This window comes from Lagenorhynchus albirostris, chromosome 17, assembly GCF_949774975.1.
Source record: "Lagenorhynchus albirostris chromosome 17, mLagAlb1.1, whole genome shotgun sequence".
Lineage (NCBI taxonomy): Eukaryota > Metazoa > Chordata > Mammalia > Artiodactyla > Delphinidae > Lagenorhynchus > Lagenorhynchus albirostris.
Window position 1 is genome coordinate 11,954,707 of NC_083111.1, and position 230,875 is coordinate 12,185,581.

At 37.8% G+C, this 230,875-nt stretch overlaps 4 protein-coding genes and 1 pseudogene across 25 annotated transcripts; 1 reads left to right on the top strand and 4 right to left on the bottom strand.

The window, feature by feature from the left end:
• Window positions 1–4,294: 4,294 nt before the first annotated feature.
• Window positions 4,295–38,052, bottom strand: MYBL1 (MYB proto-oncogene like 1). 7 transcript variants are annotated; one of them, XM_060127396.1, is made up of 16 exons: window positions 37,851–38,052; window positions 29,327–29,432; window positions 28,938–29,009; window positions 27,404–27,496; window positions 25,791–26,011; window positions 23,586–23,760; window positions 21,115–21,189; window positions 20,402–20,506; window positions 17,007–17,237; window positions 15,263–15,631; window positions 12,934–13,076; window positions 12,392–12,506; window positions 9,028–9,144; window positions 8,835–8,939; window positions 8,214–8,393; window positions 4,295–6,926 (listed from the first exon to the last, which is right to left on the bottom strand). In XM_060127396.1, exons 1-16 carry the CDS (start codon window positions 37,868–37,870, stop codon window positions 6,801–6,803), a joined length of 2,253 nt encoding a protein of 750 aa, XP_059983379.1. In that variant the 5' UTR covers window positions 37,871–38,052; the 3' UTR covers window positions 4,295–6,800. The 7 variants fall into 7 exon arrangements, with proteins under 7 accessions (XP_059983379.1, XP_059983380.1, XP_059983377.1 ...); XM_060127397.1 differs by lacking the exon at window positions 8,214–8,393; XM_060127394.1 differs by lacking the exons at window positions 8,214–8,393; window positions 23,586–23,760; window positions 25,791–26,011 and having other exon boundaries at window positions 4,295–5,359; window positions 5,549–5,580.
• Window positions 38,053–49,676: 11,624 nt separating this feature from the next.
• On the bottom strand, window positions 49,677–76,301 carry VCPIP1 (valosin containing protein interacting protein 1). The gene is made up of 3 exons (XM_060127991.1): window positions 73,426–76,301; window positions 64,329–64,415; window positions 49,677–54,739 (listed from the first exon to the last, which is right to left on the bottom strand). The coding sequence occupies exons 1-3, from the start codon at window positions 76,136–76,138 to the stop codon at window positions 53,871–53,873; spliced, it is 3,669 nt and encodes a 1,222-aa protein (XP_059983974.1). The 5' UTR covers window positions 76,139–76,301; the 3' UTR covers window positions 49,677–53,870.
• Window positions 59,395–59,910, bottom strand: LOC132507823 (small ribosomal subunit protein eS1-like). Its single transcript, XM_060127494.1, has one exon. The coding sequence runs from the start codon at window positions 59,888–59,890 to the stop codon at window positions 59,453–59,455; it is 438 nt and encodes a 145-aa protein (XP_059983477.1). The 5' UTR covers window positions 59,891–59,910; the 3' UTR covers window positions 59,395–59,452.
• A 35,887-nt stretch (window positions 76,302–112,188) lies between the features above and the next one.
• On the top strand, window positions 112,189–226,807 carry SGK3 (serum/glucocorticoid regulated kinase family member 3). 16 transcript variants are annotated; one of them, XM_060127477.1, is made up of 19 exons: window positions 112,189–112,448; window positions 113,204–113,311; window positions 173,611–173,665; window positions 175,010–175,226; window positions 180,274–180,357; window positions 183,543–183,615; window positions 188,576–188,651; window positions 195,831–195,918; window positions 201,146–201,195; window positions 203,504–203,561; window positions 207,502–207,585; window positions 207,694–207,825; window positions 211,594–211,706; window positions 211,800–211,836; window positions 213,610–213,696; window positions 215,590–215,685; window positions 217,615–217,770; window positions 221,149–221,238; window positions 224,960–225,427. In XM_060127477.1, exons 4-19 carry the CDS (start codon window positions 175,149–175,151, stop codon window positions 225,128–225,130), a joined length of 1,473 nt encoding a protein of 490 aa, XP_059983460.1. In that variant the 5' UTR covers window positions 112,189–112,448; window positions 113,204–113,311; window positions 173,611–173,665; window positions 175,010–175,148; the 3' UTR covers window positions 225,131–225,427. The 16 variants fall into 16 exon arrangements, 15 of the variants coding, with proteins under 15 accessions (XP_059983460.1, XP_059983458.1, XP_059983468.1 ...); XR_009536324.1 differs by lacking the exons at window positions 112,189–112,448; window positions 113,204–113,311 and adding exons at window positions 160,580–160,715; window positions 225,445–226,807 and having other exon boundaries at window positions 224,960–225,197; XM_060127478.1 differs by lacking the exons at window positions 112,189–112,448; window positions 113,204–113,311 and adding exons at window positions 160,587–160,715; window positions 168,117–168,239.
• LOC132508140 (heterogeneous nuclear ribonucleoprotein A1-like) lies at window positions 116,240–117,611 on the bottom strand (annotated as a pseudogene).
• Window positions 226,808–230,875: the final 4,068 nt, after the last annotated feature.

Here is a 230,875-nt window from a genome sequence, read left to right on the forward strand (position 1 = left end):
ATACGGAGGTTAAAGAATGTAGCAGATGTCCCCGGCCCCTCGGTCAGTAAGGAGAAGAACTGGGATTAAATTAATGAACTCCAAAAGACTTAGGCCGAAAGGAGGGGAAGAGGGAAGGGAGAGTGGGAAGAATTATTACAATGACTATAACTTCTGAAGTTGTTCTGCTGTGGCCTGAAATAGGCAGTGTTTCTTCTGAATTACAGAACATTTTCTCTGTAAATTCCTAGTGATTTAGAACTGCACTGCCCAGTGCGGTAGCCACTGACCACATGTGGCTATTGAGCCCTTGAAACGTGGCTGGTCTTAGTTGAGATGTGTATAAAATGCACATTGGATTTCAAAGATTTGGCATGGGAAAAAAAAGAAAGTAAAATACCTCATTAATAATGTATATTAATCACGTGTTAAAATGATAATATTTTGGATATATTGATTAAATAAATTATTAAATTTTTAAAAATGTAGATGCCCTCTTATCTGACATTATTTGCACTCATTGTTAATTGAGCAAAAGTGTTCAATAACCTGGAGAAGGCCTGTTAGCTTACTAACCGTCAATCAGATGAGTAAGTTAAGTGAATGTTGGTTAAGAGGACGTCAATACTAGGTAATTCCCTGGCGGTTCAGTGGTTAGGACTCAGTGCTTTCACTGCTGAGGGCCTGGGTTCAATCCCTGGTTGGGGAGCTACGATCCCACAAGTCTCACCGCCAGAAAAAAAAAAAAAAACAGCGAGCGAGAGAGAGAACATCAACACTAAATAAACAAGGTAATAACACATTGTGCTATAAAGCAATGTAGCTGACAAAGTACAAAGTAACTAGTGGACCACATTAGAGAGACGTATAATTGGAGAATATGGAAATTTCAGTGGGGCAGGAGTGAAAGCTTGAACTTTAAGGTGGTGGCAAGGTTCAGAGATGTAACTGGACCGTTATGGAGGACTCTGACAAAAGTTCATTCGGTGGAGTGTAGGAAGCTCTTACAGGTCAACTTTTGGTATATTTGGTATATACAGCCCAAGGAAATAGTCACTTATTCCATGCAGCACTTTAACATAAATTAACCAGAAGAAATGGGCCCAACATATACTAGAGAATAATGGTGAGACATCCATAACAGTGCTAGCATTGTAGACTCTTACATGTAAGCATATGAACGGAATAGTGCAAGGCATAATTCGTTTGTATTTTCCTCTACTATCCAACCTAGGCTTAATTTTTAAAAACGTGTCATTGAAGTGTAATGTACATAAACACAGAAAAGTGCACATGTAATAGTAAAGCTTGAATTTGTATAAACATAAAACCATCCATAAAATCAGCACCCAGGGAATTCCCTGGCAGTCCAGTGGTTAGGACTCTGTACTCTCACTGCCGGGGCCCGGGTTCAACCCCTCGTTGGGGAACTAAGGTCCCGCAAGCTGTATGGTGCGCCCCCCCCCAAATCAGCACCCAAAGCAAGAAATAGAGCACTGCAGCACTCCAGACACCCCCCTCAAGGTTCCCTTCAACAATCCTCCCACCCAGGGTACCACTACCTGACTTCTAATAGTATACATTAGTTTTGCCTGTTTTTATACTTTTAGAGAAATAGAATCATATATGTATTCTTTCGTGCCCTATGCTTAATTTTTAAAGAATCAATCCAAATCTCAGATGACTGAATGAATCCAGGCTCAGCATTTTACTGAGTTTGGACAAGCCTCTTAACCTAAGCCTGTTTCCATATCCATAGAAGTGGATTATAAAATGTTTATCTAATAGAGTTGTTGGGAGGATTAAATGAGATCATATATGTGACTGGCACATGGTTGCAGCTGTTACTTGTACTCAAACTTCCAGTCTGTGAACTTCCTGGGAGGTGGAAGACCCCTGGGCACAATTCTCCATAGTGTAAGGGAGGAAATCCACACTATCTGGGCGGAACTTGGCTACTTGATCTCACTTTTGGCCAAAGGAGGAGAGATGCCATTTCTGTTACACATTTATGCATCTCTTCTAGAATATCAGCTTCCTCAAGGGAAGCTATCCTGTTTACCACAGCATGCCCAGTACCTAGTGCCAGGTACTGTAAACACACAGTTAAGTATTGGTTGCTAGTTGAACAAATAAATAAGTGCTAACTGTACTGGGGCTTAGGAAATTATGTCAGAAACTGATCCAGTCTTTTGAGCTATGGTTGGCAAAATTACAGTAGTAAAACCAGAGTAAAGTCAATCTCCCTCCCTTCTTTCCCGGTGCTGGCAAGAAAAATCCACTCAAATCTAGCACATTCTGTACTTGGAACTTGAATAAGTATACCGGATCTGAGACCTTCAAAAATAAGGGCAGGATAGTACACTGCTTTTAATATGGAGTTTGCTCAAACTCAACAGCTTTTAATGTACTGATGCCAAGATGCTAAAAAGTTTTTGAAAACACTCTCTTCCCAACATGTCAGCCATGAGTAATTTTTTTCCTGGTGTACTTTATCTTGGTTTTCCACCAATATTTTTAAACATCTTCTTGACATTATCCATTTATTAAGACAAACAAACAAACAAAAACGGCCAGGGAAGGGGAAAGTGTAATGTTCTGATGGAATTGCCCTTGGTTCCTTTTACCCTCCACTACTTAATTAAAAATAACTTTTCACTTCTCACAGAGTCACAGAGTGGGAAATACCTCTTCAAAACCTCCCATCTGTTTTATATTACAATTAAAAGTCTGATTGGCTGGCAAGCCTACCACTCTATAACTGGATAAATCAGGCAGGAAATCACATGATTATAAAATGAACTAAAAGATTTTAACAAAATAATAGCTTACTGACTATAAAGCAACACTGGTTTTATGCAGATAACTGAGAGACCAAAGCTATTCACAACTGTTGTGTAAAATAAGTATAGTTAATATTCCCTAAGCATCATGACTCCTTTTATAACATTCTTTCAATTTAACACTTACTGAGATTTTCTAAGCACCACGCTAGACACAGGAGCTGTAAATAGCAATCCCTACTCTTCAAAACATGAAGTCTAGTGGGAAAGTTTTATGGAGACACCAGGATAATCAGGAAATGATTCACAGACCTGTGCCTTGAAGGCTGAGTAGGATTCTAACAGGTAGGGAGACAAAGACAAGCAGCCATGAGGAGAGGCACGGAGATAGAAGCATGCACATATATGTTCCGGAAAGATCCAAGTCGCCAGGTCCAGATTAGGAAGTGAAGAAGAAGTCTTGTTATTTAGGCAACAGACAATTATGGAAGATCTTTGAATAGGAGAGATGTGATCAAATCTGTGTGTTTTTTGTAAGTTTCTTTACACTCACATATAAGCAGTTGTATTTCCTCTCAGCAGTTATATTTCACACTGTAAATTAATAAATTAGCATTCTGGTTTCATGTGTCAGTCTCACACACTTGATATAGGCATTCTAGTGAGAGGTAAACTCATTTTTGGTGCATTAATCCATCAGATCTCTAAGGCTAAAAGTAAAATCTAGATGGTGACAAATTCACCGAGGTGATATAATACTGCACAAACCTGACTGGGTGACCAGTTGGCTTTGCCCAGGTGACACCCTGATGTCACAGAACAATTTCTTCATATTTCTGTAGAATGGAGATCAGAGTGATTAGTGCAATCATCTAAATAAAAGATGAAGGAATGGAATTAGAGCTGTGCCTTTATGTGGGCTGAGATTTTACAACAGATTTCAATGTGCAGGGTGAGGGAGAAGCACGAGATTTCACAGTGGGTGATCAAAGGAAAAATAACACCACTAAGAGATAGAACAAAGAAGGGGCAGGTCCAAGTTGGGAAAAAGAGAACATACTACATTTAAGGTACCAACAGAAGAGTCATATGGAGAGTCATATCTAAAGGCAGTTGAGGGCTTCCCTGGTGGCGCAGTGGTTGAGAGTCCGCCTGCCGATGCAGGGGACGCGGGTTCGTGCCCCGGTCCGGGAAGATCCCACGTGCCACGGAGCGGCTGGGCCCGTAAGCCATGGCCGTAGAGGCTGCGCGTCCGGAGCCTGTGGTCTGCAACGGGAGAGGCCACAACAGTGAGAGGCCCACGTACCGCAAAAAAAAAAAAAGGCAGTTGAAAATATGGCTCTAAGTGAGGCTCAAGTATTTCCATTTCTTGAGTAAAGACGTCAAGCTGTGTTAACAGATAAAATCACCTGCAAAGGGAGCGCTAAAGGAGAAAAATGGTCTTAAGAACAGAATGTTGGGTCAAGTCCTTAAAGGTTCGATCAATACCATAAAATACAAAACCAAAGTGAAATGAGCAATGCCATGTCAGCTTGTACACAGATGTTTTATTTTGGATGTTAACAGTCAACATTGTATGCAAGATTCTCTTACAATGGAAAGTTTTCCCATACATCAAAAAACTCAATTTAGTCAGGGTAATTGCTGTATTAATGCGAAAACCTTATAACAAAATGTGGTATTATATATGTGTAGTCAGTTTCCATGCAAGTATGGCTGCTACATATATGTCCGGCATTTTTATAACATACTGAAAGAAATTCAAAGGAACATAACAGTATAAAAGGTGATTTAAGATGCCTGACATGTTTAAGATTAAGAAATCTTCTTGCAAAAAGCAACAAAGCAGTTAACTAGAGGATTCAACCAATACCAACCCAAATATGTACTCTGTCCAAAAAGCCCAAGCTGATTTTCAATACATTACATGTGGGATAATTTAATGCTCAAGAAAAATTATGCTTTAAAAAAATATAGCTCTTCCAAGATATTATACTTTGGTAATTGGAGACTATGTTCATCCAAACCAGCTAAGGGCTACATAAAAAAAAAAAAAAAAAAAGGAACCATTATATGTTATTCAAGATAACTGAAATTGAAATGATCCAGTATGATTTTGCTACAATCACTGGTTTTACAAAGTGAAGTTTCTGTGAGAAGTTCACTAATTAGGAAGCAATCAACATACTTAACAAACATGCTACGAAGATTCAAATTGGTTCATCTATTTGTATCAACAAGGCATAATCTTAGTACCACACATTTTCTTCACTTCTCACTACATATAATATGCAAAAATGAGCAAGTAGATTTAAATAGCTTAAAACCCTTTTAGGTCTACTGTTCAAAAGCTAGGCATTAAAATAGTATTTCCATTTCTATCAACATAAAAACATCAGAGAATCTTAAGCTGTTTTTGTTTTAAGGCATAGCATTTTAATATTTGCAAGAATTTGCCTGGTAATGGTTGATTCCATTAAGTTAACTTGAGAACTTGCCATCATTTGCTTTTTATCTTTTCACACAGTGCAAGTGGTGGTTGCTCTTTCCTTCTCTCATAGCAGCAAGCCGATTCTGCTATCTTCTATAGCAGCATACTTCAGGAGTGGAGAGGGAGAGAGTGTGTCAATTACAAATAATTAAAACTACAGTGTACAATTCTATTTACCTGTCAGTGTTTAAGTTGACAGCACACCATTATATGTCTCAAAAAAAATTACATAAAATCTCTACACAAAAGCAAATAAAGACATTCTTTCAAGAAGAAATAAAATAAGTGCAAACACCTAAAACAGGCAACTGAAGCAACTGTTGTAACCTGTAGAGAAACACAAAACATTTATAAAAGGACATATATTTTTATAAATAAAAGATAATGTTCTCTACTTCTGAAACATTGAGTAAATATAATAAACGTCTAAGTGCAGACTGTTTTTAGGGACCAAGTACCATATTATTTTTTAAACAAAATGCAAAAATTTCAAACACATATACAAATCACCAGATTAAATTATATGACCCCCCCATATAATTTAAAAAGAAAATATTAAATTATTATTTAGTACATTTTTAGAACTACTTTATATAACCAACATGATTTAAAGGACATAGTGCAATATTTAGGTAGATGTGACATACAGTATAGATATTGTATTCTTTGCAGCTATAACTTACTATTGTTTCATACTTAAAACTCAAAACTGTTCTTTACTATGTTAGCTTGTAATAACAGGAAACAACATTGGCTTCTAGACACCCTGTATAGGTATAAATATCTACATTTAAGCTTTAAAAATGAAAATAAATTATAAAAACAGACTTCTTTCCAATTTACAAAGTTTTCCTGCTCCTACATACTGTACAATACATTCAACAAAACTCTCAGCTCTTCTGAGATTTATGAAGAAAATACTGACTCTTTACTAATAAGGAAAAAACCTTTTTGCAATGCCTTTTGTTTTTAGTACTATGCTCAAATAAATACATTTAACACTGTAGTTAATTTTACTGTTTTTTGAAAAATACCAAAAATTAGTAGTGCGACTTTCTTTCTTTTAAATTCCTTTCCACTGTGTTTCTTTGTAAATGGTAGCCTAAGTAAATCAGCAGATAGGCAAAAGTACTTCATAAAACCATGAGTGCTTTCTATACAGAGACTAGTTTCAGAAATCATACATACTCATAAAACCTATCTATAACAAAACCGCAGCATCAGGAGAGTAGCAACATATATCTTTTGAAGAAAATATGTGAGAATTTACTTTTAGAATACCCAGGAATATTCTAATATGATTTCCCCATCTTGTTCTTTAAAAACAATTTTTTAAAATCTTACGTCTTAAAAAATAAACTGTGAAATTGCCTACCCCTTACTTAAGTGCCTAGCTTTCTGCTTGCCCAATATGAAAAAGGATGCAAACCATTTTAGGGCTGTATTAAAACTTTAAAAACAGTTAATCAACAAAAAAAATTCATTGCAGCCTAATTTGGTATAGAATCTAATAAGGAAGTGGGGCATTTCATCCGTTTTAATAACAATCACAGTATGAGAGCTCTTGAGGTACTGCCTGTAGCTGTATAAGTGCTCAAATATCTTCTTGCTTGTTCCGTCATGATAAGTTGGTCTTCCGTCTTCCCATAAACCACTGTTTCCCATTCACAAGACTAGGAAGGCAATATTAATAGTGATGTGAAAATTACTAAGATAACTATCCATTCTACTTCACAATTAGACTTTTAAAAAATCAATTAATTGATTGGATATTTAATAATTATTGTAAAAAATGTTTTTGATAACAGCATTGTGATTCTTTTTAAATAATGATGTTTCAAAAATACATACTAAAATATTTATGATCAAGTTTTTTAAGTCAATTTTTTAGCTATCTATAGGACTGTGGAGGCAGTTTAAAATTTCTGTTCCCACAACTGCCCCTCAAATCAAATCAGTCTAAACATGGAAAGAAATGTCAGTCATTACTGCTTCAAAGTTTTGCAAAAGATTTAAAGAGAGAATGCAATGTCAAAAAATGAACCAAGAATGCTTTATGTCTTGCAAATCAGGAAATATATCATAACACAAAGTCAAGTTTACGTTTGTTTCATTTGTTTTCTTCCCTTATTATAGAGTAAAGGTTACTACTCCATAGGTATGACCTGCTATGTAATAAAATTTCCTGAAAAGTTCTGTGTTAAACACTGGTAAATGGGGATTCAGAGAATGTGTTACATGGCTCTGTGAAGAGCAGTGGCTCAAGAAAGAGAGGAGGTGGCCACATCTGATTGCCAAAGATGTTTTCAAGAAATGCTTGAATGTCAGGAAGGATAGCTCTGCAGTCACTGCAGTGTAAAGAAGAAAACTTCCTCCTCAATGACCTCTCAAATTCTCTTGGTTGAATTCTTAAGATAACAAAGTAAAAATTTCTCCAGCCTTCATTTGCAGTTACATAATGGCTGCATAGCATCAGAAAAAAGGATTCTGTTTTACAACTTTGAGCCAGAAAGTTCACTGGAAACCATTATATCGATACCAACAAAATCAAGTTTGAAACTGCTTCCAACCACTTACCCTTTAAAAGTAGCAATCAGGGCTACAATTATTTATTACAGAAGAGGTGCCAGAAGTAGATTTAGATATTTTTAGTTTAAAAATGAAACAGTGCTTAAGAAATCACCAGAAGAGTGATTCCAATTGTCTTTACTATGTTAGCTTGTAATAACAGGAAACAACATTGGCTACCATTCCAATTGTTTAGTTTATATGTGCCCTGATGAGCGAGTCTCTCAAAAACCCAAATCTAGTTTGAGTGACAAAACAATGGTGAATGTCTAGTTACTATTATAGTCAATTTTGAATTTAAAAGAAAAAGTATAATTTCTGATCAGTAGGTCCAAAGTAATAATTGAATGAACAACAACAAAAATCACTGAAAGAAATTTATAAATTCATACCTGAAGATTCTTTTCCAATGTGACAACTTTGGAAGTGTTAGGATTTGGTTTCTTTTTATTAAGTGTATATGTTTTGTTGGTTGAATTTATATCTTGTTTTTCAGGAGTCAAGTTGCACCTATTGTCATGTATTTCCAATAATGGTATCATTAATAAAGATGTTGTAAATATGTTTTCTGACTAAGAGAAAAAAGAAAGAGGAAAATAAAATAACTAATTCAAAAATGGAGACAAATAGAGGGACTACTGAGTAAGTGGTAGTGGAAGCCCTGTTCATTTCCCTCCAAGAAAGCTTCTGGTTCCGATGAAATTTCTAGTAATGCAGTAAAATTAAATATTTAAGAAATGAACCAAAGATATTGAAATTTAAAGCTTTGAGAACTACCATTTTTTGACATCATACATAAGGGAGCTAACTCCCCTCAAGACCAAACAAATATAAAAAGCAAAGAAGTAAATAAGATATTCTCTACAGTTAATTGTTTCTCTCTGAATTAGGCAGAATACTACTAAAGGAAACCGTCTAAGAAGCTCTAATGAATTAGCCACACAATGAGTAAAACACAAGAACCACTAGGACATAAAGCAACCATCTTAATATAAGAAAAATTCTTTACAAACCTGCATGCCTGAAAGATCTTCAGTTACTAGTTGAGTGGCTGGTTCTTCTTTTTCCCAATTATCTAAGACTAGTGATTTTCTGACCTTCTTTACAGAAGCAGTATGCTAGAATGGATAATTTACAACAGGAACATTATGGTCAAGTCACTTGAACACGGTAAGACTTTTATTAACAACAATACTAAAAGATCACCTCTTGTTTGCAGCTTTTGTAAGCTGGTTCATCTTCCTCTTTGAGGAATATGTCTGTTCCAGTTTCTTCTTTTAAAACTTCCCGAATATCTTCTTCCAAGAAGGCAAGTGGCTGTGACTAAATTATTTTTAAAAGGGTTTTTAAAAAGCCTTTTATAGCAATTCCTTTTTCTCCCCATATATAGAAACCCATCTTTTATACTTTTTCATTATTGGCATAACTTTCTCCCAGTCCCTATAGATACATACACAGATGAAAAAGATGTGATCACTGCTCTCAAATAGCTATGGCAAAAATAATATTGCAAAATATTATTGGCAAAAATAATACTGCACATTGCAAGCACTGAATGAAGTGTGCCACTTTCTTCACGCTAGGGCACTAAACAAAAGTCTTCCTTTTGGGGAACCTATTACAGCTCCTGCTTCAATCAGGATCCTCAAAATTAAACAGAAAAGCGATTATTTCCCCAAGTATTTTTATATAAAAATAGGAAACATAGAACGAATTGGGACTACAGTAGCTCTCCTTCTTCTATTTTTATTGTACTTATTGCATAGTGTCTAATTACTAGTTTACATGTTTCTCTTACTACTAAATATGTGAGCTATTTGAGAGCAGTGATCACATCTTTTTCATCTGTGTATACATCTCTGCACACCTAGCCTTAAGCTTAGAGCTGAGACACAGTGTTCAAGAAGTGTGTGCATGTGCATGTGTGTCTGTGTGTGTCTATGTGTGTACTGGAGTGTGGGAAGGCAGGATACAAAAAAAACGTGAATATGGGCTGAATGATGAAATAGTCTCAAAAGATTATTCATCTATCTGTTTAAAAAAAAAAAAAAGGTAATCAAAGCGCCACTAAACAAAAGAACAAACTGGCAGCATGTAATGGCCAGCAGCTTATGTTCCCAGTCGACAAAGTTAGGGAGAGTAGCATTCATATATAAATGAGATTTCACAGCACTTACAAAAACTTTAAAAATGGAAACAGAATTTTTTTAAAGTGCTCTCATCTACAGCCTGAGACATGCAGGAATTATGTCAGTATTTCTGTGTGTTGCTCCAAGAGATCTTGTTTTAAGGATTACATTTCACAAAGAATATAGATAAGGTGCTCTTAAAAAGAAACCTGGAATCTATTTTTCCCCTGTAAGAATACAAGTGTCCTAAGATGTGGTGCATATGTACAAGGGAATAATACTCAAGCCATAAAAAGGAAGGAAATAATACCATTTGCAGCAACATGGATGGACTTAGAGATTATCATACTAAGTAAAGTAAGTCAGACAAAGACAAATACCGTATGATATCACTTACATGTGGAATCTAAAATAGACACAAATGAACTTATCTATGAATCAGAAGCAGATTCACAGACATAGAAAACAGATTTGTGGTTGCCAAGGGGGAAGAGGGGTGGGGGAGGGAAGGATTAGGAGTTTGGGGCTAGGAGATGCAAACTATCATATATAGAATGGATAAATAACAAGGTCCTACGGTATAGCATAGGGAACTGTATTCAATATCCTGTGATAAACCATAATGGAAAAAAATATGAAAAAGAAAGTATATATTTATGTGTGTGTGTGTGTGTAACTGAATCACTTAGCTGTATAGCAGAAATTAACATAACACTGTAAATCAACTATACTTCAGTTTCAAAATAAAAAAAGAAAGAATACAAGTGTCCTAGAAAGCCAACCTCTAAGAAGTGCCTTTGACCCACTGTAAGATACACAAGAAAGCTCAGTGGTGAGCACATAGTAGGTGCTCAGTAAACAACTGGAGGAGGAGGAGCGGAAGGAATGAAAAGTCAGCTCGCTACAAATGAGCCTACAGATACTTTAGAAATTTTAATTACAAAATCAATACTTTCTTTTTATCTTAAATTGCTGGTGAAAATGACCTGTTTTGGCAATGGATAAATTCTTCCGAAACATGAACAAACTGACAGGGACTTAGATATCTGAAACCTAATTTCTTATGCACTATTATTAAAATGATAATTTTTACTCAACATATATGTTGACCAAATGACCCTGAGGCACTGTCAGAATTTTTCAACTATCTTCAAATTATTGCTTATTTGTCGAATTCCCAATTAGGCTACACACCCTTCTGAAGGCAGGAAGCATACCTGACATGTTTAACATTACATCCCCAAAAGCCTAGCTCAGCGCCTGGCACATAATAGGCACTCAATCAATATTTATCAAATTAATGATAAATTTTTTAAACGAATAACAAAACGCTGAAACAGATTAAATCAATTAGGTAATTCCATACAATGGACTAATACAAAAACATTAAAAATTATGGGATAAATATATACAATTTATTAAATTTTAAAAGGTTACAAAAGAGTACACAGTGTGATCCCACTTTTATTATGTATATATTCATAAAAACTAAAAAGTTTACAGAACTCTAAAGAGAATATAATTGTTCATAGCAGCATATGGAACTAAGTGACAAAAATACTTGATCAATCCTACTATGTACCCTCTAAAACAGTATTTCAAAAAAAAGGAAAAGACTAGGAGATTTGAGTGTGAGACATGCTCTTTGGTAGAAAATTGATTAAATCAAGTAAACTAGAATTTATTAATTGATTTACTCAAAATGTGACTAAGAAGATAACTAAAGTACCCTAGAAGTGACCAATATTTTAAAAATCATATTTTATTTCTAATGTACGTAATTTGTCAGAAATCTTTATCTGCCTAGAATCAGAGTGCCCATGGTTCACCTAAGGTACTTCAAAATTATCTGTGTGCTAACACAGGTAACAATTCCCACCTCCGTTCATGTACTACTATTGTTACCACTATTATTAAAATAATAATAGCAGCAACTAAGCACATACTACTTGAAACTTAGTACCAGCCTCTTTATTTCTATTATCTATCTTCACAAATAACCTGCTGGGGTGTTTTATGATATCCACTGAATAGAAGAGGAAACTGAGCCTTAAAGAGGTATCATGATCAATCAGTTTCATAAATATTATTAGGCAAGTACTTATGTATATCAAAATATTAAAATTATTTTATTCTACTGTAGGTAACTGCTACTGAAACTACTAAAAGGTGGGTTTTAGTATTAAGCAATGAGTTATACTGAAACTTGACTTGCCTTCTCTAGACGATACAAAGAAAGTCTGAATTCAAAAGAAGCCAAGCAAAGGTTTACTTACAAGGAAAAAGATTAACACAAATTCAAACTCATAAATCGAGATAACATTTTTTTAATCCAGTTCATTGAACATCTTTTTTAAAATGTTAAAAATCAAGGATAAAAATCAAAATTTGTGTCTTATTAAAATTAGGAAAATTCTTAAAAATAAAAGGAGTATACATACCACAGTTTTAAGAGGGCCATATTTTTTCTCCTGAGCAGCAAGCGCATTCTTAAAAGGAGTGGGAGTTCTTGGTGTGGTACCCAATATAGATCTTCTAATAGTAGGTGTTCTAAACCTATCCAATCATTTAGATATTTGTATTACAGTCAAAATTTGATTTCATATGAGTTAAGGAAGGCAAAGCCACAATAAAAGCACACACTATATTTTCTTGTATATACACATGCTTTATTTAAACATTCCAAGACTTTTAAAGCGTGCCTGCCTAAACTATTCTTATTCCAATCAATCATCTTAAAATAGAAAAAAGACTAATGCAGAAATAAGTACTAAAAATGTTGTTTGCTCAAGATCAAAGTTTTATACTACATTTAGCTGGTTTTCAGTCTCCTAGGGATAAAACATAAGGTTATGATTTTTTTTAAATTCTAAATCCCATATGGACAGGGATGATGATATATGTATAAATGGACAAAAAGCTAATCTGCTCTTGAAATTGTGCTTCCCATTTTCTCAAACATAATTATTTAATATGTACTTACCCTACATTTTCCTTTTGATCTTTGGGGGTTGTTTCCTTATGAAGAGGAGTTGTAATGAGAACTTTCTGCCCACAAATAGGGGTTGATGTGAATGAAGGATTTTCTATATTAATTTGTTCATTTCCAGGACACGTGTTGAAAAACTAAAAAAGGAAGAGAGTTCAAAGACAATTTCTAAAATGTCAAAATCCTACACAAATATCAAACTGATAAGATTTTCAAATTATTTCTCCATTCCTTTTAGGAAAGGATTATCAATAATACATTTACATTCTACTCCATAAAAATTAAGCTCCAAGAGGGCAGGCATTTTTGTTTTGTTCATCACTGCCTCCGCAGAACAGTGTTTAAGATGTAACAGGTATTCAAAAAATAGCTGCTTAACAAATATTCAAAAGTAACAAAACACAATAAAAAAATTTCCAAACAGTGCATCTTATCAAATAGGAATCTATAGAAACCATAAATAGCTGCTGTGTTAAATGTAAGCTTTGTACAACAGTGTAACTGGAAAAAATGTTTTATGATTTTATTAATAAATGATCTTAAGTGTTCCTTTCTATAAGAATATTTAGAACTCAGAATATAATAACAGTACTTTGCTAAGAAGAAGTACAGCTGTCTGGCAAATTTGCCTATTTAGAACACAGCTCAGAACCTTTGAGCAGCCAAAATCGGTATCATAGAGCCTGTTTTCCAAATGACACAATTTACTCATTGGATCTTAACTTACATACAATTGTGAAATACTACTTTATTTCTGTAGCCAACAGAGTAGAAGCAATGGCAAGAAAAAGTGGAAATTGCCAGGGACTTCCCTGGTGGTCCAGTGGTAAAGAATCTGCCTTCCAATGCAGGGGACACGGGTTCGATCCCTGGTCAGGGAACTAGGTTCCCACATGCCGCGGGCACCAAAACTGAGCTCACGTGCCTCAGCTAGAGAGCCCGCATGCCGCAAACTACAGAGCCCAAGCGCTCTGGAGCCTGCGCATCACAACTAGAGAGAGAAAACCTGCACGCCACAACTAGAGAGAAGCCCACACTCTGCAAGGAAAGAAGATCCCGCATGTCTCAGTGAAGATCCCACATGCTGCAACTAAGACCTGATGCAGCCAAAAAAAAAAAATAATAATAAAAAATAAATTAAAAAAATGGAAATCGCTTTAAGGTTGCTTATAACTGGAATGAATTCTATAATAGCTCTATCACTTCTGATGCCCATAAATCACAGGATAAAATCCAAGTTCTTTGCCATGGGATATACAATCTTTATAATCATGCCTCACCTTCTCAGCCATTTTCCACCTTACAATTTACTGTTCAATGAAAATTGCAGGTACACAAAACTCCAAAAATAGAAAATTGCTAGTCTGCTCAAGCCTGGTTCACCTTCCTCAGGATACTCTGTAACTCTTGGGGTGGGGGGTGGACACACTACCTGCATTGTAGCCTATGTAAATAGCATCCCCTGAAGCAGACGGGGTGCCATTTTCAGAGAAAACTGTGGCTGTATACTTACTACCAGATCCTCATCTTCCCAGCATCAAAAACATACCTCCAATAATATCCCAACATCCTCCAAGTTTATTTGGCCATTAAACTTCCTTCTTCTCCTATTGGACTTTTTAACCTCTGTCAAGACACTTTAAGCAAACACCAGCTTCATCTCTTTCTTAATAACTGACCTTGGACAAATTGCCTAACTTCTGAAATTCATTTACCTACCTCTAAGGTTTTCTTAAAGAGCATTAACTAAGATACTATAAGAAAAATGTTTAGCACACAGCCTGGAACATGGTGTTCATTAAGAAAGATAGTATTATAAAATAAAAGGTACAGTTTGCCTTGATATAAATATCTGCTCCCCAGGGATATAACTACAGGAGAAAGCAGATAGTTCCTGACATCCCTAAACAACCTACTGACACATGAAATTCTTATAGGGAGCAGTTGTCTATGAATATATACCTGATATCTCTTGAACAGTCAGTCAGGAAACTGGCTCCCAGTCTCAGCTCTGCCATTAGATAACTTTGGGCAAATCATTTTATCTTTCTGGGCCTATTTCCTGATGAGTTCTATAAAGATGTAGAACTACATATCTAAAACATCCCTTTCCGCTCTAAAAATTGTAAGATAAAATGCAACTACTACACTTTGTGAGATACTTTGCTGATTTACCATAGCTCAGCACTCTCCTGTATACATTTAAATACATTATCCATTTTTATGTGTTATCAAAGCAAGGAACTGTTAGTATGGATGTTAAAGATCTAATTTAATCCAACTCATCAGCATTTGGAAACATAAATAAAAATGACACTACTACCTGTGAAGGAGAAAATGGTAGTGTTTTCACCGGTGTGTGTTTTAGTGCCGTATTACCACCATCATTGAATGAGCCATCACCAGGGTTGCTGCCTGGGGACTGACCCACTCGCATTCTTCTCTTCTTTCTGAGGATGGTTGGTGGAGTGCTAAACTTAGCCACACTTGGAGATGTTAAAGGAACAGCCTCACTGTCTGCACTGTTACAACTGTTTTTTTTCCCTTCAAGTACAAGACTGACGTTAAATTGACATTCCATGGCTCCTTCGTTGTGCTGAATTCGCATTAGTTTTACTGGTGTGGACTTGACAGGAGAAGCAGCAGCATCAGAAAGATCAAAGCTAGTAACATCACTCCATGCTACAGGATCCTGCAATAAATTAAATTCTTAACTAAAGTTATTAATATTATAACCTGGTTAAATCTAGTCTTGAACATAGGATGATGATTTCCAGAGTTAATTAACTACTCATTTTTATCAGTAGAAATAGGCTTTCCTTGGTTCATCTTTTTTTAAGCAAGCCCATACGAGAGGAACAGATTATGCTTTTACGACAACTCCAGTTGGAACATTCCAAAGTAATATTTCATCTAATTCTAAGTAGCTGAAGCTTACTGTCAAAGTACTTTAAATGAAAATAACAAATTACTTTAAGTTATTTTTATAAGAGAGTACAGTTCGTCATAAAACTTCACATTGTATTCCACATCAGAAAACTTTACACTCTATTCCACATCTACATAATCATTTGGTAATATGTATGGAATATCTTCAAAGTGGTCATACACCGTGATCCAAAAATTCAATTTAACCTAAGGACATAATCATGATTTTGCACAAAGCTTTATGTATGTTCTTTAATTTGTAATACTGAAAAACTGGACACCACATAAATGGTGTAAATAAATAAATAATAGTATGTTGGATAAATAAATTTTGCTACATTCATATGACAGAATACCATGAAGCCATTAAAACTCAAGTTTAAAAATGAGTTAAGAGGGCTTCCCTGGTGGCGCAGCGGTTGAGAATCTGCCTGCCATTGCAGGGGACACGGGTTCGAGCCCTGGTCTGAGAGGATCCCACATGCCGCGGGGCAACTAGGCCTGTGAGTCACAACTACTGAGCCTGCACGTCTGGAGCTTGTGCTCCGCAACAAAGAGAGGCCACAATAGGGAGAGGCCCGCGCACCGCGATGAAGAGTGGCCCCCACTCGCCGCAACTAGAGAAAGCCCTCGCACAGAAACGAAGACCCAACACAGCCAAAAATAAATAAATAAAATTAAAAAAAAAAAAAAGCAAGGATGTTTACAAAAAAATGAGTTAAGAAAACGGGGACACGCTCATGATATAATGTGGGAAAAAAATTCACAAACATAATACATTAGTGTATGTTTGGGTTTAAAAATGTATACATATATGTGTTTTATATGTCTATAACACAGCCTGCAAGGAAATACCTCAAACTATTAACTCTGGGTTTATGGGGGTTTTAATTTTCTTCCTACAGTGTTCTCTACTTTCTAACTATCTCTAATATACAACTTGTATAATAAATACATAAATATATATATATATATATATATTTTTTTGCCAGAAACCACTGCAAAATATCAGAACAAAATTAAGCATGACAAGGTAATGTGTAACATAAAACTGGTCAGTGTCCATTAAACTGAGTTTCTGAACATGTAACCACATAACTAAAACTGAGCTTTTGATAATCTCACAATTTCAAACTTACAGATTCAATAAGTTCTAGAGTCTCTGCAAATTCTGGGATGGTCTGTAGAGAGGACAGCACAGCGTTTGCCTCCACGGCCAGGAACTTTGTGGGTGAGTTCTGCTGAGCAGACACAGCCTGATTTTCATCCAGACCGTAAAACTCACTAGTGTGCTCCTCGAGGCTTAGAGTATTAGACATGCTATCATCCATGAGGAAACTACCAGACCAGCTAGAAAAGCTTCCAGGTTGCTAAAAGTACAAAAGAAATTTGAACATTATTTGTCATTCCCAATCTAAGCAAAAATTTGGATTTTAAGTAAAAATTTTTTCTAGACCAACCAACATACTTCACAACATTTCAGCTAAAAATATAGTAGCAAATATACCATCTTTCCTCAAAACTGATATAAAAACTTTTTAAATTAAACCTCATCTTGACTATATTTTTTTCTAACTAAATTTTTCTTAAATCTATAAAGTCATGGTGAGATAAAACTAGTAATGTACCATATATACTACAACATAAGGTCCAAACTCCTAGAATCTGTCTTTTCTCTACCTTTCTAACTTCATCTCCCAACTCAAGCCCCCGCTCCCAGGGAATAGTGAATACCCAACTATAGCACAGTACTTGCAATTCCCTGATAAGTTTTGGTCTTTCACCCTGGATAAAGGGAGCAGCCTTTGCACATACTGCTGTTCCCTTCATCTGGAACGCTCAACCTACTGACCAGGGAAAATTCCTATTCCTCATTTAAGATATAGTTCAAATTTTGGAAAGTACCCCATCTGATTATACACTTCTACCTGTTTCTGTTTATAATAATGTCCTAGTTCATCTTTTTGCTAATATATAATCACTGCCTGTCTTTCAAGACTGAGCTCAAATAGGATTTCTTCCAGGAACCCTTCTGACTACCTAAATCTCAATCTTCTATGAACTCCCATAAAACTGTGTTACTTATTATATCACACTGGATGCTGTTTCTTATCTGTGTCCCCACTATCCTTTGAATTCAGGGACTGTGTCATTTTTCTTTATCTCTCTAGAGATGTACACTGGCCAATTTACTTATCTTTTGAGCCTAGTTTCCTAGTGTCTCATAATGAAAAACAAGAAGAGAGACCTTAAAGAGCCATGGTCAAGAAACATTATGTAATTTGAGAACTGTTAACAATAGTAGATCCCAAGAGATCTCATTACAAGGAAAAAAACTTTTTTTCCCTTTTTCTTTTTCTTTTTGGTACCTATATGAGACAATGGATGTTCACTGAACTTATTGTGGTAATCATTTCACAATATGTAAGTAAAATCATTATGCTGCACACTTTAAACTTATATGGTGCTATATGTTAATTATATTTCAAAAAAACTAGGAAAAAAAAACAGAAAGAGACAGGATGTAAAGTGTATAGCACTGTCCAACAGAATCTGTGAGGTGATGAAAATGTTCTGCACCTGAAACTGCTCAATATGGGCGCCAGCCACATGAGCAACAACAATGTGGCCAGTGCAACTGAGGAGCTGAATTTTTAAATTTCGAATTAAATGTGTCTAACAGTTACCATATTTTAGAGAGCACACTGCTCAGTCCATAGGAAGCACTCCATAAACAGTACCTATGACTATTAAATAAAAAATTACTAGAATATGCTAGATATTCACAATAGCAAAATGTTAAGTTTCGAGTTAAGTAAGGTGAAAAAACAAATTTTCAACACTGTTGCAAAACAGGTTCCACCTGTTTTAAAGATTCCTATAAATAAAAGAAATTAAAGCAATCTTATTTCACTAGCACAGCCACCTTCCGAGTTTACAATCACTTTCTGGAGATAACTTCCAAACATATACATTTCAACTAAGTTTGTGGGCAGGAAAAAGGTTCAAAGAGGGAGGTTTACTAGGCCCACTGGTCCAATTCTGAATCCCTAGCAACCAACCACCTAATTTGCAGGGTTAATATAAGGATCACCAGGAATACATATAACACATCTACAACAGTGGAACGTAATGAATGCTCAGTAAAGTGGCAATCATTATCATCACATAATTGTCTAGAATAAATACTTTATATGCATATGGAGTCTATTATACTGGGTGCAGCAATTTCCCTCTAGAACCTCCAATCTCCCTATTCAACCAGATCTTTATGAGAGTGGATTTTAGACAGAAACTATGAAAAAAAATTAATAACTTTCTTTTTTAATGCAAATTGCAATTCTTTTAGCTAATTATATTTTTCTGTTATAGTAAAAATGATAGACTATTATCAAAAAATTTTAAATGTGCTTAAACATGATAACCTACAAATGTGAACTCTGTAACCATTATTATTTATTTGCAGCTTCTTAATAAAACTGAAATTAACTTTAAAATAAGTACACTTCAGGTCTCCCTATTTGCCCACGGTTTTTGCAGTTTCAAAACAAAAATTACTTTTCTCATGGTGTATATCTCATCTACTGCAATTAACAAATGTCATTTTTATTAATACTCTCTGAAATGGTATAAAGACATCGCCAGTTGCCTCATAATACTATTTCAAGTTCTCAGGTTATTCTATTTAGTAATTTTGTATTAGTCACTCTAAATATATTGTCCCCTCATTCAGCCCCAAACCAAGAAAAACACTTTCCTAAACATAAGAAGGCCCAGGGTATTAAACTTTTTAAATTGTCATTTAAATATAAACTTTTTTTTCCTTTTAATCCATCTAGCATAGCCTGTTTAACTTAGCTAGAATCATTACCATTTATCCTGATTTAATACTCCTAGTTGTTCTTATCAACCAAATCTCAGACAATACTTTTCATACCTGATAACCAAAACCCAACATCCAGAGAAAAATTTCTTGAGAGAGCATAAAATCTAAATGTTTCCTTTTCCCATATTTTTAACATTATAACTTTTTCCAATTTACTGAATTTGTGTTCTAAATATAGTAAACAGGAAAACATTTTCAAAGAGAGAATAAAAATAATTCTGAAGCACATAAATTTGTACACATCTATTAAATTCCTTGTTTTTTAAGCTTTTTTTTTTTTCTAGTAAGGCCATTATCACATGGAATGTCCAAAGTAAAACCAAAGCCTAGTCTGAACCACACGACATTTTCACAGATATACATATTGAAGGTTATACCTTAAGTCTGTTTGATATTTATGACTCAAGAAGCATCTTAATACAGAACACTGTAAAATATGTTCAAAGAGATGCATATCAAAAACAGGCAACTTCAAAGTTGCAAATTAGAAAAACTATTTTTAGTCCATATTAAAATCTGAAGTCACACTGAATATGCTTTTTCCACTTGCTGGCATGTGAAAGTCAGTCCTGATTAAAACTATAAGAGCATATAAAGCATATAAAAGATTCTAACAATAAAATCTAAACACTTAAGCTTATTTCTTACTGATGGAACTCGCTTTCTTCTAACTTCATTCTCAGCTGACATAAGAAGCAACTCAAGTTCCTTTATTTTTTTTTCCTTATCAGGGTCTTCATCAACAAAGGGTTGCTAAAATAAGTTAAATAAAAGAAAAAAAACAGGCTACTTACAAAATTGCTTTATTATTATTATTAATGTTCTAATTTTTATTTTCTTTTATGCAACATAAAATCTATTTTCTCTAATAAAGCTTAATACTACTAAATCCCAAATACTCAGTATCACAATCCTTCTGGTATCTAAAGAGGTGCTGGTAAATATTTTCAATTTAACAGAAAGAATGTGGGAAATTTAAATGCATGAAAAACCTTACATTGTATCATCTGTATCAACTGAAAAACTTATGTGTGGAGTCTGTTTTAATTTATTGAATCTTAATATATTCTATCCAATTTAGCAAAAATATGTCCATTCATAATCTGAATGCTCTAAGTTGGAAGAATGAAAGAACCACCTTACTCTTGTTGTGAACTACTTTTCATTTGTACAGTTTATATTTCTCAAACACACACACTTTCTCCTTTAATGTTATAATACTCAAAGTAAATAGACCAGATAGTACTATTTTTGCCCTAATTTTAAAGATGAGGAAACAGGCACTATTAGATCTGAAAATGTTTGAAAGTGTTTCCTTTGGGTTTGTTTTGGTTTTTTGCTTTTTATAAATAAAAAGTTACCTGAATAAAGGCAGAAGAAGGCTGAACATGTTCTACACAATTGCCTCCAGGTGACACATACTGATAGCCCGGGATCTAAAACGTAATTAGAACATTAATATCATACATATAATGCTCTGGAAATTTTTAAAAATCTGAGACAAAGCACAAAAACTGAAAATCAACATGAAAAACTCAGTATCTCTGTTAACTTTGAATATTTATACATATTAATAGTTCCTTAATAACTACGTCTTTAATCTTAGGACCTACTGATTAAAAGTCATAACTCAGCAAACACCTGTTTTCTCCTGAATGAAATATAAGAATTATCTGGGCTAGATTTATCACCCAGTCAGTCTATCTATTATCTACAATATCCACCAAGTATTTTTTTTTTCTTTTTTTTTTTTTTGCGGTATGCGGGCCTCTCACTGTTGTGGCCTCTCCCTTTGCGGAGCACAGGCTCCGGACGCGCAGGCTCAGCGGCCATGGCTCACGGGCCCAGCCGCTCCGCGGCATGTGGGATCTTCCCGGACCAGGGCACGAACATGTGTCCCCTGCATCGGCAGGCGGACTCTCAACCACTGCGCCACCAGGGAAGCCCCACCAAGTATTTTTTAAAATCTGCTATTAAAGGATTGCTCTGCCTCCTGCAGAAGACAAAGTAATTGTGTTCCTATCCTTCAGAGGAAGGGGCTGGTCCTTATGAAGCACTCTCCAAGTTAGAGCCTAAAGCAAGTCTTCAATATTCTTAACTCCTACTTCTACCACCACCCCATGCCAATCTCTGTACAGAGGCTTCTTCTATTACTTGTCTCAGAAAAACAATCAGAATCACTCATGTACTTTTTAATACTCTGAAAATAGACCAAGAATTATTCTGTTTCTTTTCTAAAGCATCTGTAATAAAATTTCTGAAGTTGCATGCAAACTTAGTGAGCAGTGGTAGGGAGAAATATGAGAAGTGTTTTTTAAAACCTTAAAATCTAATAAATATAAATATGAAATTGTCTATTTTCCATAATGGACTACCTAAATCACTACATAATGCAGAAACATTATATATAACTTCTAACATGGAACTTAATTTTCACAACACTTCATTAGTATCAGTTATTGCTCAGCTTCCAATGAATTAGAAACTTATCTTTCTCAAACTTTTCATTTTAATCTGTGACAGGATTTCAAACCAATCCATTTTCTTCTTTCAAGTCAAAATTAGAATTATCTTTTTAGCAGTTTAAATGAATTGAACTATGAATACACAAACCTGTCAAGAATTATTAAAAGTAAGGTAAATAATTCTTAAAGTACAAGAAATATCCTTACTTTCCAATATATTTTGATTGAGTGTTAAACACTCCATTGGCCCCAAATAATAAAAAAAATTATCTTCCTATGAGTTAAAAAAATACATTTATATGATAACCTTTCTAAGATAGAAGCAGAATGTTTCAGCTTATGCTGCTGAAATCTAGGACTCTAAAGAAAAATGTAAAGAAACAGACCATAAAAACCTTAAGGTACTGACTATCAGCAGATAACTGTACTGTCTTTACATGTTTCCCTATTTGTAAATTAAGATCTCACTACCTTTTTTAAGTGATTCTTTTGAAATTATGGCTAAAAAAATAATGTCCACTTAGTGGAATAAAATCAAATCTGTGGCATACTAAGCACAGATTGTTAACAATTAGCCAATTTTTATCTTTTGGTAGATACTTTATCTTGTCACATTTTATGTGACAAGAACCAAGAACTGCTCAACATGAAAAATGGCATGACAGACAAATAGACAGGAAAACGTAAAACAAATCTTATGAAAACTCCTAATTTCTTGCAGGTAGGAAAATGCATTGTAAGGAAAACAGAGCTTGCCCTATGATGAACGTGGGTGATCTCCAATGAACCTGTCTAAACAAAGGCTGAAGTCACTCAGTCAGTTGAGTGATGAGGGAAAAGCAAAGTTGAATGCCATCAAAGAACCAATTATTTACTGCACACTCCAAAATGATGGCTTGAATGATTTTTGACTATCTTCTCCTCTAAACCATTTTATATACACTTACCTCTTAGAGGTAAGCAATACTACAATTACACAAAATTTTTTTAAAAAGTAAACTACAATCACTATTAAAGCACAAATGATCATTAGCTTTGAATCATGAAGATTCAAAGAATGATAGTATTAGGAAATGTACATACTAAGTTTCTTAACTAGATAACGTAAAAATTATATATAAAAGGAAATATTTTAATGAGTTTGTTCTCAAAATATTTATCAATCAAAACAAGTAGAGATAAACTTCCACTAATGGTTTAACAGCTAGTCATGGCCTATTTCTTCAGTTTGGAAATTTAAATGTCTATTCCTCTTAATATATGTTGTTTTTGTCTTATTAAGAAACTAAACACCTTCCCTAAAGAAACTAAAGAAATATAGCAACTAAAGATATTTTTTAAATAATAAAGGTATTAAAAATATGTGCCTGAACAGGTATGTAAAACTGATTCTGGGTTTGCAAATGGTCCATAGTCGCACAAGGTTTGTGTTGAAGTTTAGATGAAGATCGTTCTGATTTTATTCCATCTTGTAAGTAGCCTTCCTGCTCCACTTTTCTTCGCATGGTAGAATTCCAATGATTTTTGATAGAGTTATCAGTCCTAAGAAAGTATATATTTAAAAAGAAAAAGAGGATTCCATAAATGTTAACGCTGTATAAAGTATACGAAGTACTTAAAACAAATTTTTACAACTGGTGAAATTAGACAGTTTTTTAATTCAAAAAATAAACTGTATGTCTCTGTCAGATAAAGCTCTAAACACTGGAGATACAGCAGTGAATAAGATAAAGAAAGTCCCAGCTCTCATAGGGCTTTATGTTCTCACTGGAAGCATGGGGGCAGGAAAGGACGAAGGAAGAGAAAAACAAAAAAATAAATAATAAGAAAAATAGTGCAATGCAGATCATTTAAAGTAGGATAAGGAAAGTGAGTAACTATAGTACTTTTGATTAGGTGGTCCAGGAAGTCCTCTGTGAGGTTACAGTGAAGCTAAGATCTGAATGACAAGAATGAACCAGCTATACAAGAACAGAAAAAAAAAAAAAAGAGCATTCCAGGCAAAGGGCATAGTGAGGGCAAAAGCCCTAAAGCCAAGATCAAACATGGTAATAAAATGCAAACCACAAAATACAGAATCCCGGTATTCTTTTTCACTTCTTACAACAAAATACCTACGAAAGAAAGAGTTCATTGGCTGCCCTTTTACCTAAGTTCCCCTTGTAAAAATGGAAGTCTTCAACCTACAGCTACTTGTAGTATAAATTTTTAAAAATACATAAACATTTACTGAGAATCTACTTTATGCTAAGCACTAAGCTAGGTTCTATGGACAGTAAAAAGATGTATCAAAGACTGAAAACATCAGAAGTTCCTAGACCAGGTTCAGTAACTTGGATAAAAAAACTTAACACTATGCTTCAATTTCCTTATCTATAAAACAAAGAGAGCAATGTTTGCTCTGCATATTTCACAAGTATATGAAGATTAATTAAGAATATATAGAATATAACACGCTATCTCCAAGTTTCAGCAGGAGGGTAGGAGCCCAACTTCAGCTGACCTGGCTCCAAGTTGTAAAACTACTTTCTAAAAAAGATATGAGAAGTTTGTTTTTCCTTTATATAAAGCCAAGTAACTAACACAGATGGCTACTCCAATTGCTAGGTAAGTGTACAATAGGATGAACTATGTGAAATAAAATGGTGCTGTCAAGTCTTCTGACTTAAGGACTAGTTATTGTTTATCTTGAGAACCTGTATGTAATGGGTGGTATCTGCTTGGCTATGTGGGTGAAAGGTGGGATTTCTCTCTGTTTTTTTGCAATCTCTTATCAGATTGCCTATGATGGGCATCACATTCTGATTTAATGTTTATTCAACAGTAAAAGTGTTTTCTTTCTCTAAAAAAAAAAGAAAAAAAAGAATATATGTAAAAAGCATTTTATAAACTATTAAGTACTATACAGAGATTACAGCAATAAAAAACAAGTGCGTATCTTCCGAGTGAGGTATGGATTTTCCCAAGATTGTTGGTCTACTGTACTACAGACAGCTAGGAAACATTTGAACCAGTGCCATGTATAGTGTACTTAGCACATCAGTGCCCCTGAGGCAAGTGCTATATTTTAGCCACATGGATATATACACACTACTCATGATCTGAATGATACCATAATTAATTAAGAATTGAATTTTCTCTAATGTACTTTCGTAACAATTTTTTTCAGCCAGTGTATTTGTTATTCTCTGGTCTTATACACAGAATCCAATACGAAAGAAATCTCTTCAACTCAGATTCCACTCCAACTTAGTTTGTACAAAGAAGGTTGCTTAAATGGCACTGATGTGTAAACACAATTTTGGGAGTGCATTAAATGTTCACATAACCTAAAGGTCCATCATTTTGTTGCACAAATTACCGTTATAAAATATTTCATTAAAAAACTAATTATATCCCTTACCACAAAATGTACCGATATTACAAATAACGCAAAGAGTTGCTTGTATTCTGCAGTCTAAATTTTAATTATAAATAAAAGTCATGGGGTACTTATAAATATATTTAATAGTAACATAACAAAGATCAAGTTTAAGTAAAAATGAAAAATGTATATACATTTATATAAGTACCTTCCAGGAAGTAGTTTGGCAATTTCCGCCCAACGATTTCCCAACCGCTTATGTGCTTCATAGATAATCCTGTCCTCCTCTTCTGTCCAGGAAGATTTCTTTACCTCAGGATTCAGATGATTATGCCATCTTTCTCTACACTGCTTGCCTATTCTTCCTTTTAAATGTTTTGCAATTAAAGACCATCTTTTTGGCCCATATTTCTGAACTAATTCAATAACCTAAGAAACAGAAAGCAAAGTTTAAAAAAGCATTACCTTTTTTAAAATAAATAAGTCATGGGGGTATAATGTAGAGTATAGTGGCTACAGCTAGTAATATTGTATTGCATATTTGAAAGCTGCTGAGAGAGTAGACCTTAAAAGTTCTCATCACAAGAAAAAAAAATTTTTACTACATATGGGGATAGATATTAACTTGACTTGTGATCATTTTGCAATATATACATTATTTTGTACATCTGAAACTAATACATAATTATATCTCAATTTTAAAAAAGCACTACCTTCACAGAATTTTAAAACATAACTCAAGAATGCCATTTTTAATGCATTAAATCCAAACCACAACTACAACTTAAAAAAAAACAATTTTACTAGTAACTATTCCTTCAGCATTTGCCATCTTTTTTTGCAATCAAAAATTGATTCCAAACTTATCTAAAATACAAGTTAATTAAAGTGACTTGTAAGTTAAATTGTTTCATACATTAATATGAAATAACAGTAAAAACGTTGAGACTTAAGCATTTTCTACTCTTACTTTTTTTTTTTTTTTTTTTAAAGCTTCAGCTGAAAGCCTAATAAATCATTATGGAAGCAGGAAGGATCTACAGTTACTGTCTTTTCATTTCTTCCTTTCTCAAACTGAAAGGATACAAATCATACATTTTAAAACTTATCATTGGCCATCAAATAAATCAGATCAGTTCTGAACCTAGTGAAGTTTGGGGTTTTTTTGTTTTGTTTTGTTTTTTGTTGGTTTTTTTTTTTACTTTGAGTGGCAGTAAGAATACTCTAATTTCCCAACTACATTAACAACATTTATGCCATAAAGAGCATGAACTAAAGAGCAATTCTCAGTAGAGGACAGCAACTCTCCCATTCTTCTCACACTTTCGTAACACAAAGAATTACCTTGGTTTTTGAATCATCCAACTCTTTGGGAACATGATGCTCTGATATCTGTCTTACTTGGGGGTTCATTATAGGTCAAGAGGGAAAGTTAAGAATGACTTCCTTACACCTCACATTTTCAGATAAAATAGGAATAAAATTAAATTCTGTTTTTAAAATGCTAACTCAATCACCAAGAAATTATATCCTAAATGTTGTTAACCTAAGCTCTAAAGAAGGTGACTAAGCTGATAGTATTTTTCCTTCTGCAAACCAAACTTTCAGACAGCAAAGGCTATATATATTATATTTGGTTTGACTCAGTTCTGAAAAAACTACATTTCAAGATACTCAAGTTTCAATTCTTATGCCAGCAGTAACTCAGAGAACAAATCAAAGTGATTTAAATATGTATTTATGTGACAAAAAACCAATGTATTAGGAAGAAAAAAAGCAAGTCCACCTACACAGTGAAAATAAAGAATATGAACATGTTACCCTCTGATCTTCCTCTTTAGTCCAGGGACCCTTTATCAATTCTGGATTTAAAACTTTCTGCCACCGATGCTGACACTGAAAATCAGAACGATTCTGAAAGAATTCAGATGATTTTGTTATTGAACAATTGTCTTCCAGAAAGCAAGTCAGCCCAAACTTATATCTCACAACCTTAAGAAGAAAGTTTTTCGAGAATAATGCATTCAATAGCATTCCTGAAAAATGTAGTATTTATTTTACATGCCTGTGCCCCAATTCATTTTTAATTAAAGTTGTCAGCATTGCTTAGACTATAAATAAAGACAATATATATTTGAAGTTAAATTATGTATCTCTATACTCTGCCTTATAACAGCAAAAAGCAAAGCTACAACACAGATACTGCCATAAAGAAATGTACTGATGAATAAAAGGGAGTAAACAGACAACTATACAAAGCAGACAGACGAACTCAAACAGCATAGCAGTCTGGATTCATATAGTATAGCAGTACATAACTCTAGAAAATTAAAAAATCCTGAAAGGCATTATTAGACCACTCATGGTATTTAAAGGATGTTTATAAATGACAACCTCCAAGTTATCAAGTAAAAACTAAATATACCTAGATAGAAGATGTGCATTATATACCAGTTAAATTATTTAAGTGTTGAAGTTCAAAAGGAAAATGAATTTACCAGGATAAAACCTTATGTAGAAACATCCCAAACTCCAAAAATGATTCATAAGTGTAGCCTTATTTTAGTCGTCACAACCTAGTAACTCCTATGTATTACAAGGATAATAATAATAACACTTAACTTTTCATTAGCGATTCAGTTTCCAAAGATATTAGCTCATATACAGGATTACAGATGATTTAGAAGCATATAAATACAAATACTTTATTTACCAATAGCTCTGTCCTGGTGCCTAGTGGACTTATTTTTATTCAAACTGAGCTTCTTCATTTACAGCTTCTGTACATCAATGCTGATCCATTTTAAGGTTATCAATTTTTCAAAATAATTAGGCTGTTCCTGTATAGCCTTGTAGCATTTCTCTGTTCACTTCATTTGCTGTTATACCATTGAAATTAAACTGATAAAGCTAATGTAAATAGCTTTTCTAATTTAGCTTCCATTTACTGAACACATGCTAAATGTCAGGAACTGTGCCAAACATCCTATGTTACTTCTAATTCTCACAGCAACATAGCTTTTTCTGGTTTTATTAATTAGCTACCAAAATACTTCAATATATTTAACTTCTCTCAAAATGTTTTAACATTTATCAGCAAATATTTATAAAGCCCTACCCAAACTTCGTATCATTTTTGTTTTAGATTATTAATCTTTTTAGATCCCTGGATAAACTAATTACTAGAAAATCAGACTTTAAAAACTTCCAACTGTAGGAAGATCAGAACAAAAGAGATGTTTTTAGGAAGGAAATCTAAATCTAAAATAATGTAGACACATTTCTGAAAAATAGCAAATGTAACCCCATGGCCTAAATCATTCATGTCAGCAATAAAGGATAATGTTTCACTTACTTGAAGATGACTAGCAATTAGAGTCCAATCATCAGTTCCATGTTGTTCAACCAACTTCTTTAACTTATCATCCTATTAAAACAGGTATGAAAAATTAGAAAGTTCTCCCTCACCCTATTCCTGAATATAGATACTCTCCAATTCTTCCATGTCGTATCTGGTGGCCATTTTTAGAAGGACTGAAGCCATTATAACACAAGTTCTCCCATTTACTAAACTGATTCTGTCAGTCTCAATATCAACCCGCTATTCATGTATGGTTGAAGAAAAATAATGTGCAAGTCAGTTGATGGATAACTTTTCTCATGTTTTGTTTCTAAATACCTTTAATATATATTATTAATCATTAAATACGAGCATGGAATTAGTAAGCCTTATCACATAATTACCTCATCTCTTGTCCATTTTACTCTATTCCAGAGTTTCTTCAACACTTTTTGTTGCGGGACTTCATAATCATGATCAGCATACTGAAGGTCATCATCCTCATCCTCACTGAAAAGAACACAATTGTGAAATCAAGAATTTTACTTAGGGCTTCCCTGGTGGCGCAGTGGTTGAGAGTCCACCTGCCCATGCAGGGGACACAGGTTCCTGCCCCGGTCTGGGAAGATCCCACATGCCGCGGAGCAGCTGGGCCTGTGAGCCATGGCCGCTGAGCCTGCGCGTCCGGAGCCTGTGCTCCGCAACAGGAGAGGCCACAGCGGTGAGAGGCCCGCGTACCGCAAAAAAAAAAAGAATTTTATTTAAAGATGTGAATTCAATCACTGAATCTGAATACACAGTTACGACGAAAAGAAGCCACTCAGACTAGCAGACATATGTCCAACGAGATTATTCAAAGTATAAAAAAAATTAAGAGTCATACAATGGAGAGGAGCTGTAGTTCTTACTGACACAGAGGAATGAAGCTAGATATGTCAGCAGAGGCCAAGTGATAACCTTTATGTCATGCTAAGGAGTTTGACCTTTATTCTTTATTTGACCTTTAACCTAAAGAGTTAAAGGAATTTAAGTAAGGGAGTAAAAGATCAGTATCTTGTGTCTCAGCAAAAGTCACTGGCAGGAATGTGGAGAGATGGAGGAAGGAAGACCAGTTGGTAATCTTTCACAATACCCCAAGTAAGAAATTATTAGGGCCTGGCAACGATAATGGTAAAATACAAAACAAAGTCAGTTAAAAGACACAATGGAAGAAATGAGCCATTTACAACACCAACAAAAAACGTTAAAATATGTAGAAATAATTTGAGTATACAGATCAAGTTATAGTAAACAATGAAACACTATTATGAGACACAGAAGAACAAATGAAAAAACATTCAGAGCACATTCTTGGAAAGGAAAACAATATTATAGATGTCCATTCTCTGTAAATTAATTCATAAATTTAGATTAAATGAATAAAAATACGAACAGATTTTCAGAGGAACTTAGACAAGCTGATTCTACAGTTCATATGGAAAAATAAACAGGCAGTAATAGCCAAAAAAGTTCTAAAAAAGGAGAGAATTAGCACTACCCAATATCAGAATATACTGTAGAGAAACAATAAATAAAACAGAATGGTACTGACACATGTGCAGATACTCAAATCAATGGAACAGAATAGAACATTCAGGAAAAACACAAAACCCGTATGGGAATTTGGTAAATTGTAACATATCAATCAGTGGGGTAAAGATGGACTTTTCAATGAAGGGTAAGACACTGGGTAGCTATCTTAAAAAATAAAGCTAAAGTCTTACTTTAAAATAAAAACTTCAGATGAAGCAAATATTTTACACTTAAAAAAATGAAAACATAATAGTACTATAATAGGGTTGAATTCTATTTTTTACATCCTTGAGTAGAAGAAATCTAAATGTGACAAAAATCAAGAAACCATAAAAGAATAAACCAACTAAGGTCGTGATAGTAGTTATAGAAAGAAGCACATAAACTTGAGATATGAAAAAGGTAGAAACAAAAGGATTTTTCAACTGATGAATCTGAGAGACATGGGAGGAAGATTCAAGGAAGACTCCAAAATTTCTGGCTTTGGGAGCATAAATAGAGCTATCCACTGAGATATGGAATAGAAGGAGAAACAGAACTTTGGAAGGTAGAAGGGAATGAGGAGAGTAAGCAATTTGGACTGATTTTAAGGCACTTCAGAAATATACAGGTAGATACTGGATATATCCAGAACAGCACTGTCCGATAGAAATGTAATGCAAGCCACATATGTAATTTCTTAGTGGCCACATTTAAAAAAAATAGAAACAGGTGAAATTAATTTTAATAATAAATAATATTTAACCCAATATATTTTTTAATTGTCAATTCAACATGTAATCAACATAATCACAAAATCTTTTACATTCTTTTCTTCTTACTTAAGTCTTCAAAATCTGGTGTGGCATTGTCCAGGAGGGAAGAGAGTGCCAAAGGCAAAAGAGAAAGAGGAAAAAAAAAACAAGAAGATGAAGCTGACAGAAAGAGCCCAGGAGCAACAAAGTGAATTCCTAGCTACAGACAGAGCTAATCAGAAAAATAAAAATTAAATTAAATTTTAAAAAAATTTTAATAAAATAAAATTAGAAGTACATAGCAATTCTAACTAGCCACATATCAAGAGCTCAACAGCCACATGTGACTAGTGGCTCTCCTACTAGGCAGAGCCGATCTAGAAGACAACTGGGCACATGGATCTTCTGCTCAGGTAACAGGTTTAGGGTAGACATACAGTTTTGGCAATCACCAGCACACAGAGAACAGTTAAAGCCATGAGAGCAAAAAAACCCCAGAAAAAAGGGCAGGTCTTTATGATAAACTGAATTAGAGGATTTTGAGTAGTCAATGGACTGAATAAAGTTATAAGCATCTGAAAATAACATGAGCTAATATTTATTTAACGTTTCTAAGTACCAGACATTGTGGAAAATGAAGGCCTAGATTTAATATATACTGTTTACAGATCCTTTGCAGAACTTCTAATTTCCCTTGATTTGTCAATTCCATTAGGACCAAAATTATTCTTATCCGACCAAACAAGACACCAAAATCCCCCACCCACCTACTTATAGCACCTAACAGCTTCTTTAGTTTAATGCACTTCTGTATTCCAATACTTTCTCCCCTAAACACAATGTCTATTTTAATGATCTGCCAGTCCTATTTCCATATATGATTGTTTTGTTAAACTATGCTGAAAATAAAAGCACAGGTTTAATACCTGTTATTTGCAGCCATCTTCAGCTATCAGAAATATCACTTGATTAGCCACGATTAAACTGTTAAATTGGAGATGGTTCAGGATCCAATGATTTCATAAATTTCTAAGAAGGCTAGTAAACCAGATAAAACACCATACTGAAGCTTGCTGTCCACTGTACGCACTCATGGAACTCAGCTATCCTTCTCAATGCTATCACACTTGTCGACCTTCCCAACCAAATTGTAAACTCAGGAGTACAAAGACCATGTCTAATACGTTCACCTCTCTTCATCAAGCACAGTACCTGCCATTCAAACATTTGTAAAATTACTGAATGTTCTTGCTTACTCTTTCACCTCCTCCAAGTATTCTGTATTCCAAAATTACCTCACTCCTTCCCAACCCAATCAAAACTTTTACCTCCCTTAATACAGCTGATCTCAAGTTGACATGAGAAAGAAAACTTTTTTTTAACAAATGCAAATACCTCTAAGAGGAGATAAAAAGCATTCCCATTTATTAAAAAGAACTTTCAAAATCCAAATGCACCTCCAAGTGGTAGAATTTTAAGCATAACCTGCTGAAACAAACATAAAAAAAATATTCAGTACAGAAGGGATTCTTTGGGGTGTCTACTAATATTGCCTAACCTTTCCTAGAATTGTCCCCTGCAACATTATCACTTCCTGTCATCCCAAACAGCCCTCAGTAATGCTTTTTACAGGTTCCCATCTCTTCTTCCCTCCCCTCAGACCCCAACACCTTCCATAACAGCATGTTTGAGGTTGCTTTAAAAATTAGGTTATTTGAAAACAATTTCTAATTTGGGGACTCACCCATATAAATTTTGAGTATTCACAAAAATATTCACATCACATCTAATCTGTACAAAATTCACCTTATCAGTATTCTTATCAAAATATGTTAAGTTAAAGATATGAATCCAAAAATGTTATTTTGGTCAAAAGACTAGTTTCCAAGGAGTAATATTCCTGAAAACGTGTTCATTTTAACTTTAAAAACCTGCCTTATTTTTTAACCACATACTTGATTTGTGAGAAATTTCTATTTCTACAAGAGGTTTCATTCTCTGTCTTGCATCAGTATGGCCATCATGTTCAGGAAGCTGGGTTTTTTGAGTGGTTGAGTGTGAGGGAGGATTAAAGTAGAATTCTTAGAATCCATCTCTCTACCACGGGGACTTCCCTAGAATCTATCTACCTCTTAGTTTTAGCATTATTTCTATATTATTTAAGTAACTGTTGAAAGGATGATAAAACTTTCAAGTAAGCGTGACAGAAGAAGATCCTAGAAACTCATCAGTAGCTAAAACATAAAGCTGCCTGAGGGGCTTCCCTGGTGGCGCAGTGGTTGAGAGTGAGAATGCCTACAATTTGCGAATAAAAACGGGAAGAGATAAAACCCCACAAATAACTTCACCAATATTCTACTTTCACCATTTAACAATGAAAAAGTCCCATTGCTTAAAAATGGTTAGACACCATCAAAACAAATCATTATTTCATTTTCTTTATTTGTTTTATTTGCTTTATTTTTCTGCTTTCTACTTCATTTTTTAGTATTTCTGTATTGTAGCTATCAATGCTGGTAATATCTAATAAATAAAATCAACTTCCTACTATCTATCTGTAAATAGATAAACCATTTTTAGCCTAGGGTGACTAATCTAGAAGACAGTAAAAATAGGTGAAATTATTTCTCCAGTCACAAAGCAAAAACCGAAGAGGAATTTGGTCTTTGAATCTCCATTCAGGACTTGGTTTCCAGAATCATTCTGCCAGTTTTATTTTTTAAGTCAAATAAAATATTTATTCTGTAACTGTCTAATGCATAACCTAAGTACCATATTCAAAAACTTGTGTAGATTATGAATGAACAAAGTGATTAGGGTGATTATGAAACTGCAAAATGAAGAGCATATGCACACACACAAAAATACTATGACTCATTAGGCCAGGAAAATGGTTAAGAGTAATTCTACACTGGGGTGTAAGCTAATAGGATGTGATAGTCATAACTTTCCCTGTGAAATAATACACAAACTATTCACACTTGGGAATATTAAGATAAAACATTGAAAGAAGTTCAATTTTAAAGGACATCAATTATTCCACCTAAAAAAGAGTAAAACGTGGTGTGCCAAAGGAAGAATTTTTTAAAAGAAATTTTTAAAAATTTATTTTTATTTGAATAGAAACTGATTTGAATTAGAGAAATATCAGTAGTTCTGTAAAATTTGCTCCAGTAAAATCACTTCAACTTGATAATATTTTAAATCAAACTGCATCAAGTCTGAATATTTTTATCATAATCAAAAAATACATCTTTATTATACTGTCTTGACAGAATAACTGTGAATTTTTTTAAGTTCAGTCCAATTCAAGGGATGAAAATTTACCAGTTTGATTTAATAAAGTGAAATCAGGCCACCCAGTGGTTAATACGATGTACTGCATACATGAATATTTTATTCCCAAATCTGCAAACTAGCATCATTATAGTAAGACAAATTCGACTTTATTTGACCATTAATAGCAATAATGAAATAAATACTGAAGGGATTTCTACCTAGCTATCCATAAACAAAAACAATGCGAGAACATTTCTATTTTATTCCATCAGTGTATGTATATTTTTAAATGAGGAAAGATGATTACAAAAAGTTCAAAATAGGAACTATATTAAAGCTAGATGGTACCTTATAGACCACAAAATCCAAACCCCTTATATTAACAGACAAAAAACAGGGCTATAGAGTTTACTTGCTTTCCCCAAACAATATTGCTAATTACAAAGTTGATTTAAAAATCAGTTCTCCTATTTCAGTATTCTTCACCCACAACACCCATCTCACTAGAAACAACACAATAAAATTGCTTCCTACAACACACATACCACATACCTAAAGAGCTGGCTTTTGTCTTTCCAGTTTAGTACAGTCACCAGTCATCTCAACTGTAAATACCTGAATCTGTTCCTACTTAAACAGGCCTTCTAGCGTCTAAATGACACTTTTTAAAGCTTATTTTTAAGAGTAGAACTGGCTTTTAAAACCTAAAATTAATTACTTAATAAATATGGTTAAAAATCAAATACATGTTAATAACAGATATACCAATTTTAGTATTGCCTGTAAATTATGTCATTAAAATCCCCAGTGTGATCTAAAAACTATTTAAAGTCACAACACCAAATAAACCTTTTCCTTTATGTAAATCCAGATCAGAGATACTATAGCTATCTTAAAGATCAAAAGAGCTAACATCCTTCAGTTGTTTAAACCTGAGGTAACATTTTTTACTTTTTTTTTTTCAGATCATACAGGAGAGGTTATTACAGGATTTATGCCTGTAGTTTTATGCAAAACTTTTATACAGCGAGTATAGTTTTCAATCAAATACTTAAATGGTTGTATAGTGGAGATTTTAAAGTGACTGAATTATGTCCTTTTTCATTCAACTATAAATTAGGTTCATATTTATTATTAAGATATTTAGTTAAAGGCATGAGACTAGAGTTTGCCCAATAGATTATTTATCCTTCAAAACGTTTCACATCCTATTATTTTCTAAGATAAATAAGTCATATTTACCTATACAAGAAATATAATTTAGAGCACAGAACACATTCAAGTATGAAGACCCTAAGAAATACACCATTCACAGATGATAATTCCTCATCACATCTTCTACCTGTATACTCCCATAGGGAGTGTAGCTTCACCCCACCACATTTAACTACTCCAGACTTATGACTCTTTCAATCATTCTGTAATACATTTCAATTAATTTATACAGTTGACAGGAATAAAAGTCAACAGTGCAATTAATGTTTAGATCTCAAAGCTCACAGTATTGTCAATAAAACAACTTATACAGGCAAATTAATCATTAAATCACTTCTTTCTTAGCCTATTATTATGAAGCATATGCAAATTATGGACAGAAAAACTAACTGGAGAAGGCAGGGTTCTGACATTCAAGCATCCATGTCTAACCATAACTAACTGCTAATGACAGAATTAGCCAAGAAACTGTTTCAAATAAGATTAACATCAATACTGATAAATAGATAATGCCACACACTGAATATAAACTAACTCCTGTTATTGACTTGACAATATTCACTTGTCACCTTGCTTAATGAAGGTATATTTAAAAATTCAAAAGAAAAGGCCTAAATCAATACCTCAGAAATTATAGTTACAGGAGATTTTAATATCTATCTTTTCTGAAGACTGAGAAGTCAGTCAGGTCCTTGATATTTTAGAGTAATAATTCTCACCTGGGTGATTCTGGCCCCCAACAGACATTTGGTAATGTCTGGAGACATTTTTGATCGTCACACCTGGGGGGAAGTGGGGTGTTACTGGCATCCACCGGGTAGAGGCCAGGGATGCTGCTAGACATTCTACAAAGCACAGGACAGTACCCCTCCCACCCCGCCTTCCCAATACAAAGAATTATCTGATCCAAAATATCAAGTGCCTAGGTTGAAAAGCCTCTTCTAGAGAAGTGTGTGTGTGTACATTTGTTCCACCTCAAGAGTTTGATCTATTCTGTAGTTGCTACAAAGTAATAATCTAACAAAGACTTACCTACATTCTATGCTGATTTCTGCAAAAGATACCTTACATGCATCAGATACTTAATAAATGAAGAGCAACAAATACTATGTGTACTTATTGCCAATTTTTAACAGTAATCTGCAGTGAATGAAGCTAGTACTAAATTTCAACTTGAGAAATACACCTCCAGTTGAGACTTTGAGGCTGTGGATCTAGATAAATAAAGCCATTTGGAAATCCTGTCAAACATCTTTTCATGTTTATTTAATAATACTGACAACTAAAAGATACTGTAGTTTTTTGTCATCTAAGTAATTCCTACACACAATTTAGGAGTAGCTACTATAATGACATAAGTAAAAATGAGAAGCGTAAATTCATCCTAGCAAGTTTTCCAAAAAAACATGCCCTACCTCTTTGCAACACTTAGGCACAGTCAGAGCCCAACAGACACACAAAATATTAAGTGACTCAAACACATTGTTTTATTTTAAGATCAAGCTCCTGGTGGTAACAGTGTGGCATCTTCCCAGTAGAAGATATTAAAAATACATACATAAAGCTGAGAACATGGGTATGGTAATTACAGTAAACATCAAAAAAGGTCCTCTCTCCTCAGCTATTCCTCAGAGGACTTCCACACCTTTCAAGGGAGCAAAGACGGCAGAAGGGTCCCCACCCAGGTTTATCACAAAGTTCCTATTTTTAACTGGCCCAGTCATTCAGAGAAAAAGAGGCCCTCTGAACACCATTTTCAGGTCGTCCAGGCAGGACACTTCCACTTTCATCTGCGGAGCGTATTCCCTGAAAGCGCACAGACTTACCTGTCAACTCCCACCAAGAAGTGGCTGTGAACGTTTGGGGGTCTGGATGTGCGCTGTGGGGAGAGTCGACTCAAAAGAGCAACCTGGGCATCTGTTAGTCACTTTCTGAGTCTGAAACACACTGGTCCCCAACTCCACACGTCACGGCTGCGCTGAGGCCAGCGGGCCGAAGTGGCTGTGGAGCAGCGGGAAGAAAACCTCTGCCCCGGCTGGGGAGGGCCTGGTGCGGAAGCAGCGGGAAAGGAAAGGGAATCTGAGCCGACACTGTGCCGACGGGCCCGGGCGAAAGGGATGTCACCCACCTGCGCGACCTCTTCGCCATCCTTCAAGTACCGCATAGGCGCGGGCTGGGCGGGGACGCAGTTCAGCCTCCTCCAGCCTCAGGCTAATGCTCCTTCTCCCCGACCCTCCCTCCGCTTCCCTCTCCGAGGTCCCTCTCCGCGGCGACCGAGTGCGGAACGCAAGTCCCCGGCAGGGCACGACAGAAGGACTGAGGCGCGGACCGCGACCCGCCCCCGGTCCGTAGCGCCGCTCCTAGCCCCGGCCCGGCCCGGTCACGGATGCCCCCAACATGTCAGCAGGCGCGCTCCCGCCCTCCGCCGGCCCCTCCCGCCACCTCTCAGCCTCCTCGCCGCTGTCCCAGCGCGGCTCCGCCGCGGGCGCCGACCCCCGCCCTCTCCCCGCAGCGAACTGCCCGGCAGGGATCACAGCCTCCTGCAGGGTTTTGTCCGCACCGCCGAATCTCGCGCCCAGCCTCCCTCAAGAGCCGCCGTTTGAATCTGCGCACGCGGCCCCGAATCTTATTGGCTGTGGCGGCCGCACGCGGGGGGACGAGGGCGGGGCGGGGAGAGCGCGCGCGACTGCGGGCGGGGGCTGGGGAGCTGGAAGTCGGGACTGGAACCCGCGGGAGTCCGGGAAGGAGCCGGGAGCCAGGGGGTGGGGCCGCAGGCCAGGCTCGCGGGTCCAGCAGTGACAGGACCCGGAGCGCGCAGAGCGCCGCACCCGAGGGGGCGGGACGCCGAGGGCAGCGCGGGGCCTGCTGGGAAAGCGAGTTCCAGGCTCGCGGAGAGGCGTGTCCGGAAGCGGCGGCGGGAGCCCAAACTTCCCGGGGTGAGCGGACGGTGTCCCTGAGGGTTGAGCTGTCCCGCCAGGGCATGTCCCCGCAGCCTTCTCTCGGCCTCAGCTCTTCAGTCCTCGGGTGCATCCCTCCTCACTAGTTAGGAGGCTCGGTCTTCGGACTTGAGACAAATCTAACCATAAAATTTGCGCGGCCGTTATTGTTTAAGCAAAACTGCGAGTTATTTTTGCCAAACGTCGTAGCTGCTGAACTAGCGAAGACCGTAGCAGGAAACCGAATATCAAGAATGAGCAGGAGTGTGACAGGTGAAAAAGTTTTTAGCTGGACACGTGCTTGGAACTGAAAAGGGAAATAATCCGGGTCGGCGGCTGGTCTCCAAAGTGCTTAATCTCCTCCCCGGCTCTACGGGAAGTAGCTGCTGTGCGCGGTGAAGGAGCCCTGATCCGGGAGAAGAATGCAGGAAGACCGGAGCGGACTGGGAATTTCGCCCAGACAAATGAGTACGGTCGTCAACAGTAGAAGGTGACCTTCCTTCTCAGGAGAGACAGGAGGACGGGGCAACTGCACTGGAGGAGCTTCTGGCAGTTAAAACTACTCTAGAGGTTTCAAGTCTAATAACTACAAACTGCTCAGTTCAAGTAGCGTTAAAATAGATTAACTACAGTAAGGATTAGAAATGGTAAAGGATACAAATTTGCAAGGTAACATGCTCTACTGCATGGAGCACGAAACCACAGGTTAATATTGTAACAAACTTACATTTTGCTATTTTGAAAGTTTACGCATCAATTTTTGCAAATAAGAGACGCAGGTGCAAATGTGAATTAAGAGGAGCTTGCATGCACTACTTTTAAAACTTAAAACACCTGCCTTTTTATAGTTCCTTTTTCTCAAGGTATGGGTTCTGGGAAGGTAAAACAGCTTTTCTTTCAAATCATTGCTTGCTGTGTTGCTAGTTAACTTAAAAAAAAAAACTAATTTAGAAAGTAATGTCGTTTGAAAACAGTGTTTTCTTTACTCTTGGGTCACACATCACTCCGCTTATTTACATCCTAACAGGAAGCAGAATTTCTACTATATTTTAGGCTGTAGTCTAAAAGGTATACAGAATACGTTTTTAGAGCTTGAAGAGAGTTGTTTTAGATTTTGACAGCAAACTAAGTTCCTCTCATTTTAGAGATAGAGAAAAACATAATTCCTCAGAAAGATAACATCGCAAATTCATTTAAATTAGTTACAAAAAAAAACAAAGTGTGGAATTAAAGTGGTTCACAGTCATTTGAATACACATACGCAAATATAACCTGTGACTTGCGTTTTTTTAATCAAAATATATTTAATAAAGAATTTTAATTCAGAGTATATAAAGAAATCTCAAAACTCAATAGTGAGAAAAAAAAAGAAGCAATAAAAAGGGCAAAAGATTAGAGCAGACACTTCACCGAAAAAGATAAGTAGCATGAAAAGATGCTCCACATCATTAATCATTAGAGAAATGCAAAGTAAAACCACAATGAGGTACTACTACACAGCTATTAGAATGGGGGGAGGGGGACTGTAAAAAGTGTTGGCGAAGATGAAGATGCTGAGCAAGTATAACTTTTCATACACTGCCGGTAGGAATGCAGCTGAAACAGCCACTTTGGAAAACAGATGTTTACAGTGGCTTTATTTGTAATCACCAGAAGCTGAAAACACAAGGAACTTTGTCATGCATTTACTCCTCAGCCCCCAAGAGTTAGTTTTGAATAGTCTGTTAATGCTTCTCAAGTCTTTCCACAGAGGTATAGGGGGGAAAACCAAGGGGAGACAGGGGTTGGGGGCAAGTGCTGGAAATTTCTTTGAAAACTCATTTTTTATATTTAAAAATGAGTTTTTAAATTATTTACTTTCTTACTCCAAATCTTTAAATAAATCGCCTCATTATTATTAAATAAATGAGCAGAAGGTTCACCATGCTCATCCTTCACATGACTGCACCAGCTTCTTATCCTCCTGCAAAGGCCAAATCCTCCAGAGGTTTGCTAACTTAGTTTGAAAAGCTTATGCTGGTTTAATATAGTACCTAATAGACTATAGTTTTCATAGAGCTGTATCAACCATTCCCATAAGTAGATTTTTGTCTGTTCTATTTATTGTTAGATCCCCAGTCCCTAGAATAGTGACACACCCAGATGCTCAATAAATATAACTGTAGAATGAATGGAAAAATATAAATAAGTGCATTAAGTAAATATTTATGCTTACAGGGATGTAACAAGTACAAATTAAACCAGATTTGAAACACGATTTTATGACTACTAAGGTAGCAAAATTTTTCGAAATCCTGCCAACAAAGTTTGAATAATTCCTTGATGTTAGTATTGAAACTGGTATAATCCTTTTGGAAAGCAATACCAAGCAAAAGTTGTAAATGTGTGCACAGCCTTTGACAAAAATTTAAAATATAATTCAATACAAGCAAAAAAGATGTGCTTGAGTGCTTATAGTAGTGTATTCCATTAGAACCCCAGTTTGGAAGCATTCACATTTTGAGGCTAGTTTAAATGGTTCATCAGCAGGAAAAAACAATTATATAGCCAATAAATATAGTGTAATATTAAGACAATGCCATTAAATGGCTGTTACACTACTAGGCCCTTCTAGGTGCTTTGCATGCATTAGTCTTTGGTAATAGCCACAACTTCTATAATTGTAACAACCCTATGAGATAGGTACCGCTACTTTCCTCCACTTTATAAATGAGGAAAATTGGGCACAAGGAAATAGCACAAGTATGGTATGTAAAACTTGTCCCAATATTGATAATGCTAAATAAATATGCCTTGGCAGAATAATGAAACCATATATTATGTATTTGATATGAAAACCAAAATCAGGTTTAGAATGCTACTTTGAATACATAAATGTATGGTCCAACATCTGTCTCCCCACCACCAATATATTTTGCTAATCTGTACATTTAGGGTGCTATTTTAAATTTGATGGGAATTATAAATAGAAACCATACTAACATAAGCAGCTATAGAATTCTTAGGTTGGCTTTTAAAGGCAAAAGTAAGGGTGGTTGAACTGCAAGAAAAAAAAATACTGTAAGAGAAAAAAAAATGTTTTAAAGTGTCCCAGTTTCAACCCAATATTCCTTGCTCTACCCTTTTCTGGTAGATAGACTAATGGCCCCCCAAATATGTCCACGTCCTAATCCCCAGAACCTGTGAATATATTACCTTAATGGCAAAAGGGACTTTGTAGATGTGATTAAATAAGGATCTTGACAAGGGGAGTTTGGAATATCTAGGTGGACCCGATGTAATCACAAGGGTCCTTAAGAGTGGAAGATGGAAGCAGAAGAGTCTGAGGAGATTGAAGATGCTATGATGTTAGCTTTGAAAATGAAGGAAGGGGTCATGGGCCAATGAATGCAGGCAGCCTTTAGGAACTAGAAAGTCAAGGAAACCGATTCTCCCCTAGAGCCTCCGGAAAGGAACACAGCCCTGCTGACACCTTGACCTTAGTTCAAGGACATCCCGTTTGCACTTCTGACATCCAGAGCCTTAGAATAATAACTTTGTATTTTTTAAAATTGTGTTTATTTTTGGCTGCATTGGGTCTTCGTTGCTGCGCGCGGGCTTTCTCTAGTTGCGGCGAGCGGGGGCTACTCGTCCTTGTGGTGCGCGGGCTTCTCATCGCGGTGGCTTCTCTTGTTGCGGAGCACGGGCTCTAGGCGCGCGGGCTTCAGCAGTTACGGCTCGCGGGCTCTAGAGCACAGGCTCAGTAGTTGTGGCGCACGGGCTTAGTTGCCCCACGACGTGGGATCTTCCCGGACCAGGGATTGAACCCGTGTTCCCCACATTGGCACGTGGATTCTTAACCACTGCGCCACCAGGGAAGTCCCCTTTGTGTTGTTTTAAGCCACTAAATTTGTGGTAATTTGTTACAGCAGCAGTAATACAATAATAGGAATAGGAAACTAATATATCTTCTCTGAAATTTTCAACACTTTTGGCCTATCATAATAAAAATAGTGCTTTCTCTTCAAAAAAGAAATCTTTCATAGTGTTCAAAATTTAGCCCTTACTTACAGCAAATGAGCCTACTAGCTGAAGGCTTTAAACAAAGGATAGGAACTCCAAGTTAAGGGAGAGGGTACTCAGGGCATTGAAAAAGAGAGAGAATTTACCAGCATATCACAAAATCCTTAAGGCAGACCTATCACTGATCTGTGGGAAACATGACATCTGCCAAGATACGAATGTGTGCTTGTCCTCTTAAATCCTAAATGTTCTACCTCTACTCTCAATTTTATCACCTCCCACTGTATCAGGGACAATAATCTATCTTGGCTTTATTTCAGCCTCCTCTTCTCCTCTGGTCTAGCACATCCAGGCAGTCCCAAAGGGAACAGTGAATTTGGGAAATTTTAGGGGAATTTCTGGTTATTGAAGGTCCTTACTGCCATTTAGAGTGCCAGGCCTAGGAACATAAGACTCTTGCTGTGTCTGAGACTCCTACACAAGGAAGAATTATGTTGAGTTCCATTCAAAGTTCAACCAGACAGTAAGTGAAAAGCCTGGTGATAATTATTTTAGCCTAGAACCAACTCCTTTTTACTTATAAACAGAAGTACACAAGTATTGGGGGATTTTTCACTGTTTTGAAATACACTGAATATTTCCAGAAACACAAGTACTATGTAAACCGGGGGAAGATTGTATTTTATTTTATTCAGACTTAAGCAAGAGTTGTTTCCCTATTTTAGAAAATCACACCACTGAAGGTATTAAGACACTCAAGATTTTAAGTTGCTAATACAGCCCACTGATATCTGTATTTGTAGCTATTGAGTTCATGGTGAGTCTACGTATGTATCAGTTGGATTAGTTGCGCTTGAGAGGGGTTTTATTATAAATCTCTTCTGTTTCTCCTCATAGGTAAAGCATTAAATTTTTTTAAAAAATTGTAAGTTATCTATGTATTTTATTTTAGTAGAGTATAGGGACTAGAATATATTGTTATAAAAAGGGGATATTGGCTCCAGTAGGGTTGAAAATATTGATCTAAATATTATCTAAAATTATCTAAAATCCACCCATCCTTCCCTTAACCCTGTATCTGCAGTATTCTGTTCTTCCCTTTCAGTCAAACTTTTTTTTTTTGGCTCAAACTTCTTAAAAGTTGTCTTGACTTCACTATCCAATTAGTCTTCAGTCCTTTCACAATCTAACCTTTACCACCATCATGCCATTGAAATTGTGGCTATAAAACCAATGGACAATTTTGCCTGAACTTTCTACAGCATTTGACATCATTACTCCCTTTTGTTTGAAACTTCCATCCCTTGTTTTCTGTGACATCACCTCCATGATTTCCATCCCTCAGACTCCTTCACTAGTCTCTGTTCTGCCTGCTCCTTAAAAGTTGGCATTCCCCCAAATTGCATCTTTAGCGCTCTTCTCACTTTACACTTCATCCACTCCTGTGATTTCAGTCATATCCTATGATTCACAAATCTTTACTTCCAATCCCCACCCCTCTCCTGAACTCCATCTCTCTCCATCTGGAAGCACTAACCACCCAAAATTCAACACGTCCAAAAATGGGATTCACTTCCTACCCACCAATGTGTAATTACTCCTGCATCCAATTCCAATTTAGTAGCACCACCATCTAGCCTCTCACATCACAACCTGAGAGTCTGGATTGACTCTTTTACTCTCCATTATCCTCTTCTCTCCATCCCCACTGCCAGTGGATCAGTTCAAGCTCCCATCTTTCATCTCTTATCTGGTTACAGCAAGTCTTTAACTGATCTCTCGTCCCAATCCAGTATATCTTCCACTTGGCCACCTGTGGGAGCTTTTAAAACATAAATCTGTTTAAATTACAATATCTGCCTTGGGAAAGCTCCAACTTCTAGTCGGCGTCTCAGAAAAAACAAAAGTCCTCATTTTGACATTTGAGATCACCTCAGCTGTTTATTAGCTTAGTCAAACTATAAAGCAATTATGGCTACAGAACATATTTTGAATATATAAACCTTGATAACATAGAAGTAATAGTATAGCTAATAAAAGGAAGTAGAATGGAGAGATAAGGCACATGATAAAGTATAGAAATGTTAATTTCCTCATTTTATATAATGGAGAGTTAAGAGGTAATGTATAAAGTTGATGGCTCAATAAACAGAGACTTTATTCAATACATTATATAAAGTTATAAAGAAAACCTAAAAAGAGCAATGGGACTCAGCCTTCATAATGGAGGAATCAAATACTGTCTAAAGTTGATAAATCAAGAGATGAGGGGCTTCTCTGGTGGCTCAGTGGTTAAGAGTCCGCCTGCCAATGCAGGGGACACGGGTTCGAGGCCTGGTCCGGAAAGATCCCACATGCCGTGGAGCAACTAATCCCGTGCATCACAACTACTAAGCCTGCGTGCCACAACTACTGAAGCCCGCGTGCCTAGAGCCCATGCTCCGCAACAAGAAAAGCCACCGCAATTGAGAAGCCTGCGCACCGCGACCTGCGACGAAGAGTAGCCCCCGCTCATGGCAACTAGAGAAAGCCCGTGTGCAGCAACGAAGACCCAATGCAGCCAAAAATAAGAAAATACATTTATTTAAAAAAATTTTTTAAAAAAGAGATGAGACCTGTAAACATCTTACTTAAGTTATAGAGGTAGCCACCAAAAGAGAAATGGTTGATTTAGCAACTGAGATGGGGGAGCTGGGTGTTTTTCTGTAGTTTTTAATTTTTTTTTAACCATGTACATGCATTGCCTTGAGAATAACATTTTAAAAGGAAAACAATTAAGTCCAATTTCAAGGAAAACGTTTACAGATTACTTCTTTTTCAGATTTTGGTTTAAGTTTTCTAATGACTGTACCAAAAATAAATTTAATAACATTGTTAAGTTTACTATACAAAAGAAAAAGCCAAATCACTTGCTATAAGAAAGGTAAAATGATAATCTTAACTTGAAAAGCAATATTGTAAGCACAACTTAAGATATATATTGGTTACTAGCCACTTAGAGAGTAATACTGCTTAATGGAAACCAAGGTGACAGATACTGGGACAGGGCCATGAGAAGCTAGAAGAAATGGAACCATCTTTCTATAATCCTGGTAATGTTAAGTCAGAAAAATTGAGGGCTTCCAGCTTCTAATTTTATTCTTGCTTTACTATTTTGTTTACATTTTTGTTATGCATCTAATTTACACCGATCATATTCAGTAGCAGAGACACCTATAAGCTCATGTTTCTGAAGTGGTTTCGTACACTGAATTTAGAATCTCAACCTCTGTTATAATCTGTTTCCCTTTCCTTATCAACCCTATTTGCACAAGCTTTCTCAAACTTTTTCATCCTTATCCATTCAACTGGATGGGGTCTAAAGTATGGCAAACATAAGCACCCAACTTAATTTTGCTTGATGGACTGACTTAAGTAAATAAAACATTTTTGGAAGTGCTGTATCTTGCAATTTGATTTTTTTTTTTTTTTTTTTTAATGGTACGTGGGCCTCTCACTGCTGTGGCCTCTCCCGTTGCGGGGCACAGGCTCCGGATGCACAGGCTCAGCATCCATGGCTCACGGGCCCAGCCGCTCCGCGGCATGTGGGATCTTCCAGGACCGGGGCACGAACCCGTGTACCCTGCATCGGCAGGCGGACTTTCAACCACTGCGCCACCAAGGAAGCCTGCAATTTGATTTTTAAACATCCTATTAATTCTTTAGGTCTCAGCTAACACATCACCTCTTGGGACGCTTTCTCTAACCACTAGCAGGTCAGGGTAGTTCCTCCTGTAGTGTCATCCCACACCACTCAGTATTCCCCCTAGATTTGCACTTGCTTATTTAAATGTCTCTCTCCTTCACTAAAAATATAAGCATAACAAAGGCAGGTAAGAAATGTCTTTCTCATATATATATATATACATATATATGTATATATATATACATATATATGTATATATATATACATATATATATATATGAATCACTGTGCTGTACACCTAACACAACATTGTAAATCAGCTATGCTTCAATTAAAAAAAAAAAAGATGTATGTGACCACCAAATTTTACTTCTTAAAGAAGTTAAAGAAGTTAAATTACGAATGTAGCACTGAGGTTAAGAGCACAGTGTATGGAGTCATAAACATCTAGGTTTAAATCCCAGCTCTGCCATTAACTTCAGGACCTTGGGTAAACTACCTTACCTACCTGAGCCTGTTTCCTGAAAGATGAATAAAATTATGGTACTCAACCACAAAGAGTTGTTTTGAGGATTAAACTAATTGTTTCATGTTGTGTTTTGCCTATTGCCTGGATATATGGAAAGGGTCACTAAGTGATAGTTATTATACTCGTGTTCATTGCTTGTCTCCATTATTGCGATGTAAACTCTAAGAGCCACGTGGAAGTTGTCTCATTTAGAACAGTTTCCCCAGTTCCTAGAACAGAAGCTTGGCATTTGATCAGTGCTTAATAAAAAGTTTTAAATGAATGAAGGATTCAAGTATAATATGTTGATTCCATAAGCCAAATAAGTATGAGGTATATCTCATACTGCACGTTTCTTTTTTTTTTTTTGCTTTTTTAAAAATGTTATCCATTTTATACATATTGGTGTATACATGTCAATCCCAATCTCCCAATTCATCCCACCACCACCACCACCCCACCCCCCGCTTTCCCCCCTGGGTGTCCATACATTTGTTCTCTGCATCTGTGTCTCTATTTCTGCCTTGCAAACCAGCTCATCTGTACCATTTTTCTAGATTCCACATACATGTGTTAATATACAGTATTTGTTTTTCTCTTTCTTACTTCACTCTGCATGAGTCTCTAGGTCCATCCATGTCTCTACAAATGACCCAATTTCGTTCCTTTTTATGACTGAGTAATATTCCATTGTATATATGTACCACATCTTCTTTATCCATTCATCTGTCAATGGGCACTTAGGTTGCTTCCATGTCCTGGCTATTGTAAATAATGCTGCAATGAACATTGGGGTGCATGTATCTTTTTGAATTATGGTTTTCTCAGGGTATATGCCCAGTAGTGGGATTTCTGGGTCGTATGGTAGTTCTAGTTTTAGTTTTTTAAGGAACCTCCATACTGTTCTCCATAGTGGCCGTATCAATTTACATTCCCACCAACATGTACATGTTTCTTTCTATACATATAACCGACAAACAGGAATAATCCCCCCAGATTCTCACACTATCAGTTTTTAGATAAAGAATTATGTGGTATGATAAATGAACCAAAGGCAGGTTTAGTTCCAAAGAAGAAAGAGTACAAATTTGAAGAGCACGTAAGTTTTTCACCTCAGTATACCATATACAGTTTAGAAAATCAATTAAAGACTTACTTCAATTTTTCTATATACATTTTTAATGATTAGAAACAATCAACTATGCAGTCAGAATTGCAGTTACTGTGGTCTGAAAAAGCCAGTCAATAAAAATAAAATCCATACTGAACTGTCATAAGTAGGATGTTTGTCTTAGTCACTGAAGTTTTTGAGAGCTCCAAACTATGTAGTATGTGACCAGTGACATGCATGTACAAGACCTCAAGTCCAAGTTTGGGACAAGTGTAGCCAAATCACAAAGCAAAGCTAATTATGTTTAGTTATCTTGGGGCTCATACCAATGTCGTTTTTCCCATCAGCACTATGCCTTCAGCAAGTGAGACCACAATGACGTGGTCAGCAGAACAAAAGGGTAACAACTGTAAAACAAGTTTATAGTAGAAATGGAGGTCTTGAAAGGCTTGTGACTTGCCTTAGGTCACAGAATAAGTTAGTCACAGAGCAGAGACTGTCAGTTCTCCAGATTTTCAATGTTGCATGTGATCATAAATCTCTTACATAAACACTTGGACACATAACCAATCCGTTTTTAGCTCATTAATTATATACCACAAATAAAGCGAGTTTTAACATGAACTATTTTAATAACGTACGCCCTATGTAAGATTTGTCTTACTTAAATGGCAACTGAGCTCTACTGAGTTATTTTGACGTATAAATAACAATAATAGCAAACATTTTGGTGTTTACTATATGTCAGGCACTGTTCTAACCATCTGATATGTGTTAACTGGTTTTATCCTCACAAAAACCCCAGTAGATGTCATTTTCATCCTCCCAGAGAGGAAACTGAAGCACAAAGGGCACATAGTAAGCAGCTGCCAGGACTCATCTGTAAGTCTGATATCTGAAGCTATGCTCTGACCACTAATTTAAACAGTCTGCTCTAACAAATTGGACATTAAAACTTAAAAGTTTTAATGTATCAGTTGTGTTGATTGCTAAGCTATACAAATGTAATTTAGTGCCATTTTCTATATTTCCCTTCATTTCCTCATTATCTCTAACAGTTTTTTTAAAAGAATGGAACAAGTTTTCTCTTTGTTAGAACATATCTGTTTAAAGTATTCAGTAAGCATCACATGACCCAATTATGTAATATGTCTAAGGAAATGTTGCTTACTCTTTTCTAATTGGGTCCATTTCATTTGCATTGAAATCTGCACTAAGGGGAGAAATCACTGTCCCTAAATGATATCCCAGTGAAGGAAGTTTGCAAATAAACTTTATTATACTAAGAATTCCTTTATAAAAATGAACTATATTTTCATGCATTATAATAATTAGGTATAATTCCAGGAAACTATGTATTAACTTATAGTTTTATTACTGATATAAAAGAAAACTTCAAATACTGTACAGTGAAGTGTGCTGTAGAACTCTATATAGATGGAATACACTATTACCAATTATTTATTACTCAAGTGTAATATATACAGCAATCACAAAATCAGAAAATAATGGATAACAGCCAGTGCTTTAGGGATGGTAGAACATCTATACTATTTTATTGAGCAGTTAAAGCACTTGCTATTTAATTTTTTCTAAATATTTACACTATTACACTTATTTTTACATATTCTTAATAACATTTCCCTCTAAAAAGCAGACTCTCCAGCTCTTGGCACTAATTCTTAAAGTCAAATAAACCTGAAAATACTGACAACCTTTTCAGTCCTTTATTGCTCTACCACAGGCATAAAAGCTCAGGAAGGGACTTGTGCATTCTAAAGAAAAGTATGCAATACCTTAAAATTTTTAAATACTAAGTAATTGATACTCACAAGCAGATAACATCAACTAAAACGTTTTTTTTTTACTAGTTTTCCTTTTCTTTTACAAGAGAATCATCGTATTAATATTATACTAAAAAGCATGTAGACTCCATAATTTAAAAAGTTAAATGTCAGATATACAAGTAATGGCATTTTCTCCAATAATTCACAATTTTTACAATTTCTGCTATTTTGGAGCAAACATTAAAATTCTCACAATTTAAGTATCATTAAATATGAATTGAAACACTTAGCATCTCAAAGAATTATTAAGAATGGCAGAACTTACAATTAACTACAAATCTTACATTGGTGATATAGCCCCTTTTGTTATTTCTTAAGTAAACATTCTACTGTGGTATGTTTTCAAGTGAATAGTTCTGGTTTGAAAAATTATATTAAGAGCCTTGAGGTTATGCAATTTTGTTAAATTACATGATAACCTGGAAATGTAGGATATATCTACTCCAACTTAGAGTATGTATCTCACTACTACTGTTATAAGAGGTAATTTTAAATTCATATTAAGATGAGTGGAGTTTAATCTGATTTTGCAAAGGTTTTTATGAAAATCTTAATATGGAAACCTTGTTTTGAGAACCATGAATCTCTCAATATCTGCTCTGCAATATTTTATGTCTGGGCCAATTAAAATTCCTGTTTGAAAAATGAAGACCAAATGGTATTGATATTCTGAAATAAACATTTTATGATATTGTCACTATATTGACCAAAGCTTAATTAAAGACAGAAGTTGTAAGTCTATTTCATACTTAAAGGTTGGTTAGTAGTGAGGTCTAAATTTTTTAGAGAAATGTTCACTAGCAGCCAGTTATTAGTAGGTAACTACATAAAATAATACTGTTATAAACTTTGCAGTTAGTAGCTAACATGTGATGTCAGTACAATTCTCAGAAACCTGTCATTAGTATGTGAGTTGCTAGTAAGTGATCTTCCCTGAGGTAAGAGACCATATGCAAAAGTTTGCTAATTTCCAATAAAGTTAGATTCTTAAAAATAATGGCAATAAGGACCTGTGTGGCTGGGAATCATAGATGCATTTCACTTTGTTATCTTAATTGCAAGCAGTAGGCTTGACTGTAAAAACGAAACTAAAAATCATCAGAAGATATAAAGCAAGTTTCACAGTCAATAGCACTTGCTAAATTTCTCAGGTCTTGAGCTTAACATTTTCCAATAAAATACCTGAAATATAGTGAAAGGAGGGGAAATGGGCCTTAGGCTTGCTCTTTAACTAGCTCCTGAGTAACCATTCCCTTGGAGTTCATTATATTCTTGCTCATAATATTTGACAGTGTCTTGTTTTCTTCAATTTCAACCAGTTTCTCACAACCAGTATTCTAGACACACATCATCTTCAACTCTACCTGGACTTTGGGTCATATAGTCAACCTTGGTATGACTAACTATAAAATGGATTAGTGAAGAAAAAAATTTACTTCAATTTTCAGTTAAACATTGCAAATAGAATTTAACTATAGGACTGAATTAGAGTTATAACATTACATGTAGGGCTAAGAAAATATTTCAACTAATTTATGATCCCTAGGTTGGACTCAAAGTTGCGGATGTCCTGGTAGTATTAAAATGGTAGTACTAAAAAAATAATCATTCCTATAATTATGTATTTGATTATGATAACCATATGGAAGGGCAAACGATGGTAGTCAAGAACTTAAAGAAATTCTGCTCTAAAACTTTTTTGTGAAGATGATACCTGGCCCACTTCTCAAAAACCATTAATTACTGCAACCAAATTTCAGCTATCTAAAATAATTTCAAGAAACCTGACCATTCTCAGAATCGAGCCTTTTATTCTTTATCAAGGGAGAACCCAAACTATTATTATAATGTTCACACCTAACCAGCTTCTAAATAGCACTGCTCTGGCAAGAGAAATTAATAGTGTTGTCAAAGATTAGCCTGCCTTCTAATGTTCACAGGTGCATTCTAGTTTGACTAAATGCAAAAGTATTTAATAGGGAGATAAAATGTGCATCTGATATTTTTACTTTATGCTATGAAATTATATTTGTCAGTTATTAACTAAACATACCGAGCCACAGGTGAAGAAAATATTTGTTAAAAGGTGATTATATCATTTACCTGGAAGCAATGCATTCGTTTGTTAACCAGTTTTCCTGTATTTAAACTAAAAAAAGTATGTGGTGATGGAGGGGCGGGAGGGTGTTAGTGGCTGAAAAAACCCAAAAATAATTATAGTGGTTAGTGATATTTGTAATTTTTAATTTAACACACAGAAGTCACCTGTACTAACCAAATGGGAAATATTATTTGGTAGCTGCAGTTCTTTATGCAAAACTAGTACACAATATAAAAGTTCTAAAATTTCCTTATATTTATAGACATAGAGAGAGGTATCTGAAAGTAAATTTAGAAGAAGAATGGAGACAATATGGTTTTAAAAATGTGATAATGTGATAAAACTAACCCAAATATGTATCTTCCTCAGATATCACCTGCAAAATATCTAGAGTCTCCATTCTTTCCCTATTCAAAATAAAGTAGTTAACTTAATAAGTGAATTCATCAGAGATACTTTCATAGAAAGAAACCAAAAACTCCCTTATTTGGAAACACAAGTTAAAGTTCTGTCTATATTCCTTTATGAATCAACAGGTTGACATTTTAAAACACCTGATAATATAATTTCTGATGTACATTTTCTTGAAATGCAAACGGTTCTGCATCTGTTAACACGAGCAAACAGAGAGAGCCAGGCTTTAAATGCTCTAGATAAGAGATTGTATTAACATACATTTTGTCTTTCATCCATTCAAATTCAACTTAATTTCAGTGAACAGAGGAAAAAGATGGATTAACGTGTACATTTCAGAATACAGATTTGCAGAATAGGATAAAATAGTGCAATACCAGTCTCAGGATAAACATTCTTTAAGGAGTAAACGTGAAAGCTGCTTCTTGAGGAAACTGGCACTAAAGATTTGATGAATACACTATTTAAGCAAATGCCTGGTTGATCAGGGTATGACGCAGTCAAATTTGCATCCAAATCCAAGTGAAGCCAACAAATGAAGAAAATCTTATGGATTCTAAGAAAAAAGGGAAACATTTTTGGTTCAATGGGGCTCAAATACATTTAGCATATACAAGCTTAAATACCATTGATCAAAATTGTAGAACAATGTAACTCATTCATAAAGATAAATTCTTATTTATAAATGCTCTGTGAATCTGACAAACTCTGAAAATTAGAGATTAACTACTGCTACCATTATTTTTATTATTTTCTACCACACATTGCAATCAACTTTTCTGCAAGATTAAAGGACAAAAATTTGGTAGTACTTGACCAGGCCAGGATTCAAAATAATGGTAACATATTATCAACAACAGAGCACACACTTGGCTGTGTTGGCTCAGACAGCAACATTACTGAATCACATTGACTTTATCATTCTAGAATAGTTATCTTCCCCAACCTTGCTCAAATCAGCAAAATGTTATATCATTACACTACATTCTCAAGATAGTTTCACCAAGAATATATATCTCTATGAATGTGTTCATGTTCACAAAAGTGTCAGGATCCCAGTGTCTAACATATCCTTTTATGAATTTCAAGATACAATTTACTTCAGATAACCTTCAAATTTACATAAATCCTTTGACACGCTAATAAATATGTGGAATGGTTACCCTGATGACATCAACATTAGCAAAATCTTATTTCCCCCCAGCCCTAGCCTTTTCAGAAATCAAACATAAGTAGCAAGAGAATTTTCATGTTTTAAACATTAAGACTTTCATGGAATTAAAATTACAGTGAACCACATATATGGAAGAAAGTCATTTCAGCGGATCTAATAACTAATTTATAGGAATTTAGAGCCAGCCTGGGCAGCAGTATATTAAAAGCTATTGCCAATCACACACTTGCTATCATGCACTGAATAACAAGATATAATCTTTGAATTATATACGTACAAGATTTTTAATGACTAATCAAGTTATGTGGCCCAGCCAACAAATATTACATGTTCACAATAAACATTCTGCCTTTATTAGCCTCTAATTAAATCAAGAGTGATCCATTGGCTCAGTTGTGTTTGTCATCTCAGCATCTTGACTATCCATCTCTTCAGGCTCCTCCACGGAATTTCCCTTTTGTGCTTTTGACCTTGTAGCAAGTGCTGCTCCCAGTGCCTCTGCCACACAGCCATCAGTTGTTTCCGTGTTCAAATTTTCAGTGCCACCAGTTAGAGAAAAAGATTCAGGTAAGCCAGTCTGAAGACTCCCAGACTTCACAGAAGGACTCACAACTTCGACGTTCCTTTGAGGAAGATCAGACAGTGACTGCTCTGTACTTTGATCCCGCAAGTGCTTGTCCATCGACGCCTGAATAGAAGAAACCATTTCCTGCAATTTTTTTCGCTGGGCCTCAACCATATCAGGATCAAGCTGCCTGCTGTCTCTCATTGTAACTACTCCAGGAGCTATTCGAATAAGCTCACTGTTACTAGGAGCAGCTGTGAATACAGAAGGCTCTGTTTTAATGGAACTACTAAAGTGTGTCCCTGTGGTCTGCTTCCTTACAACTGGAGTTTCCCTAGCTCTTGGCTCAAGGTGTGGGGTACTGGATGCAGTTCCTAGAGAATGCCCTTTTCCCTGAAAGGCAGTCACATTATGAAGCTGCTCGGATTTCTTTTTCACTACTCCACCACTACCTAGTTTTAATAACCCATGTGAGGGACTTGACTCCCTACTTCTTGTCGTAGCCTCTGCTCGAACCTGACTTACAGCCTCTTTGACTAAATCTTCAACATCAGGACCGATGGGGAAATGTCCTGCAGCATCCACACACAACTCCAGCCTATCTTCAGAAGCATTATAGACAAAGGTTTTGCCAGGCAGATGTGGAAAAGTGCAATGCTTGCCATCAGCCATACCTGAAGAGAGGAAAAAGAATTTAACATATTAAAATCTTACTTGAAAGGTATAGTAAAGACAATTATAATTGAAATAGTAAACTTCCAATAATAATTTACAGGTAACAGCTTTCAAAACAAACTTAATTAGCAAATAATTTATTACACTTATTAATAGAATTTAATGCTATTACAAAAAAAGAAATACCACCATAAACCTTAATGTAGTTTCCCAGGGGATTTGAAAAATATATATCATTAACCTATCACAAGGTTAGGAAAGTTAGGCTTGAAACAAACCTTTTGTTAGGCTTGAAACAAACCTGTTTGTTAGGCTTGAAACAAACAGCTTGCATAAGAAAAACACTAGCAATTGTGTTAGTAAAGCATTTGCTCATAGTAAAGCAATAAGAAAATATACTTTCATTTAGTAAAATTCAAATTATAAACTTTAAAAATACCTATAAGGGCAAAGTGTTGTGTACATATGTTGCGCAGTGTGTTGAATTAAAAATCATAAGTGATTCTATTAAATTACAGAATACCAGAATAAAAGTTTTCTCTGTGTATATATATGTATTTTTCACAAATATAAAAAGTATGAACTTTCAAAATAAGATACTCCATATTAAATAGGTGTGGAGGCACATTTAGGAAAGCTAGGATTAAGGAAGGCACTGTGACTTAAGTATAACTGGAAGAACTGACATTTGGTTACAAAAGATTAATAACATTGTATTCAATTCAATTCCTTTGAAATAGTTGTACTTCATGTTACAACTCTTATTTCTCTCTGGCAGATCAGAACCACCAAAACAAGAGTGAGTTATGGATGCTCTTCAAATGGCCCAGTGTGATATACTTTCTCACAGTCAATGCAGCAGTAGAGGGTAAGAATTTTAAAGCAGGCTTCCCTTTATTTTCTAGCTGAAGAGTTTGGTCTCACTACATGGTATTTCAAATTTTTATACTTTTTCCAGCCTGGGCATAAAAAAATTGCATGTGTGTTTTAAGCTATCCAATATCTTTACATTTTAAGTATAGACTCCAAATATGCAAAAATAAGGGTTTTCAACTTTTATGAAACCACAGATTTTCTATGTTTAAAAAAAATGAACTTTTAATAATATATGGGTATGTTTATGGCAAAATATAAAGGCAAAAGCAAACTAGTTTAAAATGAATGAGACTGTTAGTAAGTACTATAGAAATTCAGAGAGGGGAAGGATGAATGAACTCTGGAATGCTTTGTGGGCACTTAGGTAGTCTTTCTCCAGTTTTGCAGGTTATTAAGAATAGTCCCTTCCTCTCTGAAAAAAGCTACGGAGTGGTTCTAATGTATCTTACTGTGAATATTCCAAATAATCAGAGAAAAAAACAACTTCAAATGAATAAATACCATATAGTAAGTTCAAATAAACATTCATTTCAGTGAAAATCTAATGAGAATTTCCTCTTGGCACATTTTTGGCAGAGAGAACTGACAAAAATAGATGTACAAAAATTAAAATCAGAGATGTCTAAATAGTACCTTTCAGAGTACAACCCTTAAATCAGTTTACCTTCTACCAATCCCCTACCTCAGAGATCTGTAAACCATAGCTCAGGAAACAAAGGTAGCAAAAAAGAGAATTTTGAATGGTAAGGCCAGGGATGCCCCAAGGAAAAGCTTTTAAACAATCATTTCAATAGATAACAACTATTGAGCCTCACTATATGCCAGGAGCTAAAGTAGACCCTGAAGATTCCAAAATAAAATGTAATTGTTAGGAGATGGAGACAAGTGTCAATAGACAATTATAATGCAATCAGGTAAGTATAACAATGAGTATAGTACTTATTTCAACTAATTATTTGAGGATTATATGAGAACACATGCAAAGCACATACCACAGTGCCTAATATACATCATGCAGTCAATAGTTTTAATTTCTATATTAGATCACAAGGGTTTGTAGTCGTTTCCAGGCTGCTACTGTGATGCTTTCCCTTGGCTATCCCTGGAAAGAATCACGGTCCCACACGTTTATCACAGTATTATTTACAATGAAACACTGGAAACAATCTAAGCTTCAACAAGAAGAGAAGGGTTAAGAAAATTACAGTCTATCTACCTGACAGAAGTAATATGCAGCTATTAATACTGATATAAATAAGTAACCTATGATGCCTCATTGATACAGTAAAATATGCATAATACAGGAAAATAGCAGGAAGCAAATCTAAGTATTGGAATTACAATCATGACCAAAAAATGCATGTATAAGACAAGTATTTAGCAATTATAGGTGATATTCCCCATTTCTATAGTTTCTAGACTTTTTACATTATTAAAAAACTTTAAAATATATGTTGAAAAATCAATACAAATACTGTGTTGTGATTAAATAATCATTTAGGTTTTATATAACTTATATAGTCCTTTGAATTTTAAGAAACAAGGTGTATTAAAATTTCTATATCATATATCAACAATTCTATTGCACATATACACCAAAAGACATGTATAATAATATTTATAGCTACATTCTTTCTTACATCAAAAAACTGGAAACTACCTAAAGTGCATCAGAACAATGCATTAATTAATTTAAAAATAACTTTCCAAACATAAAGAATAGGAATATTAAAAGTCTATCTGTTATATTGGGCAATATGTCTGTTCAAATGTAGATATAACCATCCATCTGTTAGGGTGGATTTGAACAAAGTAAGAGAATTATGTTCTTTTCCAATTTTTGGAGGGTATGGGTGTATGTCTGGGGGTGAGGAGGGCTTGTTATGCTTTGATTCTTTGACCACGGGATGATGATAATGATTTGCCACATGAATCTGTCCTAAAAATAGAGGTAACATTTTACCACAAATATCAGATGAAATTATATTTTGAAAGGTAAAATGATTTTCTGATGGTGACCCATTTCAAATGGCTGTGTTACAGTCAAAAATTTTAAAAATAATTCTGCAAATAACAGCTGGGATTCTAATAATAATAACAAACATTAGCTAAGTATTTATTAGGTACCAGGCCCTTTGCTAACTGCTTTATGTGCACAATCTCATTTGATCCTAATAATAACCCCGATATTATCATACCCACTTTACAAATAGAGAAACTGAGACTTAGAAGTCACACAGGAATAAGTAGTAGAACCAAAATTTAGTATCAGATGTTGCTACTCCAGAGCTCTAAACTCCCTCCTAATAAGAATAAATACCACAGGTAACATTTAAAAAATATAACAGCTCTACTGACATATAATTCACACACAGCTCACCCATTTTAAGTGTACAGTTCAATGTTTTTTAGCATATTCAGAGTTGTGTAGCCATCACCACAATCACTTTTAGAACATATTCCCAGAAAGAAACCCTGAACCCATTAGCAGTCACTCCCATTTCCTCCCCCATCCCATTCCCAGCCCTAGGCAACCACTGATTTACTCTCTCTGTCTCTCTAGGTGTGCCTATTCTGTCATTTATATGACTTTTCATATAAGTAACATAATACAATATATGGTCTTTTGTTTCTGGCTTGTTTCATGTAGCATAAGATTTTCAAGGTTCATCAGTGTGGTCTGTATCAGTACTGCATTCCCATTCCTTTCTATTGCCAAGTAATATTTCATTGTATGGATATATCACATCTTACTTATCCAGTGTCTAAGTTGATAGACATTTGCATTGTTTCCAGTTCTGACTACTATGAATAATGCTATTATGAACATCTGTGTACAAGTTTTTTGTGGACACGTTTTCATTTCTCTCGGGTATACACCTAAGAGTGAATTGCTGGGTTATATAGTAGCTCCATCTTAAATCTTCTGAGCAACTGCCAGACTTTCTTCCCAAGCGGCTGCACTATTTTACATTCCCACCAGGATTTCCTTGCCCACCATTCTTAATATCTGTCTTTGTGATTATAGCCTTGCTAGTGAGTATGAAGTACTATCTCATTGTGGTTCTGATTTGCATTTCCCTATGGTTAATGATGTTGAGCATCAGTTCATGTGCTTATTGGCCATTTATATACTTTCTCTGGATCCTTTGCCCATTTTTAACTGGGTTGTCTTTTTACTGCTGAGTTCTTTATATTCTAGATGCAAATCTATTATCTGATATATAATATGCAAAATTTTCTCATTCTGTGAGTTGTTATTTCACTTTCATGTTGGTGTCCTTGCAGCACAAAAATTTGTTTTTATTTAGCTACGTTTTTTTGCTTGTACTTTTGGTGTCATATCTAAAAAGATTTTGCCTAATGCAAAGTCAAGAAGTTTTATGCCTATGTTTTCTTCTAAGAGCTTTCTAGTTTTAGCTCTCATACTCCAGTTTTTTTATACATTTTGAGTTAATTTTGTATTTGGTGGGAAGGAGAGGTCAAACTTCATTCTTTTGCATGTGGATATCCAGTTGTCCCAGCCCTGTTCACTGATAAAACTATTCTTTCCCGTATTAAATTGTCTTAGCATCACAGCTAACATTTTAAAAATAATTTCAAACCAAAACCAAAAAACTATTTAGAAAATAATCAAGAGCGTCATCCCCACACCACCCACCACAACCCTCCCACACACAAAAACAACTGAGGGAAGTTATTTTCAGTCCTATGAAAGACAGTGCATACTTACCCCAATTACTGGGAGCCCTATCATCAATCATAATTAAGTAATAACTTTTTTTTTTTTTATCACAAATGAGGTCTTTTATTTGTCACCATTAAAAGTCTGATTTTTAAACAGATTCCTGGACTGGTGGCTCATATCCATCAGCTCGTTCAACTTTAGCACCTGTCTCGTCCCCAGTAGCTTTTCCAGAACTACTACCTTCACCATGTAGCTCCATGAGTTTTCCCAATTCAAACTTGGGCTTCTTCAGCATTTTTACTTTTCTAACAAAGACATCATGGAGTGGATAAATAGATTGGCAGGCCTTTTCTATGTCTTTTCCAATGCTGTCTGGAATCAATTTATTGACCACCTCTTTCAAGTCATTTGTCTGCACCTCTCGGGTCATGATTTCCATCATCTTCTTGCGGATCTGGCGGACCTGCTGGTGCTGGGCATAAGAGGTCTTCCGAATCTGATTGTTGCGTTTTTTAGTAAAACCCACACAGAAGAGACGAAGCAAATAACCATCGGTAGTCTTGACATCAACATGAGCTTCAATCATGGTACTTTCTTCTTGGCTCCCTTTTTACCGCCTTTCGTAAGGCGCTTGTTCTTTCCGACCGCCATGGTGCTGCTCCGAGAGCCAAAAAGCAGTAATAACTTTTTAAAAACCACTAACTGGGGCTTCTCTGGTGGCACAGTGGTTGAGAATCCGCCTGCCAATGCAGGGGACACGGGTTCGAGCCCTGGTCCAGGAAAATCCCACATACTGCAGAGCAACTAAGCCCGTGTGCCACAACTACTGAGCCTGTGCCCTAGAGCCTGCGAGCCACAACTACTGAGCCCACGTGCCACAACTACTGAAGCCTGCGTGCCTAGAGCCCGTGCTCTGCAACGAGAAGCCACCGCAATGAGAAGCCTGTGCACCGCGACAAAGAGTTGCCCCCGTTCGCTGCAACTGGAGAAAGCCCGCGCGCAGCAACAAAGACCCAACGCAGCCAAAAATTAATTAATTTATTTAAAAAAACATTAACTGGTATTGATATATTTCAGAAGGTAGAATGAAGTGAAAGATGTAAAGTTCTTTAAAAAAAAAAAAAAGATGTAAAGTTAAAAAGAAAGGGATGCAGGGCTTCCCTGGTGGCGCAGTGGTTGAGAGTCCACCTGCCGATGCAGGGGACATGGGTTCGTGCCCCGGTCTGGTACGATCCCACATGCCGCAGAGCGGCTGGGCCCGTGAGCCATGGCTGCTGAGCCTGCGCGTCCGGAGCCTGTGCTCCGTAACGGAAGAGGCCACAATAGTGAGAGGCCCACATACCGCAAAAAAAAAAAAAAAAAAAAAAAAAAAAGGGATGCAAAAAAAAAGGCAGGGGGATGCTCAGAGAGAAATTTATAGCTTTAAATACTTATATTAGAAAACAAAAATTTGTAATCAATAATCTAAGTTTCTACTTAAAGAAACTAGGAAGTGCAAATTAAATCCAAAGGAAGCATAAGAAAGAAAAAGTAAAGATAATAGCAGAAGACAAAGAAAATGAAATGAGGAAAACAATGCAGAAAACCTATAAAACCAAAGCTGTTTCTTTGAAAAGATCAATAAAACTGATAAACCATTAGCTGGACTAGTCAGCAAAACAAGAAAGGCACAAATTGCCAATATCAGAAATGACAGAGCTATAGACCTTGAAGACATTAAAAGGACAGTAAGGGAATATTATAAACAACTTTATGCCAATAAAATTGATAACTTAGATGAAATGGACAGATTTCTTGAAAGGCAAAACTAACAAAGCTTATTCAAGAAGAAAGGAATAACCTTAACAGCAGTCTATTAAAGAAATTAAATTCATAGTTAAAAACCATCCAATAAAGAAAACTCCAAGCACAGATGGCTTCACTGGTGAATTCTACCAGTGAATGGTGAATTCTACCATTTAAGAAAGAAATAATATGAAAGCTATTACAAAATCTACCAGAAAACAGAAAAGGAGTGAACACTTCCCAACTCAATTTTCTGAAGCCAACATTACCCTGATTAAACAGTCATTACAAGAAAACTACATATCATTATTATGCCTCATGAATACGGTCACAAAAACATTCAACAAAATATTAGCAAAGGGGCTTCCCTGGTGGCACAGTGGTTAAGAATCTGCCTCTCAAGGCAGGGGACGTGGGTCTGATCCCTGGTCAGGGAACTAGATCCCACACGCAAAGCGTAACTAAGAGTTCACATGCCACAACTAAGGAGCCCGTAAGCCGCAACTAAGGAGCCCACCAGCTGCAACTAAAGGAGCCAGCAAGCCACAACTAAGGAGTCCGGAAGCCGCAACTAAGGAGCCCACCTGTCGCAACTAAGACTTGGCACAGCCAAAAATAAATAAATAAACAAAAAAATTTTTTTAATGGATTATAAAAAAAGAAAGAAAAGAATCCAGCATGTGACATTGGTTCAACAGTCAAAAATCAATGTAGTTCACACTATCAACAAACTAAAAAGAAAGCCCTTATAAGATCATTTCAATAGATGTGGGAAAAGAGCACCTGATAATATTCAACATCCATTCACGATACTATAAAACCATCAATAAACTAGGAATAGAAGGGAATGTCCTCAACCTGACAAAGGGCATTTCTGAAAAACCTACAAGTTTGAATGCTTTCCACCTTAGACCAGCAACAAGGCAAGGATATCCACTCTCACCACGCTATTCAACACTGAATTTATAGCCAGTGCAAAAAAGCAAGAGAGGGCTTCCCTGGTGGCGCAGTGGTTGAGAGTCCGCCTGCCAATGCAGGGGACATGGGTTCATGCCCCGCTCCGGGAGGATCCCACGTGCCGCAGAGCAGCTGGGCCCGTGAGCCATGGCCACTGAGCCTGGGCGTCCGGAGCCTGTGCTCCACAATGGGAGAGGCCACAACAGTGAGAGGCCTGCGTACTGCAAAAAACAAAACAAACAAAAAAAAACTAATACTACCAAGTGCTGGAGGAATACAAAATGGTCCAGCCAATCTGGAAATGGTCTGGAAGTTTCTTATAAAGATGAGCATATACTTAACACATTTTTCAGCAATCCCACTCCTAGGTATTTACCAAAGAAAAGTGAAAACATACGTCCACACAAAGATGTGTACACAAATGTTTATAGTGGCTTTATTCATAGTAGCCAAAAACTAAAAACAAACTAAATGTCCTTCAATTGGTTATGGAATTTTTAAAATGTGATACATACATACAATGGAATAATACTCAGCAATAAAAAACAAATAAACTACATGCAACCAGACGGATGAATCTCAAAAGCACTAGGCTAAAAACTGAAATTGACAAAATATTTCCGTAAAGGGGCAACCTGGTAAATATTTTAGGTTTTGCAGACCATATAGTCTCTGTCACAACTATTCAACTCTGCCACTGCACTGCGAAAGCAGCCACAGACAATATGTAAACATGAGTGTGGTTGTGGTCTGATAAAACTTTATATACAACAGGCAGCGGGCCTGGTATGGCTCACGGGTAGGAGTTTGCCAACCCCTGTGCTCAATCAAAGAAGCCGACACAAAAGGTTAAACGATATGGTCCCATTTATACGGTGATATGAAAAAGGAAAACATATAGAGACAGAAATCAAATCAGTAGTTGCCAGAGCCTAGGGGGAGAGGTAAGGGATTAATTAGAAAGGGGCACAAGGCGACTTTTTTGGAATGGTGGAAATACTCTATATCTTGATTGTGGTAGTGGTTACGTGACTGTATATGTTTGTCAAAATTCACATGCCTGTATTCCTAAAAAGGGTGAGTTTTACTGTATGCAAATTATGTTTCAATAATCCTATCTTAGGAAGGAAGGGAGGGAGGGAGGGAGGGAGGGAGGGAGGGAGGGAGGGAGGAAGGAAGGAAGCAAGGCAACTGGCCAGCTGGCTATTCTTTGGTCCCCAATTCAATAAATCAAAAGAAAAAACATTTTTTGAGACAATCAAAAATCAAGGAAATTTAAACACTGACTGGATAGTTGGTGATATCTTAAAAATTACTGTTCGTACTTTTTAGATGTGATAATGGTATTATGGTTATTTTTTAAAAAGAAAAAAAACAGTGCTTACTTTTAGAAATACATACTGAAGTTCTTACAGATGAAATTATGTCTGAGATTTATTTCAAAACAGTCCATTTGAGATGGGGTAGGTAGAAATGTACTGATAATTATTGAACCTGGGTGGTAGGTAAATAGGGGTTCATTACATTATTCTTGCTACTTTTATGTGTTTCAACATTTCTACAATAGCCAAGTTGGGTTTTGTTTTTTTAAGAAGGAAAAAGAAGTGTATGAGAAAGAAAAAAAACAAACAAACATAAAATAGAGATTATGTACTTAATATCTACAGAGGTCAGGTAGGTAAGAAAGTGAGATAAGCCAGAGTGATAAAGTCTGGGGCCAAAAGTACTCACATCAAATTTTTGATAAAACACATGGGGTCCAAACATACATACTGGCAACCTCTCTCTTGAAACTGTGAAGATACAGTTATACACTTGCACATATCTTTATAAACAATGTATACCCAATGTGAAAAGAGGTTAAATGTAAAGTGAGCTGTTTCCTAGAATCCAGAAAATACTGAGGTATATAGTAATCATAGTCAAAACACAACAACAAAAAAACACTGTATTATCTGGTTCTGGGACAGTCACTAGCATTATAAACAAATCGGCGTCTAATTTCACAATTTGTCTTTAGTTGTTAAGGATCATATACATAACTTAAATGAGAAAACAGGAGAAAGAAAGTGATAGGAGATTTTTAGTAATATTATAGCAGAAAACGTAGCTGACCATATCAGGATAATAATCCATTTTAACTAGGCAGACTGATAAAGAAAAATATGTACCTAATATTAACACTGGAAATAGTTTCATAAGAATATTATCTGAACTTTCTTAATCTTAGAATAGCTTGAGTGGAGATATTATCTAAGAATAAAATCAGAAAGCAACTATACCCATGGTTTTCTTCATAATATTGTAGAATACGCCACCCTGCTGGAACATGTGAGGAAGCCCCTTTGCATAAGACCATACATCTTCTCCTGTAAAATAAAGATACAGTATTAGCAACTAACAAGAGAGTTCAACCCAGGCTTGCTTTAATATGGATTAGCCTTGAACAGAGATCGCAAGGCAGACCTCCTAAGTGAGTGATGCAGTCTGGTGTAATACAACATATAGGAAGCGATATGGAATGAGGGAACATGACTAGAAAATGCATGGTCCATCTAAGATGGCAGCCATTGCCAAGTGCTGTCATGGAAGAGTAGAGGCCCAATGTTTCAATATCAAATGGCATTTCAAGAGAAGCCAGAAATCCAGGTTTTTAATGTTTAATTCTCCCCCTTTTTTTTTAATGTCTTCTATTTATTTGTTTATTTATTTTTGGCTGTGCTGGGTCTTCACTGCTGCGCGCAGGCTTTCTCTAGTTGCGGAGAGCAGGGGCTACTCTTCATTGCAGTGCATGGGCTTCTCATTGCAGTGGCTTCTCTTGTTGTGGAGCACGGGCTCTAGGCGCACGGGCTTCAGTAGTTGTGGCACGTGGGCTCAGTAGTTGTGGCTCACGGACTCTAAAGCGCAGGCTCAGTAGTTGTGGTGCACGGGCTTAGTTGCTCTGCGGCATGTGGGATCTAACCCATGTCCCCTGCATTGGCAGGAAGATTCTTAACCACTGCACCACCAGGTAAGTCCCCCCATTTTTAAATGTAGGAACTAATTCAAAAATGTCTTTAGGGGCTTCCATGGTGGCACAGTAGTTGAGAATCTGCCTGCTAATGCAGGGGACACGGGTTCAAGCCCTGGTCTGGGAGGATCCCACATGCTGTGGAGCAACTGGGCCCGTGAGCCACAACTACTGAGCCTGCACGTCTGGAGCCTGTGCTCCGCAACAAGAGAGGCTGCGATAGTGAGAGGCCCGCACTCTGCGATGAAGAGTGGCTCCCGCTTGCCACAACTAGAGAAAGCCCGCGCACAGAAACAGAGACCCAACACAGCAAAAATAAATTAATTAATTAATAAACTCCTACCCCCAACATCTTTAAAAATAAAAAGTGTCTTTAAAGCTGCATGAGTCAATACTAGGCATATTAAACAAAATACATATGAAGACCCAATCCAGTTCAAAGTAAACTAGTATGCAACTGTGGACTAGAACAACAGAAAAGGTTACAGAAAGATACTATGTTTTTAAAGTAGAATATAAAAAATATATTCTATATTTAGGTTAAAACTAATAAAAACAGATGGAAAGGGCTAGGGAGAAAAGTAAATAGGTAGACTGAAGATAAGTAATTAATGTATTTTGTTGTTGCAAAGTTGACTTTTTAAAACAGAAATTTAGGGGGGAAATGACCTATTGATGAGATTTAGAATAAACATTAGAAGCCCACAAAATAGCTATAAGCAACCCACTATTTCACAAAAACGTTGTTTTCAAGAACATCCTTTGACAGTGCCTATTATCAATAAGAAGTTTCAAATAAAAAGTTAAGAATGGGGTCTTCCCTGGTGGCGCAGTGGTTGAGAGTCCGCCTGCTTATGCAGGGGACTCGGGTTCGTGCCCCAGTCTGGGAAGATCCCACATGCCGCGGAGTGGCTGGGCCCGTGAGCCATGGCCGCTGAGCCTGTGCGTCCGGAGCCTGTGCTCTGCAATGGGAGAGGCCACAACAGTGAGACGGCCGCGTACCGCCAAAAAAAAAAAAAAAAAAAAAAAAAAAAAAATCTAAACGGGTGCCAAAATAGTAAACTCCTCAGAACTGAACACCTAAATACTAGTAAGAAAAACGATGTTTCTTAATATTGATACTTTACAAACCCAACTATTCCTTACTTAAGCAGGCAGAACTCTAAAAAGTAATAACTCTATTGAACTGTTTATCAACCTTGTGTTTTCATTATCTACCTAAGAATTATCCATTATCTTCCTAATCTGCCTCGACCATGATATTTGCATACTACAGATATACTGTTTATCTGTTTACATACTATATGTATATCTGTACTTTTTTCATTAAATAGAGTAAGATTTATTTTACCCTCCCCCAAGAACCAATTTTCACCCCCTTCAGACCTATATGGCCCTAGTGAGCATGGATACTCTATTGCTTTAAGGGAAGGATAGATACCACCTAAATCTCTATTGTCTACCCAGCTCTGATCAGGCACTTCACATAATTTCGTTTTCTCCTAACTGAGCCCAATTTTACAGAAAAAGAAACAAGCTCAGAGAGTTTAAATATTTCTCGCAAGATCAAATAGCTAGTAAGCGGCAAAGCCTGGATCTGAATCCTGTATATCGTTCCACAGCTTATACCTTCTCCACCGATACTAAATCTCTACTAAAGGTCAAATCATGTTACAACAAATTTGGCAGAACTATCCATACGCTCTTCTTATAGAAATCCATGGCATCAACAACTGGTTGAAAGAAAAACTAGGCAAATTATTTCCTTTGGTATATACACACTTCTACTGAAGTCATGTTTGTTAGAAACAGAACCAAGAAAAGGGATCAGAGATCAGGAAGCAAGGATTGTGACACTGCACAAGTCCCCCATCAGTCACAGATGGCTCTCTGCTACATTTCTCTCCATTCCTTCTACAACTGACCTGGTTCAGGCCCATCTCCTGCCTGAAGCACTGCCACCGCCTCAAAATTGGTTTTCCCTCTAATCTTACTCTCCTCAAATCTCTACTCCATACAGCCTTCAGAGTTAAACCTTTAATGGTTCCACCAAACCATATGGTAAGTCCAAGCTCCTTTCTCACGACATAAAAGGCAGCCTAAGATTCCTTACCCTTGCTCCTATCTCACAGCTCTCTCATCATATCCTAACTTGATTTCTACAAAGCAACACCACCAAATTGCTCCAGTTCCCCAAAGACCAGTAATAGCTATGTATTCTTTAAAACTCAATTTAGGTGTCACTTCCTCTAGGATTCTTCTTCAGTGGTGGTTAGGTAAGTATCCTCCTTAATGCTCCCATGCATATAAACACCATAGCCCTGATCACACTGCAGGTTAACTCAGTTTACTTTTCTGTTTCCCCTTCTAGACCAGAAGCTTTTCAGAGTCAGGAAAAGGTCAGTGGCCTATTTCACTTTCTATTCCCGGGCCTGGCACAATGCTGGAGAGCTAGTAGCACTCAGAATTCGTGAAATGAATACTAGCATAAATGAGGTTTTTTCTTTTAATAATGCCTGAGAGATGTCCATGAAAAACTTAATTGAAGCAGCACAACGACAACTGCTCTTTAATGTTATATGGATAAAATGTTAACTAATGGTACCATCTGTACCTCTTCATGAATTTAATAAAACAAAATCATAGCAAAAACAAAAGTAAAGGCTTTTAGGTACAAACTTGCAGTTATAAAATAAATAAGTGACAGGGATGTAATATACAACATGGTGACCATACTTAATAATACCATATTTGAAAACTGCTTAAAAAGGGGGAGGAGGAATAACTCTTCTACCATTTCATTGGAAAACAAATTCTTAGAGAACAGGACTAGTCTGGTAAAGCATCTAACAAATACTATACTAATTCATATTTTTCTGTTAGTCTCCAATTAATTTTGCTTTATAATTCAACTGTTTCTTCATAGTACAACAGTAAAATACTTATATTGAACATACTGCATATATGTATAAATGTAGAAAAAAGTCTATACCACCACCATAGATAAGCTCTGTTCATACCTCGTCTTCCTTGAATCCTTCCTAATAGTCTTCAGTTCTCTCACCTGAACAGTAGTTATTATATATGGCAGTGATATGATGGATGTTTTTTCTTTTGGTTATCTAATTTTTTTCCTCTTTAATAAGAGGTAATTTTTTTAAGTATGTTAAAATTAAACATTTAAAAAATATCATTGTTTTTCTAATTTTTACTACTAGTAACAAAATCATGGGTTAAAAGTGAGTTTAAAAGGTCATCGTTCCAATTTTCTAACTTTAGATATTTTAAAAAGCAATTTGAAGTTTCAACAAGTGAGTAAATTTTAAAATCTAACATCTATATGAAATATATTATTAAAAAAACAAAATAAAAAATATATGAAATATATTAAGTTCCCCCCCAAAATACCTAAGTTAATTCTGAACTCAAGTTCCTATTACCATAAAATAAACTGACCAAAATGTAAATTTAAAGTAGGAACATAGAGCTGTTTCTACTAGAAGAATCCTAAAGGTATTCATTAGCTGAGAAAAATTGTTGCCATCTCTCCACCCTTCCTGCAGATCCTCCCATCTAAAACTGTATCTACCTTATCAATAGTCAAAACCATTTCTAAGAAAGGCATGCTTGTTTCTCTCCTTATACTCAGTCCCTTAAGTGTCTTTTAGTGTCATCATCAGCCATTAAAAGATATATTTATCTCACACACACACACACACACACACACACACACACACACAGAGTCTGATTCTCTCTGGGGAGTGCAAATGTTAAAGAGAACTACTATATTCTACTTTATACATACTTGAGTTCTTTGAATTTTTAAAAATAATATTATCTTATAATTGAAAAAAATGTGAAGGAATAAAGGAAATAGAATTGATGTTTAACTTAATCTTCAAAGTATATTATAAAATCACCATTTATCACTTATGTCATAAATGGTGATTTTATAATATCATACTTTGAAGGTACATATTTACCTTAAGATACACCTATATGCATTCTTTTTATTCAACTTTATGACAGCTCCCCCATTAGAAATATGCTGTCTACAAATCAACTGGAAGGGTTACCAGAGTGTATGTTAAGAATAACAGATGCATTAAGTCCTATCTAGATTTGAAACGTCCTTCACCCAATATTTGAAGAAAAAATTCAAGATGCAATGATATTCAGACCCCAAGTCATCTTAAAAATAAGTGTTTGAATACCACGTGTGATTTTGGAAAAGCCTAAGGCAGTTACTATGAAATTATAAAATATTGTGTAATTTAAAAATGTATACTAAAAACTCATACAGTTCTTTAAGAAAGACAGAAGGTATATAAAAATCACACAAGTTTCTCAACCCCTGAAAGGATGCTAACCTTTGTAAGTAAAGTGGGGTAAATATCTCACAAATAGCCTGATTCCATTACAGCAACTCTGACAAAGCATGTATAAAACTGACAAACCGTTTTTCACAAATCTGTCTTTATCTCTTAAAAGAGAAAATTAACTAAAAAGTTAGTGGAATACAATATTAATAAAAAAGAAATTAGCCTAGTATTTATGGTGGATGATGTACTACTATCTATCATATCTACCACAAAATAGAATCCACAAAAAACTGGTCTATAAGAAAATTTAATTACATATTTTGCAATGCCAGAGTTAAAGTCACTCACATACTGTATAAATAATGAAGATAACAGTCTGAAAAAACTGTTTAATAATGTCCAAGTGGTCTGGATAAAGCAGATTAAAATCTGTGAAATATTACAGGTAGAACACTGTTATTTCATTTTAAACTACCATTGTTAGATTCAAAGTGACTAGTTCCATGAACTGAGCAAAAGATTGATGTACTCACTTAGTCTCGTTGATACAAATAATAATAGATATAAATTCTATTTAATAAATATCCTACTTAAAAACAGTAGATAGGCAACACACACGTCCCTGGCTATTAAGAAGTCAGCCTATTTAATGAAGACACACAATCCTATATCTATCTATCTATCTATCTATATATATCCCCCATACTTTTGTAGCTTTCATCAACAGATCTCCAGCTTCCTTTTCTCTATGTATAAAAATTATAAATGAAAACTATAAAAGTATGGGATGCCCTCAGTTGAGACCCTGCAGGTAAGTTTATGGAGGGCAAGGACCATGTCTCATTCATCTTTGTACCTACAACACAATCTCTAGCTCACAGCAGATGTTCATTTTGCTGACATAATCTGCATTCATTCATTCAACAAGCATGTGCTTGGCACCTAATAAGTGCCAGGGCCTGTACTAGGTGATAAAGTATTTATCGGTGAATAAAACAGGCTACTGTCTCTGCCTCTGTGGCATTTATAATGGGGGAGGCAAATGAGTAAGTAAACCAACAAACAAGATAATGAAAACTTATAACAGGTGCTAAGAGGGAATTGAACAGGGTGCAGTAATAGAGTGGTTTAGCAAAGGTCTCTCAAACCCTTAGATAAGGTGGTCAGGAGACAACCTCTTTAAGAAAGTGGTAGTAAAGCCTTAACCTAAGTGAGAAGGAGGCAGCTATCTGAACAGCAGAAAGCTTGATGAGCTATTTTCTAAACCAACATACCAGCAGCTTAGCTCACATTTGGTAATTCACAAAGTTATTTCTGCACTTTGAAATTTGCAATTTTCTAAATAAACCGTCATTTTCCATTTTCCAGCCCTCTCCAACCTAAACATCAAGAGTTCCTCAGCACTCTTTACACAGGGCTGTGTGTACTTACTTAGCTAACCCCAAACTGACATTTTTACAAACCTATCACTTTTAATTAAGAACATCTTCCAGGGAATTCCCTGTCAGTCCAGTGGTTAGGACTCTGCACTTCCCCTGCAGGGGGCATGGGTTCAATCTCTGGCTGGGGAACTAGGATCCCACAAGCCAGGGGGCCAAAAAAAAAAAAAAAATCTTCTACGTAATTCAAATACAGTTATGAGAGAATTAGAGGTAGAAAACTAATGTTTATAGAGGAACTAATACAGGCCAGGCACTGTCTTAGTACTTTAAAGCAGAAAGTCTCTCAAGAACCACCACCATAAAATTAGCAAAACACTCTTTTTATTCTTAAATTCTGTGTCAGAAGTAGAAGTGGGAGACTTAAAGAAATGTGTGGGTTTGTAGGGGCAGCAACATAAATGCTGGAGGTGAAGAGGGAAGAGATCGTAACAAGAAGACGTTATCTTGGTCAACTCATTGCAGTCCACAGTCCAGTACTCAGATATTCAGGTCCAGAAACCTCAATCCAACCTCAAAAAGTGACTAACTGTAAACGAGAATTATATTTTACTAATTTTCATTATGAAACATATTATGCTGACCAGACTTTTAGACTACTGATCATAATCTCACCCGTGCCAAATTATTAATCTACATGGAGAACACAGCCTTCCAAGTGAATATAATCCTCACCTGCACTCTCACCTGTATTATCAATACTTACACCAGGAAGCTAAATGAGTGATCAGACTACATGCTTGGTGACTGTGCAATCAGTAAAGGGATTCAGATCTTTGAGCCAGGCCACGGTGAGGACTGATCAAATACTCCTGCCCCTCAATTGAGACTACCTTTCTAGTTACCAGAATTTTCACGAACCCCAGTTGATGTATCTTTTCCCCTTGTATAGCAGTGTATAAACATTGCCAAACTCTGCTTTTCAACTCTTTTTCAGTGTTCAGTGCTGACCATCCATTCCATTTCTGCTGACACAGCCTTTCTTTGGATATGTTAATGTCATCTATTTAATTCAATCAAAAAAAAACATTTCAAAGTGCCCACTCCCTGCTGGGCATCATACCAGGTGCTGAACATCCAAGGTTATATATGAGCCACATCCTCAAGAGTTCCTCTTCTATGGAGAAAGACCTCTTTTCCTGTTTTGACCTGGGAGATTGTTGGTTTTCTTAAAAGTGCCTTCAGCACATATCTAAGTTTATCCATTCTGTTATTAATGATGTTATTAAATTTTCAGAGTTGTGGGACTACTTTGCTGTTGCCCTATGTACCAACTACAAGGGGTATCCTGTGGATAGGAGGCAACTGAAGTACTACTGGGGAGTTAAGCAGCTTGCCTGAAATCACTAAATTAACAAGTAGTGGAGCTGGAATTCAAATTCTAGGTCTTTCTCACTCCAAAATTCACAATCTTTTCCTTTATTCCGCGCAGTCTCTAAGAAACTAAAAACTCTTAAGAGATAGAAAAAAAAGCAAAGTGCCTAGCTAGTACATTTCTTGACATAGCCCCCAATTCAATGACTATGTCTGCCAAAATAAAGTCAGCAATATTAAGTTATAGATTTGTATAGGGCTTTTAGATCCCCTATTAACTACTAGGCCCCTAAACTTAACAAGCCAGAAATAAATAATCTTCCTTTTGGAAGGTCAAGGACCAATTCACTGATATTTAGTACTCTTAGAAAACACAATCAAAACCCAGATCACTTTTCCAGTTGAAAGCTCTCATTTCAGCAAAAATAAGGCCCCTCTAATATGTAATGTATTTCAATTTTACTTCTATTTCAAGCCTTAATAAAGCATATTAACAGTAATTTAAACACAAAGATTAATCAATAAAAATAATGTAAAAAGTACACCATTGGATTATTTCCCAAATCTAAAGCTTTAAATCATATATTTGATTGATAATCTATTTTCCTTTAATTTGTGTTGAATTATTAAAAAGAAATGCTTCTTAAGCAACCCCATTAATATCTACCTCGGTTCCTTATGTTTCTCCTCAGTTATAATAGTTCATTACAATTCATGGCAAAGAGTCACCGAGCAAGGAAATTACTTAAACACAAATCCTAATGTACAAATAAGAAAAATGTGATGAACTGGGAAAGGGAGAACAGGAAATGGATGAGAGAGACCATTAGGTGGGAGTACAGTGAGCATATAAACCCAGAAACTGCAATTCATCAAACAGGAAGTCCTGAAATCACATGACACGCAGGAAAATGAAATTTAAAAATAAATGAAAAGGGACAAGGTGGGCAGGCTCAATAGAGCCAAGGGGGAAAAAATGAAAAAGCCTTTAAATGGATCCATTACAAGCCTATTTTTAAAAAAACAATTACAAGAATACGTTATATTTAAATAATCTGGTGACAATTAGGGACTACTTTCACTTTCTTAGTTACGTTTTCCTAATATTTACTCAATAGAAAATCACACTAACATCTATCCACTAACTGTCAAAAAACTAAAGAAAATAATTTTCTTCTAAAATATATAATCAGATAGTTTTTAGGATGACCATTTTTTTCCATGAAGACATCAGAAAAACTCAGCATATTACATTCACAATTAAGAAATACTGTCTGAGTTAAATTGATCTTACCCATTAACGTTGCTAAAAGACACAAGGAGTACATTTCTTTGTCAGCTTGCTCCTGAAGTTCCTTAGATGACAGTTTACCAGTGACAGCACTCTCTTCTTGTTTCACAGTGTGGGCCGAGTGTGTTGCTGCAGACTGACTCCCTTCGGCTTTACTTTTTAGAATCTCTATTGTAATTCTGTCACCATGTTGTAAAGGAACTGGCTCCTTTTCCATTCCTGCCTGGGGTGGCATTAACTCTTTAGGAGGAAAGCCATATCGAATACACTGTAAATATGGAGGAATGTTGAATTCTCTGGCTATGCTTTCCTGAAGTTCAAAAAACGTTGTTGAAGACTTAAGTGTAACCATGGACTGTCGTCCATCATTAGTTGTTATTCGGATCTTCTTCTCCTTAGAAGTGGTTGGTGAATAGGGAGCCTTGGTAGGGGTGGCAGGTGCAGAGGAAGGACCATCACGAACGGTACTGGGAGAAACAGTCCTGGGCTGCCCCTTTTGTTCTTGTTTTAACTTCTCTGTTTTTCGTTTCTGCATTACAGAAGCCTGTTCCGTAATATTCTGTTGAATAGTTCTTTCAGTCTTACTCATATTTAACTCCTCCTTGTGCAAAGTTTTTGTTTTCTGTCCGGTAAGAATAATTTTAGTTGGGAGCTGGGACTCCGACTCTTGTCCTTGTACGTCTCCAACTCTTTGGGCATGAGCACCATCTATATTTACAGGAGTATAATCATCAGGATTCTTTTTGGCAGTCTGATGCAATATAGTGTGGACAACTTTCTGAACCAGGATTTCACTCCCAAATTCACCTGGAAAGTGCTTGGTAACAAGTTTCATGGCAACATCGTAAACATTACTATTCAAAGATGCATCACTTTCATACTGGAACCAATATACTGTTTCTCTGACCACTCTTCCACCCCATTCCAAAGTAATAGGAAAAGCTTCTGGTAGATTGTCATACTCTTTACCATCCCAAAAATGTTTGAATCCACAACCACATTTGCCACCAGTGGACCTAGCATTAGTTCTGTCCCCATCCAAATACACAATAGATCCATCTCCTCTGACTCTTCGCACAGATGTGCCATGGCACCAATTACAAGCTGTCAGGTTACTCAATCCGTAGTCTGGTACCAGAACATCTTTCACTGAATCATATGAGCAAACCAAATTGTTCAAAGGAAAGCTATAATTTTTGTCAGGCCTCAGCTGTCCATGAGTACTTTTTGCCAGGTTATACAGTTTCCCTCCCGGAGCCAACCACTCTGGAGGAACATGAAGTTCAGAAAGGGCACCACAGAGCAAACATTTGTGAAGGCGATTATCCATTACTGCTTTTTTAGCAGCTGCTGTGACTTCTTCAGGCTGAACTCCTATCACCCCTGTCCTCCTGTAGAAATACTGATGGACATCAGCCACCAAACTAGGATGGATACCATGTATGTCCATAAAGACTTCTTCCATAGCAGCAACAAGCCTAAGTAAGTATTTATCCTGCAAACTTCTGTCTCCTCCAATAACACAACCACCGTCCTCCTCAAGTTTGATGTACTTCTTAATGAGGTCCTGAGGCACACCCCATGCTTTAGGAAGCAAATTCATAGGCAGTTTGGGCAAAGCAGCCCCTTTTATGCCTACCAAGGGGATATAATGGTTTCTACCAGAGCTACTCCAGGCAATACAGATGGGTTTGTTCAAATGACCATCTCTCCCAGTGCACTTCTCTGCAGGGATAAGGCCTGGCAGAAAGGTGGCTGAATAATCACCAGAGCTTCGCATGCCACTGAGTGAATCTAACAGAATAATAGGGCGATGCAGCACATTGGCAAGGCCAAATATGTGGATGTTCCTCAGGCCCAAGGGAACACCCTCAGGTGGTACAAACAGAGGGTCACACTCATTGATAATGTCCTCCCACTCAGCGGCATCAATGAAGTCATGGAACAGGGCTTGATATCGGGCCAGGTGCTGCTGAAAGTGCTGTTTAAGATTCTCTCTCAAGGCATGCCAGAAGAGCTCCCGGCCTACTAGAGCCCGGGACACAGCATGCACCAGGCAGTGTCCATCCCCGTCCACATGCACTGGAATGAGGCATTCCTGACTCTTATTGGCCCGCTTGATGTCCTCAAGCGTGTCATGCAAATACAGGAGGCTTCCGGAGCGGTCCTTGCCATAGCCCACCGTGTTCACATGCTCTGGTTCGATGAGGAAGGCGCGGTCCCCCAGTAAAGCGCAATCGAACAGCTCGCCCTGGTTCATGTCCCGGAGAAGCTTAGCCCGGCCTGTCTGCTTGTCCATTCCGTAGCGAGCTAAGATGGGCGACAGCAACTTGCAGTGGTAGTTGGAAAGGCCCATCACCTTTACCAATTCCGTGTTCTTCTTGGGTGCCCCTGTCACCCCGAGCAGCGCGTTCCGCAGCAGGTTGTGCAGCACTACGTCCGGGTCGGTCACCTCCTCCACCCCCAGCAGCTGTTGCTGCTCGTGCCGCTGTCCGCACTCGGTACACTCGATGCTGACAGAACCGGAGGCCGGGAAGAACAGACGCGCCTGGCACTTCGGATCCGGGCAGCTCCCGGAGAGGATTCTCCGGTCTCTCCGCTTCGAGAGCACTCCCGGAGCAGCCGCCGCCGTCGCCGCCAGGGACGGCGGAGTCTGCGGAGCCTCTGGGGGAGGAGGCGGCGGCGGCAGTGGAGGCGGCGGCGGCGGCTGAGACATAGCTCTCGGCTCCCGAGTCTCGCTCCGCGTCCCAAGCGACCCTCAAAGGCTCATAGCCAGACCCCCGCCGGCCCGACTCGGTCTAGTCCAGGCCCAGGGCGAATCACTTTCCTTTCCCTACCAGCTCCTCCTCCTCCTAAGCGAAGGCGGAAGCGCCGGACGTTGTTTCTCTTCTTGCTTCTCCACTACCGTAGCCGTTGCCCCGAACGTAACGGCCACCACCCTAGCCCGCACTCACACTCACTCGCTCTCGCTCTCTCTCCCTCAGACACACAGACATACACGCCCTCACTGAGACTGCGCAGGCGCACCTTTCGCTCTGCCCTCTGGGAATTAGAGTTTTCTAGCCTCTCTCCTGGCCATCAAGTGCTAGGATCCTGGGTCCATAAAGAACTACAAATACCGTGAGGCCAAGAGGTTCGGCGCCTGCGGAGAGGAGGAAGAGGAAGGCACTCGAAATGGGGGCAGAAAGGCGGAGAGTCGCTCACGTTGCCTGCCGGGAGTTGTAGTTTTAACTGTATGTCTTCTGTCGTCTTCCCCACTCTGGGGCCCAAGCAAAATGAGTATGAGAGACCACATTTCCTAGGATGCCCTGCGGTGCGACCAGACTCACTTCCCCCTTAGGCGGAGGGAAGAATATAGGGAAGCTTGGTTAATATCAGAGTTAAAGGGAATGGTTGTCGGAGGCAGAGGTTCTGAAGTTCACGACTCCTAGAAGGGGAGGGGAATGAAAGGCTCTCAGTGAAGAAGGTACAGTAAATAAATGTCCAGCGACATGGCGGGATGGGAAGTTGAATGAAATGGTCTAATCTAGGCTGGAGGTCATAAGAGAAAAAGGGGGAGAATAGTGAATTGATTCTCAGAGTATTTTTTTAAGTTTTTTCTTTTTTTTTCTTCTGTCACACTCCTCTCTTCTCATTCCCACCGCTATTACAAGCCGCCGAGGCTCCTGAGCCCCCTTTCTGCCTTTCCTACCCCCCTACTGGTAGTCATTGAGGCGCCATTTGTTTCCTCGTTCCATGTACGTCTTTGCAGTTTACAGTACAAATAACAATACCTTGGATGTGTACAGAATTTAAATATATATTCAAAGCCTTTTAAGTAGATATAATATTGTTTGATCCTTACAATCCTACCCTCAGAGAGTAATAACAGCTATCATTTATTGCGTTCTTGATATATGCCTGTCACAGCATTTACATACACGATATCATTTGATCTTCATAATGTAATAATAACCTTGCTAGGAAACACACGTCCAGAAAGGAAATGACTTGCTCAAGTTCACAGGCTTTTGGACCTAGATCTGTACCCATTTTACAGACAGGGACATAGGCAGGAAATGTTAGGACAGTATTATATAAAATAGTAACTAATTTCTGGTTACTCTTGCTTTATAGTTTACAAAACATGATCACATATATCATCTCATCCTCACAACTGTAATAGCTTTACCAGGTATTGTTGGCTCCATTTACAGTTATGGAAACAAACTAGAAGTAATTAAGTTATTTGTCTAAGGTCAAATCACCAGGATCTCTCAGACACAGAGTGCTTTTTTTTTTTTTTAAGAAGATGTTGGGGGTAGGAGTTTATTAATTAATTTATTTATTTTTGCTGTGTTGGGTCTTCGTTTCTGTGCGAGGGCTTTCTCTAGTTGTGGCAAGCGGGAGTCACTCTTCATCGCAGCGCGCGGGCCTCTCACTGTCGCGGCCTCTCTTGTTGCGGAGCACCTGCTCCAGACGCGCAGGCTCAGTAGTTGTGGCTCACGGGCCTAGTTGCTCCGGGGCATGTGGGATCCTCCCAGACCAGGGCTCGAACCCTTGTCCCCTGTAGGCAGATTTTCAACCACTGCGCCACCAGGGAAGCCTCGGCCACCAGGGCAGCCCCGGAGTGCTTTTTATACTACTTCCTACAAGAGAAAAAAGGAGCTGTTAAGCACAGACCTTTTGTTAGGCCTCAGGATCTCCCCGTAGTGACTCAAGGGGCTGTAAGGATGTTTACCCTTAAGGAGGCCACAGAACTTTATTTTATTTCTGTGTGCTAGGCAACTGCCTCTTCACGCAAAACACATTCATATGTTAATTGAAAGCTAGTATTATTTTAATATTGTACAGTCAGCTCCTTTCACTTATAATTCTGGAAACTCTTGCTTTCTGAAACCTTAGGTAAGTGAACTGCCTCAAAATTTCTGAAACATTTGGCACAAAATAGATACATCAGTGCAGTCCATGAGGCCATTCCAGTTTTCTGTAGCTGCCAAGTCTACTGTTTACTTTGTTAAGTTTTTTGAGTAAATAGAATTTGATACTTTGAAATGAATCGTCTGTAGACTAGACATTCCTAAAAGGTATTAGTACTGCCTTTCACCTAATTATTGTCTACAATTTTCTTCTAAAGAAATATGTTTCAAAGAGAAATCCTTTATTTTTTTTAAAGGTTTATTTTTCTTTCCCTGCAAGCACCACACTTGCTATTCACACACCAGTCATCACATGAATAATAAGAACAACAACATTTACATAATGTGAACCAGCAAGTTAAGTTTTTTGGCCGCGCAGTGGGGCATGCGGGATCCTAGTTCCCCGATCAAACCCACACCCTCTGCAGTGGAAGAGTGCAGTCCCAGCCACTGGACCACCACAGAAGTCCCGGGAAATCCTTTAAATGTTAATTATTTTCTTGCCCAATTCTACCTGGCCCCTGCAAAAATAATGTTACCTTTGTACAAGATAAGTAATGTTATTTATCTTGAAGGGAATAATTTTCAATAAGGTTTTCTTAAAGAATTAATTCATGCAAGAAATTTTATTTATTTCTATTCTGACAGTAGTTTGGTGGTAAACTACACAAGTGGTCTTGGAACTGATTTTTAATTCTTTATAAGTTGAGAAATTAGATATGCCCTTTAAGTGGAAATTATTTTCTACTGTGACTGAGAATTTAAACCTGCAGTGAAATTGTATTTTTCTCATGATGAAAGCCTCAGAGCACAGGAAAGATAACAGCAAGTGTGCAGTTCTAACACTGTCATGTACTTTCATGTCAATACCACCAAGCAAAATTTTCCTTATTGATGATACATGCGAACAGTGAAATCGATTTTTAAAATTGCGTCTGAATATTTCATTCTGAATTGTGCCTTCACAGAATAACTACTTCCTACCCTACTGAAGAAATGGGTAGCCTTTCCCTGGCTTCTCAAGCACAATCCATTTGACTGGTCCAGTGTTCCTTTACCCATATGGAACCTAGATTAGTTAGAAACATTCTTCCCAAACTAAATATGATACCTAAACCCATTTGTTACTATAGTTGTCATACTTTTAAGGATTATACTTTTGACGGAAAAATATAGAAATACCCTGGTACAAAGCATAGTTAATGGGGGGAGGTAGAGGAGGTAAGTTTTCAAACAGTTCTGAAAGTAGATCATTTAACCTGAAAGTCATTTATTTAATGAGTCTGTAGATACAAAGTTCAGAAGGTAAGAAAGCTAACATAAATAGTATGTTAACCATATTATTATATGTTAAAATGATATTAACCAGGCCAAATTCAATATGTGAAATTAATTCTTTACAGGCACTTAGGCCTGGGTACCTATAAAGTAAGAAAAAGAAAATTTTGTTAGGACAAAATATGACATTGTTTCTTATAAAACCATAGGAGTGCAGAAAGCCTCTAACCTGCTTATGTGAGATACACATGCTTCCTTCCTCTTCCCCAAATCCCATGATATTTATTGCCTAATAACCTTCTTTGTGGGATAAATAATAGCTCTTGTTCTTGCCTCACTATTCCAGGTGGGAAGAATGAGCTGGGCACCTAATGTTAGCTCTTCTGATACCTACACAGCATCACTTGTATCTGAATTGTCAAAATTAAGTTAAAACTGAAACCCGTTTTCTTCATAATTTCTAGTATGGCACTTCTGAACATCCTGTGTTGCTTTTAACAAACCTGGTAACTGTGAAAAGCAAAAGGCCTCCACTTAACAGAGTAACCATCATCGTTTTTTCTCTTTTATGTTGGAAAAAGAAGGGAAGCATAACTTTGGGGATTGTTAGAAGCAAGCCACTTACTTTCTCATATGAAATGTACATCTCTACTGAGACTTGACTCTGTCACTCCAGATCCCTACCCCAGACAATCACAGGCTTTTGTTGAAGCTTGAGGTGGATGTGAGAGGGACTTAATTACTGAAGTAGGTATTGTAGGAACTTAAACAGATGCAGAAGGCCATCCCTGTCCCAAAGGAGCCTAGAGTCTAATAGAATAAATAGGCTAAACTAAGTTGTTCATAAGTACAAGTAGAATAAAGCATATAATCAAAACAATACAAGAAACTAAATACCACAAAAGCTATGAAAAATTTATTGAGGACTTATTATATGGCAGGTGTTTTAAAGTATATTATCTTAATCTTTAAAACAATCCTGTGAGATAGGTAGTATTGTCCTTATTATACAGATGAGAAAATTTAACTCTGAGAGATTAACATTATTATCATTATTACCACCCTGCTAGCAAGTAGCAGAGCTGGGCTTCAAATCAAGGTTTTCTTCCATGTTCAGCACTCACTCTTGCCACTACATCATAGCTGCTTAGTGATTTGAGAGAGAATTAGCCAAGAAGTGAGTGTAAATGGTGGCCAGTAGCCAAACTTGGCTTAGGTGTGGTTTTGTTTGGCCAGCAGCAGTTTAACTTTTCAAAAAATTGTGAACATCTTTGGGCAGTGGCCAGCACTTCACTCTTTAAGGTCATACACCAGGCCCCCTTGAGACAAATTACCTGCCTGGCTCCAGAAGGCATTTGCATTTTCTATTGCCAGGCAGTAACTGAGGATATGAGCAATAGCTCTCTAAAGGCTCACGAAGAAGGTATGTCCAAGGGTGGAAAGAGGACACTGCGAACAAGAGTTGCAGAGTATTTGAGGAAGAATGATTGGCAGTATTTATCACTATATAAAGGTGAGAGAGGTCAAGTACAGAGCTACAAGTCATGCGTTAGCACAGTAGTTCTCAAACTTTAGTGAGCATCAGAATCGAATATAAAGCTAAAACAGATTGCTGGGCTCCACTCCAGAATGAGTACATCTGGGGTGGACCTTGAGAATTTGCATTTCTAGCAAGTTGTCTGGTTCTGCTGATGCTACTGGTCCAAAGATCACACTTTGAAAATCACTGCTTACCAGGCTGTAGGGCACTTTTGGGGAAGGGCTTAAAGCCAAGATTTTGTTTCTGTGTTTCTGTTGTTTTAAGTACAAAAAGAATTACTTGACGTAGACTGTCTATAAGTAAAAAAGGAGAAAATTAAAATAAGTCTGTTATCAATTAGAGGTTACAGTTGTTAACATTTTTGATGGACTGTTCAAGTTCTTTTTTCTAAAACAAAAAGTGGGGGGTGTAGTATCCTTTTTTAAGAAACCAAAATTGTATCATCCTCAGCCTCAGCCTTATCATAACAGCTGTTACCACTTACTGAGCATCTACTGTACACCAGGACCCTTACATATATTTACTTAATCCTTATAATATCTTTATGAGCCAGGTACTATTCTTATCATTTTTATTTTACAGATAAGGAAACTGAGGTGCAGAGAAGTTAAGTAACTTACTCAATGTGTCATTGCTAATAAGTGACATAATTAAGATTAAAACCAAGTAGTCTGGCTCCAGAGTACATGTAACTATTATGCTATACTGACTCTTAGGCTGTTCTGACCGTTATGCTATACTACTGCGCATACTGTTTTTAACCTGTATTCTTTTTTGTTTTTAATATTTTATTTGGCTGCACCGGGTCTTAGTTGTGACATGTGGGATCTAGTTCCCTGACCAGGGATTGAACTTGGGCCCCCTGCATTGGGGGCGCAGAGTCTTAGCCACTGGACCACAAGGGAAGTCCTTAACCTGTATTCTTTAATCACATCATGAACAGTCTTGATAACATTAAATATTCTTGTCCAACATTTAAAATGAAAGCCTACTTTTAAAAAATATTTCAGGCGTTCAAGAGTGTACAGAAAAATAATATGAAAACCACTACTAGTTTTAACAAATGTTTCTATTTCAGCGTATTTGCTTTAGAATCCCCCCTTCCAAAACACACACACACACACACACACACACACACACACAGATTTAGTAAGACTATGAATCTGAGGTTTAATTTTACTCAAAACAAGATTGTGCCTTATGAGTTATAAAGGCATGTCCTTAATAAAAATAGGACATCCTTGAAACTTAGTAATGGAGAAAGAATTTCTATGCAATGAACAACTCCATAGTTACTGTTGCCATCATCATACCATTCTCCTTAAACACCCTGGCCCAAGCATGGCTTTATTAATTACTTGGTGATAAAGGTAATAAACACAGATAGTAACATAAAGCTGGGTGTTGTGACGTGTATGGCTTACTCAGTTTTCAGACCGCTTGGCCTACCTCCGTGTGGTGAAGGTCACATTCCGCCAGGGTGACATCTCAGCATTGCCCAATAAAACTGTCTGCAGCGATGGAAAAGTCCCATGCCCGTCCTGTCCAATATGGCAGCCACTAGCCACATGTGGCTATTAGGCCCTTCAAATATGGCTAGTGCAACTGAGGGACTGAATTGTTCATTTAATTTGATTTAAATTCAATTAAAGTAGCCACATTTGGCTAGTGGCTACCATATCAGGTAGCACAGATCTAGGTCCTTAAAGCCCACATTAAAAATGAGTCTCTAGGGCTTCCCTGGTGGCGTAGTGGTTGAGAGTCCGCCTGCTGATGCAGGGCACACGGGTTCATGCCCCGGTCCAGGAGGATCCCGCATGCCGCGGAGTGGCTGGGCCCGTGAGCCATGGCCGCTGGGCCTGTGCGTCCGGAGCCTGTGCTTCGCAACGGGAGAAGCCACAACAGTGAGAGGCCCGCGTACCGCAAAAAAAAAAAAAAAAAATTAGTCCCCAATTCCAGTGAGTTCCTGGCTCTGGTGAGGATCAGGGGGTGAGCACTGTCTGCAAAAGGGAACAAGGGAACTTTTGAGGCTGATGGGAATATTCTTTATCTTGATTCTGGTGATGGTGACAGGGTTATATACATTTGCCAAAACTCATCTGACCTCTTAAAATGAGCACATTTGTTGTATGTAAATTATACCTCAATAAACTTGATTTTAAAAGGAAAAAAAAATTTTCAGAGACAGGAATTCCACTTCTTTTCTATCTAAAGCATGCCTTCTGCAATCCATCCCATTTTTTTCCCTAACAACCACCAAAGTCATTACTACAAAATTATAGGACCCCGCGTGATCTGGCCCCTGGACCCCGTGTGATCAGGCCCTTGGACCCCGTGTCGTCTGGCCCCTGGACCCCACGTGATCTGGCCCCTGGCTGCTTCTCTGACATTAATTCCCTGACTTACGTTTCAGTCACACTAGCCACCTTGTTGGTCCTCAGAACCTCCAAGTACATTCCTGCCTCAAGGCTTTTGCACTTGCTCTTCTTCTACTTGGAAAACCTTCCCGGAAAATATTCATTTAGGTATCTGCTCAGATGTCAGCTCCAACAAGATGCCATTCCTGCCAACCTCTCTAAAACAGCACTCCTGTCCTTTTCATTCTCCATTCCCTTATCCTCCTCACTTTCTTTACAGCACAAATCACTATCTGAAATTATATAATTACTTGTCTATTGTCCTCCTTCCCCATTAGACTGTAAGGCTGTTCATAAGGGCAGGCAGTTTGTTGATTGTTGGACTCCCTGTGCCAGGCACACAGTAGCCTCAATAAATACTGTTGAATGAATGAATGGCTATCGTCCATGGCAGTTTCTCAGCCTGAGATCCAAGCGTATGTTCATAGAAAATCCACAACTTCTCTACAAGATTAAAAAAAAAAATTATCATTCTGATACTAATCTAAAGCAAGGTAATATTATTAATGATTTTCCAAATGAGCACCTTAAAACATAAACTTTTCAGTGCTGATTTCACATTGAGTTTAGGATTTTGTTTGGATCAGATGAAAGCCAAAGGACATCATGACACAATGTATGAATAAATATTTCACTTCACACAGTAGCCTAGACATGCCAAACTCTAAAGAACCAGCACTTTAACTGTCAATGCCACATTCCAGTTAGAAGCGGAAATTGCACAAAACACACATACACATACATATATTCACAACAGCTTAGTAGCTGTAAGTGAAATAGTAAAGCCACAGTGAGGAATTGGTTTTTGGTTCCCATCAATAATTAGATTAGATACTATTTAATTCAGATTTCAAGTACTCAAAAATAATAACCCCATCTTACAGTGAATAAGCTGCTTTACAGAGTTATCAATTGATCCTCAATTAAAATTGACATTCCAGGATTTTGTAGCACCAGAATTTTTATGAACATATGAGATCTGATTATCTTGAACTAGAAGCAAAAATCTTGGAGGTTATTAATACTTTGTGCAAACAGGTATCATTTGCACTGACATTATTAAACATACAGAGATACATTTAATGTAGATCAGAAGTTGAATCTTAATACTCACAAACCAAACATTTTACAATTTAAATTTACGTTAATTTTAAATGGCTGGACAAAATAACTACTGTCCTTGGATCAGGAGAATGCTTATCACTGCGGTTATATTAGCATTGCCTTTTCTTTTTCTTTTCCCTCAATTTAGAACCTGAAGGGTAAAAGAAAGTTCAAGAATTTACTAAAAGAAACATTTGTATCTTCATTGCAGTAGCAATTTTGAGTTTTTGTAGAATAGCCTGACCCCTGTCTCTGAACCTTCTAGCTCTATGCCCTCAACACAGTCTCATTCATTCCTTCCATGAATATGACACAAAAAGTCAGAGCAAGAAGTACTTGACACATTTTTCATATGTTTAGTTTCATAAGATATTTTAATAGGCAAGAGTAGAGCAAAAGTATAAGCCAGCATACTTTTTTAGCCCTGTGAATCATGTATGTAAATTCATAGTATTCCAAGATATAAATACATCGTAATGATGACATACAAGAAATTAAATCCAAGGCAGTCTGCAAGGGGGGGCGTTTTACATCAGTGGGCAGCAGTATACTGAAGAAATTATGTGTGTGTACTAAATTAAAGCATCGGCATTAGATGTCAGCAAATCACAACATAGGAGAGTGATAAATGGACAGTATATCCTTGACAAGGATGCCTCAGCCAGCATTTTCCCATTCGAAGATTAATTTTCATATAGCCTGGCATTTGCTAAGGTGTGCTCCACAAATTCTATGGATATTAATAGGTATCGTTGAGGGAAAGGTTCTACAGTCAAATAAGTTTAGGAAATGTTGAGTAAACTAAGTTTTCTTTTCCTGCCGTAGGACTTCTCAGAGCCTTTCTATCCTGATGACAACGTGACTCTTTCCAGAGAGCAGCAGTGACAGCTCTGGAATGTCTAGGGAGAGGAAGGGCTTAGTGACCAGAGTGCTGGCAGCACAAGGTCCTAGGTTACATTTGTTTTCTTTGCACACTGTTTTATTTATTTATTCTTTTTTTTTTTGGTTTTACTTAGAGTATATATTTTGGGGTTGGTTTGGGCATGCTGATAGAGGTAATGACCTAAGGCACCCCTTGGCCTTACTATTGACAGTGTAGCATTTCCACACTTCTTTGGCTACAGAACCATTTTGAATCTGTGTCAGAGGCACACACTTTAGGAAAAACCAACACAGGCAAATAGCGCCCCTCATTATGATCTACTTTTATGAGTGTGCTTGAAAAACAGTTTATTGTTTGCCCATATTTTCTGGTAGTATATGGAGGTTTTTTCCATTTAATGTTTTAATCCAGCTAATGTGTATTTTTGTATGTGATGTGAGGGAGAGATTCAACTTTTTAATTTATCTCTTTATTTTATATTGCAGAATACCAGTTGTTCCCAAACCTTGCATTAAATGTGTTTTTGGTTTTGTTTTCAGGTCCAGAACCCTTCAGATCGACTTACCAATAAGTTCAATATGTAAAACAGTTAAAATTTGGTTCAAATGCGGAAGGATGAGAGTTATTGCAACCTGGCAACACTCCCTACCCCCATTCTCACCCTCCCTACAGGGAAGGCTCCAGGGAGTACTTTGAAAACCATTGGAAAAATTCTCCTCATAAATGACTTGAAATGCCATGTCTGTAGTATGCTATGTTAAATTTTTTTACCCATTCCAATTATTTTTCTATTTTCCTGCCAGTCTCATACTTTAAATTAATTTAGAGGCTAAGAGCTTTGTAATATAACAAAGGAAGAAATTAAAATGTCTAATAAATAAGTAAAATAACAACATGTTATTTTGGGGGCCTGCATATTAGTGTATTTCTTTAAAATAATGTCTACTATTGGCAAGAGTTGGCTAGATCACCTTCAACATAGAGATTCACTTGGTAAAACTATATATTGATCAATAATTTGATAATGTGTGTCACAAGTTTACAAGGTTGATATTCTTTGATCCATCAAATCACTTATAGGATTTAAGACTAAATAAATAACCGGAACTGTATAGGAAATTTTTCTGTTGTTTCTATTATTGATAATATTGAAAACGATCCAAATGTTTAACAATGTGGGACTGGTTAAATGAATCCTGGCACAGCCATAGGATACTTTTCAGCCATTACTGTGATGTTGTAAAAAGGAAAATATTTTGAGTACTCGTGATGCATCTGGCACTGTACCAAGCACCTTAATTATTACTGTCTTACTTAAGCCTAACAGTATCCCGAGATGATAGGTATCATTATTCCCATTTATAGATGAGAAAACACAGAAGTTCGAACAGCTAGTAAAGTAGTGTTGCTGGAATTCAGTCCATGTCTGCTCGTAACCCGCATTCTTTTTTTTTTTTATAGTGTTTATTTTTACTTGTTGACAGTTTGCTTTATTTATGTATTTATTTATTTGGCTGTGTTGGGTCTTCGTTTCTGTGCGAGGGCTTTCTCTAGTTGTGGCAAGCGGGGGCCACTCTTCATCGCGGTGCGCGGGCCTCTCACTATCGCGGCCTCTCTTGTTGCGGAGCACAGGCTCCAGACGCGCAGGCTCGGTAATTGTGGCTCACGGGCCTAGTTGCTCCACGGCATGTGGGATCCTCCCAGACCAGGGCTCGAACCCGTGTCCCCTGCATTGGCAGGCAGATTCTCAACCACTGCACCACCAGGGAAGCCCTTAACCCTCATTCTTAATCACCGTCCTAATGTTGGGGGAAAATATTCACTATTTTCTGATAAGTTATTGTTTTAATGCAGTTTAACTGACCTTAAAATAAACAACAAACCAAAAACCTCCCTCCTGTATGCAATCCTTTCTCCCTAACTTTGGAAGTTACTTATCCTTGGTAATTTTTTCCCCCTAAATGAATCTTCCTTTATACATGTTCCTTATTGATTTTGGAAGTATTAAATGCCTGCTCTAAGAATTCAAACAATATTGAAGATTATGAAGTAGCTGCTCCTTTAATCGTAAATGGTATCTCTGTATATGATTGGACACACTCGTAGGCCCTTTTTTTAACGTTTCCTCATTTCTACTTCTTCTTGCTCTAGTGTCAGCTTATATATATCCTCTGGTTGGGGATGAAGACGGACCAGAAAGGCAAACTGAGTGGAGGGATCCACGTCGGTCTAAATGGCTAACTTTCAGCACAGCAGGGTCCACTGTGTATGTGGTGTAGTGTGGCGATAGAAGCACTGGCTCTGGAGCCCGACTGGCTAGATTGAGCCCCAGCTTTTGAACTTGGGCAATTTGTTTGACCTCTTAGTGCCTCAGTGTCTTCCTAAAATGAAGGTGGTCATTGTACCTATTGTACCTCATAAGATTGTGGTATGGATTAAATTAGTCAATGCATGTCAAGTACTTAGAACAGTGCCAGGGACATAGTAAGTGCTCAACCATTAGCTATAATTACTGTAAGGATGGTGATGATGAGGCAGCATATGTGCAGGGATGGAAGAAAAGAAAAATAATAGAGCTTACTATGTGCCATTATACCTATGTGATCTCCCCATTTGAGCTCTATGAGTTAGATTTTTTTTAATCTTCTTTTTAAAATTAATTTATTTATTTTTGGCTGTGTTGGGTCTTCGTTTCTGTGTGAGGGCTTTCTCTAGTTGCGGCGAACGGGGGCCACTCTTCATCGTGGTGTGCGGGCCTCTCACTGTCGCGGCCTCTCTTGTTGCAGAGCACAGGCTCCAGACGGGCAGGCTCAGTAGTTGTGGCTCACGGGCCTAGTTGCTCTGGGGCATGTGGGATCCTCCCAGACCAGGGCTCGAACCCGTGTCCCCTGCATTGGCAGGCAGATTCTCAACCACTGCGCCACCAGGGAAGCCCGAGTTAGATATTTTCTTATTCCCACTTTATACAGATGAGGAATCTAAAATTCAGGGAGGTTACATATTTCCATATGTAGAATGAATCATTAGAGGACAAGATAAATACTGAGAGCCAGCTGGCCGGGAGATAGCAAAATGCTGAGTAATGAGATAAGAAACAGACTTCAGTGTACCTCCCTTTAGGACCAAGGTGCAGTGTTGTCACTTTCAGGACTGGATGGGGGCCCGATCTGGTATCAGAAAACTGTGTGTTGGAAATCCAACTATTTTTATGCTTGTAGTTTCTGTAACTACTTCTTGTTTTGTTTTCCCTTAATGTGTACTAAAATTATTTCCAAATTACCGGTTTATCTCATTTGTACTTTGAGGGAGCAAAAAGGCAAAAGTGATCTTTGCTGGAGCTTTCAGAAAGAACCTTGTCAGTTAGACACCAGGTGTGCTGGGCTTCAAATGCCAAAAGCCCAAGAGGGCGAAGAAACACAGGGAGAAAAAGCCTCTTCCCCAGAGGCTTCTGGAGTATTCTGCTCTAGCCTTGGAAGGTTTTGAACAATGCTCTTTGTCCTAGAGGATACCCTTTCACTTAGTCATCTATCCAGCATGACTCATCCCCAAGAGAGTTTGAATAAATGAAATCTTACGGTATTTATGTTTTTGTGACTTTTATAAACTTAGTGATGTAGAAAGAGCATGGACTTTGCAGTCGGACAGAACTGAGGTAAACTCCTGGTTTTGTCACTTAGTAGTTGTGCAATTTGGGGCTAGTTAATAACTTCTCTAGGCTTCCGCATCTATAAAATAGGAATAATGAAATCTACTTCACAGAATTGGTATGAAAATGAAATGAGCCAGCAAAAACGAAAGTGGACCCTGTAACCTCTGGCACACACAGGCACTCGTGCCTTTCCTTCCGCTGTTAGATTGTGGTTTTGGGGGCGAGCATTTGCCAAGTCTTGTATTTATTTTTATACTTTTCTACTGTATAAAGTACAGTGCTTTGTTTACAGCAGCATCGTATAAATGCCAGCTGAACAACGTTGGCATACATGCACAGAAACTAAGTCATGGGTAGACGGATTTTAGGTGTGTTTTAATGTTTATTAATTTATTTATCCTGTCATAGAGAAAACCCGCCAACTGTAGATAAGTGGGATGCAGAGTCAGGGCCGAAGAGTCAGCTAGATCGTTCCCTGCACGGGGCCACCGGCTCCGGAGGAGAGTGGGGACCAAGCTCTGGGCCCCTCTGCTTACGGAGTCCCCGAGAGCACTGTGTTTCATTGGCTCAAAGGCAGCCTTCTGTGGGTGAACGATGGCCTCCTCTCTTCTGACACAAGGGGTTCCTCCTATAAGCGATTTGCTGTGCTTGATTTAAATGTTTTCTTTTTATCTTTTAATTATGAACTTATGTAAGGAAGATAATGTGTCACTCATTTACCCATAAACTGAGATTGCTATAACTTTTTAAAAGTTTGACTTCCTTTCAGACGTTTAGAAAAACTGGAAGAATGTTACAAAGAATTCCCGTACACCCTTCACAGTTTTCCAGGTGTTAATATTGCACCACCTTTGCTTGTCCCCATCTCTCTATATTACATAGGCAGATTTTTTTTTTTCTGAGCCATTTAAGGTAAATTTCCCTCCCTCCCTCTCTTTCCTTCCTTCCCTGCTTTTTCTCAAATAAAACGTGTAGGTAGAGCTAAACTCCCCCTCCTCAATCATCCCCTCCCTCACCTCCCTGCCTTCCCTTGCCTTTGTCAGGGAACCTGCTGTCTTACATGTTTTTGTCCTTTTACTGCATAATGATTAGATCTGTAGATACTGACTTTTGGTCATTTGTTGAGACTTGTTTTGTAATCTAGTACTTGATCACTTTTACAAATGTTCCATATAACCTGGGAAAGAATGTATACTCTTTAATTCTTTAAATGAGACAATAGGTATACACGGACTTACAACAGTGCCTGGCACATCATAAGCAACAGGAAGTGTTCAATTTTAAAAATAATCATATGGTTGTACAGTTATATATATAGTCCACTAGCTCATATTTGTTTTATTATTGAAGTATAGTTGATTTACAACATTATATTAGTTCCAGGTGTATATCATAGTGATTCAATATTTTTATAGATTATACTCCATTTAAAGTTATTATAAAATATTGGCTATATCCCCTGTGGTGTACACTATTTCCTTGTAGCTTATTTATACATAGTAGTTTGTACCTCTGAATCCCCTACCCCTATCTTGCCCCTCTAGCTCATATTTTTTAACTGTCTTATTCAAATTATATATGTATGAGCTTTCAATTTTTAGAGAAGTGTGTTAAAAGCTCCCTAGGAGTATAAAGCTGTGTATCTTTGCATGTATTCTACCAACTTTTGCTCCTTGACATGGAAGTGAGAGATTCTGGTCAGTTGTCTGGATCCCATCCCCCGATCCCTCCCATTAGTGAGGGTTGTGCTTCACTGCACAGCAGAGACCTAGGATGGAAGTTAGGGCACTGGCTGAGTGGAAACGGTGTCCCAGGGAAATGGAAGTTCATGAATTCAAACACAACTGGAATCACACTGGCATCAACATCTCCCCTGTGTAAGGTATTGCTATGCAGCCTACTCACCACTTGCTATACTCTGATATTTTTCCTCTTAAATTCCCCCTGGTCCCTCAACCCTAATTCCTCTGAAGTTTAAGTTAACCTTTTTTTTTTTTTTTTTTAATTATTTTGGCCACGCCGTGTGGCATGTGGGTTCCCCAACCAGGGATCGAACCCACGCCCCTTGCATTGGACACGTGGAGTCTTAACTACCGGACCACCAGGGAAGTCCCTAAGTTAACTTTTTGGATAATATTCACCATATTCCCTTTTTCCAATATTCCAAAACTAAATTTCAAAATTGATAATGATACTTAACAGGACCAGAAGCTTAGTAAAAATGTTTCTTAGCTAATTCAACAAAAGTTGAATGTTGTTGGCTCCACAGTGGTAAACAGAATACACATGGAGAAGAGTGGGAAAAATAGACACAAAACTAATAAACCCTAATAAATTGTGAAAATTGATAAAAGAGAAAAGAACTGTTTCCATAAGGGAGAAAACAATGGGTGGGGAGGATGTTCCAAGAGGAATGACGAGCTCTGGAATGGTCACAGGCCAGGACAGACCTTAGCCACTGGAGGGCGACAGAAGCCAGCGAAGTGGGAATATAGTGGGTGCAGATAAGTGGCCAAGAGGAGACAGGAGAGACCCACAGGGACTGGCTCATGCGGGCCTGCGTGAGCCTTGGGACAGCTTTGGATTTTACTCCAGGAATTGGAATCCACTGAAGGGTTTCAGCAGAGAGTGAGATGACTGTACTTATGGTTTTAATATAACTCCAGCTAGTAAGTGGAGAACGAGTAGAGAAAGAAGGTCAGACGTGGAAGCAGGGCATTCTTTGCAACTTTGGCAAATGAAGGTTTTTGTGACCTCAGATTATTTTTCCCTCTTGTCAGAGAGTTTAAAAACCACAATGGCAAATAAAACAGACTTAAAGTAACTTCAGCTGTAAAGAATTGTTTATACAGGGACTTACCTGGTGGTCCATTGGGTAAGACTGCGGTCCCAATGCAGGGGACCTGGGTTCGATCCTTAGTCAGCAAACTAGATCCCACATGCATGCCACAACTAAGACTCCGCATGCTGCGACTAAACATGCCACAGCGAAGATCCCAAGTGCTGCAACTAAGACCTGGTGCAGCTGGGATAAATAAATTTTAAAAAAATAGAAGAATTGCTTATACAGTTTGTAAATAACCATCTTCTCAGGCCTGGAAGGTCTAGATTTATAACCATAACCCCACCCCCAATTTAAAGTGTGGGTATTTTGTAAAAGTTTTCTTTTTTTTTTTAAAGAAGTGTGTGTGTCTGTGTGTGTATATGTACACATGTGTATATGGCCTTTTATTTCTGAGTTTTTATTTATTTATTTTTGGCTGTGTTGGGTCTTCGTTGCTGCGCGCGGGCTTTCTCTAGTTGCAGTGAGCGGAGGCTACTCTTTGTTGTGGTGCACGGGCTCTAGGCGCGCGGGCTCAGGAGTGCAGCCTCAGTAGTTGTGGCGCACGGGCTTAGTTGCTCCGTGGCATGTGGGATCTTCCTGGACCACGGCTCGAACCCATGTCCCCTGCATTGGCAGGTGGATTCTTAACCACTGCACCAGCAGGGAAGTCCTGTAAAAAGTTTTTATTTTGAAAATTTGAAACTTCTGTAAAAAGAGAAGAGTATAATAAATTCCCATTACCTTGGGAATTACTCAGTTACTTGATGAATATTGTTTGCTGACATTTACTTCATCTGTCACTTGTTTTTCTTCCTTTGCTTAAGTATTTAAAAGCAAATCCCAAGTATGTAATTTTGTCCCTTCATATATTAAGGCTCCAACTCTAAAATATAAACATTTTCTTCCATACCACAAAGCCATATTCACAAAACATAAAAATTTATTGCTAACATCTAATACCAATTCTATAACCAAATTTCTTTAATGTCTCAAAAAATGTCTTTTTATAGTTGGTTTGTTCAAATCAGAATCTAAATAAGATCCATGCCATCTTAGACCTTTTAAGTCTCTTTTAATACAAGTCACTGCTTTTTTTTTTTTTAATTTATTTTTGGCTGTGTTGGGTCCCCTTTGCTGTGCACGGGCTCCCTCCAGCTGCGGTGAGCGGGGACCACTCCTCGTCGCGGTGCACGGGCCCCTCACTGTCGTGGCCTCTCCCACTGCGGAGCACGGGCTCCAGGTGCGCAGGCCTCAGTAGTTGTGGCACGTGGGCTCAGCAGTTGTGGTGCACAGACTCAGCTGTTCCACAGCATGTGGGATCTTCCCCGGCCAGGGCTCCAACCCCTGTCCTCTGCACTAGCAGGCAGACTCCCAACCACTGCACCACCAGGGAAGCCCTCCTTTTTTCCTTTAAAAAAATTTATGTCGTTGACTTGTTGTAGAAACTGGATTAGTTGTCCTGTAAAATGTCTAAATATTTCATAATAAAAACTCTTAAGTTAAAAAAAAAAAAAGACAAACTGTGGAGTTTGAGCCTTTCAACTTCCAGTAAGTCAGCCCATCTCTCTGGAATGTTCTTTGAAGTGTCTGGCATACAGTCCGGTACAGTGAACCATAAACACACCGTGCTTGGCAGGCATACACAGACTGTTAAACATGAGTGAATGTTTTAATTTTATCATTCAGCCTTCTCAGGTTCTTGACCTGTTTACTCGCTGTGATTTGTCTACTGTTCTTAAATAGAATCTGAAAATAGCACCATTTCTGAAGCATTTTTAAAAAATCAAGATAAAGCTTGTTAGCTAATCTCAGTCTTCTCTATTTCAGAAATTAGAAAATTAAAAATAGTTAAACTGGAGGTAGCTTCGTAAAAGCCAGATTTGGTTCCACTTTAAGGATGCACAGAAGAAGCAGTGACCAAACAATGCATGTTTTCTTCACCTCAATGTCTGCCTTCACCTTTGATTTCTTTGCTATAATTAGCATCTGTTGCCAGTGAAGCTGAGAACTTATTACCTGCAGTAACCAGAATTAGATCACTGGTTCTTTTGGCTTGGTTGTTTCAACAGATTGTAGTGTATGAATATTATTGCAAATCTAAAAAGATTTTTTAATATCTGTCTCATGCTAATCATTTTGAATCTTTACTAGTTTGAAGATTCAAAGCAAAGGTATAATTCCAAATCAAACATTTGGGTAATTCTGGGTGTATCTTTTGGATCAGGCCCTAAACTAGGAGACATTTGACAGAGATACATATTAGTTATTTTAAGATGAAAGAGAGGGTTGGGAACCAGGATCCTTAAATCCTCAACCAACCAGCTACTGTGGCTTCAGCTGCCCTCTCTGGATCCCTGTGAGATGTAAGTGTGTAGAAGACCAGGCCAGACAGACACCAGCCATAGGTAAGGGCTGGAGCCTTGACATACTGTCTGGGATGAATTGGGTGGTCAGTGGATGATCTTTCCCGTGGTCCACTGATAATTAGTCACTCTTTTCTTTGTGTTCCTATAGCTCTTTGGATTTATCATATCCTTCCTTGTGTTATAGCTATTGTGTACAACTATATACCCTCCACTAAAATGTGACTATCTTAAGAGTAGGGATCATATCTTATTTATCTTCCTAGATTTTCTTAATGTAGTAAGAACTCAATAAATGTTTATTTAATAGAATTGGCACTCGAATGGCCAGAAAATGTTGATGTCTCCTCATCATTCAGTCTTCAATTAGGAAAGATTTGTAGTCATTAAGCAGCAAAAGCAACTTAAACCAAAACAAACTACACTAACAACGAGATTAACACTGGCAGATAATATTCTAGGAGTTATAAAGGACAAGGAGCTGAACCGAGTGTTGGTTCATCCATTCATTTAGCAAACATTTATTGAGACCTTGATGTACGTCACACACTATGCTTGATGACCAGGATGGAAGGGTGAAAAGATACTGTCTCTGCACTCAGGGAGTTCACAGTTTCAGTTGTGTCTGATCCTGGAATAATTTTTAATAATAAAAGAATAATAGGATTTATAGGTCACCAGAAAAACAGAAAACAAAAAAAAAACTTGACCAGTACTCTTCAAAAGTGTCAATGTCCTGAGAAATTAGGAGAGACTAAGAATCTGTCACATATTGGAAAATAATAAGGAAACATGACAACACAGTGTGGTATAAGAGATTGGACCCTGGAACAGAAAAAGGACATTTTACCAGTGACATATTTTAGAATTGCTGGAGCATAATGATACGTTTTATTATGTTTAAAAAATTCTCCCCAGAGACTTCCCTGGTGGTCCAGTGGATAAGAATCCGAGCTTCCACTGCAGAGGGCACGGGTTCCATCCCTGGTCGGGGAACTAAGATCCTCCGTGCCTCGCAGCTCGGCCAAAAAAATTAAAAAATAAATTCTCTCCAGACAGTGCACCCCCATACTGCCTGCCTGACTTCCTCCTGACTACACCATCCCGTCCCTCCCTGTATACAGGTAGGTTAAGAAGCCGTCTTGCTTGATTTGCATTTCTCTGATGAGTAGTGAAGTTAAACATATGCTTATTTGTTTATTGGCAATTTGTATTTCTCACTGAATTGCCTATTCATATCCTTGGCCTATTTTTCTTTTGGTTATTTTCTTTTTCTTATTGTTTAAAAGAACTCTTTATAGATTATGAATAATAACGCTTTGTTGCCCATTTTGCAAATATTCTCTCTCAGTGTGTCATTCATCTTTTAACTTTATGGTCTTTTTTGCTATATGGAAGTTATGTTGGTGTTTGTGGGAGGGTATAAATGAATTTTTATTTCATTTAAAATTAAAATACTAGGAGCTAAGAATACGTTTTAAAAACCTATCAAAACTCCAGGCAGAAAATGCACTGTGCTTTTCTGAGAAGGGAGCAATGCCCAGGATCAAAGCAAAGCATAGCAAAAGAATTCTGGGTGCCCTTCTCAGGCTCCCTGTACTTCCCTCCCAGCGCTCTTCTGCCACCCAGTACTATTGCTCTCCTAGGAATTCCTAGGGGAGAAGGATGTACATAAAGGCAGAGCTCTGCAAAAGTGTTTAATCTTTATGTAATTTAATCAGTCCATCATGGCTTCTAGGTTTTGTTTCAGGCCAAGGAATTTCTTTCCTACCCAAAGTTTATAAAGATATTATATATATCTTTTTATATATATATATATATTTACAGTTTTATTGTTTTGTTTTTGACATTTAGATCTTTAAACCATCAGTAATTTATGGATAGCCAGTTATCCTTGTGCTGTTTGTATTGAATAATCCAGTCTTCTCCTACTGACTTGAAATGCCACCTTGAGCATGTATGAAACCCTCTAAGTATAAACCCATTATACTTATTATTTTCTGGATTTGGTTCCACTCCACTGTTCTAGTTATCTTTTCCTGATCAGTACCACACTATCCTATTTACCATGTTTTATAGTTCTTTTCAGTGTCTTGTGGGCCAAGTCTTATTTTGTTACAGTTGTTATACAAAATTTTCTTGGCTATTTTCAAACATTTACTCTTTTAGATAAGCTAGAGAATCAGCTTTTAAATTTAAAAAATTCCATTGGGAATTTGATAAAAATCATATTTAGTTTACAGATCAATATGGGGAGAATTGGCTTTAAAAAATATTGAGGCTTCTTATTCAGATATGACTCTCCACTTACAGAGATCTTTGTACGTCCTTCAATAAAACATTATAGTATTTTTAAATTGTTTTGAACATTTCTTGTTAATTTTATTTCTAGGTATTTTATAGTTGTGGTTATTATGAATGGGATCTTTTTTTAAATTTATTTACTTATTTAGTTTTGGCCGCGTTGGGTCTTCGTTGCTGCGCGCGGGCTTTCTCTAGTTGCGTTGAGCAGGGGCTGCTCTTTGTTGCGGAGCACGAGCTCTAGGCGCGCGGGCTTCAGTAGTTGTGGCTCGCGGGCTCTAGAGCTCAGGCTCAGTAGTTGTGGCGCACGGGCTTAGTTGCTCCGTGGCATGTGGGATCTTCCCAGACCAAGGCTCGAACCCATGTCCTCCACATTGGCAGGCGGATTCTTAACCACTGCGCCACCAGGGAAGCCCTGGGATATTTTTCCATTACATTTTCGATCTGGTTCTTGCTGATACACAGTAAAACTATGATTTATATATATTCCTCTTGTATCTAATATCTTTTATTAATATACTTTGTTTATTTAACCTCTCCTTCATTTCTGGGCATTAGGTTGTTCCTAATTTTGATGGTCACAGTTAGCTATAAACATCTTTAATCAGGTAATTTTTCCCTCTAAATTTCTTCCCGCAAATGGGAAAAACAGATTAAAGGGATATGTGACTTTATAGCTCTTACTGCATAGTGCTCTGAGGAATCTCCTGAAGGGCTCTCCTACCTTTCCAATTCTACCTGTAACAACATCAGCACATCAGTAGCAGTGATGAAGGTAATGGCAACAAGGATGATGAGACTCTTTGTTGAGAGCTGGGTATTTTGCTTTGGGCTTTCTGTGTCATTTCTCATTTAATCCTCATGACAGGTCAATAAGATGCTGTTACTATCAGTCTGTACAGATAAGGAAATAGGGCAAGAGAAGGAGGGTGACATATGTGGGCTCACAGCTGGTAGGAGGCGAAGTCAGGTGTGTTGTGTTCCATGGTCAGTGCCTTCTCCCTGTGTCTTCTCCAATATCCGTTCTTTCCATTTTCATTTACATTTGAAACTTTAAAAGGTATGAGACCTGAAAGTTGTTTTATTTTGCATTTATTAACTAATAAATAAGCCATTTAATAACATACTTGTTAAACTGCTTTTTCATCTCCTTGACTACTTATCCAACAGATGTTAATTATATATTTGTAACAACTCTCTATATGTATTGGATAGAAAGTTTTTAAAGATTATATTTTCCCCTGTACCTTTACAAAGGTCCTTGGGTTTTCTTTCCCAGTGAGTCTTCCTTTCCTCTATTCTAATTTATGTCTCCTGTAAATACTTCTTATCTGAAAATTCTATTACCAGCATGTAGAATAGTATATTAAGTGTGGTTACATGGGACACATCATCTCATTAATGTACTGAATGTAGTAGTAGTACTACTAGTAGTAGTAATAGTTAATAATAACAGCAGCTTTCAAATACTGTTTACCAAGTGCTAAGGATGTTATATACACAATCTTCAGTTAATCCTCACTATAATGTAATAAGATATTATCCTTTACAGATGAAGAAATAGGCTTAGATTTATCAACTTGCCCAAGGACATACAGCTAACAAAAGGAAGGCCTGTCATATTTCAAAACCGTGTTCTTAATGACTATTGTCTGGCCCTTCATTACATATAAAGTTGACTCTCTCTTTGCCAAAAAAAAAAAAAAAAAAGGAAGAAAGAAAAAAGAAAAGCTCTTTATCAAGTCAAGAATAAAAAACCTTCCATACCAATTTCTTTCTCTTAAAAAAAATGTTTTTTAGTTATTTAGAATGAATTTTTTAATTGATGTATAATGTTATAATTCATGTATTATAAAATGAGCACCACAATAAGTCTAGTTAACATCAGTCACCACACATAGTTATAAAATTTTCATGCCAATTTCTTAAAGGCTTTAGATCAAGGAGATTTGAAATAGTATCACATATTCTCCTAGCATTTTTTCAAGAACTTTGCCATCTCCCTCGCCTGTCCTAGCTTCTCCTGCCACTTGGGGTCTCTGAGCATTGCCACACTGGCCTCCAGGGGGCACTGTTTCCCCTTTAACATAGTGGCTCAAGCATTTGACTCTCAATTCGATGGAGTAGGGATTAGACCAGGGAAAAAATTTAAACAAAAGTTTACAAAGGGCTTCAGAAGAACAAAAGACAAATGAGTACAGGGAGTAATATACAACTGGATAATTTGGTTCATTGAATGCAGTGCAGGCATTTCAGTATTTGACACTGTAAAAGGATTCCTCCCTACCTTGCTTCCCACTACACGTACAAACCAGAAGCCAGTTTTCTCTACCCTGCATCATGTCCTCAAGCAAGCAAAAAATCTCAAAAACAGCTCCAAGGTTGGTAAGGCTAGGTCCAGCTATGGGCTTCCTTCTAAATTCTAGTTTCCAGTCTCAGTATCTGCCTCTTTCCTACATGCCAGACACTAAGCATGCCAGCCCTTTTCAGGGAAGATAGCATTGCTGACCCCTGGGCTGTTGTTGGGAGATGGTTATCTCTCACGCGCCTGCATGTCTTGCTCGGGATGCCCAGAATGCAAGGCCCTGACTGCTTGTGTTACTTATCTGTTACTCCATAGCAGATTACTCTAAATCATAGAGGCTTAAGACAACAATCACTTATTTTCTGACAGTTTCTGTGGATGAGGAATCTGGGCACGGCTTAGCTGGGTGCCTCTGGCGCAGGGTTGCAGCCTTGCCTCTGACAAGGGTATAGTCAAGGTGCTGGCCAAAGCTGCAGTCATTTCCAGGCTTGAGTGGAGGAGATTCTGCCTCCAAGCTCACTCACCTGGCTGTTGGCCAAAGACATCTTCTTTTCCTTGCCATGCAGTTATCTCTATAAGGCATCTCACAACATGACAGCTGTCTTCCCAGAGAGTGAGTCAGTGAGAGAACATAAGATAGTGCCCAAGACAGAAGCCAGTCTTTTTATAACCTCATCTCAAAAGCAACATCCCATTTCTTGTGCTGTATTCAGTTAGTTAGAAGTGAGTCAGTAAGTCCAGCCCACAATCAACTGGAGGGAGGGGTGTCACACAAAAGAGTGAACATTGGGAGGCAAGTATTGGGAATACTGGGGACCGTTATGGGCTGTCTTGGAGGCTCTCTACCACACCACTGTACGCAAGCCATTTCTCATGGTTGGGTTTGCAGTGGGCAGTCTTGAGGGATGAAGTAATATCTCCTTCTGGGACAAAGGACAAGCTTAGCTTGCTGCTTGCTAGAAAAGCAGTGGGTTCCCCAAGTTTATTGTTCCCCAGCTGCAACACAAACCCACTGCACATGTGGCATCTCTCTGGGCCCCTCCATGTCACCCGTGTGGAACTTGGAGACAAGGGGAATTGATGCAGACATTCTGATGCTCATTCTTTTTTTGATGTGCTGTGAATAATAAAGTTCTTTTTCTCTCACTCAGCTGTCTCGTGTCTTCTTCCAGCATGACAGTTTGACTGAACAGGACAGCCTCATCAGAACTGTGTACAGAATTGTGAGACCAGCATTCACACAAGAGACCCATGTACATATCCTTCATTTTATTTGACAAATACTTATGTAACCAGGCAGGTATCCTTCTAAGAGTTTGTGAATATAAACTCATTTAAGCCATGAGGTAGGCACTATTAAAAATTCCTGTTTTGGGACTTCCCTGGTGGTGCAGTGGTTGGGAATCTGCCTGCCAATGCAGGAGACATGGGTTCGAGCCCTGGTTAATAAACAGGCAACTGTTTATTAACTGTTTATAAGCAGGGCAGGTCATGCCCTGCTTGCCTCTCACTAAGACTGATTGTCAGTTGCCCCTTTCTGCACCTTTAAAGCCGGAAGTGTTGCATCTCTCTGACCATTCTTCCACAGTTGCATCTCTTTCTCTCTCTTCTATTGCCTCCCTCTTCCACTTTTTTTTATTTTAGAAATACCACATCTTTATCCATTCATCTGTCAATGGGCATTTAGGTTGCTTCCACGTCCTGGCTATTGTAAATAATGCTGCAATGAACATTGGGGTGCATGTGTCTTTTTAAATTATGGTTTTCTCAGGGTATATGCCCAGTAGTGGGATGGCTGGGTCATATGTTAGTTCTATTTTTAATTTTTTAAGGAACCTCCATACTGTTCTCCATAGTGGCTGTATCAGTTTACATTCACACCAACAGTGCAAGAGGGTTCCCTTTTCTCCACACCCTCTCCAGCATTTATTGTTTGTAGATTGTTTGATGATGGCCATTCTGACCGGTGTGAGGTGATACCTCATTGTACTTTTGATTTGCATTTTTCTAATGATTAGTGATATTAAGCATCCTTTCATGTGTTTGTTGGCAATCTGTATATCTTCTTTGGAGAAATGTCTATTTAGGTCTTCTGCCCATTTTCGGATTGGGTTGTTTGTTTTCTTGATATTGAGCTGCATGAGCTGCTTGTATATTTTGGAGATTAATCCATTGTCAGTTGCTTCGTTTGCAAATATTTTCTCCCATTCTGAGGGTTGTCTTTTTGTCTTGTTTATGGTTTCCTTTGCTGTGCAAGAGCTTTTAAGTTTCATTAGGTCCCATTTGTTTATTTTTTTTTAATTTCCATTTCTCTAGGATGTGGGTCAAAAAAGATCTTGCTGTGATTTATGTCATAGAGTGTTCTGCCTATGTTTTCCTCTAAGAGTTTGATAGTGTCTGGCCTTATATTTAGGTCTTTAATCCATTTTGAGTTTATTTTTGTGTATGGTGTTAAGAAGTGTTCTAATTTCATTCTTTTACTTATAGCTGTCCAGTTTTCCAAGCACCACTTATTGAAGAGGCTGTCTTTTCTCCACAGTATATTCTTGCCTCCTTTATCAAAGATAAGGTGACCACGCACCTACAGTCAACGAATCTATGACAAAGGAGGCAAGGATATACAACGGAGAAAAGACAGTCTCCCTCCACTTATATGCACATTTTTGTCAGTAAGTAGGTACTACAGTACTGCACCATCTCTAGTTGGCTGAATCCATGGATGCAGAACTGTTGATACGAAGGGCTGCCTAAAAGTTAGCCACGTATTTTCAGCTGGGGTTGGGGTAGGGGGTCAGCACCCCCAACCCCCTTGTTTTTCAAGGGTCAACTGTATATATATATATAATTTTAAATTTTACCATGTATTGTGTTATTACTGTGTGATTATCTCACTTAATCGTAACAACTTTATGAAGTAGGAACTACTTTCCTGAATGAAAAAAACTGAAGCTAGGGAGTTAGGCGATGTGCTTGGGTCCAGAGCTGGTAAACAGCAGAGTGAGATTCAAACCCAGGACTGTTTTCCTCTAAAGCCATGTCCTTAATCACTACACTGTACTGAAATTTGTTCAAATTGTATTTTTCTTTCTACTTTCTAAGAAAATGTTTATGATAGTGAAAATTGGGTTTTTCTGTTGGAGGGATAGCCAGTTAATAGTCAGTAAATAACAGTTAAAAGTCCAATAAAGATACCGTCTCTTTATTGCCTCTATGTGCTGCTTACCATTTTCTAAATGGAATTTTATATTACCACAGACTTTTGTAACTAATTTTGACTTTTTATACCATGCCCAAAGTTTCTGGACTGTTAATATTGCTTGCTTTTTAAAAAGCCAAACGGGTATAAGTTCCTCCAAAGGCTGTGAGCTTTGGGCTTTGTTTATTTGCAGAGTTTAAAAATAAACGAGACCTCAGGAAATCACGTGATCCAGTTTCTTGCCTTGAATACCTCAAATCACCACATTTTCTTGCTATTTAGGGAAATGTATAGGATTCCATTTTAAGCATATAGGATCATTCTATGATCTAGTTTCCAGAAGTAGTTTCCTCTACCTGTTTTTCATATGATTGTTCTCCAATGCAAATAAGTAGCAATTAAAAATAATTTACCCCAATCATGGGTTAAAATTACAAGTAACGAGATGCAATTTGAAAGACGTGGTTGAAGTCAAATACCATGCCTGTAAAACTTCCAAACAGATGGTACTAGGCTTGAAGAAACAACACAAGGCAAAAGTGGTAAGATAATTAAAAATGCAGTGTACTGGGGGCTTCCCTGGTGGTGCAGTGGTTAAGAATCCACCTGCCAATGCAGGGGACACGGGTTCAAGCCCTGGTCCAGGGAGATCCCACATGCCGTGGAGCAACTAAGCCCGTGTGCCACAACTATTAAGCCTGCACTCTAGAGCCTGCGAACCACAACTACTGAAGCCTGCGCCCAGGTGCAGCAATGAAGACCCAACACAGCCAAAAATAAATAAATAAATTTATATTTTAAAATTGCAGTATACTGAGGAATACAGTCAATAGTGAAGGCAATCTACGTTGCATAAAGAAAAAATTAAGGTGTTTTTCTCATTTTTCGTATGTTATATCAAGGATATAAAATCCCCCTTGAAAGTACAGTTCATCTTTGTACCTTGAAACTTCCCTCTGCACACCCTCTCCAGCATTTATTGTTTCTACATTTTTTGATGATGGCCATGCTGACCAGTGTGAGATGATATCTCATTGTAGTTTAGATTTGCATTTCTCTAATGATTAATGATGTTGAGCATTCTTTCATGTGTTTGTTGGCAATCTGTATATCTTCTTTGGAGAAATGTCTATTTAGGTCTTCTGCCTATTTTTGGATTGGGTTGGTTTTTTTTTTGTTATTGAACTGCCTGAGCTGCTTGTAAATCTTGGAGATTAATCCTTTGTCAGTTGCTTCATTTGCAAATATTTTCTCCCATTCTGAGGGTTGTCTTTTGGTCTTGTTTATGGTTTCCTTTGCTGTGCAAAAGCTTTTAAGTTTCATTAGGTCCCATTTGTTTATTTTCGTTTTTATTTCCATTTCTCTAGGAGGTGGATCAAAAAGGATCTTGCAGTGATTTATGTCATAGAGTGTTCTGCCTATGTTTTCCTCTAAGAGTTTGATAGTGTCTGGCCTTACATTTAGGTCTTTAATCCATTTTGAGTTTATTTTTGTGTATGGTGTTAGGGAGTGTTCTAATTTCATACTTTTACATGTACCTGTCCAGTTTTCCCAGCCCCACTTATTGAAGAGGCTGTCTTTTCTCCATGGTATATTCATGCCTCCTTTATCAAAGATAAGGTGACCATAGTGCGTGGGTTTATCTCTGGGCTTTCTGTCCTGTTCCACTGATCTATAGTTCTGTTTTTGTGCCAGTAGCATACTGTCTTGATTACTGTAGCCTTGCACTGCTGGTGGGAATGTAAATTGATACAGTCACTATGGAGAACAGTATGGAGGTTCCTTAAAAAACTACAAATAGAACTACCATATGACCCAGCAATCCCACTACTGGGCATATACCCTGAGAAAACCATAATTCAAAAAGAGTCATGTACCAAAATGTTCATTGCAGCTCTATTTACAATAGCCAGGACATGGAAGCAACGTAAGTGTCCATCATCAGATGAATGGATAAAGAAGATGTGGCACATACATACAGTGGAATATTACTCAGCCATAAAAAGAAACGAAATTGAGATATTTATAGTGAGATGGATGGACCTAGAGTCTGTCATACAGAGTGAAGTAAGTCAGAAAGAGAAAAACAAATACCGTATGCTGACACATATATATGGAATCTAAGAAAAAAAAAAAGGTCATGAAGAACCTAGGTAAAACGGGAATAAAAACACAGACCTACTAGAGAATGGACTTGAGGATATGGGGAGGGGAAGGGTAAGCTGTGATAAAGTGAGAGAGTGGCATGGATATATATACACTACCAAACGTAAAATAGATAGCTAGTGGGAAGCAGCCGCATAGCACAGGGAGATCAGCTCGGTGCTTTGTGACCACCTAGAGAGGTGGGATAGGGAGAGTGGGAGGGAGGGAGACGCAAGAGGGAAGAGATATGGGAACATACGTATAACTGATTCACTTTGTTATAAAGCAGAAACTAACACACCATTGTAAAGGAATTATACTGCAATAAAGATGTTAAAAAAACAAGCAACAAAAAAACTTCCCTCTGTCTTAACACAGGGCTTTGCAGAAGAAGTGTTTGTTGAATTAGTAATATTTATATTTACATAAGATTGCCTTAAAAGCACCTTGCAGATATCTAGAAGAGAAAATAAGTCATAAATGGTTTACTTAAACTACATAAAAATTAAGTAGGTGTTCAAATGACAAGTTTCAGATTCAAGTCCCCATCCACAGTGGATCATTACATATGTAAAGGCCAGGTTTGGAGATGGGGGAAGGAGTTGAGAAGCAGGTGATAGTGTGGAGTTTAGTCGTGGGAATAGGTCCTTTTATACGTTTCATAAATGATTTAAACTACTGATCTGGGTGGGGATTATATTTTTAATTTCTACCTCCCTGAACCTAGCACAGTACCTGGCACACACTAGGCACTAAACAAATAGTTATTGAATGAAGAATGAAAAGAACAAAAGGCATTAAATTCTTAGATGACACCAAACGAAGGAGTAGGAATGGCGAAAGGTAACCGACAACTTGCTTTTTGAAAATGCACCCCATCTTTAAGAATGTTTCTGCATGCACACCCCTGTATAAATTATGTAATTGTGACCTATAGCAATAGATTGTACACATAGTACAATATAAACCCCAAATTTAAAAATATGAAATAATCAATATATTTAAACAATTTAATGGTATTTGATTAATAGTATAAGAGCGTTTTGCTTTCACTTGATGTTTTGTTACTTGGTATGTTATTCCTTTTTAAAATTCTTGGCTTAACTCTTCTTGATATCGTGATTTGCAGATCTGGTCCTAAGGTTAGATTATTCTAATACTACATTTTAATAGCTATCATAACTGGAAAAGATATTTCAACAAGATATTTAGATTTAAATGGAAGAAATGCATTCTTGTTGACTGTATCTATTAAAGTACTCATTTTCTTTTTTCGATCTCATCAACCAGTTCTACAAAGGTTTATATTGAAGTTTGACTAGTAAATTTCCATTTTGCTTGCTATCAATCAGCAATTCTTGCAAACTACAGGCATACCTCACTTTATTGTGCTTCACTTTATTGCACTTTGCAGATACGGCACTTTTTACAGCTTGAAGGTTTGTGGCAACCCTGTGTTGAGCCTGTCTATTGGCACCATTTTTCCAATAGCATTTGCTTACTTCGTGGCTCTGTGTCACATTTTGGTAATTCTTGTAATATTTCAAACTTGTTCTTGTTATGGTGCTCTGTGATCAGTGATCTTTGATGTTCCTATTGCAAAAAGATTATGGCTCACTGAAAGTTCAGATGATGGCTAGCATATTTTAGAAATAAAGTCTTTTTTAAATTAAGGTATGTACTTTTTTTAGATATAATGCTATTGCACACTTAATATACTGCAGTAGAGTGTAAACATAACTTTTATATGCACTGGGACACCAAAAAATTTGTGACTCACTTTATTGCAATATTTGCTTCATTGCAGTGGTCTGGAACCGAACCTGCAGTATCTCAGAGGTCTGCCTGTGACTTAAAAGAATTTTATCTTTTCAACAGATGAATTTAAGACCCACTGAAATCCATTATTTGGAAAATATTTAAACAAATAAAAAATTGTTTCCAAAATTTTTAAGCGTGCATATATTAGTTTTAATAGGACACATGCACTGTTTTTTGCAACAAAATTACATTTTTCCAAATGCTTTTAAGCCCAAGCATCTTGAATACTATGATAGAAGATAAAGAGTTTCCACAATGACTCCCCATCTCAATACAAAATATTATATAGATTCTATTGAAAGGATTAGTTTTTACAAAATTAATCACATCAATGACACAAAACTGCATCACACTGATGATGGATGAATGAAGGTTTCCCTTCAAGTGGAAGCGCACCCTTCTCAGGATACCTCGCAGAGCATACGAATGACTGACAGAGGACTGTATGAGCATGCCAGTGGCAGTGCATATGTTGAATAATACAGCTTAATTTCTTCCTTTTTAGGTAAAACAGAGACGGTCCGTGAATTACAATGGTTCACCTTACGATTTTTCAGCTTCACGATGGTGTGAAAGCAATATGAATTCAGTAGAAACCGAACTCCAAATTTTGACTTTTTATCTTTTCTGGGGCTAGGGATATGCTGCTATGATCCTCTCTCGTGATGCTGGATAGCGGCAGCTCCTGGTCAGCCAGGCAATCGGGAGGGTAAACAACCCATACGCTTCCAACCATTCTGGACCCAGAAAACTATTCCATTTTTCACTTTCGGTACAGTATTCAATGAATTACATGAGAGATCCAACACTTTATTATAAAGTAGACTTTGTGTTAGAGGATTTTACCCAACGGTAGGCTAATGTAAGGATTCTGAACAGGTTTAAGCTAGGCTTGGCTAAGCTATGACGTCTAGTAGGTAGGGTGTATTAAATGCATTTTAGAATATTTTCGACTTATCATAGATTTATTGGGGATGTAACCCCATCGTAAGTTGAGGAAGATCTGTTACACACTGGGATATCCTCTTTCTCAACTGTAGTAAATTGTCTTGAGTACTCCTAGGATTTGTACCCTCCACTTTGGATGTCTTGTCTTAACAAATGTGATGAAATTAAAAATATCCAGGAAAAATAGTTTTGGTAAAACAGGTGCAGAGGAGTTCAATAGGGTAATCAAAATAACCTCTTAAATATAGTTTGAGAAGTGTAAGTATGCTAAACAAGCATCTAGAGTTCTGATTTTAAAGTCTAATGATGAAATATAATTCTAAATGTAAGAATAATTCTAAGTTGCATTATAGGAGTGTGAATTGAAGGGCTGAGAGAATGCTCTCACTATACTAAGGACTTACCCAATCGTTTCAAAGAAGATTCCATGTCTCATAATGGGCATCTCATCTAAAAAAGAATGTGGAGAATTTGGAAAGAAGTTGTACGAGAGTTGTAAAACATTAAAAAAAGAGAGAAAAAGAGGTGTAGAAAAAGTTAAAAGAACTGAAGCTGTTTATTCTAGAAAACCTAGGGAATTTAAGGGTGTTCTGGTATATGAAGAGTTATAGTCCTTTAAGTTCCATTTAAGCCTTTGACATATCTGGTTGAGCCAGACACAGATACCTTAGGGAACTAGATGAGGAAATAACAGCAATGCATGCATCTCTTTAAGCCAAAGGCTATTAAGACTTTGCCATATGAGACAGGTTCAATCATTAATTGCACATAGTTAACAGTAAATAACTGAGTCACCAAATGAATGGTGTTTAAGAAAGCTATTATTCTATACTGATAATTAACTAAAATAATTATTATCTTCAAAGGCTACTTAGTAGGTTTGAGCTCAAAGGCCTAATATGATTCTCTGAGGGACACAGGAACTCCTGACAGGACTTATGTAAATAAGCTACTGTCAACTAACAACAGACACAGTTTATGTATGTAACAGACTATCCAAACAAGAGAGAAAAAAACAAAGAGGGAAAATGAGAAAGAAAAAAGGGGCAATTTTTATTTTGTTCTTGATGCTCATAATAACTAGATCGGAAGATAATGAGATTTCCTTAACAGGGAAGGATAATAGTTTTACTTCAGATAATGGAATGTTCTTAGCAAGATTTAAAGCAATTTCTAGCAGCTTTTTAATCAAAAAGCTGATGCTAGCAGTTTAGGTGGTTTGATCTCCTAACGCTTCCCGTTGGTTTTTTTCATGAGTCTAATATAGAAAGTAAGAAAGTTCTGTGATCTGAAAAGCCATGGCCGCAGGCTCAGCGGCCATGGCTCACGGGCCCAGCGGCTCCACGGCATGTGGGATCTTCCTGGACTGGGGCATAAACCCGTGTCCCCTGCATCGGCAGGCGGACTCTCAACCATTGCGCCACCAGGGAAGTCTTGAAAAGCCTTATATTTGACCCTAATATAATCTTGCTTTAAAATGGAGTTTTCTTTTTATTACAAACACACCTGAACTTTAGGCATTTCAGTTTTGAGTTTGAACATGGCTAACTTGGCCCAAGAAAGATGTTGAGCTTTGAGCCACTCCCACAGGCAACACACAAAATGAGCATGCTCTGAACTGTTTTCCAGATCAAGGAAACAGGGTAATTCTGCTTTGTGCTAAGGCAATATAAACCGGTCTGTTTCAGTTCCCGTGAGGATCTGAGTTATTCTAACTATACTTTGCATTGCTTTATTAAATTGCTTTGCTCAAAAAATTCAATAAATTGGTCATTTAAACTCATATTCTCACCTATTTTTACAGCAGGCTTTTCTTGTTAATTATTTTCTGAGCCAATTCATGGCTAGGACTATGCCTTAAACGACTTTCCCAATAAAAATGGCTTTCTCTTTTCTGAAGTTGTGGGATATTACGGTTGGTATATCAATGGATAAACATAGCTGGAAACTATAGCAACAACTCATGATGTCTGACCCACTGAAGTAGGTGAGTCTGTAGTAGAATGAAAGAAAAGGTGCTATAAAAACTATGCAAATAACATGAATCAAAAACATCTTTCCTGGGCTTCCCTGGTGGCGCAGCGGTTGAGAGTCCGCCTGCTGATGCAAGGGACACGGGTTCGTGCCCTGGCCCGGGAAGATCCCACATGCCGCGGAGCAACTAAGCCCGTGCGCCACTATTGAGCTTGCACTCTAGAGCCCACAAGCCACAAATACTGAGCCCGCGTGCTACAACTACCGAAGCCTGCACGCCTTGAGCCCGTGCTCTGCAACAAGAGAAGCCACCGCAATGAGAAGCCCGTGCACCGCAACGAAGAGTAGCCCCCTCTCGCCGCAACTGGAGAAAGCTCGTGTGCAGCAACGAAAACCCAATGCAGCCAAAAATAAATAAATTTTTAAAAAAGATCATAAACCAGAACTCACTTAAAAATAAAAAACAGGCACTCATCTCATCATAACATATTATTTAAAAAGAAATACTGTATAACCTGGTTAGGTAGTTTTTTGTTTTTGTTTTATGTTTGGGTCAATAGTTTACAGTATTGACAGTCCAGTTATCTAAACTTCTGAACATAACTATATCTTAGTATTTCTTTTATGATTTTTTCCTGTTACTTTTAGGACTTCTACAAAAATCCCAAAACTCTAAAAACTGACCATTCTTTATAGTAGTGCAAATGAAATACGAAATACTGGCATTTTTATATCTGTGTTAGAGCTAACAATAATGATGATGACAATAGCAATCAACTGATAATATGTTCCAGTCATTCTACTAGGTTCATTTGATCCTCATAGCAATTTCATGAGATAAGCACTATTACTATCTGTTTTACTGAGGAGAAAAAAATACTGTTATCATCCTTACGTTCCTGACAAAACCTTTGCTTGCAGAGGTGAAATAATTTGTCGGAAGTAGAAAGTGGCAGAGCCACAACTTAAATTTGGGTCTGTCCGATTCCAAAGCTTGTGCTCATAATGTCTACATTATAGATATAACAGATGAACACAACATTTGCCCAATCTGCATGAACTGAATCATATTTTCAAACAAAATACTGGAATCCAGAGTCTAACAAAAAACTTTCTCTATTTAAAAAATGTACTTACATGAATTTACATGAAACCTTTTATAAAGGCATAAACATCAACTAGATATTGCTGAACATTCAACAACTTTTACACTGTAAACTTAAAAGAAATTGGAAACATAAAGGAAAAAGGAGATATGATCTTTATCTATAGGTGAATATGATTGATCAAAATGATCAGCCTTAAAGTGTGTCCTTTAATTTTAAATGAAAAAACCCTTCAATAGTTTGTGAATATATTTATGACCTCTAGTGTTCTGAGAAATCAAGCTATTAAATTGCATCTCTCAGATTATAAAGGCAAAATACCCAACGTTTTATCAGTTGAACGTCACCCACCAACTTTTGTCTTGAAGCATTTGTGGGAGTTGGAGGGTGTGTGTGTGTGTGTGTGTGTGTGTCTATGTGTATGTGTGTGTGTGTGTGTGTGTGTGTGTGTGTGTGTGTGTGTGTGTTCTTCACGGCAGGAGGACAAATTTATCTTGGAAATATAATGGTTCCCAGATGTTTGTTTTTCAAACAAAAGAAAAAAGAAGTTGAAAAGTGGTGATAGCCAGGTATTTGTCTCTGAAGTGAGAATGATATGATTCCACTTGGAGTTCATTGTCACAAAAGTTCCTTTTGTCTGAGAAATTTTTCAGCACTGTGACTATGGCTTTAGTTAAGAGATATCACTGATCACTTATTGATTTTGTTTCAAGAGAGGAACTTCTCTAGCTTCTCTGTGCTTTATTGTGCAGATTGCTTTGTATGGATCACGGTAAAAACATATAAAGGACCACTGGCAATGTGTTGATTAGTATCTACTGGATTTTAGAATCCACTGTATTTTATATCCATTTCTGTATGCCACTGAATATCACTGTTTAGAAAGTTTTGTAGGATTATTATGTTTTGAACTATAAAAGTATTTGATTCACAAACCATTTTCTTTAAGAAGGAGAAGGCCATACAATGTTAATTGACATCAGAAATGAATATTCTTACCTTTTCTGTGAGACTAAATTTTTGAATATTTTAAATATAAGGAAATGTCCCCTGAATTTAGGGAAGCCACACATAAATCAGTTCTTCTAATTACCTTTATTAGTTCGTTTGTTCATAGATTTGTGGCAAGTTCTCTACAATCATATGAGCTAAAGTATAGGTCACTGACTCAAAATCTGAAATACGATATGCACGTGGGATTCTTTAAATAGTTGTTTGAGTCTATCTTCAAGTGACATCTGATAAAACCTAACTGGTTGTGGGGCAAAGCCAAAAAGCACTCTACTTCAAACTCTTGACCACTTCACTCCACACCCATTTAATCACGCACACATTCTGTACCTCTCTTCACCCTGTCTGGAAAAAAAAAGATTCATATGGCTCTAAAATGCAACTTCTGTATTTAAATAGCCAGAGTAATAAGAAGCTGTACAGTGTGCCCTCAGCTGACTTGGAGATTAATGCAATGCCAATATACACACAGACACACGCACACAGACACACACACACACAGAGGATCCAAAAAGAGGTGTGGAAAGGAAGTTTCTCTGTATAAAGGATCTGCCAATCTGTGAAAGCGCTCTCCTGTCTTACAAAGGCCAAAACTCTGCTGATGAAAAAGTAGAAAACTGTTCAGAGAATGCTAAATGAAGCATAGCTGTTCCCCTGAATTATCTGGATACTTATTCACCTCTCTGAGTGTCCAGTTTACACCCCATCACATGCCCTCCAGGCCACTCCCGGGTGGCTCTCGTCTCTCCGGGCGTCCGGCGGTCCTGCTCCCTTCGCGCCAGGTTCAAGTTCCCCCGCCGAGCCCGGGCGCTAGGGCCCACGCCGTTCTTGGGCCCCTGGGCATTGGTCACTATAAGCTGAGCAGCGGGAAACAAACGAAGAGTATGAGCCTCTAGGCGGGATCCCGCGGGGTCCTATGAACTTTGCGCCCACGGCGAGGGGCCGGACCTCGCGCTGCGCCGGGGCTCTCGCGCGGGTTCTCGGGGAAGCTGGAGGACAGCGGGTCTCCGCGGCGGGGGCACAGCTCAGCCTGCGGCTCCTTCCCGGTGCCAGCCGCCCCGCAGCCGGGAGCCGGCGCCTAACCCGGAGCACGGCCGGACGGCCAGCTCTCCCCGGCGGCCCCGCGCACCCTGCGGGAGGAGCCGGCCGCCGTGACGCGTCAGGGAGGAAGCGCCAGCGCCCGGCGGCCCTGCCGGGAAGGAGGAAGCGCGAGTGCGCTCGGCTCCGCGCCCGCCGCGCGGGGAGGCAGCACCACGGAGCCGGGTAAGTGCGGAGCCGCCGGGACCCGAGGCGGGTGGGCGGGCGGCAGGGTCCGCGCGCTTCCGGGCCGCAGTCAGGCCCCTCGGGCAGGTGAGACGGTGCGGGGCGAGGGGAGCCCGGGCCTCGCCTGCTGCCTCTTCCCAGAGATAACGTGACTTTCCCGGGTCCCCTGGCAGCACCCCCTCCCTCAGCCTGGAAACCTCCGAGTTGGTCGGAGGGGAAGAACCATACCCCCGGCCCAGCCTTCGGCTCTGAGAGTTTTGTGGTCTTTGTTTCCTCGAGGTGAACTCAGATTCTGCCTTCCTATTCCTAAACGCCCGAGTGGTGTCTTGGCGCGGGGGGCGGGTTTTGTTAACCCGTGAGCGGTTTCGGAGCGTAGAGGAGCCGGGAACCGGGGGGTGGGAGATCCCACCCACGCCACAACCTGAGGTCAAGAGTGGATGCGGGTCATCTGTGAGCAACCGGGATGGAGGAGGCCTCGGAGCGGAGGGCATGGAAATCATTAACCTGTTGTCAGCGGACCTGTAGTCTGCGACTTCCGTGCGTGGCTGCCCTTTACGTTCCCTGTGATTTGAACCCCTTCTATGCCTTTTAAAGTGCATCTGGCTCTATAGATTCCCACCTTAGCATTGGTATGTGCCATCTAGAAATGCTCTGAGATTTTTAGATTCTGTCCTTTTCAGTGGTGGTTACTTGGAAAGATAGAAAAGAGAATTCATCTCTTGAGACTTAAACTCTTTCATTATTTAATTTTGCAGTGATCTCTGAACCATGATTAGAATTTCAGTTCTGCACAAGACTCTGTAGGGTACACTTGAGGTGCAGGAATAAATACAGAGCACGACAGTTTCCAAAGCTTTATCAAGGTAAAAAAAAAATAGTAGATCGTTGTGTATTTTGATTCTCTACTTTGTCACTAGGTTAATAATTCACCTGACCAATCTGGGAAGTGCTTTATTTATTTATCAAACACTTAGATAGCTCTTACATGTGTTAGGCTCTTTCTAAATGCTTTATAAATATTAACTCAAAATGTTAAATTATAGCAGTTCTAACAACGAAGAGGCCATGCATACTTCAGTTCCCTGAATGTCATTGCAAGAGCTAGAAACATTAGAGGAAGTTTCAGGCATATTTTAGGACTGGGTGTGCCTTCTGGCTCAAGCCACCACCCCTCCACTCCCTGGGGGAAGGGAGTCTGGAGCCAAGGGAGTGAGACCTCTTCCTTGCAGATCTCTGGCCACATGCCTAGCATCTTCCGTAACATGGTCTTTCTCATCTGCCATAGTGCCCATCCTTAGCTAACTCTGGAGAGACCAGAACTTCCCCCTTTCTTCAAGTGCCACTGCACTGAGGCTAATTTTGTTTCCTTCCCGATATGATTGACAATTTATTTGACTGTAGCTTATATTTTAGGGTCGGACTGAACTTGAAATGTACCATAAAATAGAACGTTTTTGTTTGAACACATCAATGTAACAAATAATGCTTTGTAATTTTACTGCCATTTGCTGCAGGTAACACTGAGTTGATGGATCAACCTTCTAGGTAACCATTTTGTGATTTGCAGATATGTAGAGAGCATATTTTCCAGGATTAAGTGTCCTCTTCAAATGAGTGCCTTGGCCTGATGGCCAGATTGAGACCCAAAATGGTGAATAAAACAAACACGGTTCTTGTCATTATGGTGATTATGAATCTAATGTCAAAATCTGCACGTCATACTAGCTTTCTCTCTCTGTTTCATATATTTAAATTTCCAGGGAGATGATTAAATGACACTCTAAGCCTTATTTAATAAGATTATGAAGTGTCTCCCAGAAGCAGGAAGGCTCACTTTCCTCTGATATAATTTATGGCACACAGACATTCATGAATTCAATTCAGCCAAATGACAACTAACACTTTCATGGTTTACAAAGTCCTTCCAGGTATACTTATTTGCTCTTCAGAGGGTCCTTGTGAGGTTGGTAGCCATTTTTTATTCCTTTTTTTACAGATGAGGAAACTGAGGCATAGAAATATTAAAATGCTTTATCCAGGGTGGCACAGCTGGTAAGAGGCAGAGCTTGAATGGAGAGCAGGTGTGTGGACAGTGTCTGGCACATGCCAGCCTGTAATAAACATTTGTGGAATAAATGATTCCCAATGACTTCAGATTTCTTGCTATTTCAAAACATTATGCCTCTCAAACCCCTTAGTTGATTTGTGCCTAAGAGACTGCCAGGCCTAGTCCAATGTTTCTCTGTTATTTCAAACAGTATCTGCTACAACATATTTTCTACAAAAGGGATGAGATGGAATGCCCTTTGGACTCATTTCTTGGGATTTAGCATCTCTGTTTTTTTTTTTTAATTAATTTATTTGGCTGCGTGGGGTCTTAGTTGCAGTACGCAGGATCTTCCTTGCAGCATGCAGGATCTTCTCGTTGCAGCATGTGGGATCTAGTTCCCTGACCAGGGATCGAACCTGGGCCCCCTGCTTTGGGAGCGTGGAGTCTTAACCGCTGGGCCACAAGGGAAGTCCCTCATCTCTGGTTTTTGAAAAAACAAATAGGTTTTTAATTTTTTTTCCTTTCTCAAGCATCCTACTTTTTTCCTCTGAATTGGAGAGAGTTAAGATTGGACACATAGATTTCATGTTTGTGTTGACAGCTTTCTTGTCTCTCCCTGCTCATTTAAGGTCATTTTTAAGGACTACAAATCACTGTAGGTTTTCAACGTAAGTGAAATGATTCAGCTACCTAGATTTACGATCAAGTTCACATACAGTGACCATAGGTATTGTAATTTGTTTTGAAGTGTCTGACATCACTACTGTGTTTTTTGAAGTATTGCAATTACTTTAATATAAAGGGTCTTTTAAAAAACAACAACAACAAAAAATCCATCAACTTTTTATCCTTCAAATATAACTCTGTATCCTAAAGTATGTTACCTCCAGATGGATAACTTTCAATGAGAGAGGTCAATATGGCCATTACCTAGTGGGAGGAATTGGGAAGGGCTATCGAGAAACATGAGAGATGGAGTGGCCCTTCCCATGAGGGATACTAGACGGTAGGAAACCCTTAATGAAGCCAGACCAAGTCATCTGCCTGTCAGCCTTCTTCTGCGTGGGGGTGGAATAAAATACTTTTGAAACCTGCCTTGTTCAGAAACCACTTTACCTTTTCCAATCCTCAGGGTTGGTTTTTTTTTTTTCTCTTTTAAAAAACTTCATGTAAATTACTGACTAAACTGCTGATTCATGAAACTCAAATTATGTAACATGTTATTCCTGACAGAAACAGCTCCCACATTATTTTAAGGGACTCAGTGTCTCTGTTTTCCTTTACCTATTGCATTCCTTATAGTGGAATCTTTGTTCTCATTTCACTTTTTTTTTTTTTTTTTTTTTGCGGTACGCGGGCCTCTCACTGTTGTGGCCTCTCCCGTTGCAGAGCACAGGCTGCGGATGCGCAGGCTCAGCGGCCATGGCTCATGGGCCTAGCCGCTCCGCGGCATGTGGGATCTTCCCAGACCGGGGCACGAACCCGTGCCCCTGCATCGGCAGGCGGACTCTCAACCACTGCGCCACCAGGGAAACCCCCTACATCATTGTTTTTGACAGCTGCATAGTATTCCACTTTGTAGTTAATAATTTATCCATTTTGTATTTCTATTATCTATATGTTCTTTTAAAAATATTTAAATCACCAAAGTAATATTTTTAAGAAAAATTCAAAGAAAAAAGAAAATAAGTATCATCAGTAAACCTACCACTCAATAATCACTATTAGCATTTTTTTTTTTTTTAAAAAAAAGACACATTTATTCAGCGTCACGATCAGACTATTACATTTAGCAATCAACAGCATGGGTGCAAAAAAAAAAAAATCTACATTAAAACCCTTTGTTGGAATGCTTTACACTTTCCACAGAACAGAAACTAAAATAACCTGTTATACAATTAGTCACAAATACAGTCCTCGAGTTTTTTTGCCCATACACATGAGTATTGTCTAAAACATGTCTTCTTTGTAGCAGCTAGGCCCTGCCACCACTGTGCTTGGCTGAGTTCACAAATCTGTTGTAACCTGTAGCTTCCCTGTCACTTCTCTGGCTCTCCTCTCCTGCTAAGCTTTGTTTCCTGGCAGTAATCAAAACCTCCTGCCACTGCCATAGCTACTGCTGCTGCTGGAACCACCATAGCCACCTTGGTTTCGGGGTTTGGCAAAGTATTGGCCTCCACCACCATAGGGGCCAGAACTTCTGCCTCCAAAGTTTCCTCCTTTCATGGGTCCAAAATTTGAAGACTGATTGTTGTAACTGCCAAAATCGTTGTAGCTTCCACCACCTCCAAAATTGCTTCCATCATTACCGAATCCATTATAGCCATCCCCACTGCCACCATATCCACCACCACCGCGGCTGCCACCAAAGCCACCTCGACCGCTGAAGTTTCCTCCACGACCAAAGTTGTCATTCCCACCAAAACCACCTCCACGACCACCACCAAAGTTTCCAGAACCACTTCGACCTCTTTGGCTGGATGAAGCACTAGCCATCTCTTGCTTAGATAGGGCTTTCCTTACTTCACAGTTGTGGCCATTCACAGTGTGGTATTTCTGAATGACAATCTTGTCTACAGAGTCATGATCATCAAAGGTTACAAAAGCAAAGCCTCTCTTTTTGCCACTGCCTCGGTCAGTCATGATTTCAATCACTTCAATTTTCCCATACTGTTCAAAATAATCTCTTAGATGATGTTCTTCAGTGTCTTCTTTAATGCCACCAACAAAAATCTTTTTCACAGTTAAGTGGGCACCAGGTCTTTGAGAATCTTCTCTTGAGACGGCCCTCTTTGGTTCCACAACTCTTCCATCCACCTTGTGTGGCCTTGCATTCATGGCCGCATCCACCTCCTCCACAGTGGCATATGTGACAAACCCGAAGCCTCTGGAGCGTTTGGTGTTTGGATCCCTCATTACCACACAATCTGTGAGCGTTCCCCACTGCTCAAAATGGCTCCTCAGACTCTCATCGGTTGTTTCAAAGCTCAAACCTCCGATGAAGAGCTTCCGCAGCTGTTCGGGCTCTTTGGGTGACTCTGACTTAGACATAACGGCAGTGGAGGGTGGGGAGAGACGTCAACGATGCTTACTCGGCGGCGTCCACGAGCAGAAAGAAGCACTATTAGCATTTTAGAGTATATCCTTCTAAACTTTCATTTGTGTGTGCATATCCATATTTCCAATGACATTAAAATTTTTCTTTTATGCGGGCTTGCTTTGTTGGTTAGAGAATCATGTTTATTTAGTCAACCAACGTCATAGATTCCAGGCACTTTTGAACCAATTATTTTACTACATTTCCTGGCCACCTGCCATTCCCCAAATCTGGATAACACTACTGGAAATTTATACTACTGCTCATAAAGAGGATGAGATAAGGGTGTGTGGATGGACAAATCCATTCAGATCAGCAAAAAGCATATATCCTTTTGATGGAGGTCAGTCAATATTCTAAGTACATCTAAAATACAAGATATTTAAGAAGAGAAATGATAGAATATTCTTATATCATAGATTATGATCACTAAAGGAAAAGCAGAAATAATGGACCTGAACGAAGGAAAAAATGTTGAATTCAGTTAAAAATTAGAACAGTTGAACTTCAGATGTTTTGAAATAGTCTCCTAATGATAAGTACATTGTTTGGAGTAATTGGTTTAACAAAGCTCCCTCCAATGGTAGGAATAAGTGACCTTGAAGTTTCTTGTGATCCTCTTATATTATAGGCTATCTCAGAGTTAGTAACACTTGATTTAGTATAATTTCATGCATACAACTCTCTAGTTACTAACCCCACCAGTTTTTCCAGACAGCATCTGTCTGGGCTAATCTCTCCACGCCCTTTTTCTTCTCCCACAGCACATGTGCACAGGCTGTCGCCCACACTTTTCTCTTATATCCTTTTGTGGCTTTCCTCCACTTTCTGAGAGCTTAGTCCCCCTTTTAACCTTGTTCTTTTTTTCCTCTTCTTCCAGCTTTTGCTTTAAGAAAATTTCTCTCTGTCCTTTCTCCATCGCACTTTCTTCATTTTGGTCTTGAGCAAAGAAGATACTAATCATGGTGATACAGTTAAGAACAAGCCTTTAATAAGGAAAAGGAAAGCTTTTAGTTTGGGAGGAAAGGTAGATATTATAAACTATAAACTAGTAGTTGAGAATACCCAGTAATTTCTTTCAGAATTTCCACAGAAGTCTCCACCCACCTCCTCGCCTCTAAATAAGCTGTTTTTCCTTAAGCACTGGCATGTATGATAAAATTTAAAACCGTTTATATATATATTTTTTGGTTCATGTCACTGCAGTAGCATTGTTTTGTGCTATTTTTTTTTCCCCATTGAAGATGTTAGATTGAGTAGAGTGTGCTTTGGTCTTGAAAGCTCACTTCTAGGTAAAATCACTGATTCCTTTAGGAAATACATCTGAAGTTCTAGATCTCTGGTTTAAAAACAATCTCTTTGTTTTTAAGTAAGTTGAAGACTAAGAAGGTTATCTGAGACCAGAGGTTAGCAGTCTTTGAGAAATGGTGTATCAAGGTTCCAAACCCTTTTCTTCCAGACTTTCATCAGCAGAGAAATGTATTGGTGAGAAGCACATGAAGATCAGCCTTCCATCCTTGGGAATTAGAGAAGAAACAATGCTGGCTGCAGGAATATTAAGGTGTCCTTGGGGACTCTCTCAAAACGTGCATGTTGGGGATCAAGCCCAGGTAGCTGACTTCATACCAACTTCAGCTCACCTGTAAAGGTGCTTGGGCCAAACATTATGAGGAGCTCAGTACCAAGGCAATAGCTACTTAGGTTACACTGAGAGTAAAGGCCTATTTTTTCATAAACATGAATGAAAAAGGTTTTGAGAAGACATTTTTATTCTGCTTCCAAACAACATGGTGCTAAAATTGATGATGCCTTAAACATGAAAGCACTGTATTATTTGCTTATTTGAACCTGGACCACTGTTAATAAACACTCAGAAGTTAAGATTATACTATAATTTTTAAAAAATGGTTGTTGGTTTTGTAGTTCTAAGTGTACATAGTGGTGCATAGTTTACATTTTTTCAGCCCATTTTGACATCAGTACCTTTCTTTTTTCTAATTCATCTCCTTTGACCCCCACTCTGTCTTCTCATGAATATTTGGCTTAATTTATTTTTTTGTCTGTAGGAAATGATTTTTTTTTATTTAATGGAAGTTAAGATTCTCCAATATTTTAGCAGAGAAGAGTTTTTAAGAGATTTATAAGACTATGCCCCTTTTCCCCTTTGATTTTTGTCTCTGCCATAGATTTCCTTTATTTCAAATTCCTACTAACATTAACATCATTTTTTAAAAAATTTTATTTATTTTTGGCTGCGTTGCTGCATGCGGGCTTTCTCCAGTTGTGGTGAGCGGGGACTACTTTTCATTGTGGTGCACGGGCTTCTCATTGCGGTGGCTTCTCTTGTTGTGGAGCACGGGCTCTAGGCATGCATGCTTCAGTAGTTGTGGCTTGCGGGCTCTAGAGCGCAGGCTCAGTAGTTGTGGCGCATGGGCTTAGTTGCTCTGTGGAATGTGGGATCTTCCCGGACCAGGGCTTGAACCTGTGTCCCCTGCGTTGTCAGGCAGATTCTTAACCACTGAGCCACCAGGGAAGTCCCTATTTATTGTCTTTTTGATGATAGCCATTTTAATAGGGGTAAGGTAGTATCTCATTGCGGTTTTGATTTGCATTTCACTGATGATTAGTGATGTTGTGTATCTTTTCATGTGCCTGTTGGCTATGTGTATGTCATCTTTAGAAAAGTGTCTGTTTGGGTCCTCTGCCCATTTTTTTATTTGGGTTGTTTGTTTTTTGATGTTGAGCTGTATGAGTTCTTTGTATATTTTGGATATTAACCCCTTATCAGATATATCGTTTGCAAATATTTCCTCCTATTCAGTAGGCAGCCTTTTCATTTTGTGGATAGTTTCCTGCCCTGTGCAAAAGCTTTTTAGTTTGATGTAGTTCCATTTGTTTATTTTTGCTTCTATTTTAAATAAGGTTTCCTTTATTCATTTTCACACTTTCATTGGAACATTTTAGGATAAAATTTTGCCTTTGAGATGTAGAATGATATATATAAGTTGCTACTTCTGTGTAGAAAAACAAGAAAAAATATATTTTCGCTTTGTCCAAGCATAAATAAGGATACATAAGAGATTAACAGTGTTTCTGTCTATTTTGGGGATTGGGTAATGAGAACTGGGTGGGTGGGGACAGGAGTGGGAAACAGACTTTTCACTGAGTCTCTTTTATATTTTCTTTGTTTTTTAACCAGGTGAATATATAAACCACTGTAAAAGTAGTTTTAAAAATTGTCTGTGGGTTTGGTGATTTTAGAAAATAAAGGTTGGTTTACTTTTAGTTTTCAGATAATTCTGCTCTTTTCAGTACAAGCTAAACCAAATAGTTTCATTCAGCACGATTTTTGTAGTTTTTGAAGAGCAAAGAGTTCTAATATTTATTTTGTACCTACCATGTTCTGGGTGCTTTAGAGACTTTATTTTATTAAATACTCATAATAACTCCGTGGTGTAGGTGGTAGTTTCATTTTACAGATGAGCAAATTAGCGTTTAGTGAGGCTTTGAAGGTGGCCATGTGTGGCCAACACGGGGCAGAGCTGATCTGATCAGGTCTACCTGGCTTTACCAGGGGGTCCCCTGTGCTTTTGAGAAGTGGGTAAAGGCTGACTCCCCTCAAAGCCCCTCATCAGAAAGAACAGGCAGAAATGATTTACAGGTAACTCTGATTACCATCTGCTGATGAGGCAATGGTTAAATGAGTTTTGAAAACTGGCTTTTCATTTTTACTTTATGGTTCTGAGATGATATTAATGTTTTAATCTAGAAACTGCTGCCAGGCTTCAGGAAGGAAGCTACTGAAAATGTTTTAAATATCGTATATTTCTTCCCTAATAGAAAAGAGCTTAAAATTCTAAATTTAATTGCTGGATATGTTAAATTTTCTTAACCTATAGAATTTGAATGTCTTATGTTTGATCTGCAGAGCTGTCAAATTCCTACTGTTAGCAACCAGTGCCCAATGAACTTTGCCAACACTGACAAATGCTGTTGTCATATTCTGAAATCCCTTAATGGTGATAACCAGCCCTATTTATATTAATCCTTGGAAATAGAGCCATCAGCCAGTACAGTCTATCATTTTGCTGATTTATGTTGGGTATTAGCTAACGCAAGTATATTGTGTCTTGGCACATAGTGGGATGAGCTCTTGTTTAACTAAGTAGGAATGAAAGAACATTTTAGGTCTGAATTCCTATGATTCTGTTATGTAATAAAATATATTTATGTTCTGGGCAAAGATTGTGAGAAAGATACTGAGGAAATTCAAATGACAAGAAAAGTTTAAAATGTCACAGAAAGTGAATGGAGAAGACAGAATAAACCCATAGCATACAGTGGAGTCTCTTACACTTAATACAATACATTAAAGAGAAAAGCAGCTTTATTGAGACTTAATTGATATGCCATTAAATTCATCTTTTTAAAGTGTACAAGTCAGTGGTTTAGGCACAGAATTGTGCAGACATTATCACTGTCTAATTCCAGAACGTTTTCATCATCCCCTAAAGAAACCCTGGACTCATCAGCAGTCACTCATCCCTCATTCCCTGTCTACCTGTTCCCATCTCCCCCCAGCCTGTGGCAATGATGAATCTACTTTCTGTATATATAGATTTGCCTATTATAGATATTTCATAAAAAGTGGAACCTTATGGGAATTCCCTGGCAGTCCGGTGGTTAAGACTTGGCGCTTTCGCTGTTATGGCCGGAGTTCAGTCCCTGGTCAGGGAACTAAGATCCCTCGAGCCGTGACCAAAAAAAAAAAAAAAACAACAATGTGGAATCTTATGATATGTGGTCTTTTGTGACTGGTTTATTTCACTTGGCATAATGTTTTTAAGGTCCATCCACATTGTAGCATGTAGTACTTCATGTCTTTTTATTGCTGAAAAATATTCCATTTTATCAATATACCATATTTTGCTTATTCATTCATCTATTAATGGACAGTTGGGTTGTTTCCACTTTTTGGCAGTTATTAGTAATGCTGCTGTGAATATTCATGTGAAGTTTTTTGTATGGACATCTGCTTTCATTTCTCTTGGGTGTATAGCTAGCAGCAGAATTGCTGGGTCATGTGTAACTCAGTTTAGCTTTTTAAGGAATTGCCAGACTGTTTTCCAGTATCTGCACTATTTTACAAGCCCACCAGTAAGGTAAGAGGGTTCAAATTTCTCCAGATCCTCACCAACACTTATTGTCTGTCTTTTTGGACTTTAGTCATTTTAGTGGGTATGAAGTGGTATCTCATTGAGGTTTTGATTTTCATTTTCTTAATGACTAATGATATTGAGCATCTTTCATGTGCTTATTGATCATTTGTAACCTTCTTTGGAGAAATGTCTTTTCAGATATTTTTTAATTGGGTTATTTGTCTTTTTTTGCTGAATTGTACGAGTTCTCTACATATTCTGGATGCACATTATATGATTTACAAATATTTCTTCCATTTTGTGGATTTTCTCTTTCACTTTCCTTATGGTTTCCCTTGAAGCACTAAAGTTTTTAATTTTGATGAAGTCCAGTTAATTTATTCTTCTGTCACTTGTGCTTTTGGTGTCATGCCATTAATCTAAGAAATTATTGCCTAACCCAAGGTCACAAAGATTTACTACTGTATTTTCTTCTAAGAGCCTTATAGTTTTATTTCTTACTTTTAGATCGTTGATCTGTTTTTTTAGGTTTTGTTTTTTGTTTTTTTGTGGTCCGCGGGCCTCTCACTGTTGTGGCCTCTCCCGTTGCGGAGTACGGGCTCCGGAGCAGGCTCAGCGGCCGTGGCCTACGGGCCCATCCGCTCTGCGGCATGTGAGATCTTCCCGGACTGGGGCACGAACCCATGTGGCCTGCACCAGCAGGCGGACTCTCAACCACTGCGCCACCAGGGAAGCCCTATCTTATTTATTTTATACCTAGTAGTTTGTACCTCTTAATTCCTTTCCCCTATCTTTCCCCTCCCCGCCACTTCTTTCCCACTGGTAACCACTAGTTTGTTCTCTGTATCTATAAGACTGTTTCTATTTTTTTGTATTCATTCTTTTATTTTGTTTTTTAGGTTCTGCGTATAAGTGGAAAGCTCTGTCTTAATGCCAGTGCCACGCTGCGTTATCTTAGCTTAGTGTGGCTTTGTAGTAAGTTTTGGAACCAGAAAGTGTGAGTCCTCCAACTTGGTTCTCTTTCAAGATTACTCTCTTATTTTGGGTCAAATGCATTTCCATATGAATTTTAGGGTCAGCTTGTCAATTTATGAAAAAATGGCAAGGAATTTTGATAGGGATTGCATTGAATCTGTAGATCAGTTTGGAGAGTATTGCCATCTTAACAATATTTTAGTCTTCAGATCCATGAACATTGGTTGTTTTTCCATTTATTAAGGCCTTCTATAATTTCTTTTAACAATGTTTTGTAGTTTTCAGTGTACAAGCCTTACACTTCTTTTGTTAAAATTTATTCCTAAGTATCTTATTCTTCTTGATGCTATTGTTAGTGGAATTGTTTTTTTAATTCATTTAATGTTTACTCATACTACTGTATAGAAATACAATTGATTTTTTAATCGAGTATAATTTATATAACATTATATTAGTACAATTTTTGAATATTGATCTTGTATTCTTCGTTCTTGCTGAACTTATTTGTTAGTTTAAATAGTTTTTTGGTGGATTCATCAGGATTTTTTACGCTGTCAACCCTCCATATTTGGGAGTTTCGCATCCCCAGATACAGAGGGTGGACTGTATTCATGTACTATTCCATTTTATATAAGGGGCTTTAGCATCCAATTTCAGTATCTGCAGGGGCTCCTGGAACCAGTCCCTCATGGATACCAAGAGACAGCTGTATCATGATATCATCTGCTCATAGAGATAGTTTTAGTCTTCCTTATCAACCTGAAAGGCTTTTATAATTTTTTTTTTGCCTAGTTGCTCTGGCTAGAACCTTCAGTGTTAAAGAGAAGTGAAGAGAGCTGATATGTTTGTCTTATTTCTGATCTCAGGGGAAGAGCATTCAGTCTTTCACCATTACATGTGATGTTAACTGGTTTATTTGTAGATGCCCCTTATTAGTTGGAGGAAATTCTCTTCTGTTTGAAGTTTGTTATGCTTTTATAATTAAAGAGTGTTAGATTTTGTCGAATGCCTTTTCTGCATCTATTGAGATGATTGTGTGGTTTTTGTCCTTTATTCTGTTTATACAGTGTATTACATTGATTAGTTTTCAGATGATAAACCAACTTTGCATTCCTGGGATAAATCATATTTGGTCATGGTATATAATCCTTTTTATATGTTGCTCGATTTGATTTACTGGTATTTTATTGAGGACTTTTGCACCTATATTGACCTATAACTTTCGTTTTTTGTGATATCTTCATTTGGTTTTGGTAGGATAATACTGGCCTTGTTAGTTCCTTCCTCTTCTTTTTTCTTGCGGGGGGGGGTAGATTTTGTGAATGATTTATATTAATTCTTCTTCAAATATTTGGTAGAATTCACCAATGAAGCCATTTGGACCTGGGCTTTTCTTTGTGGGACTTTTTTTTTTTTTTCAGATTACTAATTCAGTCTTTACTTGTTATGTATATACTCAGATAGGTTCTATTTCTTCTTCTTTTTTTTTTTTTTGCAGTACGCGGGCCTCTCACTGCTGCGGCCTCTCCCGCTGCGGAGCACAGGCTCCGAACGCGCAGGCTCAGCGGCCATGGCTCCCGGGCCCAGCCGCTCCGCGGCGCGTGGGATCCTCCTGGACCGGGACACGAGCCCGTGTCCCCTACATCGGCAGGCGGACTCTCAACCACTGTGCCACCAGGGAAGCCCTCTATTTCTTCTTGACTTAGTTTCAGTAGCTTTTTTCTTTCTACAAGTTTGTTCATTTCATCTGGTTATCTAATTTGTTGGTATACAGTTGTTCATAGTATTCTTTTAAAATTCTTTTTACTTCTGTGAGGTTGGTAGTGTTGTTCCCTCTATCATTCCTTATTTAGTAATGAGTCTTTTCTCTTTTATTCTCAATCAGTCTAGGTAAAGGTTTACCAATTTTGTTAAATTTTTTCCAAAGAAGCAACTTTTGTTTCCAGTGATTTTTCTCTATTGTTTTTCTATTCTCGTTCATTAATTTCGGCTCTAATCATTATGACTTTCTTCCTTCTGCTTGCTTTGGGTTTAGCTCTCTTCTTTTTCTAGTTTCTTAAGGGGGAAGGTTAGGCTGTTATTCTGAATTTTTTTTCCTTTGATATAGGCATTCATGGCTATAAAATTCCCTCCAAACATTATATTAGCTGAATTCTGGAATTTTTGGTATGTTATGTTTTCATTTTTATTCATTTGAAAGTATTTCCTAATTTCTCTTGTGATTCTTTTTTCTTTGACTCATTGGTTACTTAAGAGTGTGTTAATTTCCACATATTTGTGAATTTACCAAATTTCCTTTTGTTATTGCTCCCTAATTTTTTTTAAATTTACATTTTATTGAAGTATAGTTGAATTACAATTTTGTGTTAATTACTGCTGTACAACAAAGTGACTCAGTTATACATATAAATACATTCTTTTTCATATTATTTTCCATTATGATTTATCAGGGGATATTGAATATAGTTCCCTGTGTTATACAGTAGGACCTTGTTGTTTATCCATTTTATATATACCAGTTTGCATCTGCTAATCCAAAACTCCCAATCCAACACTCTCCCACCCTCCTCCCCCTTGGCAACCACTAGTCTATTCTCTATGTCCGTGATTCTGTTCCCATTTTATAGGTAGGTTCATTTGTGTCATATTTTAGATTCCACATGTAAGTGATATCATATGGTATTTGCCTTTCTCCTTCTGACTTACTTCACTTAGTATGATAATCTCTGGTTGCATCCATGTTGCTGCAAATGGCATTATTTTGTTCTTTTTTATGGCTGAGTAGTATTCCATTGTATATACACACCACACCTTCTTTATCCATTCATCTGTCGATGGATGTTTAGGTTGTTTCCATGTCTTGACTGTTGTGAATAGTCTTGCTATGAACATAGGGTTGCATGTATCTTTTTGAATTAGAGTTTTGTCTGGATATACGCCCAGGAGTGGAATTGCAGGATCATATGGTAATTCTATTTTTGGTTTTCTGAGGAACCTCCATACCGTTTTCCACAGTGGCGGCACCAACTTACATTCCCACAAACAGTGTAGGAGGGTTTCCTTTTCTCCACACCCTCTCCAGCATTTGTTATTTGTAGACTTTTTAATGATGGCCATTCTGACTGGTGTGAGGTGGTACCTCACTGTAGTTTTGATTTGCATCTCTCTAATAATTTATTGCTCTCTAATTTAAATCCATTGTTTTCTGAGAACATACTTTGTATGATTTCTGTCCTTGTAAATTTAATGAGGCCTTCTCATGGCCTAATATACAGACTATCCTAGAGAATGCTTTATGTGCACTGGAGAAGAATGTGTATTTTGCTTTTGTTGGGAGGAATGTTCCAGAGATATCTATTAGGTCCAGTTGATTTATGGTGTTGTTCACATCTTCTCTTTCCTTATTAATCTTCTTCCTGGTTGTTCCTCTTAATATTTTTAAACATTATTTTAATGTTTCATATTGGTATAAATATGAAAACCTGCTATCAAGATAAAAGACTCAAATGCAAACTTACAATGTTGTTTTAGTGGGCTGTTTAAACAGAATTAAGTTATAAAATTATTTACTTTCAAATTTTAAATTTAAATGTAACTTTAGTTCAGTGCTGTTTTCTCAGGTCCATGATTCTTTTGTCTATATGTGATAGGATTTGCTAGTAAAGTGCTCTGGAATGTTTTTGAAACTGTATTGACACTCATCTCAAATAAATGAACATTCCTGTTTGATCAACTTATTTGTTAGGAATTAAAAGTTTATTTGCTAATGTGTGGTTGAGATGACAGCTCCAAAAAAAGTAACAAATAGTACTACATCTTCATGGTAACCAGAATTAGTAAATGGTTAAATTTTCTTTCTGGTATTTCATGGTAACATTATTTGATCCGTACCTCCAAGAATTCTATGAAATACACATTTCAAAATTTGCAATGGGGCTTCCCTGGTGGCGCAGTGGTTGAGAGTCTGCCTGCCGATGCAGGGGACACGTGTTCGTGCCCCGGTCCAGGAAGATCCCACATGCTGCGGAGCGGCTAGGCCCGTGAGCCATGGCTGCTGAGCCTGCACATCCGGAGCCTGTCCTCCGCAACGGGAGAGGCCACAACAGTGAGAGGCCCACGTACCACAAAAAAAAAAAAAAAAAAAATTTTGCAATAGTAGAGAGGCCATGTGAGATCCAGTTAGCAGAGGCAATTTAAAATGTATCTACATATCAGGCTTCCCTGGTGGCACAGTGGTTGAGAATCTGCCTGCTGATGCAGGGGACACGGGTTCGAGCCCTCGTCTGGGAGGATCCCACATGCCCCGGAGCAACTAGGCCCGTGAGCCACAACTACTGAGCCTGCGCGTCTGGAGCAGGTGCTCCGCAACAAGAGAGGCCGCGACAGTGAGAGGCCCGCGCGCTGCGATGAAGAGTGGCTCCCGCTTGCCACAACTAGAGAAAGCCCTCGCACAGAAACGAAGACCCAACACAGCAAAAATAAATAAATTAATTAATAAACTCCTACCCCCAACATCTTCTTTAAAAAAAAAAATGTATCTACATATGAATACCAGTAAATTATTTTCCTCAACTAAAAATACTTGGGCATTTTAGCACCATGTGTTTGTAAAGACAATATTTGACTTTGCCTTGTAGCACAAATAGAAATTATTCTGTATTTAAAAAATAAACTATTGTTTTGAAATTATTAAAAAAACCACATTTTAGTGTTGTTTTAAAAAAACAACTGTATTTGTAGTAAGAGTGATCCCTCATTTAATGAATCCTGTCTTCTAACAGTGACCATTTTGGAAGGCCATTTGGCCTAGGTAGATAAAAGGAACGGATCAGAACGTAGAGGAGAAATGCTACATCATTTCTAGATTATGGTGGCAGGGGGTTGCGGGGAACAGCAGATCAGGAGAAAGCATTAATTGGAGAACAAACAACAACTACAGAAGAATCAAAAAGAATGTGATAGTGGAAAAAGTATAGAAATAGGAGGAGGAGGAGGTAGCTGCAGAAGTCTTTATTGGTCCTTGGCAGAGGGGCTGGTACCCAGAAATGCATTCCTAGGCTTTCTAAATCCTTATTTACCTCTGGGAGGGAAATTCCTGAGAGTGAAGTGTGTTGTTGGAACACAGCCTATTCAGTAGTAGAGTCATTGCAGTAATTGAATTACCTCTTGCCATTTAGTTCATGTGGCATATTCTCTTTTGGCAACACTGAATGTCCAAAGGAGTGGATGTGATTCTTTTATCAAGTCTTTTTAAATCTTTTAGCTGACTTAGGGAGAGATGAGAGATGTGAAAATGCCTGCCTTAGTTAAGGGCACAAAGTAGGAACTTGATAAACGTTGGCTGATATTAACTTGTCCATAACATTCTATAATATTTAGTAGCCTAGACTAGGGAATTTAGAAGGCCTAGGTTATACTGTTAAATCTGCCACTAACCTGTGAAGTGATCCTTAGCAAGTGACTTTATTTTCTTTGACGGTAAATTACCCAAAGTTCTTCTACCTCTAAAATTCTATGGTTCTATTAAATTCATATAGAAAAAAAAGCTTTAAATAAAGATTATTCTTTTAATAGAGGTGGAAGTTTTTGTTTTTGTTCTCAACTTTTACAATTTTAACTAGGGTACACTACATGAATAAGATTCTTTAGAGCATTATCTAAAGCCAACCACTGATTTATTTGAAAACAAAGGGTTTCTTTGCAGTGTCATTTAGCTTGGCATTGCCAAGAATCCAATAATTATTCTGCACTAATCAGAGAACAGTAATGCAGTTGTACTTAAATTTAGAGTTCCACACAGCCATTCACAGGGATGAATCGAGGTGAACAAGTACTTCTAACTTAATTTGCAAAAATTCTAAATGTACTGGTGGAATTCACTGCAGGAATCATAGTGAAAAGTAGGTTGGGAGTGTGACTAAGATCATGAGAGGCTGTTGGAGAAACTATTGCTGCTTTTTGTTGTATTTGTCTTCTGGGTCTGTGTGATTTTTAATAAAAAAATTAATGATAACGTAGATTTCAGGAGCATTTTTACCATTTTGAAATGTTGACGTATGGTGTGACAGAGAATGAATTGTTGTGGTTGGTCACCTTTTCTTTTTTATCTTTGGCTGCGCTGCGTGGCATGTGGGATCTTAGTTCCCCAAACAGGGATTGAACCTGCACCCCCTGCATTGGAAGCGCAAAGTCTGGACCATTGGGCCCCCGGGGAAGTCCCACCTTTGTTTTTAAATGAAGCCAATGCCTGGCTTTAATAATGCTGTATGGAATCAAAATCAAATCAAAACTTTGTTTTCCTTTACACTCACTGCATGCAATACTCTGACATTTCTGTATTCCGGTTCCCAAATGTGTGGTAGTTTTTCCCACACCAGGCAATTCTGAGACACCAGCTGGGTGTCCTACAATTTAACTCAGTGCTGACACTGTCTACTTGGAGATCTCACAGGTTAAGGGCTCAATTCTGAATAACTGCACCCCTACCTTTTAACTGCCAATCGCAAGTCCAGGTTGTTACCTGGGCTTCTGACCAAGGGCTATAAATCGGTTTCGCACGACTTCTTCCTTGGTTTCAATTAATTTGCTAGAGTGGCTCTCAGTACTCAGGAAAACAGCTTACTTACTAGATTACCAGTTTATCATAAAAGGATCTAACTCAGGAACAGCCAGTTGGCAGAGATGCTTAGGGGAGGGTATGTGGGAAAGGACAAGGGCACTTCCAGGTGCGCCACTCTCTCCACACCTCCAGGTGCACCAACTTGGAAGCTCTCCCAGCCTCTCCTTCTGGGTTTTTATGGAGGCTTCGTTATGTAGGCATGGTTGATTAACTCATTGGGCATTGATAATTGGTTCAACCTCCAGCCCCTCTCCCCTCCCCAGAGGTGGGGGAAACTAAAAGCTCCAACCTTCTAACTAATCAGATTGGTTGCCCTAGCAACCAGTTCCCAGCCTTAAATTACCTAGGGGCTTTCTAAATCACTGTGTTAACATACAGTTAGGTGTGACTGAAAGAGGCTTATTATATGAATAACAAAAGATACCTATTTCACCTTTATTTCTCTTATCACTTAGGAAATTCTAAGGGTTTTAGTTCTGTGCCAGAAACAGATGTACGAAATATATCAATATCTGTATCTAATCTTAATATAAATCACAATATAATAGTCGTATACCTTGTTTAAAAATTATTGAAGTTATGAGAACTAAATTTTTTTCTGCCTCTATTAAAAGAATACACTTTAAATATCCATTTGAGGTTTCATGGGAAAACCAGGAGGCAAGTCATCTAAGTGTCCTGTGGGTTTTTCTTTTCTTAAATTTTAAACTCTTACTGTTAAAGTTCATTTACCGTAATTCTGTGTACATTGCCTTAAGTTCAGTTTTAAAAGGAGCGAAGAGTGGAAAACAAGTTGCGAAACACTGAGGATGTTGGTAATGAGTCATTATGGTTTATTGTGTAAGTATGTACAAAAATGGGAGGATCTGTCAGGTGCACAGCTCTCCTAAAACGACAGATTCCCCAAATCCTTAATGAAAAGGATGGTGTATATGTTCAATGGAAGTCTCTTCTCATGCACTTTCTAATCATTAAAATATAAAGTTTGGGACACTTGGAAAAGGTTTTGGGTAAGTGATTGTGTCGAAGGCTAGGTATTTGTAGGGTAATTCTGCTCTACCCTGGTCAGCATTTGCTCTTAAGTCTTTCTAGGACCCACCTGATCTAGCCCTATTTTAGTGGATAGTATTGACTTTCAGACTTACTTTTCCTTGTGAAAAAGCAAGGAGCACTTTTTCATTTCATCTGAGGTAGTTAGCTACAGACTTAACATTTTCAGCTTAAAAAGCAATTTTCTTTTAACGTCTGTCATTAAAGTTTACCACTCAGGTTTCAATTTTTATGTTTCTCTTATAATTAAAGCAGAATGAGTCTTTGGACTGTGGCATTTAATAGAACCTTTAGTCAAGCTTTAGTGTAATCATATGTAAAAATAAAATATTTATTTAAAATATGTATGTTATAAAATGGAATGAATGTCATCGACAGGCATTGTTGTGTATAGAAGTAACAGGTTGCCTCTGGTGACTCATCTATTTTCAGCTCCTGTGAGAGATTATACTAATTGTGGATAAGAATGGGGGTCTGGATTCACCCAGACCATAGTTCAAATAGGTGGTCATTTATCACTTATAGTTTCTTCACCTGTAGAATAGGCATAGTAATAGGACATAACTCATAGGGTTTGAAATAAATAATGCTTGTAAAGCACTTAACACAGTGCTTGTGATATGGTAGGTAACTCAGTAAATGTCTGTAATTGATAACATTCTGAATGGATAAAATTTTATGGCCTTAACTTTCTTTTTTTGTTAATTACTTCAAAGGAAGACCACAGCTTCTCCTTCATTAAGTCCTAAGAAGCTGTGGTCTTCCTTTGGACTCACAAAGTCATTAAGCTCCTCCTAAGGGAGGAGGTCTGGAGAATCTGGAGGAAGGATTCTTTAGAGATGATCAAGGTGATAACCCCATGCCCCCAATGTGTCTCCAGGTGTCTGACTTCAGCCCATTGCCTTCTTTGAGCTACACTCCCTCTCTATGGGTGATTAAAGTTACTCTTCCTGGTTTACATGCCTCTTGAGCTGATGACTCCCAAGTCCATGATTCCTGTCCTGACCTTTATACCTTGCCCTTCAGACTGATATGTCCGTTGCCTACTGCTAGATAAGCAGCTTCCCATAGTGCTACCCTGCAGGTAGTTCAAATTCAACATGTGTAAAACAAAATATATCTACTCTCCTCTTGATGCCCTACCCCCACTTTTCACCAATTTCATCTTCCTTTTATCATCCCTGTTCAATTTATGGCATCACCATCCACCCAGAAACTTGAGAGGCATTCTAGACTTTGTCTCCCTTACTGCCTACATCCTGTCATTTACAAAAGCTTCCTGATTTTATCACCTGGATATTTCTCAAGTCTGTCCCATCTGTTCTAAGTCTGCTATAGCCTCTTGGGGCCCTCATCATCTTCTGCCTTTTTCAGTGGCCCTCTCTTAAGAAATTTTTCTGCCCGCCTCCATTCATTCTCCATATTGCTTTCAAAGTGGCCTAAAGCGAAGATCTGACCATTGTCATTCCTACATATAAATACTTCTTCATTTCTTGTAATATCAAGTCAAGGTCTTTAGCATGGCTTGTCAGGCTTACGGTGATCCTCTAACCTCTTCGTATCTACTGGAATTTTTGGACTCATGCTTTCAGTTCCAAAGCTCCAGTAATAGTAATTACTTCCACGCACACTATGCTCATGCACCCGTGTGTCCGTCTGTTGTTCACTAACTTACCTAATTGTCAGTGGTACTGAGCTCAAGAGCCACCTTCTTTAGGGCATCTTCCTTAACCTTCATTTTCCTCCCTACACTGCCTCCCCAAAATTAAGCACTGACCTCTACCCTGCGCTTCCACTGTAACCTCTGGATACTTCTATCCTAACACTCTATTGTCTTGGAAATATCTCCTGCAGCCCACAAGGAAGTCTTGGGTGCTCTGAGACACCCTCAACAGGGCTTCTGCTTATTCCAGAGGTGGGAGTCATAGTTGTCATTAACATTATTTATTGACACAGGAGCACCAACAAAGTAAGAAAAGAGTTAGAAAAATGTGATTTGGTTCTATGAAAATAATAAGTTCAGCCATTTCAGGAAGACTCCCCTTACTACACCAGAATGCTGACATTACTGTGACTTGGCGCTCAATAATTTTTATTTATTTCATTAAATGTCAGGTTAGAGTATATAAAGTTATTTGACTGTAATATAGCACAGCTCTTAAAACATAGTAGAACCTCAAAAAAATCTTTGTTGCATGAATGAATACTAAACTTCATCTGTGCAAACTGAGCCTTTGTAGTTGATTGCTCATGTCAGTCTGGTCATCTGCTCACATCTTTAAAAACAGGCTAAAAACAAAATGGAGGAAAAAAATAACCCTCATTCTATTCCACATACCAGGAGAGACTAATCTTCTTAAAGCCCTTTTCTAATTGCATGCCTACCTTTCTTAACCTACAATAGCTCTTTATTAGCTCAAGTCCAAACTCCTCACCCCATCTTACCTATTCAGCCTAATTTTGGGCAACGCTTCTATAGAATCAGTCCATGCAGTTAGATCAGTTTACTTCACAAGCAGAGTAGGCAGGAAGTTTTGACTGGTTGTTCTTCCTTGGAGCAGATTTTGACTTTTCAAATCTAGGCTTTGGCATCAGCGTATAGACTTTAAAGTTATATGTTCGTAAACTAAACGAAAACTTTGTATTCACTAAATATTTATTGAATGCTCACTACGGGCCAGGCACTGTACCATTGAATGGGGCTTTGGTGATAATCAAAATCAACATAATCTTTGCCCTCATGGAGATTCTGGTCTAATTGTGAAGATTAATAATTATGATACAGGGTGTAAAGTGCCCCTCTAGGAGCCCACAGCAAGGGCGCCTAACCCAGCTGTGGGATCGGGGAGGGCTTCACAGGCTCAGAGACATCCAGCTTGATGGCAGTTGATGGGCTGTGCGTTACAGGCTGAAGGAACAGCAGGTGCAGAAGTCTAGTAGGAAGAGAGCCGGGCACGCTCAAGAAAGTGAGAGAACTTTCTTAAGGCTGGAACTCAGGTACAGTACAAGGAGCTATCTGTATTACTGTAGTAGACCGTGAGGGAAAGGAAAGGAGATCTCTTTGTCCTATCAGAGACTTGCTTCTTCTTTGAGGAAAACAAATCAGAATGAGTAGAATAGGCTCCTTTTTGTTTTGCTGACTGCGCCGCTTCTAGTCACATATCATGTTGTTTTTAATTTATGTAATCTTTATGCATGTAAAATTAATGTCGTACTGAGATGGTATAGACATCCCCGCAGTTTGCTAGCACACTCCTCCCGCCACTCTCATCTTCACCTTCCCACCCCACCACCAGCCTCCCCAGTGCTTGGAGCCCTTCCTTGGATCCGCCACTTGGATCTCCAGTGCAATTAGAATCACATGACTCCTTAGCATAGTGTTCAAGCCTTTTGTGATTAGTCTCCAGCCTACCTCTCTGTCTCTATTTTCTACTTCTCTGCTTCATCCAGACTTAGCCTTTGCTCTGCCGTACCTTTAGCACACCCTATGTTTTCCTGATTTTAAGTCTTTATTACCTTCCCTTCACCTGGCATAACCTTCTTCCCTTTCACTGCTCATCAAACTATGATGCTTTCTAGAAAGCTCGGTTCACACACTTCTTCTATCAAGTCTCTGATTTCTTATTATCTTTCTTGCCTCCTCCAGTTCTCTACTCCTTTAGAGTGTTTCTTCTTTCTTTTTAATAAAACGTACCATAGTCTCTTCCAGTGCTTTAAAAATGTGGGTTGCAACCAATTAGAGACTCGTGAAGCCAATTTAGTGGGTTGTGACCATCGCTTAAAACCTGGAATAAAATAGACCAGAAGAGAAAATGTCAAAATATGTTGTATATAAGAAGAGGTAATGCTTTTGTTCTGTGGTACTTCTGTTGCAGTAATAGATATATATGAATGTGCTGGCTCATCATACTAAGAACTATCTCTTGGTCAAAAAAGTTTGAAAAACACTGGTTCACATCTTATCTATGAATTAGCTCTCCAATTAGATTATATATTACTTTAGGACAGGGATGTCTCACTCAGGCTCTAAATATTCTCCACCCTCTCCACTTTATATATAGTATCTAGGGTATTTTGTTCATCATAAGTGTTGATTTTCTTTGAACTTTTCTCTAATTCTTCCTAAATCCTAGGAAGCAGCCTTGACATAGAATTTCCCATACAGTTCAGTCTAGCAGAGTGGAATCCCCATTTCCCCTCTGGAAATTCCCTCTGGGAGTCCTCTGTACTCCCGTTCCCATGGACTGCTACCACACAGCTGTCATTCTGGGAATTCTCTTCGCCTCTCTTACCTGGGCTGGATCCCATGCTGCCTCTTTTTTGGTTTATTCTGTTATTTTGGTAGAGCACATAGTCCAATAGCTTGCTGAAAAGGAGTACATGAAATCATCTGAAAATGCCTATATTCTCCCTTCACAATTGAGTGATAGTTTGGCGGACTATAAGAATTTTCTGGTTGAAAATTGTTTTCCCTCAGACTTTTAAAAGCATTGCTCCACTGTCTTCTAGTTTTTACGGTTGGTATTAAGAAGCCATGCCATTCTTATTCCTGAACTTTTGTATGTGAACTTCTTCTTCCTTTCTGGAAGCTCTTAAGATCTTTTGGTACCTTCTGTAATGAAATTTTACAATGATCTGCCTTAGGAGGTACCTCTCTTCAGCCATTGTGCTAGGTACTCAATGTACCTTTTTTTTTTGGCCATGCCCTGTGGCCTGTGGGATCCTAGTTCCCCTACCAGGGATCGACCCTGCACTCCCTGCAATGGAAGCGCAGAGTCTTAACCACTGGACTGCCAGGGAAGTCCCCCCTCAATGTACCTTTTAAATCTGGAATTTGTGTTGTTCATGTCTCAGAAGAAAAATTCTTTGCTAATTTCATTATCACTGTTTTCTCTTTGGAGATCTTTGATTAGTTATGATCTTCTGGATTGGTCTCTAAATTTATTACCTGTTTTCCTGTTGTCTGTCTCTTGGTGTTTTTGTTTTACTTTCCATAAGAATCCCTCAACTTTCTTCCAACCTTTCCATTGAATTTTTTGTTTTTGCTGTCATCATCACTTTCCAAGAGCTCTTTATTATTCTCTAATTGTGCTTTTTAAGATTATTTTATTTAAAAAAATCTTTCATTCATATAATATCTTCTGTCTCTATGAAGTGGTGTTTTTTTTTTTTGGTAGATGAAAACCTTTTGTCTACTCCTAGCATTCTATTTTCTGTTTTTAATGTAGTCTAGTTTTTTATTATTTTTAATGTTGGTCCTTTATGTTAGAGGTTTCCTTAAGTGCCTGATAATTATTTAAGAGTAAGACACTAAAAGAATATATTAAAAACAATAAAAGTTCTGTGTATCTTGGTAGAACTTGTTAATGGTAGAGACCATCACAGATTTCATCAGCAGCCCCTCTTCTCAGGACCATACAGTTTTCCCACATAAGAAGCCTCTCATTTCCTGCCTGTTGCCCCAAAGCCTGAGCCTGTTCTCGGGACCTAAAGGTTAGGTCAGCTGGCTCCTACCTAGTGTCCCCTCTCAGGCTCTCAGGTTTCACCTTCTGTCACTGCACCCATTTTCCACTCATCCACAGGCTTTCTGCTTCATGTAGGATGGCGTTTTTGTTGTGTTTTGTGTTTTCCCTGTTTTGAGATGACTTCTGAGAGGAAGAGGTGAAACTTCTTTATGCCAACATTTTAAAACAAGAAGTTCTTTCCTGAACTTTTCAGTTCCTCTGTATACATCATTAAAAATGGAAGGGGGGGCTTCCCTGGTGGCGCAGTGGTTGAGAGTTCGCCTGCCGATGCAGGGGACACGGGTTCGTGCCCCGCTCCGGGAAGATCTCACATGCCGTGGGGCGGCTGGGCCCGTAAGCCATGGCTGCTGAGCCTGTGCGTCCGGAGCCTGTGCTTCACAACGGGAGAGGCCACAACAGTGAGAGGCCCGCATACCGCAAAAAAAAAAAAAAAAAAAAAAGGAAGGGATATGCTGATGTTTCTCCAACATGGGGATGTTGAGACCTAATTAATCAATGTTAATGCGTTTATGAAGATGAAATCTTTGTGTAAGTATTCATTGGCATGCTGTTTTCCACATATTCTTTGACATGGGTGCTGTTTTAGGATAAAGCTAAAAAGACTCTTATCTTTTAAACTTTTAGCCACTTAGCAATTCAGTTTTTTAAAAATATGTTTGATTTGCTCAGTCTTTATCAAAAATTAATGCAGTGTGTTTTACAGCATAACGTGGCAGGTAGAACACAAGCATAAGTGTGGACTTGAGTGCCAGCACTGCCATTTGCTACGTGAATTTGAACAAATTACTTAATATTTCATTTTCCCCATCTGTAAAATGGAGTTCATAAGGTTTCCTGATAGAGATTCCATGAGAGAATGCATGTGAAGTCCTTAGCACGGGGCTTGCCTCCATCAATGGTAGCTCATTCTGTTGAGGTATGTAAAGCATCTAGCACAGTGCCTTTTCCTCCTACTTGCATCCTACTTACTCAGGATGTTCTGCTGAGTCAAAACTACCAGTTGGAAGTTATATAATACAGCTCCTTTCTTTTACTAATTCTTAGGAGATTTAATTTGGAGATAGTTTTGGTAAATTCCGAAAACCACTGCCACTAAAGTAGTATTTATTTATGCTCAGAGCTTTCTAAAGAGTTGATCCCGTCTGTGCTGAATTAGCAACCTATAAAAACAATGGTGAACTGGTGGAGGGAGCTGTAAATTTGGGGAATAATTTATTTGCCCAGCTACTTAGGCTTTGGGTATTACCAAGGAAAATTTATGAATATGTCAAGCCTTGATAGATGCTTCCTTTTTATTGTTACTGTACTATAAATATAGTTACTGTACTATAAATATGCTGGGCTCATCCTGCCTGTGGGGCATGTTTTGTCCAGACTGTTACTGGCATCACCAGAATCACGATCCTCCTGGACCTGACTTAATGCCCACTCACGCTAGGGACCTATAGGATCAGGCCAGCCCTGCCCTGACTTGCATTTTCCTCTAACACCACTGATTTTAAAATCAATAAACTCTCTACTCTGACAAGTAGATGGAGCACGCTCATCAATTTTAATTGTGAAAACTGCCTACATACTATTGTCATCAATTTTGTCTGGGTTACTTTTACAAAGATGGTAGACTCATCAATTTGAAACCCATCGTGTCAGAGTTGGCCATTAGGGATTTCTGACTTTGCTATTAATTATTTCCAGTGATACTCTCACTAAGTATTCTAGTTGCATAAGCGCTCATATGAGAGAAGGTGAAGAAAATATGGAGTAAGGGATGGATCCATTTTGTATTATTCAGAATATTATTTTTTAAAATACTTTCTGAAATTAGTTACCTTTGGTCACCATATAACTAAATTGGCAAAATTTGATGTTTCATCTGTTAGAAAAATTATTTTTATTACTGGGCTGTTCCTTGCATTTGGAAGACTTATTCTAAATTTTGAAGGTAAATACTATATAGCTTTATAGATCCATTTTTTATTAAACTAAAAATCTCCATGTCCACTTCTTTTATTTAAAAAAAATAAGATTTAATATTCTAGGGATATAGTGGACTTAGATTTTCATTGTTTAAAATATTTTTTATAAACTGTTCATTCCTTTTTTTAACATATTTTTAAACACATATAAGAGACAATTCATAGCATATGTACATAGTGTAGAGAATAACAACCAAATACTCATGTATCTATCACCCAGTTTAAGAAACAGAATATTAGTAATACATTAGATTCCCCATGTGCCCTTCCCCAATTCAGTTCACCTCCCTCCACCCCCCAAGTAACCATGACAAACCTTTGTATTTATTATTCCCTTGACTTTTTATAAAACTAGTTTTTGCAACATTTGTATTTTTCCCTAATCGTTGAATTTTTTTCATTTTTGAAACTTATACAAATGGAATAATTACTCCTGATACTTACTTTTAACATAGTAAAAGTAACATTGATGACATTCACCCATGTTGATGTATGCAGATGTAGTGCATTAATTTTCACTTCTGTATAATATCTCATTATATGACTGTTCCACAATTTAGTTATCTGTTCTTCTCTCGATGGACTTTCGGGTCATTGCTAGTTTTTTGGCTACAAACACTGACTTCTTATACATGTTCCTTATTGCACATGAGCAAAAGTGGAATTGCAAGGCAAATTGCTTAATCTCTGAATTTCATGAAAAATCCATTTGCTTTTCTTTGAATTTAAGGAGGATTTGAGATTGAGATAATTTATTTCAAATCAGTGGTTTGATAATTTTGTATCAATTTTAGCATTTTTCTAGGAAAATTGTTTGCTTTTGAAATTATTTATAGATAATTGATTTATTCAGAAAGGTCAGGAAGTGAGGCAGTCCAGATTATTTAGATATGTTTATACATAGAAATGGAGATATAGATATATAAATATAAGATAAAAATATAGATAGTCAATTTCAGAAGTCAGAGTGTAATATTAATAATAATGGCTAACTTTTATTGAATATGTACAAGACAGGATGACTGTACTGGTGTATGTCAACTGAATATCAGCCACTGCCTCGAAGTAGTTTTTGGTGTGTGTGTGTGTGTGTGTGTGTGTGTGTGTATGTGTATGTGTAAATGTCTGAAAATGAAAAACTTGCCTTCAGACTTCTTTTTTTTTTTTTTTTTTTTTTTTTTTTGCGGTACGCGGGCCTCTCACTGTTGTGGCCTCTCCCGTTGCGGAGCACAGGCTCCGGACGTGCAGGCTCAGCAGCCATGGCTCACGGGCCCAGCCGCTCCACGGCATGTGGGATCTTCCTGGACCAGGGCACGAACCCGTGTCCCCTGCATCGGCAGGCGGACTCTCAACCACTACGCCACCAGGGAAGCCCCTGGACTTCTTGATTTTGGACAAAAAAAGCAATTTTCTATTCATTCAGCCTGTTTTGATTCCCAATACATCTTCTACTGTTTGGAAGTAAGATGGACTATAAGATGCTGAAGTAATTTTTCACTGTGATATTGGAAATTATACAAATTCAAGAAAAGATGAATCAATAATAGCTATCATAATGGTCAGCTTTACAATTAGTGTTTATTGCCAGTGCTTTCCTTTGTATACATCTGGGAATGTTTTACAAATGAAATTTTGTGCATTTCTGATGTAATGCCCTCTCTTCTGAAAAGTCCTTGTTTTACAACTGTCTAAAATTCACTTTCTTTTAGGTTTCTTCCCTTCCTCCCTACCTCCCTACTTAAGACATTTATTTTTGCCCTTGCTTGGGCCAGCCACCTGTTTATCTAAGTGCTAGAGATGCAGTAAGCAACAAGATCCAATCTTGCCCTCATAGAAGTAGGCAGAGGTCAGTGGGAGAGAGGAATATGCACATAGGCAATTCGCAGGCATCTTTCTTTGATAAGGATTGGTTCACATTTAGTCTTAAGAAGGGGTGAGGGAAAGCCTCCACTATTAAGATATTTTAAAAATCTTGTTCTTTGATTAAAAATAAATACTCAATAAATTTAAGTATTTCTTTACTTATTCATTTTTATAGGTCATTTTTATACTTATATTTTCAGAGCTTAAAAGAAAAAGAAAAATCATTAATTACGAGCTTCCTAAAATACCATCCTGTTTTCTTGTTTGCATTTCATGAAAAAGGAGAACTGCTTTTCTTATTACTTCAAATAATTTTTTTTTAATTCCATGAGTCATGACTTCGGGAAACTTCTTATTTAGAAAACATTTAACAATCATTGAGCTTTTTTTGTGTGATTATTTTTATATAATCATAAGTATGGCATGACATTTAGCTATGTAAACAACATATAAGATGGTGGCTGGACTCCACGTATACTCAAACAGTAAATGTGGATATTTTATTTTTTACTTTATTATTACTATTTTTTAATTGAAGTATAGTTGATTTACAATGTTGTGTTAGTTTCTTGTGTACAGCAAAGTGATTCAGTTATACATACATATATATTCTTTTTCATTATAGTTTATTACAAGATATTGAATAGAGTTCCCTGTTCTATTCAATAGGTCCTTGTTGTTTACTTTATATATAATAATTTGTATCTGATAATCCCAAACTCCTAATTTATCCCTGCCCCCCTTCCCTTTTGGTAACCATAAGTTAGTTTTCTATATCTGTGAGTCTGTTTCTGTTTCGTAGATAAGTTCATTTGTGTCATATTTTAGATTCCACATATAAGTTATATCATATGGTATTTGTTTTTCTCTTTCTGATTTACTTCACTTAGTATGATAATCTCTAAGTCCATCCATGTTGCTGCAAGTGGCATTATTTCATTATTTTTTATGGCTGAGTAGTATTCCATTGTAAAGGTGAATATTTTAATACTGGCTTGCTTTCCTATAAGAAAAAACAGGTATACCATATGAATAATCTCTGGTTATTAAATCTTATTTATTGAGAGGTCAGTCCATGAGGGACTATAAAGTGTCAGTAGATTTGGCCATGAGGAGAGTACTGTGCTATGTATGAAAGCAGTTTGGGGAGGTGGCAGGTGGAAGCTGATGACAATGGGTGGAAGAGTGAACAGTGGAAGAGGAAGAGAAGACAACAAGTGTGGGCTGTGTTAATTCAGTAAAACTTGGTGAGTGTGAAGTAGGGTGACCACCTGGGACTGCAGGGTTTCCTGGGATGCAGGACTTTCAATGTTAAAACCAGAACAGTCCCAGGCAAACAGGAGCAATTGGTTACTCTACATGGCTCAGCTCTGCTAGTTTCTGAGGTTGTAAAAAAATAGACATAGGGGACACTCCCCAGTTTGCAGAAGATGGTCAGAAAGTTGTCACGGAGACGGTGTAATGAATCCAGAGAAGGAGTAAGAGTTAACCCAACTCCAACTCCCCAGGGGGTGGGGAGGAGAGGGGGGAACATTTTAGGCAGAGAAAGCGTGCAGCATTTGGTTTTTAGAGAAACACAAGTAGCTTTTTCTAGAAAGGTAAGGGGACGCTACTGCAGGGCCTGGGGAAGAAACTCCAGGTGCTCCCACTACAGCGGTTCAGGGACGTAGGGGTGTTGAAAGAGTTAAAGTCTGGTGTTCTCTCTGTTTTCGGTGAGACTGGGACAGTGCTGAGGGAGGGAGAGAAGAAAGAGGTGTGAGAGGGTTGAGGACAGTGGGAAATCACAGGTTTTTGAGATGGTTGAATGTGGAAAAGCTCTGAGAATTACAAAGCATTAAAGGAAATAGCTAACGTTTACTCAATGCTTCCTTTGTTCCAAGCACTAAGTATCTTACAAACTTATCACAACAGCCACAAGAGATAGCTACTGTTATTATCTCCATTTTACAGATGAGGAAACTGAGGCACAAAGAAATTAATACCCGCCCAAGGTTACATAGTTCCTAAGAGGCAGAAGCCAGAATTCTGTAGGTTCTATGGAGCCCTTCATTCTTTACCTATGTACTTAATACATTTCCACATGTGACTTCACGTGACACTCACAACCACCTCTGTGGTGTTATTATCGCCAGGTGAGTCACATGGGTAGTTAAGATACATGGTTAGGCAATGTGTAGGAGAGGACAGCTAAAGACTATAAATTGCTGAGACTTTTCTTTTCTGCACATTACATACTTTCCTGACTTCAAAATAAAATAAAAGGAAAGAATGTGATCCCACCCCTTGTCCATACTCCAGAAGTATTCTAGCCATTCATTTATATTCTGGTTTTCTGAATTCAAATGCATTTTCCCCTGGAAGTCGTAGATATCACTTCTAAATTCCTAACCAAGTTGCAAGACCGTTATTAATTGTGGCCCTAGACTTCAAATGCCCTTACAGCCCCCTGAACTCCTCCGACTCCTTGGAGACCCTGAAGATTTGGAAAGTGGTAGTGACTCCTTAAAGCTTTGTTTGATTAGCGTGGGAGAAAACTTCAGAAGCCTGGAGATGGATCTCCCAGAGCTTCAGTAGAATTGGCTGTTAAAAGCTGGGGTTGACCTTCCCATCAAAAGCAGACAGGGCCCCCAGTAGCATGGGGCAGAGTTGGTTTGTATCTTTGGGATGTTCAGCGATCAGGGGTTTTCTGTGTAAATTGTGACAGGTTTTGACTTTAGATAATTTCTGCATTTACAGATGAGGAATGAGAGATAAAGCAAAGTGAAGGAACATTGCATCATATTTTATATTGCTAGTTAATGACTGAGCCAGAGCTAGGGTTAAGTCTGTACCCCCTTACCCTAGCGCTCCAGTGGGATTAAAAGCTAGGGAGACTTTACCACCAAGATTACTGATTTGCTGGTACATTATGGATGGCAGCTGCCTCAGTACTCAGAATGCTTCCCAGGCAGCCTTGTAGACCTGGAGCTTTCACTGATGAAATTCTTTATGCTGTGACACACAGCATTCCCTGACTCACTCACTGAGCAACCCTGGGCTGTCAGGCACGCACAGCCCCTGCCCCGCAGTGCTTAGAGTTTGGCAGGAGAGACAGTAATAAAACAATTATACCGTGTGTTTAATTACATTTGTGTGATAAATGATATGTAGGATAAGTATTGGATGCTATTTAAGTGTAACAAGGGCCCTAACATAAGTCCAGAGTCAAGGACAGCTTCTCTGAAGAAGTATGATTCAGGCTGATTCCCAAAGGGTGAGTAGGAGTTAGCCAAGTTTTGTGGACTGAAATGTATCCTGCCCAATTCATATGTTGAAGTCCTAACCCCCAGGACCTCAGAACGTGAGTGTATTTGAAGATAGGCTATTTTTAAAGAGGTAATTTAGCCTAAATGAGATCATTAGGGTGGGCACTAACCCAATATGGCTGGTGTCCTTATAAGAAGAAGAAATTAGGACACAGACACACACACAGTGAGGACTATGTGAAGACACGGGGAGAAGATATCTGTCTACAAGCCATGGAGAGAGGCCTCAGAAGCCACCAACCCTGCAGACACCTTGATCTTGGACTTCTAACCTCCAGAATTGTGAGAAAATAAATCTCTGTTGTTTAAGCCACCCCATTTGTGGTACTTCGTAATGGCAGCCCTAGCTGACTAATACACCAAGCAAAAAGTAGCTGTGTGAGGGTTCAGGTGGAGTGAACGTAGGGAGACTCGGGGAGGACTGCGGTTGGCTGGTTCAGTATTTAAAAGGACTCACTCCATCTACTTGGAGCATAAGGAATAAGGAGACTAGCATGTCACCCACATTTACAAAACCAAACATCCTTTCAAGTTACATATTTCCAAAGGTAAATGAAGAGTTCTTAAACAGAGTCATGCATCTACTGTTTTAAAATGATAATACTTGGGCTTCCCTGGTGGCGCAGTGGTTGAGAATCCACCTGCCAATGTAGGGGACACGGGTTCGATCCCTGGTCCGGGAAGATCCCACATGCCGCGGAGCAACTAAGCCCGTGCGCCACAACTACTGAGCCCACGTGCCACAACTACTGAAGCCCGAGTGCCTAGAGCCTGTGCTCTGCAACAAGAGAAGCCACCGCAACAAAGAGAAGCCACCGCAACAAAGAGTAGCCCCTGCTCGCTGCAACTAGAGAAAGCCTGTGCACAGCAACGAAGACCAAAAATAAAATAAATTAATAAAAAAAGGTAATACTAATCTGCATATGTAAAATTATGTATTTATTGTTGGCCCACTCTCCCCTGGCCTTATCATGCATAGACCTGCTTCTAGGTGCATTACATACTCACAGTGTTCTTTTGACAAAAGGACCTTTCTCAGCCTTCCTCCTGCCGCTGAAAATCCAATATGTAGTTCAAAATAGCCAAAATTTTATATACATGATACCTCTCTGACTACTCAGGCGCCTAGTTTGTCCTCTTTTGCTGATTGTATAAACCAGTGGTTTTCACAGGAAGGTCTCAGAACCACTTACACTCTTAAAAATTATTGAGGAGCCCAGGGAATTAGTATTTATGTGGGTTATCAATATCTACTATATAAGAAATTAAAACTGAGAAATTAAAAAAAAATTTAAAGATAATCCCATTGCATATTAAACATATTTTTAATGAAAAATAAGTTTTTCCCAAAACTAAAAAAATCAGATTAGCATCATTTTACACATTTCACATCTTTTTAGTATCTGACTTGATAGGAGACAGCTGAACCCTTATACCTGCTTCCTCATTCAAACTGTTGCAATATGTTGTTTTGATTGAAGTATGTGTAAAAATCAGGCCTCACAAAAATATGTAGTGAGAAAAAGCAGGGATATTTTAGTAGCCTTTTCAGAAAAGTGTGGAGATTCTTCTTTGATACTATACCAAGAGTTGGCAAGTGGTAGTTTCTTCAAGATTAGCTGTAGTGTGGGCTCTGAATCCATATCAATACACTTGTACTCAGTTACATTAAAATCCAATGGGCATTGTATTCGTTTCCTAGGGCTGCTGTAACAAATTAACACAAACTGGGTGGCTTAAAACAACAGAAATTTAGTATCTCACAGTTTGCAGGCTAGAAGTCTGAAATCAAGGTATCAACAGGGCTATTCTCCCTCAAGGACTCTAGGGGACAGTCGTTCCTTTCCTCTGGTGTTCGTCTGCCTCCGTCTTCACAGGACCTTCTCCTCTCTCTGTGTGTCTCAGTGTCTTCTCTTCTGTCTCTTTTAAGGACAGTTGCCATTGGATTTAGGGCTCACGTGGATGATCCAGATGATCTCATCTCGTGATCCTTTTGGGGGCCACCATTCCACCCACTACAGTCCTCTTACATTTTGCGTAGATCTTTGATGCATGCATGGTTTTGTAACTTCATGCATTAGTCATTTGGAAAATATGGTTTACTGATTGATTTATGAAGATCTTCCAAATGTTGATACATTTCATTTTAACAATAGTTTTAAAATCATATTTGTTAGTATCACCAACCGAGTGCATCAGAAAAATCTTTCAGAGGAGAGAAGCAGTCAAGCTCATAGTGGCAGAAACAAATTTTCCAAAACTCTTAAGTTTTACTTGAGAGCTTGAATTTTTATCATTGCCAACAAATACATTGAGTTGTTTTCCTTGATGTGATAGGCTTACTTTGTTCATTTCCAAGAAGATGTCTGCCAAGTACCCAAGTTTGGCAAATATTATCGTTTGTCAGTTGTCCTTTTGAGTAAAAACGGTGTTCTATGTAAAAGCAGCTAGTTCAGCTTTTTGAACTCCAACAATCATGCAGGGACTGGCATTCCCTCCAGACCATCATTAGACTTTGGTGTACAGCAGAGTGCTTTATGCATACTTCCCATTTTGTCACAAAACTGTACTCAAAGGTTGAGATTTAATAAAATTAATAATTTTTACTGTGCTGTCAAGGACATCCTTAAATGAACTTGGCTTTTTTCTCTTTTTAAACTGCAAATGAGTGACAGTAGAGAATGCAGTGCATGCTAGTACGGCAGTGTGACTGCCTTGATTCATGCAAGGGCATCAGCAGTTCAAGCTGCTATATTGCTTTTGCTCAGTGCAAATGTCAACACAGTGAAAAAGGCAAATAACATCTTAGTGTTTTATGAAAATAGCTTGAAAGGATCTTAGCACCTTCCAGGGGTCCCATAGACTATACTTTGAAAACTCCTGGTGTATACCATTCAGTTTAAAACTAAATCATCATAGACTGGTTAAATTTTTAATGTATGGGTATTTCTTTTTTTTTTTTTTTTTTTTTTTTTTGCCGTACACGGGCCTCTCACTGTTGTGGCCTCTCCCATTGCGGAGCACAGGCTCCGGACGCGCAGGCTCAGCAGCCATGGCTCATGGGCCCAGCCGCACCGTGGCATGTGGGATCTTCCCGGACCAGGGCACGAACCCATGTCCCCTGCATCGGCAGGCGGACTCTCAACCACTGGGCCACCAGGGAAGCCCTGTATGGGTATTTCCTACGTTATTGATAGGACTCTTTCCTTAGACATGAAATATATGCATGTATCTAAAACTTTTTAAAACATAGTACAGGAAGGCTTATAATGAAAAAGCAAGTCTCTCACCTCACCATTCCCCTGAAGCAAACACTGTTTTAAGGAAAAAACCCTTTTTATTAAAGGAAAATTCAAACATATACAAAACTAGTCTGAATAGTATAATTAGCTTCCATAAACATGTTGCCCAGTTTCAACTATTATCTGCTTATGACTGAATCTTATTTCAGCTAATCCCTCCCTCACCATCATATATGTAATTTTGAAGCAAATCTGAGACATCAAGTCATTTCATCCATAAACATTTCAGTGTTATCTCTAAAATATAAACTCTTTAAAAAACATAACACAATAACATCATCATACCTAAAAGAAAAAAATACAATGATTTCTTAATCAGATGTTTAAATTTCCCCAATTGCCTCATAATTTTTTCAGTTTGTTTAGTCCAATCACAATCTAAATAATATGCATACATTAGAATTGGTGATGTATCGTTTTAAGTCTTTTTTTTAATTAAAAAAAATTTTTATTGGGGTATAGTTGTTTTACAATGTTAAGTCTTTTAATCTATGTTTTTTGCCTTACTTTTTTCTTTCACAATTTGTGTAATGAAGAAACAAGGTCCTTTGTCCTATAGAATTTTCCACTAAATTTTATTGATTGCATCCCTGAAATATCGTTTATCATGTACCTCTGATCCCTGAATTGCCTATACAATGGAAGTTAGAGCTAATAATTTGTGAGATTTGGGTTCAGGATTTTTGGCAAGAATACTTCATGAATGCTGGTGTGTTTTTCCATCAGGAGGTATAAAATGTCTGGCTGGTTCTTCTTTTATGAGGTGAGCCGCTATTGATGATCATTGCCTCGATGCATTAATTCATTAGGGGTTACAAAATGGTGGTATTTAAATTCTGTTCTTCTTTATTCATTAGCTGAAATTCTGTAAAGAAAACTTCCCCTCATCAACTCTTTGGTTAACTTGGGGTACAGTTTATTTTGGAAAGGCATGATAAAGGCTTGTTTTTTTACCCTTTATTTACCAGTTTTCAAAAAAAATGATTTATTTCCTTAGCATCATTCAAATGTAATCCATGAGGTTTGTTTTGTATTTTTTAGTATCTCTGTAAACTCCTGGATTTAACATTTGGTGTGTTTCAGTTCATCATAGTCATTATTCTTTTTTAGGCCGTATTTTCCCATCTTTGGTTAACTCTTTGAGTTGGCCTCCGATGTGACTCGAGTAATCATTGATATCGTACCAGTGATTAAGGAAGTTAAGACATTCCAGGCTCATTTTGTACATTTCCCGCCCCAGCTCCACATCAACCAATTCTACCAGGAGCCCTAATTCATTTTAGCGGGAAGTATTTAGAGACCACTCTCCAGGTGCAGGTGGTGCTCACTTACTGGAATGGTCATTGATTTTAGGCCTTTTCTGTGCCAGAGCTGGGTAATATTGATACATATATATGTATATATTATATTAAAGGTAAAATACGAAATATAATGTTACTTCCAACTGAAATCCAGTACTGTAGGTTTTTTTGGTTTTTTTAAAAATGCCATCTATACCTCTTTTATCCCACAACAAAATTCTTGGTTCTTAAAGACACGAAGATAATTACTCATTTTATTTATCCAACCAATATGATTACTTGAATAGAGTTTAAAGTTTTTGTTTGTTTGTTTCTTTTATCCTCAGGGTTTTTCCTACTAGAAATGTGCTTGGTTTTGAAGTCACTTGAAGTAATTCCTCTAATCAGCTTAGTTAGGTCTCTTTGGTTAATTTTGAGAAGGAGCCATTTTTAATCTTTGCTTTTACTTGCTATTATATTTTCCTATATCTCTAAATAATGAACGTATACCTTTCTTGATTTTTGTCAACTTTGAACATTATCTTTGAACTACAATTACATATAATACATGAGACTTGAGCTCACTCAGCACGCCCTCCTCCCATCACTGTAGTAAGATCACCGTTTTTAAGTACTCCATTGGTCACTCTATAACATATATATATATATATATATATATTTTTTTTTTTTTTTCCGGTACGCGGGCCTCTCACTGTTGTGGCCTCTCCCATTGCGGAGCACTGGCTCCGGACGCGCAGGCTCAGCGGCCATGACTCACGGGGCCCAGCCGCTCTACGGCATGTGGGATCTTCCCAGACCGGAGCACAAACCCGTGTCCCCTGCATCGGCAGGCGGACTCTCAACCACTGCGCCACCAGGGAAGCCCCCTAACTTATATATTTAATAACATTTGTTTCTTGTTCTATCAATAATAGATGGTGGGATTAAAAGATTTTTAAATTTTATACACTTAATGTACTATACATAGGGCCCAATGGAGAGCAGTGTGCATCTTAGGTAATCAGTACTTACTAAATTAAATTGAATTTTTATTATACTCTTTGCCAAATAAAATGTTAGTCTTCAGTTAATGCAGATATTAGCTAAATCAATAACTAGTAATTTATAAATCATTATATCAGACCAAGGAATTAGAATCAGGAATAGTCATCTTTCTCTTCTTCCCTTTTTTCCTCATTGTCTGTAAATGACTTGGGATGTTGCATCACCTTTTTAATGTTTCTCTTACTCTATTATTAAAAGATATGTTATTGTGATGTAAATTTGGTATGAATAGAGAAAAATTACAAAGGAAGAGAGCTTGCAAGTGTTTTAATTAGGTAAAAGGTGAACTTACAATAAAATCTTAGAAGGTTGGGCTTCCCTGGTGGTGCAGTGGTTGAGAATCTGCCTGCCAATGCAGGGGACACGGGTTCGAGCCCTGGTCTGGGAAGATCCCACATGCCGCGGAGCAACTGGGCCTGTGAGCCACAGTTACTGAGCCTGCGCGTCTGGAGCCTGTGCTCCGCAACAAGAGAGGCCGCGATAGTGAGAGGCCTGCGCACCGTGATGAAGAGTGGCCTCCGCTTGCCACAACTAGAGAAAGCCCTCGCACAGAAATGAAGACCCAACACAGCCATAAATTAATTAATTAATTAATTTAAAAAAAATCTTAGAAGGTAAATTCATATGAATGGAGCTGTTAGTGCTGAACTCTGGGATCCATACTGGAAAAAAACAAAAAAACTTTACCTATTTATGACATAGTCTATTGAATCATGAAAATAAGGTGGAAAATAATGTCCCCCCTTAGCGTACAAAGGAATGCATAAAAATGTCCTTGTAATCTCCGTGTCAATTAATGGAATGTGAATTAGGCAGCATTTTAAATGAAATATGGGTAATAAATCGTGGATTAAAAGTTGCTGACCATATCATATAAATCATTTCAGACAAATTTAAACCCAAAGGCCTATTCCAAATTCCAGTGTCAAATAAAATTACTCAGTACCTTATTAATAAGATGATTTTCTGCATACAAGATTAATAGAAAAGACTTTTGAGGCTTGAGAAAAATGATTAAACTGGATGTCAGATTCAAAGACTTTATTTCCTCTCTAAGATAAACAACCTCTAATTGCTGTATATCAAATTTTATTTTCTTTGGTCCACTGCTATATGAGACTTGAATATAATTACATCATAGGTTACTAATTCTCTTTTATAGAGTTAGGTCCGTTCACTATAACATTAATATGTATGTAAACCAACATGCATTTAAGCAAAAAGATATATAAGCACTGTTTTACATAAGAATTATATTGGAATTTGAGATACAGAAATTCACATTTTAAAAATTATATTATCAGAAGACTTTATGAAATTTTCAGGCTCCTTTATATTTCAGGTCTACAGTCCCATTGTTATACTTATGCTTTCATTGTGTTCCTTTATTATGGTTCATTCATTATTATATCTTTAATTGTGTGTTACATTGTGTCCCTGCTTCAACTTTGTTTATTAGTCATTATACTTTCAGTATAGTGAAATTAAGTTTATTTCTAAAAGTTATTAGTCATCTCAAAATTTCAAACACAAAGTCTGGGAAAACAGTGAAAGTTTCACATTAATTTGCTCTGTAATATTAGGAAATGTTTTCTTGGGCACTCATTGACCTTTCAAAGACATTTTATTAGGCACAGTAAAACTTATTGTAGAGAGGTGATAGAGCATAGTGGTTAAGAGCATAGATTCTGGAACCAAAGTACCTGGGTTCTAATCCCAAGCCTACCAATTACTAGCTAAGTGACATTTGGACATGTTTTTTGACTTTGTAGGTGTTTCTTCACCTGTAAAATGGGGTGATAATTTTATATAGCTGATAGGCTTATTGTGAGGATCAGTATATATAAAGTGCTTGGAGAGTGTGGCACATATGTGCTATAGAACTGTTAGCTATGATTATTATGACTTGTACTGTTAACATTAGCAATTATTGTCAAGGATACAAGTAATTCTAGTTATATTAGTATTCAGAAATATTTTTATAACCATTTCATCAGGAAATTGTAATATTACCCCATGTGATTTTCAAAGTGTTTTAGACATTCTAGAGTCAAATATATTCACAGATACAAAATATAAAACACACCTCTAGTCCTATAGTGAAAGCCAAGAGGATTCATATGCAGAAATTCATTTTCTATCCATCTTTTTCCTTCAATAACTTTTTAGGTGTCTGCTCTGTGTAAGCGTATCCTAAGGAGCCTGGGAATAAGAGGATGAATCACATATGGATCTTGCTGGCAATTACTGGCTAATAGAGGATATATAGATATAAATAAATACTCTGAGTTAGAAAACAAGAGGTGCAGATAAAATGCTCATAAAAACTTACAGGAAAGAGAGTATCCCAGCAAAAAGAATGAGAAAATCTTTTTTTTTTTTTAAGAATGAGAAAATCTTAAAGGAGCTTATAGTTGAATAATGCCTTGAAAGATCAGTTGGACTTACATATGCAGAGAAATGAAGTCTGTGTTGCATGTAAAGGAAAGGGCTCGTTTTGCTTGGAGCACTGGGTACATGAAGGGGAAGTAAGGTCATATGATGGTCAGAATATAGAGGATCCAGGAGGCTAGGCTGATAAGATCTTATTCAGTCATCATTGTTAAGGTGTTTTTTTAAAAATTAAGGTGAAATTCATATAGCATAAAGTTAACCATTTTAAAGTGCACAATTCAGTGATATTTAGTATATTTATTGATACAGTGTTGTGCAACCGCTACTTCTGTCTAGTTTTAAACATAATTGTCATCCTCAGTCCTTAAAAAACTAAAAATAGAAATACCATATGACCCAGCAATCCCACTCCTGGGCATATACCCAGAGAAAACCATAATTTGAAAAGATACATGCACTCCAATGTTCATTGCAGCACTATTTACAATAGCCAGGACATTGAAGCAAAGTAAATGTCCATCAAGAGAGGAATGGATAAAGAAGATGTGGTACATATATACAATGGAATATTACTTAGCCATAAAAAAGGACAAAAAATGCCATTTGCAGCAACACGGATGGACCTAGAGATTGTCATACTGAGTGAAGTAAGTCAGACAGAGAAAGACATATGATACCACTTATATGTGTAATCTAAAAAGAAGGGTACAAATAAACTTATTTACAAAACAGAAGTAGAGTCACGGATGTAGGAAACAAACTTATGGTTACCAGGGGATAAGGGGAGGGAGGGATAAATTAGGAGATTGGGATTGACATAGAAGTAGAGTCACGGATGTAGGAAACAAACTTATGGTTACCAGGGGATAAGGGGAGGGAGGGATAAATTAGGAGATTGGGATTGACATATACACACTACTATATATAAAATAGATAACTAATAAGAACCTGCTGTATAGCACAGGGAACTCTACTCAATACTCTGTAATGGCCCATACGGGAAAAGAATGTTAAAAAAAAAAAAAGTGGATATATGCATATGTGTAACTGATTCACTTTGCTGTACAGCTGAAACTAACACAACATTGTAAATCAACTATACTCCAATAAAAATTTTTAAAAAAACCATTATTGTCACCCCCAAATTAAACCCCATATCCATTGAACAGTTATTGCCCATTCTCTCATCCCCTCAGCCCCTAACAACTACCAATCTGCTTTCTGTTTCTTTGAATCTACCTATTCTGAATATTTCATGTAAGTGGATTCATTCAGGATGTAAACTCTCATGTCTAACTTCTTTGACTTAGCCCAGTGTTTTCGAGGTTCATCCACATTGTAGCACGCATCAGCACTTCATTCCTTTTTATGGCTGAATAGTATTCCATCGAGTATTTGTATCACAATTTGTCTATGTTGATGGACATTTGGTTGTTTCCATCTTTTGGCTGTTGTGAATAATGCTGCTATTCACATACATGTATAAATATTTATTTGGGTACCTGTTTTCAGTTCTTTGGGGTATATATCTAGGTGTGAAATTGCTGGGTCCTATGGTAATTCTTTGTTTAACTTTTTGAACAACTGCCAAATTGTTTTCCACAGCAGCTGCACCATTTTACTTTTCTACCAACAATGTATGAGGGTTCTAATTTCTCCACATCCTCACCAATACTTAGTTTCTACTTTTTTGATTATTGCTATCCTAGTGTGTGTGAAGTGGTATCTCTTTGTGGTTTTGATTGCATTTCCCTAATGACTAATGATGTTAAACATATTTTTATGTCCTTTTTGATCATTTATATATCTTCTTGGGAGAAATGTCTATTCAGGTCCTTTGCCCACTTTTTAATTGTGTTATTTATCTTTTTGTTGTTGAGTTGTACAAGTTCTTTACTCTGGATATTAGACTCTTATCAGATATATGATTTGCAGTTATATGCTCTCACTCTATAGGTTGTCATTTTAATTTCCTAATAATGACCTTTGATTCACAAAAATTTTTAATTTTGGTGAAGTCCAATTTATCTATTTTTTCTTTTATTGCTCCTGCTTTTGGTGTCATATCTAAGAATCCATTGCCAGATCCAAGGTTGTGAAAATTCATCCCTGTGTTTCCAAGAGTTTTATAGTTTTAACTCTTTTAGTTCATTGATCCATCTTCAGTTAATTTTTGTATATGTTGTGAAGTAGGAGTCCAGTTTCATTCTTTTGCGTGTGAATACCCAGTTGGCCAAGCACCATTTGAAGAGACTATCCTTTTCCAATTGAGTGATCTTGGCGCCCTTGTTGAAAATTAGTGGGCTATAGATGTATAGGTCTATTTATTAACTCAATTCTATCCCAGTGGTCTATAGATCTATCCTTATGCTAGAACCACACTGTTTTGATTATTATAGCTTTGTGATAAATTTTGAAATCAGGAAGTGTGAGACCTTGTTCTTATTCAATATTGTTTGGCTATATAGGGCCCTTTGAAAATCTATATGAATTTGAGGATCGGTTTTTCCATTCCTGCAAAACAAGGCTTTTGGAGTTTTGATAGAGATTACATTACAATTATTAAAGATTTTTGAACAGAGAAAATGACATGACTAGAATTCTCCTTAGACAGCATTTTACAACATGAATAGGAAAAGAACAAGAGAGGACACTAGGAGACCATTAGAAAATTAGCACAACAGGATGGCTTGGACCTAAACTGTGGGAGTGAAGAGGGACAAGTGCCAGAGAGATTGTGGAGTCAGACTTGAAACAAATCTCTTCATTCACTTAATGATTTGCACCCCATTATTATATGCTCTAGGCACTAAGGATGCTATAGTGAACAAATGGATATGTTAGTTTGCTTTCATAGACCTTGCACTCTCATGGGGCAGGTACAGTGGAACAGTAAACAGTGAAATAAAGAGCAAACTGTGATCAATGCTGTATGAAGAAAATGAACAAGCTACTATGATAGAGATAACAGAGGAAGGCCTACTTTAGATAGGAGAGGGCTGTCTAAGGGACAGCTGTTTAATTAAGACCTGAATGATGAGGAGTTAGCCTATTCTAGCCTAAGAAAACAAAATTATCGGGAATTCCTTGGCAATCCGGTGGTTAAGACTCGGTGCTTTCACAGCTGTGGTCCCGGGTTTGATCCCTGTTTGGGGAACTAAGATCCCACAAGCCACATGGTGTGGCCAAAACAAAGAAAAAAAGAAAAAAAATTATCAAAGGCTCTGAGAACCTAAATGGGAAAGGGAGGGAAGATCTAGGGAGAAGTCCAAGAAGAATCAAGGTTTTGAACTTGTGTGACTGGGTAAAAGGAGGTACTATTAATAGAATTAGGTACTAATTAGGAGGTAATATTAATAGAATATGCTTGAAGGGAAAACTAGGAATTTATTTATTTTGGCGGGGAGATATTTAGCAGGTAGTTGGAAATTTGGAACTAGAGTTGGGAAAGAGGTCATGCTTCAGGTAAATGTATTGTGGCCAACTGTATGGAGATGAAAATTGAAGACATGAGCTTGGATAAGAAAGGCAGTTACAGTGAAAAGAGCTCAGGAATTAAAGTTGGAGACCTGGATTTAAGTCTCATTTTTGAGTGGTTGTGATACTTCAGGCAATTTCTCTTTCTAAGGTCACAAAGCTCTATTTCACTGTCTATTCTGTTGTAATTATCTATTTGTGTGTTCTAATGATCACACTGTCTTGATTACTATAGCTTTACTATGTCTTTATAATATCAGGCAGTTTAAGTCGTTCAGTGTTGTTCTTTCTAAATATCGTTTTGACTTAGTTTTACACCATTTTGGGTTATGAAAGCTTTCATAGGAAGACTCTACTTTTGGATAGCAGGGGAAACCTGTATTCCCAGTGTTCTTCATTCCTAGTGCACATCTATACTTCCAGAAACCTGGAATCATTTTCCTTCTGTCTGATGGACTTGCTTTAACATTTCTTGTAGTGTGGGTCTGCTGGTTATGAATTCTTTGGCTTTTTTTTTATATGTCTGAAAAAAATCTTTGTATTTCCTTCAGGTTTGAAAGATGTTTTTGCTAGGTATAGAATTCTAGGCTTACAATTTTTTTGTTCAGTATTTCAAAGATGTTGCTCCACTATCTTTTCCTTGAACTATTCCTTACAAGAAATCTGCTGTCATTTTTACCTTTGCTCCTCCATACATAGTCTGCCTTTTTTCCTCTGGCTGCTGTTAAGATTTTTGCTTTATCACTGACAAGTTTTTAATAATTTCATTATGAAATGTCTTGGGGGCTTCCCTGGTGGCGCAGTGGTTGAGAGTCCGCCTGCCGATGCGGGGGACACGGGTTCGTGCCCCGGTCCGGGAGGGTCCTGCGTGCCGTGGAGCGGCTGGGCCCATGGGCCGTGGCCGCTGGGCCTGCGCGTCCGGAGCCTGTGCTCCGCAATGGTAGAGGCCACAGCGGTGAGAGGCCCGCGTACCGCAAAAAAAAAAAAAAAAAAATGAAATGTCTTGGTATAGTTTTCTTCATGTTCCTAGTGTTTGGGTTAATTCAGCTTGTCAGATCTGTGGGTTTATAATTTTCATCAAATTTTGAAAAATACCAGTCATATTTCTTCACACGTCTTTTCTGATCTCCTTCCCCAACCCTCCTTCAGGGACTCTAATTACAATTATATTTGGCTGCTTGAACTTGTCCCATGGCTCATTGATTCTCTTTTCTTTTTTTCTCTATAGTTCATTTTGGAAAGTTTCTGTTGTGTGTCTTCAAGCTCACCAATCCTTTCCTTTTCAATGTCTACTCTTCTGTTAATCCCACCCAATGTATTATTCACCTCAGAGATTGTTTTCATCTGTAGAAGTTGGATTTAGAAATTTTTTACCTTCCTTGTCTCTACTTAATTTTTTAAGTATATTACCATTGTAATAACTGTTTTAATGTCCTTGTCTGCTAGTTCTAACATCTGTGTCAGTTGTTGGTTAGTTTCAGTGATTGGTTTTTCTCATTATGGGTCATATTTTCCCACCTCTTGCTGTGCCTTGTAATATTTGATTGAATGGCAGATATTGTGAATTTTATCTTGTTGGGTGCTGAATATTTTTGTATTCCTGTAAAGATGTTTGAATTTTAACTTCAGATGCAGTTAAATTGCTTTAAAATAGTTTGATCCTTTCAGATCTTTTATTTTTTTGGTGGCATCCAAGCTGCATTTAGTCTAGGGCTAATTACTCTCCGGTACTAAGGCAAGACCTTTCTGAGTACTCTCCTCATTGAATTGGGAGGTTTTCTAGTCAGCCTGGTGTGAACAGCCACTATTCCTGTCTCTCTGCGAGTGCCCAGTACTGTGCCTTCTCATGCTTTCAATGGTTTGTTCTTTCCTCAGCCTTGGGTAGTTTCCTCACATGCATGCACTGATCAACTCTGTTGAATTCTTGAGGAGGAGGACCCTTTGCAGATCTCTGGGATCCTCTGTTGTTATGTCTCCGATACTTTGTCCTGTGAACTCCAACCATCTTGTTCTCCCTGAACTCACAGCTCCGTCTCCTCAGCTCAGGGAATCTGCTGGGCTCTCCTGCGATTCCCCTTTCCTATGTCATGGCCTGTAATGTCTCTGAAGGTAGTAAGCTGGGGTAAACCTTCTTCATTTCCCATCCCTGAGGGATCACTCTCCTTTACTGCCTGACATCTAATATCTTAAAAAGTGTTGTTTTATTTATTTTGTCTGGCTCTTTTTTGTTGTTGTTGGTTTAGGTGGGAGGGCAAATATGGTTCTTGTTACTCCGTCTTGGCTGGATTCAGAAGTTCCCTCAAGGCTCTATTCTTAATAGTCACCTCACACTTTGAGGAGAGGAAAAGTTCCAAGAGTCTTTAACCAAAAGCCTCTGGTATAACCACTCTGTAAAATGAAGTGTGACTATTGTTTAGTCTGCCTATTTAATACTTCTTAAATCTCCAGAATATTAGAAAGGTTTGCTGTGACTAGTGATTTATAGATTGTTTGGGCCAGACCTCAGAGCTCTGGGGCTTCCTTTAAACATGCCAGTGACATTTTCAAAACACAAGGAGCCATTGATAGATTGCAAATCAGTTTTCACTCTTACTTGGTAGTCATTCTGCAAACTTGGTTCTGCTTCTACTTGTGTCATTTCGGCAAGGTTGCAGTTAAGGAAATTTTACTTTCTAAAGATCTTAATAGTATGTAGGGCCCCCTAACACAGGCAATTTACTGTGAATCGAGGGTTTATTTCTGGAACACTAAAAACCTTTCTAGTCCAACTCCAAGAAGTACTGAGTGATTCTTGTTTATCTTATTCTTGAAAGTTTATTTGGAATTAGAAGGGGAAACTCCAACAATTTTATTTGCATGAAAAAGAAAAGACCAGTATTTTAATTACAGCAAGGGAGAGAGGGGACTTAAGGAAAACAGAAAATAACCATAGTCAGATGAATATATTTTTAAGCACTTACTATGGGTTTATCACCTGTTTGGGCAATGGGGTGACAAAGAATGGGTAGATTACTTTTTATTTTTATGTACCTCCATGAATCTCAAAGATGTAGTCTTCAAAACAAGTCTTATTTAATGATAACTTATTTTCCTGTTTTTTGAATCAGTCACATATAACTATCCATCAAAGCTTTTGTTCGCTTGAAGTAATTGGTGTTACTTCAGTAAAATTTCAGACAAAAACAGAGAATCTTGCTGTTGTGGGTAACCTGGATAGCCTAATTGCTGATGAACGTATAATTTCTTTTAGGGTTTTTGAGATATTGAAAATAGCCTTTTCTTCCTGGATTGGCTGGAACCTGAGCACATCCAGTGAGTAGCTTATGGTTTAGTTTTGAAGATAAATATGATAAGTAAGAGAGAAAACAAAACAAGGTAGTTCTTGCTAAGTGCCAAGTGGAGCAGTACAGATTCTAAGCATTATAGCAGTTTTATTGCATAGAGAGGTCCCTGAGCTGAGCTATCATAGTCCCAACAGGTAGCTAGGACTGAGGAGAGGTATTCTGAGTGGAGAAGCAGTGGCTGTAAGTTTGCAGCAGCAGCGGCAAGGAGTGTTGGCTGTACATTGTGGATACTGTACAGTGAGGAGACAGTCTGTCAGACAAATGTGTACACAGAGAGTGGTTGGAGATTAGGTAGAAAAAGTAGGTAGGGGTCAGATGCAAGATTCTGAGTTCTTTGAATTTGTACTTTGCACAGAGATGACAGTGAAAATGAGAAGGGTCATTGCAGAGACCCTGTAATGGAGAAAACCAAAGACCTAGTGACTAAATGTGAGGATTGAGTGGGAAGAAGAGCCTGAAGTTTTGAGCTAGGAGTAGAGTGTTATTATTATTACAAATAGAAAAGTCAGAGAGGAGAGCGTGAATGAAATGATACCAGAGATCCCTGAGGCTTTTTCTAACAATGCCCGATTTCTCTGTGTGGCTCCCGACTGGACAGCGCTTTTCCCGTGGCCCTCCTCCTTTAATTGTTGAACCTGGCAGGATGACGTGGAGTGACGAAGGGCATTTAGAGATCATGAGGGCACCTGGCCTAATCTCTTCATTTTACAGATAAGGAAATCGAGGACTTCCTTATTGTGACTTTCTTTCAGGCCACACAGCTAGGCTGGCCTCTTGGCATTATTTTCTGAAATTCTTCTAGCAAAGGTTACTGCGTATCAATCCTGCTTGCTGGCAAAGTGAGTCTTGTGTTTTCCCCACCATAATTCAATTAGTTATTGACTTGATTCCTCAAATCGTTTTTCACCTTCTCAAATCAAATAAATTAATAGTTAAGATAATTCCTTTCCAGTAGTCTGATTTTTTTCTCTATCCATACACGCCGTCGCAAACCTTGCAGTCGTACCCTATGGGCATTAATGACAAACTCAGGTCTGCTCTCTTGAAAAGTTGTCTGAGGGGAGCTGTTTGAAGGGAGAGGGAATGATTAACGTTTATTTAAGTCTGGAGTGAGGATTCTTACTGGGAGTCCTTTCCATAATTTTTAAATCAAAGAGGCTGTGTGGTGGAGATCAGTAAAGGAATTACTTCCTTTCTTTGCCCCTCTAAACCCCATTCCCTGTGACTTCTCACGCATGGAACCCAGAATCCGTGTGTGACTCCTGCCCTGCCCGAAGACAATGAGATTAGTCAGTGCCCTAAGTGAACGCCGTTATTTTAAGATGTCTCACCCAGTCCTACACCTTAGCTGGAACCCGGGGAGAGTGGCTTCTCTTCCCCTTCCCAAGACTTTCTTCCTCTTACCCCAACGGCTGTCTCTCTCCTTTTATCCCTTCCCTCTGCTTGCATCCAGCCCTTCCTCCCTCGGGGTCACACATCCGCAGGCCGTTCCCAGCGGCACCCTTGCGTACAGCTCCTCTCGGAAGCACAGACCCCGGAGCGAGCCGGGGGCGGAGCTGAGTGAGCAAAAGCCCTGCCTCCACGCTTTGGGCGGGGCCAGCGGCCCAGACAGCGCCGTTGATTGGTGGGGGCGGGCCCTGCCGCGGGGGTCGGGGCCCGGAGGTCTGGCCCGGGTAGGGAGCGCGGCGCGGCTGGGGTCGCGAGGCGCGGCGTGGAACCCGGTGGAGTGTGGCGTAGCTGTGGCGGAGCTTCCCGCTCGCCACACGCCGGGCGTGGGTCCCCGAAGGTAAGTATGGGCAGGGGGCCCTGCGCCGCGTGGGCCAGGTGGAGGCACCCCGCGGACGCGCGCCTGAGGCAGGTGTGGTTTGGCCGGACGGGCCCCGGTGCCACTTCCGCGCGGAGTAGGAGCGCAGGGCGCTGGCTGGCGGCCGCGTGGCGTGAGTACCCCGAGTGAGGGAGTCCGGGTCGGGCTCTAGTTTTGCAGCACTTGTTCACCTCATTAGTTCCGGGAAGCACCCCCTCTCCACGCACCACACAAATCTCGAGAGACCTCAGGTACTCCAGAGACTTTGTATTCTTTAAAATACATTTCTGGTTTGTGGTTCAGGACTGGAGGAGAAACTCGGTAGTGAACTTACGATGCGGCTTTATTTTGACTTCGTGTTATTATTCAGATTGCAGGAAGAGTGCGACTGGTAATGGGACTGTTATTTAAACAAGGACACCAGGGTTTACACAGGCAGTGGATTGTAGAGATTAAGCGAGCAGGCTTTGAATCTCCTTATTAATTGTGAAAACTTGGGCAATTTGTTTAACTTCTCTATGACTTTGCTTCTGCATATGAAAAATGAGAATAAGAAGAGATGCAGCCTTATAGGATTTTTATGAGGATTAAATGAGTTACTACTTAGTGTCTGCCTCATAGTCCACAATAACTTCGGCTGTTTTCTTTATTATGCAGTCAGATGGGCATTAATCTTCAAAGCTGCAGAAAGAAAAACCTTCTGCAGAGCTGTTGCTTGGGGATTCCTTTGGAACAGTATTCAAAGACTGAGTCCCACTGGAAAAGGTCTCATTACTCTTCTGTTGTACTAGAGACGTGATCCACCTACCTTGCTCCAAATCAAAGCCACTCTCAAATGATACAGAAACCTCAGTCTTGAAGGTTGTTCTGAAAGAGGCATGAAGAAAGGCAGCACTTTTCCAGTGAGTGTAGCCTCATTTTAAGCACCAAGCTCTGGTGCTTAAAAAGAAGTTCATATCACTTTTTACAGAACTTCTAAGTTGTACTATTTTGGGTGGGTGCTTATTTGTAATATTATTGCAAAATGAGGTAAACCAGAGTACCCAAATACATAAACTAAATAAACATCATAAGAATCGTAACCTGTCACATGGAAACTCAGAATTGAAAGGAATCTGAAAAATCAGATGGGCTGCCCTTTATAAATAAGGATGAGGCCCAAAAACCCAAAACCAATAAATGACAGGGCTTAGACCAGAATTCAGCTCTGCTGAGCAACAAATTATAAAAGCAAAGGATGATATTACTTCTTGTGTTGATAATAGTACTAGTTTTATTTTTGACAGTTTTATGGTGCTGTGAATAATTTTTCTCTCAGCAACATCCTGCTTGGTAGCTTAACTGCATGATTCATAATCATTCTTCAGCACCTTTGATTTAAATCACTAGTCTGAAAGTTGCTACATCAATGATTGCTTTGAGAACAAGAGGATTGTCTTCTTAAGCTTTGTACAAACATGTTCTAACAGTGCTTTGGTTTTGTTGTTTTATGCAGCCCTTTTCTCTCATGTAGGGAATGTGAACAGCCAGTATAAACAAATTGACCTTCTAGGCAGTTTGTTATCATTGTGTTATTAGTGAAGTTTTCTTGATTGGGTAAGATAGGCATGGAATGCTAGCCCAAGGAAATAGGACTGGGTCCCCTCCTGTAAGAGATACGTTGCAGTTGCTGCTAACTTCAAAAGCATCATGGAGTGAAATCATTTGGAGATATTTGTCTGTTAGTTGCTGACTCTTCCCTGGCCCCTTGTAGAGGCCACTCCCTCACCTGTAGGTGTTTGTTCAGATGTTACTATCTCAGTCAGACCCTCCTATTTAAAATGCCATACAACCTTACTCTTCCTATAATATGTATTTGTCTGTTTATCTATTTGTCTATTATCTCTTGTCTGCCACTAGATGGTAAGTTCCACGGGGGCAGGGTGCTTGCCTGTTGTGTTCACTGCTGTACCCTAAGCGCCTGGAAACAATGACTGGCACCAGAGAGTGTCACATGCAGACATTTCCAACTAGGGCTAGTAAGTACTTAAGCCAATTCACAATTCATTTTGCCCTGCTCCACCCTCTCCCCATTTCTGGTTATTTCTCCTGTTACCCAGGAATAAAACCTTGAGGCAACGTTAAGTCCTCCTTCTACTTGGCACTACATGTGCAAATAGCTACTGACTTCTCCAGTTTTTTGCAAACCTGCCATTCCAGTAGTTACCAAGTTCCCATTTCTTCAGGCGCTCCTCCATTTCATTTCCTTCTCTACACCTACAGCTCTACCAGCTCCCTTTTCGTTTGCCTTCACATTCTTATCTGCAGAATGAAATCCAGAGTGAGAAATCTGGCATTCAGAGTTCTCTGCAACATGATCTCAAATCCACTTTTCCAGTCTCTATCTCCTGTATATAAGAAAAGTGATTTCCAACTTATGCTTGTAAATGTGAAAGTAAAATAAAGCTTTAATGGTAATACCCTGTAAAATCCCAAGGTTGCTTCATGACAGTTTCTCTCTCTCTTTTTATTAATGAGTCCGTCTTTTCCCCCAAGTAGGCAGGAATTCAGACAAATTAGACTAATGACTGTTAACCTGTTTGTACCGAGAACTTATGCTGCTCTTTCTGTTTTTGAGTGTCCAGGCTTCAAAACCTCCCTTACATGTTACCACTACCCCAAATACCTAGATAGGTTCAGTTGGATGTGGTATTGCTTTCCTCTGAATTCTAGTGACTTTTCATGCCTTTTTAAGAATTTATCACACTCTACCTTGAATTGTAATTCTTTGGGCATTTGTCTTTTCTTTTTTGCTACATATAAGCTCCTGGAGGACAGAAAGCATGCACACACAAATTCCAGTTACTTTTTTGAGGAAAAATAAGATACGCACCCACTTATTTGTTTTTTAAATAAAAGTGAACTTAAAGTTCTCCTTAATGGGTCTTTAAGTCATTAAATATTGAGCCTCAACCATCATTTCTACAATATGGACACTTTAGGAAGAAGGCAGGTGAAATTCAGTCCTAAAAAGATTCCAGTGAAGTTACTGAGGTCTGGATTTTAGAAGGGAGTAAGTACAGGGAGAGCAACAAACCCAACATCCACGAAGATGGACAGGCACAAGTTTAAAAAATATACACAGGGCTTCCCTGGTGGCACAGTGGTTAAGAATCCGCCTGCCAATGCAGGGGACACGGATTCAAGCCCTGGTCCGGGAAGATCCCACATGCCGCGGAGCAACTAAGCCTGTGGGCCACAACTACTGAGCCTGTGCTCTCTAGAGCCTGAAAACCACAACTGCTGAAGCCCGTGCACCGCAACAAAGAGTAGCGCCAGCTCGCTGCAACTGGAGAAAGCCCGGGTGCAGCAACAAAGACCCAACGCAGCCAAAAAATTAATTAATTAATTAATTAATTTTTAAAAATACATAAACTCACTCAGAAAACCATTAGGACAAGACAGACTTCATGGAGCCATCTGCAGCTTTGGATTTTCTTGTGAGGAATTATTCCTAAGCTTTATTTTGTTTTTGCATCTCTAGGCACGAATAATACTGTCTCCCTTTGTTTTCTGAGCTGGTAAGACTGAACATTCTCTTCCTTTTTCTGATCTGTGGAGAATAGTTTACCTTCTCTCCCTTCATTGTTTAATAAAATGTTCGTATTTCTTTCGTCATTTATTTTCTGGATATATGGAGACGATATATGCCAGAAGCTTTTAACTCTTCAGAGAAAGGTGATAGATATAAGATGCTTGAATTTGTCTCTTGTTGAAGCTTTCAGTTTTATTAAGTCTTCTATCAGCATTTGGTTTACTATTTTTTGCTTCATTTCATTATAAACATACGCTTGCACATATTCCAGTTGAGTGAATGCTTTTATTTTACTTGTGATTTTTTTCTAATAGATTAAAACTTGTTTCAGGAACTTGTGTAGACACGTCTGCAATTTAATTCTCTTTTCTTTTCTCTTGCCTTCCAAACCTCAACTGGGGTTTTCCCATTCTAGGGCACCCATTAGCCTAATTTATTTTCTTACAAGTATCATCTAAATTTATTTTACCATTCCTGGAATGAATCTGCAGTTTCTGTTGACAGGAAAGAGTTGGTAGGGAAAAAATATATGTATATAAATCCTAATTTTTGTGGGTTTTTAAAAATAATTTTATTGGAGTATAGTTAATGTACAATGTTGTGTTAGTTTGAGGTGTACAGCAAAGTGAATCAGTTATACATATACATATATCCACTCTTATAGATTATTTTCCCATATAGGTCATTACAGAGTAATGAGTAGAGTTCCCTGTAGGTACTTATTAGTTATCTATTTTATATATAGTACTGTGTATATATCAATCTCAGTCTCTCAGTTTATCCCCCCCTCTTTCCCTGCTGGTAGCCATAGGCTTGTTTTCTACATCTGTGACTCTATTTCTGTTTTATATATAAGTTCATTTCTACGATTTTTAGATTCCACATGTAAGCAATGTCATATATTTGTCTGTGTCTGACTTACTTCACTCAGTATAACAATCTGTAAGTCTATCCATGTTGCTACAAACGGCATTATTTCATTCTTTTTTTATGGCTGAGTAATATTCCATTGTATAAATGTACCACATCTTCTTTATCCACTCCTCTCTTGATGGACATTTAGGTTGCTTCCATGTCTTGGCTATTGTAAATAGTGCTGCAGTGAATATTGGGGTGCATGTATCTTTTCGAATTACGGTTTTCTCCGGATATATGCCCAGGAGTGGGATTGCTGGATCATATGATAGTTCTACATTTAGTTTTTTAAGGAACCTCCATACTGTTCTCCATAATGGTTGTACCAATTTACATTCCCACCAACGGTGTAGGAGGGTTCCCTTTTCTCCACACCCTCACCAGCATTTATTGTTTGTAGATTTTTTGATGATGGCCATTCTGACCGGTGTAATGTGATACCTCATTGTAGCTTTGATTTGCATTTCTCTAATAATTAGTGATGTTGAACATCCTTTCATGTACTTTTTGGCCATTTGTATGTCTTCTTTGGAGAGATGTCTATTTAGATCTTCCGCCCATATTTGATTGGGTTAAGTCCTAATTTTTGAAATGTTAAAACTTTAAGGTAAAATTCTGCATATTATCTTTACTGACAACAGCTAACGTAGGTCAGGATTTAAAGCTAACATACTACAGCTTATATTTAAAGTGTATGATAATTTGAATTTGTAATTGGTTGTAAATTTTGTCCTTTGGGAAATTTCTTCTAATGTGCTAACTGGTGAAGTTTTACTGTCAGAAGCAGAATCTTTAAAGCAAATATTTGCTTTGAAGTAAAGTATCCATGTCACCCGGTTATACACCTGTGTTTACCCTGAGTTTTCCTTGTTTATAAAACGCCTTAGTTAAGGGTGTTATCAGATAGGATCATTCATGTAAATAATGAAAGTTGGGGCATAGACTAATTACATATCTGTAGTACATGGTAAGCACTGTGTAAGTATCTGTTAAATAAATCAATGTGTATTTTTAGGGAGAATTTTATTAAGATATTTTAGCATATTAGTATGTATAGTAATGAATTGATCTAGTAAAGGGGGAGATATTGGTGATTCTGGAAAGAGCTTAAGCAAAGGTGTGAAATTATCAGATTTACAGTGATTTAAAAAAATCACTCTGTCTGCTGTGGGAAGAATGGATTGGAAGGGGGTTAGAACAGAGCAGAGATCCCAGGTTGGAGGTGTTCCCAAGAGACTGTGAGATGTGATGGTGATTGTTTTTTTTGTGGGGTTTTTTTTTAGTTAGGTTTTTGTTTTTTGGATTTTTTGATACCTCCTCAATCTGAATTCTCCCAACCTCCCCAGTCAGAAGCAGCTTTACCCTAGGCTTCCTGTGGCCTGCAGTATTTTGCCACTGGTGGTTCCATGTGAATCCCCCCTTCACTTTTCTTTTGCCTCGTGTAGTCAACCATCCCCCCATCTCTCTGCCAGTGATCACAGTCCCCCAGGGAGTCATCCTTGGAAGTGTTCTATGTGGTAGTGTGCCTCTCAGTGGGAAAGCTTGGGAAGCTGGAAGTAGGGCAGGCGTTCTGGTGATGGGGAACCCAAGATGGTGGCCTTGGGAGGCCAAGGAGAGTAGAGCAGAGCATTGCTGCTGCAGTTACACCCTTGCCCTGTTGTTCTGGAACCAGCAGAGGGGCATGTTAGCTGCGGTAAGTTTCAGGCCTTCCTGTTTCTCCTGGCAGTTTTGATTTTAGTATTGGGGAACAACGGACTGTCAGCAGTTACTTCCACCTCCTCACTCAGTCCCTTCCTCAGATGTCTTTAATAAAATGCAGCCAGTTTCAGAAAACCAACAGACTCACATAACTTTTGTCCAGATTCTGGAACAGTCCTATCAAATTGTTGGGTGCAGATTATTCTGTATTGTGCCTCTCCATTGGATATTTTGCACAGATTTTATTTCTGATTCTTATATCACTTTTCTTTATCGAGAATTAGGATAAATAAAAGATGTCTCAAGTAAGAGATACAATAAACCTACGAAAAAGTAGGACTGCTTTGTGATTACAGAATGAGAGAGAAATCAAAGAGGGGGTGGGGTGGGAATTAGAGAAAGGATATAGGAGTAAGGAAGGAAAACAGGAAAAGTTGTAACGGATTCATCATGTGATATGTGTGGGAAGGTTACTATGTATCTTCCATTGGCAGATCCTGTTAGAATTTTCACCTCTTCTGCAATGAACTTAATTTACAGATGTGACAAAGATGTGCTTTGTTTCTCTTGAAACATTTCAGATATATTTGGAGCTGGTATTCTGTGAGGGGGAAATAAACAGATACAGATTATATACTGTTACAGTAAACTTTCAATAAAGTAACCAGTTAGCTTGGGGTAAGAGTGTCCTGGGAAGGTGCTTTTAATATAGTTTAAAATGAAACCTATCTGCTTGACCTGTACCCTCCTAGGGAATAATTCCTGCCCTCATCCCACCCCCAATTCTTTTTCTTATTCTCTGGGTCAGTCCCCATCTCCCATTTCTCATACCAGTCCCCATGCCATGCCCAAAGCCTGTGCACAGATTTTCTTTTGTCTCTTCCTCGACTGTCTCTGTCGGCTCCCTCCTTTGGATCCTTGTTTCCAAACACACAGCATCCAGTGCTGTCCCCCTGGATGAAGAAAATCTGTAGCTCTTCTAGGCCTGCGCCTTCCTTTTGGAACAGGATTGTTCTTAATTTCCCTTTGTGCTTTGGTATGAATCACTGACCCTTCTCTGCCATATTAGTTGAGTGGATACTGATAATTATAAAAGTATCTACCTTGTAATTTGGGTAGAGTCCACTAGTCAGTACCAAACAGTCTTCATGATTGTGAAGGAAATGGAGTTAAGAATGTCTCTGCTTATATTTTAGAGGGAAAAGCAGAAGAATCTTTTGACTTTCTTATGAACATTTTTTTTTTTTTTGGCTGTCTGAAACAAAGATGGACAAAATCCAGGACAATAATTGCATACAAGGGACAAGAAGATGGGCATGGTAATGAAGGGGAAAATTCTTTTAAAAAAAAGAAATCCTTAACTAATATCCATCTATTTTAATCAATATTTATCAAAAAAATTTTAATATAACATGAATTTGGACAGTTTTCTATCATGAAATTTCATCTTTTTTTTCATATTTCTACTTTTTACAGGCCCCAAATTAAAAATATAAATCTATTAATGCTTTAAAAAATCCTGTGGTAGCATCCCTTTTTGTATTGTCTTTATTTCATAATTTAGCCCTTGATCGTCCTTGTGATGGGACCCCCCACCCCACCTCAGCGTGCTCTGTACTAAGCCGTTGGTTAGATGTTGATGGGTGATGTCTTCAGCAGCACTCCTGACACTCTGTGCTGCACTGACCCCTCCTGGTGGCCGAGTTGAAAGCTGCTTTTCCTATGCGTGTCTCTTTCTGTAACCCAGTTGCTAATGGACACTTGGTGCTCCCTTCCCATCAGTTTGTTTCTCCAGAGGTGATTTAGAAGAATGGGGTGTATGCAGCAGTACCATAGGAAATTGAGAGGCAGCATGTTCACACTGGGCTCTTGGGTCAGAGCCATGTTCACTTCACAGTGCTGCCACCCAAAGCTGTGTGAGGATGTGGAGCTGATAGCCTAGGTTTCTTCATCTGTAAAACGGGAATAATGACACTTCTGTGAGGAGTAAGTGATGTGTTACATAAAGCGATGCCTGGTGTTAGTACTCAGTAAATGTTAGTTTCTCAGCCTCAGCAGTACTGACGTTTTGAGCCAGGTCATTTTCTGTTGCAGGGATTGTCCTGTGCCTTGTAGGATGCTTAGCATGATCCTTGACATGTAGCCTCTAGCAGCCGCCCAAGCTGTGACAACCAAAAATGTCTCTGGACATTGCCAAATGTTCCCCTGTTGAGAACCACTATAAATACAATATTTACTAGCTGTTACATTATCTTTGCCAAGCACTCTCACTCCTAAGATCCAGCTGGCTTCTGAAAGTTCTATCCTCATCTGACCCACTTCTTTTTGTTATGTTGGGCTTGTCTGAGTTATTTCATTAGCTGGATGTTAAGGTTAGCTCTTCCTTTCTGGGTTAGTATCTGAACTACGTCTCCTTAGAGCCATGTGATCTACCCCTAGGCAAGCCAGCTGCTCCTGGGAACCAATGTACAAGATTATCTTGTGACTCTCCAGCAGAGTGAAGGCAGATTCTTTTCTGGTTCCTCTTTGAAAAGCCCTGCATACCTATTAACCTGCCCAAAAGTCCCAACTTTTATTCCCACGTGAACACAGCTTTTTGTTCTGTTCTTTCTTAGTGTGGGATTCTTACATCAGTCCTCTTCTCATTCTGTTTTATTGGGCTGCCTGGCCACTGGATGATTTTGCAGAATTTTAATTGCTTCAGTTTTACAGAATAAATATACCTTAAATTTACAGTAATAGGGTTGCTTTTTCAAAATTTTACTTCTGACCACTTAAAAATAACATCTATGAACCTTCTTCATTGCTTTCCAGAGGACTCTTTAGAGCATATATATGTTGGAGAGGCAGTGTGGTATAATGGGTAAAGGTCGTAAAGTCAGACCACTGCTGGTTCAAATCCTGACTCCACTACCTGGGGTGGGTTACTTCATCTTTTTTTTTTTTTTTTTCGGTACGCGGGCCTCTCACCGCTGCGGCCTCTCCCATTGCGGAGCACAGGCTCCCGACGCGCAGGCTCAGCGGCCATGGCTCACGGGCCTAGCCGCTCCGCGGCATGTGGGATCTTCCCGGACCAGGGCACGAACCCATGTCCCCTGCATCGGCAGGCGGACTCTCAACCACTGTGCCACCAGGGAAGCCCTACTTCATCTTTTTATGCTTCATTTTCTGCTGGGTTTCCTCTCAGTGGGGCTGTTGTGAGGAGCAATCAGATTGATACAAGTAAAGCACAGTCTGGTTTATAATCTTGCTTAGCCACTCAATGTTAAATATTGTTAGGTTGCCAGTTTGATTTAGTTTGAAGAAAAGGAAAATCTTTCTTAAGGAGAGACAATGTGGAATAGCAAACTAATACATACAGATTTTGGAGTTGAACAGATTTGATTTGAACCCTAGCTCTATTGCCTATTTGCTGGATACTAGCTAGGGCAAGTGATTTAATCTTTCTACGTTTTTCTTCACAGCAATATATTCATTTCCAACCTATGACTTTAGCTCGTTTTTCCAGAGAAAATTGAGGCAAACAAGTGTGATATCTTTCAAACTTCTGCTCCCATACCTGCTTGGCTTTATTTTTAGCAAGACTGAGGATACATGACAGTCTACATCTGTGTCCCTTTTCTGTGCTCTCAGAGTGTACCATGCATACATCTAAAATCATACTTAGCCAACTATTGAAGGTTCTATATTGCTTATCATTCAACCGCATTAGGTAAGTTCCTTGCAAGCAGAATTTTATCTTTGTTTTTCTGTTGCTTAATGCATAGTGAAAGCTTTAATAAGTGTTTGTTGAATGAAGGAATAAAAACAAATTTGAAACAAGTTGTTAATGTATTTGATTCAGTTTATTGACTGCCTGTGCAGTGCTGGGTTTTTTACACTCATCTCGAATCCTTAAAACAACCATATGAAGTGTTGCTAGCTTCACTTCCTAGATTAGGAAACTGAGGCTCAGATAATTTAAACGTGTCCAAGGACCTGAGGTAGAGAACTGTACATCTGTACAATTTGTAGTCATAGGAGAAAGGAGAAAGGATCTCCTGACAGAAGCTTTGGCCTTACAGAGAGGAACGCAGCAAGTGCCAAGCAGCAGCCTACCCAGGAGGGAGCAGGGTGAGGAATTCTGTTTCCTGATCCCTTTCTTTCCACCCCATGTCCTGCCAGTGCCTCTTTGGATGAAATCAACCAGCAGCTAGAGGGCAAGGGAGCCTGTGGGGTGCAGGCTTTAGAGGTTGGTGCCCTGGGGTGTGGAGCAGGGTGGAGATGGATCTGAAAAGGAAAATAGAGAATATCCAGTGCAGACTTCCTCTTTCTGTCCGTTAGTACTCACTCACCCTTTGGGCGTAAGGCTCCTGTTCCTAACTCAGGGGAAACGGAAGGTCCTCTAGTCACTGCAGCCAGTTCATGCGTGCTCCCCCATGGAGGCACTGCTAGTGTTCTTTGTGTAATGTAACAGAAAAAAACTGAAACAAAGCTGCTGTAGTCTCTGCGTCTGTAGCTAATCTTTTGGCTCAAGTTGGTAATCATTCCTTTTTTTTTCTAGTACTTATTTTACGTTCCCCTTACCCTCTGCCAGGTCAGTAGCTGCTTACCAGATGTCAGGGGTTATGCTTATTTTCTCCAGCAAAAATATCCCATCTGGAATTGCAGGCGTGATTGGCATCACCATCTGGTTAAATTTGTAGTGATCCATAGTCATGCTCTAAGGTCTTTTGCCTTTGGTCTAGGTAAACAGGCATGCCAAACGGGGATGTAATAGGAACCAACGCCCCTGCATCCTTCAAATGTTTGATGATGGTACTGGTTTGTGAGCTTCTCCAGGGATGGGGTATAGTTATTGGTTTGCTTTCTTTGTGGGGAAACGGGGGAGAGTTCCAAGGGCTTCTTCATGGCCCTGTCTTCCCTAATGGCTTTTATGACAGAACAGGGAATCAATGCAGGGATTTGGCCAGTTACTAAGTATATCTATTTCCACTAAAATTCTAGGACTAGGGAAATAACCACAGGATGGGCCTGTGCTCCCCTTGGACCCACCATGAGACACCAGGGTTGACTTTATCTCTCACCTCCTCTCTGGAGTGAGATGGGTGATCTGACTGGTGGACCACGTTTTAGGTCTCCTGGGATTAGTGTCAGTTCAGAGCTAGTGTCCGGTAACCCTTGGAAAGACTACACATTTCTCTTTCCCCAGTGGACAGTCACGCTTGTGAATGGCTGCTGGTACCTCTTAGGTAAGGTCTGGAGAAAGCTTGGTGGGATACATCTGTGGCTGTGTGTAGGGCCACCGCAATCTTACACTCAGTCCTCCTTGGTCTAACATCCTGTGAATGTTAGGCTCCTCTCAGTAGGCTTTGAACTTCTTTCGGGGCTCTTTTGGCACCTAATTCCCATTAGGAGGCCATGAGGGGTTAGTGGGAGTAGGTGGTGAAGAGAAGTGGCATCCCCTTGTGAAACTACTTGAAAGGGTTTTATGGGGGGTGGGTTAGGAGGCTGCGTCTTCTCAGTGGGCTGTAAATTGCTGCTTTCAGCAGACATGTTCAGCTGAATGTGGAGTTCAGCATTCTTAGCCTCATTTGTATCTGCCCCAGTGCTGCATCCATGATTTAGCATCATTTGACTTTGCAGGGTTGCATGTTTAATTGGTTCTGCAGCCCTTATTATCAAACTGTGGCTTGATCCTTAGCCCTGTCAGATTAGCAGCTGTTAGAAAAAAAGGACTCCTTTATAACAGCCATAGATTTTCCACTCATCTGTTTGGGAATTCATAACTTTCAGTTTGTCGTTTGCTTGGTGCACATTCTCAAAGACCATCAGAAGCAGCCGCAGCCCATGTCACAATCTTTGAAATCAACATTTTCATCATGTACTTGGACTTACAGCACCTTGCTCACCACCTATGCTTCATCCTGGGACAGGGAATTTGAGTGATCTGGGTATCACTATGTGCCGGATTATCAGTTTCCCCTCCGCTCCCTCTATAGGAAGGTTATCAGGATGCATCAAACATGCCTCCCATTTTTGAGGGTCTGTTTCCTGGGGTCATTCTTGGTAGCAGTTACCGCGTCAGTCGTGACACACTTGAGTAATTGAAGGGACTCGAACAAAGGGACTATTTACTAAGCTGTTGTGGTCAGAGTGACAGAAGCAGCAGCAGCAGGGCGTGGTGAAGCACCCCTTCTAACAGTGTTTGGAAGCCGTACCACTCCCAGGCCTTTAACTGTAGCTGTGGGAGAGGGGTCACCTGGTGGGGACTGTGGCCTTGGGTGGAGAAACCGCTGCCTGTTAGAAAGGGAGGAGGAGAAGTAAATACCTCCTACCCTTCCATCTCCTGCTAGTGCCTCGCATTGGATGAACCCAACCAGAAGCCAGAGGGCAAGGGCAGGAGGCAGGCTGCCTCAGTGTGAGGTCCACAGAGGCCCGCCTTCTGGGCCGTGGCGGGGGGAGAAGCGTGGTGTTGGATCTGGAAGGGCAAATGGGGACCATTTAGCACTCTTGCCAGACTGGTATTTCTGGCCCAGATTTGAGTGTGCCCCTTGAGTGCTGGGCTCTACACTTAACCGCCTGCTGTCCACGTAGGCTGAGATGTCCCCTGGGCACCTTGTGTGGACAACTTATCCTTCCCCCCCAGGTCTTTCTCCCTCGTCTGTTCCTGATGCCACTTAATGTCATATCTTAATGTCCATTCCGTAGGGAAGGCCTGAGGCGTGATGTTCTCCTTTAGTTCTGCTCCTCCGGACCACGCACGGTAAGGCACAGTAGGCTTTCAAGCGCGTACGTAAATGTAGTACCAGCAGGCCCTGCCACCCCCTGGATCCACATTCTCAAGGGGCAGGTGTGGCTAGTGTAGCACCATAACCTTCACCCTCTCATCATGTCTGCTGCAGATGGAGCAGAGTGCACTGGTGTGGGTCCCGGGGCTCCTGGACAGGGCTCACCTGCCTTTGAAGAGCTGTGGTTCCACTTGCTCTGATTGCTTAGCAGAAGAGCACTGTGCCTGGAAGACAAGGCTCTTGTCAAGATGGTGCCGTGGTCTAGTGGAGGTGGGGGGAGCTGCTCTTCTGGGGTTCTAGGGTACTCTAACTTGTAACAAATGCTGCACCCTACGCTTAGGAGGGGACCATGTTTTCTAACAACTAATTTAACTGCATATAAATCCTTCCTGACTGCATTTCCAGCAGCAAATCCAACAAAGTAGGCTTTGAATCATCTCAAAGGAACCACCTTTGTAATCAATTAAATTTCATTATACCTGATTATTTGATGTCTGCTGGTAGATATTTGAAATCGTTACTTGAATATAATTTATTTGCAACTGTTAGATCAGTCACAGTGACTTCCTGAAATTAATCACCGAGGGAACCTGGCAGACTAACCCTTTAAAAAGTATTAATTTGGTGTCAGTGGAGACTGTGGGCTACTGTGTGTAGCAAAGGTGACATCAGTGTGACATCTTGAGCCCTTTGTCCGTGGGTGGGATGATATAATATTAGCATAATTGTATTTGTTTTGTATGAAGATCTACTGTAATATCTCTGACCAGGGGTCCAGTGCCTAAGAATTATCCATAGTTGTTAAAATGCAGCCTAGCACAGTGGGTAAGAGTCAGGACCCTGGAGCCAGACAGCTTGGCTTCATATCATTTAACCTGTCTGTGTGACAGTTGCCTCACTTGTAAAATGGGGGGTAAATAATTAGCTTACCATACAGGTTCCTAATCTGAAGCAAACTTCACCTGTTCATCTTGGTGCTAGAAGCTTGAAAACCATCCTCTGAAAAACCCTGCTCTTAAATCCATCAAACTAGAGTCCTTTTAGTTGAGAGTTAGCCTTTAGTCCATATGAGCCATGGTGTATAAACTCCTGGAGTTTCTTAGTAGAAAAGAAGGTAGATGGGATGTAAATGTTTGATTGTGACTTAGCTATTGACAGGGACGTAACAGAAACTGTGTTTCTCACCTGGGCTGAGACTTATGATCAAAGGTAAATTCCTGGCAGAATAAGCATAAAATGGGTTCTGTGAGCAAGGAATGGCAAATCACGGTATTTTTAAATCATTTTGCTAATTTTTTTTTTTTTTTCTGTTGGTTAAGGTTGCATGATGGAATTTGAACATTACCTCAAGAGGTTTTATGTTTTGGATTAGCTAATTGTGTTTGTCCTCTGCTGACTATTTCTTCGGACTCACTTTTTGGTGTCCTTTTGAGGCAGTAAACTCAAAGGGATTATACCATGGACTACAAGGAAAGCTGTCCAAGTGTAAGCATTCCCAGCTCTGATGAACACAGAGAGAAAAAGAAGAGGTTTACTGTAAGTATGTAATGTAAAGCATATGGAACAAAATGGAACGTAGAGAATATTTCCAATTCTGCTGTTCTTCCTTAACCTAGAATGACCTCCCCAGACTTTGCAGATTTTACTTAATCTTTCAAATGATATATCCTCCACAGTCTTCTCTGTGTACTCTAATGGAATACAATTTCCTTTTTTAGTGCAGAGTTTTGCCTGTTTACCTCTCCCTTTGGAGAAACTTGTGAAACTGTCTGATAGACCATCTCACCAGAAAATGTGCATACGTGTGGTTCTGTGACACATCACATCTCAGGGGGTCAATGGACTCCAAAAGTCATTGATCCCATGTGAAGAACCACTGTCTTGAAATTTCCACAGTATCTTTCTTAAGACATTTGTCATTTTCTATCTCCATTTTAAAAATATTTTTAAATGAGTATTCTAACTCATTTTTTCACCATAAAGGTAAAGTCCATTTCTAATTTTACTTTTTATCACCATGGTATCTACTGTAGGACTTTATAAAGAATAAGCACAATGAATATTTGGCTGAGTCAGTGTATCAGTGACTGCTATTTGGAGAATAGTCACTTTTCTAATTAATGTAATGAAACGTATTATATTTAGTTCCAGTAGTCTTGTTAGTATATACAGAGATCTGCTGTCCTCCTCTCCCTGAAAAAAATGTCATTTATCGTGTCTGTAACTGATCTGGCCTTCCTTGTAAGGCCCCACCCACTGAGCAGTGTGAAGAAATTCATTTAACCCAATTCTGTTCAACAGTTTGAGCTAAAATTTAAGCAGTTTTTTTTTTTTTTGCGGTACGTGGGCCTCTCACTGTTGTGGCCTCTCCCGCTGCGGAGCACAGGCTCCGGACGCGCAGGCTCAGCGGCCATGGCTCACGGGCCCAGCCGCTCCGCGGCATGTGGGATCTTCCCAGACCGGGGCACGAACCCGTGTCCCCTGCATCGGCAGGCAGACTCTCAACCACTGCGCCACCGTGGAAGCCCTAAGCAGTTCTTTTAAGTAAAAATGCCCAGCCTGTCTTCATTGTGCTCTCTTTCTCTTATTTGAACACACACTCCTTCTCCAACTTAGCATCATGGTTTGTGGCAGGAGAGGTGTCCCCTTTCACAGTGTTTGTTCAGTTGATGACTGACCTCATGGTAGCCTGCTGAAGGCTTGGCATTCTTGTCATCGTCTAGATCTTTGCCATTCCAGGTGTAGAGTGACTGGTCTGGCAGACATCCAGCTGTGGTTGACCTGCCAGTCCTGGGCATTTTGTTGGCATCCACTGCTGGCATCTGCAGTTGATGAACTGATTTGTGATCTGCCCTTTGTTGGCTTGGCAAGGGTCGTGGTGACTGACTGCTGACTCAGCTTCCCCTTGGCTCGTGATGGCCGTAGACCCCACTGAAGCTCTGCGTGCCCTCCACCTTCTCCTGACTCAGGTGGTCTACCCTGGTCTCTGACCAGGGGGTCACCTGGCCCCTGCCAACTGAGTGCCATGACAAGTGACTTTCAGCTCAGGTCCATGTCACATGGGAGTTGAGGAAAGCTGAGGAGTTAAACTAAACCCTTGGACCACCCCACTCTGCCTTCTTAACTCGGTGGGGTGGGGCCCCCCAATGGTGGTTTTCTCCCAGAGCCTCAGACAAGGAGCTGGAAACAGCCCTTCTGTCTTCTGTTCTCCCTTCCTTAATAAGCATACCTCCACACCCTGCATAGAAGCCCGGAGCAGAGAGATTGCAGTGTGTGTCTGGCCATTTGCCTCTCCTCAGATGTTGCAGCAATATCCTCAGCATTTCTTCCACATTCGTATAAGCCAGTTTTAGAAACATATTGATGGTAAACAAGAGGTCGGTATACTTAGCATAAGATAGTGGAGTGTGTGAAGTTTTCCTTCCTTCCCTCTCCTTACTTTTACCTTTGGACCATTCTCTCCTTCAAGGGCATAACCTCCTGCCAAGTTTGATGGAAGTTCATACATAGCAAATACAGGCGATGGGTTATCTCAGGTGTCCTTTTGTTTTTTTGTGGTAGAGGTATTTCCACATCTTCTGTGAAAAGGTCGAGGAGGCCTATAGTGTCACTCTTACCGGCTGTCCCCAGAGGTGTCCCCTGAGTTCTCCAAGGCTCTATCCAGATCCCCTTGTTCACTTCCTTCCTTCAGATGCTCAGATGTTGCCTTGTTGTTAGAGAGGGTTTTTCTGACCACCCTATATAAAACAGCATCTTCACACTCTGCCCCTTTCACACTCTGTCCTGCTTACCCTGTGTAGTTTTTTAATAGCAGTTATCACCACCTGACATACTTTGGGTTTATTTATGTGTGCTTTCCCTGAATTTGTTCTTTGAAGCAAGAACTTCCCTCACTCTTGTTTCACCAATACCTAGAACAGTATTTGTTGAATTGAAGTTGAATGAAAAGTAGGATTAAGTTCACATGTTAGTTGCTGATCACTGCAGTACAGTCCCCGGTCCTCAGGAAACTTGGTTCTACTCAACACAGATAGACCCGACCCCACCCAGCACAGACTCTGTCCAGCTTCAGCATGTCTGTGTATTATTGGGGAACAAAAATAGACACTGTGTTAACTATTCAATAATATATATATATATTTTTTTGCGGTACGCGGGCCTCTCACCACTGTGGCCTCGCCTGTTGCGGAGCACAGGCTCCGGACGCGCAGGCCCAGCGGCCATGGCTCACGGGCTCAGCCGCTCCGCAGCACGAGGGATCCTCCCAGACCGGGGCACGAACCCGTGTCCCCTGCATCGGCAGGCGGACTCTCAACCACTGCACCATCAGGGAAGCCCCTCAATAATATTTTTATACTCTAGTTTTCGTGTGTCTTTTAAACGACTTTACAGAGAAATGCACTGTGTTCTAGGATGTCTTGACTTAAACCAAGTCTAAATTATACTTTATATTTATCCACTCAACAAATTGTCACTGAGTTTCTTGTCTTATGCCAGGGCTGTTCTAGGCACTGGGAATACAGTGGGTAGCAAGAATGATACAGCCCTTGCTCTCAAAGAACTTACATTCTGGTGGGGCAAGACAGGCAATAAGGAAATATATTTTTTAAAAACTTAATAAGATTTATTGTACTGTTATTATTGTACTATTTCTGTGAAGTTTTGTGCATTTTTGCAAATGAGAGTGTTTTTTAAAATTTGAAGAGGTTTTGTTTTTGCCTGTTGGTATTTTATTAGAACTTACTTAATAAGCCCTTGTTCATAAATCATCCTGCCAATTAATAACTTCACAGGGCTTTATCTTAAGCTCCTGTAAATAGAGTTGCAGCAGAACTGCTTTGGCCTGGAACCTAGGTTTGGGTTCTCATCTTGGCTGTACTTGAGTGTCTATGGGAAGCCAACTTATCCCACTGGGAAGTCAGCACAAACAGTGCTGTTTGTTCAAGAATCTCGTAATCATATAAACGTAAGTATCTGATCCTTTGGTAGCAGGCCTGCTTCCAGGCCTATCTGATCCTGAATGCTGTAGGAGATAAATCTGTAGTCTCTTCCTAAAAACATGGCTCAACTTTTGTCAGCACCCAGACTAGGTTCTTTTTCCTCTACTTCTGCACTCTCTCCCATGGGAGCAGTGTCATCTTATAAACGATTCTGATATCTTACACACAGTAGCTTCCTTTAGGACAATTTGATGTCCTCTTAGTTAACACCAGAAAATCCTCTTACTGCTGTAGCTCACATAGGGTGCCTGGATGCTCTTTTTCTCTCTGCTTAAGTGAGAGATACAGGTAACTGATACAATGACTTTGTATCAATGACTTTGCTTCACTTTCCAGGTGAGACCTGATCCCTTTCTCACAGGGGGATATGGCTTTACGTTCTGGGGCCCCTCGTACTAGGGGCCTGTTAATGTGACCATAACTTCAACAATACTGCAGAATTCCTACATTATAATCATATGCAGTATCAGGGAGATCTTTCTTCACTGTATTATCTAACTATGAACTGGTGAGTGTAACTTTCCAGTCTTTTGTGGGAAAGGATAGTTTATACATATTTGTATGCCCGTCTTCTAAAATAAACCTGGTTTACTCTGTCATCTAACAGACTGTGGACAATTGTATTGTAAATATCTCTTTCCCCTAATCTTCACTGTAAAATAGTGAGATTGATAACCCAAGCCATACATCAGTGAACCTTTCCTCATATACCTGGATCCTTGTTATTTTTCTCTTTAGAAATTATAAAAGATCTTTGGGGTTCCAAATTGTTTTCTGTACATTGGTATGTTGAATTATATTCTGAGAGTATCTGTGGGACGAATTATGAGAGTTAATTCTGTATTATAACTGTTGATTTGATACTTGTTCTAGTGCATGGAGGGTTAGAAGATTTAGATTTTAGTCTCACAAGTCTGTGGACTTGGGCAAGTTACTTAACTTTGGGGGGGCCATCATTTCCTCATCTGTAATGGGGGTTGTAATATTTATTCTGCTTATTTCCTCGTAGGGTTGTTGACTGTGGTTATGTGAAATTATGTATATATGAAAATATTAAACACAGGTTAAGATGGTAGTAGGAAATCTGAGGATAAATTCTTAGTTTGAAAAATACTGTGTAAAAGATGCCCTGAAAGGAGGAGAACTAATAATTTAGTGTTTACTGTGTTCCAGGCATTCCTTTTGAAAATACTTTATCATTTCGTGGTAGTGGTTACTGCTGGGGAAGAAGAGAGCAGAATGGCATCCGTTGAAACTATAATGTTTTATTTTGGGGAAGAAAACCTGAAACAAGAATGGCCAAATGTTAGAATTCAGAGTATCTAAATAATGAGTACATGGGTATTCATTGTGTTATTCTCTGAAAACTATGGAAATATTTCATAACATTTTAAAAATAAAACACTTTTCAACAAGATAAAATAAGTGTTTCAGTTGATATATTTCTGTATCTTGGAGAATCACATATAAATAGTAATGTCTAATATCAGTTTCATGAGTATGAAAGCAGGTTATTTGCATATGTAAATAGCTAATGTGCTTTTTTTGTGATCAAATTTTATTGTTATTTTTTATTTCCACAGGTTTATAAAGTTCTGGTTTCAGTGGGCAGGAGTGAGTGGTTTGTCTTCAGAAGATATGCGGAGTTCGATAAGCTTTACAACACTGTAAGTAACAGTCTACAAGATATTTATTTAAAACAAAACACCTGAGAAAACTGGAAAATGAGATTTATTTGATAATTAAATAATACTTATATATATCAGATAAGCAGAAAAGGGTAAGGGGTTCTTCAAAACATCCTGACTTTGGAATTCTTACCAAAAAGGGTGGAGAGAGGACTGTTGAGAAGTTTCAGATAAACTATTGAAGATATGAAAACTAAATATACAGCTTAAAATACATTTCAGTGTCATAGGAGATTAGAAATAAATCCTTTCTACCTACCTTTCTAATAATTGTTAATCATCATGCTCTTTGTGGTTAAATTGCCCAACTATAAGCTTTAGGTCTGAAAGTCTGTCATAAGCCTACCTACCTTCCATGGTTTCATTCTCTGTTAGAAATTAGTCTAAGGTTCCAGATTTTAAGTAGCTAACACAGCTGAAATGAATATTGACTTTCAAAAGCCTGACAGTTACCTGAGATCATTAGTTATTTAAATAACTAAAACCTGTTTTATATATTCATAGTTCAGATATTATTTTTCATCCAGTGTTTACAGTTACAGTTTCTACCATAGGAAGCTAGAGCACCATGGTCATTTTAACACATCAGGCCAGATCTTACACAGGGACCAGTGTTTGTGGAGAGCATTGCCGTTAAGGTTATGCATACGTAGGAGGCCAGAGGACACTGCCTTTGTTGGTCATTAGAGACCCCAGGTTACTGAGACAGCTCTGGGTTCCAAGCTTTGCTTCAGTTAAGAAAAAAAAGCAATTGGGCTTCAAATCACAAATTTAAATTTCTTCTGCTCTAACAATAAATAGCAATCTCCTCATGTTGTTATTTTTAAAATAGTAGATTATTAGGCATCCTCCAGAAAAAACTGTTTCATATTTTAAAAGTTAACTTTTTCAGTTTTCTTATCCCTGTCTCTTGATTTTAAAAATAGCGTTAGATGGATATATGTCTATGGGTTATCATTCGTAAAATATTTTAAATATGGGGGAAGGTAAGCATATCTCAGTTAAGAGGTAAATTACTTCCTAAATGGGCCAGAATGATTCAAATGTTATCTAGCTGCACAACTTCCTGTGTTTCCTTAAGTCATGAAAGTTAGGTGTTAATATTTGAGTATCTTTAGTTATAAAGGTAAAGTAGGAAAGTTTATTGGGGGCACTCCTCCCACATGATCACTTTAATTCTCTTTCCATCAAGCAACCCATGTTAAGCTTTTTGCAGAAAATTCTCCCTAATGTTAGTTGAGTCTTTACCATCCATCTCCCTCATTTTTCCTGTATTTCTCTTCCTTTTTTCATCTTTTTCTTATTTTCCCATTTTCTGTGTCTTCCTCTCTTTTTTATGTAACTCCTTCCAATTCTGCCTTTTGTGGTGAGGAGCTAAGAAAAAAACAGGGGAATGGTATCAGTTGTGTTCTTTGAAACTACAGAAGTGAAGTTAAACTTGGACTGGATTTCTCCAAGTTTGAAAACACAAATTCTTTCCCTATGCTCCTTTTAGAATAAAGAAAAAAGTGAAATTTCCAATCTGTAAAATGTTAACTGTCAGTTTAAATGTGTATTTATGACTGTAGTTTACATTTGGAAGCTTTTTATTAAAAGCTTGTTGAACACATACAGAAGTAGAGAGACTAATATAAATAGAGAAGATAATGTAATGTGCCATCCATCTCCAGCAATTACCGTACACGGCCATTCTTGTTTCATCTCTGTCCCTAACCAGCCCACTGAATTATGAAGCAAATTTCAGACATCATGTCTTTCCATTTGTAAATATTTCTGTATACATCTTTAAAAAGATAAAGATTCTTTAAAAAATATACATACAGTATCATTATCACATCTAAAAATAATTAACAATAATGCCTTAATGTCAAATACTTAATGTCATATAAACTGGTTGATAAGTCTGTGAAGTGTCTTTTGTTTTGTTTTGTTTTGTTTTTTTGGTACGCGGGCCTCTCACTGTTGTGGCCTCTCCCGTTGCGGGGCACAGGCTCCGGACGCGCAGGCTCAGTGGCCAGCCATGGCTCATGGGCCCAGCCACTCTGCGGCATGTGGGATCTTCCCGGACCGGGGCACGAACTTGTGTCCCCTGCATCAGCAGGCGGACTCTCAACCACTGCGCCACCAGGGAAGCCCTGAAGTGTCTTTCTTTTAACATTGCTATAAGTTTATTTTTTTGTTTAACTTTTTAAAAAATATTTTGTTGAAATATAGTTGATTTTATGACCTGTCTATTAATCACTGTTTTCCCCTCCACCTCTCTTTCCTTTTTTTTTTTTTTTTTTTTTACAATTTTTTGTTGAAAGAAACAGGGTCGTTCGTCTGCAGATTTTTCATTCTGAATTTTGCTGAGAGCATGCTCATGGTGTAGAGTGATTAATACATTCTCCTATTTGTATTTCCTGTCAGTGGAGGTATATATATAATGTGTGTGTGTTTGTGTATACATAGTGTATGTTTGGTTGTTGTTTCTAAAACATCTAAATTTACTAGAGGAATGCAAGGATTGGTAAGACTGTGTATGTGTGGTTTTTTGACATCAAGCTTACAGTAAAAATAAGCATTTACCCATTTTTATGGCTTTACTGCCCAAATTTAATTTCTTCAGGTTGAAGTTTTTCTTTCTCTGGGGATAAGCAAATCTGAGAAACAGTTATTAATAGGAGGAAGGCTAGAGCAGAGGGTATTGAAAGCAAAATTCATCAGCTTTCTCAGAAAACAATTGTCAGTGTGTTCACTTAGAGAGAACACAAACATCACATCTCCTGAGGTAACAAAACAGTGAGTAACATATTCAAAACCTATACTCCAGGTTCTAGTCTAAGCACTTAACATAGATGATTTTCTTTAAGCCTCACAACAAATCACTAAGGTAGGTGCGAAGATTATCCCCATTTTCCAACAAGAAAACTGAAGCTCAGAGATGTTAAGTAACTTATTCCAGGTCACAAAGATACTAAGTGTTTTATTGGGACAAAATGGGATTAGTCAGACTAATGGTATTTTATTGGTATAATTTAATATTGTACATTTGATCATGATATACTTAAAGGTATGTCTTATGGCGGATTTTTTTGAAAATCAGATTGTATTTTGTTTTGGTACGTGTATACCTGGAAGACCTATAAAATTAAGTTCATGTAATGTTATGTTTTCAATTCTAGTTAAGGAAACAATTTCCTGCTATGGCCCTGAAGATTCCTGCCAAGAGAATATTTGGTGATAATTTTGATCCAGGTAAGCAATAACTTCATAGACCAGCCATAAGTGATGGTTGAAGTTCGAAAAAGTAGTTAACATATTCATTGCAGTGTATAGTAGATAACGTTACAAAGCTAATGGATCTCATGCTCTATGAAAATAATGCCTCAGGAAGGTGCTTACTGTGTACCAGCCGTTGTTTTTAAACACTTTATATGTTTTAATTCATTCAGTCCTCACAACAACCCTTTGAGGTGGGTATTATTATCATCACCATTTTATAGGTAAGGAAACTGAGGCACAGGTTGACTGATTTGCCCAGGGTCACATACAGCTAGTAAAAGTCAGATTTGGAAGTTAAATTCAAGCAGTCTGGCTTCAGATAAATCTATTGATTATTAAGGATAATGGGCAGTACTTTTCTAACCATGAAACATTTACTAAATGTGTACTCTGTACACGGCACCCTGCAGGCCTCTGAATGGGATACCAAGAAAATGTCCTATTGTTCACCCTTGGGGAGCCTGATGACACATAGGATCTCAGAAATCTGGAGGCTGTATATATGCCTGAAGCCTCAACTTCAAACTTTTTTTTTTTTAACTAGAATCTAGAAGAAATTAACCCCGTACACAAATGGCGACCTATAGAGAGATAGAAGTCTCTATCCACCAGAAATTCTATGCTGTAAAGTCATCTGTTTATGCCACAGGTGGATCCTGACATGCTATCGAGTTTCCTCCCTCCCCACCATCTTACCTCCTAAACTAATTTGCTTGTAACCTTGTAACCCATCAGACCTGTGATTCCTTATGTAGGAGCTCTCAAATGGCTTATCTTGCTTCCTCTCTACAACCTATCCTTATACCATTCCTTTTCCTGCCAGACCTTTTCACTATACCTTGTGCAGTTCTGCCTGCGATGAACAAACTCCTTTATCCTCTGTCGTCTTATTTCTTTCACGTTCTTGCTGTAATTAAAACTGAGTTCCGCACCCCCAGGGTGCTGGAATCCCCTGTAACCCTCTCAGCTGGAGACTCTTTATTCTTTTACACTTTCTGAACCTCAGGATTGGAGAGGCTTCTCGTTTCCCCTGTTCTTTTTCACTTCCCCTATTTTATGTAGACTTTTTTTCTCTTGGGAGAATTTAGCACACTTTATTATTATTGCCAGTTTGTCTTATCGGGCTGTAGATTTTATGAAGGTAGATACTGTATCTTTTTTATTTAATTATAGTGCCTAATAAATATTAGATTCTCAATAAATGTTACTTGAATACATGAATCCATTAATAAAGAGACGATTGAGTTGGCACAGCAAAGCCAGTTACACATTCCATGGATTGATTCTATCGGCCAGTGGCTTTTGTATTCTTGTTCTCTTGTTTTGTTATTAGCTGTAGAACACTATTTTCCTAGTGAAATCTGATGCAGAAAAATGTAATGTGTAGAACAAATAAAAACGGAGCTGCTTTGTTGGTGTAGCAGTGAAGTATGTCTGTGGAGCATAGGTTGAAAAACATCGTGAGGACAACATGGGGGCCTTAGAGATATTTGAGCAAAGTGGCAACATGATGTGAAACCAACAGTGTATAATGTATAGTAGGCACAGCAGAGGGAACACGAGATAGAGACTGGGAGTCTGGTTAAGGGAATATTCCAGTAGTCCTCAAATTAGGTGATGAGAGCTGCAACTCAGGTGGAAATGGGGCTAAAAATTGAGCCATGTGTAGGAAATCTTTTAATGAAAAATCTGTAAGAAATCTTGGTGATTGCTTAGGTAAAGGAGACATATAGAGAAGAGAATCAGAGATAACTGAAGTGTCAGGCCTGGGTGAATGAGAGAATTAATTAATTTGAAGTGACAGAAAGACATTTAAGAGGATTCAAACTACATGTTAGTGATTAACATGAGGCTTGAACTTGGGTTAGAGTTCTGTGGACCCCTTAGTTAAACCCTAAGATCAGAATCATTTTATCCAGGGAAGGAGGCAGAGAGATAAAGACCTGCAGCATTGCTACTTCATGGTTCAAGGCAAAATACCAGACAGTGCCCTGTGGTATTTATGTTTGGTAGATTAATTATTTAATACTAAAAATTGATTTTTATTGAAGAACATTTTGAAATCAATCCTGAGCATGTTGTATATGACTTGGCAACAGTGAAGTAGACTATATGTTATAGATTTTTGGAAAGCCTTTCATTGGGGAGATCAAATCTAAGTCATACTCAACAAACCAAAGATTGGTAGGATGTTCATTTTATTAGGCTTTGGCCAAACAGACATTCTCATATTTTGCTGGTGGGAATACAAACCTTATGAAATTTGGTAATATTTAGCAAAACTATATATACATTTCCCTTTGACCAAGAAATCACATTTCTAGGAATCTATTCTAAAGATAAACTGCATCGGAAATGATGTATGTGTGTACAAGACTGTTTATTGTGATGCTGTTTTTCATAGCAAAAACTGGAAACAACTGAAACATCCTTCCAGTATTGGAATATGATACAGCTGTAAAAAGGAACGAAAAAGCTCATTGTGCATTACTGTGGAGTGATCTCCAGAATACCTGTTTAAGTGGAAAAAACAAGGTGTGGATGTGGACAGTGTATATTTTTTGTGTAGGAAAGGATGTGAAGATTCAAAAGGAAATAATGGAAGAATAAACCAAAAACTAAAAACTGATGACCTTAAGGAGGGAGAGGCCAACTGGAGACAACAGAGGTGGATGTTAGACCTCCCTGGATGAATCTTGTGCACAGCTTTGCATATTTTAAACAATTTAAAAACAAAAACAAATGCAACAATATTGAAGTCTCTAACAACTGAAAATAAACAAGGAAAAAATATAACTGTATTCTGATTGGTGGTGAAACACATGGAGAATAATTACTTTAAATGACTTTAAAACATGGAAACTCAGCTTTATATTCCTCATGGCAAAAAAAAAAAGTGTACAAAGAAATTTTATCCTGCATTCAATAGTCTCATTGATAATATAGAGTTATTTTGTAATTATGTTAATGTCATGAGAACCAAAATTTTAAGCAGAAGAGGAAAGAGATACAAATATAAAATCAAAGATTTTAAGTAAAAATTCCTGTAATTTTAAACTTGGGAATACAGTATGAAATCATGATTTATTTTTCTCTTTCTAAAACAATACATATTTCCCAGTGCTCTCCACTGGAAATGCCTGAAAACAATAACAAATAAGTAGCAGCAAACACCCTTAGCATCCAGGTTGTAATCTCTAAATACCATTTCCCCCTTAAAGGAACCACACTTCCATGGCAGTTCCAGGTGCTGGGCAAGAAATGTACAAGATGGTCCTAGGATATCTTGGCCTGAAAACAAAGAAGCTATACAAGAATACTGACGTTTTATCAAAAGGCCACAGGGGCCCAATTGATGGGGCTTTCACTGGCCAAAGATGGGACAGTTAGAGCGTGAAGAAAGAAATTGTCCTTTTAATTTAACCTCGTGTTTGACAGCTACCATATAGAGTTTTTCCATACATCTTTCTGAGTTCTTATGCTGCAGCTTCTAAGTCCATGCGTGTCATTTTCTTCTCTTTTTTTTTTCCACTTTATGTTGGTGGTTACCAACCTCTGTAAGATAAGTTTTACATACTTGAGGCAGATTTTAAGGGTTATTTCTGCCTATACTTTTCTAAGTTAAAATTTCATTTTGAATTTAAGGATCTTTCTGTAGAGTATACACAGAATTAGCTATACTTCTATATTCTAAATAGTTTAATATCAAACCTTTTGCTGATAGGATCTTGGAATCAATATATAAATTACATTTTTTTGGTAGTTTTAAAAACAAAACAAGATTATCTTTACTACTGAAAAATAAAATTACAAAGTAACAAAACAATTGAGTTAAATAAGGGATGGGGCATATGAAATTTGGAGACTGTGAATGCTAGAATGTGTAATCATTCTGTTTGGTATTTTTTTTATTCATTCACAAACATCAGTTAAGTACATTCCAAGACACTGTGTTAAGGGCTAAGTTAGAAAAAAATTTTTACAGGCATGATGCTAGCCTTCAATGACTTACATAGAAAATCACTTTTATTTCTCAATTTTAACTTCTGCTATTTGAAGAGAAATCGATTTATACAAAATAAAAACCTATTTTTAGCAGCAGAGTTTTGGTAATACTCAGCCAATTAATCACCATTTCCAGTTGCAAGGATTTCAGTATTTCTTGGTTTCGTTTGTTTTTTGTTTTTAAGTTAGCATGATTTCAGCCACCAGTGTCATAGTGTTAATTCTTATTTATTACCTGGTAGTACATGAGGAGTTGGACAAAGCAGAGTGTCTCCATGTTTTGTAGTGAGTCTGTTTAGAACCTAAAATAGGCATTTTTTGCAGCATTTTCTTTTGGGGAATATGTTACCTGCTTTATTTTATTTATTTATTTATTTATAATAAATTTATTTACTTATTTTTGGCTACGTTGGGTCTTCGTTGCTGCGCGCGTAGTTGCAGTGAGCCGGGGCTACTCTTTGTTGCGGTTCACGGGCTTCTCATTGCGGTGGCTTCTCTTGTTGCAGAGCACGGGCTCTGTGTGCACAGGCTTCAGTAGCTGTGGCACACGGGCTCAGTAGTTGTGGCTCGCGGGCTCTAGAGTGCAAGCTCAGTAGTTGTGGCGCACGGGCTTAGTTGCCCCGTGGCATGTGGGATCTTCCCGTACCAGGGCTCGAACCCATGTCCCCTGAATTGGCAGGAGGATTCTTAACCACTGTGCCACCAGGGAAGTCCTACCTGCTTTATTTTAATTTTATAATAATTGTATTTACAGATTTAAGAAATATATATTTGTAAGTATTCCTTATTGTATATCAAGAAACATGAATTAAGAAATAACTTCTTAATCAAAATTCACTATCTTGTGCTTGTCTATTCTTGTATAACTGTATTGATGATAATTACAGTCTGATATAAATAATCATAATAGTATTGTCTCTCCTAACAGATTTTATTAAACAGAGAAGAGCGGGACTGAATGAATTCATTCAGAACTTAGTTAGGCATCCAGAACTTTACAACCAGTAAGTAATTTTCATTGTGTTCTAAGGAGGCACTGAAACCCAACCTAAGACTATTGAATAAGCTACTGATCCAGGTTTTATACATTCTGTGGAATATTATTGTGCTGTATATTTTTGTGAAATCTTCCTCAAGAATTTTTCCTCTGGTATTCTTAATCTTCTTTTCTCTCCATCAACTCAAGGCCCTAGTTATTTTCTTTCTTCCTATTGTACTTGTATTATTTTTGTAGATTAAACTTGAAAGGAATTTGCACAGTTAAAACATTTTGCTAATTATTTGATGTTATATTTATTCGTGCATTGAGAAAGCATTTCGTATGTACCTCTGTGTGCATTGGGAATAAAAAGAGAAATTAGTGTTATCCTTACCTTCCAGAGGCATAGGCTTCCAGGTACGTGGGAGAAACAGGTGTAGAAACAAGCAATTAAAGCAAAGAAAGTTTTATGAAAAAAGTCTGGAAGACAACAGAGAAAAATGTGGCCAACTCTTCTTGGGGTGGGTGGGTGTCAAGGAAGGCTTCCTGGAACTTAAAGGATGTGCAGTCATTCAAGAAAAAAGCTAGGGAGAGCATTCTAGGCCAAGGGAGCAGTGCTTGTAACAGAGTCTACAAAGAGCCTGCAATTGTTCAGGATGCTCACGTATTAACATTTCACGATGACTGGAACACAGAGTAAGTTTACAGAAAGGAGATGAAGCTGAAGGAGTTGGCGAGGGCCAGGCACACTTGCTACCACTTCTTGTGTGACCTGGGTCAGCGTTCTCTCATCCCAGACAAGGCCTTCAGGCCTTCTCAGCACAACCTTCCAGGCAGCCACTTAACACGAGGGCGCTTTCCCAGCCCTATGTGTGTCTGGTAGGCCAGCAGCTCCTGTGAAGGCAGAAGGGTGGGTCATATCAGAAATACCTAGGAAGGTGTAGGTAGATCCATGGTTTGAGATGTATTTTCATTTTGAGTCTGGTAATTGGTTCATTGGTGTTCATTATGTTTATTGTGATTTGTTATGTGCGTGTATGTTACTTATATTGTTTAGTATGTATAAAGTATTAACATTCTAAGAAGAATAAAGAGGACCAAGGAGAATATCTGGGGAACGTTTCTGCAGCTCACCTGTCTGGGTAGATGTAAAGGCTGCCTGTGGACATTGATGCAGTCATGACACTTTTTAACAGTCTTTTCAGAATCACAACATTGAAGGACTGTATTTTTAGCAATTGTCCTCAGAACGATTATTACCATTTTATAGTTCTTTATAGTTTATAGAGGGCTTCTATCTTCTGAGCAGGTGCTCTGACCTTTTTTAACTTAATTTAATTTACTAAATTAGTAAAATACTGGAGCTGGACTTCCTGTGACCAAGGTCTTCTGCCCAGTGCTCTGGGTTTCATTTCCCCTGATGCTCACAGATAGGACGAGGGTCACGGGGAGGTCCAGCACCTGCTGTAGCTCTGGGATCAGCCCCCGCAAAGGGGAGCAGCCTACTTTCCACTCAGAGCCCCCAGCAGGTGGTGGAGGAGCACAAAATTGGGCAGGATCCTTGAACTCAGGGTTCCTGTGTCTGGTGTGTTCCTTAGCAGAGAGCCTGTTATTACTTGGCTCTTTGTATAATTATTTTTAAACATTATGTCTTTTCCCTAGGACAAATTCTATGTTATCTTCAGCTTAGATCTACCCTTCTAATGTTTAACTCTTGTTATATGCACTTGAGATTACTTCGAATTGGCATATTACTGGCTTGTTTGAAATTCGTACATTGAGAGCTTGAATATGTCTCATTCTTTGACAGAGCCTCACATAGAATAAGTGTGGAATAAATGGCGGTGGTGTTTATTATTTCTCCTGGTATTTTGAACAGTGTTACTCAGAACCTCTGACAGTATATGTTAAATTCTAAGTATTCATTTTGGATCTAGAAGTGTAGTATTATAAAGATGTTATATTTGGTATTGAAATTCAACTAAAACCAATTTGATTATTTTAACATCATACTATAAAATACACAATTTTTAAGTATACTACCCAATAGATTTTTACATACATATGCACCTTGTAACTACCACTATTCTGTTTAAGGTAGAGGACATTTTTCAGCACCCCAAGGTAAATAACCAATAGGTTTTTTTTTTCAACTTAATGTTTAACTGACATTTTCTTTTTAATAAAAAGTGATATTTCACATTTTCTGGATCTCATCTGTTAATGGAACTTTGTTAATTTTCACACTCTTCATTTGAACATCAAACTGTTTATAAAATAGTACAGATTTAAGAGAGTTAGAGGAGAAGCCAATCAGCAAGTGTATCTTGAACACCATCGTTGTGTCTATTCTTATTATGTGTGGGATATGTGCTTCAAAAATAGCTTTACAAAAAAAAAAAAAATAGCTTTACTTCAATAGAGAGAAGGTTATTTTTAAGATAACTTATTAAAATTGAACTTAAAATCATTTAAAAACTCAAACAAAATATTATTATTTCTCTGACCTTTGGATAGAAGAGGCTTTTCTGAGGATATTGGTAGTGAATGATGTATTACAAAGTAAAATAATGACACATTTGATTAATAAAAACTTTTGACCTCCAAAAATTACAAGTGAAATTAAAAACCAAAAATATAAAAAGTTTCCCATGATAAAGGACAGTAGATAAATATACTTAATAAAAGAGCTCATGCAGATAATACATTCCTAAGGCACCAAAAAAAAAAGACAAAACACATTAACAGTTTACAAAAGAGGAGATGCAAATGGCTGATTAATTACCAGAGAAGCTGAACATTTCTTTACTATTTAAGAAATAAAGGGCTTCCCTGGTGGCGCAGTGGTTGAGAGTCCGCCTGCCGATGCAGGGGACATGGGTTCGTGCCCCGGTCCGGGAGGATCCCACATGCCGCGGAGCGGCTGGGCCCGTGAGCCATGGCCGCTGGGCCCGTGCGTCCGAAGCCTGTGCTCCACAACGGGAGTGGCCACAACAGTGAGAGGCCGGCGTACCGCAAAAAAAAAAAAAAAAAAGAAATGCAGATGAAGCAAAAAACCTTATTTTAGCTTCATTGCATTATAACACATATAGAAAAGAACACAAATCATGATTGTACAGCTTAATGAATTATGAGAAAATGAATACATCTGAGTATCCCCCCTCTCCACCCCAGGCCAAGGAATAGAACATTGCCAGCACCCCTGCAGCCCCTCACATGCCTCTTCTCAATGTCTGTTCCTTCCCAAAGGTCATTACTCTCCTGATTTTTAGCAGCATAGATTAATGTGCCCTGTTTCTGAACTTTTTATAAATAGAATCATATATTACATGGTCTATATCTGGCTTGTTTTCAACAATTGAGAGTCACCAGTGTTATTGCATATAGCTATACAGTAGTTTGTTCATTTCCATTGCTGTATAATACCCCATTGCATGAATATACCACAATTCTGATCAACATTTGCGTTATTTCTGTTTTCTGGCTCTAATGAGTAATGTTGACATGAACATATCTTTTGCTGCACATGTGCAAGCATTTCTGATGTATCTTTGAGTAGAATTTTTGGTTATAGAATATGTATATGTTTAATCTTAGTGGATAATGCTAAATAGTTTCCCAAAGTGATTGTACCAATTTCCACTTCCACCATTGGTGTACGAGATCACATGGGTCACCTCACCAACACTTAGTATCATTGGTCTTTTCAATTTTAGCCATTCTGGTGAGTGGGTAGTGGTATCTTATTGTTGCTTTAATTTGCATTTCACTAATTACTAATATAATTGAGTTCCGTCTCTTTAAAATACTATTTTTCACTTACCAGACTATGAGACATGCTAATATAAACTAACATTTAATCAAGGCTGGAGAAAGTCTTCAGGATGTTCATGTATTGCTAGGAGAGTAGAAATTGGTACAGCCTCTCTGAAAATTAGCTTAACAAACTACTTAAAGCCTAAAAATGGTTTATAGTTCAGAGCAAATACTTTTCTTTTTAAAAATCTGTAGTGAAAATCGTAAATGCAGTTCCAGTGTTGTGCACAGTGATTGTCACTTGCAGCATTATTTATAGTAGTGAAAGCTGTACAGTCAAAAGTTGGAAGCCATATATATATTATATATATATATATATAAAATATATATATGTAAAAAGTACATATATATATCCTAAAGTGAAAGAACCACTGAGTAACTTTTAGTGTGTCCTAATACAGCATCATACATCTATCAAAAGTGATTGCTAACAAAGAATTTTTAACCACATGGCAAAGACCTTTTGATGTATTGAATACATTGTATTTTTAGGTGAAAAACAGTAAAATAAAATATTTAAAATATAGCATGATCTTAACTGTGCAGAGAAAAAACAAATATAGTAGGGGTGTTAAGAATGAAGAGTCCCACCTTTAATTTTTTTTTTGAAATAAAATGCACATAACATAAAATTCACCATTTTATCTATTTTTGAAGTGTACAATTCAGTGGTTTTTAGTATACTTGCAATGCTGTACAACCACATCACTATCTTATTCTATCACCCAAGTCTAAGCTAATATTAACATCAACCCAAAAAGAAACTATATTTTCTAATTTCCCCTTTCCCTCAACCCTTGGCAACCACTAATCTACTTTCTATTTTTATGGATTTGCCTGTTATGGGGATTTCATACAAATGGAATCATACAGTTTTAAATCTTCCTTTGTTCATTTAGCATAAAGTTTTTGAAGTTCATTCATATTGTAGCATGTATCAGTACTTCATTTGTTTTCATAGTTGAATAATATTCCATTATGTGGATATGCCACATTTTGTTTGTCCATTCATCCACTTTTTGACTATTATAAATAATGCTGCTATGAATGTGTGTGTGTGTGAGCTTTTGTGTGCCCATATGTTTTTATTTCTTTTGGATATATACTGAAGAGTGGAATTGCTGGGCCATACAGTAACTGTGTATAGCTTTTCAAAGAACCACCTGTTTTCTACACTGGCTGTACCATTTTACATTCCCACAAGCCCCTCCCCTTTTTAAAAACTATTCATCTTCCTGAATTTCTTACAATGTATATTATTTGTATTTAATTATTAAGAACAATTTTGGAAATCTTGCCATTTGTGACAACGTGGATGGACATTTACGGCATTGTGCTAAGTGAAATAAGTCAGAGGAAGACAAGTACTGCATGAACTCACTTATATGTGAAATCTTAAACCCAGATTCATAATCATTGATACAAAGAACAGATTGGTGGTTGCCAGAGGTTGGGGGGTAGGCGAAATGGGTGAAGGTGGTCAAAAGGTATAAACTTTCAGTTATAAAATAAGTCATCAGTTGTAATGTGCAGCATGGGGACTGTGGTAGCGTATTTGAATGTAGCTAAGAGAGTAGATTAAAAGTTCTCATCACACACAAAAAGTGTGTAACTGTGTGGTGATGGATGTTAACTAGACTTACTGTGGTCATCGTTTCGCAATGTATACAAGTATAGAAGCATTGTGTCGTACACCTGGAACTGATATAGTGTTATATGTCAATTATATCTCGTTTTTTTTAACCATTTTTTAAAATTGAAGTATAGTTAATTTACACTGTTGTATTAGTTTCAGGTATACAGCAAAGTGGTTCACTTACACATATATATATTCTTTTTCAGATTCTTTCCCATTATAGGTTATTACAGGATATTGACTATATAGTTCCTTGTGCTATACAGTAGGTCCTTGTTGTTTATTTTATATATAGTGGTGTGTATATGTTAATCCCAAACAGTATGGAAGTGTCTTAAAAATAGAGCTACCATATGATCTTGCAGTCCCAATCCTGGGCATATATCTGGAGAAAACTCTAATTCAAAAAGATACATGCACCCCAGTGTTCATAGCGGCACTATTTACAATACCAAGACATGGAAGCAACCTAAATGTCCATGGACAGATGAATGGATAAAGAAGATGTGAGGTATATATAATAGAATATTATTTGTCCATAAAAAAGGATGAAATAATGCCACTTGCAGCAACATGGATGGACCTAGACATTATCATATTAAGTGAAGTAAGTCAGACTGAGAAAGACAAATATCATGATATAATTTATATGTGGAATCTAAATAAAATGATACAAATAAAATTATTTGGAAAACAGAAATAGACTCACAGACATAGAAAACAAACTTATGGTTACCAAAGGGGATAGCAGCAGGGCAGGGGGCAGGGGAAGGATAAATTCGGATTTGGGGATTAACACATCTCAACTTCTAAAAAAGAAAAAAAAAGAACAATTTGGGAGGAGGTACCGCAGATACAGAGATTTACTCATTCCTCAGGATTGTCATTAGTCCATGCAAGGCCCCTCTTTTATTTTAGTCCATTTTTTTCCTCTTCATACCCATTTCTTCATCCCCACTGGTGATGCCCACTTCAACATGTTTGTTATATGTCTTTGGTTATCTATTTATCGACTTGCTTTGTGTCTGTGAGTGTTTATATATACACGTAAATGGTGGTGTGCTGTGGTTCCTTGTTTCTGATCGCTGACTGCTGTTCTCTGCAGGCAGTTACCATAGCTTGCTTACTCATTTCCCTAGTGGTAGATGGCTGTTTTGCTTCTGATTCAGAGCTATAGAGAATATTGCAGTGAGTATCCTAGTTACATGTCTTTCACTGAACCTGTACATAATTTTTTTGTGTGTGTGGTTTATTCTTAGAACTGAAATTTCTGGCCTCAGGGAAAATGCATACTAAGTTTAACCAAATATTGCCAAATTGCTTTTCAGAAAAGTTGCCTCATTTTACATTCTCACCAGCAATACATGAGGGTGTTCCTTTCCCTGTATCCCTACCAACTTTTGGTATTATGTGTCTTTCTAAATTTTGCTGGCTAGTGAACATAAAGTAATTTCTCATTGTTGTTTTAATTTTTTTGTGTTTGATTATTAATGAAGTTAGGCATCTTCATAAATTTCCTTACCATTTGGGTTTTCTATTCTGTGAACTGACTGTTGATACCTTTGCCCATTTGTTTATTGGATTCCCTATTTTTAAACTTAATTTGCTTATTCCTTTTATAATAATGATTATTAATGGATTTTGTTTGACTTTCTTACTGTAAATGCTGCTATAGTTACTTTTATTTTCATGTTAAAAGGGAGAAAAGCTGTAGAAATGCAAAGTCATAATAAAGTTAATTTTTGTTTTTAGTCCAGATGTCAGAGCATTCCTTCAAATGGACAGTCCAAAACATCAGTCAGATCCATCTGAAGATGAGGATGAAAGAAGTACTCAGAAGGTAGTAAGAGGAATTGTATTTTTTAACAGAAAAAAATACCATTCCCCAGAGATGAAATTATTGGCAACTTTAGGACCCCATTTACTTAAAACAAAGTAATTTCATCCATTGTAGATTTTCTACTCTGTAGAGTACATAAAAACAAATGTGTATACCTCTTACTTATCACTATTTCTTATAAAATTGATAAAATGAGTACTTTTTATAATAAAAAGTAATACATGTTAATTAAAGAAAAATTTGAGAATAATTTAGAAGTATTACCCATATTATCAGCAACCAGACCTAGTAATTTTTAACGTTTTAGTGATTTTCTTTCTTATCTTCTCTAATATGTGGAAATTTTTTAAATTACCTAACTTTAATTATACAATATATAAAGTTTTGTGTTCTGCTTTCTTTGCTTTACATCTCACTTTTTGATCATCATATATCTTCATCATGATTATCACCATTGCAACTGTTGTTTTGAATTTTGGCCAGCAGGAAAGGCCTTTTCAACCAGAATATTACATACCTCTTCCTCTGCATTGTCAGGTCTTGAGATGTAGAGCAATCAGTATACATGGGTTGGTTGGTATCAACTAACTTTTATTGCTGTAGTTATATGTACATAATCAATACGTTTTCCGAAAAGAATAGGATATTCTTGTTTTTTTAATTAATTGTGATAAATATCGTAAGCTTGTGCCTTCTTATGAAGATATTTTCAACATTTACTTTAGAAAGTTATGTTAGAAAGGTAAATTATAATAACTTAACTCAGGATTATTATGTAGCAATTAAAAGTATAATTACAAGTATTATATAAATATGATAATACCTTTATAATTTAAAATTGACTAATACTATTGTTAAATATATACATGAAAATCAGAGATGTACGTTTTTATCTTTATAATGTCTTTTAATTTTGTCATGATTCTGTTTTTGTGATTTAAAAGGTAATGTCATGAGTTGAAACATTACTGTCCCACAGCTAAAAATCTTCATTTGAAAAATAGATGTGACTACTGGAAAGTAGTAGTTTTCTTTCTCTGATGCTCTAAGAGGATTCTCAGTTAAGAGAACAGATTTAACTCTTATGTCTGTGACATGGTTGCTCTTAGGACAATAAAAGGATATTTTAATTTTATATCTGTGCAGTCGATCAAAAGAGAAACCACAAGCTGGGAAAACATGTAACAAAGTATAAGAAGGAATAATGTCTATGTAAAAAAAGCTCATACATATGGATTTTTGAAAAGAATGATATTTAGGACCCTAGTAGATAAAAGGAAAAGGGACATGAAGAAATACTCTTAGTAAACAGATATATGGGAAAATATTCAACCTTGATGCCAGTAGCAAATGAAAGTTTTAAATGAGAGGTTTTTTAATCTGCCAAATTAACAAAAATGTAAAGTAAATAAAATACGCCAGAACTAATAAGGGTAAGGTAAAATGGGCATCCTTGGGCATTACTGGTGTTAAAATTTATGCAACTCTTTTGGAAAGCAATTTGGCAACATGTATCAAGCATGAAAGTAATTCATGTCACTTAGGAGTTGATGCAAATGAAATAACCCTTCACAGAAAAGAACAAAGATGTTCATTTTAGTGTGATTTATAATGAAAAGTTAGAATCAGTTTGAATAGTCATCAGTCAAATAGTGGTTGTCCCTATATATTGTACATTTAAAAAATATTTCTAAAGATGATAATATTTAAAGTTTTGACATACCATTAAATGAAATCAGGGTTTAAAACTTTTTATGCAAACTTACACAGTGTGATCACAGTTTTTCGAAGTTATGCAAAGACTATATGAAAGTACTATAAATATTTGTAAATCGTCTGTTGGTAAGGTTATGGATTTTTAAAAACATCTTAATACTATTCAATAAATATTTTAAAGAGTAAAATTTATGTAACCGTGATTTTCCATGTTTTGTTTGTTAATCACGTAGAGAGTATGTAGGTTTAGATCATGTAAAGAATGTCTTGCCTTGCTGTAGGAGAATGGTTTTTGAAGAAAGAACCAGACTAAGAGAAATTCCTGGGTTCTGGCTCCTCTTCTCCCACTGTTGACTTTCAATCTAAATTTTGTTTCTCGTTTCATCCATAAAATCTGGAACTTAGACTAGGATCTTTTCCTGTTTTAAAATACTGATTAAAAAAAACCTTTTCAAAAAAAAGAAAGAGCTATATTTCATCTTACAGTTATAACTATTTTATTATTTTTTAAATTAAAATTTCTAGGAACTGCATCAGTTTTATTTATTTTTTCTTCCAGTTTTAATGAGATATAATTGACATACATCACTGGTATAAGTTTAGGGTGTACAGCATTATGATCTGACTTACATACATCATGCAGTAATCACCACAGTAAGTTTAGTGAATATCTATTGATATCATCTCATATAGATACAAAATTAAATAGAAAAAAATGTTTTTCCTGTGATGAGAACTCTTAGGATTTATTCTCTTAACAACTTTCATATATAACATACACAGTGTAATTATATCTATCATGTTGTACATTACATCCCTAGTACTTATTTTCTTATAACTGGAAGTTTGTACCATTTGACTGCTTTCATCCAGTTCCTTCACTCCCCGCACCCCAGTTGTAACTTTTTTTTTTTTTTTTTTTTTTTTTTTTTGCTGTACACGGGCCTCTCACTGTTGTGGCCTCTCCCGTTGCAGAGCACAGGCTCCGGACGCGCAGGCTCAGCGGCCATGGCTCACGGGCCCAGCCACTCCGCGGCATGTGGGATCTTCCTGGACTGGGGCACGAACCCATGTCCCCTGCATTGGCAGGCGGACTCTCAACCACTGCGCCACCAGGGAAGCCCCAGTTGTAACTATTTATTAAGGACTTCTGAGTGGATAATCAAATGAATTTAATAGCTGGAAAATACCTTGGAAGGCATCTGGACCTTCTTACTTATAGAGAAAAAAACAGAGGCCAAGAGAAGTCAAGAAACTTATTCTCTTGATAGTGTTCATTCTGTTAAGAAATATACCTCAACTTCAGTTTAGTGATTAGATGTAATCTTTAAAAATAATAGGTAGAGGGGCTTCCCTGGTGGCGCAGGGGTTGAGTCCGCCTGCCGATGCAGGGGACACGGGTTCATGCCCCGGTCCGGGAAGATCGCACATGCCGCGGAGCGGCTGGGCGTGTGAGCTATGGCCGCTGAGCCTGCGCGTCCGGAGCCTGTGCTCCGCAACGGGAGAGGCCACAACAGTGAGAGGCCCGCGGTATAATAATAGGTAGAGTAAAAAGTTATCTAATTACATACCTCAGAAATTTTCATTATTTCAGAAATGTGCTCCATTAGAAAAACTGTTGCCAAGTAATAAAATCTTATTACATTTTAATGTAATGCAGGGGACAGGTTATCCTTGTTATTGTTTAATCCACACTTATTTACTTCACTTTCTTCATCTTATAGAAAAGTTCATTGAATAGAAAAATGATACAGTTCTCTGCACATTCATTAAAAGAATAAGTGTATTGAAATTACAACTTAGTTTGATTACATTATCAGACTGTATAGAATACTATAATATTTAAACATAATCATGATATATATAAGTCAAATCATTATGCTATACATCTTAAACTTATACAGTTCTATATGTCAGTTATATAATATCTCAGAAAAACTGGGGAGCAGGGGGAGATTACTTCATGTTAAAACTATGCTACAACAGGACAAATCTCATCTAATGAACCGGAGTGTTTATATATTTTTTTTGTCTTGAGCTAGACTGTTATGATTCCTTTTATTTCTGTCTTTTGTGGATTAAAATTGTATTAAATGAAGATTTTTCATGTAAAGGTGTCAGTAAGAAATATATTTGATTTGTCACTAAAACGTTGGTGCCAGTGTTGTTACTTCATACGAAATATACTTTAGATCTTTTGCCCTTTATTTAAAAAAAAACTTGTATTCTGGAGATTGTCTATAAGTTACAAATGAATTTAAGTGGGAATATATATGACATATGTCTCTAATAAGAAATTGCTTAGGTAAAATTTGTTGATTCTGATGAACTTAAAGAGATATTTTTAAAAGCTTACTTCATATCTATAGCTTATATGAAGTATAATTATATAGAGCTCTAGTAAAAGTGTACATATTTGAGACATCTCTGATTTAATTCTCTGAATGTATAAAGAATTTCATAGTGAATTTATGTGCAGAAGAATTCACTTACACTTGGCTTTTGTGAGAAGTGCTCACTGTAGAAGGATCACTAGATTAATCTTTTGGGATTTTGAGTTAAATTTCTAGTTGATTATTAGTGAGCTAGAATTTTAATTAGTTAAATTGCTTTATGGTATACTAGGTGAGTAAAGATTTGCTTCTATGTTAATAACAGGGATTAAATTTACTTTGTTAACTGTTGTAAGGAGAAAAGCCTATCTAAAAATTTGATACTATCACAATGGTGGAATTAGGAAGAAAAGCACTCCTGGTTTTATGTATTTGCTTTAGAAATAAGTTTACTTCCTCTCAAATTAAAACTTTAATCCAGCATTTGCAGTCTTAATCATCATCATACTATCATTTCCTATCTTTAATAATAGCTTATTAAAAATATTTGAAAATTTAAAAACAAAAGCTATTTTTAACCAATTTTTTTTAATGTAAAAAATGATTCCTCGGGCTTCCCTGGTGGTGCGGTGGTTGAGAGTCCGCCTGCCGATGCAGGGGACACGGGTTCGTGCCCCGATCTGGGAGGATCCCACATGCCGCGGAGCGGCTGGGCCCGTGAGCCATGGCCGCTGAGCCTGCGCGTCCGGAGCCTGTGCTCTGCAACGGGAGAGGCCACAGCAGTGAGAGGCCCACGTACCGCAAAAAAAAAAAAAAAAAAAAAAGTAAAAAAAAAAAAAAAGATTCCTCTTCAATTGTGGTTTCAATGCCCAGCTCTTCCAAAGAGCTTTCCTCAGTTTACTTCATTCATTTGCCAACTTTGACTTTGATTTCTGCCTTACATTTTTCCTTACAACTGCTTTTGAAATTTATCATTAAAATGATTATGTTTATATTGATTGTGTATCTTTCCAAAAGTCTGTACATTTATTAAGCATTAGGGCTTTAGGTTTCTTTAATATGACAAATATCTGTGGTATGGTTATGTGTATTTTATTTAAAAAATATCCATTAACCGATAACTTAAGACGCTCCAGTAAGAATGTTAAATTATTATTATTTTTTTTCCATCCCAACAGCTACACTCTACCTCACAGAACATTAACCTGGGACCATCTGGAAATCCTCAGTAGGTTTAATTTGTTTCAAACAATCTCACTGGATTTGAGGAAGATTTTTTGCAAATGTGCAGATGTACATAATTATACCAGTTTAACTGGAAGCCTGTGAAATAGAACTATAGTTACAGTGAATATAATACTGTCGTACGCTTGCCTAATTTACTGCTCTAGCTTCTCCTTGTTTTAGTAGAGCTCTGAGGAGTTTTTAATCCACAGATTGTTGAATTGGGTTCGGCTGTTTTGCCACTGTTACTTTCCTGGTGTGTGTGTGGGGACCATAAGTCCTGGGAGGTACCTGGGAAAATACTCTGGCAAAAGTATCCGTGGAGGCCAAATTGATATTCTCTTGGTGCTCAGTGTCACAACTCCAACCCTAGTTGTTAGTCAGCTTGTTCCAGAGGAGTCTTGATGGAAATTAGCATATGAAAGGCTATTAAATTTTCTTTATCCAGTTTCTCCCATAGTCCCAGATTTACTTGAGCAGAGGGGAAACATTTTGAGGGGTGACAAATGTGGACTTCATCTTAAGGTCAACTCCAGCAGTTCACTGGAATACAAAGAAGGAGTCCAAGGCTACTTCTTGGCTCAGTTTGAGGAGTGCCCTGACAGATGAGTGATAACTGCCGTGGGCTGGAAGAGGAATGTATTGTTGCTATCCTTACTTGTAATTATCCTTATAGGCTTATTGGATTAATTCTGAAGTATTCTATCTTTTATCACAGGACACTGTGCTTCCCCTTACCCTTTTGGTCCACTTAGAGAGTGAGTATAGACAGGAGAAATGGTAAAGGAGACTAAGAAAGAATAATTAGTAAGGTAGGAAAACCAGGAATGTGGTGTCACAAAAGCAGGTGAAGAAAGGGAGTAAATAACTCTGTTGATGTTGCTGATGGGGCAGGTAAGATGAAGATTGAGAATGGACCCCTGATAGGTCATTGGTGACCTCTGTGAGCAGTTTCAGTGGTGCGGTGGGGAGAAGATTGACCGGAAAGGGTTCAGGAGAGAAATATAGGAGGGGACATAGGAGGTATAGGAGGTATCGACAGTGATTTTAGACAACTTACTTGATGGGTTTGCTGCAAAGGACAGCAAAGAAACGAGATGGTAACTGGAAGAGGAAATTTGGTTTTGAGCATCTTTTCTATCATTATTGCATTGAGCTTGTCAGGCAGCACAAAATGGAAGTTTGCTTTCAATTAGGGTTCATCACCAACAGTTAACAGTGGGCCTTGGGTATGGCCTCGGTTGGCCTGTTTACTGCTTGAGGGATTTGCATGTTTTTTCACTATATGTTCGTTCAAAAAATTATTTCAGTATTTCAGCATATCATTAAAGAACAGAATAACTAGTCCAAAGAGCAGGTTGTTGAAGAAGAAAAACATCTAAGCTTAGTTAAGTATTTATCTCCCTAATCTTGACCTGTTATTATTTAACCCAGACCTGGTGTTACGCTTATGTTTGAATTGACTATTTCTTGCAGTAATGAATTGAAGGACGTTTAAAATCTAAATGGAGTCATTTCACTCTCCCTAGTACAACTTAGGAATTCATACCACGTTAAAGAAAACAGCTCTTGTGGCTACTTAAGTTCATCTTTCTGCAGCCACGTGCTTTTGCCTGTATACAGCCAATGCTGTTTTTACCTGAGGTGCAAATAAATAACCTTCTGCCTTCTGGACTGCTGGCTTTCCTACATTACCATCTATGAGAATAAGTAGAGAGTTCTTTAATCTTTAACATACAAGTGATATGTATGCAAAACACTGTGATGACTTTTTTCTCCGTCAGAAAATCTTCTTAGTGATTTTACTAGGTATTCTAGCTAGTAACTTCCTTTTCAGAATAATTACCAGACTACTTAGTCCTTGCAATGTGTCACTAATTTATATAGTTACTCAGTTTCCTCATTAAGAGCATTGGTGAGGTTTATGGTTAATAAAAGTGGTTTGCTACCCTGAGTTCAAAACGATAGAGAAATGATAGATAGATAGATAGATAGATAGATAGATAGATAGAAAGAAAGAAAGATCTTTTTCTCCCAAAGAGACTATTATTGAAGTCCTTCTTAAGCCAAACTTAACAAGGCTTAAATAAAATTATAAAATGTCTTATCTAATCAGAAAGTAGATATTATTACTGTTCATTATTACCTATTTTATATCAAAGATGAGATACTACCACTGTGAAAGCTGGAGTTATCATGCTGACGTGTACCCAAGATTTGCCTATTAAAGAGTGAGGCGCTAAAAAATGTTGAAAAGTTAACATCTTTCCATTTCTAGGAGGCTAATTCTTGTCATTGTTCATTTATTTCAGTGCTAAACCAACAGACTTTGATTTCTTAAAAGTTATTGGAAAAGGCAGCTTTGGCAAGGTAAGAGTGTTTTTATTTTTTCATTCAGTAAGTAAGTACTTAAGGAATGTATGCTTTATACATGCAAGACCACGGGGCTTGTTGGTATGCAGGCTATGGAATTAAGATGCTTTCTCTACCTTCAGAGTACTGACAGAATAATTCAGGATACTAAGCATCTACTCAAATTATAACCCAAAATTTATTTGTTGAATAAGTATTTTGTTGAGCTCCTATGTGGCAAACACTGTTCTGGGGCCTAGTTAGATAGTACTGAACAAAAATAACATGGTTAATACCTTTGTGATGCTCACAACCTAGTGGGGGAAATAGTCAATTAAAAGTTATGCAGTCAAGTAAATAATTACACGTAGCAATGGAGCTACGAAGGAAATGAAGACTAGAGTCAAGAGACAGAGGAAAATAGTCAGTGGGAGGAAAATCCCTATTTAGATGAATTGGTCAAGGATGGCTTCTTTGAAGAGGTGCTATTTAAGTTGAGGCCGGAAAGACAACAGTGAGCAGCTGTGTAAATAGCAGTTGGAGAAGGAAAGGGAGGTTTGAGGACGCTGTCTCCCTTCATGCAGTGAATGTCAGATGAAGCACGTAGCTTGACAGTGTGACCGTACCAAGCAAGAAGAATCCCTAAGGGCAGAGGCATCATAGATGGAGTTGTCAGAATCATCAAATATATTTAAGTTCTTTTTTGCATTATACTTCAATCTGTAGTAAAAATAAATATGTACGTGTTTAATTATAGTGTGCTGTATTCATAGCTTTCAGTATATCTAGATGTAGTTTTTTTTTTCTGAGTTCCCTAGAGACCAGAAACTGCGACCATAAAATTACACCCATGTGTGTTCATTAATTCAGCAAATGTATATTTGCCACCTGCTACATGCTGGGCGTTGTGCTAATAATATAAGCAATAGAAAGTTCGAAATAGATCTTGCTCTCAAAATGCTCACAGTCTGTTGGAATGTTAGAGATAGTCTGTTGTTAAAAACAAAAAGCATTAATCTTTTGGAAACTTCATGTTTAGATCTAGAGTCTACTAGAAATTGGTTCTTGCTTATAATGTGAGGTGTAGGGTCGAGTTCATTTTTTTCCCTATGGATGTTCAACTGATCCCACGCAGTTTATTGAAAAGGCTGTTCTTTCCCTACTGCTCTGCATGGTAAACTTCATCATATATCCAGTGTCTATATGCGTGGATCTGTTTCTAGATTTTGTTTTATATTTCTGTTTCTAGATTTTATATTTTGTTTCATTAATCTATTTGTGTATCCTTGCATGAGTACCACATTGTCTTGAAAATGTAGCTTGATTTCCAACAGAACAAGTCTTCCCCTCCTTGTTCCTCTTCAAGAGACTATTCTTAGCTCTTTGCATATCAATATTAAATTTTAGAATTAGCATGGCAAGTTCCATAAGACTCTGTTGGATTTTGATTGGGATCGCATTGAATCTTTAGATCAATTTGCAGAGAATTGTCATCTTAACAATATCAAGTCTTCCAGTCTGTGACCATGGCATATCCCTTTGTTAATTTAATTCATCTTTAACTTTTCTCAATAATGTTTTATACTGTTCTTTGTAGAGTTTTGACACATCTTTAATTCGATTTGTTCCTGTGTGTTTCATTTTTTATGCTGTGAAAACTGGTGTTAAATACTGAAGCTGAATATATGCATTACCTGTGACACATTGGTTCTCCTCCAAGCTATGTAGCCACCAGTAATTCAAGCACATATGTGCTAGGAAAGGCGTGTGCCAGAATGTTCGTAAGCATCGTTGTTCATAATCTAAGTGTCAGGGAGAGAGTGGATAAATTGTGTGTGGTATGTCTGTGGAATGCAGTACTCTGCACAGTGATGAAAATATGAAGACTGTGCTGCATGCCACACGTGAACGCACATTACATAATTTAGAGTGAAAAAAATCAAGCAGAGACCACTTTGTCTATGTGATCCTAATTACATAAAATTCAAAAACAGGCAAAACCTAACCTGTGTTATTGCAAATGGAAATAGTGGTTACCTTTGAGGAAGAACAGGGATGGATAGTTTCTGGAATGGGGCAAATGGGAGGCTTCAGGCTACTGACAGTGTTTGGTTTTGTTTTAACCTGGAAGTGGTTACATAATGTGTCCATTTTGGAATAATTTATCGAGCTGTAATGTTTACGAGTTTTTCTATATACGTGTTTAATAAAAATTTTAAATCTTGCAAAATGGTTGGAAACCAACAAAGTACAATAAAACAAAGAAAAGCAGAATACAGAAAAGAAGGAAAAGCAAGGAGAACTACAGATTCACAATGTATTTGAAAAATAGAAAAATATACATGATAAAGTAAAATAAATAATGGAAATCTCATATTTATTCTAAGCTTTTCTACAAAGGGTGGTCTTGGTTCCACTTTCCATTTGCCCATCTGTTTCTTAACCACCTATTTTCCACATCTACCAATCTGCTGAAAAAATGTCTACCCTTCAGTGTACCTCCTAATGGCCACATTCTTTGAATTATTTTCTTAGAATATACTTAAAGATGAACCAATCAAAGTAGAGAAGTGAAGTTCAGGGGGTTGGGGACCTGTCGAGAAAAGAAAAAATGTAAGAAGGAAGGAACATTCAACAGAGTCAAATATTGTAAAAAACAAAAGCTTGAGAAATGAGAAAGATGCCAGCAATTGAACTCAGGACATTTTCACCCTGAAGATGTTTTGACTCCTTTTTTATGAATAACAAACATTTTAATTGATAGACTTTATTTTTTAGAACCTTTTTAGATTTACAAAAAAAAAAAATAGAGTAAAGAGAAAGTTCAGAGAATTTCCAAGCCATCAGTTTGCTCTATTTAGTAACACGTTAGTATGGTACATTTGTTCCAGCCAGTGAGCCAATATTGATCCATTATTATGAACTAAAGCCCATCATTTATGCAGATTTCCTTGGTTTTTACCTAATGTCCTTTTTTTGGTCCCATTCAGGACACCACATTACATTTAGTTGTCATGTCTCCTTAGGCTCCTCTTGGCTATGACAATTTCTCAGACTTTGCTTGTTTTTGAGGGCCTTGATGGTTTTGAGAAGCACTGGTTAGGTATATTGTGTATCTCTTTTGGAATTTGCCTGGTGTTTTTCTCATGATTAGACTGTGGTTACAGGTTTTAGTGAGGAAGACCACAGATGTACTCAAAAGTAATGCCCAGCATTGTCACTAGTGGCAGATCATCTCAAAACGTTTTAGAATATATCATCTAATAGTTACACAACTTGTAGGGTGTCTTGAATCCCTTAAAATTTGTTTGTAAACCTTTGAGTATGTCTGCCTTTTTTTCTGGGGCAAGATCTTCTAAGTTTCTTCAAATCCATGAAGTGTCTGCATGCACCCCAGCCCATTATAGAATCTCAGCTATACATGGTGCTTCTTGCTCTGAGTGCTTCTAAATTTGAAACCTGTAAGAGAAACCCAAATGTTAAAACAAAAATACATTTTGATCACCTAGAAACCATTTTCCTCTCCTTTTTTTATGTAGACATGAAATTTATAGCCTCAGTATTTTCTAAAGACACTCTTCAGGACTCAGGGCTAGCATGCATGCGTGCGCACACGCGCGCGCGCACACACACACACACACACAGTTCTCAAGCAGTATAGATTTTGACACTTAAATTTGGTAAAAACCTCAAACATTAGCACATTAAGTGACAAAGAAATGATGCCTGGCCATTTAAATCATCAACACTTTTTGGTTTTATTAAAATATCTAAGGAAAAGTGGAATTGGAGAAATAAATTCAGTAATTTTCAATTTTCAAAATAAAAACGCCACATTATCTAGGTCCTTTGTGGACTTTATTTTTTTTAAATTTAAGTATTGACTTATTGATAAGTGAATTGTTCCTATCAAAACATTGAAATTTCTAATAGTAGGTACAATCTTTAACTATAACAGGTTCTTCTTGCAAAACGGAAACTGGATGGAAAATTTTATGCTGTCAAAGTGTTACAGAAAAAGATAGTTCTCAACAGAAAAGAGGTAAAATAAAATAGCTTTGTTTCTCCTAAACCTGTTTTCTCAGTTAACAGAATTGTTTTCTGGTGTCTAATACAAGCTGATTTTTTACCATTTTTTTTTTTTTAACAGCAAAAACACATTATGGCTGAACGTAATGTGCTCTTGAAAAATGTGAAACATCCATTTTTGGTTGGATTACATTATTCTTTCCAAACAACTGAAAAGCTTTATTTTGTTCTGGATTTTATTAATGGAGGGGAGGTGAGTTTTATAATTAGTTTTCTAGTATTGATAATGTTTAGAAAAAAAATAAGAGTTCAAGTTTCTCTTATCAGTGTTGGAAGCAAAGCCCAGCATAAACAGCTATATGTTGAGTAGCAGCAGTATTTAAAGCACTGGCTAATCAGCACAATGCAGAATGTAGAGAAGTGAGACATAAAGCTTTTTTCCTAAGCAGCTTATGGTGTAGGTGGGAAGGTTCATAAAAGAACCTTGATACGAAGCTACAGACTTCATGGGTAGTTTTGTCGCTGAGCTATATAGCAAGAATATATACTGAAACATTAGAATGAAACTTGATTTGTAATTTTTGGTAATTATCGTTTCAATAGTTGCATATAAATATTACTCTAGCCTGTCATTTTCCAAAATGTGCAAACTATTAATCAGATGAGATGATCCTGTAATAAAGGGTTCTGAGGTGAAGCCAGTTTGGAAAATGTTTCCTGTTATATCCCCTTGGTGATTAACAGTGTGCTTCGTGGTAGTTACAATGTTTCAGCATGTTAAAGACTTTGAGAAATTATGCCTGAAAGCCTGGATTTATTTAAAAAAAATTTTTTTACCACACAGTCCCGTTTTTTGTTTGAACCAAGTCTATTAACAGTATTCCCCAAAACTCTGAATCAGAGGGATATTGAAATACATTTTGGGAAATGCTGCTGTTAAGATAATAATTCCAGTAGTAGTTAACATGTATTGAGCATCCTTATGTGCCCAGCACTCTGGCTCTTTATACATATTATTTTATCTTCACAACAGTTGTGTTGCATAAGACAAAGAAACTGAGGTACAGAGAAGCTAAGTAACTTGATCAAGCCATGTGGGTTAGTAAGTATGGAGCCAGGAATTGAGCTCAGTCTGATTCCAGGATCGAGGCAGCTGACCACCCCCTGTTCCTCTGCTTCTTAATCCTCATACTTTTCTAATTTGTTTGATCTCTGACCTGTAAATGTCTCTAAAAATTATTTTAACTGGTAAATGTTATTATATCTTTACAAAAGGATCTTCCATCCCTTAATCCCAGAGCAAAGGGAGAAGAGAAGTGTATTTCAACCTTACTATAGTGCACTTATCTGTAGAATAAAGGAACTACACAGAAGACCAATTTCTATTCTGCAAACCTGAAAGATCAGACATACCTAGATCATTTTGGGGATGGTCATAAAAAGAATCATTATTCAACCTCTTACATCTATGGTAAATATGCCTTAAGACTCCTCAGAAGCGGGATTATGAATCCCCCATGCACCCTGATTCAGGAATGTGGATGACCCCACATCGTTCCCACCTTGAAGGTGTGGTTTTATTTGTATGTGGTGAGTGCTAACATATAACAAGAATTTATTGAGGGCCTGGCACTTGGTAATTATTTTACATGTGTTATATCAGTTTATCATCACAACTCTTTGAGATAAACACTCTTATACTCATTTTATAGGTAAGGAAATTAAGGCTCAGAGAGGTGAAGTAACTTTCTCAGTATCACCGTGCTCTAGTACTTGTCAGGCCCCGGATTTAACCTGGACATCCCAACTGCAAAGCCCATTCTTAAGTACCACCTATGTCTTTGAAATATCGTGCAGAAATCTAACTGCAGGTGGGATACTGGCTGCACGTTTCCTGCTTGTCTGTGGTTTGTTAATGCTGTTTTAGGACTTCGCTTCTGAGCCCTTATTACACAGTGACTACTCCTAAACTGGATGGCAAAGGTGGAAGGAAGTAGGCTTGTCTTCTAAAAGATAGAGTTGACTAAGATAATGGGGGAAGAAAAGAGAATGTTAAGGTGCAGGGGTTGAATGGGGCAACAGGTAGAAGAGGAATAAGGATGAGAAAGGACAGAGGCAAGAGGAGTGTGATTTCATTATGTATTTCCTATTGTTACTGTTATTTGCCCCCCAATGTTCATATTTGCATTTTAACCTTGATATGTGATATTTATTTTTGTATACTACTTCAGATCTGTTTTGGAGTCAGGTAGAGTATAAACAAATAAGTTTTATGATACTGGGCATGTAAACAAGCCTTTCTGAGTCTCAGCTTCCTCATCAATTCCTATTTCAAAATAGGTGGGTGGATTGAATAATACAAGCATATAGTCTTTAGCATAGTACCTTTGATTTAGTAAGCAGTGGTTGTTAGCTATTATTAGTGAATGATCAGATTTTCATTTGGGGTAATTTTCATCAGTAGTAGTGTATTAGACAGATGTGATCAGAAGGTCAACAAATAAAGTATTACAGTAGAGTAAGCTGCAGCTAATAAAAGCAGTGGTAATGGTTAAAAGGGGGGAGTGTCCCATAAATAAATAAGAGATAAAAACAGAAGAATTTATTCATTTTTTGGATATAGGGACTAAGGGTAAAGGAGCAGTAGAGGTGAATCCCAGGTCAGCCCCATTTATCTACTCTGTCAGGATCTATTGTAACTGATCTTCACCATCACCTTTCAGAAGAGGCTAAGAAAAAATTGGGGACAATCTTTGAAAATCAAAGAAGTTAAATGAATTACACACAAAGAGGTTTGAACCCAAGGCTGATCAGCTAGCTTTTCAGTTTGAAAATCTATTTCCACTTTACCTTGCTGCCTCCCATGGTTTAGAGGGCTGGGTAGAAAGTGATATCATTAAATGAGACAATACAACAGTGGCAGTAAGTCTGTAAGAGAAGACCAGGGGCTCTGGGTTAGACAAATTGAATTTGTTGGCTTGTTAAATATTCAAGAAAGAGCAGCAGGCAGCAGATTTTTGCAGTAGAAGCTCCAAGCAGAGGGCTGTCCACACGAGAGACATCAACATAGAGTGGTGGTTAAAATCATTGGAATGGATTAAGTTGCCTGGGAAGGTATCCAGAGAAGGAATAACAGTGGAGAAACCTAGGACAGACAATTTGTCAATCCCTGCAGCATAAGGGCCCAGAAAGGAGCGGAGATGGAACTGTCCAAGGTAGAAGAAAGCCCCCAATGAGAGATTATTGTTTTAGAAGCCCAAAGACTTAGAGTAAGGACCTAGAGCAAACTTTGCCTAGGCAGGTAACCTGATGACTAGAGAACAGGTTGTGAAAAATACATTGAAAATTAGGGAGGAAGTGTAAGAAATGAACTGGAGAGTCCAGCTGTCAATGATCTCCAGCCAGTTGCTACCATATTGAATTTAGGCTTAATGGTGCAGAGCTCCCCCCACCCTTTTTTTTTCCCCAGAAGAAACCAAAACTATGAATTTTAACCAAAAAAAAAAATTTCCCAGTTTTTAAATGTTACCAATTATTTTAGATTTTTCTGAAAACATTCTTTGGTTCAAACAAATTATATCTGTGGGTTAGATTTGATCTTCCAGCCACTAGTTTACGATCTCTAAATAGTGTCTGGTTTTTTCAAATGAAAGAACAGTCAAAAAAGGCCCAGTAAGATAATTACATGGCAGTATCAAAATCATTGGTCTCCATTAATAATTTTTTCCAGGGAGGTTGCCTGGAGTGGTATGAGGATACTGCCACACTGAGGATTGAGGGGTACATGGGAGATGAGCGAGCAGTAAGCACAGATAGGGAAAGATTTGTGGTTGAAGAGAGCACTATTGCCAGGTGGAGGGGATACATAGGCAAGGGGGAGTCACGGTTCTGTGCTTTGGTGCATTTTTATCTCACGTTCAAAGTAACAAAAATAAATCCTGTTTTTGTATTTTTAGAATATATTAGTTTCACTTTATGTGTGAATGATCTTAATATTCTTTTTTTTTTTCCAATTTTACAGCTGTTTTTTCACTTGCAAAGAGAACGGTCCTTTCCTGAACACAGAGCTAGGTTTTATGCTGCTGAAATTGCCAGTGCATTGGGTTATTTGCACTCCATCAAAATAGTGTACAGGTAAATTTTTAAAATTTCACTTCTAAAATGTCTTTTTATTATTTTATTTCAGTTCATATTCAGGTTTCCTTTTCTTTCCTTTTAATTCGATAGAGACTTGAAACCAGAAAATATTCTTTTGGATTCAGTAGTAAGTATTGTCTTTTAAAAATCTACTAGTGCATGATTTTTTTTTTTCAACATCTTTATTGGAGTATAATTGCTCTACAATGGTGCGTTAGCTTCTGCTGTATAACAAAATAAATCAGCTATACATATACACATATCCCCATATCCCCTCTGTCTTGCGTCTTCCTCCCACCCTCCCTATCCCACCCCTCTAGGTGGTCACAAAGCACCAAGCTGATCTCCCTGTGCTATTCAGCTGCTTCCCACCAGCCATCTGTTCTACATTTGGTAGTGTGTATATGTCCATGCCACTCTCTCATTTTGTCCCAGCTTACCCTTCCACCTCCCCGTGTCCTCAAGTCTGGTGTCTACATCTGCGTCTTTATTCCTGTCCTGCCCCTAGGTTCTTCAGAACCTTTGTTTTGTTTTGTTTTGTTTTTTAGATTCCATATATATGTGTTAGCATATGGTATTTGTTTTTCTCTTTCGGACTTACTTCACTCTATGACAGACTCTAGGTCCATCCACCTCACTACAAATAACTGAATTTCATTTCTTTTTATGGCTGATTAATATTCCATTGTATATATGTGCCACATCTTCTTTATCCATTCATCTGTCAATGGACACTTAGGTTGCTTCCATGTCCTAGCTATTGTAAATAGTGCTGCAGTGAACATTGTGGTACATGACTCTTTATGAATTATGGTTTTCTCAGGGTATATGCCCAGTAGTGGGATTGCTGGGTCGTATGGTAGTTCTATTTTTAGTTTTTTAAGGAACCTCCATACTGTTCTCCATAGTGGCTGTATCAATTTACCTTCCCAACAACAGTGCAAGAGAGTTACCTTTTCTCCACACCCTCTCCAGCATTTATTGTTTGTAGGCTTTTTGGTGATGGCTGTTCTGACCAGTGTGAGGTGATACCTCATTGTAGTTTTTGATTTGCATTTCTCTAATGATTGGTGACGTTGAGCATCCTTTCATGTGTTTGTTGGCAATCTGTATATCTTCTTTGGAGAAACGTCTCTTTAGGTCTTCTGCCCATTTTTGGATTGGGTTGTTTGTTTTTTTGACATTGAGCTGCATGAGGTGCTTGTATATTTTGGAGGTTAATCCTTTATCAGTTGCTTCGTTTGCAAATATTTTCTCCCATTCTAGGGTTGTCTTTTCGTCTTGTTTATGGTTTCATTTGCTGTGCAAAAGGTTTTAAGTTTCATTACGTTCCGTTTACTAGTTATGATTTTTGTTGTTGTTATGCTTAGTGGCATAGAGTCCACCTCAAAGGTTCCACACTGCACGATTCCATTAGATAACATTCTCGAAATGTCAAAACTATGGAGATGGAGAACAGATTAGTGGTTGCAAGGGGACAGGGACTGAGGGAATAGGGGAGTTCAAAGATAAAGGAGTAGCATGAGAGAGAGTTCCTTTGTTCCTTTGGGATGATGGACGTTCTCTGTCTGATCGTGGTGGTAGTTACACGAATCTATACGTCTCTATTGCATAGGGCTACACATACACACACACAAATGCGTGCATGTAAAATAGCAAAAACTGAATAAAGTTGGCGGTCTAGTTATCAGTATTATACCAAAGTCAGTTTCCTGATTTTGACACTACTACAGTTATATAAGATGTCAGCATTGGGGGAAGATGGGGGAAGGGGACATGGAACTCTGTACTGTTTTTGCAATTTCCTTTTAATCTATGATTATTTCAAAATCCAATGGTTTTAATAAGTGTCAATTTATGTCCATGCATTCTTTTATCTTACTGCCCCTGTATTTGTCAGGGACATGTTGTCTTAACAGATTTTGGGCTTTGTAAAGAAGGAATTGCTATTTCTGACACCACAACAACATTTTGTGGGACACCAGAGGTAAGAAATATGTCTCATTCATGTACTCATGTATAAAATGCTAAAATGAATCACAAATTGTATGTATAGAATTTGAATATATAAAATTTATATAAAATTTGAAATCAGAAAAGTAGAGTAAAAATATTTTCAGCTTCCAGCCAGCTGGAAATATCTGATAATCATCCCTTCTGAACATTTAAAGTTTATTGATAGTCGATAGTTTTTTAACTGTGATTTTGAGATACCACAGATAACCCAACAAAGATGAATTACGCTTACTTGTTTTTAATGTTAAAAGTTTACCTTAGATTTCTTCAAACATTTGATTACATTTCTAATTCTTAAAACAACAAAAAAATCATGAATCAGTGATGAAAATGTCCAAAAATTAATTGAGGTAATGTTGGGACAACTCTCTGAATATATTAACAGCCATTGAATTGTATACTTTAAGTGGGTGAATGGCATGGTATGTGAATATCGTAATAAAGCTGTTTTTTAAAAGAAATAAGCTAAAGCAAATATGGCAAAATGTTAACATTGCCTATATTTGGGTGGCAGCACTATTGGTTTCTGTTATATTTTTATTCTTTTTGTATGGTTAAAATATTTTATAATAAAAATTGTTTAATGGAAGAAAATAAAGCAGTGGATATGGGAGAAAAAATTACAAATCAGAATTTATTAACCAGAACATCCTATTCTCTAATCATTTTAACTAGCAGAAAATGTATCTTTCTATTTGAGACAGTAATAATAATCCTTAAAATTTATGTGAAAGCCTTGTTATTCTAACTTCACACATACATACGTTTAAAGTGTTCTAATTTTAAAATATTAATTGTGATCTTAATTGCAATTAATTAAGAGTAATTAAGATTGTGGAGTAATTGCAAATATGTTAAAAATGTGTGATAAAATAGCTCACATCAGATTTCTAATCAAGATGAGAAACTTAAAGTAGCTATAAGTACAACTATTTACTTTGAAATGTATTTTTTCTTCCTTTTTCTTGCTAATCTAACCCTAGCTTTTGTATATATTTGTAATAATTCTATTTTGGTTTATGTATGAAGAAATATTTTTCATGGATGTATATTCATTTAATAGTTAACAAAATCTTTAAGTCCTGTAATTTTTAGAAGGGAAATAGAAGTTTTTTTGGTCATCTAAACCTAAATATGATCAGAAATTATTAAACCCTTTTTATATATGTTGCTATTTCTTTGGATCACATAAAAAAGCTTAAGAATGTATTTCCTTATATATATTTCATGTGGGAAGAGGAAATATGTATTTTGGAATCTAAAATTCAAATTCACCATTTATATGTGTGAAATGATAATGTTTAAATTTTTTACAATTTGAAATGTAAATAGCCATATAATAACTTAAGCAACTTTTCTAAATAACATGTTAAAGAATTGCTATTGTAATTCTAAATAAGAATGCAATTTATTCTTTTTTCTTTCAATAAAAAGAAAAAAATGAATTGTAATTGCCACACTAAAAATTCTTTCTTCAGGAGAATCAATTATGAATAATGGCCATAAGAATTTCTAAAATTAATTTTGAGAAAGACTCCCCCCGCTCCCCCCCCAAAAAATACCTACTTTACCTACTTAGTATTACAGTTTGTACATTTGTTGGCCTCTATTTGTCTTAACTACATCACAGTTTCTGGGGAGAAATGCTTGAATATGTGTATTTTGAAAATTACCCCAGTTGATTCTGAAGACTAGTGCCACCCAAGAACCCCTGGTATAGAATATACCCAACCCACTGAAAATCTAGATAACGTGTTTAATTTAGTGTGATATTACACCTAAAATTTATTAAATTTCTCAATTATTCCTAGATTTTGTCTTCAACTATTTATTGAATTGCTCTAATATTTAATCTTTTTTATAGTACCTAGCACCTGAAGTAATCAGAAAACAGCCCTATGACAATACTGTAGATTGGTGGTGCCTTGGTGCTGTTCTGTATGAAATGCTGTATGGATTGGTATGTATTTCTCCTCTGTCATTATGATTCTAGTATGTTAAAAGTGATTTCGGTTTTCTCTTTCTTTCAGTAATCTCGTGGACACTTAGATAACACTGACAGAACAGTAGTAACCTGGTTAAATGAATCCAAAATCACATTAGGGATATGCACAAAAAAGAAAAACTTTTCATTTTCTTACTAATTTTTTATAAGTGTTTCTCTATCATACTAATCACTACTTCAAATGTTCTCATCCCACTACATTTTTAAGAAATAGACACCAAGTTGTAACATTAAAATTACCCACTTTCATTCAGTTTGCTCCAGTCATTCTGCCTAATTTCAAAAAGATGAAAAGAAAAAGATTTTATTTCTCAGAAGATAATAATACCTTTTGGTTTTGCCTTGTATTTTGTTTTTATAGGATTTAATAAGTATACTGGTGCTCTGCTTTTTTTTATTACTGGGAACCCTTTATTCCCTTTATCATAAACATCATGTCGTAAATATTTCATTGGAGAAAAGTGATGTGTGCTGTGTAATCAGTTTCCCCAGTTTTTATTAATTAAAGACACAGTTAGCCAGAGCTTCTGATTAACGAGTCAAATTGTTTTACTACATTGAGTTAATATCATTCCAACCAAAAGCAAACAATTTTAGGCACTTTAATTAGCTTACATATCCTTGCAGGAATAATGTATGTTTTTCTTTAGGCTTTTTTAAACATTCAGAATAGTTTTTAGGTTCCCTTTGTGGGCCCGTGAGCGGCCAGCAGCCTCAGGGTGGTGACCAGGCTCTCATCGCCCACACTGCTGCTCCCACTAAGCTAAATCTGCCATCTGCTGAGACTTGAGCTGGTCTTGGCTTTTTTGTTTTGCTCTGTATGTGTATATGTGTGTGTGTGTTTCCCCTGAAAATGGGGGTGATCTCAGTGAAATTCAGTCCCTGAGGTATGTTTTAGAGCATCTTTTGTCTCATGTTGCTAACTTTGAATGATAGATTCCTAATGACAGCCAATGCTGTCTCTTCTTTGCCCTTGACCATGATCTGCTTGTTAAAAGATCTAGTTTTCGGTTTATGCTGGTGACTTAGAAGACCTGATAACCACTTTATACCTTACTTTCTTTAAGTGTTGGGTATTCGTCAGCCTGATATTTCCAAATCCTTTGTATTTCTTCAGAGGACTTTGAAAGTATAAAATATTATCATTGCATACAGAATGTAATTGATTCAAAAGGGAACAACATTTGAAACACACACTTCATTAATGAGACTTATATTAACAATTTAAAAATAAAATTAGATGTTAAAAAATGAAGTTTTTCTTTCCTATACAAAAGAAAAAAATAACAAGCTTGTAACTCCCTTAACTTTAAAAATTATTTTTACTTTAAACTTGTAACTCAAAAATTAACTGGCTAATTCTCATGTTGGAGCTGTACCTCAAGTCTTTAAGCTATGAGAGTAAAATTTTAATTCTGCAGGACACTGTCACTGCCACAGGTTAGGTCTCCATCTCCACTAGAAATCTTTTTAAATTAGTTTATTCCCAGGTCTCAAGAAGTTATTTGTTTGATCTGTGTTGAATCTCTATTTCCAGTAATTCTATCATTATGCCTAATGATGAGGTTGGTAGTGGTTTTCTTTAAAGCAGATCCTATTGCAACTTATATACAATTTACACCTCTCTGCAGGAGTTATTGAACAAACTGACCCTCATTCATTTAGTGAACATGTATTAAGCTCTATAGCACGCTGGGTTTTAAAATCTCTTCACATGGAAAGCCACACTGTAGATTTTCATACACCCAAAGAGGCCTGTGCTTTTCTGTACTTGTGCAGCCAGACTGCTCTTTGTACATCAAGGCCAAATCTAACTATTTTAACCCCATCTGTGCATAATTCAATTAGTACTAACTTTCTCCTCTCCCCCTCCCCCACCCCCAGCCTCCGTTTTATTGCCGAGATGTTGCTGAAATGTATGACAATATTCTTCACAAGCCCCTAAGTTTGAGGCCAGGAGTGAGCCTTACAGCCTGGTCAATTCTGGAAGAACTCCTAGAAAAAGACAGGCAAAACCGACTCGGTGCCAAAGAAGACTTCGTATGTACATCTTTCCCAGTATCCTCTTTATTAAGCTTATTTATAATTTGAAGATAAATCCTTATTTTATGTGGTATTTAATGGGATGAATGCAGCTCTTAAAGAACAGCACCATGAAAAAGAAGCATGCTTGTTCCAACAATTTTCACCAGTGTTTATATAGAACTGTACAGTGTTTAAAGCTCCTGTACAAGCATTGTTTTCATTTGAACTTCATAACAATTTGATCCTGTCCTTTTCATCCCCCATATCCAGCTTTCATACCCTATTATTTATTAGAATTTCCTACCCCCTTCTAAAAAAAATGTGTGGCATGCATTTTTTGATTGCCTAAACTTTTAGATCATTTTGTTTAACAAGAATGTAAGTGCCTTCTGACTGCATGAGGTAATACCTTTTGCTTGAACTGTCATTAAATCACTTTTTTTCCTGAGAATTTAAATGTGACACCTCCTTGAAATAATAATGGGATCTGCAGGTTTGCTTTTTTTTTTTTTTCCTTCAAATCAGGGTAATTTAATTGCTAGTGCAGTTACCAGTGTTATGTTAGTGAATTCATGAACTACTGAGGAACATGAACTTTGAAATTTTAATGAAAATTCATTAAAATTTCTCAGGAATTTTTGGGGGCTCTTTACCAGTCTTGAACTTGAGCTGTGAATAATAAACTCGTCTGCTGCTGCTTTTCCCCTCCTGCACTCCCCAGTGCAGCAGGTAGCTCTGTCCAGTTTTCTCTCTAGCTTGGACTCCAGAGTCCATTTTTTCAGGGCAATCTTGCCAATGCTCCATACCTCCTTGTCTCTTGGTCCTTTTGTTGAATTCATTGGCAGAAATTGCAACCCTAGATGAATCCAGCTGTCACCCCTGGGCTGCTGAACAGTGCTGATGAGAGTTGCACAACTGGGAATATTGGAAGTGCTGTGAAGTCTAGTCATTAGTCTCCTCAGTGCTTCTCCAGTTTATGCTCCTACTCTGTGTATTAACTATTTTCGACCTTCTCTCCAAATTTCCAGATTCCTTTTCTTCTTCACTTTTACCAGATGCTCTTGCCTTCTATTGATATTTTATAGGGAAAATAGAATCAGCAGAGCAGAACTCACTCAGCTTCCTGCTATCAGATTTGCAGACCTACATGCACCTGCCCCAATTGTTTCCTTCTTCCTAGTATAGTGGAAAAGGTCGGTTTCTGCCTTTCCTGGATCCTGACCCCTTGCAAGGAACCCTTGTGCATGCTTTTTTCTGCACAAATAACTGCTCTCTTTTGTCCTGGATCCTCCACTACTGTCTCTTTCTCCCTTCATAGCCAAGGGAATAGTTTGAAAGTTTTCGACTTGAAAACCAAGTTGGGGCTTCCCTGGTGGCGCAGTGGTTGACAGTCCGCCTGCTGATGCAGGGGACACGGGTTCGTGCCCCGGTCTGGGAAGATCCCACGTGCCGCGGAGCCTGCGCGTCCGGAGCCTGTGCTCCGCAACAGGAGAGGCCACAACAGTGAGAGGCCCGCGTACCGCAAAAAAAAGAAAAAGAAAAAGAAAACCAAGTTGAAAGGTTCTATATTCATTCTCCCTTTTCCAATCTCTTCTCATTTCTCAGTCTACCCCACAACAGCTACTAGGATTGTTGAGTACTTCTGTTCCTCAGATTGCATTCTCAGCAGCATTTCAACTTCCAGCCCTCTCCTGGGCTTCTGCAGGAGCACATACTCCTCTCGTGCTTTCCTCTATATTTCTGAGCCCTCCTCCAGAATCTCTTCTGTAAGCTCCTCCTCTTCACCCTCACTTTTAAGTGTTGCAGTTCCTTATGGTTGGCCCCAGACTCTTGTTTCTTCTGTTGCTCTCTCCCTGGACAATCTGAGTTGTCCCTATGGCTTTGGTTGTGTCTTCATCTCACATTTATATCTTCAGTCTAGACCCCTCTCTAGTGAGCTCTAACTCAAAGAGTACCTGCCTGTTCAACACCACCACGTGGATTCTGGAGAGTTCAGCATGTTCATAATTGAACCTTTGCTGTCTTCCTTCTGTGCTCTTCGGGCCAGAAATCTGAGAGTCATTCCTGACTCTTCTCTCTTCCTTTCTTCCGTATTCAACAGACAGCCAGAACCTAGTATATTTGCCTCCTAGGTCTTTCCCGTATCCAGACACCTCTCTCTGCTCCCACTGCTACCACTCTTTTCCTCGCATTGTCATCTTCTGTTTGGCCACGATAGAAGGTGTTTTCCTTTTTCTCATCATGACTCCCCAGTCCATTCTCCCATTAGTCAGAGTCATCTTAAAAAGCAAACAAACAAAAAAAACCCCACATTTGTGACATTACCCTTCCTAAAACTCCTTGATGGAGTCCCATGACTCTAGAATAAAATCCAAAATTCCTAGCATAGACCCAGTGTGATGAGCCCATTTACCTCTTGAGATCCTCTTTGTGTGACAGTCCCAATCCTTTCCTATACCGCAGCCATATGGGGCTCTCATTTTCTTGACCAAACTAAGCTCTTTGCCGCCTCAGGCCCTTTGTATTCTGCTTGGAATGTTCTCCCCTCATTCTTTTTTGTCTGCCTACTTCTTACTTATCTTCCAGAACTCTGGTCAGATACCACTTTCTCTGAGAAGCCTTTTTAAACCCATCAAACTAGGTTGGATCCTACTTTTTATATACTCTTATGCCTCCTTGTAGGAAGAAAAGCTAGAATCAATACTGTGCCAACTTTTGACAGTAGCAGCCCAGAGTGGAATCATTTTTGGTAGTAGAGCTTGTCACCTTGATTTTACCCCTGCCCCACTGTGTAAAAAACTCCCATTTAACATCTTTACCTCCCCTTTCAGTAATAATAATTCTTTGTACCTATGTAGTGCTTTATTCTTTTCCATATTTTCCAGTGATTCTTGAAGCAACCTATGAAATATCTAGGGCAGAAATGTTAACCCCACTGTACCTGTGAGGAAACAATGACTGTGAAGAGGATGTAACTTAAATCCGTCATTCTGAGTAACTCTCCCATGTCTGCTCTGGGAGTCTTTTCACTACACCATTTGGCCAAATTGAATAAGATAAACATGTACCTAAAAAGAAGGTTTTTTTGCGGTACACGGGCCTCTCACTGTTGTGACCTCTCAGTTGCGGAGCATAGACTCCGGACGTGCAGGCTAAGCAGCCATGGCTCACGGACCCAGCCGTTCCGCGGCATGTGGGATCTTCCAGGACCGGGACACGAACCCGTGTCCCCTGCATCGGCAGGTGGACTCTCAACCCCTGTGCCACCAGGGAAGCCCCTAAAAAGAACTTCTGAGGGACAAAGTAGAAATGGTTCGGTTTCATAAAATTCTTCAGTGCATACTTAATATATTCTTCAGCATTAGTAAAAAATCTGTTTCTTTACTATTCTAGCTTGAAATTCAGAATCATCCTTTTTTTGAATCACTCAGCTGGACTGATCTTGTACAAAAGAAGATTCCACCACCGTTTAATCCTAATGTGGTATGTTTACATCCAAATCTTTCTTTCTAAAATAGAGAAATATAGAACTGTAGCTCATCGTAATTGTAGCAATAGATCTCAAAATCTAACCTGAATCAAATTGAATCAGTACCTAGTACTTATGAAACATGTCACTCAGGATGTCTAGTACAACTGATAACTTCAAGATGACCCATAAGATTATAGTTACATTAGATTGATCAGAATATCTTCCAGAAAAGTAATTGTGAAGTGCTTCTTAAGAGCATGTGTAAGAAAGCCCAACAGGTTTAAAAAAATGCAAATTAAAGTAACTGTGAGGCATCATTTTCATACCTATAAACCAACAGACATTTTAAGTAACACTAACGCACAATTTTTTTCTAGATTGATATAAAAAAAGTCAAATAATGTTTGACTTGTTAAATCTGATGGAAACATTTTACTTAAAGGATTAACAATGTTGAAATGTTTGGAAATAAATATATAATGATAGGGAGATTATTAATAAATCATCAGAAGGCCAATAATGATGTTACTAATGATAGCTTCCTATATGTAGGCGTATATAACTTTTATGCATTACAACATGTAACTTATGCCTCAAATAAGCTACCAAGTTACTGCTATTACTATTCTTATTATACATGTTTTATAAATGAAGAAATGAAAACTCAGAGATGTCACGTAGCTGGTTAAAAGTAGCAGACCTGAGATTCAGATCTGTATCTGATCCCAAAGTCATTATTTTTTCTATGCTTTCTTACTCTCTATTTCCTTTTCTTGTTAAGTAAATGATAATAATGATAATAAATATAAAATGAGTAGATGCTTGGAAAATCCTTATAATGTTAAATGAAAACATGGTAATTATCATTTTTGTGACATAAGATTACAGCAGTAAAAGTAACAGGTAAGGATGGGAAGAGAATATAAATCAAGACTGATTTGAGATTACACGATCATAGCTGAATTTGTTTTTCTTTTATTTAAAATTTTTTGGTGTTGCTGTGAAGCTCGTGAAACACTTTTTTTTAGAAAATTAGAGCAGGATAAGAAAATCACTTCAGGAAAGTATTATTTAGTGTACTCAGATTTCATTCAAGGTCACTTTCAGTACATTGCTGATAGCTGGTATTAATTAATAGATGTGATATTGTACACTATAAATGTAACGATATTTGTAGACTGATTTATTTCATGTAGCTCATCCAGAAGTGTCTGTTTCAGAAGTGACTCCATTGGCAATAATTTCTGTCCTCATTTCTAGAATTTGCAGTAGGAACCCAGGACCTTTAAGAATTATTGAATTTTCTCCTTTATATTGAAAGTCTTACTGAGTTTAGTTATCCTCAAATGAACGTGTCATCAGGCTCATTAAAGCATTAGGGACCCTGTCTAAGCAACACTGAAAATGGGAACAGTGTTGACTTCAGAGGAGTCAGGCACCTCCACGTTTGGATCCCTGCTGGTCTACAAATAATTAAACTTTTTAAAGCAAGACCTGCAACGGAGAAGCTGTAAGAGGAAAAAAGTGATAAATTTGACCACATAAAATTTAGAAATGTCTGCATGAAAAAAACACTGCAAAGAAGAAACTGGGAGAAATTTCCCTAACACATAAAGCATTCTTATAAGTCATTGAGAAGAAAGACCACGACCAGTAGAAACATGGACAAAAGACACAAAATATTCAATTACAGAAAAATAAATGCAGATGGTTTTTTAAATATATTAAAAGATGTTCTAACTCACCGATATTTAAGGAATGCAAGATAAAACCCTGACGTGTTGCCATTTCTCATGTAACAAAGATCAAAAAATTAGCTTCTATGCTGCCCTCAGTACTTGTATCCTTCTACTTAAGCCTGGCAGCTATCCTACGAAATAGTACCGTTATTTTCCACGTAATACAGATGAGTTAACTTAGGCACAGAAAGGGTTAAATAACTTGCCGGAAGTTTAAAGTTAAAATTGCAGACCTAGAATTCGAGCTCAGGTGCTTTAAGGAAGACACAGTCTTCTCTCACTCTTAACGTAAGTTGTACAGTTTTATCCCTCTCAGTACTGGCCAGGAGCCATCAGGGCGTTCACAGAATGTTTATAAAGTCCAGTGAAGGAACATTTTTCATCATTTATTGAGCACCTTCTGCGTGTCAAATTTTGGGAATTCTCTGTATTAACGCATCCAGTCCTCACAGTAAACTTAACAGGTAGATGGCAGTGTTCTTATTTTACAGAAGAGGAAACAAGCTCACAGAGATAGGGTAGTTTATATAAAGAATTACAGCTAACAAATTTCACAGCCAGAATTCAAACCTTAGTCTTGTTCCAGTGCCCTTGCTTCTAAGGTTATAAATGAGAATTTGATGAGGTTTTTTTTGGCTGCGTTGGGTCTTTGTTGCTGTGCACGGGCTTTCTCTAGTTGCAGCGAGCGGGGGCTACTCTTCATTGTGTTGCGTGGGCTTCTCATTGCAGTGGCTTCTCTTGTTGCAGAGCACGGGCTCTAGGCATGCAGGCTTCAGTAGTTGTGGCACACGGGCTTCAGTAGCTGTGGCACGTGGGCCCTAGAGTGCACAGGCTTCAGTAGTTGTACTGTTTGGGCTCAGTAGTTGCAGCACATGGGCTCTAGGGTGCTCAGGCTTTCAGTAGTTGTGGCACACGGGCTTAGTTGCTCCGCAGCATGTAGAATCTTCCCAGAGCAGGGATCAAACCTGCGTCCCTTGCATTGGCAGGCGGATTCTTAACCACTGCGCCACCAGGGAAGTCCTGATGACTTTTTTATATATACATGAGTATAATTTCTAGCATTCTTTCTCCTCTGTTGGGGAATTTCTCATATGGAAGAATCTAGCGTCCCGAATTTCCCTGGTCTCTGCTCTGCTGTTTGTAGACCACCAGGCTAACTGTGTCCTTGGTTTATATATGTGCTCTGAACCTGTTTACCTCGGTTAGACTTGATGACTTGAACATTTTAAGGATTCCCTTCCTCTTAGAATAGAGATAACCTAGAGCTTCAGAGATGGGCTTTAAGAGTAAATCACCTGAATCTGTATCCCAGTTTTAATCTGTAAATAAATTGGAAGGGGAGAGTCCATTAGCTTGTATCAGATTCGTGAAGGAAGATTGACCGCTACCGTCAAGCCTAAGTAGCCACTATGCTTCATTTCCCAGGTTCCAGTCCCTTTAGGTCTCTAGAGCTAAGGGTGTCACAGCTGAATGCTCGGTGAATGACCTCTGTAACACAAGAGTCACCTTTCATAATTTTACTTACTGTCCCTTCATTTCTTCATCAAAAGGCTTCAACCTCCCCAGAATTGAGAAACTGGATGGTCAGGCATTTTATGGAAGTGGAGATGCAAAATTTTCTCCTGAAAACCTCCCTGAGCCCCTTTTCTAAATTTAGAGGTGGTGATGGGTAGAGAGAAAGTGGGTCGGTTGCCGGAACCAAGATTCAAATTAACATAGGCGAGGACCCTGTCACGCTAGCCTTCCTCACCCTTATCTTTCCTCCCCCCCCCAACAACGAGAACCCTAACTTGTAAGGAGGACCTGAATAATGAGAGTCAGGAAGGGAAAAGCAGGAAATGTTTCAAAGACATTGATGGAGTAGGAAGACTTGCCAGGAATAAATAGACAAATTCATGAAGGGGCTTTAATGAGGGACTGAAGTAAGGGGAAGAAAGGTAAGGTAAGGTAAGGTGAGGTGAGGTGAGTAATAGTATGCTTTTTGACGTTTTAGGCAGGACCAGATGATATCAGGAACTTTGATGCAGCGTTTACAGAAGAAACAGTTCCATATTCCGTGTGTGTGTCTTCTGACTATTCCATAGTGAACGCCAGCGTACTGGAGGCCGACGACGCCTTTGTTGGTTTCTCTTATGCACCTCCTTCAGAAGACTTATTTTTGTGAGCAGTCTGCCATCAAGAACCCATTGAGCAAATATAAACCTACAGATGACATGGAAACTCCTGTTTGTGTGAATATATTCAAATATGTTTAACTAGTGCCTCATTTTTACATGTAATGTTAAAAACTATGAAAAATGTATTTTCTGCTGTATGCGAGAAAATAGGGCATTTCAGAGAACTAAGTTTTGAATTAAAATTTGTATTCTTGTTTATTAAGCTTATTTTTAAACAGAAATTTTAAAAGCTACTGTTCTTAGCATTAACCTATTTTTAAAGAAAACTTTTTTGCTAATGACTGTTTCTTTTTCCCTCTAGGTTTATGCTAACATCTACCCAAGATAGACTGTTTTTTAACAGTCTGTTTCAGTTCAGTTAACATACATTAATGCCTTCGTAGCTCTCTACTTTGAGTTCTCAGATCACAACTATGCAATTGGTACATGGTTGTTTAAGAAGAAACCATATCTTTCCATAATGAATCACTGTTTGACATTATCATTTCTTGGTAGGATTAAAATATAAAAGCATAGTTAACTCATTGGCTGCTAGCTAACACTTTGAGTAACTGTCCATTCTGCAGATCAAATTGAGAAGTAACAAAAGGAAATCCTATGCTTCTGAAATACCAGTTCAAATTTATGAATCATTTTTCCTCTGGAGGAAAAGTAAAAGTTTAATAGAAATTTAGAAATTTTAAATATTCCCAAAGCTCTGAAGGGAAATAAAGTACTGCTGGATTTTGTTTTTTAAGGCGGTGCCAAAAGCGAATATCTCTGTGTCATGTATTTATATTACCAATACATTTTATTTATGTTCTTTTTGGTCTTTTGAATATTTAATATATTGTTAAGTAGGTCGAAATCTTGATATTTGTTTTTGCAAATAGCTATTCAAAACTGTCTTCCTAATTGGTTGATAAGTAAAAAATATTGCACTGTCTAGAGTATTTACCTAATTGGGAACTAAAAAGTAGAATAGCAAATTATGGGTCAGTATAAATGTATACAGTTTTACTACAGTGTAACAAAAGTTAAAAATAATTTAGGCAGATGCATAGTCAGTATCTTATGTATCTTAGAAAAAGTACAGGAAGCTGACCTTAAAATCATACTAAAAACCAACTAACTTGTATACTTGTAATTGTAAAAAAGAATATCTACAGAAAAACTAAAACTCATGCTTACCTTGGGATTCTGATTCTTAGTTTAGAGATTTTTCAGGTCTTGTAGGAAACTGTGAAAGAGTTTAGTGACGCAGTTTTGATGCTTCAGGAACAAGCATACTTTCCATGTATTTTCTCTTGAGAAAGAAATTACAAAAACTTTTCACACGAATACCCTTTAGCGTAAAATTGTTCAGCAGAAGGCAGGGAGGCAGAGTGTACTTTTGTTAGATTAGTAATGTTTGCATCCAATACACTGAATCTTCCTTTAGAGGTAAGACTTTAATAGCGACACTGTAAATATTTGGTTTATTTGGCACTACTGTAAGTTCTGCTTTTATACAAAGCTCTTTGCTTATTATAAAACAAAAACTGTAGTTTCTTGTATGATTTTTTTTTACTCAGCTGTTCCTTAATTAAACTGCCAAAAATTAAAGTGCAATATTGTATATTTTTAAGAACAAATTTTAAATAGAATATTGATGTTTCTCAGATCACAGGAAATACAAATCTTATATAGTATAATAAAAACTAGCAAAAAGATTAATGATCATCTAATGCCTGCCATTATTTTATCTTGTTTATTTTTTATTTTTAAAAATCTATTTATTTATTTATTTATTTTTGGCTGCGTTGGGTCTTTGTTGCTGCGCGCGGGCTTTCTGTAGTGCCAGTGAGTGGAGGCTACTCTTTGTTGTGGTGCACGGGCTTCTCATTGTGGTGGCTTCTCTTGTTGTGGAGCATGGGCTCTAGGCACGCGGGCTTCAGTAGTTGTGGCTCGTGGGCTCTAGAGTGCAGGCTCAGTTGTGGCGCACAGGCTTAGTTGCCCCACAGCATGTGGGATCTTCCCAGACCAGGGCTCGAACCCGTGTCCTCTGCATTGGCAGGCAGATTCTTAACCACTGCGCTACCAGGGAAGCCCCCCTGCCATTATTTTAAATTAAAATTGGTGATGGTTACAGTAGTCATTACAAACTAATTATTCATATATGTAAGGGAGAGAAGTATAAAATTTTAACTAAATATCTGGGTATACATAGAAATTTCTAGGTTATCATAGGCCGACATGTTTAATATTCAGGGAACAAAATCTCTTCCAAGTTTATTTTTTTTCTCAGAGCATGCTGAGTCTTTTAGAAAAAGGTCTGCCCTTTGAATAGTTGAACCATTTCATGGTTATTGCCAAAATAAACTCAAAGATCTAAATGAAGAAGCCCTGACATTCTTACGTTACACATACCTCTTATTGCCTATGGTACAGTGTAGGGCTTCCCAACCATTGTCATGTCACAGCACACACTGAAAATTACAAAATTTGGCACACCTGGGGAGAGGTGCCAGCTGATGTGGGTGCTGGCAGCAGGTGCTCTGCTCAAAAGTTTTTATGCCAAAATAATTTTTCAATTTATGAGCCAAAAAACACTGTTGGGATATAATTTCAGCAATGGCAGATGTTTTAAAAGTGATTTAAATATTTGAAATATTTACTACTATAAAATTTTATCACTATAAAAATTTACCTTTACCAATATCTTTTGGCATACCTGAAACTTTTATAGTGATTATCCATAGGCATAATATTACAGACCTTTACACAGATATTTTATGACTCATTCTTTTGTACATCACATACTGTATGTAAAGTGAGAGTGGTATGTGGGAACATTTTTAGTAGTGCTGGCATGATTTTCAATAAAGTGTGTTAAAATTGATAACTTATTTCCTCACGTATGTAGTTTGGAAGTTAGCTCTGTTTTTGAAGTGGGATTTTCTGCCACTTGCCTCTAACAGCAGTTTCTACTTTTGTTGGTTTTTACAGATTATTCTATATCCCAAGGAGATCGTTCATTTATATGAAACCCCAGCGTGTACATGGATGAGTTTCAAGTGGCATGAGTACCTTGAAAAGATACACCAAGTTTTGTGTGTAAATAAAATCGACTTGGGGCAGGGAGTGCTGCATAGCTTTGTTTAGATGATCAAAAGGATTTACTGCTATAAAAAGACTGGGTTTCTTCTCTGCCACTTTTGTTCCCCTTCACTCACCTAATATTAAGAGGATTTGCTCTCTAATTTCCCTGAAAGCATTCCAATTGGAGATTTATATCACTTATTTAGCATTTTTGGTGCAATTTTATATAATCACCCATTTGTAATTCTTTAAACATATTCCTTAAAGGGACCCCTCCTACAGAAAAGTATTTCTTATTTCACTATTTCTTTGCATTATGCCCATTTTTACAGAGGTACTTAAGTCAGAAAGAAATATAGCTGTCTCAAAATGGTAACTTTTTGATAATTTACCCAAAATCAAGATAGTAGAGAATAGTTTAAAGCAATATTATACAAAGAAAAAAAGCAAATATAGAAGTATAAATTCAGAGTGGTATTTATAGCAATGAAGTAGCCAATCAAAGGATCCTAGAAATAAGTTATTTTTACATATTGTACTGAAAATGATGGATCACCATATGACTCTTACGGGAATAGTGTAAAACAAAGAATTACATTACTCTACATAACCCTGCTTACTGTAACAACCATGCCCATTTGGTGTTTTTACTAATCTTGTGTTTAAGTGCAACTGAAGTTTTTGCTGTAAATTCTCTTGCAGGAATATATCTCAGATTCATCCTTTTTTTCTAATAAAATTTCAGTATTTCCACCTTATTAGGGAACAGAGATCTCCACTCAATTTTAGTTAAATCTTTGTGGGGAAGTCAACAATGAGTTGTCAATATTCAAATGTTTTTATGTTTTATTAGTTAACTCTTGGAATCCAGAAGGCTTATATACAGTAAAACAGACCCACTCAAGGTCAAATTTGATCTCAGTGTGTTGCAGTTTTGGTTCTTTCCAGGTAGTAGTTTATATAGCCTTGCTGTGTTGAATTTTTCTCTTATGCCTCAATGACAGCTTACTTCGTTAATGATTCATTGATGCTGCACACTGACACTTCTGTAATTTATTTCAGTAAGATAGCCCCTAGTGATGTGCTTCAATTAGATATCAGAAGCAAAGCTTTGTGTTTTGTCAAAACTCTTATGACTTTAACACTTGAGTGCTGTGCACTTTGCTGTATATACAGCAAATTAAACCTCAAAGAAAAATATTAAAAGGGAAAATAAAGTCAGTTACATGTAAGACAAAAATAAAAGTTAAATCATAATCCTGTCATCTTAAGTATTTTAGCCATTGTACCACATGACAGAGAAGAGAATCAGGAATTTGGTCCAAAGGAAAAGTTAGAGTGGGGAAGAGGTAGAAATAGCATAACCCAAGCAATGCAAGTACACAAGAATGCATGACAGGGACTTCTGTTTTCCAGCTTCACATGGAAGGAGCTTAGAAGTTGCCAGTAAAAAAAGCTGAACAAACGTCAACAACCTTTCTTGGATACAGATGACAGTGGACGACACAGGACAGACTGCTGCCCCCAAGACTGGAGAGACCGACGGGCAAATACAGGGATCTGTGGCTTTACTGGAACAGAGGCAGCCACCACAGGAGCCAGTGCAGGGGTAGGAAGACCTGAGCTGTGTTGACAAATTGCTGGGGACTAAGTGCGCACAACTTTGAGACTTCAGAAGTCCAGGAGAACCTAGTCACAGGGATCCCCACAATTTTATGAGATTTACCTCCTGGGGCTCAACCAACTTCTCACAAATATTAAAGAAAAATTCCTTTGTGCTTCCAGCAGGAGGAGGGAAAATGAACCATTTTCAAATATGCCAGAGCACTGTGTTCTTAACAAGTCCTGCCCTCAGGAGAAACTAGTTAATCAGAGCCCGACCGGCAGGGTTTTATCAGAGCCTAACTGAGGTGGGGGAAAGGAAATACCCAACTCCAGTTCGTTCTAGCCATCCTAACCCACCTAATACAGGGGTGGGGGGGGAGAAGAAGAAAACTGAGAAAGACACTCAGTTTGTGGGACAACTACAAAAGATGTAATATACATGTAATGAGAATACCAGAAGGAGAGAGAGAGAAAAAAGAACAGAAGAAATATTTGAAGTAATAATGACAGAATTTCTCCAAATTTCAGACACCAAACCCCAGATCCAGGAAGCTCAGAGAACACCAAGCAAGATAAATGCAAAGACAACAAAACAAAACAAAACTATAGCTAGGCATACATTCTCAAACTACAGAAAATCAGAGACGAAAAATCCTGAAAGAGGCCAGAGGAAACAAAGATATGAATTACATCTGACTTCTCAGAAACCATGCAAGCAAGAAGAGAGTGGACTGAAATATTTACAGTGTTGAGAGAGAGAGAAAAAAAAACCCCACCAACTTGGTGAAGGAGAAGTAAAGACTTTCTCAGACAAACAAAAATTGAGGTAATTTGTTGCCAGTAGACCTGCCGTCCAAGAGAGTTTAAAAGAAGTTCTTTAGAGAGAAGGAAAATAATATAATTCAGAAACTCAGATCTACATAAAGAAAGGAAGAAGGAATCCAAGAAGAAGTAAGTGAAGGTAATATAAAAACTTATTTTTTCTTATTCTTAATTGATCTAAGAACTGAAATAATAACAATGTATTTGATTATGTATGCTTACATATATATCATATAAATATGCTT

Excerpts from the sequence above, each read along its gene's own strand:
- MYBL1 (XM_060127396.1), bottom strand. The coding sequence starts at position 37,870 with ATGGCGAAGAGGTCGCGCAG. Across the intron at positions 17,238-20,401 it reads GAAGAAAGCGAGTTCCATCA|CAACCTGGAAGCTTTTCTAG; the intron begins GTAAGAAATAAG and ends TTGTACTTTTAG. Across the intron at positions 6,927-8,213 it reads CATTGGAAAAGAATCTTCAG|TCTTGTGAATGGGAAACAGT; the intron begins GTATGAATTTAT and ends TTGCCTTCCTAG.
- LOC132507823 (XM_060127494.1), bottom strand. The coding sequence starts at position 59,890 with ATGATTGAAGCTCATGTTGATGTCAAGACTACCGATGGTTATTTGCTT.
- VCPIP1 (XM_060127991.1), bottom strand. The coding sequence starts at position 76,138 with ATGTCTCAGCCGCCGCCGCCGCCTCCACTGCCGCCGCCGCCTCCTCCC. Across the intron at positions 64,416-73,425 it reads TCTTTTAGCAACGTTAATGG|GAGAAGATGTATGGTCTTAT; the intron begins GTAAGATCAATT and ends TTTATTTTACAG. Across the intron at positions 54,740-64,328 it reads TATTATGAAGAAAACCATGG|GTATGGCTGATGGCAAGCAT; the intron begins GTATAGTTGCTT and ends TCCTCTCTTCAG.
- SGK3 (XM_060127477.1), top strand. The coding sequence starts at position 175,149 with ATGGACTACAAGGAAAGCTGTCCAAGTGTAAGCATTCCCAGCTCTGAT. Across the intron at positions 195,919-201,145 it reads ATGAAAGAAGTACTCAGAAG|CTACACTCTACCTCACAGAA; the intron begins GTAGTAAGAGGA and ends CCATCCCAACAG. Across the intron at positions 217,771-221,148 it reads TCGGTGCCAAAGAAGACTTC|CTTGAAATTCAGAATCATCC; the intron begins GTATGTACATCT and ends TTACTATTCTAG.